Source organism: Chroicocephalus ridibundus, chromosome Z (assembly GCF_963924245.1).
Source record: "Chroicocephalus ridibundus chromosome Z, bChrRid1.1, whole genome shotgun sequence".
Classification (NCBI taxonomy): domain Eukaryota; kingdom Metazoa; phylum Chordata; class Aves; order Charadriiformes; family Laridae; genus Chroicocephalus; species Chroicocephalus ridibundus.
This window is the reverse complement of record NC_086316.1, coordinates 5313407-5524445: the sequence shown is the minus strand read 5'-3', so window position 1 is coordinate 5524445 and position 211039 is coordinate 5313407. Positions and strand designations below refer to the sequence as shown.

The 211039-nt window shown below is 41.1% G+C and overlaps 1 protein-coding gene and 1 long non-coding RNA gene across 6 annotated transcripts; both read left to right on the top strand.

Moving 5' to 3' along the window:
- Nucleotides 1-54208: 54208 nt before the first annotated feature.
- Nucleotides 54209-178107, top strand: LOC134508228 (uncharacterized). 4 transcript variants are annotated; one of them, XM_063319506.1, is made up of 9 exons: nt 54209-54332; nt 128989-129097; nt 129228-129272; nt 131091-131235; nt 149017-150611; nt 151555-151739; nt 153534-153596; nt 156485-156590; nt 178090-178107. In XM_063319506.1, the coding sequence occupies exons 5-9, from the start codon at nt 150326-150328 to the stop codon at nt 178098-178100; spliced, it is 651 nt and encodes a 216-aa protein (XP_063175576.1). In that variant the 5' UTR covers nt 54209-54332; nt 128989-129097; nt 129228-129272; nt 131091-131235; nt 149017-150325; the 3' UTR covers nt 178101-178107. The 4 variants fall into 4 exon arrangements, 3 of the variants coding, with proteins under 3 accessions (XP_063175576.1, XP_063175575.1, XP_063175577.1); XM_063319505.1 differs by lacking the exons at nt 129228-129272; nt 178090-178107 and adding an exon at nt 174100-176427; XR_010069010.1 differs by lacking the exons at nt 156485-156590; nt 178090-178107 and having other exon boundaries at nt 151555-153389; nt 153534-153821.
- Nucleotides 178108-188672: 10565 nt separating this feature from the next.
- On the top strand, nt 188673-199197 carry LOC134508229 (uncharacterized). Of its 2 annotated transcripts, XR_010069012.1 has the most exons (4): nt 188673-189871; nt 190407-190506; nt 191739-191855; nt 193671-199197. It is a non-coding gene; the product is annotated as an uncharacterized LOC134508229 (long non-coding RNA). The 2 variants fall into 2 exon arrangements; XR_010069011.1 differs by having other exon boundaries at nt 188673-190506.
- The last annotated feature ends 11842 nt before the right edge of the window (nt 199198-211039 follow it).

Sequence of the window (211039 nt, the reverse complement as noted above, 5' to 3'; positions counted from 1 at the left end):
ACATTAAGGTTTCCTACCTAAATTTTTATCCCACTTACTTTTCTTCCCAGGTGTTTCTTCGGGAGAGAAGATTTCTGTGTCTCTAAGGACACATAACTGTAACCTGTTGAGAGCACATGGAAGCCAAATGGGGTTTCATCACTGTCACACTCTGTCTTATGAAAATTAGTTTTCGTAAGGACTTAGAAGGGAATCAGTGCCTGTTGCTGTGCAGATACGTTTGCTGCTGCTGCACACAGATTGGTGAAGCCAAGGTTTAGTGTTGTGTTCTGGAGCTGTGACAGTGATTGAGTAGCCGAGGCTGTTTAATAGTTCCCATTATATCCCTGAGTTCACCTGCCCAGCTGGTTGGGCACAGGAGAGCGGGGAAGGGAAGATCCGAAAGTACTGGCAGGAAGGGAAACGATTTTCTAGCTGAAATTTACTGCTGATTACTTCAACATTTTTTCATTGTTTGCTGTGATTTTTGTCAATTGGATGCAAAAGCTGTGGTTGAGATACTACATTTCAGAGAAGATGGGAAGTAGGTGACGTATAATGGCAAAAATCTACAGGATACTATTCACAGAGAACTTCTCTTTCTTCAAAACAGGATCTTTAGAAAGAAATGGAAATCAGTAGGGGTTCTGTTGGGATCATACTTTCCTTTTAAGATGAGATTTTGAAAGAGGGAAAGATATTATCTTTTTACTATGGATTTTTTTTTATGTGGGTCTTCTGTATGGGGGGTGGTGGGCTTACTTTCCTTGCCTTTGCATGAGTATACTGATTCTGGCAAGAAGAATTCTTTTGATTTCATTTTCTTTCTCTATATTCAGCACCTATTTGACTTTCTCTTTTCCAAGCTCTTTCTTCATTTCACCTGTTTGCCCTGGGAACATGGATTTCCTCTTCAAGTACTTAGCATATGATAGCGTGTAGGACCACTTAGGAATATGATATTTCTTATCCATTTTTTTAAATACTTAAAAATTAATAAAATTGCTTTAGAAATATATTAATCTGTCAGATTTGCCTAGTTTTCTATTGTGTACTGCTATATATACTGTATTCTGCCTGATTTACACATTTAGTGAAAGCCCTGCAGAAATAATATATAGTCTGTAGAAAGAGTAGTCCTTAAAAAGACCACTAACTCACAACGTCTTGTCCACACTGTTGCCTGAAAGGATGACCTGAAGCTTTTGGGAAGCTTAGATTTAAACTAATATTTTATATCTTTCTCCAATCTAGGAGGAGATCCTCATGTCTCCCCTTCCTCTAGATTAATTCTGAATTTCTGGTTTCCATCAGGATTGCTTTATGACACTCTTATTATATGTGGTCTTAAAATGGGCATAACTCATTCTTTTGGTTTTGCATGAGCATTGATTTATAGTCTCAACGTGTGTCTTCACCAGAGAAACGAGAAAACTAGAAGTCCAGTTTTCTCGTAACGCAGGGTTTGCCGCTGCCACCGCACCAGCACTCACTCTGACACCATGGCAGCGTCATGCTTTGCTGTTGTAAGTCAAAATCAGATGCACTATTTTTGGGCAGCTGGAGGAACGAAAATTATTTGGCAGCTGTCTTAATTACAAACGCAGAAGGAAAACAGAAGAAAATGTAGAGAGCCAGGACTGAAGTCATATAACTGTGGGGTGGGGTTTTCTTCTGCTTTTAATCAAGTCATATCATCTTGCAAAACCTAGTGATTTGTTTCGTTTCAAATGGGAAGATACCTGTGATTTGATGTATGGGTTATCGGTGAATTGGCATATGAGTGAGTTTGTCCTTCCCTGGAATTTCATCAATTGTGCTCTCCTTTTACTGTCTTGGAAAAGCACTTTAGACTGATTGAATTATACTTGGTGGTGGACTTGGCAGCGTTAGGTTTACGATTGGACTTGATGATCTCAGAGGTCTTTTCCGACCTAAATGATTCTGTGATTCCATGGCCTTAGCAGTATTCTGTCCATCATCTGCCCTTGCTGCAAAGCTTTTAGTGCATCCACAGAACAGTGAGATGAGATTTTCTCGAAGAGGGAATTGGCTTTCCAAAATGGAAAACTTGCAGAAATCTGAGCTGTTAGAGACCTGAGGAGATTCCAGCCGCTGTGTGTTATTGAAAATCAGCAGAAACAGGTTAGGAGGCAGTTACATTACAAAGTATGATGGAGCAGATTCACAGATATTCAGAAAAATTCTCTTCACTTTTTCTCATTTGGTTAAAATTCTACTGTCTTCCACTTTTTTACGGTCTTTTCAAAAGAAAAACGTGAAAGAGCTAGTTTGTTTCCTACATATAGGTATCTGTCACACGAAGGATTTTGAAAAGCTGCGTTTTGCAATGGTTCTGTTATGGAATTTGTAGTTTACTGGTCCTGTGAGTAAAGCATAACTTAGTGGAAATTAAGTTCTGTGTAACAGAACTATTAAGCCTGATACAAATCTACTTCAAATCAAATAAAAGCTGTGATTTCTGCGGTCATACTATCATTCTGTATTTTTAAGTGATTGAGATAACTGCTGATATAAATGTTCTGGTAATTAATTATGCTACAAACGCCTTATTTTGATACAATGAATTCAGTTTAGCCATTCCTGACACCCTTTCAGGAGCATTTCTACGACACCACGTACTGCAGTAATTAATCTCAGACTCCCCAAACTATACGTATTTCCTGACAGATTTGCTGTACAGCACTGGATTTTATCCCTGCCCTCCCATGAAGAGGAGATCTCAGAAGAACCTCTGGCCCGTCCAGAGACAAGAAGGATGAAACAGCTGGGTTGGGTCCCTGGACCAGCTGCTGCATTGGTCTCCAGCCTCATTTGTGGTGGCATTGGGTGTCCAATGTGTCCACACAGGACTAGTAGATGGGACACAGCACCTATGGGAGAGTTTCAGTGTTCCGAAACAGCAAATGGAACACAGCCAGAATAAACTGCAGCATCTTAAATGGCACTGGACTCCAACATGCAGCAGATTTCAACCAAATCCCCTCTTTCTTGTCAATTTTTTTGCAGTTGCATAATTTGACATGCACTGGCTTCCTTTCACCCTCACCAGTCCGTGCTGGTGCCGTCATTTGGAGTGGTTGGAGTCTGGAGTATTGACATTGTTAATCAGTGTCACATCTTTATTAAGATGCTGTTTGAAAACAAACAAACAAAACACCCTCCAAAATCCTTAAAACAAGAAAAGGGAAGAGCTTATTTCCCTTTGGACAGAAGTGACATTTTCTGCTTATGGCATTAGAGGCTGCTTTTATTGTAGCTACTGTTCTTTATCCCCAAATTAAAACAGGCTTAGGTGAAGTGAAAGCACAGGGTTACTTTTTACATGTTGAAAGTCAGGACTGCAGTGTTATTGGTCATCCCTCCTCAATGTAGAGTTATGTGCATGTTAATCAATTAGTAATATTCAGGAGGTACCGTAAGGAATAATATTCTTTGATAGAGAGCTGTGATAGATGCTGCACATTTCTGTCTCTGTATTTGAAATTAATTGCTGAAACGTGGAAGACTCATTGCCAAAGCAGGTAGTACATGGGATAGTCCAGGAGGAATAAATTTTAGTCGTCACAATTGTCTTGAATTTATCCTGGAGGAAAAAGCACATGTCCCTGAAGTGCTGTTGGAATCCTTGGGCTGAAGTCTGTGTTCCCTAGTTTTTGCTGAGCTCCTGCCTTACGCTGTTGCCTAAATCCCACCTCATTCCGCAGCAGCAGCAGCAATGGCGGTGGCAGCCAGAAGGGCTTGGTCATCCTTGCCATGTTCGTCCTTCCTCCTCAAAGGACCACAAGTGCTCTTCTTACTCCGTCCTTACCGCTTTTGTGCCTGTTGATATGTGCCGTGAATATTTAGTAGCTGGGTGTACCTGGCTCATTTACTTGGGAAATTAGGAAGATTTGACACTGGCAAAATCTAGAAATAATTTTTTTCAATTTATTTTGTAGTCAAAGTTCTCCCATTCTTCTTGACTACCGCTACCACCAGAATTAGTGATCTCCATAGTCTCAGTTATATGTGCTAATACTAGTAAGAAATCATGATACCGCTTGTTTGCTATCAAATATAGAGCAACAAATATCATCTAGCATCCAACACCAAAATAACACATTGTATCTCAGATTTCTGTGCCCATGGCATCCAGGATCGTGCTCCCATTTCATCTGTTTAGTTTATCTCCCTGGAAATTACCTTAGAAATCATAGAGTAACTTCTGCATCTACCATGGATCTACTCTGGTATTTTAAGAGATAAAATTTATGTCTTTTTATTGTTGATACAGCATCGGCGTTACAGCATCCAAGGACACTTAACCACTTTCCTAAGACATGATTTGAAGTAGATGGTGTTTTGTATAAAAATATCAGCAGGTTTCAAACAGGACATTTCTGTACAAAGACATGGAAATAATTTCTTCACAATGTGTGAGTGCAGGCAGAAGCTGTTATTGTGTTAATTTTGTTTAAATAACAAAATAAGCTTCATGTATGTGTTGTTTGCTCAGACTATCAAGTCCCTGAGGACTTTTGTCCTTTCACTGCACATTTTCTCATTCCATAAAATCCTGGCAGTTTCATTGAAAATACAGATTTCTCCCTGTAATAAACTTAAAAGGGTGTTCCTTTAGTTTATTAAGGAAACTGTTGTCTTGTGATCTTTAACTTCCTAGTCCTAATCTCGTTAAAGAAAACCAAGTATTTTTAGAGTTTCACAGTGAACACTAACAGTTGCAATGCTGCCTTTGATCTATAAGTGGCAGTATGTGTTTGTTGGAGCTGGTAGGATTTGTAGCAGGAATGTCTGATGTTTGTGAAGTCCTGTGTGTCACGTTGCTTCATTTCCAACTCTGCTGTATGTAAATCAACTGCAGCTTCACGCCAGCGAGAAGCACAATTTACAGAATAATTGCTGGCGTTTTGCAATGATTTCCATTTTTGTGCTACAGCCCAGTTAATACACATTTGAGAGAGAGGTTTTCATAAACAAAAATCCCACAAATATTCTGTAACCACCCCAATTTTGATATATTTGTCTTTATCCATGTTTAGAAATACCTTTCCATCCATTTATTATTCATTCAGTCAATGACTGTGTAGCAAGTGGAATACATTGTTGTAATGCCATTGCATGTGTGGTTTGACCTACCTCCATCCTCCAGTTTTGGCTAAGCTACCGTATCTGGATCCGATCCTCACAAATCTTTTGGAAGGGCTTGGAATATGAGCCCCAATCCCTCCTTCATCTGCTGTCTCACCAAGTGTTTACTGCGCACAACTTGAGCTGAAGTTATAATGCAAAGGTTTCCGCTTAATTTGGGTTGTGCCTGTACACAGAAGATCTGAGGGATGGCTTGAACTGGCTGGGTCTTTGAGAGACTTAAGTGACGGCTGCCAAGTGCTCTCCCATTGTCTAGCACTTGCATTTTTTCAGCATGTTGCTTTGCCACCCTCACAAAGTCATTCTGCACCGAAGGCGTATCTTTGAGTGGTCCAAAAAAACTCATCAAAAAGCTTCTAAAAAGTTTTTAGAAGCAGGTGTGTGAAATCATGCACAGATACTTTTAGATTGCATCACTCCCTCGTGAGCACAGAGGTGACTGTACTGGAGAATCGTTGCGCTCCATACAGCCCCCCAGGGTCTGCCTTGTACTGATAACCGTCTTGTTGGGTGTCTGCCTCTGATGGGTATCCACTGTAACTGTGTTCACCATAAACTGAAAGAGAACCATTGCACAGTACGTGTTTAAGTATTTCTGTGCTAAATGTCATTAATTTAAATGCCTCTGCATTGTAGTCAACTATTGCCACCTTCCAGAGCTACATGCTGGATACCAATAGGACCTTTCTGAAAGAACGGAACTTCTCCTTCTAATTTGGCAGGCCGTGGTACTTTTCAGCTGTGACATTCAGAGCTAAGGAGGGTGTTAAGTTTGGAGATTGAGAGCTGCCCTTCCTGAACCATGATGAGTCTGCTAAATTTGCTGCTCGAGAGATTATTTTCAGAAACATACAAGAGACACAGCCATTAACTGTATCGCCTGAGTCAGAAAAAGAAGCATGCTGAAAGACTCTAGGATATCAGCCTGGATTTTAAGCCTCTTAAGGGTTACACTGATAATTTTTCTCAAAAAAATCCACGTGCATTCTAGTCAAAACAAAACCTTTACTGTATTCCTTTTCCTTAGTTCAGCCTCAGCAGGGGGTTAAATATCTATATTGCTTCCTAAAATTGCCTAATGCAGTTTGATCTCCTTACTTAATAGGATCTCACTTGGTCGTTTCAAAGTCACGATATTTTCAGAAAGGCATAAGTGTTAATCTTTCTGATAATGCATATTTATCTGATATGAATAGATTTGATGTGTGTGTGTATGCAGGAGATATCAGGTAAAGTCTGTGGCCTGGTATTCCAGGTGTGAGAGATGCTGAGTGCCATACCACTGAAACGTGGGAAGGTGCCTGTATCAAACAGGTGGTGTCTGGGATTACCAGACTTGTTTGGTACAACACGTTCCTCAAAGGCACAAAGTCTTTTCAGGGAGATCTGAATGCAGAAGGTTCTTCTCTGGACGAGTCTTTTCATTGGATGCTGCTTATCGTTGGGTTAACAGCATAAACTAATCACAGCGCGCTCTTCTCAGACTTCGTGGCGTTGAACATTTCTCACTACAGCCTTGAGAGATGAGGACTGACGTAGTAATACAGGTCCTCAGCTCCTTGCCCTGAGGGATTTTTGACATTCACAGCAACGTTGCTCAGATACAACAACCTTGCCCTCGCCTACATGTTTCATTATGGGCACTAAGATCTGTGTACTACACAGGTAGGAAGGAAGTGGTGGAGATCTGTATGTGTAGGGAAAATGAGGGACGGGCTGGTGTTCTGGAGGGAGGTGTTTGGTATGGGAAGTCAGTTATTCACTCAGTGTTGCTTGTCCATGTAGGATTATGGGTCCAACTGCCTCCCACAGTATTTTCTATACCCCAAAACCAGCTCAACAAGGGAGTTTCTCAGATATTTTCACTTTATGATTCTGGTGTTATTTGCTCGAAAATCAGCACTGTGGTAGAGTGGAAAAATATCTTTCAAAATCGTTCTTCCTTATCAGCCGCCTTGACGCTAAGTTTCCTCTGTTTCTGCCTCTGGTTTGTGTGGGGTACCTCAGGATTTACTCAAAATACCCATATTTTTTAGAGGAATATGGATTATTTGAGGTGCAAGTTGTAAGTCTGCAGTATTACAAGAGGTGTTCATTTTGTTATGATACATTACAAGAAAATTGCAATATAGAACAGGAAAACAATCTCCTGCTCACACTAAGTGTGCAACTATGCAGCTGTTGTCACTCAATAAATTACGCTCTGAGCTTAGGTCAAGCAGCAGTTTTATTTAAAAGATGAAAAGTAGAATGGTTTCACATAATGTAACATTCATGTAATGTATTATGTGTTATATTCATTAATATTGTATAACATGTATAATAGATAGCATATACGTATGATGTATATTTTCGAAGTGATATAACGCAAAATTTAAACACATTAGAACGAAGTCACTAAATTTTGTATGCAAATATATGAAGCAAGAACAATATATTTGTGCTATGTGTGCTACTCAACTGCAGAGGGCTGCAGAGTCGACCTGGAGGTAGAAAGCTCTTCTATGTAAATGCTCCTCCTCCTCTTGTCACTCATAATGCCTGAATGAAATTAGCATTTTCACCCTTGCCTGTGCCTTTGCAATGAATGTCGTCTTCTCTAAAACTCTTCCTTTCAGAAGGTGGTATATGTGCTGTGCCTTGATAACAGCTGATATAAATGGGTGGAAAGAGGGGCCTTGACCTAGAAATGTTCTAGGTTTGTTGGCAACATTAAGTTTAATCTTTTTTTTCTGTTTTAGCAAGTTTTCAGGTGACTGTTCCAGCAAAGATCTCTCCCGTAGTTTTAAGTGTGTAACCTCTGTAAAGGTGGCACTACCAAATCTCCCTTCTGAATGACCGAAAGGCTCACATACTTTGTTTTGTATTTATATACTTGGTCCAAAATAAGTGTTGAAAAATAAGTCTGTCCTAGAAGCCAGAAAGTATATTTGTTTTCCATACAGGATACAGCACATGACTGCACTCATTTTTAACGAGGAGGTGTAGAAGATGCATATCTATATCTATCATCTATCTATCTATCAATCTATGTATCCCCTGATAAGGTACAGTTTAAGCAGAGTATTTTTAGCATCACTGTTTTACCTCGTATTCTGCTTTAGTATACACTTCCGCCTTCGGTAATTTACATAAACATACATAGTCTATGAATAATGCATAAGACTCACTTTAAATGCAGGGCTTCCAGCTCCCACAGTGCAGCAGTGTATACAACAATTCGATTGGCTCTGCTCTGTTTTCATTACTGGCAATTTCTGGGAACACAAAAGAGGTTGAAAAGGCTGACAGGAATGGACAATATTTATTTTGTGAGACATATTTGTAGCCTTTTCAAGGCAATTGTATTGCAAAGTTTTGCCTGCCATTGTTGTTCCTTGAATTTTTTTTTTTCCCCGCCCCCCCCGGGAAGAATGCATTAAAAGGTTTGTGATTGCTCTTTTGTAGATTCAGTCAGATCTGTGATTTTTTTATTTTAAAGGATACTGCTGGATTTTTTCCCTATTTGCATAAATGTGAGCACAAGCTATAAATAAGTAAAGAACCATCAGATTTCTTAAGGTCTCTCAATTAAAGTAGCAAGGCAATGCTAAGAAACACCTGAAGAAGAACTTGAAATATCTTAAGATAGAGAAATTAAAATTTTTAATTTATAGTATTCTAGTTTTTAGTTTAGCCATTTTAGTTTAATATTATAGTTTTCAGTTTATATTATTCTAGGTTTTTTTCAGGACAATGAAATGGCTTCTAAAATGTACATTCATTTTTTTCATCTGAGTCAGCTGATGCTGTTACAATGTACAGGTTATCCTTACCTTAAATAGTCACATGTATTTTTAATAGAGGACAAAGACACAGTGTTAATTAACGAAGTTGCACAAAGGTTTTACTTTTAGCAATATCTTAGTCAAGTCATTATGTTTATGCAGCAAGAAAATTGATTCTTTCTCTTCCTCTCCCTCCAAAGAACCATCGTTCATTAATAAGGTTGGGGGTCCTTATGCTTCCAATGATTTGATTTGACCAGTAATTTTCCAAGCACTTCAAGCATGTTCAGGAAAGTAAATAGTATTTTTCCTGAAAGAAAATGAAGGTCAGTTTGCCAGCCTGACTGTGCACCTGTAAGGATCCTTTGGTTTCATCCAGATACACGAACCGGGTTGTTTTAAAAATTTTTCTATCTATAAATCACTTGAAAAAAAACTTTTCTGATTTCTTTCAATATTATGGGGAAGTATCGAAGGTTACGATAGCAAACAGTTTCACAAGGTGTTTAACTGGCACTGTAGATGGTCAGGCCATGTACAAGTTCTCACAGTTAGCTTTGATTAATATTTTTAATAGCTGAGGATACTGTCACTTCACCATCTGCTGCTGATATTAACTGTCCTGTAAATGAGTTGTTTTTAGCTGCCGATAACACATCACATCTGAACACACACACACAATGCTGAAATGTCTTTTTTTCTCCCTTTAACAACGACAGCTGAACTTTGTCAAGCAGTTAGTATTTCAAGTCCATGACTGCTTGTTTCTGATAGGTTACCTGAGCAAAACTTTACTTTTCTTACTCCTGACCTGACGAAGACAAATAAACGAACGAACGAGCAAAGGGACAACTTCTGAGGAGTAAATAACCTGTATAAAGGCAAGGCAAATTGCAGAGCCTGCTCTCCTACACTGCTAAAATGTAAAGCACCTTTTCGTGTTGCTGATCACCACAGAAGAGAAGCATTATTCCAGAGACGTGCAAACATCTGGACAGAAATCCCGAGCCAGTGAAGCTGCCAGATTGCATAGTTCTCTACAAACAAAAAATTCAGATAATTTTCTCTTACTTTCACAAACTGAGGCCCTCTTTTTAGTGAACTTTGCACTAAATTAGCTTTTGATGAGATTTTTTTTTTGTGATTGAACTTGGCGGAAAGGGAGAAAGTTAAGTTGCAGGATTTGGAAGGTTTTGGGTTTTCTTTTTTGTTTTGTTCTTGTAATTTTTTTTTTTCCTGGTTGAGAGGCAAAGGAAGGCAATTCCTGAGCATTGAATAATTCTAAACAAAAACGAGAAAGAAGAAAACTTTGGTTGGCTCTGATCTTCCCACAACTACTGTAAATTTAATACAGTGGAATCCTACTCAAGATGCCCTGGCAGATGGCCCTTTGTCTCCATTAAGAAGAATACTTGATTAACTGAAGACGTTGCTTGAATAATGATTTATTTGGGAAGATACAGTGCCCATCAAATGACTGAGAGGCTCTCAAGCCAGGTCCTCGGTGGGTGCAAGTCAGAAGGGCTCCACTGGAGCCAGCAGAAATGTCTGAGCCTGCAGCCAGGCTTCACAAAGTTAGAAACCAGCGTATCTGAGTACGAACGCAACTCCGGGCCTGAAAGGTATTTTGGCATATTGATTCTATGTACATGGTGAACTGCAAGTGGCCAGCCAAATCACTTTCCAAATCAAGTTTATCAAGGGATGTGGTCAACATCAGGGTGGCTGTGAGATACCTGCCGTGGTACCAGCGACGTGCAGCTGAGATGAAACAAATCACTGAGATGCAGGAAGGAATGTTGGAATTATCGTGCACCGAAGAAGACAAGGCAGTGGACAAAAATGCTCACCAAGAAATCAGAAAAAGGAATTGGTGAAGCATGGAAACACCAAAAAAATCGCGGATGCCACTGTGTCATTAGGTCATGCCCCTGATGTAGAGAGCAGTTGTCTTTATTTCACAGTGAACACTGAGAATAAGAATTTAATTTAAACTTATTCCTTTCTCATAAAAAATATGATACAATAGCAGTAAGCAATCTCAGCAAGACAGTTTTCCTTTAACAACACCTTTTCTTGGCTAGTATTCAGCAACTGTATCGTGCAAATCACTTTCTAGTCCTAATGACTTGAGAAGAGCTTAGCATCCTACAAGCGTTCACTCCCATCAGAAGTGGGTCATAAGGTCATCCTGATCACATCTGCCTTTTGTATACCTGATACTGATCTGTCGTGCCTCACCTCCATCCTGTCAAGACACAATCAATCATGAAACAAAAATGAAAACATCTCGTTTTGGTGTTGAGTACCTGAAATCGGTTTTCCTCTTTTTCTATAATCACCGGGATTCTGATTCTTGTGGTCCTTTCCTTTCTGAGAAGACTATTCAGTGTGTGTCGTTTCAGCAGGTGTGCAATTATTTCCATTGTTGGTGTATCGCGCTGGTGTCAAAGTGCTCTCACACCATTAACATCAGTGCCAGGGCTGGGGGCTGTTGGGTCTGGGGCAGACCCGAATGCTGAACAGCGCTGCGTTGCCTCGTGTCGGGGTGCAGGACAGTGGACCAGGGTGGAAGCAGTTTCCGTGCAGAAGAACAAGATGCATCCAAGCTTCCAGAGGCTGGGCAAACTCATGCTGTTTCAAAATCTCTTGCTCGGAAAGGTCTTTTCATGGGCACACCGGTCCCAATACCACTCAGTCAAACTGTTATCACTAACACAGAAGGAAGGCTAAATCACAAAAGCCAAGTGCTAATCCTGAATCTGGTTTTACCATGAGCGTACCAGAGATATGAGAAGTTTTGTGAAGTCCTCAGTAAATTTTGCCAATGGTTCAGTGCCGGTGTGCAGCCATTTCCATCATGATAATTGAATATGTGGGACAGGTGGTGTTCTTAATTTCTGAGTTTCTCTGCTGTTTTTCTTGTAGACAGTTTGACTTCCTATAGTTACCAAAATTTTGAGATCAGGAGAACTGATGGCATCTGTTTTATAGTGCCTTTCATGCACCTTAAATGCACCGCCTTCTGGATGCAGGGAAGGCTGTGGACGTTGTCTGTCTGGACTTTGGTAAGGCCTTTGACACCGTCCCCCACAGCATTCTCCTGGAGAAGCTGGCGAATCGTGGCATGGACAAGTGTACTCTTTGCTGGGTTAAAAACTGGCTGGATGGCCGTGCCCAGAGAGTTGTGATTAATGGGGTGAAATCCTCTTGGTGGCCGGTCACCAGTGGTGTCCCCCAGGGCTCAGTTTTGGGGCCAGTCTTGTTCAATATCTTTATCAGTGATCTGGATGAGGGGATTGAATGCACCCTCAGTAAGTTTGCAGATGACACCAAACTAGGTGGGAGTGTTGATCTGCTTGAGGGTAGGAAGGCTCTACAGAGGGACCTGGACAGGCTGGATCGATGGGCCAAGGCCAACTGTATGAGGTTTAATAAGGCCAAGTGCCGGGTCCTGCATTTCGGTCACAACAACCCCAAGCAATGCTACAGGCTTGGGGAAGAGTGGCTGGAAAGCTGCCCAGCAGAAAAGGACCTGGGGGTGCTGGTGGAGCCAGCTTAACATGAGCCAGCAGTGTGCCCAGGTGGCCAAGAAGGCCAGCAGCATTCTGGCTTGTATCAGGAATAGCGTGGCCAGTAGGAGCAGGGAAGTGATGGTGCCTCTGTACTGGGCACTGGTGAGGCCTCACCTCGAGTGCTGTGTTCAGTTCTGGGCCCCTCTGTACAGGAGGGACATTGAGGTGCTGGAGCGTGTCCAGAGGAGAGCGACCAGGCTGGTGAGGGGTCTGGAGACCAGGGCATATGAGGAGAGGCTGAGGGAGCTGGGCATGTTTAGCTTGGAGAAGAGGAGGCTGAGGGGAGACCTCATTGCCCTCTACAGCTCCCTGAAAGGAGGGTGGAGAGAGGTGGGTGTTGGCCTCTTCTCCGAGGTGAATAATGACAGGACCAGAGGAAACGGTCTGAAGCTGTGGCAGGGGAGGTTTAGATTAGATATTAGGAAGAATTACTTTACTGAAAGAGTGGTCAGGCACTGGAACAGCCTGCCCAGGGAGGGGGTTGAGTCACCATCCCTAGAGGGATTCAAGAAACGTCTAGATGTGGCACTTCAGGGCATGCTCTAGTGGCAGAGATTGTAGGTTGTTTGTTTGTGGTGAGTTTTTTTGTTTGTTTTTTTGTTTGGTTTTTTTTTGGGTTTTTTGTGTGTGTGTATGGTTGGACTCGATGATCTCAAAGGTCCTTTCCAACCATGAAGATTCTATGATTCTATGATTCTATAAATCAAGCCAAATGGTTACCTGGATGAAATTCAGTAAAGCCAATATCCCAGAAATCCTGATCTGATGTCATGCTTCAGGCACTGTTCAGCATTATCGTTTTTAATTGGGAGCTGAGCCGCGGAAGTGCTACGTTACAATTTTTGAGATGCCTTTTGAAGTTCAGTTTGAAAGTGTTAATGTCGGTATGAGCAGGGTTTTTAGACGCTGTTGTTGTTTTATGCCTTGCCTGTTTCATGAAGGAAAATGGATAAAATCAGGGTACCGCTTGTTCAACTATGAGCAGCGACACAGCGATCACATGAAAAACACTCCGCTTCAGAGCAATCGAAGAGAACACATCCGTTGGTCAGTCCGGTTCACACGAGGGGGACTCCATTAATTGCTGTGAGCACGAGAAGGGTTACCTGACCCCGCTGGAGAGAGCTGGCTTCTTTCTTCTGCTGTGAAGAAATTGCTTTGCCACTTAGGTCAGCATCAGGGTGTAAATCTTAATGAAAGATTCTGAGATGTCTGAGCAAATCAAGCCACTTGGCCACCCTGGTGCTCGTTAATCTATCTCCCTGCCTTTTTCTCCTTGCACTTTTTATTTTTGAGGTAAGTAGCAGGAGGAAAGCACAGTTTAGTCATAGAGCAGTAGCTACTACAATCACTTCAGTCTTTTCCTCTCTTGCAGCTTGGGCAGGACGGGCATCTTGATTATTATTGTCTTTATCAGACTCCCTTACTGTAAGTAAAGCAAAACTTTAATATTTTGAAAATTATCCCTATCAATTCAAATTTTAGTCTTCCAGGGCTGCGTCCTTAAGTCCTGACGCAATCCTTAGTCAAAACTCTCACTGCAGGTGTTTGCCTGATTAGGAGATTTTCCTGATCTGCAGGGACGGTATTGCAGCAACTGTCAGCATTGAGCCTGGCATCTGTTCTCTGTGCTGCAAGAAAAGATGCATTTCTTCCCTATTGGGGAAAAAAACCCACCCACCTTTATATATTTCAATATACTGTAATAGCCATCAAACTTTTGTAGCTGTTTTTCAAAATGCTGGGAGACAGATTTTTAGCTGATACGAATCTCCTTGGTGAAGCTAAATTTAATGGAACTATATGTTTTTTACCTTTGCTGGTTATATGCCCTTAGATCTATTGAAGAGCTACAAAACTTTTCTGCTGCTGGTTCACTGTTACACTCATCTGGAAAGATGTGACATCCTAGAACTTCCCTCCCTTTTGGGACCTCTTTGCTCTCCTTGTCTTGCTAACCAAAATGTAAATGGATGAGGCATTACATCTGCATCCAAGAAAGGCTATCCTTACAGGTTTATCCATTCAACATCCAATTAAAATTCCCAAATTAATTCTATTAACCACCAGTTGCCTGAACTTTCTGAGGTTCCAACTTTTTCTCTTCCTCTTCTTTCACAGATTTTAATTTTGTAACATCCTGGTTAGTTGTCAAGGAGACTGTAGTGGAAAAAGCCGACATTCCCGGGGATATTTCCTTGCATGTGTCTCTGTGAACAAACCATGCTTTGTAAATCCTTTCAGAACCCTAGTGTAAGACCCAGTATTTCTTGGCGGGTTGATCGTTTCCATGTGTATGCCTGGTGATGTAGGATGTATTTTCAATCAAATATCAATGATTTCCTGACATTTGCTACTGCTGCTTTAGAAAGAAGTTGTGGATGGATTCTCAAATCTCAAAAACCTTTTTTTTGGCAGACAGATGCGCATGTTATCTGGAAAAGCTTATCAGGAAAGTAGCTGAAAACCACTGTAATCCTAGGAGAAGATCAATTACCCTGAGAAAATGCTGACAAGGATGGAGGTGAAGGTATGAGAAAGATTCTGAACAGTATCAAACTTTACAGTGCAATCCCAGAGCCCATATGTGCGCAAAAATATAATTTAGATTTGCATTCTTTCTCTCCTTCAGCTCTTTTTTTTGGGTTAGCTTTTAGATCTGAAAAATAAATCCATTTGTGTCATTCAAGAAACAGAGATCCAACAGAAGTCCTGGCTCCCTTCCAGCATCCACAACATGCAAATGTAAGTTGGTTTATTTGGAGAACTATTTATTTCATTTAGGATGTCCAAATCTTGAATGACACCTGTTCATTAGATTACCATCTATCACCATAATAGCTGTATGGTCAAATAAATATAAGAGTTTCATTGTCCTTGTAGACACACCAGAGGGATGACTGTGCCTGAAGGCTGCCTGCACTCTGTTACTCTTTTCAAAGTGCTTCTTTAGGTCTGATTTTCATAGAATCACAGAATGGTTTGGGTTGGAAGGGGCCTTAAAACTCATCTTGTTCCACCCCCCTGCCGACACCTCCCACCAGACCAGGTTGCTCCAAGCCCCCTCCAGCCTGGGCTTGAGCACCTCCAGGGATGGGGCAGCCACAGCTTCTCTGGGCAACCTGGGCCAAGGGCTCACCACCCTCACAGCAAAGAATTTCTTCCTCATATCTCATCTAAATCTCCCCTCTTTCAGTTTAAAACCGTTACCCCTCATCCTATCATTACACTCCCCAATCAAGAGTCCCTCCCCAGCTTTCCTGGAGCCTCTTTAGGGACTACAAGGGGCTATAAGGTCTCCTCAGAGCCTTCTCTTCCCCAGGCTCCAGTGGGCTTGAGGCAGCCTTTGGGCTACATCACAAGAGAACGCTTGTATGTGTTTTACCTCTTGGTGTGGATGGGATGGGTTTGTCCCAGCCACCTCCATGGATTTCATCCGTCCTTGTGAAAATGCGAGGAGGTGACAAACACTTTCCTTGATGGAGCCTGAACTCGTTGGCATGAGTATGAAAATCATGCAGTCCAATGCAGCAAAACAAAGCTGAAAATGCAGCCAGTGCTAGTTCAGTTTTGCTAATTTAAGTTAAAAAATGGAGGCAAGCATGGTGACATAGGCACAACATAGTGATATCCAGGGGAATATTAATCCACAGTTCCCAAGGTGTCATCTTCCAGCTACGTTGGCTGAAGCCCACCTTAACCCATTTTTGTGTTTGCCACAATCTGAACCAGCCAGATGGTTAGATCTCTGTCTGCTGTCTGTGTTTTGCCGCATAAGCATGTTCTTGATCTGAATATGACTTCCCATAAAGAGATGATGATAAGGGAGTTCCGTTTGGTTTTAAAATCCATTCATCTACAGAAGACCATTTCCTTATAAGCATGCACATTTTCCCTACTTACCCGGGAGCTATGGCTGAGAAACTTTGAGTAATCCGCACCATTCCCATGCTTGCCGTTGTTTTGACACATCTGATGCAATTATTCACATTCTGTCTCTGCGTAGCTTGTAGCACGCTGACACAAAGCTGTATGTGAATGTATGTCCTTTATGTCCTCCTGTTAAGGCCGTGCCTACTGTGACCAGTGCTGCTTCTATTCATGTGATAAACAGAAAGCTGCAGCCACTTCACATTATTATGTAGCCTATTAGTTTTCAGGTGGTGCCCTTGTTGGCTACAACTGCTGTGGGGGAAAGGAGCCTCATTACACAAAACCAATCGCAGATTTTACTTTTAAAAAAAAAAAAAAAAAAGAAAAGACAAAAAGACAGCAGCTAATCTGCAGAAAAGATAAAGAGAGTTTGAAATGAAGTTTTACAGTTGCTCCGGGCCACTGGAAATCTCAGCAGATAAATCTGATAGTTCAAAGTCTCCAGCCAGGGATTAGCAAAGAGCGTGAAGTGGGATTAAGACGTGGGAGGTTTGTCACCTGCTGTGATCCTGCAGGTCGCGTCCAATGTAATACCAGAACTTTGGGTTATAAACAAACTATGTCTGATCCTGCTAAAAAATTCAAAGCGGAGGCTCTCATCATGAGCGCCACAGTGATCCTGCCTTCTCGGGCAGCACAACTTGGGAAGAACCTCTTTGAAATGTCACGATCGTCTGCTTAATGACTCACTAATTTTTTTGCTCTTTGCACATTCTTAAGAAAATGCTGATGTGTTCAGGCTCCCTCTTTTCCTTCAGCAGAAGTGAAATTCATTGATTACGAAAGGCCTTTAATAGCATCATCCAAGCAGAAAGCTGAGAGATTATGTGTTAAATCAAGTCTCTGTGTTGGCCTGTACTGTGCTTTGCAATATTTGTGTCCTATTTCTCCACTCTTTGTGCAAGAACGGGAAGAGGAATGTGTTTTCTTTACCTTTTATCTTTTTGTGGCAGATGTCCTAGGCATCCAAGTGCTCCGGGCGTTCCCGGCAAGACTGGAGCTGTGCCTGCTCTGAAACCTCTCCTTGTACAGCCAAATACTTTAAACTTTCTTTTATTCACAGCCATTACTTCCCCTTAAATCTCAACAGCCTCAAATTTAGCCACAGTTTTGAAGGTAAAGATGTTTCCCCACCTGCCCTTACTATTAATGCCTTTTTTAACTTGCCTTTCTCCAGTCCATTTCCATGTAAATGAAGTGGAAGAGGACTTGGGCTGACAAAGCACATGTTTCTCCTGACGCTCTATTTCTAGAGAGACTACCAGGACTCGGTGCTGGCAGCCCCTTGCCCTTTGCTTAAAAAATGAGTCTGCGAATGCAGCCGTGAAGAGTTTTTTCATGACGTGTAAAATGTTGTCAGGAAAGAACAGTACTTTCCAGGCACATTCCCAGGTGACGAGTTGATGTGTGCGTGTTGGGCCATTGTCTGGGCCATTGGCTCCATGGCTTCGCCAATACTTGACACCGTGTTGGCTACCAGCCCTCCCATTCTAAAAGACGTTTCTGTCTCGTTACTGACTCTTGTCTTTTACAAAAATGTAATTTCTTTCTTCAGTGGGTAAGATTTCAAGAACATCACCACTAAATTCCTCAGAAGCTAGAGTAAAATTGATTTACCTGAACTAGTCTTCACTCAGAAGCATTTTTCAGGCATAGTGGTGCAGGTAAAGCTACCCTAATAGCTTATTAGCTAAGCCAGCAAAAGCTTATTAGCTTATGTCTATGAAATAACTTATTTCCATTCTACACCAGTTTCCTGGTTAAAACATTAAAATCTGCCATTTCTGACCATTAAGATTTGTGCAATGGCAGGGGTTTTGCTGGCCACCTGGCAATCTGTAGAATCGCTGGCTTTTTTGGTGGAGCACCAAAATCGGGCTCACGTGGCAGAGGTTCAGACAAGCCAAGTGCGCAGCAGGCTTCTGCAGGGTGGTGAGAGGTCCTGGCTGCCACCAACTGAGGTCGGAAGAAGTGAGGTACTTCGTGGGCTTCACTCTTGTCTTACGGGGAATTTGACACTATCGATGTAATGATGGACATCAAGTCAGTGAGTGGGAACTAAGAAACAAGAAAGAAGAGATGTCTGAGAAACAGACAGCCCAGTACTTTTCTTCCGAGCACCTTGTGTAATCGCTACCAGCTGTGCAAAGTGTACGGTGGAGAAAAATCCCACCCATGTGCTCCATCATCATTTTGCACCACACTGGAAGTGATAAGGTAAGGTGTAAAGTCGTGGTAAATCAAGGATTGTTTAATTGCAACAAACAATATACCATCTCAAACTTTGCATAATGGGCATTAAAGGACTATTAGAGGTTTTCTAGGCTTCAGAGTTTCTGATTAACGTTATGGAAATAAAACTGCCAGCCCAGGAACTGGGCTACATTTCACTGTGCATATTAAAATCTTATTTCAGTCCTTGTTGTTGTACTTTTTCTAGCGTGCTGTATTTATCTGCTTCAGATCTTGTTGCTGTTATTCCATCATTGTGTGCAGTCCAGAGGAGTTAGTGTTGGCAAATGTTACAAAAGATGTAATGGTTTACTACTGGGTGCCTTGCAGTTAAATAAATTACCTGTTGGAAGGGAGAAAAGGATAAGCCTTTCAAAGCAATATTTTAAGAAAATTAACATATTTATTGTGTTTATTTTGTGCATCAAGGTCATCTTTGGAATTTTTTTTCTTTCCTTCCGCTAAGGCCATACGTTGCCTCTGGAAGTTGGGCTGGGGTCACTGTGCCACGTAGCAAACATCAATTCGGGAGTGTAAAAATATATGGCAGGTCTGCAAAAGCGTATTTTTTTCCTCCAAAAATTGCTTTGTGTTGAAAAAAATCCACTGGCAAAACGGAAGAAAATTGTAAGTGAACTGTAATGAAGTGGAGAACTCAGACACAAATCTGCAAAGGTGCAGGTTTGCAGAACCATGCTGAGGTTTTAGCAAATACGCTTTATTTTCACAGTTGGGACAGGGTAGCTGTGTGCACCCAGCTGGTTTCTGTGACTCATTTGACAGATGGTAATGTATGACATCACCAAAACTCATGTTTTATCCTATATTTTGAACATTGATTTTGCCCATAAGTGCAGTTATATACATTCTATCAGCCCGGCTTTTTGGGAAAATGATACATATTTGATCACACTACCTGTCTCTTAAGAGTTCAATGAATAATTTTTAGACTTTTTAGCCAGTTCTGACAGACAGCCGGAGGGCTCAAAGATATTCATTTCTTGTGAATGCTGTAAAGAGCTGGCAGCTAGTCACAGAAAGGGACCTGTATTGAGCCATGACACAAGTGGAGACGTGAAGAACTTGGCCATCCTCTCCTAGCTGGCAGCAGCCAGCAAACTGAGGGCTGGGTGGAAAATGCAAGCTCCAATTAGAGCTCCCCGGTGAGGCAAAGGCAGTTATAATTCAGATCCTTGTCCTTTCTAAGAGGCAACAGCCAGCTGGTCAATCAGCACGCTCGCAGTGGCTGATCCACCAGCACACACATAATATGGCACATGCTGCCAAGCATGGCAAACAGGGGATAGGAGAGGGATAAACAGCAGGAAAAAATTAGGGGGCACAGGGCACACGTCCTTAGGAAAACGGTCCTTCTTAGTTCATTTACTACGCAGTAAGCAACTTTTTTCCTCCACTGTCACCACGTGTCCAGGCTGGAGAGACTGGCCAGCAGCACGAGAAGGAATATTTGAAGGACGAGATGCTCTTCAATGTGCTTGTCACTGCGTCTCCTGTTGGCACCTGGTTGTCTATAGCATGATCAGCTGTATGTACAGGCAAAAATAATGCACACAAAGGGTGGCGTTTTTTTGGTGGGATTTAGGGTTGTCAGCCTGAAAGGAATGTAAAAAAAGCCAAAGATCACTCTGGAAGACCCCATGAGTTTGTTAGAATATGGCTAAACCTGCACTTTGAAATTCATTGTTGGCTTTAATCAGACTTATCCAGGCTTATAAGTCTGATGACTTTGGTGACCTTTAAAGAAAGATCAGACTTGCTTGCCAGGTAGATTTTCTGCATTGGAAACATGTGTAATTATCATAAAAATTATGAAGAGTGTAGACCTTCCGCAAACTCAGTGGAAGATTGTTCTTTTATTCTTTGTCTTCAGCAGTAACAGCTGAGGGCAGTAAATCCTGTGATTTTATTAATATGCTCTCTTTTGTTAGGCATATTTTGCAAAATATTCAGTAAAGTCATATTTTTAGAATTCTTCTTTTTGTGAGATGATTAGACAACATCTTTGGATACCTCCTTTTCCTTCCGTAAGAACAGAAAACCTGAGTCTAAACGTAGACCTCTGATCCATCTGCATTCAAATTTCAGCAAGGTACTTAAGACTGCTGCTTTATTTGTATTTCAGGAGTTGTTTTGGACAGAAACAACAAAAAAAGAGGATCTGATACCACTAGTATTTCCTTTAAAAAGAGAACAAGGAGAGTGCTCCACTGCCTATTTCTCTTGAATTATTCCCCGCTCCTCAGAGAAATGCAGTTAGATGGGGTCACATCTACTGACTCAGTACGAGGCAGATGTCTTAATGGTATGATGCTGAGCAAACATCCTTTCAAACATTTTTTATCAGAGTGGCTGGCTGCTGTCAGATTTCCTCACTGTGCCATGTAGCACGCGAAAGGCGGTGTGAAAGGAAGGGTCTTTCTTTGGATGTATAGGGAGGAATTAGAGTCTGGGTACAGGGGATGCCTTTTTTAAGACTTTGCAATTTGCCAGGATGGGAATCTGTAAGACACGGTATAGGAGATTGGATGGTGGAGAGGAGGCATCTGGAGACTCATGTGATCAAGGGAGGGAAAAATCGCATGGAGAGAAATTCCTGTCAATTGATCTCAGTTCATCTGCAAAACCAAGGGCTGAAAGGAACTGAAAAACGTCTACCCCTTCTCCAAGGGCAATCACCACGCGCTGATTGTGATACAAGCTCAGTTTAACTGTTCATAAAAGTCTCTGGAGATGGAGAGTCCATAACATCCCCAAGCAATTTGTTTCAGGGTTTCGACACCCTTGCTGTTTGAGAGTTTTTCTAATAGTGAATCATCCTTGTTCAGACATGGATGTAGAATTGTAGAATGGTTTGGTTTGGAAGGGAACCTAAAGATCATCTAGCTCCAACCGCCCTGCCATGGGCAGGGACATCTCCCACTAGACCAGGTCGCTCAATCGGTTTGGATCAAGCACTAGAGCCTTTTAGATTAGGTCAAGAATAACAATGTTAAAATTGCTGGAGAGAGATTGTTTTTGATATTGTGACAGCATTTTCTTAGAGAATATTTGGATCACATTCATTCACAGTGATGTTTTGTCTAGTAAAAGCAGGGAACTTACTATTTGAAGACACGATATCTAGATTAAAATATGAGCAAGCTGTAATTCAGAGGAAAATTTTCATTACTATTAAAATAATTCTAAAGGTAATAAAGAAAATAGCCCACTCTTCTAAATTTAGTCTGTGGACCATTCCCAAGCAGTCCAAATTGGGAAGCTTGCATCTAATTTTCATTGTGTTAGAGTGGAATCCTGCTTTAAAAACAAGGAGTTGGAAGAACAGTTGGAAAGAGATAAACCAGAGCAAGAATATTGCCAATTCATCCATTCTTGCTTTTGAAGTGGATAACATATTCCTTAAGTCAATAACACTATTGCTGTCGGGGAAAAAAAAAAAAAAAGAAGAAAAGTGATAGGGACTTTGTGTTGGAATTGATATAAGTGTTGTGTTTTGTTATGTCTTGGATGAGGATTTAGCTTTGAAAGCCGTCTCTCTTGGATAATTTATGTTGTTCTCCATCCAGAAGTGTTTGCATGTTCATGTTTACAGTGCCTTCATACTTGTGCTATGATAGATATATGTATATTCATACATAAATATGAACTATACTCCAACTTCTGGATTTAAAAGGGCACAGCTGGGAGCCCCTCCAGGGTCAGAGTCCCTGATGCTGGGATTCAGGAATGCTTCTGCCCAGGTTAGGCTTCTTTTTGCGCTGTAAACATCCCTATCATTTTGAATCATCTTTGAAAGGTCTTCGGAATGCTCTACAAGCTTTAGTTCTCACTGTTTCCACGACATTTTACAGGCTATAACTTTAACACAGAGGTGAGGCCTATGAAGAGCAGAACTACAAAACAAAAGCAAAAATGCACAACAATGGAAAGGCTACTAAGCCTATTTACCATCAAAAATATTCTTTGAAAAATTATTCATTGCTTTTTAAATTTCAAATTCAACCATGCACCTTAATAAGCCAGGGAAATCGCAGCTCAAGATGCTTCTTCTCTAATCAATACTTCAAATTAGTCCCTTTCAAGGTTTGTCTCTTCTAGAAAATTAGGTCAGGATAGAACATGTACTTGGGAAATGGTGTCAGTTAGCTGCAAATCTAACTTTGGTAAGGTTTTCCCTGTGGGAAATCTTTTCCCTGCCACAATATTAAGTGACAGCCTATGTCTATGTGAATGATAAAATTATTTTAGCATCCTCTTGGTAAATGAATGTCCTAGAGTTCATGTCCTAACTTGATCTAGTTTTCTAACAAAGGAGCGGACTTTGGCTTCAGATTGGTATGTGAAGTGACATGAAGGGTGCTGTCAGATTATTCTAATTTTCATTCTAGCAGAAAGTTTTAGTTTTTATTTCAGCAATATCAGACAGTATTCAAGAGGGACAGTGTCATGACGCTAATCTGTGGGGAAAAAAAGAAAAAAGATGACAACCAAGACATTGGTGGTGTAAAACTTGGAGGATCCTCAATTTGTCTACCACATTATTTGAAAAGTTGGAGAAGTCATTATTCAAAATCATTTGAGGGAAACAAAAGTATGCACTATAAACTGAACCTGGAAACAATGTTTTCATAAAGTGTTTAGATAATTTAGGTAATTCCAGGAGCTAACTGCTCCTGGAAGTAAGTACTCTTATTCACTGCACACAAATTAATTGCACTGTGATAGAAGGATTCAGTGGTCAGAAGGTGAAAGTAAAAAAAGTTCAATTAAAAGTAAGGCAAAGATATTCATCGCTGATTAATGAATGAAAAACCTTCCCGAGGGATGAGATGGGTTCCCCATCGTTGGAAATAATGAAAACATGACTGTTTATCTTTCTAAAATATCTGCTATTGTTCTACTATAAATTATGGGTCAATGTGTAAATAGTGGTCGAGTTTGTGTGCCCTGTGACGCAGAGGAGGTCAGATTTGGTGATCACAGCAGATCTGTCAAGGCTTAAAGCGCAATTAACATTGGTTTTTAGACAAAATATAAGATCAGGCTTCTTGGACATTGTTCTGTTTGAAATGATGGACTTTTAAAGCAAGTTGAGAGCACAAAATAGGTAACACTTTAGCAGCACCAGGTTGCATTTGGAAGCAATAACATTTTACTAGACTTTCTGTTGAATTAGTGATATAAGAAGTGGGTAAAAAAAGCGCCTTTCTCCTTGTTCTCTATCTAAAATAACCACACTCTAAGTATTTTTAACTCCTTGAGCTTAAAAAGAATAACTGAATAGAAAATTATTTCAGGTCCATTTTTTTTCCTTTTCTGATGCATTCATATTCAGGAGTATGTATGTGTGTATGCATTTTAGGTGAATTTGGTTTACTCCAAGTTATATTTGATTGCATAAATTAGCAAAACTTTATTACAAAGTCAAATCTTTTCCTGTTTCTAGGAATTGCAATGTTGTTGCTTTTGTAATTGGGCAGTAAGTTTCTTAGGGGACAGGTACAAAAAACATAAATCAACAGTCAGACTCTTTTTTTTATGGTCTTTTTGACTTCAGAGTTGTGATGCCTGATGAACACGACAGTAATAAATTTTGCAGTATAGGGGAGAACACTTGTAATGTATTAATTCATGGATGCCTGGCAAGGAATTGGGACACTCTGGCAGGGTAGAAGTGGTTGTGTGAGTTCTGCACGGTGCACTTTTGTGTTTTGGTTGTGTTTGTGTGCACGCCGATGTTTGAGCCTATGTGCATGCATGTTAGATTTAGAAATCTGTAAAATGCAGGTAAATAAGATAGCAATCTACACATGCAATTATCTCATGTAGACTTTATTTTTTTTCAACTTCGTAAAAACTTTTCTGTATTAAGTACAGGTCAGTCATGTAACTTCTACAGTTTGCTATTATAGTATTTCTTGAGCACAAATACTTTTTTTCTCCCTAGCACATGATAGTCAACGAATCCTGTTTTATTACGTAAAAAAAGAAAATTGCTTTTCAAGCAGGTACTGCTTGTCCACCTCCCTTCTCCCTGTCGTAACTGCTCCCCAAACATCCCTCCCTGCCACATCTAATTCCCGACTCAGCATGATGTGCTGCTGCCAAACCAGGTCTTACCTCCCCTAGTTGGTTTGGCCGAGTAAAGCATTTCCCGTGTCCACAGAAGTTAAGTCCGAAATGTGCCAGATTTGTGTTTTCAGTCTTTGAGCCAAACTGAAAACCAATACGAGCAGTGTACGCCCATAAAAGTCATTGTAAATTTTCTCTTAGATTTTAAATAAGGTTTCAAAATGTAATTAAGCTAAATCACCTGGTCAGCAGATGAAACCTTATCTATAAGCTATCTATGCAATATACTATATATTATATATCTATACAATATATTATATACTAACTACTTTTTTTGTGCGTGTGTGTGTAGAAAATGGAGTCATCAGATGTTATTTCTTCAAGATAATTTGAAAGGCCAACGACAGATGAGAATGCAAAGCAGGAAAAAGGCCCCCAGTTCAACACCCGCTAGGTAACTCAGCACTTTGGAAATTTTTAGGATTGCTTCAGCAGAAGGCTTTCAAAACCATTGTTGGCTTAAAATGGCTATTGCAACCCTCAGTTCCCTCTTGCCTTGCATGATGTTCTGTCTGGGATTGGGAAGGTGAAACCTATCAAATTAAATGGCAAATTTTCTCCTTAGCTGCTGCAGGAAGCCCATAAACAGAGCTAACCAGAAAGCAGGATACCATTTCAATCAGGGACCTGGCGTTCTCATAGCCCAAATAAATGTCCTGAGCAAAGTCTGTCTCTTCCTATTGCTGAGTTCAGGACATCATAGCACTTCTGAATGAAAATACTTCAAAACAGGAACATCACTGGAAGTTCATTTGTTTTTCTCTTTTCTTCAAGAAGAGTTTTAGTCTCTTTTTTTTTTTTTTTCTTTCCCTTAATTTCATTCAATGAATGTTGACTCAGCCACAAAAGGCCCTATTTTCAGAAAAAGCTTGGCACCAACAGGTGGGCACCAAACTGTCAAAAGAACTTGTCCCAGCGAGGGACCAAAATTAGTAACCACGTTTTCAAAAGAGATGAGCACATTTTAGTGTCTCTTCAAACCCTGGGCCGTGTGTGTGACAATGAGAGCCGGGCTGTTGGGTACTGAGCTCTTCTGAAAATCTGACACTCCTTTAGGAGACTAAATTGGAACTGAGTCTTTTTGTAAGTTTGGACTCAATTGTGCTGTGCAGAGCTCTTTTTAAAATAGAGATCTGTACGTGCATCTCTGAGAGGGATGCGTTACGAAGGCTGTCTGCGCTAGGCAGTGAATCACATGAAATTTTGTATGGAAGGCTTTCTTGTTAGGGAACACTATTAATAAAAACTGCACAGTAAGGTGTAGTGAGAGGAGGATGATTTAGGGTGGCAGAAATCCCCAACCTTCTTTTCCTTTCCTTTGAGAATCTACACTGACATGACATTTCTCTTTCCTTTATTAGTGGAAGATAGGTGAGTAGTATTCCCCCTGTTTCAGGCCAGTGATTGACACGATATCTGTGCATTGAAAAATACCTGCCGGCTGCAGATCGCTATTGCCAAACTGAGGAGAAGTTTTGAAGAATGAGAATTTTTTACTAACTTTGATCTAGCTGAATTGTTTTATAAATGCCGCTAAGGTTGCAAAAGAATAGTGCAAATTTTTCCATTGAAAAATTCCAGTTCCTAAGAAATCTGTGTCAGTATTGTGCTGCAAATGTGTTCCAACCTGGGCTGGTAAGTTGTAACCTGACAAGGCGATGTGAACCAGCTTCTTGGAGCCTAAAAATGTTATCTGTGCCAGAACGAATGCAGAGTTGCATTTCATGTGGTTTTATTTTTTCCTCATTACACATCTTTGTCATTACTGCTGCTGACTCCTGGATTGCACTGTAGAATTTCACAGTCTCGGTTTCAGGCACAGTTTGTTTTGTGCTGAACGGGGCTAAAACCATGCAACTGGTCGGGTGCAAAACAGTTTAGGGGGAAATTTCAACTATCATAGAATCATAGAATCATAGAATTAGGCTGGAAGGGACCTTTCAGGTCATCAAGTCCAACCACCAACCTAACTCTGACAAAAACCAACACTAAACCATGTCTCCAAGCACTTTGTCTACTGTCTTGTAAATACCTCCAGGGATGGTGCCTCAACAACTTCCCTGGGCAGCCTGGTCCTATGCTTAATAACGCTTTCAGTGTAAAAAATTTTCCAAATATCCAGTCTAAACCTCCCCTGGTGCAACTTGAGGCCATTTCCTCTTGTCCTATCACCTGTTACTTGGGAGAAGAGACTGACCCCCACCTCTCTACAACTATGGATATGTGCATGACAGACTGTCATTTATGGAGGGATTTGCATGGCCAGGTATTTCTATTTAATGTTTTTAAAGATTGCGATGCATAGAGTCATGAAATATGGCTAGAATAACTGATACTTTTCCCTCCCATCAACATGAATAGATCATAGAATCATAGAATCATAGAATCATAGGGTTGGAAGGGACCTCTGGAGATCATCTAGTCCAACCCCCTGACAGAGCAGGGTCACCTAGAGCAGGTTACACAGGAACACGTCCAGGTGGGTTTTGAATGTCTCCAGAGTTGGAGACTCCACCACCTTTCTGGGCAGCCTGTTCCAGTGCTCTACCACCCTCAGGGTAAAGAAGTTCCTCCTCATGTTTAGGTGGAACTTCCTATGTTCCAGTTTGTGCCCATTGCCTCTTGTCCTGTCCCCGGGCACCACTGAAAAGAGCCTCGCCCCATCGTCCTGACACCCACCCTTTAAGTATTTATAAGCGTTGATAAGGTCACCCCTCAGACGTCTTTTTTCCAGACTGAAGAGACTCAAATCCCTCAGCCTTTCCTCATAAGAGAGGTGTTCCAGTCCCCTAATCATCTTTGTAGCCCTCCGCTGCACCTTTTCCAGCAGTTCCCCGTCCCTCTTGAACCGGGGAGCCCAGAACTGGACACAGTACTCCAGGTGTGGCCTCACCAAGGCAGAGCAGAGGGGGAGGATGACCTCCCTCCACCTGCTGGCCACACTCTTCTTGATGCACCCCAGGATGCCATTGGCCTTCTTGGCCACAAGGGCACATTGCTGACTCATGGTCATCCTGTTGTCCCCCCGGACTCCCAGGTCTCTTTCCACAGAGCTGCTCTCCAGCAGGTCAGCCCCAGCCTGTCCTGGTGCATGGGGTTGTTCCTCCCCAGGTGCAGCACCCTACACTTGCCCTTGTTGAACTTCATAAGGTTTCTCTCTGCCCAGATCTCCAACCTGTCCAGGTCTCTCTGGATGGCGGCACAGCCTTCCGGTGTGTCAGCCACCCCACCCAGCTTGGTGTCATCAGCAAACTTGCTGAGGGTGCACTCTATCCCCTCATCCAGGTCATTGATGAATATGTTGAACAGGACTGGACCCAGTACTGACCCCTGGGGAACACCACTCGTCACTGGTCTCCAACTAGACTCTGTGCCCCTAATCACAATGCTCTGAGCTCTATCTTTCAACCAGTTTTCTATCCACCCCACTGTCCATTCATCTAACCCACACTTCCTAAGCTTCCCTATGAGGATGCTGTGGGAGACCGTGTCAAACGCCTTGCTTAAGTCAAGGTAGACCACATCTACCGCCCTCCCCTCATCTATCCATCTAGTCATGATGCTTGTTGGCCACCATAACAGGGATGAACGAATGGGTGTGAACTGTTTAATTACATCTGTGGCATTTATTTCCTTTAGCCACGTTTTGCTAACTTATTCAGATACTGCACAGCTGCATCTTGGAGTGAATTCATCATGATGTCATCAAACAGCTTTATTCTAATTATGCATAATCATATCTATTGAGCACGAGTGATTACAACAGTTTCTACAGAAAAGATATTCTTAGCTTCATTTAAAGGAAGGTGTACAAAGTTAAGAAATATCACAGAATCACAGAATGGAAGGGTTGGAAGGGAGCTCTGGGGACCATCCAGTCCAACCCTCTGCCAGAGCAGGTTGCACAGGACCATGTCCAGGCAGGTTTTGAATGTCTACAGAGTTGGAGACTCCACCACCTCTCTGGGCAGCCTGTGCCAGGGCTCTGCCACCCTCACAGGAAAGAAGTTCCTCCTCATGTTTAGGTGGAACTTCCGATGCTCAAGTTTGTGCCCATTACCTCTTGTCCTGTCCCCGGGCACCACTGAAAAGAGCCTGGCCCCATCCTCCTGACACCCACCCTTTCAGTATTTATAAGAGTTCATAAGGTCCCCCCTCAGCCATCTTTGTTCCAGAGTGAAGAGACCCAAATCCCTCAGCCTTTCTTCATACGAGAGGTGTTCCAGTCCCCTCACCATCTTGGCAGCCCTTTGCTGTCCCCTCTCCAGCAGTTCCCTGTCCTTCTTGAACCGGGGAGCCCAGAACTGGACCCAGCACTCCAGGTGTGGCCTCACCAAGGCAGAGCAGAGGGGGAGGATGACCTTCCTCCACCTGCTGGCCACACTCTTCTTGATGCAGCCCAGGATGCCATTGGCCTTTTTGTCCACGAGGGCACATTGCTGGCTCATGGTCATTCTGTTGTCCCCCCGGACTCCCAGGTCTCTTTCCACTGAGCTGCTCTCCAGCAGGTCAGCCCCAACCTGTCCTGCTGCAGGGGGTTATTCCTCCCCAGGTGCAGCACCCTGCACTTGCCCTGGTTGAATTTCATAAGGTTCCTCTTTGCCCAGATCTCCAACCTGTCCAGGTCTCTCTGGATGGCGGCACAGCCTTCTGCTGTGTCAGCCACCCCACCCAGCTTTGTGTCATCAGCAAACCTGCTGAGGGTGCACTCCATCCCTTCATCCAGGTCATTGATGAATATTTTGAAGAGGAGTGGACCCAGTACTGACCCCTGGGGAACACCACTCGTCACTGGCCTCCAGCTAGACTCTGTGCCCCTATCACTACCCTCTGAGCTCTGTCTTTCAGCCAGTTATCTATCCACCTTACTGTCCATTCATCTAGCCCACTCTTCCTCAGCTTCCCTATGAGGATGCTGTGGGAGACTGTGTTGAACACCTTGCTGAAGTCAAAGTAGACAACATCCACTGCCCTCCTCTCATCTATCCATTCCATCATGCCACCATAGAAGGCTTGTAGGCATGGAGGGTGTTTAACACATTCAAAGGTGTATGCTCCAGGCAACAAGGAACCCCATACTGGGGCACTGTGAAAAGCAGACTTTAAAGAACTGGGAGGTTTGCAACTGAAGAGCCCTGAGTGCCTAACCGTGTCTGAAGATTTGGGTGTCAGTCCGCCTGGAGAGTAGTTCTGCAGCTGGCGTTGCCCTACAGGGACCATCACGCTCTGGAGAGCGGTGAAGTTTCACATGAATCTGGGGAAACATCATCTGGTTTCACAGCAGATTCAGAGAGCGGCAGGTTTCATGAGGGAGGGGATGCAACAAGCCCTCCTTTAGCACCCTGCGTCAGCACCTGCTCTTCAGGCAAGAAATGCATATGCATTACCTCATTTTAACCGGGGAGTATTGCTGAAGTATAGGAGACCTTGGGAACTTGCTGCAGCCCCCTGCTCAGGTTTAATTCTTTGTAGAAAATATTGAGCAGAAGGCACTCTGAAAATCTGCACTGGATAAGTGCAGTTCTGTGTATCATTGCACCATCTTAAAACCGTGTGCTGAAAAACAGTGCTTTTTGTAATAATCCATGTGTTCAATAAGAATTTATTTTAAAATGTTCCTGTCTTTCCAGTGTAATAGGGTATTGAATATTGCAGCCCTAGTATAAACCATATACTCTTTCTAATAGGGAATAATTCTCTTCCATTCTTTGTAGTAGTCACTGCTGACCATTGATAAGTAAAAAAAAAAAAAAGTGTAATTGTCTTTTTCATTACTGATTTATACTAAAGTAGGGAAAACCATGCTGCAATCAAATTATCGAGAGTATCAGATCAGCTTCTGAGTTTCACACCAAGAATTCAGCTGGGTGAAAAAAAGGACATTAAATTTCCTGCAACACCGAAGCCATATAAAAGCAGGATGGAAGACTATTTGCAGTCCCTCAAACTGCGACCTCCTATTGCAAAGCACCTGGGGCTCTGTCCTTATTTGTCTTATGGTGATATAAATTTGAAGCAGCCTCACTGCATCCAGTGGCATCCCTCCAGAATTAGAGTGAGGAAGGGACAGAGAGCCTGCTCTCAATAATGCTTTTTTTTACCAGTATTTTGGAGTCTATATTCGTTACTTATTCTTTGTAAATTCTCCCAAGGCTAACCTAGCATATCTATGACACTTGTTTATGTTAAAGTCTTGGAGGTGGATTCAGAGCGGCCAGCAAAGTGATAGGAGATCAATGGTATGGATTAGGGGAAACATTACACTTACGAATTCAGTGGTGGACATTTGATGTCACAGATTACAAACTTTAGATGTCAAAGACTACAAACTAATCTTAAATGACTGCATTTGATCAATGCGCTGCCTTCTGCTGGGGGGCTTTCTGATTGCCAAAAATGATAGTTTTTGTAAGAAAACCTCCTTGTTCCGCTTGACAGGTGTCCTGTGAAATAGTATCTGCTGATTTAGTTTGATGTGCTCTGAACAGTTTTAGCATACGTTCCCAAAATATCCCCAGGAGGATGTTGCTGGACTATTGAAGTCTCCTTCAAGCAGCATTATAAAAATCTTAATAGTGTGGTATGTACAGTTAGGTTTAAATGTTGTTGCATGTTAAATCAGCTGATGCAGAAAAGGATGGTGATTTTACAGATATTTTTGTCTCAAAACTCATTGAAAGAAGCATGCTTAAGGATCGTTTTCTACCAGTGCTCTGTATATATGACAACCACCTGTATTCCAGCTGTTACTAAAGAATTGGAGTACATTTTGGACAAGGACAAATTTTCATTAAAAATGCAAAAAGAACAATGATCTGAAGTTTAAAAGTTGGAATCTTGCAGTAAGACTTCACTCACAAGAATTCAGTGTAAATGTTTGTGACTGCCCCAGGGAGAGCAAGAACAGCTCTAACAGCAAGAACAGCAGGTCCTCAAGCACTGAAGGTTACAAGTGAAAAAGGATAGAATATTAATAAAAATTTTAAAGAAATTCAGTCCTGTTTTGAAGACCTCTGCCACTACCCCTGCTCCTGCAAGCCGAGGTCTCATCCTTGCATCAGCTATGCGTTGGTCACCCTCAGTGGGAATACTGTCCTGGGCTTTGGACAGGTGGTACCTCAGGGAATGGTGGAATAATTTTCTGTTATTCCTTGATCACAAGACAAAATGAACAATTTACAGAACTTTGGAAGGACTCTGGGAAAGCAGAGTTGTCCCTCTGCATTCATTTTGTATTATGAAGCAGGACAGATGTAGCTCCATCCCATTGTAGCCCAGCTGGTCACATCAGACATGGAGTCCCTTTCCCTCAGGGGAAGGAGCCGAGGGAAGTTCTCAGTGTGGATGTCTCTCTTGGGTCAGGAGATCCTATACCTTGAAGCTTCTGGGTATCTGCCAGAGGTTCATTTATCACCGCATAATGTGCAGTAGCATAGTAGCAGAGAGGCATTCATGGTAAGTCCACCAGCAAAGAAAGAAGCATCTGCAAAAAAGCCCATTTCTGGTCCTGTCTCTGCTTTGCAGGATTCCAAAAGTATTAATTTTTGCAATGTCACATTATTTGAACATCTTCTTTCTTTCCTCCCTGCCTATTTTTTCCAAGGAACATGACAAAAATTGGTAAGTTCCAAGTATTTTGGGGATCCAGCTTTTTTATAGAGTTCCAGAACATCGTTAAGTCACCATCTCCTCCTTACCATGTGGTGCCAATTACACTTACAGTGGTGCTCAGCTTAATCCATGACCCAATTAGGCTTCATCCAGACCCCTGGGCTTCAGAGCTGGCCCCATCTCAATGCCCGTCAACCCGGGTCTGTGTTTTGCCGCCTGAAGGTATGTTGCAAAATATAATCGCTCGGGTGGCCATGTGTTTTGGAAAAGACTTGGGGTGAGCTTTTGGAAACCATGTGCTGTAGGACCATAAACACCAAGGATGGTCTTTTCTGTGTGGCTTATGTTGTTTCTGTACTTTTGCGGAACTTCACAGTTTTAAAAGCATGCTACATAGGCATCCTACTGACAGCTTACAAATCTCTGTGTGAAATTTTATCCCCTTCAAATGCACTTCAGAGTTTTTAGAGCAGAATCATCACCACCACGTCACCCTTTGCAGATGTGATGGGCTCTGTATACGCCCCGTCATTTTCTTATGGTTCTCATCCCACCCAAACCTGTTTTTTTCTTGTACCTATATTTCAGACCACTGTGACGTCAACATATTGGATGTGAAACTCAGTGAAACTTTTTAGACGTAAAGATGTGACTGTGCTGCACTTTTCAACCAGTGGGGGATTATAGATGTGCTGTTTCTTCCCTTGGAGCAACTAAAAGTCTACATTGCCCTTAGCACAGGATTGCCGTAAAAAAAGAGGCTTGCCTTAAAAAAAGTCTGCCTTCTGCCCTCTTGCCAGTCTGAGTTCACACACTTCTTTATCTGCCATGTAATATTTTCCGATTTATAAAACAACTTCCTCAGAAATTTTTTTAACTATTATTATTATTATTACTACTACTGCTGCTGCTACTACTACTACTACTACTATTATTATTATTATTATTATTATTATTATTATTATTTAGCTACCAATGCAGGAGATCTATCATATGTGGAAGCCTTGAATATAACAGATGACTTTTGGATCTAAAATGACCGCAGCTGGGGTTATGGCAAGAACTGCCTGAAACTCAGTTATGCCAAGTTACTCAGAATGTTAATTGAATTTTAATTTTTACCATTTCTATAATATACCGTAAAAGAAATGGACTGCACATAAATAAAATTTGTAAGAATAATATAAGCTCTGTGCTGGATTCTCTGGTATACATTTTTCTATATAGCATTATATTTTAAGAAATTGCTGCTTGGTTATATTATTCAATTCAGTGAATTCGGCATTCCTCAGCTACCCTGATAATAAAAATCTTTGTAAAGCAGATTTTAACTATTTTTTATTGTTAAGAAAGACTAATTAATGTAAATAAAACTCTTGATAATACCAGTTCTCTAAGAATAGCTATGTGATGTTAGTGCTGTAGTGACCACAGTGGAAAAAATGTCAAATATATATTTAAAAAAAGTACATAAAAGTATATACCTATACAAAATATTTATATATGAATATAATATTTTTATATATTAATATATACATATTTATATATGTCAAGTATATTAAAAGAAAAGGTGGAGCTCTTCTGCATTTGGCTTTGTCATCATTTCTGTACAGAAACAGTACTCCCCTTTCAGTGGCTCTGCTGGTGTGCAATAGTCCATCAGCCGAGTCATCAATGTTCTCATTAGAAACCTGATGACGGGACAAAGCTTACGCTTGTTGCATTTGCAGCTGGCTTTGTGCTGGGAGGCATTGCCTGTGTGCTGAAGGTTGTTCTTGCAATTCAAAGTGCTCCTGGGACGTTGCAGTGTGATCTTATACTCTTCACAGGCAGATGTACCAGGTACTGTATGTGAGCACAATTAATTAGCTACAAGAACATGTGATGGGGAATAACTGGAGAAAAGCTTTAGGAGCTGGCTGTGTTTCACGTGCTGAACATGTGCCGATAGTCGCATGCCGCGATGAAATTGGTGGTGGGAGGTATAAACAGAAATGCAACCTGGAAAGCCCTGAAGTTGTTTTGCAGCTCATCGCTAAGATCTCAACTGGAGTAGCGTACCTGGTCCTTGCCCCCGTACATTAAGAAAAATATGGACCAGTTGCAGAGACATTCAAGGAAAAAATGAAAATGAGCAGAAGTCTACAAAATCATGGCCCATGTGGAAAAGATTAAACAAAGTGGGGTTGTCTGCATAGGAAGGTTGAAGCAGGATGTAGAAGTTTTCAGGTTGGCTAGAGAGGCAGGGAACAACCTCTCCATGTCTATAGGGGGAAGAACAGGAAACAGTCATCTTAAATTGCAGCAGTGAGTAACTGAAGATTGGCATTAAGAAAAAATTTCTGTAAGTACTAAAGCACTGGGACAGCTTTCATGAGGAGTCTGTTAATTCAGCATCACTGGAGATACGAACAAATTGGGCAAGCGCCTTCCAGGAATGGCCTGCATGGTTATGATGCTGAGCAGAGGAATAGGTCGCTGACCTCTTTTGGTCATTACTGGTCTGTGCTTGAGCTGGTTGTGATTGCTCACTTGTGGTCTTGCTGGCCAGGAGTGGCTGAGGAAAGTCAGCCCTGACAGCATATTGGGATACCATGTTGGCAAGGGGTCCACTGGATGTGGCTTTGGTGGTACAAGTCTGAGTTGCGATCAGCCTTCTAGGCTGCCCAGAGAGGCTGTGGAGTCTCCTCTCTGGAGATACTCAAAACCTGCCTGGACATCATCCTGACCAACCTACTCTGGGTGACCCTGCTCTGGCAGGGCTAGATGATCTCCAGAGGTCCCTTCCAACCCCTGCCCGTCTGGGATTCTGGTACAAGAACTGAACTGGTGAGACACTGGCCCAGGTTGCCCAGAGAGGTGGGGGAGGCCCCATCCCTGGAGACATTCAAGGCCAGGCTGGATGGGGCTCTGAGCAACCTGATCTAGTTGAAGATGTCCCTGCTCACTGCAGGGGGGTTGGACTAGATGGACTTTAAAGGTCCCTTCCAACCCAGCACATTCTATGATTCCATGATTTTATGATTCTATGAACTACTCGATCAACTCATCCTCCTTGTCTACGATGCAGTCCAAGATGCAGTATCTGACTTTTAGAGTTGTATCTGTTTCTCATCTTGATAGAGAATCAATCCTAAGTTCCCAGCTCATCCATGCAGCAGTTCTAGCCATGGTACAATAACAGAAACAAACAAGGCTATCTAGGAAAGCTTTGCGGTCATCATATAACTCACATCCAACCTCAGACCTCTTTCACCACTCTATACCTTTAGCATGTGCAAACTTGCCTTCTGTTCCTTGTTTGAGGAAAAAAAATCAAGATATCCAATCTGTGCTACTTCCTGTTTATTTGTAATGAACAGATAAATAGACAAAAATAATAGAGAAACATTTAAAAAAAGATTTTCTGTGTCTCATTTCTGTTCTTTTATCAGTTTGAGTTAGCATAACTTTATTTATAGGAATACTCTTGATTTACATTTGTGTGTGTAAGAAATGAAAATCAAGCATTTGTACCACTAATTAGTCTACATTTGTGTAGTGGGAGAAAGACTACTTTCACCCACAGGATAAATTTAGACAGATATTAGATGAGTGTCTCTGTGCATCATTATTAACAGTATAATTGTAGCAATAATTTAATATGCATCTCATTTATTCTCACCCTGCTTTCTGTGCCACTTCATCCTCACGAACAGGCAACGCTTTGTGCTGCTACTTGCTATTGTTCATGCTGTTATGTTTGTCTTGAACTTGCTCGGTGACACTTTAATGTCACTCGTTTGTCCATTTCTCCTTGCTTTTCACTGAGAGGTGCCACATGTCACAACAGTAACTTGAATCTATCCACCCATGTTCTCTCATATCACTTCAATGCGTATTATCTGCTCCGTCAGGGGCATACCCTGAAACACAAACCCAAAAAACAGAGGCTGAGACCTTTCAAAGGATTCTTTTGGAGGAATCCAGTACATGATATTCTTCAGATTCCTTGGAAAAAACTTCGCCATTTGTTTTTAGCTCCTTTGGTGCTGCAGCAAGTGGCACGGAGAGCCTGGTCTGTGCTGTTCCATGGCAAAACGCACCCCTGTGGTCCCAACGGCACAATCAGTTTTGCAGGTAATGAGTGGGTTAAAATATTTGTGCAAATATTTTTTTACAGTACTTACTAGCAAAATGGTCCAAGTGATGCTGGCACATCTCTGAGATTAACGGTGTCATGCTTCAGTGCTGATGCATGATAAAATCCTGTCAGCTCAGTCACAGAGCAGGCGAACCAAAAATTAGGTGAACATAACTACAGGATCACTAAGCACAGGCAGCATTACTGTGCCCAGCGGTAACTAAAATCATGGCCCACAGGTAATTCGCACGGGGAGACACTTGAAATTGCACATTGGGACTACAATCCCTGCAACTATTTTAATTATCCCTGGGACGACTCTCGCCTAGCCCAGAATAAAATATTAGGGTTGACTCCAAAACGTGAATAGTGCTGATTTTTCTATGGCTGGGGCTCGAAGTAGGTCCGTGCTGTCGGCTGCGGTGCTGGTGTGGGTTGTCCCCTGGCTCTGCTGGCTCTGAGCCTCCGGAGCGCGGGGCGGCCGGCAGCCCCCATCTCCTCCCTGCCTGCCCCGGGGGCTGACTGGCGACCGGCAGGAGCAGAGCGGAGGCAGGCTTTCCCTTCCTCTCTTACGGTAGGGGATCCGGGTGCGAGACACATCTGGAGACAGCCAGGGCTCACTGTGTTGGCTCAGCATCAGCTCTGGCTCGGCAGGGTCAACACAGGCATGTTCGTGTGCATTCCTCCTTCATGATGAGTATATCGGAGCTTTAAAATAACGTGTCTTATCCATCACTTTGTGACATAGATGTACACTTATATAGTTTATTTATAGAAATGGTTAGTTGCACCTTAAACTAAAAAAAAATAAAAATATATATATATATTGAAAGAAAACACTGTGAAGGAACTTGATTACTGTAAATGTTTTATGCCACAAACAGTTAAGTGCAAGCAGCTGCGGAAGTACATAGGATTATCATAATAACATTAGCAGCACTGGTTTATATTCTACCTTTCATCATTATGGAAGAATACAGTCCTTGGGGGATAGATGTGAATAGCCCTATTTATTACCTTTTTAAATGGGTTAAAATAGTTCAGGGTAATTATTCTTGCAATTTTATTTGCCCTTCTTTTAATACTTCTACTTCAACACCACTTTTATTATTTTATTTTCCCCCAGCAAAGTCTGGCTGTTTACTGGACTTCTCAATTGTAGATAATAAAGTGCGTCAGAGGAAGAAGAGACAGAAGGATTAATACTGCCCTCTGACGCAAGAGCTCTCTTGTTAAAAAAAGAATAAATAACTGCTTGGCGGTAATTATTCAGCTCTTCAGTGTGTAAAAAGCGGTAAAATACAAGATGCAGGTGTCAAATGCTGCCACTGAGCTGGTTAAACTCGGAGCCAGGCTATCAAATGTGTTTAGGTGCCTACAGGATGCAGATGTGGGTGTGTGGGGGCTTTTCAGAAGCATTGTAACAAATTAACGGGTAAACTACCACTGAGGTCAATAGACGTCAAAGCTGTGTGGGTGAGTGTTAAGTGGCTGTAGTATCAGGTGTCTAATCTTAAAGAGCAGTAAAAAATACATGTGAGCCCATCGGTGCAAAGGGATTCTTTGGCTCTTACCGTTAACATCCCTGAACCAAACAGGTATAATATATGTAGCTATGGGAGTGTGTCTATCTCCCTTTTTCAGCCAAGGTTACTATCTGCAGTAGATGCATGGGAAGAGGACCCCAACCAACAAATACAACATGAACCTGCCCCGATCTGTTTTGGTAAGCCAGGAGGATCTCCTTGCAACCTTGGTCTCCTCCAGTATCTCCTGATCTGGAAATCCCAGATGCCTCCAAATGACTCTGTTGCACCTCTTTTCTTAAAGTTACAGAACCCATTGTTTTACTTTTCATAACCAAAATGAGAATGACTTACAGCCTGCGGATCCCCAGCTGTTTTAAATGGCACCGACACACAAGGGCTGCCCTTATAGAATCATGGAATGGTTTGGCATGGAAAGGAGCTTTGAAGGCCATCTGGTCCAACCCTTATGCAATAAGCACGGACATCTTCAACGGGATCAGGTTGTTCAAAGCCCCATCTAACCTGACCTGGAATGTTTCCAGGGAAGGGGCATCTACAGCTTCTCTGGGCAACCTGGGCCAGTGCCTCACCACCCTCACGGTAAAGAATTTCTTCCTAATACCTAATCTAAATCTCTCCTCTTTCAGTTTAAAACCGTTACCCCTCATCCTATGGCTCCCCTCCCTGACCCAGAGTCCCTCCCCAGCTTTCGTGGAGCCTCTTCAGGTACTGGAAGGGCCTCTAAGGTCTCCCCGGAGCCTTCTCTTCTCCAGGCTGAACACCCCCAGCTCCCTCAGCCTGTCCTCATAGGAGAGGTGCTCCATCCTTTCTGGTCCCCCACCTCATCGCTGAAACGGGGAACATAAATCCTGCTGTGAACTCCTTGCAAGTATGAGGACTGGTATGGGAGAAAATGAGAAAGAATTTGAGTGATACACAGGGAAGTGGCTTCGTGGACTGAGAGTGAGATCTAGCTTCCCAAGTCTGTACACAACTTTGAAAGTGGGAAACAAAACTAGTATTTGAAAAGGGGAGCTAAAGCAGGAGGCCATAGAAAAAAATGATGTGGTCAAAAGAGTAGAGCAGAAGATGAGGTTTGCAGCAACGTTTTACTGTCTCCATAAACCTGAGGATGCTGAGCAATGTGACCCATGTGAAATGAGAGCAGGAAGCTAGTTCTGCTGTGAAGGACTTGAAAGCCTTCCAAAAAGTCAAGGACTTTGAAAAAGGTTATTGAGTTTCTGTTCTCACCCTGGCCGCAACACAGAAGCAATATAAAAATGTAGCAATGGCTTGTTCTCTGGTCTGAATCAGAACCAAGGGATAAAAGAACATTTTCAGGATTTAAGTCCCTGATCACTGGCTGGCTAACAGAAATGAACAAATAGTAGAAAACTGTTTCACAAATATGTGCTTTACTTTGAAAAATAAACCTTGATTTAGTTCAGGTCTGTATTCTTTCATCTTCTCGTAACATTGAATTGAATAACATTGAACATTCTCATAAAATTGAACACTCAAGCTTCACTAGTGAGGATATGCAGAAAGAGCAGAGTTCGAGCTCAGATATTTAGTTGTCCAATTTAAATTTTGCTTTTGGCCATTGTAAATTCACAGCTTGATATAGCACATGAGCTACATTAAGTTGTTCAGTTTTTTGTTTGGTTCATGCAATAAGATTGATCAAATTGCCGAAGCTACAAGAAAGTAATGAGTGCTGGTGCTGTCTAGATTTACAGCACAACATCCTCCTTATGCTTCACGTCATACAAGAAGGTAAGAAAAGCTTGCAGACCAAAGAGTTGGACAACACAAATTATTTTGTAGGGATTCTAGATAACACAAATAATGTTAGGGATATGCAAATGCAGAGTGAGGACTTTGTGAAGGATGGCAAGTGAAGGTAACAGAGCAAAAGATCTTGTTCAAGTAAAAGTAAGGAGCTAGTGCGAGGTCAGAAATTGGTGGTGAAGTTATTAAAATATGTGGAAAAATAAAGGGTGAGGAGAGGCAGATTTCCCAGCTGACACCTTTCCCCATCAGGCTGAGAGGTGACATGAAAGGGACAACAAATCAGTGGGAAATCAGCAAAGAGAAAATAAAATCCAGACATTCATTTCCAGCACTGTCAATTCATCTCAGCAGCTTCTTTCCAGGTACAAGCCCTGTTTCCCTGTGAAAGAAGAAGGAGTTGATGGGTTCAATAACCAAGTTATAGCCTCCTGGGAAGACTACGGTGGTATCTACAGAAAACAAGACCATGTATAGATAACTGTTGTCTTTCAGGTGGTATCCCTGACTTGTACCGACTTATCGTACACTCTTCTGAGGCAGAGATTTTTTTTTTTTTTGGTTCTTCTTTGCTCAGCACAAAGCCTAGATCTGTCACTGTGACTATTGCTGCTACGATAGTGCAACTAATAACAACAGCAGTGAAAAACAAAGAGTCATTTGGGGCTTGATGATTGGACAGAAATGTTATCAGCTGGGTGCCCTCAGTTTTGCTGGGCTATCCACTACTGAACTTCGCCAAGAAGATTGCCCCAGACAACACCTGGCATTTCCTGGTCTCCATGAAGTCCTCTCTGCCATGGCTCCATTTCAGCAGCCCATGGTAATAAATTTATTCCCATTTTTTCCCATGCTGGTTGTGCTAGGAGGTCTCATGTGCCCATGCTTTCAGCCTCCACTCTCATCTTAGGGCTTGCTAGGACCATGGTGATCTGTGACCATATCACCTTAAGTGTGGAGTCAGCGTAAGCAGAGATAAGTGTGGTTTTTTGATGCTGGCAGTATATACTTATCAGAGAATGGTTTGGGTTGGGAGGGGTCTTAAAGATCACCTAGTTCCAACCCCCCTGCCCTGGGCAGGGACACCTCCCACCAGCCCAGGTTGCTCCAAGCCCCATCCAACCTGGCCTTGAACACCTCCAGGGATGGGGCAGCCACAGCTTCTCTGGGAAACCTGGGCCAGGGGCTCACTACCCTCAGAGTGAAAAATTTCTTTCTGATATCTAATCCAAATCTGCCCTCCTCCAGTTTTAAGCCATTATGCCTTTGTAAGAAGTCCCTATCGAGCTCTCTTGTAGGCCCTGTTCAGGTACTGGAAGGCCGCTATAAGGTCTCCAAGGAGCCTTCTCTTCTCCAGGCAGAACACTGCCAACTCTCTCAGCCTGTCCTCACAGCAGAGGGGCTCCAGCCCTCGCATCGTCTTTGTGGCCCTCCTCTGGACCTGCTCCAACAGGTCCATGTCCTTCTGATGTTGGGAGCCCAAGAGCTGGACGCAGTACTCCAAGTGGGGTCTCACGAGAGCAGAGTAGAGGGGGAGAATCACCTCCCTCAACCTGCTGGACATGCTTCCTTTGATGCAGCCCAGGATGCAGTTGGCTTTCTGGGCTGCCAGCGCACATTGTTGGCTCATGTTGAGCTTCTCATCCACCAACAGCCCCAATATACACATACAGCCAACATACTGTTTGCTCATAGGAACATCACGAATATTGTACCACTTTTTGAAATATTTTACTTTATATAAAAATGTTGGGATGAACAATAACAAAGATTCAGTGGTCTTAGGAGGGAAACCTGTCTTCATAAAGAACCAAAAAAACAAGTGCAAAAATCTCTTCATCTTTATCAGGTAACATCTTAGTGTTGGCTCCTGGGAGGATGTCTGCTCCCAGGAGAAGGGTCATTAGTTTTAACTGTGTGTTGTAGCTGTACAGAAATTATTCCTTACCTCCTTCAGATAGGCTGAATCATTGACCCAAATCCTACAAAATCAAAGGTAATCTGTTTTTTTATGTGCTTCTGCTGCTGTTGCTCCTCTTGAGGCACTCTGTCCCTCTGGATGGTCAGAAAAAGGAGAAAAATTGACTCCCGAAGCACTTTGTAGCTTCGGTAGAGTTAGCAGAAACTCCTGCCAGAGTTTTGGTGTCTCTTGCTGTTTGTGTTCCCCTTTGACCATGACACTTTTCCTTTCCACCTTTTGAGTTTCTCATAGTTTAACGCAGGGATGTAAAATAAGGCTCTCTATTTTTGCTCTTTTTCGAATTATTTTAATGAGGCAACTTATCTCACGAGCTCTGCAGCATCCACTCAAGCTACCCCTGAGGTGAGTTATTTTATTAATCACACGGGTAATATTATGGTGAAATTGTCACAGCGAGCATATTTCCACCTCTGAGTTTTGACCCTGCTGCAGAGCATCTTTAAACACTGGAAATCAGAGGGAAAACGCATAGCTCAGATCACAGAACAAATGGGATTAGTCATATGGGAGCAGGGCTGAAGTCTGGGCTTCAGACTTAGCCTGCAATAGCAATACTTCTGACCCAAGGCCATCCACCATCTGAGTCCCAAATTCACAGGAGCAGCTGGAAATATATATATAGTCATCTTGGGTTATTTTTATTTGCCTTCTGCTTTAGAAGTCTTTGTGCAGAGGCTCTGTGTTTGCACTCTCTTCATATCTGCAAGCTTCTCTCCAGAGTCAGGAGGGATGGAAACTTGGCTTTTCATTAGAAAAAAAAAAAGGATGTGGAAAGTTGCATGCAATCTCTTGATACCAGCCACCGGCTCTTCAATGAAATCTCCAAATAGCAGGAGACTTCTGATAAACTTGTAAGAGTTACAGCTGCCACTCCAAAAGCAGCAAGATTTGGCCAGAAGTAAGGACTTCAGTCTGTTTCCTCTCTCACCTTTACAGCTCATTTAATCTTATATCAGCTTCCAGAAACTCTGGTAATTAAAAAAATCTGCTCTCATCTTACCCTCTGTCCCTAGAAAAATGTATGAAAGACCCTCCGATGAGGACAGGAGAGAAATTCTTCCATCTTCCTCTTTATTGTGGTACCCTAGCACATCAGCGCTCTGCTATTTAGACTATTTTTTGAGACTTCCTTTTCCCTTGCAGAGATTTCTGACAATTTTTTCTCATCACTGATGCAAAAGAAAAGTTGGGCTGCCAACTTCCTGAAAATTGTTTTTATCACCACAAAAAAATATCAATAGCCTTTCTAAAACATAAAAATACAATATATGAAACTTCTACTTAATATAAAATTAACCTTTTATGGAATTATTTTCAGATGGTTATTACTACTTCAACTTTTATATGTATAAGTGCTATATTGTGATTTATACTATAACGTAAAAGTGAAAAACATAATGCATCATGGCCTTATAGGAGCAATGTGTTGCAGTAATCTTTTTTTTTATTATTTATTTTGACAAATGCAATATTTTTTGGAAAATATTTCTCACAAATTACCCCTAATTTTCAATCACCAGCAGTTTACTTAATTTCTTTTCTGTGAAAATGGATTTTTTCAGAGCACAATATAAGAAAACTAATAAAAATACGTCTTTCCCAATCACCACTGAAAAACTTAAAAGATTTTTTTGGCCAGATTTTTACAGCAGTGAAGTTTGATTATAAGGATCAGAAAGTCTTCATGCTTTGCCTGTGAAACTTTTTGTAATCGTTTAGGTGGGTATCTTGAATGTCAGGTTTTTGCAAAGTCTGGAGATGACGACCTGTCATGCTCTAGTGTTGCTGCATTAGTAGATCAGTTCTACAATTCACAGAATGTATTTTGACTTACGTTTGGGGCAATTTGAAAGTTGTTCGTACCTTTTCAGTTATAAAGTGAAGTAGGATGCTCTCTGATTTTCAATTTTGTTTGTAATTCATTTTGATATGAATATTTGAGTTATTCTGAAGGAATGGGTTCTGGGCCCCTACAGAGACTTTCTTGCTTTTGTTAAGAAAGATAGAATAGCTATCTCTCACTTGTATTAGCAATTTTATTTCTTAGTGAAACCTCAGAATTGCAAAAGTGGTTACGCAGATTTTTAGTGAAACCATGGAGTTTCAGGATTTTAAATATAAATGATCATTGAGGTACTTATATGTCTCTTTGGAGATGTGTTCATATGTGCATGTACACAGGGGTCCTGCACAGACACAGGGAATACAACCGCTTATACAAGGAAGACCAAATTTGAAAAAACATAGTCTTTCTTTTCTCTTCAAGGCTCTTCTGCATATTTTGTATTGTATCCTCCATCCTCTTTTCTTTCTTAATCTTTCCTCTAGAGGATAAGAACCCAATAATGTTCAAATGCACTTTGCAAACTCCCAGTGTTCAAACAGTTCCCAAATTAGATGTTATAATGAATTCACTCCTTCAACTAATAGCTGAAGAATATTTTTACTCATTGAACTCTGACACATGGTTATTATGTTTAGCTTCATTTTTGATGGCTGCAAAGCACCCAACACACCTACAGACAGCATTAAAATCTGTAGCGTTCACAGACTACAAAAATCTTGACAGGGCTCTGATCTCTTTGTTCATGTCTCAAATTTTTTTCCCCACTTTACGGTCATGAAAGTTGCACTTATCTGTTCTTTTCACTGAAGTGATGAAAGCAACGTATTTATCGAACTTGGTCTAAAATATTGATAGCTGTGATGACTGAGCACCAGAGTTTGAGACCTTCACAGGCATCCAATAGGTCTGTGGTTTCTATTAGCAATGACAGTTTCAAGCACTGGCCAAGGATAGCCTATTTGAACAACAAACAGCCCGACAGCTCTTATTGCACACCGCAGAGAGCAAAGAACACCTTTGCCTACAAATGCCACCTTAGGTCTCTCAAGATGTTACTTTTTCCTCAGCCTTTTGAGACACAAAAATGGCTTTTATGGTTTTCCTCCAGTGTACCATTATCAAAGGCACGTTAATTGGTAAGCATTGCATTCAATTTCTCTTTTGTAAGATTTTCTTGAAAGTATAATTACTAGACTTTGAGTATGTCCCATTATGACCCATATCTATAGAATTGTATTCATATTAAAACAGGGGTGTGTAATGCGTGAACTACACCGTTATCAAAGCAGCAGTTGGGTGTATTTTTTCTGGCCAACGTGCTGCCCTCCCCAAAGGTTTCCCTGAGGGACCAAAAGCTGTCTGCTTACATCAGCCAGGGCACCCTGGGAGCCCTTTGACACCAGCACCTTTTGTGGTTTCCCTTGTAACCTGTTCATAGTGTATGCTGTGTCTGGGACTTCTTGGCTGTGATGTTCATCTGCTGTCAAGTCACCAGTTATAAACCCTTTTCTTGTTGTCATCAATCTGACTGTCGAGAGAGAGAGCTACAACTGTTCTCAGGTCACTTCCTTTGGCAAAATGGGAAACGTAGCCTCATCGTAAGAATTGTCTTTAGGAACAATCTGATAAAGAACCAAAAAAAAGAAGAATATAGTAAGCGTGCTGGTTTCTGAAAGCTTTTCTGAACGACTCCATCCTTCAGGGAACATCCCTTTCTGAAAGACTATTCTGAACAGATATGTCAATTTGTTCTATTACATGATTTACATAAAATAAACTTTTTTTTTTTGTCACCTTGCTTCAGTCATGAAAACAATTTCTTTGAGGCATGAAGCAAGAGGAGTATCTGAAATGCTGAGAATGCTTCAGTATGGATTTTGATATCGAATGTGTTAGCTTTGTTGGCATATGCTGACTGTTCATCAAAGCACCAACCTTTCCATGCCATGTGTATGGTACATAGGAAAAGGACAGTATTTGATTGTATTTCCAAAGAAAATGGAGACCCAGCTTTCTCAGATGGGTTTTTCTCAGGTTACAAAAAAAAAGGGGTATTAACCGTGTTAGGAAACTGTGTTGTAGACCTTGTGTGGGAACTGTTGTCTCTTTTCAGGAAAAGAAAAGCAAATAAACCCACATGCTCTATAAACCCACTGTTGCTCTATTAGGAAGTACGTTGGGTTTTGTAGTGTGTACAGATGACAGCGCTCATATATCTGGAAAGTTCAAGCTTTCCAGTTGGAACTTGTCCATGTTGCATTCCCTGCCTTCCCTCAGCTAATTGGTTAAAAAAAAATACTTGGAAGACTGAAAGGCAGGAGGAAAAAAGACGCCTGAATCTTATGTCTCAGTGGCAGATAGCCCGTGCTCAGGTTTATTCTTTGTGCTTGATTTTGAGTCCCTAAGATGAAATTTTCAGAGACAGAGGACTGACAGACAGATTGCTTTTTGACCCCACAAGTTTTTAATTTCTGCTAAAAGCCACGTATGGGTTCAGGCTGAAAAAGGTTGAAGAATCTTTAGTCATTATTAATTCTATCATAAAGTAAAGTAGGGGAGAGAAATATTCTTTTGTGCTCCGAGGATGAGCATCCCAACAAGAGCCATCCTTTGTTCTGAATTTTCCCCTCTCTAAAGGGACAATACGAATCCTTGGAAACTCTTCACCACTTTCCCAGACCCTCTCTGACTAGGTCATTCATCCCTAGCAACCTGGAGATACAGAACACTTGCTATTCAAAGGAAAGAAAAAAAAAAAAAGGCAAACACTGAAATTCTTTAATTTCTTATTCCTGCTGCTGAATATCATATATATCACATTCACTAAAGAAGTGGTATAAAACATATATCAGATTATTAACACTCACTGCCAGCCTTGACACCTTTCACATACAGACTTGGGTAATTACTTTTATTTTTTCAGTTCCTATGCAAAATTATACCTTCCACAGGGGACCTCAGCTCCAACCCAGGGAGCCAGTTTCCAGACCTTGCAGGACTTTGTTCACAGCACATAATCTGTACCTTCATGTTACAGAACAATGTTTCAATACTAGAATCAGTTAATCTATTTTTTTCCCTCTTTTTTTTTTTTTCCTTCCCTGTGAACAGATTTACCAGTGGCACCTTGTCTTTTATGTTGCTTGAAAGTGAGATTTTTATACTCATATTACATTGTGTGTCCATTCAAAGGGCCACCTGCGGGTGTAGTGATCACAAAAAAAAATTCCTCTAGGAGCAGATACTTTTCAAAGCAGCTATTGGCAGACCTCCTGGAGCAGGAGGTATCAAGAAATTGGAATCCAGAGGTGATTTTTGAAAGTAGGGCCTTCACTCTTTTCTCTTTCTAGTCTGGATTGTGGCTCTAGTCCTGTCTCCAAATGCCCTTACTGTACCACTTGCCTGTGGAAAGAGACGTTGAGTCCATCGCTATCCCGCGCTTTGATTTCCCATACCCTAGGTGACAGCAGAGTGTTTTGAAAAGAGAGAAGGCTTTCATGTACGTTCACGCAATGTTTTTTTTTTTTTTTTTTTTTTTAAATAGTGCAGCATATTGCTACCTGCTGTGCTTAATTCTAAAATCCCATTAGGTTGTAAAAATAAATGTTTGCTCTTTCATTTCTCCTCCATCTTGCACTAGTTCTCATAAAAAAAAATGTTTGTCTGTAGCACAAATTTCCCCTTACCCTCATCGTAGCAGGTTTGCCCTGCAAATGTATTTTTGTCTCATCCAAGCTAATGGCACAAACACTGTAAAAGCGTTTCCACCCTCACACACACCCCCACAGCCCTCCACACTCTTTAATCTTTACTTCTGTTTGGAGGTAATGGTTTTCTTATCTCAGAAGTCAGTACTTCCACTAGCACAAAAAGTTCACTTCTTGGTTTTTTTTGGTATGGATGAATCTTCCAGGCATTTCTGTGATGGTTTATGGTATAATTGCTTTCTTTAAAATAGAGTTGGAATGTTTTTTGTGTAATTTTTGAGTGGCCACCTCTCAGTTTTCTCTATTGACTCTTCAATGGTATGTGACGCAACTTATGTTTCCTCTTTGTTCCCTTGTAATTTTCCCAGCTGGGTCTAATTTCCCATGATGCCTAACCTATCTTTATGTTACATGGGGTCAAACTTTCCTGACGCAATGTGTCTGGGCAGTTACGTTGGCATGGGTATAGAATCATAGAATCATAGAATCATAGAATTGTTGAGGTTGGAAGGGACCTTTAAGATCATCGAGTCCAACCTTTAGCCTACCCTGACAAGAGCCACTTCTAAACCATGTCCCTCAGTGCCCCATCTACCCTTTTTTTAAACACCTCCAGGGATGGTGAATCCACCACCTCCCTGGGCAGCCTATTCCAATGTTTAATAACCCTTTCAGTGAAAAAATGTCTCCTAATATCTAATCTAAACCTCCCCTGACGTAACTTGAACCCGTTTCCCCTTGTCCTATCACTTGTCACCAGGGAGAAGAGGTCAGCCCCCATCTCTCTACAACCTCCTTTCAGGTAGTTGTAGAGGGTGATAAGGTCTCCCCTCAGCCTCCTCTTCTCCAGGCTAAACAACCCCAGCTCCCTCAGTCGTTCTTCATAAGGTTTGTCCTCCAGACCCCTCACCAGCTTTGTAGCCCTTCTCTGGACACACTCCAACACCTCGATGTCCCTCTTGTAGCGAGGGGTCCAAAACTGAACGCAGTACTCGAGGTGGGGCCTCACCAGTGCCGAGTACAGGGGGATGATCACTTCCCTAGTCCGGCTCACCACACTATTCCTGATACAGGCTAGAATGGTGTCGGCCTTCTTGGCCACCTGGGCACACTGCTGGCTCATATTCAGCCGGCTGTCAACCAACACTCCCAAGTCCTTTTCTGTCGAGCTGCTTTCAAGCCACTCTGCCCCAATCCTGTAGCGCTGCATGGGGTTGTTGTGACCCAAGTGCAGGACCCGGCATTTGGCCTTGTTGAACCTCATACCATTGGTCTCAGCCCATCGGTCCAGCCTGTCCAGATCCCTCTGCAGAGCCAACCTACCCTCAAGCAGATCAACACGCCCGCCCAGTTTAGTGTCATCTGCGAACTTACTGAGGGTGCATTCGATCCCTTCATCCAGATCATTGATAAAGATATTAAAGAGAACCGGCCCCAGCACCGAGCCCTGGGGGACACCACTTGTGACTGGACACCAACTGGATTTAACTCCGTTTACCACCACTCTCTGGGCACGGCCATCCAGCCAGTTTTTTACCCAGCGAAGAGTACACCTGTCCAGGCCATGAGCAGCCAGTTTCTCCAGGAGAATATATACTGTATACAATATATACTGCCCTTGTCTCACAAATAGCTAGTGATGGAATGACGATGCCAGGAGAGGGAGGATTTGAAATGGGCTTTGGTGTGGGTGGGAAGAGCAGGAAAGTCACTAACTAGGAGTAAACATTTGGTTATTAGGACAGCAGCTGAGAGACAAGAGAAGGATAAAGGGAGAAGGAGACAGAAAAATATGAAAAGAGGAAATGTTGCTGAACGAAGGAAGGGAAAATGGTGAGAGATGAGCTGATGCAGGGAGCTGAATCCCGTGCAGACATGCTGCTTTGACAAGAAGCAACAAACCTGTTGTTATGGAGACGTCTTCAACACTGTCTTTTCCAAAATGTGAGGTGAAATCCTCGGGAGCGTGGTTTGAGTCACGCATCAGTAGGGTTTTGCGGTGTGAGTCGCTATTTTTATTGCCTTGGACATCCAGGAGATACGCACCATTTGGGTGAGCGTATGAAGTGTTTTCTTCTGCATGTCTTTCTGTCATTCAGCTTTGGAAACAGCGTGAACGCCTGAGGTTAAACAGATGCACGTGGTCTCTGCAGGAAAGGGCAAGCCAGCACAGCTCTCCCCTCTTTATCTAAATGATGGTGAAATAGTGGCGGGATAGTCATTTCCACATGTGGGCTTCTGGAAAGTAGCTAAATCTCCAGTATTGTCACTAATCCAGAGGTTAGAAAGTGAAGTTCCTTTTCTGCTCCACTTTACGGCATTTGCTGTAGAATAAATAAATAAATAAATGGGGGAGAGAAAAATGGAAAACTTTATTACCATGCGTTTTCCACTTTGCCATTCCATGCTTTACAATCGCCTAATTGTTCAGCTTCACAATAGAAATGCCTTTTATTTTTCTCCAGGCACTTAGAGATGACTTAAGTATCATTTAGTCAATCAGCAGAACAAAGAAGTCAATTTATAGATTGGATTGTCTCAGTTTCTTTATTCTTTAAAATAATTTACTTTATTGGTTTAGTGTTCCTGAAAGGTGAGGGATTGACAGGACTACAGTGCAGAAATATCACTTCACAGAATCAGGTCATATACGTGCATCTGTGCTAAAGCTGGAGTTGAAAAGGTAGGACTTTGTCAACTTCCAATTCCATTTAAATTTAAATTCCCTTTTTTTGAAAAAGAAAAAAAAAAAGGGAAAAAGAAGCAGCTAGCTCCATAGCACGTTCTGAATCACATTGTGCAAAGTGTTCGAAATAAATGCATGTAAGTACCTGAGAATAAGACTAAAGACTGCTGGAAAAGCCAACACCACCTCACCCACCCACAACTGATCCCGCCCCACTGAATCCATTGGGAAACTAGCTGCTGACAGCCAAACTGTGGTCCTTGCAAAGTGAAAAAGTTGATTAAGGCCCCTCACAATTTCTTCATATTCTGTTCTCATTTCTAGTTCCTACATATGCCTGCTTGTTTGCATACCCATTTATCTTATGAATGAGGTGCTGGTGCACCAAATCATTGCATCAATGCTCACATGTGCTTCCAGCTCGGTCCACGGATGAATATTTATGATGTTGCAGCTGGCGTTGTGTCCAACATGGGAAGACACTTCTTCTCTGAAAACAAGAGTTTTTTTAGACTTATTTCTCTTAAGGAGAAATGGAAAAACTTGGAAGCACTTGAGTCCTATTAGATCTTCATGAACTTTCCAAAAACTTCATCGAATAATTTGAAATTGCCCCATGCCTGCCTTGAAAATAGAAAAGTCCTTGTGTTCCTTTTTTTTTTTTTTTTTTGTGGGTGATGCGGAGGAAATCAGTGTGTGTTTGTTCTCCCTATTATTTTTTTTAAATGCATATAGTTATATTCACCAGTTGATTGATCTCCTACTGGATCTTTATTAAGCAACTGATCATGAGACCCCAGTTCCTGTTACAAGCCTCCTCTGTATAGGAGTGAATGCAGGACTGCCTCTTCTCTTGGCCTTCTGCCCTCCATCCTTGCCTCTGCAACCAACTGCCCTTGTCCCCAGATACCTTTCTTTTTCTTACGTTGAGGACCCAGCCTTTCATAAACATGTGAGCACTCTGCATTTTCCGTTTAACTACTTGGATATCTGCGGTGATGTTGATGCCATAAGATACATAGGCTTTCTAAGGATCTGTAAGCACAATTATCCTTCATGTAAGTCAAGACAAATGATTAGACGTAGATAAACGCATTTCTACTCCTACAGAATTTTTTGACCTTTTGGAAAGTTCATCTTTCAAGACACAGCTTTCTCTCAGGCTGTGTAGCATCTCACTTTTTTTTTTTTCCCTATCATGGTTAGCTTTCTTGCCCTTAGAGGTCCTCAGCCAGGCAGGAATTCATTGTCATCCAAGTAGGTGAGTCTGGTTCCTTTCTTTGCTCTGAGCAGCCTGTCTCTTACCTGTTAGGGCCCTCTGCTTCATGCCTTGTGCCACCCACAAGGAGCTTTGGCATCCCATGGCCAAAGAGTCTCTTTGCCCTTGTTCAGGTACCAACATGTCCACTGGCACCTTGCAGCCAGTAGCCTTGCTGCGTGGTCCTGAATCTCCCAATAAGCAACGGCATCAACTCAGAAGTCATAAGCTGGTACAGAAAATTCCACAGTCCTCTCTAGGACTAGTGGAAACATTGAGAATGGGATGGTCTTCACAAGCAAAACTGGCAGTGGAGTCTCCGTGGTGATGAAGCCAAGGGTATACCTCGATTTCTTGCAGCAGGACCATCACTCCACATTCTGAGAAGCTGCATTTGATCTCAACTCATCTTACCAGGAAGGAAAGCCCATCAGCTTCCTACAAGCTTCCTACTAATCTCATAGCCTTCTATGATAGCATGACTGGATGGGTAGATGGGGGGAGAGCGGTAGATGTGGTCTACCTTGACTTCAGCAAGGCGTTCGACATGGTTTCCCACAGCATCCTCATAGGGAAGCTGAGGAAGAGCGGGCTAGATGAATGGACAGTAAGGTTGAAAGGCTGTCCATTCAACCAGACAACTGGTTGAAAGACAGAGCTCAGAGGGTAGTGATAGGGGCACAGAGTCTAGCTGGAGGCCAGTGACGAGTGGTGTTCCCCAGGGGTCAGTACTGGGTCCACTCCTCTTCAATATATTCATCAATGACCTGGATGAGGGGATAGATAGAGTGCACCCTCAGCAGGTTTGCTGATGACACAAAGCTGGGGGGGGTGGCTGACACACCGGAAGGCTGTGCCGCCATCCAGAGAGACCTGGACAGGCTGGAGATCTGGGCAAAGAGGAACCTTATGAAATTCAACCAGGGCAAGTGCAGGGTGCTGCACCTGGGGAGGAGTAACCCCCTGCACCAGGACAGGTTGGGGCTGACCTGCTGGAGAGCAGCTCGGTGGAAAGAGACCTGGGAGTCCTGGGGGACCATGAGCCAGCAATGTGCCCTCGTGGCCAAGAAGGCCAATGGCATGCTGGGGTGCATCAAGAAGAGTGTGGCCAGCAGGTGGAGGGAGGTCATCCTCCCCCTCTGCTCTGCCTTGGTGAGGCCACACCTGGAGTGCTGTGTCCAGTTCTGGGCTCCCTGGTTCAAGAAGGACAGGGAACTGCTGGAGAGGGGACAGCAAAGGGCTACCAAGATGCTGAGGGGACTGGAACACCTCTCTTATGAAGAAAGGCTGAGGGAATTTGGTCTCTTCAGTCTGGAAAAAAGATGGCTGAGGGGGGATCTTATCAACACTTATAAATGCTGAAAGGGTGGGTGTCAGGAGGATGGGGCCAGGCTCTTTTCAGTAGTGCCCAGCGACAGGACAAGAGGTAACGGGCATAAACCTGAGCATAGGAAGTTCCACCTAAACCTGAGGAGGAACTTCTTTCCTGTGAGGGTGGCAGAGCCCTGGCACAGGCTGCCCAGAGAGGTGGTGGAGTCTCTGTCTCTGGAGACATTCCAAACCCGCCTGGAGGCGTTCCTGTGCCACCTACTCTGGGTGACCCTGCTCTGGCAGGGGGTTGGACTAGATGATCTCCAGAGGGCCCTTCCAACCCTACGGTTCTATGATTCTATAAGCCAGCAATCCCTGTTCTTGTGTGCCCATGGAGGAGCAGCTTCTGCTGGGCTCTGTTTTGGTGGTTGTTGGTTTTTTTCACCTGAAAAGTTATCTGCTAACAGCAGCCAATAGATATCAGTGGAAATCACAGAAAACTTAAAAGCCAGATGTACTTATTGATCCATAATTCAAATATCTTGTATGAGATGGTTTCATCTGATCCGTCTTAAAACTTGAATAACAATGGCACTATTTATGCACGTTTATCTACAAATGGGAAGCTCTCCTGAAAGTGTAATTTGTTGATAGAAATAAATGGAAAAGGTTACAATGTAATATACTACAGAAGAGTAGGATTTATATATATATATATATATATATATATATATTCTTGCTTACCAGGGAAATGGCAATGCTGATATACTGTATCTTTCAGATTTTAAAATATGTCATTGTAGAAAAGCATTATCAGTTTTACTGATTACCATATTAAGAACTTGAATCGGTATATTTGAACCTGATTTGAGAAGTAGCATTTTATGTAAATTTCACATGTATTTTAGTTTTTAGTTGTAAGAAAGCAAGGTCTTTTCAAAATTTCTTCAGACCGAGAAAAAGCCCAGTGCAAGAATAATATTAGCTATATCACATGCGAGCCTGCATCTGGAATGAAGCAGCTACACATCTAAATTAAGATAGCAAGGAGCTAAATTTCCTTTTTAGTGGGCTCCCACTGGCACACTCTACTTTTCTCTATCCTTTCACTTGAGAAGGCAGCCTCAAATTAAAGACTTAATAAAGTGTAACACAAGCCTGTGGGTTTTGTTCCTAATGTATTAAAATATAATTTCTTGTTGTAATTATTTTTTCACCTGCTTGATATGCTTAAGGACTCTGCTTACACAGTTACAGAATAAATAAAGCTGACAAACATTAGTGATACTCTCTTGTACGATGACGATAATTACAGAATCGCACATTGTAGAAAAATACCTGATAGACCTAAAAATGGTGTGATTAGATAAAGCTTTTAAAAACTGTTATTCATGTAAGTCTTTAAATATTTTACTATACTGCTTGCTCTCCTTCACAGATTTATTTGTTCCTATTCTCTATTTTTCTGCTGTTCACAGTGTTTGTAGGCTATGGCAACCAATCCCCTTGGGCTTTCTTTTGCTTTAATTTGCATAAACACAGGCACCATATGAATATTCAGTGAGTGGCTTTGCATTAAGTAAGTGCCCTTAATCAGCTTTTCAGTTCAGTTTTATTGGTTGCGTGCACAGTCAGTTATTTCATCCAGAAAACCTGAGGGTCCTACAGAGCTAACCAGGTAAGGATTGCAATTCTTGGATGCATTTAATGAAGGAGCGTTATCATTGATTGTATATAGATTCTGGGGATGGCTCAAAGATTGATAGTTTCTTGGGGAGAGGCTGCGCCTGTATTTTTTTTTGTATTATCATCATCGTTGTTGTTGTTGTTGTTGTTGTTGTTGTTATTAACCCATGATGGCCAGGTGGGCACATGCTTCTGTAATTTGCATAAACATCAACTCTTAATGAATAATGCATAAGGGTTATTTTAAACACCGGGCTCCGAGCGCGGCGGGCTGTGTAGCAGTGCAGTTTGATTGGCTCCGTGGCGTTTTCATCACCAGCAAATATTCCTATAACATGAAAGCCACCGAAGAAGCTGAAATGAACATACGGTATTTGTTTTTTGAAAATGTCGGCTATTTTTTCAAAGAAAATCACACAGATCTCCCATCACACCCTCCCCGGCTATTAACGCTTCTCGCTTTCCATGAAAATTTTGTTACGAGCTTGGTTGTGGCTGCTTTTTGTAGCTTGGCCGGTGCCTGGGGTTGCCGGGGAAGGCATCAGCAGCTGTATTTGTCTTTAACTTGCATAAACATGAGCAACATGTAAATAAGAAGCCACAGCGTTGGTGTGCAACGTGCACCCCCCCATTCGCACGCTGGAAACCTCTCCGCTCGCCTCCGTTTAAACAGGGATGCAATCCGGAAAAGGAATTAATTACACAGTAAATAAGTTATTTATAATGCTGGTTTGATTTTTCTGCTATGTAAGATGTCATTTGAAGAGGAGGATGGGAGGAAGGGATACCTTTTCCTAAACTAAGGGGAGGCGATTAGGAAAGTGTTAATTGAGGACTCAGCACTTGGGAAACAAGGTATAGAGAGTCAAAGCTAGTCTATGTATTTCAATTACTGCAGAAAATTAGCATCGTTCTTATTCTTAGCTTAGTACTCGGCTTTTGTTAGTGCCTTGAAGTAAGCCGTTAGGGGATAAATTAATCACATCTAAAACTTGCTTGCTCCAAAGGGTTCCGATCTAGAAGCTGGTAGGGATGCTGGCCCTTGGGGGAGTCAGTGTCCCAGGCAAAATATAGCATATGTGAGCACTAACGATGGCCAAACAGAAAAGGAAAATCAATAAGACAGAAGCATGATACACAATAAGAGTTTCGGCAAAAGTCGTGTTAAATACTATGCATAATCAGAGCATCTATGCGTTAAACTGAATCAAATATAATAATGTGTGTGTTTCATACACGATAACGAGGAGGTACTGATTTATCCATGGCTTCAGAATGTAGGTAGAACCTCTAAACCTGAAATAGGTGGATTTTAATGATGCCGCATTACTAAAATTACACATTACACTGACTCCGGGCAAGCTGGAGCAATGCGATACAGACGATGGAAGCTGATGTGTTTTCCACCACATAGTAATCTCTAATGAGAAGATACTGAATAAAGAATGTGTTTTCACTGCTAGTATCAACTATTCCTGTGAAGCTAGTGCAAGCCAAAACCTGGGGGAACAAACTAAAAAGCAAAAATGCCTTGTTTGGTTTAGTTGCTAGTTTTCTCGTTTGCGGTAATGTTATTTCTTCAAACAAATATTGCTGATATTTCTTAAGTGGCATTAAAGGAATATTTTTATGATTCCTATCACGGGTCCTGCCAGGAGCATGTATTATTATTTGGCCTATTTGTCAATTTTTGTTCTACTTTTTCCCCTTAAATAATTTCGAAGGGGAAACAGGAAAGTGGATTAAAACTTAAGATTTAAAAATAGGAGAAAAAACCCCAAACTCTCTCATGATTAGATGCACCTATTCAAGAGATGTTACATTTCATGCAGAATTATTAAAACTAATTTTAAATTTACATCTCCTGCCAAGTACATTTAATTAAATCTTTCAGGTTTTAATAAGTTCACTGTGCATTTAATCATCAGTCATTAAATGTTTACAGCTACAATAAACACCAGGCAATCTGTAACACACTATCGGGATTTTAGGGCTGGCAGTTTTAAAAGAACATCCTTGCCCTAGAAACAGAAGACGTATCAAAGAAATGGCATGAAGGATACCTGTATTAATAAACATATTATTACCGGATGGTTATAGGATGCAGGACCTTATTCTACGGTAAGCCCTTCCTCGGTGTCTGGCCTATTTCACAGTGAAAAGAAAATAGCTCGTTAATATCCTGATGACAGTTTTTCACCCGTGACTGTTGCCATTGCTGCTTAGGTGAAATTTCCAGAGGCAGTGTGGGGATTTTGCACGTAGGAAAGGCTTCAGGGCTTGGCCTTTGTCAGTCATTTCTGAACAGCAGAGGATGTCCTTGTTGGCTCAGCAGAGGGGAAGGGAGATGCTGCCTGAGGCATCTTCTGGAGGAAAAACAAAAGGGGGTGACGAGCACACCATAATTGTCCATAAGGAGGTATGTGGTGGGAAATGCTTTAGTGTCTTCTCCGAGAAAGGATGCTATGAAAGTCAGAAATCCAGCCCTCCATGCCGTGTGCTTGGAGACAACCATGACAAACCTGTCCCTCTTGTACGCACCCGGGCTCGGCCGAGCATCTCCGAAATACCCATTGCTGCTCTTCTTAAAAATACAGCAATTTTCTTTTCACCTATGACATGAAACCACCCTATCTGGTGAGAGTGGGATTCGTCTGTTTTGTGCAAGCGGAATCAGAAATGAAACAGTGCCTGGCTTCATAGATCTCGCTGGTATTCTTTTTTTCCCCTTTTCTTTAATTTTTTTCCCTTTTTTTTTCCGTAAGGGAAATAAATACTTATGGGAAGGATATCTTTAATAACTATGATAGGAGAGTGAACTTTGAACTTTATTCATCCTTAATTGCCCGGCAGGGTGGGTGAGCAATGTGTGTATTTTAATCCAGCTGTTTTGTAGGTTTTTAATTGAACGGGCATAAAAAGGAGAAGGGAATCTGAATATAAATGTTCCTGCTTCCACCTTCTTTGCTCCTGCCATCCTCCTGACGGTGTACTCCTGCTTCTCCAGGCTGACCGCAGCGTGCAACAAAGCCTGTATTTCTGGTACTGGAAAAAGTTGTGGGGACAAAAAGGGAGCAAAGAGGCTTGTGGGTTTTCTGTATACATTTTAAAAAAGACAAAGAAACAAACTCTTTTTAATTTTTTGTTGCGAGTAACCTTTAGCCAGGCACAGTACTACTGGTTGTGGTTGCCGTGCCGGGGAACCGTAGGACTGAGCCCTAAAAGGAAAATAATGTCTTGACATGAAGGAATAAATTAGGATGATGGTTGTCTCTCTCTCACCTCAATTTTACACTAGTATAACACCATTGGCATCAGTGGTGGTATTGCTGACGTACCTTGAGGAAAGAAAGAAGAAAATCAAGCTTTCACAGTTTTCCTAGTGATAAAAGAAAAATCTTATGGATAGTTACTCTGGATGTGTCACTATAGCCCCTGGTACAAAGCACAGACTTGCAATTTGTGCAGCTCGAATTTATTTCACCTTTATGCATTCCCAAAAAGCAAAACTGCGATTACACCCAGCAAAGAGGTTTTTTCCCAACCATTTACCCACACTAGACTGCCTGCCTTCATGTATTTATATCCATTTAGCCTTCCGCAAACTCTTCTCTCCGTCAACGTCAAAAATCTTGGTATTTTTGAAGATGTTTTGCTGCAAACCACTGGTACTCAGGATTTAGAATGAAGGTGCTGACAGATTATTAAAAATAGAAAAATAGCTATAATGAAAAGAAGCATTTTTACATAATGAATGAGTTGTTAGCATATCCAGAACTGCAATGTGGATCAGACCCGTAGAATTATTGTTTCTTTAAATATCAGATGCTTGGGTTATTATTGTTCTCAGGAGCAAAGCAGAGCATATTAGAAAAAAAAATATATTTCAAATACGTGTTGGCATGATGCTACAGGAATAAAAGGCTAATAGCCCTGGGTGCTGTACAATCAATTTTTACACATGTGGAACAAGCATGTTTTCTACAGTAGAAAAAGAGAGAACAGTTCAAACTTTAGAAAGCGTCTACAGATATTTTCAGGACACGTATTCTGTTTTAGTTTGGGATTTTATCTCATGGCTCTTGTTTTTTTTCTGGTTTGAGGGTTGAGGAGTGGGAAAAATACTGAAGGAGGTGTCTTTCAAGTGTAATTTTCAAAGAGCGTTTAAAAACACCATTAGACTCAGCCTTCTGTTTTACCAGGAAGTCAAACAGAGATGTGCTGGGGTGAGTCTGAGCCAATGCATCAGAAGAATTTCAGTTTAGCAAGTGCAGTTTTTCATTCTTGGCTTGGCTATGGTTTGCCTGAAAAGGCTGGAGAAGTCCTTTCAGTGCCTGTGCTCTCCTCCCCGTGATCGTGACGGGGAGAGCTGCTCATCATTTAGCTTTCATCACTAAACGCCTCTGGTGGGGCTTCATTGTACTCGTGGTTGTGTCTTTATGTCACAGAAGGGGGAACCAGTTGTTCTATTGATTTCATTTTCCTGGGAGGAGAAATGGAGGGATAGGTTCGTAGGAATTGTCACCATAGGCTGTCTGCTGCTCTCTGGCCCTTCAGGAATTATTAAGGAAAGATAATACGTCTTATAACTCAGTCCTATGTACCAGTGGGCACTGGTACAGACATGGGGCTGGAGGGAAAGAAGGTGTTCCCACACATCTTCAGGCACCATCCTTGCCCTTCTCCAGGGAGAAATATCATTCTTCCAGCTCAAGGTGTCCCCAAGGGAGGATTTCTGTAGAAGGATCTTCCAGTTTTCCTCCACCCTGATGACCCTTCAGTGGCTTTCTCACAGGATTCTCCTCCCAGGGTGTTGGAAGGAGCAATTAATTCATCTTCATTCATCACTTCAGGGATGTGTAGAGCTGCATCATGGCTAAGTGTTATAATCATTTTAGTTCAGGATCACATGAATCATTTTCCAGTTTTGCTAGGGTCCACAGTTTATTCATTGTAAGCTGGTAGTGTCTTCGGTAACGAGTGGTGACTTCTCAGTCATAAGTAATGACTTTATTGCTATATAGGGCCTGGTGCCCGGCCCAGGAGATCTCGCAGAGTTAATCTCGCTGGAAAGAGGATTGGGCCCCATTGTGATATGTGTGCACAAAGTCCAGATATTTCCATAGCGGACAGCTCACCAAATAAATTTTAATCATGGTCCTAGGCTGATGCATGAAAGAGAGTCAACAGCAGGTAGTGCACACTGTCCAAGGACTTAGGACTATCTTCTTCCTGAGCACTCGTCAATAGTAGAAATCTGCTCATACAGTAAAAACTGCAAGTGTGGCACATACAACATCGCATTTATTCACCTAAAGCACTCCAAAAAAATCCGATTCCTTATATGTTTATGGCGTCATTTGGTATGTTTTCCAAATGGTAACAGAGTTTTTCCCAAACGTTGTTATTTTTTGGATGTGTAGTATAATTGTACTGCATTACATTCAAAAATTATGTCTAAAATGCATCATTGGAGAGGTACAGAACATGATGTGCCAGGCACTAAATCAGTATGTAAGCCCTGACATCACATCATTAACAATTCTCCTTGCCACCATGATTTTGTTTATCTATTTATTTATATGGTTTCTTTTTTAACAAACTGAAATACGTCAATATTTCCTCTTTGCATAATGTTGTCGGAGTCCACATTTTATACAATAAAGGGAAGTACAATACAGTTTTACCAATCTCTTTATTCATGATACCATAAATGAAAAGAAAACAAACAAGAAACCCATAAAAAATATTTAGTAGAAATATTTTTGCTTTACCTTTATTGTAAGGTTTGGCTTTAGAATTCAGCGTGACCTGTGTACTTCAGAATATTAACTTTTTCACCCAATCTCCTCCTGATTTTTCAGCACAGGAAGTGACTTAAGTGCTCTTATCACAAGTTTATTGACAAGAAACAAACAAAAAAAGCCCCAACAATAACACTAAAATACAGTATTGCCTCCTCGCCATGGCAGTTCCCATTGCTCCCCTTGCAGCATGGAAGGCTGAAGAGTGAAGAATTTTAATGTCAATATTAATTATTTAATTATTGCTTGTGGTTTATTTGCTGTAGCTGAATTTAGGTAAAGATTCTGTGTACAAGGGACAAATACGCTAAGAAAAGCTAGAGTATTTCAATCTTCAGCATAGACGTCGGGAGAGAGAAGAAACCGAGGAATGTTTTCAGGAAAATTGAGGTTGTTAAGGCAGAGATCAACTTCCAGGTGCAAAATTCAAAATATTAGGGAGGAAAGGAAAAATCACCTTTGTGCACCTCTTCTGAAGGCAAGTTAACAAAAATATAATCCAATGTCAAGCTTTTAAACACATTTGTATTAAACAATTAAGATGTGCTGTCACGTGTGTGCCTTAGGACATTAGCTTCAAAATCATTTTGTAGCTTTTCTCACAGATTTTAAAAAAAGATTGCTGAATCTGAGGAGAAAATATATTCATTGATGTTTGACAGTAATCTGTGGAGTTTCTCCTACTTTAGAGAACAAAAACTGTCCTTCTATCGACACTGTTATTTAGCCTGCTGGATTCTGTAAAGGACAGATGATGCTTGGGAGATAGCTCTAAAAAATAACTCTGCCTATCTACCTATTTATTCTCTCTTTATGGACCGAATCCCAAACAGCATTAAATACTTGAAACCAATGCAAGCACCTTCAGAATCCAGACCTGTATTACTCAAGTGAATTGCTAGGGAAGACAATTTTTGATTCTCCAGCATTTCATCTATGCTCAGCCTATATTCTCCATGTGAAATTATGACCTATCTCCTGAAATATTACAGCTATTCCAACACCAGCCACATGTCCCGAGCAAACAGACCAATCCGAGAGGCAGGATAAGGTGTAAACTTTTAAAAATTAAGGTGATTTCCCCCGCACCTCATGGAGGTCTCCAGAGAGCAAAGAAGTAAATAGGGAAAACCACAGTGGCCTGAATTTTGGGGTGCTGAGATTGAAAAGAGGGGTGATCTCATATCATGTGGCCCACCCAAACTGATTTCCTGGGCAGTAAATGGTAAACGACAAATTTTCTTGCAGGTCGCAGAGGCCCAGCTCACAGCAGCATTGGTTCAATGGAGGGCTAGAAGCAGAGACCAGCAGGGACATTGGCAGGGACAGGGACCTGCACGTTTGGCTAATGCCCTCTGAAGGGGATGCCAACCAGCAGATTTCCCCTCTTGGATGAAAAGAAAGATAAAGAAAAGAAATAATTAAACAAAACAAAACAAAACAAAACAGAAGAGTCCCGCTGTGCCCAGACTCGTTGAGGAAAAAAGATTCGTTGAACCATATAGATTTTACCATATTGGTTGTCCTTCTGCCTTTTAGAGATATTTAGGTTTCCTGCAGGCTGGGGATAAACCTAAAATATCTTTTCAGCAAAGGCAAAGAAAAGGTGTCAATCTGCTAGGAATCACTTATTATTCATCTAATCTGCTATAATTCATCCATAAATCAGCTCCCTCTAAATATCATGGATGTACTTTTGGCAGCATGTAAAAGGCAAAGGTTGTGAGACTGGTAGTAGAAATGTTTAAAAAAAATCAGGGCAAATACAATGAGAAGAAAATAAATGTAATTTTACAAAGGAACAAAAAGTCCAGGACCCCAGCCTAAAATGAGGCATCAGCTGAGGTTGTGAGTGGCTCCTCAGAGGTACGTGTGGTGGGTTTTTTGCTGTCCATGAGACCTCATTACAGCACTGCACACAAATAGACCAAGTTTTTAAACAGCTTCAAATGTACCAAAACGGGCTGGCAATACTGAATATTCTCACTTGTAAAACAGGATGCTCAGCCTTTCGTTTGAGTTATCCACATATCATCAGAAATGTAGACGTGCATGGAGAAGGAGAGAGTGAGAGAAGCATTTCAGAAAATTGACAGCTTTGTGGATGAGTTGAAAGCAGAAGCAAGATATATTAAAAATACCAGAGAGAGAGATATGCATGGAAATACAGAGAACCTGGTGATTAAGGGTGTCGTTAATATGGTCTGACAGTAGGCATGCCCTGAGAGCGGAGGTATTTCAAATACAGACACTATAATGCTGGAAAGGTAAACACATATCTCTAGTGACTCCCTCATCAGGATTGACTAATTTTACCCCGATCATCCTGCAGTCAATGAAATGATCTGTTAAGCTGATTTCTGTGGTTATTCCACGGGCAGCACTGACCCTGAGATTTTGCTGGTCAAAGCTGCCTTAAGGAGCTGTGTTCCATCCTTTGTCTTTAAATATCGGACAGATAAGCTTGAGGCTGGGAACAGGGAATGTTGGATACCAGGACTGGAGGCGCTCGTGGTTCGTGTGGAGCCCCTTTGGAAGGAGCTCCTACCACGTAGCCACTTCTTGGATTAAGTAACAACAAAGAGGCAAAGCTCGTGGTTCCTTGGCCCATTAATCAGTTCACTAGGGTAGCTTGCTCTAGTGGTGGATGTTAACACCTGCGGTCTTAAAGAACTGATGTATCTTACCTACCACAACGCATCTACTCAGCTTAGCGAGGTTACGGGGGTAAAGCACATCAGTACGTGGCTGATGCCTGCAGGCAATCAGATTACTGCCCTGAGACACCGGCTCTGATTTTCCTCCTCGCGCTCACTTTGCCCGCATAACAGAAAATGTTAAAAGCCTACAAAAATTATTCAGTCCTTTGAAAAAATCCTGCTGAATTATTTTTTGTGCCAAGCTCTCACAGTCTGATGGTAAGACAGTGTGAACTTTGCCATTTCCGATGCACTGCATTAAAAAGATTTCCTTTCAATTTACTTTGTATTACTTTCTTTTTCATTGATCGTTTGTTGGGGGGGGAGGGGGCAAACAGGAATATCAGATTAATTTTCCACTCTGCCCTTCTGATTTCACTCAGTCTTGACCTTTTCCTTCTCCTCTCAGTGTTAAATAAGCCATCTCTGTGCTAAAAACCTCTGCCCCTCTAATTATTACTATTGCTCTTCTCTATGCAGTAACTGTTGGGCAGGATCAGACACACTGCTAGCCCAGCCATCACACAGCTGAGATAATTTTTCGGCATTTAACTTCTTCTCTTATTATTTGGTATCATTAATTCCACACTGGGGGGAGGGGTGTGTGTGGAAGGAGAGCGGGATAGATGCACTTCTGCTAAAACAGGTAACAGCTAATTTAGTTTCTGAGCTGACACAATATTCCATACAATAAGAAATAATTGTGTTTGCTGGGGAAAACAGTCCTAGCACCCAAGTGAGACACAAACAAAGTCTGTGCACTGCCGAGATCTTCTGAAATCCATCAGAAAGGTGACCTTCATCTTTGGATGCCAAAGGCGGAGACTAAGTGTTGTGGGGCAGGCTGGTAATAGCATCAGCAACTGAAATGTTCCATTTTTCCCTGATATGGGAGGGGATTAAGGGATTCCTTAACCCAAATGTAAAAAAGTGGACATTTTGGCTTCCTAAATCTTTTCCCACCTTTCCTCAGATAAGAGACAAACTGATGGCCATAGCCTCCAACGGTTGTTGTGGAGTTGTTACAATTGTCGTAGCCCATGGCAGGGGGGTTGGAATTAGATGATTTTTAAGGCCCCTTCCAACCTGAACCATTCTATGATTCTATATATAGAAATATGAGTTATGTACAGTAATAGCTATGCAGAAAAAAATACTGATTCAGTGCAATTACCTGTGGTTGCTTATCCTTTGGGTCCCCTTTAGAAGACGCATGTATCACCATTCACGAACTCAAAGATCTGGGTGAATTTTGGCTCGTGACACATTAAACTTGTATGATCACATCCAGATTAGTGAGTTCTGAATCCTTTCGCGTGCATACAGCTGTGCTTCGTATACACTACCCTGCTTCGTTCCCCTCGAGCAGAATTAACGAGACAGTGTTTTGAATCCAAGCAATTTAGATACCATTGCAGGAATACTTCCAGCTCCCCAGCCTAAGATAGGTTTGCCCTATAATTATACCTAAAAGTGCTTATTTTGCTCATCCTGTTTATGAAACTAATGACCAAGCTGAAAATGAGAGTTACAGGGAGGCTCTCTTTTCCTCTTCAAAGAGCAGGATGATGTGGCAGCTCAGAACTTTTTAAAATGCCGATATTGTTGTCACAAGCCCACTTATTACAGTGAATAGCTTTATAATATAATATTATTATTTTACAGTCAGTTAAGACATTTATTGAAATTAAACAAGCGTCCCCAAACAGCTGCACAATAGGCTCTTTAAAACCACTTAATGTTTAACTTCTGACAGGATGCTGTGTTCTTGCAATTTAAAAGTAGTTAACAGATCTTTTCCTTATTGTGTATTAAAAAGTTTACTCTTTAGCTGAGAATATTGTGATAACATTTTACAGAAAAGGCTCCAGCACCACGTTCAATGTTTCTCCAGAGCCGGCAATGTGTGCATCGGCACATTGCAAACATGTACAGCACAGTGATAAATACAATCCCAGCCCAAATCTCTATATGGAGATCTATTTCTTTGACTCCTGGAGCCTGTGGACAGTTTCGTTGACAACAGTGGTTTTATCGGATCAGAAGGTGAGAGTAATGGAAGTATTGGACGACTTTAAAAAATTGCACTGTGAAAAAGTGTCCGGTAAAACAATTTCTGGCATTTATTTTCTTTTTAATGTAGTTGTTGATATTGTTGATGGTACACTGACACTGATCTTTCGTGCCTGGGCTTTGGCCATTCTCCAACATAAGCAAGTATTTGTATCACACATTTTGAGCACAAGCACATAATCACGTTGAGTTTGACTTGTAAATGCATACAGGGAAATCCAGTGAAACCTGTTCATGGTGACCAGCTTCTAAACTCTCTTGTTGAGCTAGGAAAATACTGACCTTATCAGAACTCCTCATGTCACATAAGTGAAAGCAATTTCCTAAACAGGCCTACTGAGTAAAAACTTGGAAAAAAAACCCACATAGAACCAATTATAGATGCTAATATTTAGGTTTTGAGAGTTGTTAAGTTTCTCACTCTTTTCTGTGCCCAGGTGTGAAAACTGTAGGCGTAACGTTAGCCACATGGCTGGAAACTAGGCACTAGGATCCTTCTCTTCCAGTGTCATAAAATAACAATTTGCTTGTGGTATTTGTGGTGGGAAAGGGTGGAAGCCCTGCTTGGGTTGTGTTTGGCTTCGCTTTGGTGCCAGCTCTGCAGCTAAGTCAATACGGATTTTCATAACGGAGAGAAACCCTCTTGTAACGAACTCCGGCTCATGGCTGTGAAAAGCGTGCTCTGTTCACAATGAAACATTGCACAAGCCCCAACCATATAAACGACGATAATAGTCCCAGCAGCTACAGCTCATCTTTAGAAATAATAAAACTGAGCCACAGAAAATAACTTCAGTTAATGCTTCTCCGCTGTAGTGGGCTTAAATGTAAAGGTATTTTCCTTTATTTTAATCCTCAGTATTTTCCCTTCCTGCTCAGTATTCGCAGGACTATATTGTTTTCTTTAACATAAAAAAAACCCCCAACTTCTATTTAGCTTGCATTCTTAATGTACCATCACATACTGTTGTATCATATTATATAGACGTCACACTAGTTCGATACAGCAGTGTTAGGTATTACTACAATGTAATAGTCTGGTATTTTAACTGTGAGATCTCCATTGTATTGCATTAGTGCCCTTTGTCCTATTAATCTCATACTATTGGAGGGAAAATCAATAGGGAACTGTGAGTATGGTCTGCTAACACTTTCATATCCTATTGGTGCTGTTTTTAATTCATGATGTGCTATTTTGTGTATCTCGTGGAATTTGAAACACAGGAAGACAGAACAGGATGGAATAGCCATTTATATATAAATACTTTCTGATTAAAAAGAGAAAAAAACCAAACTGATAATGCAAAGCAACCTCAAAGTTACCTTAATTATCTCTGAATACTTAATAAATTGCTGGCTGACATTCTGGAAGTTACTTTTATATTATGAGGTGTTTGTCCTTGGGGTTTTGACGCTCGCATCTGTCAAATCTGGGCCATTTCAAGGGTGGACCACTGGATAATGTACTTCCTTCCACGCAGCTTTGCAGCAATAGCAGCCTTCAGAGGGGTTCCTCTGGGGTCCCTCAAAATCATTACCAGAGGTCAAACGAGTGTCGTGGAGACTACGGGTAGTGGCCTGAGATGGGTAAGAAGGATCTGAAAGGAGGGATCTCTCCTGTCCCAGCAGTGGGAGCCCAGTGGCACCCGATGCAGGTCCCCAGAGCAAGTTCAGTGCTCAAGTGCAAGGTGTCTCGTAAAAAGTCTGAAAGAATCATAGAATGTGTTGGGTTGGAAGGGACCTTTAAAGGCCATCCAGTCCAACCCCCCTGCAGTCAGCAGGGACATCTTCAACTAGATCAGGTTGCTCAGGGCCTCACCACGCCTGGCCTTGAATGTCTCCAGGGATGGGGCCTCCACCACCTCCCTGGGCAACCTGTCCCAGTGTCTCACCACCCTCAGTGTAAAGAACTTCTTCCTAATGTCTAATCTAAACCTGCCCTGCTCTAGTTTAAAACCATTGCCCCTCGTCCTATCGCTACATGCCCTTGCAAACAGCCCCTCCCCAGCTTTCCTGGAGCCCCTTTAGGGACTGGAAGGCTGCTATAAGGTCTCCCCGGAGCCTTCTCTTCTCCAGGCTGAACAACGCCAACTCTCTCAGCCTGTCCTCACAGCAGAGGTGCTCAAGCCCTCTCGTCATCAATCAGAATGAGAAGGGTAAGTGCAAAAAGCACTCAGTTTTGCTCATTAAGCACATTTCTATAAGTTTACGGCGCATGAGAAGTGTCAGACCTGTACAGCAGCTCCAGCAATCCTGTAGTGTTATACCGATGTTGCTGCTGTTGCTGATAACAGAATTTAGGCTTATTTCACCCATCATCTTCGCTGGCAGCAGGACCCTTTTTCAGTGAGAAGCTGCCACTTTGCATAAGCTGGGCATTGGCCCTTCTCCCTACGAGTTCATACTTACGTGCCCTGTTTGCTTGACTGATTACAACATCTTTTTTTTTGTAAAACCTACTGTGCATTGTATGGAAGTTTGCATTCAAGTTGGGGGCCTCTTTTTCAAAATATTTCCCTTCATGTTCATCTACATTTCAAAAGATTGGCAAATGCTGTTAGAAAATCCTGGAAATATAAAACATTTTGAGTATTTTTGTCATTTGGAAGTGTGATTTAGGCATTTCTCTTATTGGTTTGTGCCACTTATTTGAAAAAAAAATCTTAGAGTTCCTGTGGAGCCTTTTATTTGCTTTTTTTCAAATAAGCACAGGTTTTGTGCCAGGCGGCTTTGAAGAGAAAACTCGAAAGGCTCAGTCCTACCCTTTTCTATGCTTTGGGGATTAAATACCTTGAAAAACGTGATGATAAAGGGGAGCAGGGAGATGGGATAACCAAAAGAGAGGTGAGGGTGAGAGGTGATTTGATTTGGGAGAAGAGAAACTGTGTAGAGGCGGAGAAAACAAAAGGGGGAAAATGATTGATGAGAAGGTTAAGGAGAGGTTCTGTGCTGTGATCTATCTTGTGTTATACATAGGAATATGCCTTATCTTGAGAGCAATACATCCACAGAAGATGTTTGTATGTGAAGCAACTGTAGAGACAGTTTCTGATTATATAAAAAAGGAAATAATTACTACACGGCCATTGCCATTAATGCCTTGACAGGGCAATAGTGAAATCAGCAGTGAAATTTCATAGAATCATAGAATTTCTCCTAATCTGTAGCCCTCTGGTACATTTAACTTCTCTCACTTAAATATCTTCACTGTGTGTGGGGGGGGGTTGATAAAAATCTTTAAAATTGTCTGAAACCAGGCAGTGAATGCTTTTATTCAGGTACAAGGATGACTTACTCTACTGCAGATAAATGGAAGCGCCTCATCGTCCTTCAGGCAGATGTCGTCAAAGCAGAGCAACATCTGCTATGAAAGAACGCTTTTGGTGGAGGCATATCTTGCTGCTGAAGGGCTCTCCCTCTAGCAACCAGCATCAGCTGCGATGGTGTTACCCCAGGTGTCTGTGTCTCCCCCGCGTTCTTCATGGGATGCTGCTGAGAGGTGAAACCTTGCACCTCTGGAAGGGGATGGATTCACTTCGCACGTGCCATCGTTGTAGCTCTGCTTGGAACGAGGACCTTGAAATATGGTGGCTTTTCTTCTGTGACAAAGACAAAAGAGCTTTTCGTGCACTTTGGAGGATAATTAGCTTATGAAAAAGGAAGTCTGATGATGGGAGAGAGCCCCCGGAGCAAGCATTTATCTGTAACACACATGGTTTCACATCATGTTCGACCTAGTCAAGCTCAGGCTCGTACTGGGCAGAGGGGACAGCCGTTGCACTCTTGATCTTGGATATTTAGTGGCATCAATTTTAAAACAGAATTCCCCATTCCTTTAGGGGGGGCAAATATCTTTTAGCTGCACACAGCCTTTCCCCCAAACTGTATTTTCACCTGAAATCCCCATCTGATACACAAAACTGTGGCACAGCAGCGTTAGCTGTAAGCTTCGCTCGGAAATTAATGTCCTTCAATTCAAAAGGGTCTTTAAATATTATAAACCTATATTTAAATAATCCAAGTGCATGATTTAGACAGACCACTTCAAGCATCATCCCTCAGTTATTCCTGGTCTTTTTTTTTTTTTTTGCTCATAAATGATTATTCATTACTTCAGTGCATTATAATAACCCTTGGATAACTCAGGGCTCCGTTAATCTGGGCATTGTGCATGGAAAAAAGGAGGTGGAGAAAAGAAAAGAAGAGAAAAAAAAAATCCAGCCCACATTCCTGAGATCATACCACATAGATGTGAGGAATCTACATGAAATAAGCCTAAATAAAAGGTTTAAATGAATTGTTATTTATAATAGGTCGTATTTTTTATTCAGTTTCCATCTTCATCACAGCAAACTTCAATCGAAGTCAGTGAGAACCTGACCTGATAAAAAGAGTCTTTGTGTGTGGTTTATCACTGTGTTATCTGAACATGTCACAAACACTGAGGAATTGAACCTGATATTACTGGCATAAGGAAGGTATTACTTGTCCTGCCTTTGAGGGAAACTGGAAACACACTATTGAAATGCTCTCTCTACGAAAACGGAGTATTTTGTAGCAGACAGAGAAATACAATATTTGGCTTCCAGCCATTTGCATTAAAAATTCCAAGATTTTTCCTCCTTTATAAGCTTGGCTAATTTTAAGTTTTTATATTTATATAGACAGAAGAGATGGTAGTCTCAGCCACCAAAGCATTAAAGTGGCATCTCAGAGGGAAATACTTTACCGCTGTGTATTTTCCTTTACTAATTCCTCACTTATCACATTATGCCCCAAACTCATGATGCTGTTTTTATAAAATGGGTCCCTACTTTTTCATCTGAAAAACACACAGGAAGTAGGTGAGGAAATCAGTAAAGAGGTATAGCTATCCCTTTGACATTCCCTGGATATTTGCTGTGCTTAATTGTTGAAGAGACAACCCAAAAGTGGCCAACACCGAAAATCAGAATCATTGCCCTTGGATATTAATTGATTGCTTCCCATTCTGGGTTCATGGTGGGTTTTGCCAGTTTATAAGGAAAAGTGAATAATACCAAGGACTGGCATTAAGTCCAAAATGGAATAGTTTTTGTGCAGAATGCCAGCTCCAAACATACCTGTACCGTATGCACTGGACTGTGCTCACCCTGGGTTTGCACAGGTTTCGTTCCAGTAAATGGATGTCCTGAGATGACAGTACAGAGAAGAGAAGTTTGGAGAAGCTCAGAAAGACACAAGAGCCATCCTTAGCAGTTCTGCTCAGAGATAAGCGTGTGGATAAAAGAAGAGCAGCGTCTCTATGACACATTTCTGTTCACTTTTTGGCGATCTCATCATGGCCACGGTGTTTTATTGAACAAGTCCGGTGCTTTCTTTCTCACACTATGCAAAACCAGTTTCCAATACATTGTTTATTGTTCATCCCAATCCAAACACTGGCTAACAAAGAGCAGGGTAAATAATGAGAAATTCAGCATCACTTGTGTAAGGACACAAAAATATACGGAAGACCAGAGTGCTAGAAAAAAAATCCAAACAAACAAAGAACACTCTAATTTGCATAATGTAACATAAAAAAGGAAAGCAAGTATTGGAGGGGGGGGATGAGAAGAGGGGGATCAGAAGATGAGGTATGGTTCTGAATCTGCTGAGGCAGACTGGCCAAGGGAAAAGGACTCACCCTCCCTCTCTGGGGGGAACCTCTCGGTTGCAGGAGAGGGATCTTCCTGATGCAGTCCTCTGATAAATTTTCTGGAATAAGAAGATAATTTAGATCTCTCAGGCTTCTGAAATCGTTATAAAACTAAGACTTAAGATATATTTAAAAATGTAAATAAGGCATTTCATGGATTTCTCCGTGGTTGCAGAAATGAATTATTCAGTATCAATTATAAACCAAATATTAATGCTGAGTGAATAATTCACAATTAATATTTTATTCAGTGAAATTAACTCCTTTTGCTGCTTGTGGGATATCTTAATTTTATTTTTTTAATTTGATTTGGTATGACATCCTCACTGGTATTTTGGCAAAGTTTATTACCATCTCCCATTGAACTGCCCCAAACTGGATCTCTCTTTATACTCATGGTTTAATGTTTAGGTTCTTTGTGATTGGGCAGATTTGTCTCATGGCATTGTGTAAATTGACTGATTAGATTAGCGCATGGACTTCCCTTGCATGAATACACAGCTATGGATCTGCCATTCATTTTCTTCAAATATTTGTGCACACGGGTGTGAAATTCACTTTTTGCAGATACTCATGCAAGTAAAATGTGACTGAATGAGTGTTTCTGAAAAGCAAGCACACGCAGAAGTTCGTGTGCTTGCTGCGGCAAATTCTTCAAGCAATTTGCATGATTAATTTTAGGAACCTTCTTCGGGCTTTCTCAGGTTTTCACTTTTTAAATTTTCTCAGATCAAAACTCTTCTTGAATGTTTATCAGGAGTGCAATTATTGTTTTAGTGCGGCTGCTCTCCTGGAACACTTTGTTCATTTTTTTTTGCATCTGTACAAATTATCTGAACTCTGTTCTTTGCAACGTAACGGCTTTACTGCTGTTATCGTTACTAGCCTGTACATATGAGTCCCTCCTTTTCAGGGTCATTTTTGGAACGCAAACATTCACACCACTGTGTGAAAAAAGAGGGGGAAAAAATGTGTTAATTCATTTGTTATGGATAGTGAGTGTACACGTGAAGGATATTGTTCGCAAGAAAACAAAGGCGAAACACATCAGTCAATCACGACACTTGTCAAGTAAGTTTTACAACGATCATGGGAAGATTTTCCTTTTAAAAAAGTACCAGACTTCCCCCCCCACCCCACCCCCCCGCCCTCCATTTTCCTGGTTAAAACATTGGCAGAGTAGCGCTGTAAATTCCATGTGTTTTGTATGTAACCCTTCTGGATTATGGGTCCTTTTTTATCTCATGTGATGAGCCACAGAGGAAATCTCAGGAGACAATGCAGCTCTGATCACCTCTCACGAAAGTGATGCGGATTGTCTGCTCCCAGTCCTGAAAGCTAAAGACAGAGAGATGCACATTTTAATTTATATATTTAATTTTAATTCTTACCTTCCTTCTGTCAAAAATTCATTGACATTACTGGCACCCACAGTCAAATCCCACCCTGAAATGCACAAACTATCCAATACCAGCAGGATTGGAGCTTCCGTTCCCAGCCAAATAATCCCAGAATTCTGTTTCTGTGAGTGTGTAGAAAGGCAGACATACTTTGAAATGTTTATCCTGTTTAAAAATTAAACATCATGTAGTTACACTTTGTCCCTTCCCTCTCAGAAGTTCCTCTGTCAACTGGTGGTACCCCATGAAGGAAATATTTGTTGTGTGAAAAAGAAATTTATTTATTTTGAAGTTGCTTCCTCCTTTTTTTTGGTATTTTTTATTTCAATCCACATTGGAGCCAAATAAACATTTTTCAGTTTTTTCTAGTGTGTTGCTGTAGAGTTGCTTCTATATTTGAGCACTCTAAAATATTCTGCATCTGGGTTTTTTTCCTGAGAAATAAGAGTTTCCATTGAGTGTTCATCAAGACATTTCTGACAAAACTAGTTCCTGAATAGAAATTAATTGGATGTCAAAAATATGCAAAATTTCTGATGCAAAACCCGCCTTTTTTTCTGTCTTTTTTTTTTTTTTTAAGCAAATGCAAAGATGTGGTGACACAGCTGTATTGTGCAATCTTGTTTAAATTTCCTGATTTTCCAGCAAAATTCTGCAGAATGAAAAGGATGAGCCTGGCACAATTCCCCTGGCAGCGCAGCTGAATTCCCTCCTGTTGTACCAACTGAAGTAACCCTCAAACAGGAGTGAAGCAGTACTTGGAGTCACCAGCTTCTCTCTTCTTCTGAACCCCTAGGTCTCATCTTACTAAACCCTTCTACACTGTTAAAGTCTTAAATTATTTATCAAGATCATCTTCAAAACTGACTAGTTCTGTTGCATACTGAAGTGGGGAGCCGTTAAATCACTAGGAGAAAGTATATTTTCGCTGCCACTAATTAAGTGTACTATTTTTTCTGGTGTTTGAATTCTGATTTGTGGCATTTCATGAAACTCTTTGATAATCTGTGAGAGTTCACATTCAACTGGGTTTCAGTAACAGTCTAATAGACTTTTTTCAGAGCTTCTCATTCCTCCAGAATTTATACTCATTTTAAAAAATTACGGGGAAAAAAACCACCCTGAGAACTAGAACAACATGACTGCTCCAGAGATCCATTTTTGGTCTGCAAGGAAGGCTCGTTAATGAGATTTTTGATTGTCAAAGCTGTTGGCTTTGCAGCTCAGACTTTAAAACAAATTAAAACTTTATTTCTGACTGGTACTTAGTATCAGGTAGGATATTAGGATTTTAAGGTTTCAGTGCAAACATTAAGAAAATCTGCTACCATTATACATTTTTTAAGAGTGTATCTAGTTGTTCTTTATGATCTTAATGGAGTGTATAATACTTGGGTCCTAATTCTAGAGAACAGTATGATGTATGACCAAAAAATCTGTATTTCAGAAATTGTCTGTTCTGCTAAATTAGATTTTTAGAAGTTTAGGACAAGATTCACTGTGGTAAATTTAACATCATTAGAATTATAATGGTGTAAGGGAGATCAGAAATGGCTCCCCAAAGACCTCAGCTTGGTGCAAAATCTGGCTTCAATGTGTGTCTTTAGGTGACACCACAGCAGCCTTTGGAGCATGCGGGTGCACTGAATATATTTCTTTGAAAAAGCTGTCAGGTCAGTTAGGTTAAATGTGCTGAAACAAATTAACAAAATGGGAGGGAAACAGAGCCAATCTTAATAAAATGCAAAAAGTAAACATAAGGTCAACAAAAAGATAAACACAAGAACAAAAATTCATAGTATCCAGAAGGCAATTGTCTGCAAATGGTGTCGAAAAAGTGCTTTAAGAGGATATCTATCTATTGTGTTTCAATAACTCCTGGTTTACTTGTTTTTTATGTAAGTAAAACGATCATTTTCTAAACTTCAGAAATCAACATAGGATCCAAAAATCAAAATGGATTCTCCTCTCTTCCTGCACTGTCTCCCAAAATTAAGATGTTATCAACTAGATTTACACTTTCACATACATTAGCCAGTGGAATTTCCATCTCCAACTCAATATGAGGCAAATTTACGTTGATGATACACTGTGGGGATGTGGAAACCAGTGTGAGCTGAGCTTCGATGTTTCACTTACCTGGATGGCTAATAAAAATGTTGATTTTGTCCTAAAAACTCAGCAGCATGTGGCAGAGCAGTGGCAATTTTCATCTATAGGGCTGGCCAGATTTTGTGTTTAAGGTTTGATGTAGAATTAGTGAACGTGCATAGAGAGCCCATATTCCACTTATAAAGTCAGTTGTCAGAGTAACACAACACTCTGTGGGAATTACAAAGAGGCTTCAAATATGTCAGTACAAACACTAGATAAATAGATCTATTAACAAATGAGGTAGAATAGGGAAATCAGTAACGAATTGTAAAATGGCTGAGTAGCTGAACTGCATTTATAAGTATGTCCTGGTTTAGAAGGACAAGAAAAAGAGGTATAGCCAATCTGAAAGTCCTGAAGAGCTGGAATCCTTGCAGATTAAATTATTATTAAATATCAGGTGGAACAACACTTAGAAAAATACGCCGTTTTGAAGCAACAAATCATAAGATTTTGGGCTATCTACACGCTTAGAAGGAACACTGCAGGTGTAAGAAAAAAGAAGCAGTAAAATAGGCTTGATGAGAGTAAGGGTGAACTGAATTTACTGTTTACTAAACATGAGAAAGAAGAAAATAGAGGTTTGATTTGTGAACATGCTCAGGATTTCGTGCTAGTGTATAAAAAATTGAAAATATTTAGGAACAGGAACACAAAATGAAATAAGAATATCAGTGGTGCTTTAGATGGATGACTGTTACAGAGAAAAGAGCTAGCATCTCAGCAATCATGAGAGAGAAACTGCTGACATCGGTCATTAAGAACTACTCTCAACTGTTTGTTTGATTTTTTTGAATGAGAAATAGACTGCTGAAGAATCATTGTTGCCTGTGTTGCAATTCCATGGATATTGTACCTAGACAAGCACATCCTGGGATAAAAGTGTGTGGCTAATTAATGAATGTTCCTGCTGAATATGAGCTTAAACAACATTGTTGGCCAAGGTTTTGACAAAACTGAAGGGTGAGGTTGATGGAATAACGGTTATTCACCAATAATCAAGCCAAACTGGTACGAATTTACACCATCCTTCATTAAGGTACCAAAACCAGTAATAAGTGTAGCTGATTGGAAAACATAAACTCTTTTCTGTGATTTGTGGACTTTGCAGCCTGTCCATCCCCCAGTTTTATCTCATCGGATTCCCACAAGTACCATGTTTATCCACTGCACATACTAGGAACTTTATGAGTTGGTCTAGGAAAAGGCAGTTTCTTGGAAGTGGGAATAGTAAGAAAGTTGATAATGGGAAGGGGAGGACTGGTTCTTCAAAACATTATACTGTTTTAAAAGGTTCACTTGATTGCTATTCAATTTGCCTTGAAGAGCGGGAATATCATTATTCACACCGAAGACAAATTAATTTGAAAGTTCTGAATGACACAAGATGGAGCTGCTAATAACGGAGTCTAACTTCAATTAACCAAACAATAAAGGCATTAATAACAACTCTGTAGAAACTGACAAATACCACAGGTGATTGGAAGACATATGCCAAATTGACTGAACTAACAATATGCCATAAACTGATCCCATTTTGCGTTTGTTTACATATTGATCATGCTAGGGTTTTGCCTCTTGGTTTGGTTTCCCTAGTTCCTCAGTCTCAGGATGTCTGCTGCGATACAGACCACGTAACAGCCTAAAAGAAAAAAAAAGGTTTCCAGTCCAAAGTGACTATTTAGATCAAATCTGTACAGAAGTGGCTTGTGTGTTGATACATTTCCACTAACATGAAGAAAATGAGTGGTATCATCTAGAACTTATGACAATATAACAGCACTTTATGTAAAGGAGAATAATTTTATTGCAGTTGTAAGTGACCTTGCAATTCCAGATTTGGAACAGACAATGCAACGATGAGCAAGAAGTAATCAAGGAATTTGGCTGTTGGCATCCTCAGCGTACGACCTATTGTATTAGTGAGGAGTGTATGTTTGTGAGTTGGAAGACATGATCCCATTGATATTGACTCAGCCAGTGAAGGCACTCCATTCAAACTGCGAGAGAAAATGCGTTTGGCATCTTGCTCAAATATACTGGATGTACCACAGACAGTTCCCTGAGACCATAAAGACTTTAGGGCGTTACAGAAAATTGCTTTGGCTCTCCCTACAGCGTTCACACTTAAATGTGAACGTACTTTCAGTAAACAGACATAGTAAGAATTGTCTGAGATCCACAGTAGGAAAAAAAAATCAGTCAAAAGCTACGATGATGATGATGATGATGATGGTTATGGTGATGATGATGATGATAAGCGTGGCGTGGCTACAGGTGGGATATTAATGCATGTGTAAGTTCATTCAAAACAAGAAACTTGGCACTTACTCATATCTTGATTTATAACAGGTGTAGCTCTACACCATGGATTTAGACTTATTTAAACATCATTTTCATCTTCCTTTCCCTGGCTACAAATTATATATAGTCATTAAAGAGATATAGTTGCTCTTTTATTTCATTTGAAGGGAAATAGATTAGTGTGAACCTCTGCAGCCTGGTGACACTTTGCTTCTCTCCTTAAATCCAGGCTGATAGTATCTTTAGCTGTATGCCAGAACATCCTTTGATGCCAGAGAAACTATTGGAGAAGCGTCAGTGATGCGACGGCCTCTGAAAAGACAGTTCCATGAATGAGGACAGTGTTTGTTAGAGCTGTGACTGCATTTAGCACATTTCAGTATAGGCAGACTCCCAGAGCAGGCAGTATGCAAACTGTTTTCTCATGAACAAATAATAATTCGAATGGGTTTTTTTTGGATGGTTATAGTTGGAAAATGTCTTCCAGTTGCCTTCTGAGAACACTGGTGCTGAAGGTGGAAAAAATAGTCCTGAGCATTTTCTCATTAATGTATGTAATACACCTTGGTCTTATATTCAATGCTCATGTACAAAATTGCCTCCTGATTTTGCACTGTATGAATGATTACATTTGCCTTACTAAATATGTGAACACATTTGATCTCATAAATTTCACAGCAGTATGACATCATCAGTTTTTATAGGAACACTCCAGCTGGTGACAAAGGACTGAGACCAGGGATTCTATTATTAGCAGTTATCATCTCTTATTAATATACCCTCCTCACTCCTGACTGTCACAGCAATAAAAATATCATGCAGGTTCTTTTCCTTTTATCCTTAAAGATATTTTTAAAAATCCATTTCAGCAAAGAACGTTAGCCTGGTATCCTCTCCCAGGTTCCAGTGATTAAAGCTTGTGTCCACCCTTCTAGAGGATTGTAGGATCCTGTTAATTTGGACTGTGTTTTCTATGCAGATATGACATATTTATAAGCAAAAAGACTTCCTTTCCATTCACCCTATTGCAGGCTGTTTTTACTGAGCCACACACACCTTTCTTTTGAACACAAGTGGTAATCAAAGAGAGCTAAGTCATAAGGAACTGTGAGGTATGAAAGTGCGTCTTTGGTGATGAGAGTAATAGTGCGGGAAAGGTTGCGAGGATTGCCAGGTGGGTAACAGCAAAGGCAGATGCAGTTTTATTCTTATGAAATCCTTTTGATTTGCACTTTGAATCCGTACTGCTCACTGCCTTGCATGTCAGAATGAATAACTCTGTAAAAAAGACGCTGTAGCACCATTAACGACAAGAAAGACAAAAACGCTTGTTAATGCTGGTAACCTCAGGTGAAATATATCTGTTTTCTTCATACACCTGGAAAAATTGGCAGACTGATACCCTTCCCCCTAACTCTCTATAAAGACCCTGAAAAGCCTATCTGCTTTGCAAAGCATTCCACTTCAATAGCTGAAGCCCACTTCCTGAATTTTTATGCAGGGTATTTATACTTTAGACTCTAGTCTTTATTCTTCTTGGGACAAGGATCCTGCTCTACACGGCTTACTTTAAAATCCATTTGAAAGTGTCAGACTACAATAAAGTGTTTGCGTAACAAATTGTTGATAAATCCTCTTCCACCCAAAAACAAAGTTATAGAAACTTTGGGTTGCAAAGTTTGCAAAATTGGGTTGCAAAACTTACCCTTCTAAAAGTGCACAATATTGGTTGAGCCCCTTGTTTGTGTTTAATCCATTTAAATGGTATTGCAATGCATCCACACATCAGGGCAATCCCATGCACAAATATAGGCTGGGTGGAGAATATGAGCAGCCCTGAGGACTTGTGGGTGTTGGTGGATGAGAAGCTCAACATGAGCCAACAATGTGCCCTGGCAGCCCAGAAAGCAAACTGCAGCCTGGGCTGCATCAATGGAAGTGTGGCCAGCAGGGCGAGGGGGGAGATTCTGCCTCTCTGCTCCGCTCTGGGGATACCCCACCTGGAGCACTGTGTCCAGTTCTGGGGGCTCCAACATCAGAAGGACATGGACCACGAAGATGGTCCGAGGGCTGGAGCCCCTCTGCTGTGAGGACAGGCTGAGAGAGTTGGGGTGTTCAGCCTGGAGAAGAGAAGGCTCCAGGGAGACCTTAGAGCCCCTTCCAGTCCCTAAAGGGGCTCCAGGAAAGCTGGGGAGGGACTCTGGATCAGGGAGGGGAACCATGGGACGAGGGGGAATGGCTTAAAACTGAAAGAGGGGGGATTTAGGTGAGATATGAGGAAGAAATTCTTGGCTGTGAGGGTGCTGAGCCCCTGGCCCAGGTTGCCCAGAGAAGCTGTGGCTGCCCCGTCGCTGAAGGGGTTCAAGGCCGGGTTGGACGGGGCTTGGAGCAACCTGGGCTGGTGGGAGATGTCCCTGCCCAGGGCAGGGGGTTGGAACTAGGTGATTTTTAAAGTCCCTTCCAACTCTAACCATTCTATGACTCTATGATTAAAGACGATCCTAGTCTGGAATATCTGCCATAGAGCGTCTGAATTTTCTTTCAAAACTTTGGTTTGGACATGGTTGTCTAAAATCTTAAAAATTCAGCAACTGAGGGAAGAAACAAACGCAGATATGAAAGTTTGCTATCTGTGTAGGCAGTGTGCTTGATCTAACAGGTGGCCTTAGGACTACATGCCTTCAAAATGCTAAATGGTCATACTAAGTCTGACTTTCTGCTCTCTGTGTGAAACTCTGGGTAAGTGTAGTAGGAAATGATGCTTAAAGTATTGGTGTGGAGAGGGAAGGTCTTTTGTCATTCAAATGTTGTTTCTGTCTCCATCAAGTTCCTGTCTTTCTCTGCATCTGCCTTAGGAGCATTCCCAGAGCAGCCACAAGCAGAGCATGGGTTCCCATCACCTCTCCATTCAATAGCAGGTGGGCTGAAAATTTTAGAAAGAAGCTGACAGCTCTGGTGGGGCCACCTCATATCTGACATCTCAGGGTTCCCCTGGGCCAGGGGGAAATCACGATTTTTAATGTCTGCAGTGACCTTTCACAGATTCCACAAGCTCCCTTCACGAGAGACAAGCGGGTGTTTTGGAAATCAGTGCTACAATTGTCCTCCTGGCAAATGCCTTTGGAGGATCCCAGACACAATGCTGTCTGTGGAATGGTATTTTCATGAGCTTTTTAATTCCACAGAGGAGAATACAGCACCAGTGCTCAGTCTCACCAGTACAATTTATACTGAATTTAGAGGGGTAATATGCTGTCTGTACAGCCCTGTGTGCATTACATTTTACTAGTTAAGGTGTGATAAAGTGATATCAGTTGACAGAGCATTGGAATTCACAGAAAGATACGCAATTTGCTTTGTGAGCACACTTTGTTTTCGAATAAATTTTTCGTCTTTGATTAGCTGAAACTTTGTGAAAGGTAAGCACACTTATGCACTAATGTTCAAATGAGAGCATTTGTGTCAAATGGAATCCTCTTTCTTTAGTTACATTTTGGGGTTGTTTTTCTCAACAAGAACAATTTTGCTTTTGATGATTGCACTGCTGAGTTACAGACTTATGCAACCAGTTCACACTTCCCACAGTCCTTGGCATACAAGAAAGTCTTTGGCACCGAATTATTCTTGCACATCAAAGAAAAATGCCACCAAAAGGCCTTAGCTTCAAAAGAACAACCTTTTTTAATGCTGTGTCTTTTGTACAGCACTTTTTATTTACCAGGTAATGATGTCAAGGTCTTGACATCCAGAACTTTTTTTTTGGATGAAAAGTAAAAGCCAAAGCCTTGCACCTGTCTGGAGGCTGCTGTGGGTTCTGGTGGCTGAGACTGGAAGTATCTTCTGCTCTTAACTTGGCAGCACGGGTGGGGACATGATGGAGGGGCTCAGCACTGCCGTGTGCATGTTCTGTGTTAGGCACCTTGGCACCTCTGGTTAGTGTTGCTGCGGAATTTAGAATCATAGAACGGTTAGAGTTGGAAGACACCTTAAAGATCATGTCATTCCAACCCCCTGCCCTGGGCAGGGACACCTCCCACCAGACCAGGTTGCTCCAAGCCCCGTCCAACCTGGCCTTGAACCCCTCCAGGGATGGGGCAGCCACAGCTTCTCTGGGCAACCTGGGCCAGGGGCTCACCACCCTTACACCACCGAATTTCTTCTTGATATCTCCTGGCCTCCTCTGGACCCATACCAACAGGTCCTTCTTATGATGGTGGCACCAGAGCTGGACACAGCACTGTGAGTGGTGTGTCACCAGAGCAGGGTGGAGGGGCAGAATGCCCTCCCTCAATCTGCTCACCACGCTGCATTTGTAGGGTTATTGTAGGTTATTTGTAGGTTATTGTAGGAATCACCTTTCAAAGGAGACCAAGGAAAGGAGATTTCACTGTATGTCCGTTAAAATGTGAAGCAGAAGCGTACAGCATTTGATGGGCTTTCTTTTTTTTTCCTGCCAAGTAGGAAAAGGGTAATCATTGGAATCTGAGGTCTTCCAACAAAAAATGGTGACAAATTTTTCATTCAGGATTTATGAAGGACGTTTTCTCCTTTTCACTAACTGTAAAGAACAAATGAAATACTAGCTTTCAGACCTGAAAATTAGTACACCCTAGAGAGCCAATTAAACATTATTCGCGTATCTCAGCCCCATATTAATGTTCTTCTTTCAAAGCACACTCCAAGTCTTCCTCACAAGAGAGGTAGTTGGTATTATCAGACCAATTTAAGGAGAGTTATCATTATAATATAGCTTTTGCAATTACGTGGTATACCAGGTGGCAAGACAGCATGGCTTTGCATTGCCAAGGTGCAAAACAAATTCAGTGTTCAATCAACCCGAGAGAAAAAGGACAATTCTCATTTGCATAAACATGTAGCCACGGAAACTAGATGCACGGAGGTATAAGGAAAAGAGACCTATTTTACATGATGTGCATAGAATATTTGACAGTTTAGATTGGAGGCGTCATTGATGTGGGTAGGAATGGTGCAGTTGGTTGCCATGGATATGATTTTCCCTACTGGCAGTGCAAAGATTGGCAGGGATGGATGCTAAAAAAATAAATAAATAAAAGACACACACACACACACACACACACACAAAGACTCATACACGCACACACATGCATGCACACGAAAAAGCCCAAACCACTGCAACGCCCTGGCAGCCTCATTCTCTTCTGTTGTTGAAAAGCTGTGTATCCTTTTTTTTTTGCTAATGACAGCTCATCTACTATGCAGTGTAATCTAGAAACATTGATATTTCTATAATAAATCATTTACGTACAATAGGTATTTATACCCTGCACACAAAACTACAGACATATAAAGTATACTTTATATGCATATATTCTATGAAATAGACAGAAAGATATAGATATCTAATATTTAGGGGAAAATGTATATGTGTCTGTATGTGTTTATAATAAGATTCTATTTTCCTGCTTTAATTTATAATCTGAGACACCTGTCAGCATTTATAGACACACTCAAACTTGAACTGCAAAATACGCATGCCACAGATATAAATGTGAGTTTGTGCAAAAAGGAAGAAGATTGCTTTTTCACTGGTGGTCTGCAGTAGCTTTTTGATCAGCTGGTCACTAGTTCATGTATGAACTACTCAAAATTTCACTTGCTAATTAAAAACCACCAAACAATCCCAAGCAAAACACAAGTTCTGCTGTCATTTTACAGGTTCTGCCAAGTGGTCATTCAAGGTGCTTTGATCTTAATGCAGCAACATTGAAATATATACTTCACTCAGCCCTGTCAGAAGCCCTACTGATGTCAGCAGGACAATGTGGAGTCTCAAGTGTTAATGCTTCGCTGATTTGCCACTCGAGTGCTGAGCATCTCAGGTGCTGTAGCAAGAACCAAGCCCATGCTTTCCTACATTCTAGCTCAGAAATAAAAATGCTTATTTTAGCTTTCCTCCAAAGTGCTCTAATGAATGAGGCCAGGTTCCACTCTCAAATAAAGCAGAGCAAACTGCAGCCAGATATATGTTAAATGAATTCTCATCCATTCATGATCTTCTAGGTATCCATATAATACCAGCATAGTCCTTCTTTTGAAGCAATGACATTTAGAATTGACATGTGACTTTTTCATCCTTGATGTTGCGTGTTTTTTTAATAAAATCATATTAAAAAATAGAGGGTCTGCTTATCAAAAAAAAAAAAAAAAAGCACAAGGCGAAATAAAAGTCTACATTTCTGATGATCCTTTTCTGTACAAAAGCGATATTCAGGCTTGAGTCACTGCCCCCATACAATGCAATAACCTTACAGCAAAGGAACAAAAATTGACAGTGTCAGTTCTTTATTGTAATCTAGGAGACAGATTTATGGGCAAAGAACTGGGTGCTAAGGTCTCTGTCTAGTCCTATTTCTTTATGGGTAGATTGTGTTTAAGAATTAATTTGACTTTCTCTTTCTGTAGCCTCACTAAAAATAGGAATAATTACGAAGTGCAAAGTGTCTTGGGATTTGTGGATGAAAAATAAACATCTAAAAGTCGTCATGTATTAGTATTACCTTTCCCCTAGTTTGCACAGTTGAAACAAGTAGTTCGTCTCAGTGGTGAACCTGTATGTGAATCAGCTTCTTCACCTTCTGCTCTGAAATCTGAGATGCTTGGCTTCCCCATGGCTGTTACCCAGGCATGCTGCATTAGAGCTACAGGGACAGCAAGTTTTGCGTTGTAGCAAATCCAGCACATAAATGAGACAGGGAGACTGGGAGGAGGGGGAAAAAAAAAACAACAGGGAGAAGGAGAAAACCAAGACTGAACTCCCAATCAGCAGAGATGAAGTCCTCCGCTTTCAGTCTGAATGAGGAGATGGTGACCAGCACGGCACTGATGCGCCAGAACCGATCTGAAGGAGCTATGTCCAAGAATTTCATCCCTTCTTCAGCTTCCTATGGAGAACATGATCCAAGCACCAGCGGTGATGGAACAGTAGTTGATGCCTTTCAAACCTTAATGATTTTAATCTGTTTGCCTCAAGAACACAGGTTTATTTAATTCTCATCAAAGAGGACAGGACAAGAGGCAATGGGCACAAACTGGAACATAGGAAGTTCCACCTAAACATGAGGAGGAACTTCTTTACCCTGAGGGTGGCAGAGCACTGGAACAGGCTGCCCAGAGAGGTGGTGGAGTCTCCATCTCTGGAGACATTCAAAACCCACCTGGACGTGTTCCTGTGTAACCTGCTCTAGGTGACCCTGCTCTGGCAGGGGGGTTGGACTAGATGATCTCCAGAGGTCCCTTCCAACCCTATGATTCTATGATTCTATGATTCTATGATTTCTCTTTAGTCATCTCCTGTTCATTTCTCCATTTTATTCTGCTCCAAATAACTTTTGAACTTCTTGGTTAATTTCAGCCAAGCTTGCTAGCTAGGCTGATGCATCAAAGACATTAAGTTCCCATAAGGTTTCTAACTGTTAGATAAAGGTGAGGGATCCTATTAATGTCCCAACAGACTATATGGGAAAGATCCTTTGGAAATTATACTTCATTACTTTCCCTGCTCATGAAACCATGTGCTTTGATATCTAATTATAAAGATGAGGGTATGAATCGTAAATATTCTGCTGAATGGATCTCCTTTCATGTGCCTGGCGGTTCAGGTGGGAAGAGATCACAGCAGCCGTGACAGGCACTGTAGTCCACGGCAGCACCTGAAAAGCAGTATTTCTCCATTTTCCCTTTCCCTGCTGCCCTTCCGTCAGCTCATGGAGTGGGAGATACCCTGAGCTTTTACTGGAGCACAGATGATGATTATCTTTCTGAATAAAAATCCCTTTGGTCTTCAAACCATTTTTCCTAGGAGCACCGGAGATGAATTTTATTGCAACATTGCACAAACCTTTTCTGTATTTTGAGCTGTGTGTATAACTCTCAGTGGTCGGTGGTGGGATTTTGCAAAAATCTGGTCTTCTTGGGTGAGCAACCACCTGCCTGAACTGCTCTCTGTGTCTATGGTCTTGAATGCTCCTTCTCAGTCCAGATAACCAGTAGGAACCCTACTGAAACCTTCCCAAGATGTTAATTTAATGCTGGGGTCACCTTCTCATTCCAGCTGTGTTGGTGATTTATTCAGATACAGGTTAGATGGCAATGCATGCAAGAAATCTTCCCTGTTTTCAGCATGCTTATTTCACTATCTGGATGTGTTTTCAAGATGCTGTTTTCTGGTTGATTTAAATGTTCTGATTTCCTTCGTGATCTCGCCCTCTCTCTTTTTTTTCTTTTCTCTTCTGGGTGAAAGTTGTGCCCAGCTTTGTAAATAAAACTTCAGGAAAAAGATATTTTGGGTTTTGCTTTCTGACTAGCATTGCAGTACTAGATCAAAAACAGCCTCATGATATCTCTCTCTTTTGTGTAGAAAACAGCTCTGCTCCTTGTTTCCTGAGCCACTCAAATTAAAGCTTGAAATGAAGGGAAAACAATGAACAAGATAGATGTAGCCTGACATTTAATTATATATTAATAATCGCTCACAACGACATTTCTTTTCATATAGGAGTTTCAGGGCCCTGTGAAGCAAATCTAGGCTCACCTCCATGGAGAATACTGCATGTCTCTCATCTGAAAAAATGTCAACAGAAGTTCTCACTCCTATGAAGCTGGTCTAACTGATCTTATACTGCAGTTTCCTCACACCTAAATTAAAAATATAAATGCATCCATTTTCCTGCTTCAGTGGTGAAAACGGATGTATATAGGATTTTTAATGGCCCGTCTGATATCTCTTTTGTAAAGAGAGATAAAGGAGTCATCATAACGATCAGCCATTTGAACGATGCAGTCAGACGAAGCTTCTTCGATGCCTTCTTTGGGTAGCCTTTGAACCACATTGCCACGGTTACCAGTAACAGTAAAATGAACGTGGGTCACCAAAATGATGAAAACCAGCATATCAAGGAATGCAATGCTGGAAGTCCCACCTTTCCAATGCGTCTCAGCTTTGCTAAGGAAAATATTATGTATAATACCCCTTGCATTGCCACTTCTCACTGCCAAGTTCATGCTTCTTTCTTTCAGACCACTGGAAAAATCAGTGTATACAGCCATACAAATGTTTGTTTGGATCCAGCAGTGTACATTCCATCCCAGGTTTACCTGCAATTTTATATTTTGGGACCATTCAAAACGTCACAGATATCAACATACTCCTGTTTCTGCACTGTCAGCCATGATGAGTCAAACCATGCAAACATGGACATAGTATAATCGACGGCTCAACACAGTGGTGCTCATCGCCATTCAAACTAAATTTGAGCTGTATGTCACGGCTCCTAACCCCTACTCATAATTTTTTTAAAATATGGTCACATAACTGCATTATGGCTTCTTCTAATGTGCCTATCTCTACCATTAATTTTTCCTAAAGATAAAGAAAGTACCGAATGCTATGATTTACAGCTTAATAGGTTGACTTTTAAAACCATTATGTAAACTAGCAAATAAGGCTCTGCAAGAAGCTGGACCTTAGTTTCTTCAAGTCAATTTTTTTCTCCCCCTTTCTTTGATATGCTCTTTCTCTGAGCATATTGCCTCTGAACTTCATGTGGTACAATATGGTAGAGAAACTACAGCATAATAAATAAATAAAAATATCAAACATGACTTACTTCTTTTGAAGTATTCCTTTAATAATCCAGTATGAAATCTTGATGATAATATCACTGAAAACAAAAACAAGGCTTTTTTGCACATGTTGGTGATAGAGTTTGTCTTTCTTTTAACAGTGAACCTGATTTTCCACGCCAACCAGAAGCAATATTGAACTATGGAGTTAGGCATACACCATACATTATCTATGCATAATCTATGCACTGTCTCATTTTCCAAGTATATATATGTATATAAGAACCAGAGAAGAAGAAGAACTGAACTCTTCCTTTTGCCTCTGAAACACCCAAAGGATGCTCCCTCACACTCCTCAAAACCTGCTCCTTTCATCTTTGTACCACTAAACTCCATTCTGGTGGTAGCTACTTGCTGCACGCTCTTTCTCATGTAATATTTTAAGAAAGTCTATCAACAGTTATTAAATGTCTGTTCAAAATAATTTTTGTGCTAACTCTTGTGCATTTTCTGTGAGGCAGAACAAGGATTAGGACTCTGATTGTGTCTTGAAAGAAATCAGATTACTTGATAGATGAAGTTCATGGGGAATCACAATGTCTTCTCCAAAGTCCTGCCACGGAGGAAATTAAACAATTCAGGTAGACATCCATCCAATTGAACCTTCTACTCTGCAGGCTCAGCTGGTATCAACAAATCAAAATGGAAATTTTGCTTTGCATGCACTCAGTCAGTTTGTCTTCCAGTGCCCGTTTTTTAAGAATGGTGTTTCGTGCTGTGATGTTTCGGTCCTAAAAGCCCAAGGTTCCTTGAAACTCATTTCTGCCCATCTAATTATTTTCTCATTTCATCTCTAGGAAAATTAAAACTTCCATTCTACTTGAGGCTTTCCTTCTAACAATATAGGTTCATGTGACTGAATTACAGAAAACATCCACCCAATAACGTACAAGACCAATTGCAGTTTATTAACCAAAAATCTATTTTGCATATTGATTGCTTAGGGCAAGATATTAGGCTTATGTCCTTGGGATGTGATAGTAGGTGGAACATTGACAAGGGTAAAGGGCAGAGAAAATGACAGAGCAAAAACAAGAAAATACTTTCAGATCAGTAAATTCAAGACACAGTTAATTTCTTTGGGAATATCCTATGTACCCTAGATACCATACTATTTTTCATTTGTATTTAAAAATATGAAATCATAACTGAAACTCACGTTGAGATAAAACAAATCAAGCAGCCCCTGCTGCAGGTAATGCTTATTCTTCCTTCAGTTTGAAGAACTGGTTGGATCTTATCTCCCTGATATATCTGTAAGTGTGTATTTCAGGAGACTAGAGGTGAGGTGACTATGAAGCAGGTTTATTTCTTGTCCAGAAGAAAAAAAAAGACTAAAGAGATCCATGGCAATTAGCTGGCAGAAGACTATCAGTGGAACATGTCAACTAAATTGTGAGCCAGCTTTGACATCTGACCTATGAACGTTTTGGTTTTATTTGAAAGAACTGGAAATAGGCAAAAAACTCCAATCCTTCTGCCAGAGCTTAACCAGGACTCATGAAAACAGAAATATTTTTGCCTTCTAACTATGTGCAGTGGGAGACACCATGAAGTTTTGTATCGTTTGCATTTTCTTAACATTGTGGTCTTTCCTGGTCATGATCACCTTCAGCAATCCCACGTTTTATATGCCCTGGATGTGAGTGCAAGTGCAGGCTGTGAATACCCTGTGATTAGAAATAACAAGACAGCTCCTCTGATGCTCTAAAATAAAAGGTAGGGCAGATTTAACCTGAATGTTACCGATAGAGATTAGAACAAAGGAATTCCTTCCAAAGTGTCTGATTCCAATACCTTTAGAATAGTCTAATTTTTCACCTTTTCTTTCCAGAAAAGACTGTCACGGAGTCAGAAAATTTAAAAAAAAAAGGTCCCTTGAGCCATGTAGTCCTCCTCCCATCACCCAGGGACAATTGCCTTGTCTCGTTGTATGATTTTCTAATGCTTAGTCCAGATAATCAAATACCATGAAGGACACCGGGGTGGACAACAGGGTCTGAATAGGCAAAAGTATCAGTGGTGCTCTCTTAAACGTACCCACAGTACTGCGTTAAGCAAACTGTGTTCCTGTGCAAGAGACTGTCTTGCTTAGGATCATAACAACAGGCACGAGCAAAATGCCCCTGTGGCTGGCCATAATGTGGCACAACAGCTGTTCTTCGGGGAACGACCGTTTACAGCTTTTTTTTCTTAATGAGCCAGTGCTGACAGACTGTTGCACATCTTATGGAAGATGTCATGCAGACAATTTTTTAATGAAGTCTTAGACGTATTTTGCATACTTTTACCCAGCAGCCTGGCCACACTTCAAAGTTCCAATGTTTTGATTGATCTCGTTGATCCTGTTTGGAAGATCTTCAGTAGCTGGTTGGGGGTAGATCCCACAAAAAGTCAGTAAACTTCTGGATGAAATAAGCCTCTAATGTAAGTGGACAAATTCTTTGGTTTTGGTGTTAATTCTGTTTCCATTCTATTAGTACACTTTCATGACCATGGTTTTCTCCTTAAACCACTCATTAACTATAGCCCACAGTAGTTCATTTCTCCAACTCTCTCTCCTAGGGTTTCACTTTATCTGTTTAGCTGACAGGACTTTATGCAAGCAGGGCTGTGTCCTGGACATTATAAGTGCTCTTACTGCATTAGAGAGACTGACATGTTGCTAGCATTTATATTCTGTCTGCAAACCTCACCAAAGTTTCTGTCTTTTGGGAAGCGATCAATTTGCCTTGGGATGATTAAGCGCGTTTATTTGCATTACAATAGAGGGTGATGAAAGGTGCCAAACCAAAGCTGAAAAAACTCTAAGGTGACACAAGAAATGTCTCTCAAGAATATACACACATTGAGCTACTGATGAGCGTGGGTGCCTTGAGGACACCAAGAAAGGACAATCTGATTACAGTTTTAAGTTGACTATTGATCCAACCCTTTCTGTTGCTCTTCAGGCATCTTTGACATCTTCTCCAGCTCTGGTGCATGAATTTTGTATGAAACCTACCACTGACCAGAACCAGAAGTTATCACAGAAAACAGGTCTTAATCCACTTAGTTTCTCCTGCACTATCTCCTGCTAAAGCTATGTGAAGCCTTGTAGCTCCTGCCCTCACAGCATTCTGCAGACTTTCGTCTGGTTCACGTCATGCACAAATTGCAAGCCGTACATTCATGAATAGTCCATGTCTGCATGAACGCAAAGTCCCCCTTTTTACCAAAGGTGATCTCTGCGGTTCCCTGCAAACACCAAGCCTTTGCTGGTGAGTTCGTCCAAGTGCACTGGAATTCATGGAAAGTCACTGATTCTGGATAGGGAGGGAAAGTAATTTTTTATGACTTTTTTTGTGTGTTTCTATCAGAAGATAACATGGAACAGAAAAGGAATCATTGACATACCAGTGCAGAGTAAGAAAGACAAAAGTATGCCCATTTAACACCCCTACTCATAGGGACAGGACTTGTCCAGCAAAGTACTAGCACGCAGAGGGCTTAATAAATAAATAATTTCCAAACCATCTTCCATTTATGAGAAAAGGCTCTCACCATAATAACAAAATACATGGTGATTGGGGCCATCAGACCCTGCCTGTGTGATGCCATGTGTTTGACTCAAACTCCTCATGGGAACCAACGACCAGCTTAATAGCAGAGATGGAAAGAAAACAGAGATTTGGTGAGAGTCTCAGGTTTACTTGGGACTTGGAAAACCTGCCAGTCTTTTTTTATTAAACCAATACATGCCCCAAAATATCCCAGGTCTGAGAAAATCACACGGTACTTTAGCAGCAAGAAAAGCGGTCAAAACGTAAGCACCAGCTAGAGTAGGTGTTTATGCAAGTATGGTATTGTAGATACTGAACGAGAAAGAGCACTAACAGAATTTTAATCCAGATTTTAAAGAATACAGACCTTCCTCTATCCAACACTGTAATGCACGTTTGATTTCAGAGCCTATGCTTCACTGAGAGTCCTCCATGATGAGAAAGTACTGGCAAATTATGGGGATGTAAATATTAAGTGTGTCAGGAGGAGCTAGAGGAGGCACTGGCAGTAGTGTTCCCAGCACTAATGCCCCTACCAACATACATTTTGAATGGTGAGTTTATTCAAAGGATAAATCTGTGCATCAACTTAGACTCAGGCAAGCTTCTGTATTAAGTTCTCATAGACTTACTTCCAGAAGCATCGGAAGTTTAATAAATGACAAAGGCATTCATAAGCTGAGGTTCCCTGGGTGCTACCAGGGAAAACAGAAATTGTCGTAGTGACCTATAAATAAACTATAATCCCACCTGAAGGTGTGCAAAGACTTACTTGGAACTGTGTTTAAAAGGGCATCAAAGAGGCTCAGTTCTTAGATGTGGAACAGCTGGGATAACATTTTTGGAAGTTTTGCCTCAGTGAAATTTGTGACCTTCTTCAGGAAAGATAATGAAGGATTCAGCTGCAGGACTTGTGTTTGCAGTAGGGAATATGCCCTCAGAGCCTCATGCTTTATGCAAACCTGGCAAGCCTGACACAGGGTCTGGTGGAAATCCAAGCCCTTCTGAAATGCTGGGCAGGCAGTATACCTTAGGCCTTCTCAAATGGCTTTAGAAACCTACGTCTTGGTGACCAAATCAAGCCCTAAGCGTAGCACTGCCACAGGATGAAGAGAGCGTTGTAAATCTGAAGCTTTCTCTTCATCATTCTGCTGAACTATCATGGTGACATTTTTCCCTAGATAAACTAAGGTCAGGTTGCAAATTAAATGTAGGACCTTCAGAAAAAGGGGTGGAAATTTTTCATGAAAAAAACCCAAGGTGTTCTAAGGCAGTATCTGTTGGAGCATGTGGAATTTTTTTTATTTTTTTTTTAACTTGGAAGTCTTAACTTGACCTTACATAACCTCATTTATCTTTTCTTACCCTTCCTTGAATTTTACCCACAAAACCTTCATGCCAGGTGTTGATGGCAGTGATGGGGCTGTGCTCAGATATCAAGGAGCATATTTTCACTGCGGTGCTCTTGCTAAACAGCACTTCTCTGTTTGAAACAAAGAAAATTTTATTTAGGGAAAGGATTGCATCATCAGTCTGGGGAGAGCACAACAATCCGTCAGTCATGGGGGTGCTTCCCCACAGCCAGGCACTCAGCGTTCACATCACCTTCTCCATCCATTGGTGTCAGTACCTGTCACACACATGTCCCTTGGATGACACACTTGTCTGCACGTTGTCTCCCCCTGGTCATGGTTTGTCATCTCTGACCACTGATGTCCCCAACACCAGGGAACATCTCAGGCAAGTCCAGCACCAAGCCCACAGAGACCCCATTTCCATCAGATCCGCTACCCCCAGTGCATCCAGACCTGCTGTACCACCAACTGAGATACCACGCTGCACTTTGATCCCACCTCTCGCTCTCCTTTGTCACCATGCCAGGGCTCAGTCTTTCAGCTCCTGAGCAGTTGCAGCTCTGCGGGTATCAGACAGTCTTGTTTCCATGTCCCGCATCTGGGTCTGGAAACTCTGTTTTTAAGGAGGTAATTAGAATGCTGTGGTGGTGGCTAGAGACAGCTAGCTACTCATTCTCTGCCTTCCCATGTTGTCCAGCCTGGAGCTTGAGACTCTTGCCTTCAAGCTGGACGTAGAGGTGTTAATTCTGTAGTTAAACTCTGCAGCAGGTTCAGTGCAGTGTAGCACCCCCATAGCACCTATACTCTGGGGATTTTATTCCTCATGAAATAAGAGGAAATTCTCCTCACTGAGCTTACTCTCGACGTAAGTCTTGACCAAAATTGACTGAGAGCCATGTCTCAAGAACCCTTCTCTGCTCCAGCAGACTATTGCCTAAGATGTACATTTTCCCATTTTCTTTATTTCTTCCATTCATCTATGATTTTAAGTTGAATTTCTTTTCTTTGCCTAACTTCTCATCACCGTTTATCTTAACGTCTTTCAAAAATTTATGTTACAGTTGTTTTTTACTGCTGTTAGCAGTTGCAGTAGCAGCACTCTCACCGTACTAAAAATGATGCAAACACTTGAGGCTGCATTTATTCCTGTAAAACTCTCTGCCTGTCACCATGGCTATTTCAGCTCCTTTCCCGGCACGGATGGGAGGGCTGCTAGTAAAATCATCCGCCAATGATTTAAACACCACAGCATTGATACCCATTCAGAATAAGTTCAAATGCCAGCAATTTGGGGCAACTGATTCCTTTCTTCTGCCATATCAGAGTCTGTTCCTACTTAGCAAGAGTGACAGAATCTATCCTAAAGGATTGAGAAAGAAGTTGGTTAAAAGGTGTCTTACAAAGATCCGTTTCCCTGGTGAATTAGTACCCTTTCATTCACGGAATAATTAGAAAGAAAAGTATCCAGCAGAAAAGACTTTAAAAACCTGAATAAGTTTCTTCCCTTTTCGCCCATTCATTTTAAGATTTGTCCTTTTATAAATATATACCACTATTAATAGCGTGTCCTAACCAGAGCTCGAGCATAATCCCATCTACAAAAAAAGCAACCCAATTTTCTTGATGTCATAATAGCAAATAAAAATTACATTTTTCTTGTCATACAGGGCCTGATTTTCACTTTTATATATAATACTTATCAGAAGGTGATATTATGTCATCCTAATACAGCCCCAGGAACCGTGGTGACATAATCTTTAAGACAAAAAAAATTTCCTACTTCTCCCTAGTTTTATGGAGAAAGTTATTTCTGGTTAGTTTATTTTTGGTTAGCCTACTACAGCATTTAGCTGCAACACCTCCTTGGTAATTAAATCAGCCTGGACAGAAAGGTGGAATTAGGTCCTGAGTCTCTTCCCTTTGTCCTGTGTTACAGGAAAGGTGTCATCCCTGGAATGATTGTCTCCTCGCACCACTGCTCCTGATCATGGTGTCTGAAAGCCCACTCAATGTCTCTTGAAGAATTTTCCATGGATTCCTGTCTATGTCCCTGAACTCCTCATGGCATTTCAATTCTGTAGGAATTACAGGATTTTGCATATTTCCTCAGTGCTTCCAGACAACCAAGAGCTCAGCTGAGACATACTGCATACCAGAAAATCTAGATACGTGCACTTCACATAGGTAGATAGGGTCTGTGGTGCATGTGCAGAGTCCAGCCCTTCTATGGATGTCAAATCTATAACGGACTTGCAAAAAATCTGTCCCAGACTTATTGGAAGCACTGCAAATATGCATCCCAGCTCTGTAGAGCATTTGGTGTAAGTCTGGAGCTTCTGAGAAGCATTAGCCTCATGATGTACGCTTTAAACAGTGTGCACGTACCTTTTTTTTGCCTGGATCCTACCTTTACACCAAAGAAATAACTTCTCCTCAGGGTTATTCATATCCTAGAACTTTGATTCAAGACACCTGATAACATTTCCTAGTGCCAGTTGTACCACAGTGTTGTTAGTTCTTATACAGCAGTAGCAATACCATGCAGTAGCAGAAATAATTCATTATTCCAGCACCCATGCCTTCTAACATGTGGGAGAAGACATATACAAAGCAAAACCTCAATTTCTGTGCTCAATGAAGTAGTCTGCCAACAGTTACGGTGTGCTTCCTCCATGCCTTGACACCCAGAGCTCTCACGTTGATCCTGGGTGCAGAGTTAGACTGTTCCTGGACAATGAAAGCCTCCCTCAATAACTAATTTTCTAGGCATTAGTCTACAGTAGAAATGCAGGGTCTGTCTAACCTTTGGTAAAGTGACTGCCAGTGTCAGACTGGAAAGTAGTTTAAGGAAAATGGTATAAAATTTCTCAAAGGAAGTGCGAAAACAGACATTTTAGGAGTACCAGTCTGGGGTAAAGTTTGCTAGCCTTTGCTTGGAGCTGGACTTGTTGAATATTTCCATGAAGGGTCTTGGCAGAAGAAATCTGACAGTGCTGATGGCATGCATTGGCAGCACAGAGGCGGGAGGCATTGTCATTACAAAGGTGGATCAGAATACCACATAGGGAGAGCTACTGAGCATTGAGATAAAATGGGAGGAATTTTTTAAAGAATAGATAAAAGGTGTCTTGATTAGGGAGTAATCAAACGGATTTCTACTATAGGGTGGGGCTAATCAGCCGGAAACAGCAGATGAAGACCTGTCTGTCCCTGCTGGCAAGGGGATGGCTGTGGTCTGCCAGTCTGATGCAAGGAATGAAGGTGGCAGATGTGACCCTTAGCTCCATGAAGAAAGACAGTGCCAGAGGGGAGTGCAAATAAAGCAATGAAAGGCAATACTAAGACCTTATCTAGAGTCACCACAGTCATCCAAATCCATTAAATATATATTGAAATTAGGCAAGTGTGGAGAAGTGCTACTAGAGTATGACAGGCCTTGGAATTCAAGCATATTGCCTTGGACATCACTCATGACCAGGAGGCTGGCTTGCCACAAGGCAGCTTGGGTGTGGGTGGAGGAGCCCAAGCTCCTTGAGACCATCTGTACCCATCTATTAGATATTTTCTAAAAAAAAAAATGTTTGGTTTTAGAAGAAGGTTGCACATTAATTAGTTTTTATTTTATGAATATGCAAATGCTATTTAATATTGATCAAATAAGAGGTACTGAGGCTAAAGTGAAAAACAAGAAGAAATAGGTATAAACAGGAAGTATCAGAGCTAAGGCTGTCTAATGGCCTTCTCATATGTGGGCAAAACAAGTTAATACAGACTCATCTGCTCTCAAAAAGAATCTGGGTTTCCTTTTGCAGTTGGAGACTTTTAGATCTATATTCCTCAGTCAGATGCAAAAAATAATACAAATACGTCCACACTGAAGGCTATCTGTCTTGTCTGAGATTTGGAAGGGGTGGTACAGGTTGCAAGAGAAATATATCGACATGAAGAGACCATGGAAAGGCATCTGCCATTGTTTCTATTTCTGGCTGAAAATTTTTCTTTTTGGTTTTTTTTTTTTTTTTTTTTTTTTTTCCCCTGGAAAAAGTCATCCAGACTATCAGAAAACTCAGGGGAAGAGGAGATAATTGACATAATTGTTATTGAGAAGCTGTGGGAGGATGGTGGAGAATGAGGTCGGTCGGTCGGGAAAGGACAGTTAAAAATACCTGTCTGGAGCCTGGGAGGGGACTGGTGGCTTGTAGCCTGCCCAGCACTGAGTACTGGGGAGAACCTCCTCCCAGAGCTGTAGGCAAAGCTGGTGGATGAGGAACCTGTTTGTCTTTGCATTTATTTAATTTTTTGCTTTGTCTGGATGTGTAAGGAACACTTATGGTCCTAGGCTTCTCTTTAGAAAGCAGGAACAAAAGCCTTTATCACACCTCTCAAAGAGAAGCGGAGTGTCCAGGTGAACCTGATCCACCGCATAACGCCATCTCATGGTGGCTCTATGCTTTGATTTATGGGCAAGAACGTATAATGTCAAGAACTAGGAGTTCTCAGTATCTAAGTCACTGAAAGCTGAAGGCATCACCTCCATTTCCATGCTGTTTAAATTTTTGCTTATCACACCAACAGGAGGGCAGCTGTGTGGCCAGGCTCTGTTGTCAGGCGGGATTAATCATGTCTTGCCTGTGCCTGCCTCCTCCTCGACCTCCTGCCTTTTGTCCACCTCCATACCCACCTCCACGGTGTCTCATGTTTTACTTGCATCTGTGCTTCCAGGTGGATTTTTTTGTGGTTGAAGTCAAGGTAAATCCGGCTCATGGGGCAAAGCCTGTGCCTGAAGTGTTGAAAATGGTTTCTTCCAGTAGAGGAATAGGGAGAAGATCTAGTCATTCTCACCTTGATTTCCTTTTAATCTTGCAATGTATTTTGTTCTTTTTTGACTCTTGCACTGCCAAAAAAACATTGCCTGTGTGGACAAGATAACGTTGGTTACCTTTGAGAAATTTTGCCTTTTCAACCATAGAAAGAATAACTTCCATTACAGAAAAACACTGAACTTAGTTTTATTTTGAGAGCAGTAGAAAACTACTTGCAGTAGCGCAATTTTAATAAAAATACATATGTCAACATTCAGATCATTAGTATAAAAAATGAGAAAGGTTGTCAACAATTAGGTCAAGTCAACTTAAAAGAAAAAAAACTATTTGGGACCAATAGCACATAAAAGTGTAGATAGCCTTTTTACAAAGAAGTTTGCAAAATAAATGACACAGATTATGTTTAGGTCATGTGGCAAATAAACTGAGAGATTTTGAAATTTACATATTTTTATGTAACAATATTTTTAAAGAAAACAATGATCAAATGTAGCATGAGTAACAAAAAATAATGTCTGGTCAACAGACAAATTGTTAACAGTATTGGAGACAACCTAATTAGGAAACTTTCAGTGCATCACCAGTAGTTTGTAGGGATAAAAATCCATGATCTGGAAGAAGCGTGTCATCTGTTTGATGGCAGATGGTCTGGATTTTGAAGTGCAGCTGACATCTTAAGTATCTGGAAAACCATTCATGAACGCCCTCCATCTCGTAATTGGCTGTAAACAAGTGGCCTGTTACACCTTCCTGCCACTCAGGACTCCCCTTTCATTCCTGTGTTCGGGGATGTACAGGGTGGGTACATGGAGGAACTGTCTTCTCCAAATAAAGTAAAAAAAAAAAAATTTAAAAAAAATTATTATTTGCCTAGTCCTTAGAGTTAGGCAAGTAATGCTGTTCCCATTTCACAGATGGAAAAGGAGGCATAAATATGCTAAATAAATAACTCAAGGTTAAATAGGTCAACAAGAATTGTGTTATGTGAACAACCACTAAGTTACTGGTAGTCAGAGGGAGAGGAAAGGTGTATTCTGTTAATAGAGAGACATCAGGAGCACATACAGAAAAAGAGCTAGCAAGGAAAAGAAGAAATTGCATAAGAAGGAACTCAGTGTCTCCCATTAGTAATCAACATTGCAAAACTACCTTTGGAATGTCATATGTAGTCAAATGTTGGTTGTAAAAATTAACTTTTCTTAAATTCTGAGAAGGAAGTAAGTGGAAACCATTTTGAAGTGAGATGTTTAGTGTTGTTTTAGACGTCTCTGTTCTCTGAATTTGAGTTCATAAAAGTGTAAACCAACGATAAGACTATGTGGAGATGGAGCTTTTTCTCTCATCTGTTATAGAGGGGGTTCCTTGCCTGAAATTTAGGACTTGCACTTCTTCTGTTGAGGTAAATGATGACAGGGTATGATTCAGCCCTTCTCACTAGTGACTAATACTATCTGCTAAGTTTGATTTCAGAAAGATTTTGTGGTTTATCTTTCTGGAAGTCTCATTACGCCTGAAAACATGGCTTTTATTTTCATAGAAGATACAATAAAATGTCAGTTTTTCTCTCTTCTCTAAAAAAATTACCATTTCCATAAAATCTACGAAGTTAGTGTTGAAATAAAGCATTACTAGGCTCTGTAAATTAATATTAAGATACATTTAATTAACTTGTGAGTTCTAACCTACATAAGAAAGGTTTCTCAAAGACTGGCAGACAGAAGAGCGAAAGGTCTTCGCTAAGAGAGCCCAAGTTATTGTTATAGTCTTGGACCACCACAGCTGTTCTCTGCCTGCCTAAGCATCTCCTGATGTACTTGCGATTGACTTTCTCCAGATGATGGGGGATGCAGACTGGTCTCATGCACAGGGCCGGAGATGGAGTCTAGGGGGAGCCCTGGCTCCATCCTTGGTGACTACATGTGCAGAGATTATAAGCTACTCTAGCAAAAAAGGAGGTCTAATAATTCACGGTTTTCCTGCTAGAAAAGGAAAACGAAGAAGAAATTCTGGCACCTGGACAGTGCCAAACACCTGAGCACTTCATGGTCTGCTCAGTTTCTGGGTATCGTGGCCACACAACACGTCTTAGAGCAAAATGCAAAATTATAATTATTGCATGATTGTTGTGATGATCACATGTTTCTTATTCGGTACAGAATTGTTTGTACGACCTACGCAGTGCACAGTACTGTGATCTTTGAAGTGTATAACTGTTATTATATATATCACATTAGCAGAGTGGATGAATAGTTTGTAATAGGTATGTTTTTCATGGATTTTTTTTATTTTCTTCAGTTTTTTTCCTTCCTTTCAGGATGCCAAAAAATGGATCATAATTTTCACAGATGTATTTTTTGCTGGAAATTATTCAACCCATAATTTCTGTGAATTATCTTTAGCTCGCAGCTCATTTGCTGGCTGTTGGCTTTGTAATTCTGATAGTGAGAAGTTGTGCTATTTTGCCTGAACTGGGGGGTCACACCAGCAGCTTCTGTTATAGACTGAATGAACATCTCACTTTGAATTGGTTTTCTGTTGTAGATTTAATTCTAATTGATTATCTGAAAAGAGTGGTGTTTTTTTCTCTGTATTCTTGCCCCAAAAAAAACCCCTTACTTCCTGGATATTTCTGAGAACAGCTACAAATTTGTTCATGGGAAACTCAAAAAAAAAATAAAAATACAAACAAATGCATTTATTTGTAAATGTGTACAGATACTCACTGAATATTTTAAATAATTCCCTTTACTCTGATGATCATTATCATTCCCCCTCCCCTACTCTGGAATCTGAGAAGGATTACTGGATTTTTTCAAATATTCTTTTTGACCAACTGGCACATTAATACTAGAAATGTTTTATACTCACTCTATAGGGTATAAGATTTTATTGTACTAATGATAAAATATTGTGATAGATGGCAGTTCATGTCAGTTAATTGCACTAACAGCAAAAAGGCTTCTTCCTAATGAATATTCACAGCTTGTATAAATACAAATCTTTTCCTTTTCAATATATGTTGTAAGCCCCTTTTAGTCTAAAGGATCCCTCTGTCTTCAGTCCCAGTCCTTGGTAAGCTGCCAAACACAATGGGGCATTAATTAACATGTGCCAGGGATTCATCAACATGCACGGTGGTAGAGAGCAATTGCGGGCTTTTTTTTTTTTGTCCCCATTTTTTTTCCCCTTTTTTTTTTTTCCTCCTTTCTCTTTTGCATTTCTGTGTAATTCATGAAAGATCTACTCCAGTATGTAAATCAGCTCTTGCTAAACGCCTGGTAATACAGTTCCCTTTATTTTCCAGGGCTGTTGCCGAATTTTTCACACATCCAGGAAAGACATTTACTCTGTCTCTTTTTCATGTTCAGAATCCATTTGCAGGGTGCAGACAGTAAAAATAACATATTTGTTTACTTGCCATACAGACTGCTCTGTAAATAAATCATCTGATAAACTACAAAAAAGGGAAGAGAATGAGATTCATTCCCCTTAATGTTGTACCTGTGGGAATGGTGGAATTACTCTGCCTTTTAGCCCGGGGTGACAATAAGCTGGTCTGTTAACTTACGTGAGTGTAGTGAAAAATGCTGTAAGTCATTTGGTATCTAGCTTTTACCACCCAGCAGTGAGCAGTCAAATAAGTCAGAGATGTAAATTAAATTTCAATTAGTCTTCAGGAACACCTTATTCCCTTTATCTCCAAGGGAACCAAACTCTCTTCCCATTTCTTTGTTTGTTGTTGCTATTATCATTATTATTATTACTACTAATATTACTACTAATAATAGTAATAATTTTTTTTTAAAAAAACTTTTATACAAATCCTAATCATTCTCTTTTTGTTATTCACTTCTGACCCCAACACCAAGGGAGTGTAATTTATAGCACAGAAATATGGAAGCAGATAACAGAGGGGAGTTTTGTTATCTATTTATATCATAAATATCTGATAAACAAGACAGTGTACAGGCCAGCCTGAATGGTTTGAGAACTTCCCTTTTTCTTTCTTTTCTTCTCAATCACTTCATCTCTTTTACTTACACCCTTTTCAACTCATTTCAAACAAACATTTCTCTCTCTGACTGTACCAAGACCACTGTTTTTTTGAAAATATCCCAGGGGAATTGCAGGTTTTACTTTTCTTGTGTGCTTCTGTCTATGGATAACTTCTAGTTATGTTATTTCTTGGGATTCCCATTAAAACATGTTTCAGAAATGACCCCATTTTACCTTAGAATAAGAAAGGCTCAAAACCTGGGCGTCCCACTCGTCTCCACAGTCAGAGGTGAATTTGGCTCACAGGCAAAAGAGATGTTTTTTAGCAGGGCCGAACTCACAACAGCATGAGAAAAGAAAAGTAAAGGGCCCACTGGAACTTTTAAAAAGAAACGCTCTCCCACCTTTTTTATATTTAATAGCTGTTACAGAAAACTAAATATTACGTCAATTTGCACACCTTAGCCTCACCCTCATACGAGACGTGGATGCCAACAAAAGTTTGAAAACTATTGAGGCAAGGTAGTAACATTCAAATCAAGACTTTTTTTTCACATGATATCATGTAATCCAGAGATGTGAACGCAGTATTGTCTCACTGAAAGTTACGTTTCCTCTGCAGACATTGGGACAGTCAACAATCTAATTCGCTGAAGCACTTCTACAAGGAACAGGAAAAAAACATGTGTAGCACTCTAAGAAAGCTAAAGGGATTTGTGCATTTAGTCTTGCACCTAGATCAACAATTTTCCAGGTGTATCATTATCCAGACCTTGAGTTACTAAGTGCAAATGTCAAAAAATGTTACAGAAATTGTGCTGCACGGTGATGTGCATAACTGTAACACAGCAAACACTTCATGGAAGGACCGCTTTCTGAAAGTCCACACGTGGCATCACTTGCTAAAGTCAGGGAATACCCATTTTCCTCCGGTCTTCATACAGACATCAATGTTTGAGGTAAATGGCTGTTATGGATGATTGCTGTATTGCTTAGGCTAAAAATAATTTCTGCGGCACAGGGAAGACTTTGGACAGAGGGTGGCTCCTGCTCGGAAGAGAACAAATTGCTGTGCTCTTTAAGGACAACTGAAGTCTGAGTTCCTAAACGTTTTGCAGTTTTATGCACGTACAGTGTAGCTGGCTTTAAAAAGGTTATTCTTGATAAGTAATGCAAACAAAATCACATTAAACACCTTCAGAATGTCTCCATGTAACTGTAAAGTACCGAGAGGAAATTTAGCATCTCTATATTATGTCCATGAGATATCTTCAAATAAGTTGTGTGACTGCAAAATTAGCGTATTTTTCCTCTTGGTTGTATTGTACAGAATTTGGTGCTGGTCATAAATCCATATGGGTCTGTCTGCCAGGCGCAAAAATGAGTTGTAAATACTGAGCTAGATAAAAATGCTATAAAGTCTAGCAAAGATAGGAATAAAACTCAACCACAAGCAAGGGTTTTAGAGCTTTGATGTCTGTGTTCTTCAGCTTCTCTCCACGTCATGGGCGAATAAGGGCTTCATGTAGGCATATGACCTGAATAAAAATAATGGGCAGTATTTTCCCAGGGAAGCCTGGGGGGGTTGGAGGGATGTTGTACCAGGAAAGAGGCACATTTAAGTCCTCTTGCATATCACTGGCATACCACTATCCTTTCATACTGCATGTTTAATCATCAGGTGACAATAACGCCTTCATTTCACGTAGTGAAATGCTACAGTGTGGTATTCTAAAAGACTGACTTATGTCACTTAAAAAATAAAGCATGACAATGACACAGCCCTTTGTCGATGTGTAGGGCAAATAAAACCAACATAGAAATCCAGTGCAGAAATCCACAGCATCGAGACACACACGGGCACCGAGTCAGACCCCATTTAAAACAGCAAATCAGCCGGGCCAACGCCTGGCGCTCAACAACTGAATTTGCAGTAGCTCTGAAATAGAACCATCCCATCACGTCACCACTGCTTGAAAGAAGCCAGGAAGACTTAACTTCTGCTAAACAGCAACTCAAGAACACTGCAAGGAATCTTTTCAGCTATGTGGTGGCATATTTATCATGTGCATAGATACAGTAGTGTACATGTGCTCTTATTTATGAGACCTAAAACAGACTTATCCCCAAAGTGAAGTGCCTTTGCCATGAAATAAAATACAGAATCAAAGTAGAGCATAAAAATTATGGGGATCTATATAGCTATCTGTAAAACAATTAGGAACCTATTGACGCTAAGAGATGAACTATTGAGCAGCATACTTAGGCATACACTTCATTTGGGTATGGAGATGATAAAAAAAAAAAAAAGTTGCAAGAATATATTCAGGGTGTCAGCATAATTTTTCCTCCCATTCAAAATTTTCTAAGAATTATTTTTCTGAAGTTTTTAATTTTGTCACAAGAATTAGTGTTGCTAAAAGCCACGAAATATGAAATCTCAGCCAGCTGCAGATGATCCCATCTTTGTGGCAATATGTAGTTTAAATCAGATATATGATTCTTCATTTTGCAAATAGTAAAATTTTGATTATCATTCATCTGGCAAAACTTGTCTTCCTAAAGGATGGAAAGGTCTCTTTTGTGTCAATAGGCTTCAAAATTGTTTATTTTTCTGTCTGGGTAGGCATTTCTTGGATAATCATTGTGGTCTTAACTTCTTAGATATGTGGGAAGACCTTAAATTCTTGCTGCTTATAGAGCAAAACACCCTTCAGTGGTCAGTTTGACTTTTGTGGTCAATTTGATTTTCTATTCACCTATCTTCTGAGATTCATAGTAATAAGTGCATAGCCCTTTCTTTTTGTGAACATTTTTAATACAATTATGTTAGGACAATAAACGTAAACCTGTTGTGAAAACAAGGCATGCATATCTTTTCAGCAGCATCCTTTGAAACACTGAATTTTGGTACAGTAATTGCTATCATCTAGGGAGCCCTGCTGTCCTTCACATGGGATATCTCTGGTTCCTTTTTGTCACCATCTCCTTTTCCAGATTGTTGTGGGTATTGATTTGTCACCATCTCCTTTTCCAGATTGTTGTGGGTATTTTTTAGGAAACACATGAACAACAGGAATTACTAAGCCAGCCATCCCTAGATAACTAATTTGGTTACTTATGCTATTCAGTCTTGAAACTAATCATTCCTGGAGTGAGTGGTAGCTCTGTTCAAAACCTGCTTCACTGGCAGCAGAGCATCAGCACAGTTTTACCGAAGTTGCCTTACTAAATCAGTCCAGCGGCAAAAAGTCACGATAACAACAGAAAAGGCAGGCAAGCCCCACTTTCAAAGTAGCTCTTCCAGTCTGAAATGCATACGCTGAGAGAGTTCCCCGAAATCAAACAGAATTCATAAACTGTAGAGAGACAGACTTTTCTGTGACTGATTCTTCACCCCCCAAAAATTACCTTAAAGGCAAGACACAGCTCAGAGCTCAAGCTAGTAAACACGTTGGGCTAATTAACTTGTCTCTGCATCAGCCTGGCACTGCCGCGAGGAAGCAGAGGTGGAGCATGTACAAAGAGCAAGGAAAGAGGAGAATGGCAGTAGCAGCGGCTTCTCACCTAAAAAAAAAACCTCAACCCATAAACATACAGAATACCAGGCAGAATCACAACACAGAGAATTCTGCATATTTGCATTGTAGTTGCATGTAGAAAGTACTAGCTGGAGCGTATCAAACTCACTGTAAAGATTATTCAGCACAGATGATGGCACATGCTACCAGCAACTATTAAAAGTTACTATTAAAAGCAGAAGACATAAGGTCACATATGGGCGCATGAACTTCTCCCTGTTATATCATCTCTACAAACAGTAATTCGGGAATATTTTGATCTACAGTTTACATCTGGACTGCTACATTTCATAGGCATCAGTGAATTTGCCCCCCATGAATTTGTTCAATCCTTTTTTAACAAATTAGTGCCCAGAACATGGGCTTCATTTTGCCCCCATAGAAGTGAATCTCACAGTTAAGTTATCTTCATCTATTTTTCATGTTGCAAGTAATCACAGTTTGCAGCCCCATGTTCATTTTCTCTGTACTCTTTCCCAAGCCAAGAAGCCTAGTCTATTTAACCTCTTTTCATATAGATTCTGTTTCATATCTGATCATACTTTCTGCCCCTTCTCGATATCATTGCAAGCTCTAATACATCTTTTTTGAGATGGAAGAATCAGAACTTCACAGAATATTCAAGACATAGGAGCAGCAGAAATTTAAGCCATGGCATGATGGTATTTTCTGGTTTCTTAAGTTATTGTTTTCCTAGCACCTCAGTATATATTTTTTTTGGTTTTGGCTCTGCATTTCCTGTGTCTAAATGTTTAAAGTGACAGTCATCACTGTACACGTGCAGTTGCAATTCTTTTTTACCCGATTTGCATTACTTTGCAATGATTTGCCTCCACCTTTCTGCGAGAAGTTTTTGCAAGCAGCATTAGATCTGAATATCCTGAAAACGTTCTCAGCACTGAAAAACTTTGTCATGTCACCATTCGCCCATCATTTATTAAGATGCTAAAAAGCATAAAATTCATCGCTTTTCGTGGAAGCCACCCAGCAGACGGGTAACCGCACAGCTAAGAAAATGACAAAATCATTAAAACAAAGGGCTGGCCACTTTAACGGCAAGAATGTGTTGGGGAAGTACAGCATATAGAAGCAAGAACTGAAATGAGCCAGTTCAAAAGCAGCAGAAGTCAAGCGCAGACCTGGCTCAAAAACGAGGACACAAGGAGCAAAGGATAAACAAGGGAGATGGGGGATAAACAGGCAGTTCACTTGAGTTTATAAAGAAATTCTTTAAAGTACTAGTTCTTTTGAAGGAAAAGGAAGTAAAATAGTCACAGAATTATAAAGGAACAGTAATTAATACAAGGAGAATTCACAAATAAGTAAAATATAACATCATGTTAAAAGAAAATTGAAACTGTAGGAAACCAGCCAAAGTAAATACAGTAACAGAATAATTTAATCTCAGAAGTTGATTACGTGAAATGTGTAGGAAAATCAGTGTTCACCATAGCGTAACTTCCCCTTTCTACGGCTTCAGCCACTTGTGCTATCTTACACATACGTGAGCAGAGCAGGTCATTTAAAGGGAAGGAAGGAAGTCTCTGCGTGTGAATGACTGTTAGTTACATCCCGGGTCGAGTGCTCGTTTTGATTTACATCATCACTGACACTAGCGTTCAGTGCCAGGATGCTAGTAATTATTAGGACATGAGTGAAAAACACAAAAGAGCTTTTTAATGTCACTGTGTAAATTCACAGGTACTCCCCAATCCCGAGCATCTAATGCGATTCTGAGCATTCTGCTATAGAAAGGATATGAAAACAAGAAAAGAATCCTTGGAAAAGAGAATAGGAAAGACACAACTGATAGAGAGAATCACAGAGATCAACAAAATTGTGAGTGCTTTATGGAAGGTGAATAGGGACCTAACATTCGGTTTCCTCATGATACCTTTGGGATACTGGGTGAAATTACTTGCTAGTGGGTTTCTAATGAAGAAGAGAAAGGGGCTTTCTCCCCCCTGCCCGCAGCATTTAATAGATTCTCAGGAGTCTGTGACACTCGTAGATCTAATTTGTCAAAAGTATCTGGATAAATTTACAACAGATTGATCCAACAAAGCCCCAAATGAAGCGTTGAGTCTGGAAGTCCTCAGGCCCGTGGCTGCCAGATGCCAGGAGGTGAGGAGGGACCGCTCGGCTGTGCTGAGGAAAGGGTCACGCTACTGCTGGTCTCGTCCCCCCCAGAGCCCGCTGCCAGCCGTGCTCTGTGGTTTACGTGAACTTCAGTCTGACCCAACGCGCTCGTTCTTGTGCTCTTCATCCCATTTGGACCCATTCAGACCCTACCTCCCAGCCGTCCTGGAACAACCTGTGATTGCTCAAAATCATTGTACTGCAAAAAACGTGCTACAATGAATATGAAGAAGTGTAATCCACTAGAAAACGTAGTGCCCAGGAATACTGCTGAAGTTCGTCAAGCATCAGAGAATCAGAACTTGAGATTAAAAGCATCCAGGAAAGCCTCTTTTTTAACTTGTGATGAATCAACGCCGTGTATTTACGCTCACAACATCGGATATTTTGCTGCTTACCTCTACTGCCTCCTCTGTATGAGGCATTTGTAAGGGATTACATTTACGTAATTTTATTTAAAGGCGACTTCTTCCTTGGAGGGAGGAGAGGCATATATTAGAGCAGGAGATAGTTTCCAGTTATTTTCCATTTATGACGTTCTTTTGCAATTATTCTAAACCTTACCATATAGCAAACAGAAGCACCTTAGAAAGAATTTAATGAAGACAAAGGTTGTTAGAAGAAAAAAGTGTAAAAATGCCTGAACAAATAGAAGAAAAAGTAATAACTCGTCTATCTATTCACATTTTAGAAAAGCAGTAGTATATTAATTTCCTCTTTTTCCAGAATTGAAGTGCTTGGATTTTGTGTTCTGTTAAGGTCTGCTTCTCTTCTTGACCCCGTTTGTCACCTTCTTTTTACTTACATGTTTTTAAATAGGGTATGAGAAAAAATAGGGCTAAGAGATTAGTGGAAGAAATTTCTTTTGCTCGGAACCAAGCAGGCATGTGTCTGAAATGAGCTTTACACACAAAATGAACCCTAATGCAATCTGGGCTTTCACTATCACAATAGTTTTGGGGTTTTTTTTTTGCAGAATTTCCCAGTGTAAGTATCTAGAATACCTTGACAAAAGTAAGTATTGTGGCGCACCATTAGTTCGCGGTGATGCTTGAACATCATTCAACAGCTACTGCGGAATCAGTAGAAAAAGGTTCATTCCTTCCAAAGGTCCTTTCCATCAGGTTGTGGAGGTTCATAGCGATGAAGTGCTTTTCAACTGGCATGCAAGTTTTCTGCAGATGATATGCCAAGGTTTTCCTTTCCTATGCACACCCACAGTGCTCAGCACAGGGGTCTCTGCAAGGCAGAAGAGCGTGAAGCCACCATCACTGCTAACGTGGGGGCGAGAGGTCTTGGGGGGTTGTCCCCCGGGCTGTTGCAGGGAACTGGGTAAATCTTTCGTCAGATTTGCTGCGCACAAACTGACTTCAGGGTTTCAGCAGGAAACTAGCAAACATTGTACCACTTGCTGTAAAAACACAACCGTTTTCATCAGATATGCTGACTAACGCCCATATCAAACCAGAAATGTCCCTCCCCTTTAGGTGAAACTGAACCCACCTTTGTAAAAGTCACGGAAACCTACCATCTTTCGGAGGAGTTACAATACCTGGGAAAAAAAACCCAAGTTTTCCTAAATTTATGCATACACTCTTTTTTTTAGATGTTTTTTGTGTCTGTGAAGCATCCTGTACTTTCAGATATCAAGTAGATATTCCAAAAGGACCAAGGAGCTACTTCACCTTACCACATTGCAAAGCATGCGCAAACACAAGCCCACAATTATTCCTCGCGAATATCTTTTAAATGTTGCCCTTTAACACTTAAATTTGCTGAGAAGAAGGGAAAAAACAGATCAGAGTCAGCATTCTGCCAGCATGTGGAAAGTGCAATGATTAAGGGAGTTGGTCCTGCGAATGTGTTTGGGAGCTAATGATTTCAGAAATTGTCTTAATTTGGCCGTTCTGCGGCAGCACCATCTGAGCAGAGCTGGAGGAGGCTGCTGGCCAGGGCTGGATGTATAACCTCCATCACCACAATGATGCGCCTCTGAGTTAGCTGTGGTCCTCTCCTGGGACAAATGCCCTCCCATATTTTATATATTCCTGGTCAGCGACATATGAAAACATCCAATTGCAGCCTGCCATTCAAAAAGAATATTTCTGTAAAGAAAAAGATGTGAAAATGTAGGCATTCGAGTGAAAATTCAATCCTTCACAGTACAGAGCCTCTGAGAAGTCTTTTAAATGACCCTTTTTATCATGATGCCATGTCTGTACCTTTCTGAATAGTGAGACCTGGTAAGAAAAATAGATGTATGTATACAAGTGGTTGAGTAATGTATTACTCATGTGCACTTTGTTCTTTTTGGCAAACTGACCTTATCAAAGGGGAGAAAGCGACACGCTGTGACAAGCTGAGCCCTACTGAAAAGTCTGAATTAGCAGAGAGTGAGGTTTCTCTCTCATCTCATTCTAAACGGTGATCAGTGAGAATCATCTTTTTCTCTTTTCTGGGGTGATGGTGCTAAGGCAATGTCAGCTGCTTGCTTTTTCTGTTATTCTTATCATTTTCTAATCAGACACTCCGTGTTGCGTCCTTTAAGGAGCACGCCCAGCTTACAGTAATGATAGTAATTGTCGCGGTAGCAATATAATAACGTGCTGACCCTCCAATTACTTTTCTGCCAATACAGAAGTAAGTATTGCTCAGATTCTAGATCGGCACCAGGTTTTTAAAGGTAGCTTTGCTCACGGTGTAAGTCAAGAAATGCCAAAGGCAGTTTTATCATTGCACTGAAGTGGAAGTCCGTAATGGCCATCAGTGGAAGGGCGACAGGACTGGGGTGACTGACACAGGGAGAAGACGTGGTCTTGTTTTGATCAGACAAGTGGAAGACGGTTGTCAGACCACCTCGCAGCGGTACCTGCACAGCTGTAAGGTTGGATCCTATTATTTGGCAGATGCCGCTCTGCCATTTGCTTCAGGAGGGTTGCTGCAGGTATATGGGACCTGTGAAGAATCAAGGACAGGCAGACATCGGAGATCATATGTGTGACTTACCTTTAGACCCTGTGGGTGAACTCCCTTCTTCCCCTCAAACTGGAAAAGGAGTGCGCTGGGGAAGGCTACAGGAGGACGTGATCGTAGGTTGCTGCTTTACAGACATGTTTCTGGAGGTTGGATAAAGATTTTAAATTTACCTTAAGTATACAGACTTATCAAAAAGCATTGTGTACACCAGGCCTTTCCCAACAGAAATGTTAGGAGAAGCTAAAATTACTTCACTTTTGTTAAAACTTGCAGCAGCGACACTGACTTGCTGCAGGGAGTTTGATGTACGCAAGATAAAAAAGCTTTCTCTGTTCCTTTTTTTTGCAGTACCCAATACAGTAACCTCTCTTTCCTATTTTTTTTTTTCTTTAAATTGTAGACCAATGGAAAATAATTTCTGGTCAATATTTATTGTATTCTCCATGTCAACATACTCTTCCTTTTAACTGCCTCTGATTCTTCCCTTTCTAGACTTGTTCAACATTTTGCTTCTCACTAGGGAGTTTACTGGTACCATAAATGGAGACGTTCTGCCAATTGCTTAATTATTTTTGTTTTACTTTCCTAAAACCTTGGACTTTGGGCATTTTTTTTAGGGATGTCTTTGAATACTAACAAGTTTCCCCAGTCAGCAGGAATCTGGGCTGAACTGCCAGAAAACGATGTGCCCCACAGGTGTCTTCTTCTGGGAAAGGCCTTCTGTTGAAGATGAGGGCTGAAGAAGGCGGCTGAGGGGAGACCTCATTGCCCCCTACAACTACCTGAAAGGAGGGTGGAGAGAGGTGGGTGTTGGCCTCTTCTCCCGGGTGAATAATGACAGGACCAGAGGAAATGGTCTGAAGCTGTGACAGGGGAGGTCTAGATTAGATGTTAGGAAGAATTACTTTACTGAAAGAGTGGTCAGGCACTGGAACAGCCTGCCCAGAGAGGGGGTTGAGTCGCCATCCCTAGAGGGATTCAAGAAACGTCTAGATGTGGCACTTCAGGGCATGCTCTAGTGGCAGAGATTGTAGGGGGTTTTGTGTGTGTGTGTGTGTGTATGGTTGGACTTGATGATCTCAAAGGTCCTTTCCAACCATGAAGATTCTATGATTCTATAAGATGCTGCCACCACTGGGTTCAGTGACCTGATAGAGCAACAGACCATGATCTGGCGTCCTGAGCTCCTGCCAATCCTATGACAAGGGAACTAACATTTTTTGAATCTCTGTCCTCATGTGTCTCCTCAGCTGCTTAGTCTCTCTCTCTGCTCTCAGTAGTGGTGAAGCAAATTAACCAATATACTTTCAGAAATAAGACTATCAATTGTGAAGAAGCACTAGGGCCTGTAACGTATTCAAGGACACAGCTTTGTTCACCCTATCTGAATTTCTGCTGGCATTTTGAAATAGAGCAGCACGGAGAATAAATCTTTTGGAATATCCATAAGGAGTTCACCTATGATTAATATAACCGGTGAGTGGGTGGTGTAATTAATCACTACACAACACTATGGCTGAAGCAGTGTTTCTTCGGGAAAAAAAAAAAAAGGGAAAACCTCAAGCTAAAATAACTCGTCCGGATTTCTCTTTTAGGGCTCATTTCCCCAGGTCTCCTGGAATAATTCCATGAATATAGCAATCATCATGTCTGCCGGTCTCTGACTTTTACAAAGCATCCCTCCACACAGTGAAGTAAGAATCATTAAAAAGTCATCATTTATGAACATTCAGTATGCTGTGATATCAGAGAGGTTGTTTTCTGGTGAAGTGCCCCAGCGCCCAAAGGGTTGAAAAATAGCGATAATGGCTGTTGATTACTGCACCTAGGAGATAATTACAAAGGTATGAAAGGGCAATTATATAAAAAGGTGATTATTATTTAATGGGATGGGTACTGTTTTGCTCACTTGCTTTTTTTGTCTTGCTAATGAACGGGAGGTTTTCCGTCACTTTTGGAAGGTTTTGGATAAATTTTGCTGAGCGGTGTAGCTAGTGCAGTGGAGGGGCATCTGCACAGCGGCTGAGAAGGCAGAGCAAAGGGAGAAATGACTGTGGACACCCCGTTTTGCCTGCATCTGGGTAGCCAGTCTCGCTGCTGCTAACGAGAGCAAGGTAGGCATCAGTGCTGGTGGGCTGAATGCTTTGGAGACAGCAGTGGACACTGGCGACAACAGTAACAGGGCTCTGAAACTCTCCATCTCCTTCTTCTCCAACTATCCTATCTCCGATCCTTGTTTCCCGGCTTGACCCACGGTCAGGACAATCCTCCACTGCCGGGGTGCAATGCCTCGTGCACCGTTTCCCTGGCGCACAGCCTTTGGTCGGAAGGAAGCACAGGGGGGAGTTAGGGACACAGGGACTTGTCCCCTTACTAAGCTACTCGGAAAAAATGCTACGGTCGGAAAAGAGATGAAAAAAAAATTAAATTAAAAATTAATAATTATCAAGCTGACTTGACCAATGCCACCATGAGCTCTTCATGCTGCACATTGTCCTGGTGAGCTGGAAGGCAACTCACCTTGCAACAGGTGTGGACTCATCTGTGCAAGCAGCGTGCCAATTTGAAATATATAATCCGAAAATAATACATGATCTGAGTAACTTTAGACAGATATCCCCCAATTTTTCTGATTTTCATCCTCTTTATACACTTTCAAAGCTTGTTTTGGTGTTAGTTCCCTTTCTCTGAGCTCATTTTAAGTTAGGTAAACAATTAATTTGTAAAATTGCATTTTCTCTCTTTTTTTCTCATTGCGCCTTTTTCATCCTAGAGTATCAGCGTGGATGTAAAAGAAAGATTTTTGGAGTAATAGGTTGCAATACTCATAATGTAGCATTATCTGCTCCCATTGAAGTCAATGGCAAAATTCCTACTAGTATTAATGAACAAAAAACTGGGGTTTTAACATAACACTGTGTGACTGGAATGAAGCAAATTATGCTGGTTCCCACGAGAAATCAGGTATGATCAGCATATTCATACAGAAGTGTTCGCACAGAACACCACTCATATAAAGTTCCTACCAAAACTCTGTCTCTGTTGCTTAGCACTGGGGACAGCCCAGGGCCAGCACTCAGTTTCAACTGGGGGAAAAAAAAAAACAACCCAAAAGCCATATTTTAAAAGGCAGTGTTCCCTGTGTCACGTAGGGCCCCAGTTTCATAGAATCATAGAATCATAGGGTTGGAAGGGACCTCTGGAGATCATCTAGTCCAACCCCCTGCCAGAGCAGGGTCACCCAGAGCAGGTGGCACAGAAACGCCTCCAGGCGGGTTTGGAATGTCTCCAGAGACGGAGACTCCACCACCTCTCTGGGCAGCCTGTGCCAGGGCTCTGCCACCCTCACAGGAAAGAAGTTCCTCCTCAGGTTTAGGTGGAACTTCCTATGCTCAAGTTTGTGCCCATTACCTCTTGTCCTGTCGCCGGGCACCACTGAAAAGAGCCTGGCCCCATCCTCCTGACACCCACCCTTTCAGTATTTATAAGTGTTGATAAGATCCCCCCTCAGCCATCTTTTTTCCAGACTGAAGAGACCCAAATCCTTCAGCCTTTCTTCATACGAGAGGTGTTCCAGTCCCCTCACCATCTTGGTAGCCTTTGCTGTCCCCTCTCCAGGAGTTCCCTGTCCTTCTTGAACCGGGGAGCCCAGAACTGGACACAGCACTCCAGGTGTGGCCTCACCAAGGCAGAGCAGAGGGGGAGGATGACCTCCCTCGACCTGTTGGCCACACTCTTCTTGATGCACCCCAGCATGCCATTGGCCTTTTTGGCCACGAGGGCACATTGCTGACTCATGGTCATCCTGTTGTCCACCAGGACTCCCAGGTCTCTTTCCACCGAGCTGCTCTCCAGCAGGTCACCCCCAACCTGTACTGGTGCAGGGGGTTATTCCTCCCCAGGTGCAGCACCCTGCACTTGCCCTGGTTGAATTTCATAAGGTTCCTCTTTGCCCAGATCTCCAGCCTGTCCAGGTCTCTCTGGATGGCGGCACAGCCTTCCGGTGTGTCAGCCACCCCACCCAGCTTTGTGTCATCAGCAAACCTGCTGAGGGTGCACTCCATCCCCTCATCCAGGTCATTGATGAATATATTGAAGAGGAGTGGACCCAGTACTGACCCCTGGGGAACACCACTCGTCACTGGCCTCCAGCTAGACTCTGTGCCCCTAAACACGACCCTCTGAGCTCTGTCTTTGAACCTGTTTTCTATCCACCTTACTGTCCATTCATCAAACCCACTCTTCCTCAGCTTCCCTATGAGGGTGCTGTGTGAGACCATGTCGAATCATAGAATGGTTTGGGTTGGAAGAGACCTTAAAGATCATCCAGTCCCACCCCTGTCATGGGCAGGGACACCTCCCGCTAGACCAGGTTGCTCAAAGCCCCATCCAACCTGGACTTGAACACCTCCAGGGCAGCCACAAGAAGATGCACAAACTTACAGAGCATAATATGCTTCAGAAAGCATTATGCTCCAGAAAGCACCGGACTGTATTTCTGAGCTCCTCTGTGAATGTTTCAGGAACTTTCCCCTGTCGAAGTCACTGGGGTCACTTCTATCCTCGGTAGCGGGAGTTTGATTGATGGCTGTTAATTGCTGATCGCCATGGTATCTGAGGATTGACTCACGGTCCTATACACTTAGTAAACTTGCATCCAGGTCCGTAACAAGTACAGAAAATACGGAGATGTGTGCAGACACTGTACGCAGCACAGATGTAAATGAGCCATTGAACCTCACTAGAACTTTTTTGCCTTGCAGAATCTTACCTGGAAATGAGAATACCACCCGCATTTTACTATGGTAACAGCGATGACACCCCTTTCTACGGTTCTTGAGTAGCACGTGTACTGCTCAGGTCTCTTGGCAGCGTTCATTTTCACTCTGTGGGGAGGTATAACATGAACCAATAAAAAAGTAAAATAAAATTAAATAAAAACAGGTTTAAATAAAAATACTTAAATATTTTTAAATATTATCTGTTTAAATAAAAATAAAATTAGATAAAAATCAATTTATAGCGACGACAATGGTGGAAAACAGCAACGGCTGTGAGCGGCTGGATTGTGCGGGGCCGAACAGGTGCTGGCTCAGGGGCTGGAGACCATGGTGCGGGAGGTGAAGGAGACACCTTCGATGTCTACCCTTGCTCTCCTCGGTGCAGAGCTCGCGAAGCGCAGGTTCGGTGGCTCTGCCCGCGCCCGCTTCATTACTGTAGCCCGTACAATAGCCAGTTCATTACTGTAGTTTACAAGAGTGAGGCTGCTCGGTGACTAGACGTTTCATTAAATTGCCACAAGCCATCTGTCATTTAACTTGTTTTGATTTGCACAATGCCACGCCGAACCACCGAGTGAATGGAGGGCTCATCGGGCATTGTGAGCTGCGAGGTGGAAGGCAGCCCAGAGGCAAAGTGAGGGACCCGCCATGGGAAAGCAGTTGCTCAAATGGGGATGAAAAGGGTTTTCTGTTTCCTTTAACAAGAAGCCGAGAAGGGAGAAGCATGGAGTGAAACAAAAGGTGCTCCGGAGCACCAGGAGATGCAGAGAGTGTGTGTGAAAATCAGAGGAGGTGTTAGGAACAGCAGAAGACACTAAGCTGCACAATGGGGACATTATGTATAAGCCTAAGATGGCAATGTTCACCCTTTAGGATTTAGTCTTAAAAAAAAGAAATCTTGGAGTAGCTACAGTCTTAAGAAAAATATTGAAGGCCCAGGACCTAAAATGTAGAAAACCAAGCTTCGGAATAGCTTTTTTTATGTAAGGACAGCAGCACAGACCATTCAGAAATCATTTTTTCCATTTCAGTGTGAAGTCTACTCAAATCAATAGCAGAATCAGAGCACAATTATATCAGACAAGATTTCCTACTTTTAGATAAGGAATTACATGGGTAGCTGGATTATACGGAGCAATTATGAATTCTTCTCTGTTTTATGTGAGGAAATGTGCAGCACAATGGTAGAATTCTGTTCTACCTGGAATGATATTCAAAACACAGCACATAATTTTGATATAAAAGTACCACTGTTTGCGTCCTTTCTGACTTAATGCAAAAAAATCTTATTCAACATGTCTAGGTTTTAAGTTTGTGCTCCAGACTGAACATCCAGATTGTTCTGTGACTCTGTAGAAATCCAAAAGGGAGCAAAAGAAAGTGTCACATGAAGCAAATTTGCAATAAAAAAAAGGACATTACATTGCTTTATGAAGGAAAGCAGGAAAACAGAGGTTTCAAGGCTAAAGAACAGATCTGGGGATATTTTAATCAGTTATTTGTTGAGAAATTATTCCAATGCAGATGGTACAATAAAACACTTCCTTCTGTTCTTTGGTGTGGTCCTGCAATGTTCTGCCATCTCCTTGTTGTTGTTTTGAATATGCCTGGTAGAAAAAAAAACTGTATTTTTTGCCTCACTTAGTATTCAGACTCAGATACTACTTGAGAGTCTTGAAGATGAAGGTTTGGGCTGATTTTGATGTTTTACAGCAGGACTCGGATACAACTTTTATTATGTTACTTACTTAACAGATAATTAGTACTACCTGGATTTCCTTGTTACGGTGTTTGAGGAATGTGAATGTTGAGCCATACGTTTGCTCAATAATAATAATAATAATAATAATAATGATTTGTGCTTGTGAAGTCCTCATCACCATCTGCAACAGCCTTTTGTAATGGTGTGAGACAGAAAAGTTTGGAAATATTAGACAATAAAGGCTATATAAGAAGATCTGGAAATGGTGCTGATACATGCCAAAGGGAAGGGAAAAGTCTTTAACCAGCTCAGAGGTCTACGGCAAAATATACGGGTCCCAGGTTGGGTCAGAGTGGGAGCCCGCAGCAGGTCGGGGCTAAAGGGGAAAGTGGTGAGGCTATCAGAAGGGAAAAAATAAATACCTCTGGGCATCCAGAAGCAACACCTTAGATTCACAAATGGGCTGTAAAGTTAATTATTCCACGTTATTCTGCGAAACCAACCAATTCCTCTCCATTATGTACCGAGAGAAGGTGTTCCTTTGTTACTGATTAAAGGCTGAAACACACAGCTGACATGGAGATTTGTGGTTTGGTCCATACATTCCTTCTGCCAACACAGGGAGAGGATAAAAAAATAAAAACAAAACAAACGAAAACACGTTACAAAAGCGTTGCTGCCAGCTGGCTCGGAACCTTCTGATTTCAGGAGGAGCAGGTATTTGGCTCGTAATTGCTCTGGTGAGCCGTCAAATACTTGGGATGCGGATTTAGGTACAGGGTATGTTATCCCGAAGGGATGCCTGGCGGGAGTCGCTAGATGGCAGGAGAGCACCGCGCAGCCCCGCGCAGCCCCGCGCAGCCCCGCGCAGCCCCGCGGGGGCCGGACCAGCCCGACGCGCCCGGCAAATAAACGCGGCTGGGGTTTGTTTTCTCCCTGGGGAAAAAAAAAAAAAAAAAAAAAAAAGAAAAAGAAGAAGTCACGGGTTTGGTTTGGTTTTATTTTGTTTTGTTTTATTTTGTTTTGTTTCTTTTTTTTTTTTCTTTTCCGTGAGAATTTACAACCGTCCCATTTGTTTTTTTCCTGGTGCAGATTTGCTGATTTCAGTGTGGTTGCATTAGGGATACTTTTGGCCCGCTGTCTATACTTTTGCAACACACCCACCAAGCTTTTCGCCACCACCTGCACCTTTATGGTGTGAAAAATCGCTATATTCCGGCATGCACCACCCTTTCCTCCATCACAAAATACCTGTTTATAAGTTCTTTTGATCCTTTGGATAACTGGCTTGATTTAAAGCAACGGCAAAAAAAGGTAAAATTAAGCCTCCCTGCTCAGCAATGCATGACTGCCAAATCTGTTGTAGTTTGGAGTACACTTTAAGAAACTCTTTTAATCCTGTTGTAGAAAAATTACATATTCTCAGAAAAGTTATTACACACTGGGAAACTGAACAGCATGATTCATTTTATATGCTATTGATATAGTTAAGTTTATACAGATATAATAGATTTTCTAGCTTCTGATTTGCTATTATACAAGTGCATATCACCCACAAAGGTTTTAAACTTCATTGTATTTCCTAAAGTGATGAGAAACACAGAAATTTTTTGCGTTGGGCTCAAACTAAGATTTTATTTTCTTTCTCTTTCCAAGTTGAAATGTTTAAAGTTGCTAAATCATTAATTTCACATGGTTCCAACAAAAAGAAGAATTCAAAACCCAGACACCTCTAACCTGGCTAAAAACAAAGCTGAGATTTTTGTGGCCTATTTAAAACTTCTGTTGTGCCTAGCACAGCAAATTCTGAAACTGGACAATTTTTTGCATGATTTGGATTATGATATGGATGCCAGATATACCTCTCGGAGTTTTGGGGAGGATCTTTCCTTTTAAAGGTGTTTTAAATAAAATTGCCACGTCTTGTAACAGAGACAGAATTAGGAGTTTATGTCTAAGTCATAGGCAAAACAGCACAGCCCTGAAAACCTTGAGGTGAGTCTTGCTACTCTGCAACCCAGACCTTTCTGGTGTCTTCTAAATATGTATGTATGTTTTTCCGTGTAAGTCAGTCTGTGTTTACACTTTTTGTTGAACTAACAGTCTTCCTTTTATCATCTTTTTTGTTTGTTTGTTTGTTTGTTTGTTTGTTTTTGCAGTATCTTACAATTTAAAATTCCTTATTATTACAAGTAATGGGATGAATCTTACAAAAAGCCTTGCAGATCTGAGTCACGTTCAGCCCAGTTGGGTTCATTGAAGGGCCAGAAGGTCTATACTTCTATCACAAGCGTGTGAACTATGTATGGTGGAAAGCTGTAGGGCAGAGTAAGTGCGAGCGAGTGCGGTTCCTTTGAACTATATTAGGAATCTGGCCCTGCTGTAGCAAATCTTATTGCGCATATGAATCCTTGCATAAAATTTTGTGCGGAAAATAATTTCTGGTTAAACTTTGTCAGATGAAGCATCTCCTCCCAAAACGGACTAAACCAAAATAGGTCTTAAAAAAAAAAAAAAAAGTGATGACAACTCATCGGGTACTCTTGAAATATCTAAGGCTTTTCCACGGGTATAAATAACACCTATAGCTTTACAGCCCCACCAGTGGATAGCATTCCTAAGCAGCAGTTTGGTGAGGTTTAACCACGTGTCTCTGGGAGGCAGGTAATGTTAGTCTGCCGTGGAAAAAATCTGCAATAACTCAGCTATGAAGATGCAGGTGGCAAGATTTTCATTTTCGGCTCAAAAAGGCAGGTACTAATTCCCACGGAGGCACCCAGGGAGCAGCCTGTGGGGCAGGCACGGTACTGAAGGATGCGGGCAGTGCAGGTTCTTCATCCCAGACACCTTCGAGAGAGTTTGCCTCAGTCCCCTTTGGTGTCTGCATACACTCGAGCGGCAAAACTCACAGCAGAGCCTGATGCAAAACCATCAGCTCTTTCATCCATTTCTCTTTCATTTTTGCGCGCACAAAACCGAGACAAGAAACGCAATTTAAAAGCGGCAGACTTTAACTTGTCTTGAACTGAAATGGTTTGGAAACCATCTTAAAAGCCGCAGTTGGCGTGACTACTGATAGCTCTGACGTTATGATTTTGACAGACGTTAGTGCTCCCCAGCAGGACGGTAGAGCAATCGTATTTGTCCCTCTTGTTTAACCCGCCGCTGTGGGAATAGCCAGGGAAAGTACAAAGAGCAGAGGCTCTAGTTAAGCTGAAGACTAAAGGTAGGGCTGTGAAAAGGAAATAAAGGAATCCTTCTGTTACACCTGTGCACAAATAACACAAGTTCCGTAAGGGCTTTTGACTGCGTTACCCACTGTTTTGATTTGCATTACGCTTTTTTGCAAAGATAGACTTGTTTATTTGAAATATCTCTCTTCTGGCTGTGAACTTTCCCTCCTGCGTTTGCACAGCAGACACACTGACATAAATAAGAACTGGTGTTTTACTTTTCCTTTGGGATTTTTATGTGGCCTTGTGATATGGTCTTGGTTGTCTTATCATGCTGAATTACTGCTGAAAATTAACTCTGTCACTACCAGCTGCATATATCGAATGCTACTGCACTGTGTGTTAGAGCTTACACCTGTATTAATCCCTGAAGTTCTGTTCTTGGTGATGCAGCTCCACAGGAAAATCAGTACCTCCCTCCGCCCCTCCCCAAGAAAAAAAATGAAACAAATCCGGAACAAAATGCTGCTTTTTCATTAGGAAAGAAAAAACTCCTACATTTTTTAGGATTTTTAAATATAGGAACAGTGTTATAAACTCTGTTTCAATTTCTTTATAACATCTCAAAATCCATTAAAAGCAAAATAACATAAAAGTCCAGTAAAGAAAGGGCATTCAGCCAGATACCAGCCAGCCACCATGGGTCAAACAGAACGGAAGGCAGGTATTAACAGAGATTAATATGTCCTGCTAAAGAAAAAACTAATTTTGCAGTAGCTTAATAGATGTTTCCCATATCCTTAACACAGAAAATAAAGAAGAAAAGAAAATTAAGGGATGCTTTTTAACTTTTATTTTGTGCAGAGGGTCGCTTGAGCTTCCTTCATCTCACGCAATTGCCATCTCACCAACCAAAGTCAACAGGCACGCCAATGCCACCCTCAAAAACAACACACAGTTACCTGAGGAGTCTTCTCCTAGCAGCTTCCCACGTGGTTTTTTTGAAGTCCCATCCACCTTGCAAGCTGCCCCCAGCAAAGCTCAACCTGGCCATCAGGAATAAAAATAATACACCTGGCTGCCACAAAGTGATTTTCCCAAGCTTTTGTTTTTGGAAGAAACAAGAGCAGGACAACTCTCTCTTCTTCTCCTTGGTGGATTTCTTGTGCCAGGCAACCAGGGTAAAGGAAAAGCCTTTGCCAACACTGTCACTGCTGGTTAGCCAGCTGAGTTCCACAACACCGTACGGCTACAAACATCCCATCTGTGATGACGCAGCCTTTATTTACCAAGTGGGTCAGAGCGGAGCTGCAGGGCTAGACTCCTTCCTCCACCGCATCACTTAAGCCAGGGCTGAGGAACTTGAGAAAGAAAGTGTCTCCTCTTCACAAGGCAAAGCAAACACCCAGCAAACACAAAAACGGGGCAGAAGGGAATAGACCAGAGGAATTGTTTCTCCTGTTGCTGCTTGGGAAAGCCATGGAGAGCACGGCTGGCTGCTCTCCCCATCCAGCGTACTCCTGCACACCAGTGGTCACCATGGCCAGAGAGGAGGGGGAGCCCTTTGTGAGTCTGGCTCGGCACTGCCCACATAGGGCCAGTTATTCTTGGATTTGTCATCAGAGAGTCTTCTTCATAGAGAGGAGACTTAAAGATTGGAGTCCTTTGCTTTGACATCAGTTATAATCCAAGCAATGACATTTGACTTCTGCAAGGTGTCTCATACTCCTTGTTTTAGAGTGGGAAACACACAAGTACAGTAATAAATGTAGCTTCCATGGGCATAAATGTTAACAATATAGATATCTTTATTGTATAAAAAACTAGAGGAGCTTCTATACAGAAAACCGTGACTGACACTGTTTTTGAGTTAAACCTCAGTTACTGGTGCTGTTGCCGTGGGTTGTCTACTGGCATGTTGAGCCAGGGAGGGCCTGTTTGATTCAGGAGACCAAATCATGCTTCTGCTAGCACCAACGGCAAATTGGACTTTCATCACAAAGGGACAGGATTCCACTCAGGAGACTTAAGAAAGGGAGAGCAAGAAGATAACAAGAAGTCCATCAGGCCACCATGTAGGTGCCAAATTAATGTGCAGTGAGGGAATACAGCTGGGCTTGAACACAGGCTTGCATTTCAGCTGGTTCATAATACCCGAAACCATAGTTTCTTTCGTAGTAAGAAGAAGAAACGGTAGTAGGCAGCAGTGTTGTGTGCATATGGGCAAGGGTTTTTCTCACTGGGAACCCCCGTCATGGTTTCCCGCTGCCTTCTCCTCCGAACCATTACTAAACAGCATCCCTCTTCTTTTTTATGCCCTTTTCCACCATATCCCACACGCAACACTTTTTCCTACTCAACGCTGAATAATCCTAGCACAATATCTAGTCCGAACAAATCATAACACTTGATGTTCTTTGCCCAAAATCAGAGTCGCTCCTTTCAGTTGAAGCACAGATGAATACATTTTTGGTCTCTCACGTCCCAGCTCTGCTTTGCAGGGTAGTATTTATAAAGAACAGCTACTCCGTGTGACATTTTTAAAATGCATTATGCGGCCTTTCACTGACAACAGAACTTTAATTTTAAGACAAGATTGGAAGTATTTATGATTCAAAGTACAAAACAACATTCATGGGATTTATCACGAAATGGTCATGTGGAACCTGGAAAGCTGGCACGGATTAGAGTCTTTCCACTGGCATTCATGGACAGAGGTTTGACAGTCTTGCTGTATTTCTGTGACTCCATTCAGATAGCACCACCTAAAAAAAAAAAAGGTTGTATAGAAGAAGTTAGTAGAAAAGTTAGTATTTTTTAAATTGTAAATCTTATCATCTCCATAAGGTGGATTGCCTTCTGAAAGAGGACTGTCCCTTATCCGATGCAAAGCATCATCTCAGGTGTCTGCCATAGACCTTTTGACAAAGAGACACTCCTACACTGAAAAAATGGAGCTATTTTCCAACAGGAGAGAGTAAAACTATGTCAGGACTTGATTTTGCCTTTTTCTCTTCTTTAAAATCTGGAGTGAAGAAGTGAAAACTGGCAATCCAATCTCTACTATTGGCACAATTGCTATTTAAAACAATAAAAGTACACATGTTTACCTTAGAAATATTTCATAATACAAACGGCAAATAACATTTATTTCCCTTCATTTATTATATAAAAGTAGGGGCTCAAATAACATCTGCTGACTCTGGTATGTTCTGTCTCTGCTGTCTGAGGCAAAACAATTCTTATTTGACCATTTCTGTTTTGTGGAGTACTCTAATTATAGCACCAAATGTTTACAAATATGCTGAAATACATGAAAGATGCAAGAGTGAGTCTAATAGCAAAAACGCAATTTTTAGGAGTACATAAACGGATATGATGCAGGAGACAAGTGCTTTTCAGAAAACCAGTCGTTGTGGTAGAAGGTGGACAAATAATGCAGAGTCCAGAATGAATGCATGCCTCCTCAAAACAGCACAAGCTCCCTTTTGACATGCAAGGAATTCAATAAGGAAGAAAAAGGCTAGAATTGAATTTAGCTGATGCGAATGAAATTAAAGCTAAATTGGTTGTCACATCATGATGATGTTAACTATGTAAATGTTTGCTATTCATTAAGCCCCCCCGTTTAGAATTTAGACTGTCATAAAAGTATAAGACTCTCTTGTTGTACATTTAAGATACAAACTGCATTGAAAAGAGCATATATACGGATTATTCACCCCTTTCGCACCTTTGAGAAATAAATTTAAAATATGCTCTTTTTTTTCCCCAGTATTTTTCTGTAATTATAGCTCACATGTACTGTCGTTCCAGGCTAGCAAAAAAACCAAAACAAAACCAAAAAAAACCCAAACCACCAGGCTTTTCTAGCTAAGCAGTATCCCATTACATCATTGCTTCAGATGCATTCACTGTCTACAATATTGTTGGCTGTTTCAGGTTAACTACCAAAATCATTTGCCTGAGAAGCAAGATTTAATTGTCTTACAACTACCTCTGTGAAGTACAATAGGGATTACAAGTACTCATTGATTATACTATCGGGTAGAATAAGGGACTCTTATTCTAGCATTTCTCATTCATTTTGTCATTGCATTCTCTTTGAAAGAGACCAAATGGGTCCCAGCAGGTGAAAGCAAAGAAACCTGAAAGGCCCCCTTTGATGAATGACAATACCACCACTGCCCTCCCCCCATTTTTTGGAGATTATAAAACCTTATTAAATCATGCCCTGTTAGGTATTGATTGAGAGGGAGCTAAACTAAAACCAACAATGGCAGCATGGCTCAGAGAACAGTGCTTTCATCAATGGACACTGAACACAGCTAAGCTTTCCCGTCCTTTTGCTGTGTCGGTTTGGGGATTATTTTTTTTTTATAAAGAAAGAAACGAAACTATTTACTTTTGTTTAAACCTTTACAGAAGAAAGTCATACAATTATACCAGCTTTATCAGCCACAGATAGACAGTAGCTGTCCCTGTAGTACTAATGATTCACCTTTCAGACTGTCACAAGAAATTCCACAAACAACTTTAAAGTTAGAACTCTGGGGCTTTTTTTCATTTTGATTTTTTTTTTACTGTTCTGAGCAATTATCACAACTGCCACTGACTTCAGGTTGCCCTTAATTATTACAAGGCTGGTTTTGAACGAACTGTGTGAATGAAACAAATTAAAACATTTGTAAAGACTGCTTCTGGAAAGCAACCAAAAAACCCCACTGTTTTTCAAAATCATATTATATTTTAGGCTACTTTTATTACTCCCTGTCTTATCACCCATTTGTGAAACCCACTACAAAAATTCCCTTCATGGCAGTCATCTCTGTATAGCTTGAATCTGCCTGCTTTTGAGGAGAGCTCTTTAGTAGGACTGTGTGTTAATTAACTGTCAGTGATTTATTTATATTTAAAGGATAGCGCATTTTAGACCATGGTAGGACATGATGAAACATGAATAAGCACACATTTAATCCTACAAGTATCTTTCTTCTGATAACAGAGAGTCTCGGGCCAGCCTCTGAAGAATTTATTTGCTTTAAACATTTTGCTCGGGATTTAATTTCCTTTTTTCCTGCCAGGGGTCTACAGGTGTTCCTTGTCATAGGCAGAAGATCCCTGAATCACGGACATTGCTTAAAGGAGTAAAAATAGAATAATGATGAAAACAATCTGGTTTTAAACAGCATCACTGTTCTATGTAAAAGTGATACATAAATTCAATAAACTGTGCAAAAATTTGGCTTTTGAATTAATTTTGGCCGAAGAATCAAATCATCATCAAGATCGTAACGATCTAAACACTAATGTTATTATTCATCACTATCAAAGAAATGCAGTATTTCTATATATTATTAATAGTCTTATTTGAGGTATTTGCACTATTCTGTATGAAAAGCCTCTTTTGGTAACCAAACGTATTTCTGGGAGAGCTGAAATTGTTACAGAATTTCTGAATCCACATGTCGGAGGTGAAAATTGTTTTGATAGTTGTAAAATAAAATTAGAAGATTAAAAATAATGCGTTCATACTATGAATATGGGAAATAAAATAGCTTTTACTGCTGAACATTTGCTATATTTCACTAGTGCTGTGAAAGCATTTGAAGAAAATCCTGGAAAAAAAGATAAAAAGGCACAGAATAATGGAAGAATTATGCTTTTGAAAAGGATATAAAGAAATGAATTAATTATATTATAATCATATGTTTATGTCCATATTCTTTTTGATTGATTTACACTATCCTTATCCTAATAGCTGCCTTGCTGATATTTAATATTTTCCATTTGTTTGCCTTCTCCATGTCAAGTCCATCAGGATTATCCTGTGATTTCATACTGTAACTTGCATTAATCTAAAACATTAATAAATACTTATTACAATCCTCCCCTATTAAGCTAACTGCACATTCCTGTGTCTAAAAATTACAAAGGTTAATTGCTATTTAAATTGACACCAAAGTACCAAGTTTTGCAGCTATCTGTTTGGCTGTTTGTTGGGTTGGGTTTTTTTTTACACAATTTGTTAATGGCAAATTTGATAATGGTAAAATCCATATGCAATATAGAGATGAGACTTAAACCATTCATATTGTGAAAATTACAGCTAAGCTTCAGAGTACAATGTCTTGAACAGGTTTTATAAATACAGCTTGCCAGTTACAGAGCTTTACATTTTTATATGGTGCTGAGGATGAATAATTAACTGGCTGAAATCTATGGCTAATTGTATTTTCATTTTGATTTGACTTTTCAAGCGCAAATGTTACATGCTAGTTTTATACTAATGATTACCCATTTCTAGGCAGATCTGTGCTGCCAGAAAGAACGTCTAACATCACTCTTTTGGTTGTGAGGGAATCCGGTGATTCAACCATCAGAAACTGTTTTGCAAAGTCTGTCTTCCTTAAAGAGCTCCATGAAAACATTACCTGAAGGCTCACAATATTACAAGATTTTTCCTGGTTTATATTCTCTGCTTGCTAGGTATAGAGCTGCAGTAATTCTTCAAACTCTGTTTCAGAAAACAGTATATAGGCACTGTAATTTACTCAAATGACTGCAAATTACTCGATGGTAAACTACATCAAACTATTGTATTTCCATCTGTTTTCTACCAGTTGCTGGCAATGATTGTAATTTTTAGCATAGGAGGTACTTTTAGTTATCTGTTAATGTTTCCTCCTGTGTTGCATTTTAACAGTGTCTTCCAAAACCAATAAATTTAATGTAGTCTAAGGAAGAGGCTGCACTTGAGAGTTTCCAAGATGAATGATTTGTTGGGGTTTTTAATCTTACATTTTAAATAATTTGCTGTCCCTTTAAGGCAGCAGTAATATAATGGAAGCCTTATTTTGATGTCAAACATTCACTTTAACATTTCAATGGTGTTTAAGTTCTAGTGCTCTCAGGTAACCTGGACTAGAGTGGGCTGGCGTTTGTTGTCTAATTACACAGACCCATGAACTGTCATGCCCTATTAATTTTCTATAATATCCATTTTATTTAGTAGCAGAATTTATCAATGAGGTCATGATGCTGCGTCAGCCAACATGAGATGAGAGAAAACGCGCATGAGTTTGAGTATTTATATTTTTAAATAAGTATTTGAAGTTGATGTAAAATGAAGGTTACCAAAATAGGAAGTATGTTTATAGATCTTAAATATATTCACTAAATTATTTTAATGGCGTTCACAGAATTCATGTAAATTTTTAAAGCCGGCTGCAATTACTTTACTGCACATTTTCTAGCTTTACATGATCATTCCCATTTTTAGGTATATCTACTGAAGGACATACATGCAGACCTACATATGTACACAAATACATGTGCATTGCTTACTGATCAAAGTTTAATCAAACAGCTTTCATCAGAGGTGAACTTTTAGGGGACTTCTCACCAGGCACTTTTATGGTTTGAGGTGCTTTTTAGGCTCTCTGTAGGCTCCACAGAGGAAAACAGGTTTCTCCAGAGAGCCGTTCAGACCAAGGACCTCATGATGTGCCCTCAGAGATGACTAAACGTCTCACGGCATTGGTAACCAAACGCTGGTGGGTGAGCTCCTCTCCTTCCCTTCCCCTTTCCACTTTCAGGATGAAGGATGCTCATCTCACCTTCCTAAAGCGCACCTCCAGCACTCTGCCAGCCCCCCATCAGTGTTTTGGACACCAGCCCCTCCACAGGGGAGAAACCCACCCAGCACATGCCAGCAGTTGTTGCCTCAGCATGACAGAAGGCATTTTTCTTTGAAATCAGCTTAGGTGTTCAATCTAACATACCTTATGGATTCATACCTTACCCTTTATAACCTTGGGTTGATTACTAGGTTCATCAGACTTTTTTCCAGACACCAGTTCACCAGTCCTCTCAGGACACGGTGTTGCCAATGCCTGCGGTGCCTAGTGCCTACACAGCACACTGCAACTTGATTTGTATAATCAAAAGTGAAAAAAATTAAATTCAGCTTATCTCATACGGACTCAGAAGGCAGGCTTCTTTAATGTTTTCTAGATAACCGAATGCTAAACTTATGCTAAATTAAAAGATATGGAATGCTAAGTTACCAACATCAGTTTTAACTTGGACACTCTAAAAGGACAGAGCCTATATAATGAGTATACGCTTTTTCGGGTATAAGCACTCTTTTGCTTAGACTTTCAGTCAGTGGAGACAGAAGAGCCCGTATTCAGTTGCAGTGGGAAGTGTAACTTCAATTTCCGACTCCTGTGTTTAAATTCTGAACTATAGCCTCTTATTAGCATAATTTCTGTATTTAATTTTCTCTATTAAAGAAATTATATGGAGTTGATTACACTTCTATAAACACACATTCAAAAGTTCCTGTTCAATTTTCATCTCTAGCATCGCATTAATGTTTTTTCATATTTCTTATTTTTTATTCCCCCTCTAAATTTCTTCAAGTCCCCTTTCCATGAATATTGGTGACAATGAAGCATTTTATCAGCTGCTCTTGTTTGCTGAATAGATGGTTGTTTCCGTCAAGGAACTCAATTTTCACACATTCCAATTACTTAGGATTGTTACCAATGTATGGTAATGTAAGGAAAGTGGAGATTTGTTCAATATCTTTGGAGGAGTCATTTAATATCATTAAGTTACAGTATGTTCACTTTGTACAAATTCCATAAAACTATTGCTGGCTGAGTATTTGAATGCAAGAGAATTAAAAAAAAATTTCGAAACCTGTTCTATATTGTTTCTAGGTACCATACATACATGTGTTTATCATGTTTGTATGTGTGGGGTTTTCTACATCTCTGTTTCTGCACTTGTACCATCACCACTGTACCTAGAAGCTACAGTGAAATCTTCAATGTCTCCAATGTCAAGATAGTAACGCATGCAAAATTATTCAAGGATAGTTTTTAAATGAAGTCTAACCCCTTACTGAATGCCCGTAAAAGTACAGGTGTGATACTCTGTCAGGCAGAGGTAATATATTAAATACACACAACAACTCAGAGGCACAAGAGGAGTTTTAACACATGAGTTTACAGAGGTAGTAGTTGGAGGGTGGGATGTGTTTTGGTTTGAAATTGCACTAAACTGATGAAGAACTAGATTGGCAGTGTATGGTTTTCCCAGGTGGTGGCATCTTTTATTCCTGTTGAAATCCATAGCACTTTGGGATTTCAACCCTCTTGCAGACCTTTAGTGTCACCTCAACTCTGTGAAGCCAAAGTTGATGTCTTACAACAGAAACAGCAATAGTTAAGAACTATCTCTTGGCTAGGCTAATTAAAGCGGGTTGAGACTGGACAGAACATCGGAAATAGCCCAATACCTCCGGGAAGCTGAATTAAGTTGTCTGGTAATGACATGTGCTGTTAGAGTCAACTGTAAAACCTGAGAATGCTCTGCTTGGTGGGATGAGTGGCTCACATGATCACCAATTTTGATGTAATTTTTTTTTTAATAAGTAAAACACATTAAAGAAAGGCCTCCTCAAAGTTTCAGGTATCTGTATATGTATTTAAAATACCAGCTCACTGACATATAGAAAAAACACAACTTCCTTCCATCAAGAGAAAAACCAAAAATATTCCCACAGCTAGTCTCAGCCCTTGCTGCACAAAACCAGGAAACTCAATCCTGACCACCTGGAAGTAAAAATTTGCTTTTTTAGTAGGAGACACCAGCCTTTTTTATGGCACACAGCAGTGGAAGGAGGGCTAGTACATTGTTATTACTCACTATTTCCAGGCACTGACTGATGGTGACACCAGGAACAAGTCGTCCTTCTTGAAGCAAACATTACTGAGGTCTGATCCGGTAAATTGGAGAGGCAAGCATGCTAAAATGACTGTTTTGAAAGGAGTCCCACTGCTGATGTGGTCCCTGGGAACTTGCTGCACCTTCCTAGTTCTCCATAAGTCCCATGCACACTCAGTTGCTAGATTGCTGCATCTTTTGATTATACTTCTCTCTATAGCATGTTTAAGTGGCAGAAGAAAAAAATCTTTTAATCTGTTTTCGTCCTTTCCTTACCTTGTCTGTCTCTCAGTACGTCTACAGAATATGCTTCACCGCGTAGTGCTTATGTTTTGAGGACTATTCCCATGCACTTCCTCATAAAAAAAAGGGCCTGGTGTCTATTACTAAAATATCACTTGGAAATCTAAACTATCATAATGCCTTGGTATTTTAAAATTATTCAGCTTAAAATCATAGGTGCATGCCGGGAAGAAAAGCATGTCATTTAACCATATGAGCGAAAAGGGAACAATAGGATGTGTATGCGACTACAAAACTGTTCTTACCCTGTTGTGATAAAAGAGTTTGCTGGGTGTTACATAGTGAAGGGCATCCAGGAGACAAAAGCTTACCAGAGTTAGCTTTGTTCGTCCCTGGGTTAATTGATAGATGGTTAATTTCTGGGATAACAGGGAAGATCACTTCCAAGAAGCCCGTTTTTTGACAGAAAGCAAACCGCCTAACCACCAGTTTCGCATCCCGTTCAGCTTGTAGGCAGCCAGCTTGTAATGGCTAACAACAAAAATGATGGACGTTATCATTTCGGTTTGGAGGAAGAAAAAAAGCGCAGCTCTTGCTGTGCTGGTTTTTTTTTCCCCGCATCTTGCTATGTGATAAACGTTCATAAAAGTGGTATGTAAAGACTACTCCTTATCCCAAGTCTTTGAATTGAAGTTTGCACGAGACTTTGTGTTTGATTCTCAGCGAAAGGGCGGAGATGTCAGGTATATAGCATTTCAAGGCAGTATTACAGCGTGGCTGCTGTTCAAAGGGGTTGCTCTATCTGTTATGATTTTCTATTTACAGTGGCCGCTAACAGACGCTGCTTAAATGAGAGCTGCGAATGACCAAGCGCTGCATTCCCTGCAACCCTGAAGGAAGCCTTCTCCGCCACTGCTTTATGGGCAAAGATGGGGTATGTCATCCAAGTCTGTATTAACTTAATTCAGCTATTTCAAAATACACTAGAACCTTGATGACATTTACTTAGTAATCAGCTGATCTGATTTTTATTTTTTTTTTTGCGTGTATTTGTTCTTTGCTAGATTCAAGCCGTTATTTCTCTGAGGCTGTGAAAAGTGGTTGTAAAGGTACTTCATTTTGTCGCTAATTAGTGTGGTCTTTTTCCCCTCTGTCCCTTTATTTTCTTCCACACCTATCCATTTCTATTGCTCCTGCCAATCTTGCTTTTATAATTTTCTTAGCACCCGTGTTAAGAGTGGCTCCAGCTGGTGGCAGCTTCACCACAGCAATGCATTACCATCACAAACAATTGTCTCCGTGTGCTAATTCATCAGCGTAATTTCATAGTAGAGCTTTTCTGACTTCTTACAGAAAATCTCCCTTCCCGGCCAGGCCAATATTAAGAAATCCTTCATGAGACAGTTCATATTGTCTGAGGTTACACGTCAGAATAAGAAAGAAAAGAGGGGGGGGGGGGAAATAATGAAAACCGTGTAATGTACAGTTTATCTGTCTTGCCTGTGCAATACATGATGCAAAGAAAGGAGAGAACTCAAATCTAAAACACAGCAATTTCAAGTAGTTCTCAATTTTAAAAAGATTAATTTAATTTTATTTTTCCTGTTCTTATCTTTTTTTAGTGAAGTTCTTTCTGTTTTGTTTTTTTTCATTTTCTCCATTTGCAGGAAACCTTCCAACAGTGTGTAAAGTTACGTGGCTAGTATCAGTCATCTATGGCTTGTTTTCTTCTTCTTCATTTTGTCCCTTGTTAACGAAATGGGAGGAAAGGATCAGGAATAATCACAAAGAAAAACTATTCCTGCAATATATCCAACATAGTCAGAATCTAAAAATTACACAGTAGGTTGTTACAAAATATACTACAGCCTCATAGTTCCAAAATAATTTCTGGACAAAGAAAATAACATTGCAGAATAGAGGACTTTTTTTTTTTTTTCCTTAAAAATACTTTTTCTTTTCAAAGCCTTTAAACTACTTTTTTTTTTTTTTAAATTTGAAATTTCTTGTGTTTGATCATTCAGTACTGAGGACATTCAGATTTTTGCATGAATATATCATAATTCACCAGAGAAATGATGATACACAGAAAAGATGCGGAGCAGATTAAAACAATTTATTTACATAAGTGATGAGTAGGCAGGTCAATTAAGGAAGGAAAGCAACTGAAGCACATACACAGTCTGATCCAAAAAGACCAAAATCTCATAGCTTCTGCTCGATACAGCAGGCACGTCTTCCACAGTAGACAGCTGTGGAGGTGGAAACATTTCGTGGTATAGCTGCCAAAATCTTGCTGTTAGTGATCTGCACCAGGGACTGCACCCTCACACCCAGGCACAAAGGAGGGCAACCGTTTTGGCTTGTGGTAATTCCTGGATAAAACGGAACCGTTCAACCGATGGCTGACAAAAATTAATGTATGGGATGTGCAGAGGTTGGAGCTGGACATGCACCAGCTCCTGGGGTGCTCGGGGAGCAAGAAGGCTAGGTGAGGAAAAATACAACAAAAATTATGCCCGGCTTGGTTTTGTATTGGCGTATGTTGGGATATGGTTTTTACTGCAGCATGGACAGCGGGTAAGCTCCCAGCAATATTTCTTATTTCTACTACAGCACTGGTGCTCACTGAAATCAATACTTCTGACTAAAGAGAAATAAAACATAAACGCTTATGAAGCCCGAGTTTACCAAAATCAAATTCTATGTGCCTGCCGTGAAATGGTATCAATAGCACACATCCAAGATTGATGTGGCGAGTTTTGGGTAAAGAACATATCTACTGTAAAGAAAACGGAAAAATCGATGGAGGATTATTAATCAGTCTGCATCAGGGCACAGAATCAGTTGTCTATCTAAAAATCAATAAACCCTTTGGCATATCTCCTGTCACAAGCTCTCTTATCCCAAACTGTTTTACTGTGCAGGAGAGGAGCTGGCCCCATGCCTTCCCGACGAAGCCTTGCCCCCCAGAACACTTCAGCAGAAATTTCTATGCTGAGGGCGCTGCCCTTCTAAAATTGAAGATAACCTTCATGGAAGAGTATTACATGTTGATTTTTTTGAGGACAGGTAAGCTGTTGTGAAAAAAAAATATGGATTTGGAAGCACGGAGATGATTGTAGAATCACCAAATCACAGAATGGTTGAGGTTGGAAGGGAAAAAATGTCAACATTTGTTTTCATTGATTTCCCCCTTAACCAAACCCTTCTGACTATTTTAATCCCACCATGGTAAAGTATTCTTTGTGAAAAATGACAAAAATATTTTAAAAGTTTGAAGGAGAGATCTTAGACACCATGATGCCACTATGTCCCTTATCATAGTTTAGAAAATTCTGGAATGTCACTTTGGGTAAACCAAACCCAGGATCTAAAGCTGGTTAAAGAAAAGGTGTTGCTTTGGATTGGGAAATAATTATTTCACAGCTCTACTTCAAAGATAAATGAGAATTAAGTCAATTCCTCTACTATGTTTGCCTGACTGTAAGGGTTGTTACTTCCTGCTGTTGTTGGAGTTTTATTACAACTGGGCAAAGAGAAATAGGGCCAGCAAGGAGTAATATAGCACTCTAGTATGGCTATTCCTCGTATGAAAATGAGGGCAAATGGCTTCTATCAGTGCTCTCTACCCTCAGGAAAATCAAAATTACTGCTGCGCAAATTATAACTAATGCACTTCAAAATAAAAACGAGAAGCAATAAAAAAAAAATCACTTAATTTTCCATTTTTGCACAATCCTATATTTCCATGTGTGTATAAAATGATGACTAATTCATCATTTGGCACAATTGTTTCAATTGTGTGAACGTGTTTTGGCCAGAGGTAGACACATTGTGCTGTGAATATTTCACCCGGCTTCAGTGCTGTTAATATCCAGCCTGACCCACAACATTTGAACCCGTAACCAGTGAGCTGCAGGGGGAGGAACAGCTGGCATCTTAAAACATGTGGTTTCTGTTCCTCATGAATCTACAGCTGTAGCTCAGATACAGACACCCCCTTGAAGCTGAGCACACTCAAGTAAATTGTCTGCTGGGTATTTCGTTATGTGCTAATTTCTCAAATTATTTGTGCTGCATAAAAAGTCAGGTGAAAAGGCAACTAGGTCTCTCTCGTGCAGGGAAAAGTTAGTTATTTTTGTTGTTCATTCTTTTTTTTTTTTATTTTTTATTTTTTTATTACATAGTGTTTGACACCTTCAGAGTTGCATCATGCTTCCACACGATTTTCTTTTGCAAGCCCTCCTCCACATTCAGCTCCCACTCCTTCCTCCATTCTGCCAGCTAATTAAACACATCAACCTGTGAGAAAGCCACAGCTAAACCCACCCTGCTAACAAAGACGGTTTCTCAATAGGCCTAATGTCGAATGTGTTTCAGATGCCTGATGAAACCTCTCCATGAAGCAATACATTTAGCCACACGGCTGCCACTTGAGGACGGTGATTACCCAAAACTATAAGGCAGGGACTGAGCACTGCGCCTGCATGCAGAAAAGTTTTAATGAATGCCCCAGCTACGGGTCTAAAAATGTGACGCTTGTGTGTGCAGGCATTGGTATGACCAAGAACTTCATGGAGTAGGCACTTACAACATTACGCTTATTGTTGCTAAATAAACTTATTCGTGCCATCCGCAGCAAGCTGCAATGGAAACGGGAGCTCATTTTGTAGCTCTTGTCACTAATTGGGATGTAGATGCCAAAATAATAATGCCTTAAAATACCTTGGATAGATGGATAGAGGGAGAGATAGGCTTTCTTTGCAGTCAAAACCACTCCTGCACTTTGTCCACTTCAAATAGCAAGTTTGTAAGCCCTGTGTGCCTGATTTATTAAATACACCCTTTGTATATTGGCTTTTTTAACTCATCTATTTTTACAGTTATAACATAATAATTATATGCAAGAATATTTACTGTCTGCAATAAATATAATTAATTAGTCCTGGTACACATAATTTTAATTTTATTTGGTGACTATAATGCATTTCTGATTCAGTAAATGGCACTGCCGAAAGCCTGGTAAACTAAATGCTGTTTCACTTAACCGTGCTAAATAATTGAATAAAAAGAAGTGCTGGGTAAATGGCGTGGAGTAATATCTAGCATCACTCTTATCAACATAAAAGTTCTTTAAAGCCAAACCCCAGCAAATGAAAAGCCTGAGCAAAAACTCCATTTGCTTACCTCTTTTAAAAGAAAAGACATATTTTAACCAAATATGAGATACACATGATTTCAATTTTACCAGAAATTGCATTTTATGTCAGTTATGCCATTAGCTTCCTGCAGAACTATTGGTAGCACACACTGGAGCTTCATTTTTGGACTCACCAAACATTTGCCTAATTTTCTTGACTTATACTACAGTCACAGATAGTTTGAGGGAGGGGGGGGGCGTTCTTGGAAATCACTCTCTTAAACTTCCAATGCCTTCACCGTTATGATATTTACCCAAGAAAGCAACAGACAGGCACACACACACACGTCTATAGAGGATATATAATATGTATATTTATTTAGTAATAAATTAGTGGGTAACATAAAACTATGTCATAGTTCTTACCAGAATCATGTCTAAAACATGTATTTAAAAATTTATTGAGTAAACTGGCCAACAATATCAGTTGATGAGGTTTATTAACAAAATACTCTGTGGTTGTAAGGTAAATTGAAGGAAATGAAATAATGGCAAGGCGTCTTACGTATACTTCAGAAGAACAGGTTCACAAAACCTCAAGAGAGGACCTGGGTAATGCTATAGGAGTACCAAATTACTTACCTGTAATGAAGATAAAGCAAAAACCAGAACTACTTATCTATAATGAAGATTAAAAAGAATACAAAAACATCCTAAAATGTCTTGATTGATCTGTGGCATTTGAAACAGTCTCCTTAGGTGGTCAACTTAACCACTTCTTCACGCAGGAAGTGAGGCATATTGGCTGTGCATATTTTTGCAGTAGGTAATGAAGACGAAACTGAAACAGCTGACCAATTTCTGTTCGTTGCGTGCTTCGCTTGTGCCAGAGGAGAAGATCCTAGGTTTTGTGAGTGAGAGAGAGTAAGAAGATGTTCAAGAGAAGAGAGGACCTGCTGGTCACTAACATGTGTATCATAAAGATATCAGGTTATCTGATATCAGGTTATCTGATACGTGGTGGTGAGTGATCTCTTTAAAAGAAATATATACCCTGATAATTTTAAAATGTTGCAAACTTGGTTCTGTTTGGAAGAGGCGTTTGAGCCGGTCTTGGCAGAACAAATGTAGGTGGAACCAGGCAAAACAGCCATGAGGTCATGTTGGAACCAACGCTGGTGCGTGCTGCGTGTGGTTTCTGGGTGCTACTGGGGGAGAGCGGTCACTCCCGGCATTGCAACGTCATCGCCATGCTGAGCATTGGAGGGAGACAAAGGCCCTTAAACTTGTTCTGCTCTAACGTCCAGCGTCACACCCTCAGAAAGGAGGTCGCATCACTACAGGTCTCCAACTCGTGTGTAATCTACCCCTAGAGCTCTTGAGGCAGCATCACGTGCAACACCATCAGGGCGTTGAGGAGGCTTCTTGGCACGTACTTCTGAATCATCTTTCTACTTGCAAGACTTCCATCTCAGAATGTTTTCTGGGTGATTTTTTTAGACATAATTAAAAAATCCTAAGCGCATTTATAACCGGTGGCTGTAGCTAAGCTCTCTGCCAGGAAGGAGGAATTCAGACAGGTTGTTTATTGCAGAGTAGAATCACTTGATGTACACGGGTTTATTACTTATATACCATTATTTATAAACTACTTATTTATTTATAAGTTACCTCATTCATTACCATGCAGGTATAGGGTTTCGAAGCTATTTTTTCTGGGTTCCCTATTTTTTATGCTTTTCAAGGCAGTGAAACTTCTCTGCCTGTACAGCTTTCTATTGGAAACACGGCAGCCTAGCTGCACACCACCAAATGCAATATCAAGGGCACATGGATCAAGAAAGTAATATATAGGTTCTATGAGAAGAAAAAAAAAATCACAATTCTACAACCTACCACACATATGCTAAAGTTTTATCAATAGGATGGATGAACCATAAATATGGCAACATAACATAATCTTTTGAGAAAATCCATCACTATTGGCTGTTAAGGAAAAAAAAGGTATTTTGACGTAAAAAAACAAAGTCCTGAAATAAACGAGATAGATTATCTATAAACACACAATGGATTGAAAAACAGAAAAGAGAACTAGAAATACACAGGTTTTTTTATTTTAGCAAAGTATAATAATTAAATGTTTTAAAACCTGAACAATAATTGATGTGCTCTATTTCCTAATGATCAAGCAAAGCCTAACAAAATCTTCAAGTAACAAAAAAGAATTCAGGTTAGTGAAGACAAAAAAGATTGCAAGAATGTGCAGAAGCAGCTAAGAAAGTTTGTGCCTGCAGATGTCAAAGCCAGGTGGAATTCAGTATCAGGATGTGTAAATGAAGATGCTCAAGGGTGGCTCAAAGTCCTTCTAACATGCCTGGGTTCTGACTGAAATGCAGGCTTTCACATCGGAAAAAAACCCAAGGAAATATTACAAGTAGGACAGGAAAAGATTCTCTGTACTGAGAATACCATGCCAACTGTTTAAAACATATCATTCCCTCACTTAAAATAGTCTGTTCAGATATATCGTCACCATATCATGAAAGAAAAGTAAAAAGAAGTGAAGGTAATGGAAATAATTCCATATGTAAAATATGTCCCGTCTGAAGAGCTACAGAAAAGGCAAGAATCCTCTTTTTAAAAGGGAATCCAATAAGAAATTGCATGCTAGATGCACATAAAACAAGCTGCATGCAGAAGGTGAATCATACCCACAACACGTGACACGGATGTTAGCCGAAAATATTATGATAACGAGGAAAGTCTTGTTTTGCAATATGTGTAATCTACCTGCAGAAATCACTGCCACCAGATACCACACAGGCTTACAGGTTAATGCAAGTAAACCAGATTTGGGTGCTGGCATAAATACTGAGGTTAACTGTAGTTGTATTAGATAGGGTCTCTATTAATTAATGGATAAATACCCAGCTGCTTCTGCTGTATGAGACAGTTTTGGACTCAGAGCAACAGAGATAAAAGCCCAAAGGGGGATATCCTGCATGGCCATAGGGTCTGCAGTTCCCCGTGAGGAATGTTGCCTGGAGCAGCATCGCTTAGGATGCCGACAGGGAAACATCTGGGGTGATCCACCAAGGCACTGTAGAATTCCCTGTTTTCATATTCAGAATTGGGTTAACGGTAAGAAAGTTGTTACTGCCAATTAAACTCGCTCCTGGGTTTATAATGCAGCAGCTAATTCCGTTTGGCTTACTTTTTCAAATCTGTTACGGGGGCTTTGAACAATGATACTGAAAAACATTTCAAGTACATCACTGTGCCTACTGAATTACAGAGCTCTTGATTAATGGCACTTGTTCAACATCACACTGACAGTAGTATGAAGTGTAAAAAAAACACTGTTTCTGCCTGGTGTGTTTTCTCCTATGAGACAGACCAGACAGCGTCGGCACAGATTTTATTTTTTTATATATTTTTTAATTGCCTCTTTTTTCTTTTTGTCTCTCGTTGTATTTTTCATTTTGCAAGTGTGGACTTTTGTCCCGCGCTGGAGCTTGGGTGAGGTGAGTTATCATCCAGGAGGTCTGCAGCAGGTTTTGCTGAAGTGTCGCTACTTAGCATTGACTCTGCAGCCAGAAAACTTCATCCCTGTATCCTAATGGGCAGCACAGCGGTGGGGAGGAGGGAGAGGAAAGGAGCTGAAGGCATGCACTGGTCAGATCCATCAGCAAACAAACCAAGCTGCTGGAGCATCCATCATGATGCCACCGGTGAATTGCAGTTGACTGGAGGCACACTTCACTGCCCAGTATCAGAGTTTATGTATTTTACTCACCTTATTTCACTGGATTGAGCCTGTACAGCTTTATGGGGCCTCCAGTCTCCACCAGTTTGAAATAAATCCCTGGTGAGCTGTATATCACAGCCTGATAAGGGTTGTGGGGCCATCCTTGTACATATAGGTGTTGCCTTGTATATACAGGTGTTGCTGCTTCTGGACCAGAAGGTCACTCTCCTCCTCTGGGATGAGCAGGAAGGCACGCCGTAGGACTAGGAGACAACAGCAATTTTCAACCTTTTGTTAGATTATTGCAAGCAGCTCACGGCACCGGTGGCGGGGAGTCCTTGTGTTACTGCATCTATGTCCCCTCTCCAGCATCCCCCTCTCCTCCCAGCAGCATCCGTGACACAGATTTCACAGCAGCCGTAAACCTAGTTTCGCCGTCGGAATTTCTTTCCCATTCATTATTTTGTTGTCTTAGCTAATGAACACAACTGATCTCTGCGCGAAAATGCTCCCAACGCACCCTGGTCCTGCCTCGTCATCCTTAGGTGTGCCCTGTTCTTGAAAAAAACCCAACCAAACCTGCCTCTGGGCCTGAGTAAGAAGTGCTACAGAGGACCAGAGGTGAATTAAAATAGCTCCTGGAAATATAGCAGTTAATGGAATCATATGAGCAATCTATTTTTATGGTTTTTGGGGAATGAGCTCCACTGAGTATCAGGAAAGGATCCTTCACCCTTAATATACAGTACTGTAAGAGGAGTGTACTACTGGAGAAAGTAGGAACAGGATGAAGGCCACTGAAAAAAATAATTCTTTTTTTTCTCTGGCAGTGCCTCTGGGCTTTAAAGTAGTTTTCCGTAGTCTAAAGACATTTTCACTGCTGAAGCAACACTACTTCATCTGTAATGTCAGACAAAGTAATGTCCTTACCTGATCTTTCTCCAGTGGAAACACACAGAGCCTGATTTCCAGCAATGACATCTCTTTGGTGGACACAATTTCACACCGGCCCTGTGTACCAGCTCTTCACTGCAGCTAATAGATAGCTGCCAAAATGGTGACATTGCTTCCATCGTGAATTTGAACCTGTGACTTTTTGCTGCCCCGCAAAGTGGATAGAACTGGTAAAAAAAAAAAAAAAAAAAAGAGTTATAAAGCTGAAGGACAAGCTCCTGCCTTGTCTTCATTTGAAGGCAGATGTCACCCACATGTAGTCCAAGAGCCCTGAGTCTCTGCCATCATGGTATGTGGCTCTTAGAAATGTCCGCCTCAGCTTTGACACTCAAAATGGAGCAATATCATCAAACCCCTGCAGAGAGAGGCGGCGAGGGCTCACAGTCCGCAAAAAGGTCTGTGAGAACTTGGGGCTTTGCAGTCCATAAAAAGTCAAGCTACTGCAAGAAATACAACATCACTAATACATGGGCAAAACACCAATAAGTTTTGTATCCAAAGGAGAAAGGAGAGAGATGCTCTCCTTTTCTTTGCCACAAAGGACACATTCCGTTTTAACATGTACAACACCGAGAAAGGCTGAGATCATGGCTTAATTCTTTCAAGAAATGCTTTTTTTCTGGTGATTATCAACTGCATCGTCCTGACTGACCATCATATTTTGGAGGCGATGCAGAGAGGGATGGAGAATCATAGCCAAGCTATGAAGAGGAGTAGCGGGGCTTATGAAGGAAATTAAAATGGTATTGCATGAGGAAACAGAATAGTGCACAAAGCCCCAGTGAGATATATTTTTGGTTTCGGTTTTGTTTTTTTTAATAAAGGTGACAGCTTATCCATATGTCAGACAAGCGTTAGTTTCTGGGGAGCTTCCACGGTCATCCATAAGCAGAGATAACGGCGGCAGTTTTACCTAGAAGTAATGAAACATAACTCAGTGGTTGAGAATTGCGATCCAGCTATTCATTTATAGGGATGAACATGAATAATGAATTTACAAAGTCTCGCAGCCGTCAAAAAGTGTCCCTCTATTTTTCTGTAAAACCAGTGTCGGGGTAAGATTCATCTCTGAAGTGCTTTTCTTTTGCTGAGAGACCAGAGTGCTTCCTGGACACTCTGTTGCCAAATGTAGGTATTATTAGAATTATTTTTTTTTATTCCTTCCCAGAAAAAAAAAAAAAGTATTAATATTGTTTATTGTTGCATTTGTGTATTTTAAGCTATTTCATGGGTGTAATGTGTGTAGACTTCCCAGTTGTAGCCCATGTTGTGGCATTAATCTAATTTCAATAACTGTGCATAAGAAGCATTTTTCAGCATTTGTAACTGCCTCTGTTGGAATTGCTGGAGGATGAATTTTGTCTTTCGGAGCCCCTTCCATGCAGTGCCTTTGGTGAAATTGCAGGCTGTCGGGACTACAAGGCTTTTACCAATAAGCCTTCAGGAGCACCCTCGTTGTAGGACATGCCCTAGACCAACAAAGGAGTTTTTGGTCGATGGATGCAAAAGATCAGGGAAGCAAAAGATCAGAACAGGGAAAATTTTAACATCACCCATAGATGGTGATTTAGGGCATGTCGAGTATGTTTGGGCTTCCCAGTGTTCATGTTCAGACACTTAGAGCCATGCTTTTCCTTTCGTTGTATTGGATTTTCTCCGTGAATACTCCTTGGATGTTGCCGAGATAAAAGACATGTCATGTGCTGTTGACTGATATGTAAGTATGGGCAAGAGCTGAGTGAAAACAGACACAAGAGCTGCTTCTTGGAGACATAAGGCAGATTGGAGACCAGAGACCCATTTCAGCAGCCCCTGCTTGCAGGAGCAGCTTGCCAAAACCTGGCTTTTAGGAGAAGCTCAGGGGGTTGAGCACTTTAATAAGTGACATTACCAAACCCTGAGGCTCCTGATTCAACCAGGGCCCCCGTTAGAGCGGGACTGAGAGAACATGCACAAACAGAGACATATTCTTGACCTTCAGAGGGAGAGGCAGGTGGTGCCCCTTGTGCCCTTGGGCTGTCCCTCTGCCTCCTCTCTTCTCCCCCGTGCTCACTAGGGGCACCTTTAGGAGGCGGCGGTTCTTTTCTGTGCTCTCCATACTCAATTACCTGCTTCAGCGTCTGTAGGTTTTCAGTAGCCAACAGATTCAAAGCATAAGGAAGCTCTGGTATTGGGACAGAAGGAGGATCTTAAGCATCAGCCTTATGTTAGGAATAACTACCCAGGGGGGAGGAAAAACAATCCCCAAAACCAGAAAAGAACCCAAACAAACAACAACAACAACAAAAAAAAACAACAGGAAAAAAAAAAGGCAAAAAACCCACACCAAAACTCCAAAACAAACAACAACTGCCCAGTGCACTTTCTGCCTAGAAAAAAACTCGAGGTTTGGTTGCTTTCTTTCAAAATCAGTGCTGTTCAAGACACATAGTGGAAACCTGTAGCTCCTGTACAGGCAAATTCAATGCCCTTCCATGGAGGGCAATGGCTATCTCCAGCAGGTATTAATTACAGTTGCTTGACAACACTTATTGCAGAATGGAAAATCTAATTTTTTTTGGTGCTGGGCGAACAGAAAAAAAGCAAAATGAAATGTATGTGAGTGTCTGCTTTTTTTTTTTGACTGTGAGTGGAGACAATTTTTCACCAGTGGAGCTGCTATGTACTCAGTAAAAACAAAATTTACACATTATGCTGGCTAAAGACAGCTGAAGTTCAGGGACCCAGTTCCTGTTCCCCTGAGGCTTCTTCGCAGGTTGCTCTGTAGCAGTGCTTGAGAAGAGAAAACTTTTGTCAGGAGAGAGCCTGTAGAAAAAAAAAATACATACAAACTACGTATTGCTTTTTTGAAGTAAAATAGCAGAACAGAAATTACAGCTAATAAGCCACACTGGCTACATGTTGAATATTTTAAAACTACTCACTCTACTTTCTGCCTTTGTCAAAAGATAAATTTATTTTCCTGAACAAAAGAAATTAATAAATTATACCAGGACAGACTTTTTTTTTTTCCCCCCAAGGGGAAGTTCTAACATTGGAGATGCAATGTCACTATTATGCGGGGAGAGCTTTTAAACTTTAGTGAGAAGGTGTAAAAGGTGTAGAAAGGAGAAGGGGAAACAATCTTTACAAGTAAGAACTGGGGTGAGTTAGCAGATGCAACGAGCCCTTGCCTCCCCGCCTGGCTCTCAAGCAGGAGGAGCTGCGAGGAGGAGCGTGCACGGGGTCTGGCAGCAGTAATTCCCTGAGAAGTGGGTGGCTGTAGCTACAGGCAGAGCTGTGCACCCCCTCAGGCTCCACCATCGCCGTCGCCGCGACTGGCTTTGCTAGGAAAATGCTGCTGCAAAAGCAGCAACCCAGACTTTGTGTACAGATTTGGAGGAGGGGGGAAATGGCAGGACGGGGCTCCAGCGCTCGTCTCCGTATCACCATCCCGCAGATGAAAGCAGGGAAGGCAGCTACAGGCAGCGACTCCAAAACCAGAGCGGCCTTCGCCCTTGGGAAGGCAGAGCAATAAGCAGGTGGTTGTGTTTCCACCTGAATGTGGGCCTGGCGCTGTGCAATGCCTCCCCTGCCATCCTGCTCCCCACACACCTCCTCTTCCCCGACGGTCAGGCAAACGCCGTGTGCTTTGGTGCGCGCTCCAAAGTGCTCTTCGGTAGAAAGAAAAGGTCGAGGAGGTATCAAGCACTGCAAGTTGTTTTTCAGCCTTGGAGAGGCACGGAGATACTGTGGTGGAAGTGGACATAGGGAAAATGCAAACTATGAAACTATTGCAGTAACAAAGTTTACTGTGGTATTCGATCTGTCTTCCCTCTCTCTATTCCCAATGTCTGTTCTCTGGCCACGAGGTGCCTCTGGGCAAGCTGTGTCGGAGCCCAGTCGAGGGGGGCTGCTTTCACATTTGAGGCGCCCACATCCCTCTCTGTGCTTACCTCGCCAGCCCACCCCTGTGCTTGGGCACCATCCACGCAATTTTGGAGGCTTCACAGCTGCCCTCATCAGGGCAGCTTCATTTCTCTGGCCTTCTCTGGGAGAGCAGGTCCCGCCACTCTGATGATCCCTCCATCAAGGAAAGGGCTCTTCCAGAAAGCTGCGCCTGTGCTCCAAGGAGATGTGTCCTCCTCTCACTTTTCCCCTGCAAAGATTTCAATGCAAATGTGCTTCAGCTAGCCTGGGCTGCTTTGCCCTGAGCATAGCCAAGGCATTCCTCCTTGGCGTATTCGGGTATGGGCCACAAGGGAACGGGGTAGCTAACACCTTGCCCTTTGAGAAGATACTTCAATGGGGACATTATCAATAGGGAAATTATCACATGCACCTGAAGATTTGGTAGGGTCTCGAAGGAGCTGCTGCACAGCAGAGCTGTAAGCCATCCTCTGAGCACCCTGTAGGCTGTAGGGTAGGTGGTGTGTGGTAGCTGGAGGTACAAGGGACCTGCTGAAACCGTGACCTTGCAGTGTGTTGCTCTAGTGATCCCCCCTGCTTCTCTCAGGCTGCCTCATCACTTGGAGAGTATCCAGTGGAGCTAGGGTGGCTTAGCCCCTCAGAGGAGCCCTGCACTGTATCAGTAGAGCAGCAGACGTGGGAAGCATTACCCAACCATGGAGGGTTCTCGTGCTAAGGCACACCATGCTCTCTGTTGCCTTCACTGACCCTTCTGATGTAGGACGGCAGTGGAAATGGGGACCCACTGCAGCTCTTTGGGCATTTTCCCATGTCCCTCCCAAGCTTTGGAAATGAAGGTGGGAGTTTAGATGAGTTCACCACCTGCTCCCCTCCAAAATGCAAACACACAACTTCTTGCCACCCGCCTGCCCCAAATATCAGACTAAGATTTTACAAGTGACATGAAAGGACTTCATGTCTCTTGCTGTGTTTATCAACTAACGCTGGCAATGATGTTAAGGTAGCAATCTGGATGGCACGCACCATCACATGCCACTATCAAGTTTACGTCAGTAGCAAAAGCTGAAAGGAGGCTTTTTAACAGCCTTGACTTTTACTGGCACCAGAAAAACTCAGCATTACGGTTTCTGAGAGTAACCACTCTCCTTTCCAGATTTGGTCTTTACCTTCCTGTACAAAGTTAGAAATTCGCTATGCAAAAACTTGCCATTTACTATATCCAGTAAAATGACAGTAATAGTCTGTGTTGGGGTTTCCCAGAATTACTACTATTGCTGCTAAAGGGGCTGCCTTACAAAAGAAAGAGACACGGCAGGTGGTTCCCCTACAACAGCAGTAGCAGCAGCAATTATTAGTAGTGAATAACACATATAATACAATACCGGGCTTTAGAAGGCCTTGTCTGTGGTAAAACCACAGCCGTGACAAGGGACGAAGTTACAACACAGTTATCCCCTGACCCAAATACAATATGGTCCTATTTTGTGGTGTTGATGGGTCCATAACTATGTTCCACAGCAAGGCTTAAAGGTTAAGGTTACCAGCTGCACTCCACAATGAAACTGTGTTGTAAGTGGGTCCCATGACACAATTGTATTTCTAGTACAGAAAAACCCTAAATAGGCTAGATGCTATAGATCTCTCCCTTTTTCTCCATCTTCCTTGTGTATGCATACACACTTTGCCCTAAGGATATCTCTCGAGAGCCGTGCTTCTCCACTTACTGTAATAGGAAGTGCTTTGATATGATGACAGGGTCATTGTCTATCAAAATCAGGAGATCAAAAGATTCACAGCTAACTAGTAACAAGCCATCGCAACATTTTATGACAAAATTTGAAAGAGCCAGGCCCTTCTTCTCATTAAGCAGTGAGAAAGCAAACATTTTTTCATTGTCTCTTCCAGGAATTTAATTGCTAATTTGCAGTTTATTCAGACTCCTTCATCAAATATACCTGATACGTCAACTCTGTGCAAACAGAGAAAACGTCGCCAGTTTTATCAAGGAACAGCTGAAAATCAGGAAAAAAGAGGCAGTCTGACCTTTATAATGGTTGTAATACTTTAATAGATAACTTTCATCTCTTCGACACTTACATGCCAAGTACTGGCTGTAAGACAAGAGGCAGGGAAAGAGGGATGGGAGCTACCCTGGCAGCAGCAAATTTGTAGGGATCTGGACACAGTTGGTGTGATCAGGTGATGGAGATGCACGCCAGCCACAACTGCACTCTTTTGCATCAGTGGAGTTCTTCCACTTCATGATGTTATGTGCCTTATAAATGGTGGGTTTAAGAAACACAAATACAATAGGAAGCAAATACTAGAAGTCAGAAGGCTAAGGAAATGAATTAAAAAGACTCTGGTTCGGCGTCTGTGCGCTTCAGTATCTTCCAGATTTCTTTGACTTCTATTTTTGGGCATACAGTGCCAGTATTCATTGTTATGCCAGTGACTCCTCATCAAGGTCTACCTTCTCTATCAGCTGGTCCTGACAGGAGGTCTCAGCTCTGCCGTCGTGTCAGCTGAAGTGCAAATCTGGATGTTACTGGATTTCTCAGAAAGCTTAGCTGAAACATTGAAAACTGGGTCCCTCCTAATTTATTAAAGTCTGCTTTGGGTTTTGAAGAGGGCTTTTTTCCCCCCCCTTCCTAGGCATTAATCTGGTCATCCCTTCCAAATTTAATTTCTTTAATACTAAATGATGTCACAGGCTTGGGGGGAAAATAGCTTGTCACCTTAGGCACCTGGTGTTTCATAATGTGGTGCTGAAGAATGTGCACAACCCAACAGCAGTGAAGGATCTTAACACAAAGTTTGCCCCTGCCCTCTTTACATTACCACCTAAAAATAATGGTGGTCTAGGACACTGCTTAATCCAGCCAGATAAAAAAGTGGTGCTCCATATTTTCCTGGCTTTGAGAAACAACTAAATCCGCCTGTTTATTTCCACAAAAGTAGCTGAAGGGCTTTTGTGACTGCTTTAGATTTCTCATTGATTGCATCTTCACAGGTCGAACATGAGATGATCTTCAACATTTCTTGAGGCACAAAGAGCAAAGCAGGGCAATTTCTACAGTTCTGCAACAGCAGGCAATCTGAACATGAAACCAGGAGAAGATGGAGAGAAAGGAGGGGAGGCACTCAGGCAAGCAAGCCTTAAGAAAAAGAGTTGCTTATTATTGTCATATGGCAATGATAGAGAACACCAAAGTGGGTGAGACATAATCATAGATTCGCAGAATGGTTTGGGTTGGAAGGGACCTTAAAGACCATCCAGTCCACCACCCTGCCCTGGGCAGGGACACCTCCCACCAGCCCAGGTTGCTCCAAGCCCCGTCCAACCTGGCCTTGAACCCCTCCAGGGATGGGGCAGCCACAGCTTCTCTGGGCAACCTGGGCCAGGGGCTCACCACCCTCACACCACAGAATTTCTTCCCAATATCTCATCTAAATCTCCCATCTTTCGGTTTAAAACCATTACACCTTGTCCTATATGTCCCACTGTTTCTTTTTATGCTGCTGGCAGCTATGCATGGGGTGGGATGAAGAGGAACCAAAGGCATCCCTGCAAATGAGGCTCAATTCTCTATTATTTTGTTGGTTTTCAATGCCAAAGTGTGTTTTAAAGTACAGCACAGCAAAAGCTACTTAAAAATCCTTTTGGGTTCTGCATCAGCTAGAGGTCTGTCTTTACATCTGGTAAAGCTGTAAAGTGTTGTGGTGTTAAATGAATTAGACAATGCTTGGATAAACAGGTGTGAATGTGGCAAATTATTAAAACCCATGTTAGAGGCCATTAACTTTAAGCGTGCTTCAAAGTGCTTCGCTGAATGGCACCTTGCAGATATCGGTTGCAGGGCAATACTGTAGAAACAATGATATAAAAGGCATAATAAAATCCAGTCTGAGATTCATAGGCAGACAGACTGCTTACAAAAGTGGGTGTAGGAGTCGATGGAACCAATGAAAATTGGGCGGTGGATTAGTTACATCCCTCAGGTATTTGCCCTCTCTCTCCCACGGTGTTTTTAACCCTGAGGCAAAACCATTCACTCCATTCATGAATCATCTGCTCAGCCGACGCTGGTTTCAGCATGGTTTATTAAGAAAAAACAAAAATCTGAATTAGTTCCCATCAGTGTGTAAGGCTGAGAACCAGCAAGTCAGGAACTGGTTTGTGAGCAGATCAGTTTATTCTGAGTTGGCCATCCCTCTGTTGGAAAGATGGGTCAAACAGCTGAAGGCAGTAACAGCTGTAGCATCCTGACTTTAATTCACTGCCACAAGTCTATCAGCCCTCCCAGACACACCACAGGGTCCCTCTTCCCCTTCAGCAGGCCCAGCTCTGCCGTTCCAGCACTACTTATATTTTTGAAGGAAATTTACAGGAACTGTCCTAATCCAATTAAAAAAAAAAAAAAAAGGAAGGAAGAAAACCAGAAAAGAACAAAATTCCCAGGGAACTACCCAGGGAAGTCATTAATTTTAAACGATGTATAAAGTGTGAGAATATTTCTGTGAGCTCTTTCCAATCATATACTCTTTTTTGGTATTTTTCTTAAAGTTGGGCATAGAATATATATATTACACATAGTTTACAGAGAAAGTTTTAACATTAGCATTGTACCATAAACACCTGTATATCAATTAAATGGCTTATTACTTACATGCTTTATGTCTTACTAGTGGAGTCACTGCCTATGCTACTATACTTTCATTACAACTAATTTGAATACTTGAGGCACATCTCAAAAAAAGTTGATATATACCTGAATTTAAGCATATGAACTGCCTAAAAGGAAGAATAGCAGACAGCTCACAAGACCGCACGTGTTGTTAATCCCGTCACCGGCTTGCAAACTACGCAAATTCAGAAAAAACAGCCTCCCACCATATTGATTTATGTTTTGCAATGGCCTACTGGAGTTTCTTCAGAAGAAATAGGAAGAAGCAGCAACAGAGAAGGCTCAAGTGTGTGGGTTCCTTATCTCACTAAATTTAGACAGAATTTCTTACATTAATTTGAGGGAGGTTTGGAGGTCACCTCATGTGTTCAAACTAGAAGCAATGTCAAATGCAATCAGCTCCCACATTCTGAAAGTGAACTTTTTCAGAGTAGTCACAATCTGTCAGTGAGTGGGCCAGAACTGGGGTGGGCTCATTTGAGGTTTCCACTTTTGGAATGACTCTGCCGGCAATTAGTAAATCGCTAAGCATAGCCCTCCCTAGCCATTTAAGTAATTTAATATTATTAAATGTTTCTAAAATAAGAAGTGGGTTATAAAGTGTATCACTTAACTTAAGAGTAATTTGTTCCATTATTTAAATTTCCCCAAAGGATTTTATCATGGTACAGTCTTACAGCCTATATACAATGCTACTGTGCTCCTAACACTTGGGTCTCTCATTCCAGAAGATGCCATCATAATAACTTTAGCTTAGTTTAGATAATTCCTAGCTCACACATTTCTTTCCCCTTTATAATCATAGTCAGCTATGATCCAGGTCAGCATTTTTTTCATACCTACAAAAAGCTCAGTTCTGTGTGGAGCGGTCCAGATCGCATAGAAGAACACACTTGAGATGAGTCTGTGTGAGCACAGGGGTGTACAAAAAGAGATGGCTCCTTTTAAGCACCTCCTTCAATATGAAAAACAATCCAATGTTATTTGAAGATGTATTGCCAGAGCAATATGTACTGCCATAAACAAGAATATCTTGCTCTGAAGACCATAACTAACCTCTTATCTTAGTTGTCTTTCACTTTATCATGTCAAAGTCTTCATTCCACTTTAACCCTGCTAGGCCAAATCCTTTCTTCACTGCTTTATAATTCCTTATGTTCCTTCTGCTTTCATGCCCTATATCAATGGGATAAACTCCTTACTAAAACTACCATTCCATTCTGCTTTTTGGTGTTGGCCTCCTGAGATACACGGTGGAAAAACATAACCTCTGGCAGATTAATTAATAATTATGCATTAATAATTTGCTTCCTGGTTTGAATCGTACTCCTGAATTGTAATAAAAAATATGTTTTTAAGAATATGATTCTTCATCCAGATGTAACACTGCCAACTGTGGTCCTGTCAGATGCCATGAACTTGGTTGCATCAGGCAGAGCAGTGCCTTAGGGAGCCTCTTAGCACCGAAAAGTGTGATGTGCCACGAGTAAGCACAAACTCCAGCTGAGTCAGTTGTGAATAGGTGGTAGAGGCTACCACAAGGCTGAAAGTGCATTAATTTGAAAAGTAAAATTAAGATCCTCCACCCTCACAGACATTTAAAGTATCCTGTGGTATTTTGCATAGGCGTATGTTACTCCACACGAGCTGGCAAAATTCCCCAGGTAATCTCTCTGACCAATACCTTTTCTTTGGCTTTTCCTTTGGAAACGTTTCCTACAGGGCTGGTTCATGTCTAGGGGGACATAGAGAGTGGGGCCCTGGCCTACTTATTTTGGTGGGACCAAAATTTTAACTATTTGATTGAGTGCTAATTCTCCCTTTGAACTAGAAGCCCATTTGCTCCCCATCCTCCTTGGAGGTGTGTTGCCTGACATGAAAAACTGCAGAACAGACACTTTTAAAATAGAAAACGCTGCCTGCAATATTTTTGTTTCCTCTGAGAGACACCTATAAGAGCAAACTCGCGCTGTTTTGTGGCCTCCCCTGCTATCTAGAAGGATGGCCTTCCCCAGGGACACATTCACTCCTAGTATTTCTTTCCCTAGTGCATACGCTCACAACTGCAGCGTTGCACGTTTTAGAGCTGCCGACAATACCTCAAACCCTGGGCTGTGCCTGAGGAATTAGGTGGAGCTGCTAGAGCTTTAACAAATGCCAGCAGGTAATTAAAATGTTCTATTCCCAGCAAGAAGTGAATACCTTCCATCATGTTTATCTTTCTGAAAATTGGTCCTTGTTCCATCGAGTTTAACCCAGCAGTGGGCAGAGTCATCACAATGAAATTTTGGTTCCCAGAAATGTTTTCTCATCCAAAGCAGCAACTACTTCTACCTTCCCTTTCTGCCTGGAGTCCCTCCTCCTCTTCCTGCTTTATTTCTGCCCCTTGGTCTTTCTCTAACTCCCTGCAGGGTGGTGTAGCAAGGTCAGTAATATCCACCTGCGGCGGGTGGAGGGGACCAGGAGCAGGGTCTGGCCCTGAGCATCCCAACGGTGGAGAATGGCCATGCTGTGGGGAAGCTGTGCTGGCAGTGGGATTTAACGGGTAATGGATATGTGTGTTTAAAGCATGTCTTCAGTTCAGTTTTATGACAAGATATCTGAACGAACACAAATCTCAAGGCTATGAGCAGTGCCATTGATTTGGATTTTGACGATTAAAGTTAAGTGGGTTCTTAAGAAATCTGTCTGACATAAGCACAGCATGTGTGTGTTTGTGCCTTGGAAATGTTTTGTTGAGTCAAAATAAATGTTACATCTACGAAGTGAAATTTCAGAGCTGTGTCCCCTCTTCTTTAGTTCATACCATAAACATTTCAAAAGACCAAGACTAATGACTTCTTCGTCCATTAAAAACCCACATTTGAACTTCCATACCACTAACTCTGCCAGAAATTCATGTACTACCTATATCGACATTTTGGCTTAACATGCAGATGCTTTGTTTTTAGAAACTATTATTTCCATTTTCGAATGTGCCTTCTTGCTCTTTTCTGCAGTCTGGAAGCTTAGGAGTGGATTTATGAACAAAGGACTATCACAAGTTCACAAGGCACCAGGTTGCTCCAGATTTGATAAAATCGTGGTAATTGAGGCCTCCGAATAAGACTGCAGTCCTTTGCTATTCTTAGGGGTTTTCCTCATTATAGAGATGATTTTGAAACATTTTGCTCTTACTTTCAAATGTGATGATCAAGTTAAATTTGTAATTTGCTATTTTTGGTTTTGTAACTTATTGCATGTTTTTTCTTGAAAGTGTATTTATTTCACTTTTTTTTTTTTTAAACAAGAAGTGTGCTTTTACCCAGGCAATATGTTTTTAAATGTGGTGTGGGTCCTTAATTTTACTTATGCTGTACCTTTAGATTTTATGTATTTCTGTGACCAGCTACTTTTCCAACCAATTAGTTATGACATAATTCCTTTCATTTTTTTACACAGCAGATACCATCCTGTGATATCTTGTAGTTTCATATTCTTGCTAACACAATTACAGGGACTGTGAACACAGTGGTAAAATCTCTGTATACCCAAAATAATTTCTAAATGGTTTTAGTATTATGGAGCTTTTTATTGAGGGCAACAACATAGAGTTGCCTTTATGTTATTGATTTTAATTTCGGTGCACGCAGCTATTTTCTCTCAGCACTGAGAGGCAGAGCGGGTACTCATACTGTGTGCAGGCTGAGCTTCAGCAGAGACGCTGGTAGGACCTTCTTCATGTGCCTGGCTGTTTATCATGAAGATAAACACAGCCATGCACGGTTAGACAGCATGGCTGGTGGGATTCAGCAGGGGCCACCGAGGAGCAAAGTCACAGCAAGACAAGCAGATGTCAATACCTTGTTTTCTCATAAAACTGCTAGGAACATCATGGCTTCAGACCATGCACTCTTGGCAATTTCATTGAAATTGGCCTCGAGGATGCTGAGAAGACACACACACACAGATACGAGTGCATGCTCACACCCTGTGGAATGTGAGCTCTGCCTCTTTAGAGAACCAGGTAAGAAAGAAATGTGAAGTGAATTTCATGTCCTTGCGTCACTCTCTTGCCTACTGTCTACATCATCTGCATGGTCAAATTGCATCTTTTGTTGCTTTGCCCACTTGAGATGCATTAATTCAACAGCTGATGAAGAGGAGCAGCAGTAAAAATCATAATTCTAAAAGATCAGAGAATCATAGAATGTGTTGGGTTGGAAGGGACCTCTAAAGGCCATCCAGTCCAACCCCCCTGCAGTCAGCAGGGACATCTTCAACTAGATCAGGTTGCTCAGAGCCTCATCCAGCCTGGCCTTGAATGTCTGCAGGGATGGGGCCTCCACCACCTCTCTGGGCAACCTGTTCCAGTGTCTCACCACCCTCATTGTAAAGAACTTCTTCCTATTGCCTAATCTAAACCTGCCCAGCTCTAGTTTAAAACCATTGCCCCTTGTCCCATCGCTACATGCCCTTGCAAACGGCCCCTCACAATGAGGGAGACACCCCCCTGCTTTTCTTGGGGGTCTAAATAGGTAGTAGAGAGCATTTTGTGCCTCCAAAAAAGCATGCTGGGACAGGAAGAGAAAGATGTGCAAGAACATCAAAGGCAAAATGTGAATGAGAAGGGCTGGGAGGACTTAAGAGGACAAGAGGGAAGAGTGGGTTGGGGTTTGGAAGATACAAAAGGTCCCTTGAAGACCTTTGTCTGGGTGGGAAGAATGTGGGAAGAATCCTAAAGGATCCAACACCTCCACTGCAGACCTGACATCAATTTTAATTTCTTTAGCTGACTTCCACTTTGCTAGAATTAACTTCTTTCCAATTAGACTTGCCCTTAAAATAAAATGTCCTTTATCTTTGCTAATATTTGTAACGGAATCAAAATCCCCAAGGATAAAGATATTAGGATTCAGAGGCAAGTCTATACTCACTTTTGTATTTACTTTTCTATTACTTTTCTTTAGAATTAATACTCTCCTCAGCCTGGATTCACCCTTGGAAGTCCACAAGGACCAGCTACAAAGCAGTCCTCCCTCCCTCCCTCCTGCTCTCCCCACACATCCCTGTGCTGGGGGACAGCAATCTCCTCCTCATCACAGAGACACGTTCTGGATGCAGATTCAGAGCAAGCCTGTTCCTGAAGTTTCAGGTAGAAATTAAAGTAGTAGCTTCTTCTTACAAACTTAGAGGTTAGAGAGAAAAGGAAACCTTGCCCACATTTCCACTGTGACTTCTGAAAACTGTCTTTGTCCTGTCTTCAAGCCTGAAGAGCTGGTCAGACATTCGGACACAATGGCAGTGAAGACCACATTGCCCTGGTACTTCAGGCAGGACTGCTAAGACTTGACTATCAAAATAATTATACTTTCCTCCATCAAAGCACTTTTTCCATCAAAGGCATCTCCATTTCAGGAGTCCTTTTAAAGTGTTTTCCAGCTCCTATATGTAAAATGCAATTTATGTTCAAAATACTGTTGATGTATTTCATGAAGATTTGCTTCCACGAATCTCTTACCTCAAAGTCCCCAGTTATTACCAATATCACTGCTTCAGGTGGTATGCGCTGGGAGTGAAGTACCTAATCAGAGGATGGGCATTTATCAGTACAGCGAGGAGAGAAGGGATGGGTCTCAGGAGGCTGGGAATGTCCAGATATTCTGCAAAGTGAAATTGTCCATAATGTGTTTTAGGCTGTGGTCAAAGTGCAAGAAAGCACAAAACCAGGTGAAATTGCCAGTCTCTTTCCATGCCAAACTTATCTAGCAGTTGCATGACAGACCATCCTGGATGCTCTTCCAATCTAAAGTGTTTGTACATCAGTCCTGAAATCTGATGATGGGAACTCAAAGTTTGCACACACTTAAGTTGGGTCGTGTTTCTGTGTTTTGCCGTCTCGGAGGATGGGTAATATGGCAACACCCTTTCATTTCCCACGTGCAGGCAACGGCACTCTGCTGCTTGGCTGTCAAAGTGGGAGTAGCAGGAGACAGGAGTTTGCATGTTCAGGTCACTGTTGTGCTTGCTGCCGCCCAGGAAGACGAGCTGAAAAACCATGGCACTGTACTATACCTTGGTGGTGGCAGCAGCCGGATCAAGCTCAACGGAAAAAAGGAAAAAGTACAATGAAGGAACTGGCATGAAAACAGCGTTCTCCCGTTTCTTGGACATCAACCCCCAGTATATTATGGCGATTTTGCAAACAACTGCACACCCTCAGACAGAAAGGCCACGTGCCCTTTGTTTGAGGTGCTTTTCCATTCCTGTTTGTCTGAGCCCATGACAGACCTGGCAATGCCTCATTACACATCTGCCTGTTGAAGTAGTTAATGAGCAGGCATGTGGAAAAAAACACCACCAAAATGTCCAGGGGTTGTTAATCTCCAAGAGTAACATTGTCCATTTGAACAGTGGTGGCAAGAAAGACCTGCAGCCTGCTCCTGCAGCCTGGTCGTGTGAAATAGTCTGGGCTGTGCGTACCGCCCCATCATTTAACTGATGTTCAGCTGGAAGACGTGCAAGTTCCTCCATCCCCTGGTGGGACCCGAGGCACCGTTTCCAGAGCCCAGCCTCCTTTCCCACCCCATCCGGTCCCTCTCCTCTTGAGAGTAAGGAAACAGATACAGGGACTGGACTCCTACCACCATGCCCTGTGGATAATGATGCCCAGCGTTTAACCTGATTGCAGCCACACGCAGCAGGGGCTGGGGCGATGCTGCTTCGTGCGTGGCACCATGTGTGATGCTGGCAAGATCCAGGCCAGTGCGGGAAGGTGACTTGTTGCTTCTCTGTCATTGCCGAGGTGATTGTCATTAATTCTCTGCCCTTTGCCCCCTCTGTAGTGGCCATATTCACCAGGGACCCCCTTTAATGAGTAGCGCTTAATATGTGCACAGGCTGCTGTCATTCCCTCCTGCCTACCTGCTTTTTTTCTCCAATTTTTCAGCCAGCAGATCCTGGTGTGTCAAAGGAGTTTTCACGGGGAGCTGCACACCCCGGGGAAGGAAAGGTGATGTGCCATTTGTCTGAGGCAGCTTTTCCATGCCCAGGGCATTCCCGAACACGAATGGAGTTTTGGGACTTTAACAAAAGTCAGATAAAGGGGAAAGACGAAGGTGTGTAATGAATGAAACTATCGTCAAGCGTAACGCAAGCAGTTTCTTCATGTTGTCTGAGGTGATCCAGACTGACAAGTAAGCAATGCTCTCGTCAAGCACTTCAACAAAAAGGGATGCCGTCTGTGTGCAATGCACTGGAGCCACAGATGTTTAAATAAACTAAGGCATAATAGAAAGCTCTTGGCCAGCCCAGTGTATAAAATCAGTGAGTTTGCTTTTTCAATTAGCGTGATGAGAAGCGCTCCCTTCTCCCTTCTGCTACCCCAATTAAAAACTCTTTATATCTTTGGACCGTTGCCCTCGAAATGCTCTTGCACTAACTCAAGTGAAAAGTTTCACATTCCATTGATCGGGAATTTTAAAATAGGAAATACGGACAGTTCCTGTGCCACAATTAAGTTTTCCTCTGCTTGGTGATTTAAAATAGCTCTCACTGCCAATGGCCGCTCAAGGATTGTCCCCTGTACTCATAAAACACTCATTACGAAGGTTCCTGTGATTCTTTTGCCACTTCTGGTGGTTGCTGTATTGGAAAGAGACGAGAAATTAATTGTTAAGACAAAGGATCCAACTTTACATTTGTTTACAGCCCTTCTGGGAGGCGGCGATTCAGCCGTCACAGCTCCTGCACCGACAGTATTCAATCGGGAGCAGAAGCTCCTCTCACAGTGGCCACCAGGGCATCCCATGTCCTCCCGGGACAGACCCACACGGCATTTGGGAACACTCTGGGAGCCTTCCCATGCATAGGAGTAGCTTCTCGGGTTCTGGGATTTTTGCATTCCAATAGGAAAAAAAACCTGCATTTATAGAGAGGGGGAGAGTAGAAGGGAAGGGGAAAATCACTCAGTGACTGCTAGCAACCTGAGGTTAAAGCCCCTCCTGGACACATGCAGGACATTTAAAATTTAGGGAGGTGTAAGAAAGCAAATATTAATTCCTCCCTGTAAATTTTCAAAGCAGGGCTTAAGAGGGCTGGGTTTAAAATTCTTCTGATGTCTCTGCAGATCTGAGCCTCGGCTCCATGCTCCTTTTCTGTATTAAAATGAATGGCAGTGCATGAGGGGGAAAGATCCACACACCTTAACACAGCACACAATATACATGAACTCAGGGCAGTAGTTAAGTACTGCCATGTAGCTGAACACTTCTTTTAAAAGCAGCTTTTATGCTATAAAATCAGCAACAAAACATCTCTGGGTTCAATTGACCTCCACGCTTGAGTCTGAATATCCAAGACGTATGTCACCTCTTCTGCAGCTTTGATCTCATGTTAGAAAGAAAAATATAATAATTATCATGTTGTTCAACTCAGCTGACAGAGGATCTGATATTTTAGGAATGCTTTTGAGACGCCTAAGCTGAGAACAGAAGGATGCTGCATTCCTAATTAAGGTGCAGTTTGATCAGCGTGATGCTCCAGCTGAAAATAAAGCACCTAAAGATGATGAAGCTAATACCTCATGAAAGAACTGCTTGCACATAAGGTGAACGCTGAGTGACTGGCCAAATGCCTCCCTGACAGAGACAATATAATTACATTTCTTCACGATAACATCACCACTTGCAGGACTGTAGGGGTCTGTCAGTTCCCAATTTAAATCATGATTTTTGAGGTTGAAAATGTTGGTCCATCCCCAAACACAACAGGCACAGACATGACACAGCGTATGAAGTGCCAGCCAAGAGATACTTGCATTTTTTTTTTGACAAGTGAAAAATACTTTAATCCTTTGAAACATGATTGAACTTCAAACAAGATGCAGCATTGTCAGCCTTCAGTGCCCAAAAAAATGCTGCAGTATACTCTTCCCTCCCAAATTCAAGGCGTTAGGTCGTAACATTATCTATATATATACACATAGATATATACACAGACTTATAAACACATACACTTATACATATATATACACATATATATGTAAATGTGTGTGCATATATAAATACACGCACATAAAAGGAGCTCCTCATTTCTCCTCTTCATTTGTAAGCGATTATTAGGTACCTGCTTCTCAAGTGAAGGACCTTTTTTGTTCAGTTGTTCAGTCACTAGTCCAGGTAAATTTCTTTTTTTTCTTTATTTTTCAGTCTTCCTTTTTTTCAGTTTGGATTTGTTTGGGGTTGTTTGTTCTTTTCCCTGTTTGTTCGCTGTAGGGTTGGGGTTTTTTAACACAGTCTGAAATTTTTTAACTTTGAAAGATTGTTCCAGGCATCACATCACATTTGTAAAGACCTGAATGCTGAAAACAGAAGTTCAATGCAATGTAAACTCAGCAGATTATCATGTTTGGTTAAAAAAGAAATAAGCACTTCATTTCAGAGGAATGGGAAATAATTTCATTACCTTTCACAATTATTTTCAAGACTGCGTTAAAGCACAATTAAAAGAAACTGGCTGAAATCAAACCACTTTATTCTGAAAATGCTAGTAAGGGATATTTCAGCAAGATAAAAAAAAATCATTTTCCAGCTTCTTCCTAAAGTAGGCGTCCGGTGAGAACCTCCATTGCCTAGAGAAGTCTGTGTGACCAGGTGCATCGTGTGTAGCTGGTACAGGGCTGTTACAGCTGTTGCTTCTGGCACAGACCAACGGCTAGATGGAGACTGTCATTGGGATGGAGGAGCTCTATGTCTGGCCATGGTCTCACCTTGTCCACAAGTCACACACATTGGGTACAAATATTGCGTCTTACCCATAGATACATAGATAAATCTTGTTAATGTGAAATTTTTTTTTAAGGACCGTGTAAATTAAAGACGTGTTGATTTTTTCGTGTAGGGGACAGATGCCCAGGTTAGAATAAATTGTCTGCCAGCAACAGTCTCTCTGCGGCCCTGGAGTCCAGTGCCAGCCTCCCCTGATGGTGCTGCTGCTGCACCTCAAGGTAAAGGCTACCCCCAGTTAAAAGTCATCCCCTGGATCTCCCGCACTGCTCCTTGGTCTTACACGGTACATTTTCTAAAGTACAAATGATTTAAGGCTCTTGGAGCCACCACAAATTCGGCTAGCATATCTGTTCAGCGGATTTCTGTTGGTAGCAAACCCAAACGTGGAACTCGCTAGCAGCCAGCACTCGTAAGTGCTAACGTATGTTTTAACCTCAGCTTTAATGTTTGATGTAATTATTTAAAATGCTGCAATGTGAAATGAAATGAGATAGTGCTCCCTTTAATGTTCCTTTTAAAAGATAAGGGTGTTTCTTTTTTTCACTTAGAACTGGTGGGAAAATCTTGATTGAAAGGAAGTTCCAACAAAACCAAGGAAAAATATTAAAGCTTTGAGTGAATATTTTTGCCTGGCTTCAGACAAGCTCTGCTTTCATCACACAGGAGTGACTAAGAGAACCTGAGGTTTTTTTCCCTCAAACAAATTATCATCCTTACATATGCTCTGAAATGATCATCTTCTTTTAATTCAACACAAAAAAGGCATATTCATCTTTTAAGCAACGACGGGGACACCATTAAAACATAAATTTCAGCATGCACCTGGAGCTTTTATTTGTTCTAATCTGTATGACGTAGTTTCCCTCATTTCATAACAAAGTATTCACTTTGAATGGGGCTTTAGATGCTGTGTGTGTTGCTAAAGATAATGAACTAAACAAACCAACACGAAGTTGCCTACAAGGATCATGTGAAAATAAATACCATAGCAGTGAAACCTGCTTTGGAACTTGGCCGTTTATTTATCCACCTCCGGTTACCTTTATGCCATGATAGGCAGAAAGACAAATTACTTATCGAGGTTACAGTTGCAGTTGCCTGGCATAGGGAAAGCAAAACGAGGAGCACATTTTAATGTTTTCAACAAGAAAAAGACGCAAATTTTTTGTATGCCTCTGAAATAGTTTGGGCTTTTCTTCTGCCCGGTTTCTTTTACGTCTTCATGCTGCAATTCTGGTGCGAGTGATGGCAGCCACAAGTAACATAATCCTGGGCTTTTAAGAACCGAAGACCCATTATACAGTCAGTAAAGAGTCATACCGGTAATATTGGTCTGAGTCAACACAAACTGAATTGGACAGTCCAAATCCTCTGATCTGCTGCAGATCACCCGTTTTAAGATTCACGGACATCTTCCCACTAGAAGGTACCAAGAAATAAATTTCTGGTAGTGAAACTGTGCTCAGCAGCAGTGAGAAAACCTCGGCCTTGTTACCGGTGCTGGTACAATGCTGTGGGTAGATGGGCTTTGACATTTCTAAAGAAATGCCCTTTTCATGGGGCGCTCCTTCAAGAAGCATTGCCAGTGGGAATAAGAATGAATATACCTAAAATGAGGACCGTGCCCCCAAGACGTTATGCCTATCTGCCTGCTTTCTATCTATCTGACCCAAAATTAGGCCTCAAAAGGTATAGTATTTAATACAGATACCGGGTACAATGTACCTTCTCACAATTAGCAGAAAGTGCTGTTTTGTAATTAAAGGGTGAAGTGGGGCATGATGAGCATATGGAAAAGGAGACCCTTAATAAGTGATGGAGCCTTCAAAAGAAATTGCTAATTAGTATGCATTTGATGTGTACTATACCAATTTTAAGACTTTGCCTGGAATAAATTGCTGTGTTGGGTGTTTGGAGGAGTGGTGAGATTAGCATTTACAAAGGGGGCAATTTTCTGTCTTCTTGACTCTGTTAAATGGAAGAAATAACTTCCAAGACTGAGGCAGTGGTTAGCCCATCAATCACCCTCACAGCTGGAAACGGGGGATCCCAAATGCTGAGATGAGTTAATCTGTCAGTTAATAAGTTCTTAGTGGCACCATATGGCGCCAGGCCACTCCACACTGGGGCAAGGACAGCACTGTTTACACAGGCATGCTACTTTCTCAGGTACCTCCCCGCTGGCAGATCCCTTTGTTCTGGAGGATCAATTTACTTTGCACAGTAAATTGGCTGAATTGATCAGTTCAGAGCAAGTAATTGTTGACTAATCCCGGGGAATCATGCCCTGCCCATATGGGAGAGACAAAGGGTGCTGGCAGCGGGTGAGTTTCTTGCTCCGTCCTGGGGGCTGTTTTCTCCAGACATGATGGACGTTGATTAAAGCTGCCCGTAGGAGGATAAGCAGCCTGTATCGACTTTAAGTGACGGAGGTAATGGGAGGGCCGGCTTCCTTCAGTGAGGCTGCTTTAGGTGTCTCAGCCCGGCTGCTGTCGCTAATTGTCCTGGGGGAGGACAGCACGTGGCATTCGGTACCACCGGTTCGCATGCCGACCGGCCCTTCTTTAAAACCCGAACACCGAATCATAGGTGAGCAAACAAAAACAAAAAATAGAATCAGCTTGTTTAAAGACACACAAGCGGGGCAATTTACTGCAAGGCACAAACAGGCCATGCCTCTCAAACAGATAAGGGCTCACCCAGATGTGTCTCGGTGCCACAGAATACATAACTTCCTTGAAATTCCTCAATTTTGCAAGCATGTTTGAGGACATCGTTTCAAAACACAGTGATTATTTTTTAACTTACGTAATAAAACTCCAATCAGTCTGCCAATGTACAAAGTATCCCATTTAATCTTTTCTTTTTAATCCTGCTTCTTTTCTATAACCCATGCCTTTCTGATTAGTTTCCAACAGAAGCTGTAGATTCTTCTTTCGCTTCAAAAAAAAAAAGGAAAAATCTTTTCCTTAGCAAGTATAATAAATAGGATATCTCAAAATATCAGAATTATACACATTTAGAAACCGTGATGCAGCATTAAGAGCAGTTTCCCAAAGGTGGGATTGTAGCACTCATCAAATACAAACCCACATTTGCTAGAGGTTTTCCCTGTCTTGTCTCCATAGCAACTTTCTCATGTAGGTTGTGGGGACTTAACTTGTAAGTTGCTGTTTATTTCTGTCCCTTTGAAATCTGTGGACTGAACTTGATGGATAAGTATGACCTAGCATATATATGAAAAACGACTCTCTGAGATCTACTTCAAATCTGAACTGAAAGAGCTAGCTCATGGACAGTTGGCTTGTGAATTTAATTGGTTTGGAACTATAATGTACATTTATGGTATGTTGCCTTTGGATATTCGTCTCAGCATGCAGACGCAGTCATCGTTCTGATAGCCAAAGAACTGTAAAAGGTAAACATCCCTTCCCTCCCCCTTCCCTTTCCCCCTGCTCTCCCTTTCCCCTTCCCAAAAACCTGTCCATTCATTTTAACAAAGAAGTACTGGAAGGAGACTAGAGCTCTCAGGAGAGAGCTGAGAACTCTCCCAAACTTCAAACAAAGTTTGTCTTGTCTCTTTTCAGCGGTAGGTGAGAAGCAGAGTTTAGAAAACTGCTGTTCAGGAACCTTCTCAGATTAACTAGAAAGCATCAGGGACATACACCGTCAAAACCAATGGAGGAAGCAGTAAATCAGGGTACACAACTTCCATGTATAACTTCCATGTATAACTTCTTTGTATAACTTCCATTATACAAAAATAAGATGTGATTTTTTCAAGATGTAGAACAGATGAAGGCACAGTGGGTGAGCTCAGTTCATCCAGCAAAAGGGCACTTCTTCACCTGCATTTTACTTTCTCAGAAAGTAGAGTTTTGTGTGAAAAATACATGTGAAAAAGTGTAAATAACTGAATATGTCTCTTTCCTGCCTCTGCTGCCTTTAAAGAAAAGAACCTCAAAAGAACATTTTTAATTTTATGCATAAAAGGAGTAGAAAAGATTTCCTGTATATTAGCGATTGTGCTTTTAAATCCCGTAGTAGATTAGGTCATACATAGTGTAACTTAACTACAATAGAAAGTTTTGATTGCAGGGTCTGACTTTATGTTTAGATGTACGACAGAACTTCTGGGGGGAAAGACAAAAGGACTTTGTTGATATTAGTATTCGGAGCGGGTCTATTTTCAAAATGACAGGCAAAAATATATATTAACCAAGTTTTTTCTTTTTGATGGTTTCATATTTAAGAAAAATGACGTTGAAATACAAACCAGTCAAAATCCCTAAAGTAGGAACCACTAGCCTTTTTGTCAACAAAATCAAAATTCTGTTTCCCAAAAATAAAACATTCCAGCAGCATGTTCATAATGTGTAGGGTAATCTACACATGAAGTACATAATACATAAAGAGACAGGAGGGTTTAAACCAAGTTTCATTTCAAAGCAAGTATTTTTTGTAGCTCAGCTCTGCAAACCTCCAAAAGCCGGCTAATGGAACCACATTACATGTGTTTAATGCAGCTCTCTGCACCCAGCCTGCTTGCTGAGCTGCGTAGCACATACAATATATAACAGGGCAAGGCATTTCTAAACTCCAGGAGTTTACTGAATGCACTCCAAAAAGCCGCATTATTGTATCAGGGTAGAAGTGGTTGTTGATGCCTTCAGTTCAAATATAAAGATGGTGCAAATTCTAAATGCTGAAATCCAAGAGATTCCATGTTCTGGGCTGTGAGTGTTGATTTATTTTTTTTCTTTTCCTTTTTTTACTGACTTCAAATATTCCCGAGCATGGCAAAATGGCAGGATATTTGGAGACAACCTCATCACTGTTTGTTTGCGAGTTACCACTACAATTGTTCTCTCCCTGGATGACCCACAGAGAAGATGCCTGAAGTCACAAGTGCCACCTGACACTGAGGGCACAGACGGCTTCTTTTAGGGATCCTTGTCAGAATGATGGCAGCAGTAAATCGTAGTTACAATTAAAGCTTTATTTTTCTTAGCAGAATGATTAGTATAGCACAGAATTTATGATTAGAATGGCTCAGGATTTCTACAAGCAGAAGCAATGTAGTACAATTTATAAGCAGCATCGCACAGAGTTTATAATGAACATGATTTCATGGACGATGCTCCATGCCGTGACGCTCCCCTCCCCTGCGCCGGGCTGGCGGGTGCCGGGGACCGTCAAGGCCGGTGAGGAGGGCAGTAACGGGCCTGGCACCAGGAGCCTTGAGGGAGGGCAGGAAGAAGCTGTTTGGTTTGTCTGCTTGGTGCACGGGACCTTCAGGGCCTGATAAGGAGGGGAAGGGAACGAACGCGTGACCCACGCGGTCACAGAGGATGGCTGCTTCCCTCGTAGAACGGCGTGAGTCATGCTCACCACACCACCGGTGTCAGGAGCAGGGGGTGCCAGTCACAAGTAGCTGCCAGAATTTGCCCTTCCACTCATGCTTTGAGTGGAAGGTCTAGGATCTTCGAGATCCCAGAGACACCCAACACATCCTGGCTTGTGATCCAATCTTCCCCAGGAGCCCCTGTCAGAGCCAGGCTGTGCAGACATGAGGTACCGTGGACATCCTCTCCCAAGGAGTATAAAGGATTTATCCATGCTGTTCATCCTCAAAACCAAGCAGACACATCAGGTGCATGCTGTTCTGGGATCCAGTGCCTGAACATCACCCAGCTGGTCTAGTTTTAACCCCATTAGCTCTTCCCTCTCTTCCTGAGGAGCAGGAGACCACAGCAACTCCTCACCAAGCAGCATCTCCTCCACATCCCTGCAGCTGCTGGCACACGGGGCAGGACCTTGTGAAGGAGCTCCAGACGCAAGCTCAGAATTGCCCACCTGAATTTTGGCAGACAGCTTACCCAAATCATAAAGACTAAGTGACCCAATACTGAGAGATTTCAGCTTGAAAAAAGCAATTACATTATTGTCTCGAGGAAGAGTGAATCCTTGAATTGCCCTTCCTGAAAGTTTCAATAATTTCTTGCTTTATTAAAGTCCCCACATGAAAATGAGCTTGCAGAAAGTGCCTGACCTTACCCTTCGCCATCTTGCAAAGTCCACGATATCGACACTATGAAGGAACAAAGGGAACAGCAAACTTGGGTTGATTTGCTGTCTGTCTTTAGAAGGTATCTCAATGCCGGTTTCCTGTTCTGCCTGAATATGTTCTTTGGACATATTATAAAGGCAAAAGGTGAACTGCTTTTGGCATGTACACATAAAGAATCACAATTACTAGGACTAGGGGCGATCTCAAATAGCTCTTCTGAGATCTAAAAGATATGACTTGTACAAAGAACCAAAAAATATGAACATTTCTGCTTCTTCATTTGCTGAATATAATTCTACTCAAAGAAAAGAGTTTCTTTGAGTAAAATTCAGCTTTGAGAAATTCAGCTTCACAACTAAAGACACTGATGGAGCTTCAAATTCTTGGCTGCTATGGTAGGAAATGTTTTTCCATTTTTCCTCTGGGGGTAAGTCATCCAATTCCCGTATTTTTGAAGTCAGCTGGGTTTTCTCAGACCCTTTATAAATCAATCCTCCCATGTTCACATGCTCCTTACAGACAGTGTCTCACTGGCTGCTTATTGCAGACAATTAAACCAAACTTCTTTTATACTCATAGAAAGAGACCATAATCTAATAACTCCCCGTGTAACGAGGAGCAGCAGCAAAGGACAGAAATTGTGCAGGAATTAGAACGATTCTGCTCTTACAGTTACACTCGTGTAGCTGAGAGTGGAATTTGAGGTGCAGCAATGACTAAGAGCAACTAGAGAACTGCCCTACCCGCTTATGTCATGTCCCTTTTGGGGGTTTATGTCTGAATATTGAGTGCAGGTCTGGACAACCATAATTATGGTGCTATTCGAGGATATTTTACTGCTGTGTGTGATTGTGCATGCCTTCCTCTCATGAGCCCCCAGGCACGAACTGATGATCCCAGGTAAGAAAGTTGCTTCTCCAGTGGGGTTAGACCCAGTTTCCCTTGTGGAGATGAGAAAAATAAAAGATATCTTACCGTCTGCTGGGCTGCGAGGCACTGTCCAGTTTGCATAGTACATAGCAACAAGTGACCTGTTAAATGATGACAAATCCTTCAGCTCCTGGCTTTAGACCTCTGACCTCTTGACTCCCTGCCTGTATCCAGGGAGCAGTCTGCGGAGAAGAATGCAATAAACGGCTTGTAATCTAGTGGTCTCAAAAGAAATTACATCAAAACCAGCTGTTACACCACTAGTCGTTAAAGACTGACAACATGTTAACCGAAATAGGGCCTTTATATTGTGTGGGCTTTTGCAATCGCTGAAGGTCCGGGGCTGCTCCCCCCTCCCCCTCTTTAGGGAAACAGCAGTAAATGTCATCCCAAGTAAATATGTCCTATCATCCTTTAAATTATGAGTAAGATGTGTTTGATTGCAGTCTCTTCTCTCTCGTTTTAATTAACTGTGTCGGGCTGTGTTTCTCAGCTCTGAACTTTACAATGTGTTCCCAACATGTCGAGCACAGGGGTGACTCAGCACATAATTTCTGCATTTCCACTTGCCTCTGACTCATATTTATACTTTGTTTTGATTATAATTTAGAATTTCTCTCTCTGTGTCTTTCCTTTGGAAACGTTGCTTGCAGGTACACAGGATTTATGATGAAATAAAGTCTACATTTGCCTCACCGGTTTCAGTGCTGGCACCTGAAATGATTTGAGACACAAGTTAAAACAGACGGTGCCTGACAGTGGATGTCAAAATTTTACCATGGGATGCTTGAAATACAGACTACGTCTTTCTGTTCATCCATGCGGGCATCTAAAATACAGCAAACCAGCAAGCATCACTGGGGAGAAAAGCAAAAAATGGAGGAGCACTGTGGTGTTGGAGGATCTCACAGAAGCATGCATGCTGCTAAGCACCTCTTAGAGTCCTTCAAACCCAAAGCAGTTGTCTACCACATATTTGAACAATAGATGATAAGGATGAATAGATGAACATAGATGAAAAGGAGAATGCCTGAGAAGGAGGGTCATACCTTTCATGCCACCTGACCCTTCCTCATTTCAATGTTTTTCTTCAAATCTCCACTTGTGGCAATTCCCTCTATACAAACTCTACTCTGTAACCTAAAGGAAAAAAATTGATACTGGAAGTTCAGACAGTAACTTCAGTAAAGCCATAAATTTACCTCTGCTCTCTGTAAGAGGCAGTAATAACAATAAAAAAAAAAAAAAAGAAAAGAAAAAGAAAGTAGTATTTTAAATCACAGAGAATAATTATTTCCAAAAAGAGATTGTCTAAAAGTGTCAGTTAAGTCTCCTGCTGATGCTTGTGAAAAGTGGTAATAAGCTGAGGAAAGCTGGCAAAATGAGGCAGCTACAGCGAGTTAATGTGAAGCCAAATGATATTCCCAAAGCTCAGAAGGTACTGTAACTTTTCTATTGGTAGAGAAGAGGTGGAGAACAACATCTAAACTGGAGAAAATATATCTGTTAGTAGACATAGAGTCCTCCTTACTTAAGCCTACACTGTAGCTGTAGGTGCCTAGGACCTGGCTCTTTCCCTGTTGGCCTGACCACTTTTCCAAGACTTCTCAAGCTTAGCATACAGCAACATGCTCAGAAGAGCTTGTTCTGGAAGAACAGGACATACCTCTTGATATTAGTTATAATACAGGATTAAACGGATAACTGTTTAATCTAACTAGTTAGTACTCCAATAGAGTAGATGCTGGACCCTTCACCCAGAGAGTGCAGGTCTGGTTTTGGGACGATCTCAGCCCACACCCAAAGGGAGATTCTGGATCACCAGGTATGCTGGGTGAAACACCTTTTCCCTCAAACCAGGCCATTAAATTTCTGTAATTGAACAAGTGAGCAAAGAAGAGACAACTTGATGGCTTTATGGACGTGTTCTGGGGGTCGCTTCTTCGCAAGAAGAATGCCCTGGGACTCTGCTTCTTGTTTTCCTGACCTACGTCCTCTGCAGCCCAGCTCAGGGGCCTGGGGCCAGAGCCCTGCTACATCTCACCTGATAGTCACCTGTCCTTTTGTCCCCTTTCTTATCAGACCCAGGGTCTTGCTTTTCCAGGCCTTTGCTAGGGGCCTCCCTTAGGACAAGGAGATGGTGTGGAAGCTACCAATTTCTGTTATTGTTTCTACTGTTTCCCATCCTTAAAAATGTGGGAGACCTGATCCCAGGTCATTGGCGTTTCCTCATGTTTCTCCCAGTAGTCTAAATAGAGGCTGACGGCCAATTGAAGTCAACCCTGTTCCACACAATGTCTCGGTGTTTGGTTTGGAGCAATGGATCACCTCTGAGCCCACGCACTAAAATTTAGGCAAAGCAATGTGCCTGGTGCACAATGGAGAAACAGAAAAAAGCTGGACAAGAGAATAGAATTACATTTTAGGGTTTCAAAAGTGCACATTCTTTAGAGTAGTTTTACAGATCTGATTAGAAACAAAATGGTTTACGTACCCAAAATACATTTCTTTACACTTTCAACTCCATCAGACGTAGGACCTAACCGAGCTGTCTTCAAGAAGTACTGTTATTTTTGTACTACATTATATTTAAGATGATAGCTCACTCGGTATGTGCATATATAGACTAAAATTCTCTGCTTTTGACTGTTTCCTTTAATGATCCTGCAAGAAGAAAATGAAAGCTCATTCTTACCATGATGAGGCAGAATGCCTACCGAAAACTCACCTGGGAAAATAGTCTAAGGGTTCTTTGATTTTGAAACGATTTTCTGTTTGCATTGATCTTGGCCTTAAGTAAATTTACTTTGTAAGAAAATGGAAGAGAATATTTTTAGCTTCTTTAAGTATAAAGGAAAGAGATTTATCTGTACCAGCTAGAAGGAACATGTGGTTGCTGCTGGTTTGGAAAGTGACACCTTATGCAGTGGAGCAGTAGGAAGGCAAATTGACATAACGTACGTGGGTTATAAGTAGAAGAAGAGAAGGCAAGAAATGACAGCTCCTGTTCATTTCAGAGAAACACTAAGAGCAAAATGATGATTGTCCTGAGGCTTCCCTTTCTCTAGCTTTACATTTGCCTGCTTCTCCCATCCTTTCTTTTCTTCTCATATAGAAAAAGAGACTAAGAATTATGCTTGAAGGACTGTATGCATATATTTGACAGCAGATGAAGTAGTAGTGCCATTTTGCTTGTTTATTTGTTTTCAATGATAATAAAATTGTGCTCGTTCCTGCAATGTGATGGATTGCAAAGTTAATTCTGCGATATTGCCCGGGAAGACCAAGCACATCTCTTTTGTTCCAAACTGTTTGTTTCAGGCCGGTTGTTATTTACAGGGAGATTTGGGAGTCATCTCCACTTGTGGGGACTTCCCACAGAGTGGAAAAAAATCCCTTTTCTTCTGGAAGCTGGTGTAGATTTCAGCGCAGAGGTGTGAAGCACCGTCTCTGGGAAATGGTGCGTACCAGTGGGAGTGCATCCCCTCCTATCTCAAATTGTACCAGCTGCCTTTCCCTGGGTGACACAGCTGCGGGAACCTGAAGAGAAGCGGTGTTACGGCCAAGGACTATTGTCCTTCAGCAGCAGCTGAAGAGGCCCATTAATACTATACTGCACCTGAATTAGTGATTTCTTCAGCCTTTTGGGGCCACAAACCTGTTCACTTTCAGAATATGCTGGGAACTATGAAAGCAAGAATTTTCCTGGTAGATAAATAGTAATCCAAAAATTCTTAATGGGTCAGATGCCCTCCTTTCTGCAATTCTTTTTTTCTTTTCTTTGCTGAATCACCTCTGTGATTTCCCCAAGCAGTTCCTGATGCTCTAAACAAACTACTCTCCTCCTGGTTAATTTAGCTTTCAGAAGGGGATTAACAAGTCACCAGTCCATGGATGTCTGGTATGTTCAGCTAAAAATTAGCATATACAATTGCTGAGAAAATACTGAAATAATCTGTAGCAGAAAATACTCCCTCACATATTTTGTGCAAGTTTTCTGTACTCTGAACTGGATCAATATTTGTATAACCAGAAAATGCACTTTGTGGAAGGAAAAACATTATTTTATAAATGCAGGAGAGGAGGAATCAAAGTTTATGCTCTTGTCTGTTGCTACCTTTGTATATTTAATACAACGCACTTGCAAACTGATTTTCTATTTATAAATCAGTACAGCTATGAGCCAGTCACGCTCTTCTGGAAACGTACTGAAACAACTGCTTATTTATCTTAAGGCTTCCTTAAGCCACTCGTCACACCTGTAAGGCCTGTAAAGGACCTTAAAATATGTGGAAATGTCATTTAGTCCCAGATTAAGGAGCTCTGCCCTCTAGAAAGTGCAAAGCAGCATTAGCAAAAATGCATGTTAAGTTCACTCTCTTTAACAGCAAGCGTCAGAATGAGACTGCAAAATTATATCCTTTGTAGTTCGGCAGTGAGCTGAATTTTCATTTTAGGTTACTATCTTAGCAATAGGAGCAGTCTTTGCATTTTTGTCAGTATCTCAGCTGTATAGCAATGCGTCCTGGGCAGGTTTTTCTACCATTGCTTGTGAAAGCCAAGCTTGACCCTCTGTTGCTCTCTAAAGAATCATTTTATAGACTGAACTGTATGTTTTAGAGACCACTGATGTAGAAACTGACAGCCTGCAGGCTGTTAAGTATCTTTGGCTGAGTCACTTGTAAACTACTGCAACTAAATGACAGTTTACCAGCATGCAAAGCCATTAGAAATGCACAGCCGAGTGACTGTGAGTGCATCGGAATGACATATTTGATCTCATTTGCTGTTTATTTTATATGCTTAAGTTTATCAATCAAAGCCTACAAGCTGAGGACAAAACATAGAGATAGCTGTTTGAAATCCGACAGCAGATCTCCGTTCAATGCAGCATTTAATAAGGCATAGATAATGTTTAAAATAATATAGATTATGAAGCCTGTACCCCGGCTATTAAGAGCTGTGTGGCTCTCCCCAGCAGTTAGCCTCAGAAAGCAAGGGCAGACAGCTATACTGTCATGTACGTATGCACACAAATGTCTGTATGTAATTTCTGTGTATCTGCCATGAGCACAGATGTCTGTCATTTAAATACTGCTTATCAACTGTATGTAACAGATGTGTCACAAGCAAAAAAGGAAGTGCATACAGCTATACATTTAAATATCACCTATACGTGAATTCTTACACACATACATCTATAACTCTACAGAGATTTTACAAGTATTTATATTTTACAGATCAATCATATGTATTTATAATGCTGTATTTGTGTGCTTTGCACAGAGAAAACAACACAAACGTATGCAAATGCGTGCCTGATATCCACAACTGAAGTTTTTACACATATATTTGCAAAAATGTGGTCTGTCATTTTCAAACAGCGGATCTAATTCTTTCCTCCCACATGTTGGCCTTGAACTGCTGTAATTTTGTTGAAGAGAAATATATCACTACAGATTTACTCCAGCACAGAAAGCTTCAGACTCGAGGTCTGCAAATTTAGTACCTAATAGGCTTCATTCTTGAGATAACGGGTTTGGAAAAAACAAGTCATGTCTGCTGTCTTTCTTCCTTTATTTGATATTTGATATTGCCTCACGATGCCCTGTGGAACATACTCACAAAATAATCTCTGCAACTTGGTAGCTAAGTGATGGGATGCCTGTGATCTTGTTACAAGTCACAGCTGGACTAAAATTTCTTCCCTTTTTTTTTGGCTTAAGCTAAAATCTCACTAAAGGGCTCTCGTAGAATTATAACAGGAGACGGACTAGGTCTGAAAAGCAATTTCTATGTAATTTTAAAAGAAAATAGGAAAATCTGATAGTCTAATAAAAACTGGTTTGTTTATATTCTGTGTGACTTCGGTCCACATTTTTCATAAATCTTCCCAGTTCTCACACAGTCCCTTTTCAAGTGTCTTCTAGAGCCTGCAGTTAATAAACTACCCAGTAAGGAAACTACTTTTTTCTTGCTGCATTTAATCTAATCTTCATATGAATTTTCCAAAGAAAATTTAAATTTTAGAATCTTGTTTCATGTAACCTTCATTTTATTCAGCATGAAAATAATTTTCATTTACTTATCATTGACAGTTATTTTCAACTGTGGAAGGATTAGAAGTCACAAGAAAATCTGTTGTTTAGTTTTATTGATGCAAAAATAAAGAAGAATTTTTTACAAATGTTTATGTCAGAAACGTGAGTACCCTTCTCTAGCATTTCCCTTCTGTTTTGACAGCTCATTGAAAACTCTCGCAACTTTTTATGTATGGTAATACTGCCCATTAATGGATGGCTTTTCTCTGCTCACAGTTCTGATGATTTTGCAAGAGCTGTTAACACAACAGTTATAACCACAATTGTTCATGTTTTGTCTGCATGTGCACTGGCCCTGGTTATTAATTGTTGTCTAAAGCAGAAACGAAAGCAGAATCCTGAGAAGAAAATTAATATATTTTGAATTTTGCCTCCAAAACAAACACTTCAGGTTTACATTTCATTATTTCATCAGTTTGTTGGCAAACCATGATGAAATATTGTTTTGTGTGAGTCAGTGGAGAACTTGGCTGGTTTCACTTTTTTTAAGTTTCAAGAAAGCTGTATAGTTAGGAAGACTGGATAGTTCTAGGTCGTAGTGGTGATAGCATCAATATTATCTCATTAATTTCCCCTCCACGTCAGGATCTAACTCATGACTTATGTTTTATACTTAAAAAATTACTACTCTAGGATAGGGATGGCATTTTTTTTTACTTGAAGGAGTAAAATATTTCCTTAGTTTGTCAGCCACACTAATGCAAATACTGTTAAAATTTTATTTTTAGCATGTTTCTGCTGAGTTATTTGTAGAAAAGATGCTTCCCTTTTATTTCTTAACAGCTTTTCTTCAGGAGCTGGAAACAAAGTGTGGACTAATTGGAGATAAAAAATGGAAGTGAAATTTTAACAACAGTAAATTCAGTAGACAGGTATTGATTTTAATGAACTCAGTGTAAAATAAGCAATTACCACATGACCTTCATAAATAATGAGTCAAAACTGTCATCAGATGAGGTCAATAGAGAAACTCAATAATTTCAGTGTCCTGAGGCAGAGCTGTGTGTATTTTTGCTTCTTGACTATAGGATACTCTTTGAATTTTTCACCTGCAAGTCAGCAAATAACATAAATTGTGGAAATGGTACAGCAACAATCCACAAATCCAGGACATGGGCAAAGCTGGGAAAGGTCATGTCTTAACTTTATCATTCCTTCCCCAAACAAGGTGTATGCTGGGGGGAGCTATCCAATGAAATTGACAAAATGCTTAGCAGAGTAAGAAACTTTGTAATATGTTAATGTAAACAGCATCGGTATCTGAAAACTGCATGCACAGATCAGCTCATTGCAGACCCAGAAATGTTCTCCTGAACGTACTTGCTGACCAGCAGAGATGCACCTCCTTTTCTGGGGGGAGAAAGTGTGTGTAGAACAAAATGAAACACATACTTGAAAACGTCATCATAAAATATGACTAGCCTCTTGACTCTTTGTAAAATAATCATAGTCATTCTCTTTGGCTAAGTCAAAGGGAAATACTTGAAATAAAGATACAGTCTTTTTCAAAATTAATCTATTCCTTGCCGAGTGTTTAAGGAGAAGCATTCATTGTGTCGCACACACACGCACACATATACTTACTCCCTGGTGCGTTTTCTCCGTCTTCAGGCTCGACCTTAGGTTTCCCTCAGGTGTCGGATTTTATAAAATAATTAATTTAATTGGAAGGTACACCAGTAAGAACAGCCTGGGCTGGGTATCTCCAAAGAGAGGGACCCCGAGCAAAGAAACCCGCAGGCAATAATACCCTTGTGATCTCTACACCTGCCCGTCATGCGCCCTCCACGCGCTCTCCACACCTCTTTTAGTCCAATGGAGATTTTTGGTCTGGGGTCATCTAATTGGATTCTTATTCTGTGTCCAGGCAGGCAGGCAGGCTCTTACCTTGTCCATTTGCAGTTTACACCAAGGGTTGGAGTCTCTGTATCTTCTGTGTCTTGTGCACCTGGCCTTATTGGACTCAAAAAGTCCTGGACTTGAGAGAAACACTACTGATATCCAATAGTTTCTCATGCTACAAGATTAAAAAACATTGTACTGTCTGCTAGGAAGAATGCTGAGAAGAACAGATTTCTCAAGGTTTTAGCAAATCTAGATACTCATGCTAAGTAGACCTAAGCAAGCAGCACAAATCACACCAAATTATAATCCTAAATAATTTATTCTACTTAAAACTCACTTATTTATGCTGAACAATTAATATCTCTCAGCGCTGAGGAGATATTTCATGTGACTATGAGCAAGTCCCTGCGTTTTGCCTATATAGTGGAACCTGTGGGGTATCTCGAGTGCAGTATATATCAATTGCTTGGGAATAAGCATAATGGATAATATTTTTGAATAAAATTATCATACTCTGTTTTTTGGATGAAACAATTAGCCCAAAGCAAAATGTAATCCCAACTAGATAGTTCCGCTGTAATGACTATTAAGTTGTTCTATAAAAGAGATGCTGCGCATTTTTTTCGTGTAGACAGCACCTGAAAATGCAATGTTTCCTTTGTTAGGCTGTGCAAGAGGGACAACAGCCCTTGCCTACATCGTGACAGTATTCTAAGCATAAGCACACTTGCAGACTTGGAGGTTTTGAAGTGATGGACACACCAGTATCTAAAATTAGGAGAGATAAGCAGATGAATAGAATATTAACTTCTGTTTCTTCATCGAGACTAACATTGCCACCATGTTCTGCTGCATAACATTATTTCAGTTAGGAATTCGGACCCTCACCCAGTGACTGGAAGAAAGGCCGAGTTCTATGACTTTGTGCCAGCTGTGAAACAGCAAAAACGTCAAAGGCAAAAGTTCCTATGGACTTCACTGGGGTTTTGGATTGATGCTGTCGTAGCATATCTTCAGGTACAGAGTGCGAATTTCTAATATACAGGAGACAAAACCTGTAAAAATGTGGAAGACAAAATGCTGCAGTTATTTCAAGGAAGTGTTTTAACAAAATGCCCATGGCTTCTTTTGCCGTAACTCAGAAAACAAAGTAACCAATTACACATACTGTGGGAATTAAAAAAAATAAAATAAAGTCACAAAGACAAGCACAGGAATATCACGTCAGAGACACTACTGCCAAAACAGGGTTTTCTTCTGATAGCTAATGATTCTGTGCCAGTCCACTACTTCCACATAAGGTAATATATGAATTATCATAGAAGTTAAGCTGATTTTTAACCTAATATAGAGGATCCGGATCGTTTTTACCCTCACTGGGTGTTCTAACTTTTTGGCAAAAATTAAACCACCCCTGGATTTGCAATCACGTTTGCAATCAAAGATCTGATACTTGCCATTCCCTTTGGGAAACTGTAGGTGTTGCTGGAGCTGCATAGTTGCATAAGCGAAGCAGGTGACCTAATACACCCCTAGAAGTATTGGTTAATACTTTTAACACCTTCTCAAGCAATCTGTTTTCCCGCTTCTGTGTGATACTTGAAAAGGCATTTGCATTTGATGCATTCCTCATCACTTGGGGCTTTTGTTTTGGGTGTGGGGTGTTTTTTGGCGCTCTCAAAGCAATTTTCCACCAGCCCGTATGGATTTTAGCTTGTAAGAGAATCATGCCCTACAAGAAGCTCTGCAATGTGGGGAGCAGACTGCAGGAGTTATGAATGTCATTTTAATTTAAAGGAAAAAAATAAATAATCAAGGTCTGTTAAAAGCGGATTGTATTCTGGGAACTTTAGAGTGCATGGGAGTGAGTGTTTTCATCATGCTTTAAAAGAAAGTTGTTTAACAATACACTCCAGACAATACTGGGAGTTTAGTCTTCCAGTTTATTGCACTTGTTATCCCAGGGAGCAATTCTCCAAGCACAATCTGTTTCCAGTCTTTTTGTCATCAGAGTGGAAAGATCAGTGGCCTTTGACATGGCATGAGTTGCTGAGTGCATCAAGGGAGTCTGCGCCACCGGGACCAAGGACAAATATCGGAGCTGGGCTGAAAGCAGTTTCGGAGCCTGCCGAGCACCAGGAGTTGGCCAGAGATCCCGGGGAGCCCATTTTTTTCCTTGGCACTTGGTTTTCCTGGGTGCAGACACCTTTCAGCACGTCGTACTGAAACATTGACACTGGAGGCACTCCTCGTTGCGATATCACTGTGTCACTCACTCTAAGCATCTTCTGAACGGCGTAAAAATAAGCCTGTCAGTCACAACAGTAAGAAAATAGAAAAATTCCAACAGTCTGACATAGTTGAATAGAAAGATTTACATTTCATACCATGGGTGAAAACACAGAATGAAGTCTGATAAAAATGTGGTGTTTTCGAGACAGATCAAATGAAAGAATGACTATAATTATCTCTGTACTGATGTTGCTTGTCTCACCAAAACAGCCTCAAACCACTCCTCTCCAAAGCATAATTTTCTATGGTATAACTTATTTGTAACTTAGACAAGAATTATGTTGCAATATAAAGCAAAAGAATGGATGTGTTTTTACTTGCCTTTCTACTTTTTGCATGCAAAGTCAAATAAAAAAAAATTCCAAAGTTCATTCTAGCAGTAAAAAGGGAAAATTAAAAAAAAAGACAATTTAATGTGGAGTATATACGTGTCACTTTTTGAAGTGTGTCTGCCTTAGAAAAGCTTGTTAACAGTGGTCCCCTTTTCAGTATTTAGGTTCTCCAGGCAAAGTTTAAGGATTTCAAGTGAAGCCATTGGGTGGCTGAGTTACCGTACAGCCTTCTCCTCTCTGCGCAGCGTTAGCCAAACCAACTTGCGTGACTCCAAATGGTGAAGCCTGGGGGGTTTCCCATTACTCTGGAAGGTCCCTCTGCCGCTGTGGTACCAAAGCAACTGGTACATGACTGCTGCTCCTGGTTCATGCTTATCGTCTTTGAGGGAGCTTCCACCCATGGTACCCTCCAAAATCACCACTGCTTTGCAACACACGGAGGAGGAAATAAAGTCAGCCTTGTCCGAAGGGACCTAAACTTCTCTGTAACTCATCAGAGATGAGTACTGATGCTTGAGGGGTGATCCCAAAACCTTCCAACTGCACTTTTGGGCGGTCTTGGCTGCCCTGATAGATAAGTATTTCTTTTCCTTCACCAGACTACCTTTGTCTATCAAAATACAGCAGACTTGTTTAAGATCTCTCTAATGACGTAGACTGGTTACTGTTTTGAACCTGAATGATTTCTGACTGCCAGGAGTTTTCAGTGTGATGGAAGAAGTAAAGCAGCAGAAAAAAGAAAATGTGCCTTATTTTCTTTTTCTTACCTCTTCTTCTCCCACCCTCCCCGAACGAGCTGTGTTTATTTACATAAGTTTGTGGGAAACAGCTCCCCGGCTGCTTGCGGGAGAGATCATTGCTCTGGTCTTCCGGGGTTCTTGGGGGCCAGAAAATTCCACGTTGGGGAGACGACGCTGCTCACAGCGCTTGCATGTGCCTTTGCTCACCCTTTCGTTAAAAGAAGAGAAATCATTTAACAGTAGTACTAGTAGTAGCTACCTCATTTTCCATATGGGTCATTGCACTGTGGCACGTACAACAGAATAACATATAAAATCTTACTTCTTCAGTACGCTACCCTGTTTTAAAATTACGCGTGTTTAAACATGTGCTCCTGTATGAGAAAATTTGGCCAAACACAGCTCACTAGCTCTTTTCTGAATATATTAATTGGTTCAAAACACGACACAGGGACTTTATTTGCTCTGCAGCTGGTCCAGCTCCAATTCAAAACGTGTTTGATTTCATTGGGGGTGAGAGCAGGTTGTCTTTTTGGTTGGAGTTTTTATATTTATGCCACTATCCTTTTTTTTCCCCCCAATATTAATGAAGCTGTTATCATGAGGTAGATGTCTTTTGACACTATGAAACTTAAAGGAGAAAAACTAATTGAGGACAGATGACTTATGTTCATCAAATGAGCTTCCAGCCGGCTGTGTAACACTGTCAGAAAGCAGGGCAGGGGGAACCCAGTTAAATACCCTACAGGGCCTGCCAAAATGTTTTTTCTTTGGAAACTGGATTAAGAAATACTTGATTGCACTACTCTTTTCTTCTTTTAAACATCTTAGTTTTAAGATATGTAAATACCTGTCTTTGTAGAATACCTGGGAAGTACATCACTGACAATGTGCTCTGAAAGAAGGGATTTGGTTAAAAGATGTCCGTAAGAACAAGAAAACAATTTTATTATCAAAGAGTGGTAACAGAAATGGACAAAGTTATACGTTTGATGCAATACAAAGTTCAAAGGATGGCCTAATTATTTTTTGACATTTTTATGTCTTTTTTAGCATTTTTGACCTATTCAAGGCAAGAAGGTGGTTTCAGAAAATGACAAGCAAATGGTAATTTGAAGGACTTTTAATGTTTTAGTGATCCCAACAAACACTTTCATAAAGTATTTTTGTCAGGCTTTGTGAGGCTGGTGTTTTGGTACATTGAATCAATGTACCAAAGAAACGTTTCGGTACACTGGTTTTCTGATGGCACTTCTTTGGGGAAATGATAACAAGCAGTGCAGGATTTGGGGGTTTTGCCTTCAGTGGTCTAAAATATCTCAAACACTGAAGGAAAAAAAATCCCTAAAAATCAAACAGGTGTCCCTGTGATTCCTGAAGAAAGGGCTGGCACGTACGCTGTTTGTGAGCTTCCTCGTGCCAGGATGAGGGTGCTGCAGATAGAACAAGGCTGCACTGGCTTATTTTCCAGCACTGATTTCTCTCTCAATGCAAAACCGTGTTATAAGGCTCTCGCACTTGCCACATCACAGCAGAGCTGACACTCCCTCCTGAAATACTTGTTGTTAATAACCCGTGATCACTTCTTCATTTCTAGCAGGCCTTTTTTAGGTAAAACTTGTTTTTTATTGGATTAATGTGAGCTATGCATGTAGACTGGTGCTATGCAGTTCGGACAACTCCTCCTCAACGTTCCTTAAAGTTTTTCCAGACCAGGGTCAGGCTGATCCTTCCTGCTCTCTACACTTACCTACTATGTACTACCATATCTGTTATATACTTACATACAATCTGTGCACAATTTACAAAGAGATAATGACCTGTACAAACTATACGTTACTACCCAAACAAGTCAATAACGGTAGTTAAAAGGATAATTAAGCAACTACGTGTTGTTTAAAAGCATAAGTGAAATTATGAGCATGCGTCTGATTTACATGTCATCTAAACAAACAACAAAGATTTGGAAATGCCTCATGGAGAATCAGCGAATATGCAGAGCAGCATAATGACTTCCTAGCAATTGTGGCATCAAAGATACTCTTTGCAGTTTTCACAGAATGTATTTACATGATTATTATGACAAAATTATCTCCTTTAATAAGTACATTTAAGCTTAAAAAAATATTGTAAAAATACTACCATTCTACTCAGGACTCTCCCACTTATCTGCTGGTCTTAATGACTAACACATTTTGATTTAATCATTTTGGTTAACCAACATTTTGGTTTATTTAATCTTACTAAACCTGTATGACCACTACAGCTAATAAGGGGTGAATTAGTTTTTTTCCTTAGCTCCGTCTCAATTTTTGCATTTCTATCCATTCTTATGCTGGGGTATGTATCCCCTGTGATCAGAGCCCGAGCCCGTGCTTATGTTTTACTTTTTCAAAAGGCTACCAGTTGCAAAACTAATTTCTATGACATGGACATACTCCTCCTTCCCCAGTGTAACTTGTTCTGATGATTTCAGAACAAGAGTTCAGGATTTCCAAACTGGATGCCTATTTCATGCTGTAATACATCTCAATGATTAACAAGTGAGGTTAAAAAAAAAATCAAGGTATTTAAATTATATCCTTCTAAATTTTTCTAAAATCTCATACTACTTGAAAGTTCCAAAGCCAGAGGATGAAGAGACAGGAAAAAACAATGTCTGGTAGCTCTAGCAGTCTTTACTTTTAAAAACATATGTCTGCCTAGTGATGCTGTGTGCAGTGCTTTGCTCTGTATTCGCCAAAAGTTGAATTCCACTCTTATTATAGAGTATTAGAGATGGTATAATTGTGAATGAAAGAGTCAAAAAGGGAGAAACGTGCCAGTGGAAATTTCTTTCTATACATAGGACAGAGCCAAGAACAAGTGACAGTAACAGAAAGTCTGGAATTTGTTTATAAAAAAAAAAAAAAAAAAAAAAGACACTTGGAATGCAACAGTGGCTACAGCTAGGTATTTGCAAGAAACAGGCCTGGATAACTAAAATCCTAGAATCCTAGCTGAACTATGCAAGGATGTCTCTGAATCATAAATCACTGTTTTATAATGAATGCTAATGAACTGGCAGTGGATTTCCAAAGGAGGTTTACAACACTGGGTACAAAACTTGACTTGGGTTGAACTAGAAAGTTACAGATCAGTTAGAGTAACTTTAAGTAAATTTACACAAATCTTGCATTGAAGAAAACAATTAGTCTGGGAAGCAACTAGAGAAGTCTAGAATTAGAGAAAATCAATACAATCATAAGAATGCTTTCATGAAAGGTGGAAGTTATATAATTCTTGATTTATTTTTGCATGATCATATATCTGGTCAATAAAGTAGTTTTCATATAGTATATGTTATAATATGGATGAATTTATCCAATAATTTGTGTTGCATGATGTTTTGTTTTTTTTTTAAACAGACAGTAACTGAAACCGAGGGAGTTGACCCTGTTTAGACTAAAAACTGACTCATCTTCTGTATTTTGAGATCAATCAGTAAGGAGACTTTGAAGATGGACCTTCCTAATGAGATCCCCCATGGACTAGTTCTTATTCCAAAACTATTCAGTATTTTTATTAACACCAGACTCTGTAGATTGCTGGTGCTACACAGACTCATGGAGCAGTACGCAGCTATGGCGATGAATTATAGAGTAGCTGTGGCTTGAATAATAATGTTACAAGGTCACAATTAAGAGAATGTGTTCCAGTAAAATGAAATGCAACCAAGAAAAATTCCTACAAAAGCCCTCTGAGGACAGGGGGACAAACTTTAAGGTTTTCAAAGGTAGGACACTCTATGTGAATTTGGGGGTAAATACAGCGGCAGAGGAGCTAACACAATGCTTGACATACAATAAAAGTTAAATGCCAGACTGGTGTTGGTGGGCCTGGCATTGCAATACCCTCTCATGATCAGAGGGAGGAGAAAACCTGAAAAGAGCTCAGCAGAGAGTCACAAACAATGACCAAGGAGGAGGTGGCTGGGGACAGGACACACAGAAAGTGCCCGAGATGCCTTTTTGCAGGCAGATGGGAGCTCGCCGTGCTTAAACCTCGAGCAGATCAACCCAGCCAGCCCAGACCCAGGAAGGCATCTCACAACAGGTTCTGATGCAGATTTTGGCAGGCAAAAAGGCACCCAGGGTCCTGTGAGTGAGCTCTTTGGCAGCACTACCTCCCGTCCCATGCCGTTCCCACACTGCGAGCTGCGCAGACGCTCCAGCTCCCTGCTGCGTTCCAACAGACAAGCTCAGGTCAGGGCTGGCGTGCTTTGCCCATGGGCTCAGGGTTATGCCAGGACAAGAAGGAGCCATGTTCCAGCTCAGACTCGCAGAACCCACCAAGACACTTCACCTTCTGCAGAGTCAAGTGATGGCTGCTGCACTGGAGCAACCACGGATCACCTGGGGAAGTCACTCAGTGTCGGATCTTGCTATCTTATCACAAGGTTTACCCAGTTTGATATTAGAGTGTTGCATTTAAGGAATCTTACCTGCTAACTGAAAATAAATAATTCAATGTTTAGCTGTTAGAGGTGGGGAGGAAAGTCAGCATCTGTGATGTCTCTCCTCAAACAGGCTGAGGCAATACTCAATACAACAGGAGACAATACTCAAGATGCAGAGACATTTCAAAAACCAACTCAGGGCAGACCTAAGCTGGCCCAGCCTTGCGTGGGAGTAGGAGCAGGTAACATCCAGAGGTCCTCTCCAGCCTTCGTGGCTGTGTGACTCTAGACTCTAGGAGAGCCACGAAGATGGTGAGAGGGCTTGAGCACCTCTCCTATGAAGACAGGCTGAGAGAGCTGGGGTTGTTCAGCCTGGAGAAGATAAGGCTCCAAGGAGACATTATAGCAGCCTTCCAGTACCTGAAAGGGGCCTACAGGAAAGCTGGGGAGAGGCTGTTGGCAAGGGCATGTAGCAACAGGATGAGGAGCAATGGTTTTAAACTAGAGCTGGGCAGGTTTAGATTAGACATTAGGAAGAAGTTGTTTACACTGAGGCTGGTGAGACACAGGGACAGGTTGCCCAGAGAGGTGATGGAGGCCCCATCCCTGGAGACATTCAAGACCAGGCTTGGCGAGGCTCTGAGCAACCTGATCTAGTTGAAGATGTCCCTGCTGACTGCAGGGGGGTTGGACTAGATGGCCTTTAGAGTTCCCTTCCAACCCAACACATTCTGTGATTCTGTGAACCAGTCCTAGCCACTCCCCAGCCTCTATCGTCTTAAAATCAGATATTCAGTTTGTGCTGGTCATTCAAGGTCACCCTTACAACAAGGGAGAACAACAATTTCTAAGTGCTGTTTGGACGCCTAACTGGAGATGAGATGGACCACAGTCTGCAGATGTCTCCCCCACCCCCGTGAGGACGCTTCATTTGCATGACATGTTTAATTTACACAAGGTGAGATGTAGGGATTTGAGTCCTGGTCAAAGCCTAAATAGCATGCATTTAATTGCAAGACTTTCAAAGCCCAACTATCTGATTAGCAACTGTGACGTGGAGCTGACCATGCCATCATGTATTATTTGGGCTTGCTTTATTTGTGTAACTATTTTGATATGATCAGTCTCATGATTATGAAAATAAACTACATTTGCAGCATTTGTGGATTATTTGTTCCCACAAAACAGTATTCTTGCTCTTCTGTTTCTAAAGATCCCTGAGTGATTGCAAATTAGGGAAGAACACCTGTAAATGTAGGTTAAGTTCCTTAAACCTGGGGGTGGATGTGACATTAGCTGGCGGCTCAGTACAATTATTGTATTTATTTTAAAGGAAGCCTCTAGACAGCACTGACTGAGTACTGCTAATGATGTCTGGCAGAAAGGTTACATACTAATATGGAAAATGACAGCGTGGAATACATTTTATCTCCACAGTTCATTCATGATGCTTCAGGGCACCGTAACTTCTTCAGGCTTTATCGCCTGTGAGTCAGGGACCCTGCATCCTCCAGGAGGCAGTTAGGGAATGCTGGATCACAGCGCCCTCCCTCCTCTGCATTGCACACAGAGCCTGAACGTTGAGTTAACCCTAAAACACTCAGAAACGGATCGAGCGTACTTAAATATGTGAGACACAAAGCTGAATGTGCATAGGTGCAGCCCTGCATGTAGATACCTATAGACAAGGCAAAAACACAGAATCACAGAATGGTTCAGGTTGGAAGGGACCTTAAAGATCACCCAGTTCCAACACACGAAGATGCTTATGGTTCTTCACTAGCTTCAGGTCTCCATATTATAGAAATGTAGAATCATAGACTGGTTTGACTTGGAAGGGACCTCAAAGATGATCTAGTTCCAACCCCCCTGCCCTGGGCAGGGACATCTCCCACCAGACCAGGTTGCTCCAAGCCCCGTCCAACCTGGTCTTGAACCCCTCCAGGAATGGGGCAGCCACAGCTTCTCTGGGCAACCTGGGCCAGGGGCTCACCACCCTCACAGCAAAGAATTTCTTCCTCATATCTCATCTAAATCCCCCCTCTTTCAGTTTTAAGCCATTCCCCCTAATCCTATGGCTCCCCTCCCTGACCCAGAGTCCCTCCCCAGCTTTCCTGGAGCCCCTTTAGGGACTGGAAGGGGCTCTAACGTCTCGCCGGAGCCTTCTCTTCTCCAGGCTGAACCCCCCCAGCTCTCTCAGCCTGTCCCCACAGCAGAGGGGCTCCAGCCCTTCCAGCATCTCCGTGGCCTCCTCTGTCCCCACTCCAGCAGCTCCGTGTCCTCCTGCTGTTGGTGCCCCAGAGCTGGAGGTAGCACTGCGGGGGGCTCTCTCCAGAGCGGAGCAGAGGGGCAGAATCCCCCCCTCTTGCCTTGCTGGTCACGCTGCTGGGGATGCAGCCCAGGCGGGGGGTTTCTGGGCTGCCAGCGCACGTTTTCAGGTCGTGTTGAGCTTCTCATCCAACAACACCCCCAAGTCCTTCTCCTCAGGGCTGTTCTCCATCCAGTAGATCCATGAATAAAACGCAAACACTCAGCAGCCTCCACCTTCACCCACACCTGCCCATTCCCCAGCCTTCCCTCAGACGCAGCCAGCGCCAGAGGCTCGGAGCTGCCTGACTGCACACGAGGAACTCACCCCTTGTCGCTTCCTCATGACCGGAGCCCAGGGGCACCCAGGCTGGCCGGGCTCGGCCAGAGCTCCCTGCCAGGCTTGCCCCATGGGAGGGCAGAGCTAATGGGGCCAGAAGCCAGAAGCCTCCCCAATTCACATGGAAAACATCCCGGGAAACAGCTGTTTTGTACTTACAAAGCGGTATTGCAGAGGGAAGTAGTGATGGGAGCCACACCGGGAGCAGGCACACAATATCCTGCCCGGGTCTCAAAAGAGCCCCATGCTCCCCGGCATCAAAAAGCTGCAACAAGAATCACAGAATCACAGAATCACAGAATCATAGAATCATAGAATCACAGAATCAAAGAATCATAGAATCACAGAATATGTTGTGTTGGAAGGGACCTTTAAAGATCATCTTGTCCAGCCCCCCTGCAGTACGCAGGGACATCTTCAACTAGATCAGTTTGATCAAGAAGAATTAAAACAGATGATGTGGCAGAGTTAATCCACCTTGCAGCACAAGGTCGCTTACACCCACCTTCTCTATTGAAGTCATCTCAGCTCCGAGGCCTGAGCTAAAGCTCCCTGGCCTGAAAAGGCTTCTAATTAGTGTATTAGCATGAAGATGAATCAGACCTGCATTTCGTCCCGCACAACCATTTCCAGGGCGTTTGCAGACAGGCTGTAGGTTCAGAAGTTCCTTGTCACAAGTGCTCTGTCTGACAGGCTTAAATGAATTCTCGCTCAAAAACTTGCTTAGCAAAGACAGGAAGAGTCTGATCCTGGCCTCAGACCAGCTTAACGAAATTACGTTTGCGTAAAATCAATGGGAGGCTAGAATTAGATATAACCACTGATAAACAATATGTAGTACGCACAAGAACATAGACTGCTGAATTACATTAGTTTAAGCAAAACCAACCTAATATTAAAGGACTGAAAACAGCCTATGAAGTTAAGTATTCTAAATTATATGTAAATGTACTACTGCTGTTAGAATTCACAACAGTCAGTTAAAAATTACAAAGCCGGCCTATAAAAATTCACTTCACAGAGCCTCATGATAAGAAACACTTGCGGCTACTGTCAATTTACGCATGCCTAACGTGTAGACGTACGTCCTGATATGTCTATTAGGCTGGTGCAGCCAACAGCATGAAGCCAGTGTGCCATTCGTGAGGCAGCCGCTAGAAGTCTGAGCTTATGCACAAATACTGCAGAGGAAATCTTCCGCACTCCCAGTCTTCCACAGCCTGAGCCTTAATAAACTACAAAGGAAATTAGTTTCTTCGCCGCACATCTGTGAACTGATGGAAAACCCCTGCTTATTGCACTGCCACAGGCTCCCTCAGTCCCACGAGAAAGAAACATCCACGCACGCTCTCTGCTTTGCTCTGTTCTTAATGCAGCGTCCTCATTAACTTTCTTTCTTCCTCTCACCTGATTTTGCTGAATGGGATCTGATGCTAAAATACTGCACGTCGCTATGTTTTTTGCCATGACAAATTAAAAGGTGCTGCGATTTGAGACTGTCAATTTTGTGCGCCATGGTAACGTGCAGAGAAAGCTAGCAAATCAGCAAGTGAGTTTGTACCAGGTTGCTGTGGTTGGGGAGCCTCTGCTATCAAGCTGGATAAGACCTTGATAACTTGAGGGAGCTGATTTTACAGAGATTGTGTCACCCAAAAAAAAATTTTAAAAAAATCAACATTTTTAAAAGGTCTGCCTTGACAGAAAAAAGAAATTCCAAAGTTTCTTTTCATAAATTACAGTGGGCAATGTTTCTAAGCCAGTATTTTCCCTGATTTTGGAGACTCTTGTCTCTCCAGCAGATAGCTGCAAGGTTTTATTGGACCCACAGCTCTAGGGCAGCGCTGCCTGCAGACTGACCTGATGTCTGAGGACCAACGCACTGCCTGACTCTAGCTGGTCCCCAAAAATGCCTTACGAGAGTTTTCCCGTGTCACTTTCACGAACTACAGACAAGTGGTCCAGGACTCCTGGACTATAAGGCAGAACTTTAAGGTCCTTCGTAAAGAAGTCATGTACCTCATAAAACCTCTGCCTTAGTAAGACTCAAGGATCCAAAATGATAATATAGCAAAGAGCTGTGAACACTAATAAAGTCTGGCATTCCTTAACTATGCACCGGGGTTGCACCAGACTAAATCCAGGCTGTTTTCTGTGGGAACAGTGGCATGAAGATCAAAAATTTCATCAGAACAGGTGCATTTGCAGACCTTCATCTCTGAAAATCAGCATTTTCCAATAGAAATTTTTTGTGTAAATAGTCCAAGTAGGCTTTACTGATGAGTAAAATACCTCAGATGATCTTTCTGATCGGTACAGGAATATTCAAAACCAAGAAATCAAAACACAGCTGGTCACGATGAAAAACAGTAATGGAAATGTTCAAGTTTTTACTTTCTTGCAAACCTAAACCAATTTTTAAAAAAAAATTTCATGCCTATTTCTTCTATGGAACTGTTTATTTTTTAAAAGTTTTGTTTGTTTGTTTGTTTTTTAATTTTGTGTTTCGTGAGAAAACAATGGAAATGAAAGAATTGTCAATTCATCTCACCCAGACAGGACGCCCTGTGGACATCGAGGTACTTTGTCCCATTTGTACAGCATCACTCTTCCCTGTTTATTTCTTAAAGTGGCTTATTTACATGATCTCTGAATTTACCTGAGCCCTTGTATCAGCCCTTAAAGAAATATCCATCAGGGATTAAAATGCCATGACATACTTCCCAGTCCCTTCCCCCAGCACAGCTAAGCTGGCATCTCTGCCTTTGTACCGCTGAAAAATGAAACAAGACAGCACAGAACCAGACCCAAGAAAAGCAATAACATTCCCAGCAAAAAGCAAATCAACTATCCTGGAGATGCAGAAAGGGAAGGACAATCTGAAGAATATGCTCGAGAACCAAGAGGCGCTGAGACTGGGAGAGAGCTGTATCAGCATCGGCCAGCTGAGCTCCAGATCACAGCGAGAATATCAGCAACACACTAATATTCTTTTATGGGGAAACACAATCAGTTTTTGAGTGAGAGGGGCTGAGGTACAAAATTACAATGGTGATTTAAAATCATCCCTGATTTTTTCTGTCTGCTGCAGAGTAGGAGTTGACACTACTTCCCAGAGCATTTTGTACCTGAATGGAGAAGATTTCTTCTGGATGGTGTGGTTATAAGTGCAGTAGACTGTTTCAAAGGTAAAAAAAATAATATAACCCAATATTTGTCCATTTAGACTATCCACCTCTAAGCGGAGCTGTAAAAAAAAAATTTTGAGTCCAATAAATGCCCATAATGGACAAATAATTAATGAAATTGTATCATTTATTAATACTGCTCAACACAGACTCAGCAACCTCCTGATTTCTTTCTTCATTGTCATAACTGTTTTTGAAGATGAGTTTTCTGAAAGGAAAATCAGAGGTAACAGCTCAGGTTATGCTGGTGTTTCCTAGGGTAATTCAGTCTGCATGAAGGCTGTATTCTCTTTCTGGGCCATGGGAAGCTGCAAGTCACCAAATCACAAAAGCGGTAGAAGTTGAGGGAAGGGAAGACAAGGACATAAGTAGGGGAAAATGGCTGTAGACTGGACAACTGACAGAGACGTCCTGTCAGTTAGTAAGTAAGTCTGTTTCCCTGCAAGTCCCCTTCTCTGCCATCAGATGCTATTGTGTGATTATTTTAATTATTGCCTCTTTCCTGATAACTCTTACAGTTCTCAAAGTTCATTCCCCAGATGCTTCACAATCTTCAGCTGATTTTCAGTTTATGCATAGGAATTTTTAACTATCTATTTCTGCGACAGTCCCATCTTTTTCCTTAAACAGCTTTTTTCCTTCCCTGGTGTTTGCCTGTGTCATGTAATCAGAGGCAATAATATGCCTTTTTGGCTATTGCTTTGCTGGGTTAAATAAACCAAGCTGCTTTTTCCCCTTCTTTAAGAACAGCTTATTTGCTCCCTTATCTTCCTTATCAGCCTCTGGGCTCTCATCTGCTTTGATTTTATCTTTCCCATGTAGGAGCAACCGGAGCCTTACAAAGTGTTGCAGGTGGGCTGTCCCTGGTGGAAATACCTCACTTGTGCTTTTCCAATGGCTATATCAACACTGACAGCTTCAAGTCATCCAACAACCAACACCTTCAGATTTTTTAGGGAAAAAAAAAGATAATAAAAAATATTATTATGTCATTAGTCCCTAAATTAAAGGCTCTGCACCCTCTACCTTAAGTTGTACCTAGTTTGTTTTATTCCAATTATCAAGATTCACGACTCCTTTTGTTGTACTCCGAGCTTCCAGTGTTGCTCCTAATTTTGACCGTTCACTAATTTCCATTAGTACAGTGCCACTTTTTCTGCCAAGTTGCCAAGGTAACTTGTGATTAAGTCATTATTGATGAAGTCTGGACTGAGTACTAGTGCCATAAGGAAGTCAATTGTCATTGACCCCTGTTCTGACACTTCTTTCAGCACAAACATTGTCCACCTTTTCTTTCAGCTCTATGTTCATATCGCACTTTTTTAACTAATGCCCATTTTGCCAGTTAAAGTGAGAATTTCTGTTATAGCAGCATATCAGAAGTTTTACTGAAGTCAGACAGGTTTTATCTATATATCTATAGCTATATCATCTATATCTATATCATCTATATCTATCTATGGATTACTTTTCTCCTAAGTAGAAGTTTAACTAGAACTTCTAAAGATATCCAGTTAGTTTGCCAAAAGACTACTTTTCGGGAAACCATGTTGCCATTTCAGTTCACCTTCTATTTACTAATACCTCCTAATACCTCATTTATTCTTTCTTTCAAAATCTCTTCTGGCCCTCTAGTGCCTGCTGTCTAGTTTATTTTGGAGCTCAGATCCTGGCTCTCTAATTTTCCTCTTTCCACGACAGAAAAGTTTTATACGTGAAAAAAATGTGCCATGGGAGTTTCAGCATATGGGGGGGTGGGGAGGGGGGGGACACAAAACCAACAAAAATAAATGAAAAAGATTCTCGAGATAAATACGAAAAACACAAGAAGAGATTATGCTTAAGAATGTTAGTTGCAGTACTAAAATTAGAGGGCCCACCTAGCTGAGAACAGCAAGTGGGTAAAAAGTTGACTTACTGATAATTTCCCACAGAATTTTGAAGGAATTACAGAAGAATAACAACAGTAGTAAGAGCTGTAGTTAATCTGTTGAGTTTATTCAATAGCTACTCCATGTAGACAGGATTTAGTAGTCAATACGTGATCACCCCAGTAAAGTAGAGACATGAAGAACTCATGAATTCTCAAACTTCACTGATAAGGGGAGTGAGCACATCTCAGTTTCAGACTAGAGTAGACACAAAAAAAGAAAGATACGTATACGTCTTTGAGATCTCTACGTATTTACTAGGATAAAAAAAAAGCTCCATAAGATACATTCTTCAAACAGCACAAGGAAGTTGCCCCATCCACAGCTCTGAAACCTAGATAATAATTAAATTTTTATCTGAGACATAATGCTGGAGGAACCATGGTGTCACGGAGTAGCAGCCTAGAAATTCAAAACATCCATTTAACTTTGTGTAATCCTTTTCAATAAACAAGATGTACTCATTATTCTCACGCTTTCCTTGGGTGAGATGCTGGCAAATATTCAGTGATAGTTATGTGACAACTTGAGCCAGAAGGTACACTTGAAATCACAACACTTTCTATGCTGCTGAGGCATAGGATGCAGTTCCAAGCATCATCTCTAAGAGCTTGACAGGAAGAAAGCTAAGCCACCCATTTACATCAAAACATAGGAAGTACTGATTTCTCTTAGTTAAAATAAATCCAGCTTACAATTAATCACACTCATGGAATAGCAGAGATATAACATAACATCATAACGTAACGTAACATAACATAACATAACATAACGTAACGTAACATAACATAAAACATACACAGTAAGGTAAGGCAAAGTAAAGGAAAGTAAAGCAAAACAAAGCAAAGCAAAGCAAAGTAAAGTAAAATAAAGTACAGTAATATAATATACACAAAATAAAAGCACTGGAAAATAAAATTTCACTCTAAAAAACAGTTTAAGAAGCAGAGGTCTAAATCTCTTGATGCTGGGGAAATTACAGCTGGTATGAAGAGACATCTTTTTGTCCCTTTTTTTCCTCTCAAAATTGTGCTTTGAACAGTTGACATTTCTCCTCAAAAGTATTAACCACATCCAGACAGATGGTGTGATTCCAACTGCTACTAATACTATTAATGAAGACTGTTGGCTCCTTTCCCTAAGGAATTCTAATTGGTAAAAAAATATTAGTCCTATCATGTAATGAAGGCTTCTTCCTTTGAAATGTGCCTGCTCCTTTGACATGTGTCTGCTCCTTAGGAATATTTCCAAGCACAGTAGTAACAAAATGCATTTCTTACTTTCCAAATAAAATATTAGCCCAATAGCCAATATCTAAAAGGTGCTGTTTCAGTGTTTTGTGCAATTGTACTTTATCCATGAACTAGGATAGCAGTTTTAAAAGCAGAACTCAAAAGGTGACACTAGCAATAAGTAAATATACAGAAAAATTCTATGAAGTGGTGATTCCCTCCTGTTTACTTTTTTTCAGTTTACCAGTTCTTGAAATTTTATCATACTTTTCACAGTTTTGCTTAAAAAAACAACTACCTGTGTCAGGAAATTGCATGAGAATCTCAGTTTTCATTAAAAAGTAGGCTTTGGGGCCTCATGGCTGCAAAGAAATACTGAGTAACAACCTGTGTGCCAGAAAGACTCAGAAATCAGGGGGCAGAGAAATAGAACACAGCAAATATTATTCTATAAATCCCTTTGTTTTACTCAGTTGTGTGATTCTGTGCACTTGAGTAATGATATTTGACTGTGCCAGTCTGGATAAAAAAACATTAAAAAATACATGTTCGGGGATTTTTTTTTTAATTTATGGTAGACTTACAACTGAAAATAAGTACGTTTCCAAACGTATTTAGTAGTTCATCTGGAAAAGATTATTTAGATGACTACAATGTAAAAAACGCTTTTCAACTGATAGGAAAAACTGCATGGAAGAGATGCAAGCTTGATGGGAATCTGGACACGTTTGTACAGTAGGTACAAGGAAAGGAAACAGCGGGTTTGGGACCAAGAAAAAGAGGCAAAACACCACATGACGTCGTACCACTTTTTGCCCATGAAGAAAGGCTGTCTCAGAGATCCGTTGAGCCAACATGACTCATATCCATCTCCGCTGGGCTGACGATGCCCCAGGAGGACACCCACAACACTGTTGGCAATTGCCCGCCAGAAGAGGAGGTTGTGACTTGAGTCTATAGGAATAAGAAGAGACAAGACCCAAAAGGGTGTCCGGAGGACACCTGCAGCACCAGGGGAGAAGGAGAAGTCCAGCAGTCTCAGAGCTGGCCCTAAAGGCAAGCAGCAAGTAGAAAATAAAGTCTTTATGTGTAAAATTACCAAGCAAATTCAACTAGTAGTGGCAATTTGAACGTGACTGCAATTAGTAATAGGATAATCATAGAATTGTCTAGGGTCCAGATCCTGCCCAAAAACTCCATATACCTTTCTTTTACACCTTCATTTCACAGCCACTTTATACCAACTGACATTTTGGTTTGGAAGCTCCATTAAAATTCATTTTTATTTATTCCTCTGTAATACACAACCAGGATTTTAAAGAAGTATAAAAGAAACTGTATCTTCTGTGACCACTGCAGTGTTCTCAGGGTTCACATGGCAAGAAGCATTTGTCATTGTGGAAAAGCTGTGAATTGTAGTTGAAAGTACATTTTTAATTTAAAAATGGCACTTCTGAGCCTTTTGTGTTATCAGCTACCATCTTGCTGATAATTTGTATAATCTGTCACTGTAGCAGTACAAGAGGCCCATATCAGAAATTAGAAATCCGCTTTCGTTCTGTTTAACCTCTTCATTGCTCCTTCTCTTTATAGGTCCACAGACACAGCAGCCTGTATCGCTGGCACTGCCATCAAGCAAGGGGATGCCATGTGCAAACCCAACACTATGATTATTGCAGAAGTGGGGAATTCCCTCTCCTGCCTGTTTACTTCATGGCCGCCGGGAAATACAGGGAGGGTTCTGCCAAGATTCCTGGTAAAATCTCTTTTTTGCTAATTTTTTGAGCACCAAAACCCAAAGTGACTGAAGAACATCTATCCCACCAGGGCAAGCCCACATCAAAATACCTATAGAATGCTGACACGTGGGCCAGCACTGCAAATCATTTATAGTATGATGCATGGTCAGAAATAGGAGTACACTGGATTCAACAGGTCCGCGGGGAAACAAGCAGTATTCCACACCAGGTGGCCACAAACAATGCAGTGCCACCATAAGGGGCTGATGCTGTTTCCAGAACATCTAAGGATGATTTTGTTTGGTAGAAGGGGATTTGCTGCTCCTCTGGAGAGGGACAGAGGTGAAAAATTGAGAACTGGATTCTCCCAAGTTACCACCCAGGTTTCCAGCGTTCTAGGAAAAGTGAATTTCCTCAGCTGCACAGCTCCAGATCTACATTAGTGCATGCCTAGAATTCACTTAGGGTATCAGTGGAGTTGAGAGTATGAGTTTTAAAGACCTTTGGTTTAATATTTAAATAAATGATTAAACATTCATGTCCTTCCTTCAGCCGACAGACCCGTCTTGGATTGCACTGGTAACAGATTTAAAGCCTCTCTGAGACTGTGCTCTGTGACTGCTGGATGAAGATAATACTCTGCACTTTGATGGTACGTTTCATTTTGAGATCTCAAAGCACTTTACACACACACAATAACTGAGCTTCGCAGCACAGTTCTATAGTGTGGTACTATGCTATTATGTCCATTTAAGGGGTGTTAAAAATGAAATATGGTGATGTTAAGTCCTAACGTCAAACAGAACAGGCAGGGTTGCAGCATGCTGTAGACAGAGCCACACCAACAGGGACAAGTGTTCCAAGCATTATCATCTCCAACGTTTTCTAATCTCCAACATGACATGACACCAGAGTAATTGCTAGAATTTCAGGCTCTGCCTGCTGTCCTGCTGGTGTGGATAGAAAGCTTTTGGGCAGCTAAACCGGCCGTGTAATGTTCGGCTCCTGCAGCGGGATGGTAAAGGCTCTATTTTGTGTTCTTCATGGCACAGGGAGCCCAGCTTGCTGAAGGCCACTTACCTTCCTCAACAGCATGGCATGCCGCAGGAATGGCTATTTTTCCAGCAGCATTTTTCTTCTCAGCTAATCTACTTTACCCCATTTCTAACTTGTTTTAGAAGTTTCTTGTAAACCCTCTGGCCTGAGGAAAGTATCTAGATCCATTGATGGTATCCAGCAAGGAGGAAGCCTTGCGGCTTCTGCAGCTCATGGCTTGGACATGCTGTGTGTGGGCAAGCACCTTGTGAAGCCCAGTGATGTTCAGCTGAACAGGCATAGCCGTGAACATCAAGGATTTCCCATGGAAAAGGGCCAGAAGCAATGACAGTAAATTTATGGCTTGTACGGAAAAAACACAGAAGACACTTAGTAGTCTGGGACGCTATAAAACTAACTGAATTGTCCATTTCCCTGAATAAGTTCAAGGAAGAAAACATAGCTAGACTGGACACAGAGACGAGGAGACAGACCTGAAGATGTTGCTGAGATCTCAATGGCATCTGCTAGGAATGCAAGGAAGGAAGTCTGAGGATGAACAGATGGTAGAGGAGAAATGATTGACTTTGTTCATTAAAAAACCCAAAGAATGATGGGTTTCATGGCTTGCTGCAATTAGTACCCTTTCAGTCTAAATGAACTGCTGATTGCAGTAATAAATTCAGGAACCACTGCTTTCAGTCTGCCCTTTTCACAGGCAAGAGACACAAAGATGGCACAAGCCCAAGGCAAAACCTGAAATATGACCTTTTACATATTAGTGTGTATCATAGTCTAACAAGCCTGGATTTCTCTAATCATTCCCTCCTTTCCTTCTCCCTATTCTAGATATTGACAGAATACACTCCCTGATATGTCAGATCCTTCGTTAGCTCCAGAAAACATGCCTTCTCAGTGAGAAAGGGTCCTGAGAGGGTTATGAAATGGGACTATGGAGTTTCCCAGGTAACTGAGCACGTATGATCTCTTTTCCCACCAATACACCCTAGACTTTCCTGACACCCTGAATTATTCTTGAAAACTTCTTAAAAGGTATTATGAAGCTTATTAAAAACACAAGGGAGGATGAACTGCAACAGCATATTCAGGGAAAAAAAAAGTTAAGGTATACTAAATCTTCACCTGTACTGCTTTCCCCAGTGTAGATATGCTGCATCGTTGCCTTTCGATCACTTGCATTATCCGTGATTCTTTTCTGTGGTGTGCTCTGAAAGAGCTTTGTTTGACTCTTTTTATATTAATATGACTAGAGGAAAAAAAAAAAAAGAAATCCAGAAGCTATAGAACAGTCTTTTTCTTCTCTTCTTCAATTATTTAATTTCTGAAAGCAAAAAACCCCATGTAGCAATCCAACAAGAGCTCAGCAATCCATTAAATACCATTAGTCTTTCATCTTCCAAGCCAGTCTTGAATCATAGCATCTGAGAGAGTGAAGATAGAAACAACTAGGTCCTCTCACTACCTCGCACAGAGTTATTCCCTAGACAGCACCTTGTCGTACTTTTTTTCAGCCTAACGTTGATTGTATAACGTAAAGGGGCTTTTTCACCACTTCTTTGAGACAATTACTGTATCATTAGAAAAACGTCTCCTCTAGGAATTTTTCTTGATCTACATCCTAAATAAGGTTCAGTAGTTCTATTACATCATTTCTGATTTTGTTTTCTCATACAATCCTCCCCAATGGCCATCCTTGTTTCTCATCACAGCTGTTTATTTGATAAAAGGTTGATTAAAAAATTGACTGCTACCATGATTCTTCCTCATTTACTTACTTTGTTTAAAAAGTGAGTAGCAAAGCGTTAATTCACCAAGTCCAGTAATGAAAAATTGGAGGAAAATGTTGAAATGGAAAAGGCAAACATTAACATACAAGCAAAATATGAAAATTTTTGTCATGTTCTATTAGTAGTTTACATGCTGTCATCTGAGTGTGTTAGCCTTTGTTTTCACTAATCTGATATGAAAATTGCTTGAAATGATTGCAAGGTCATATCTTATTAGGGCAATCAAATGTTAAAATTCTATGATATTAATGTAATGTGATAGAAAATGGCTAATACCATAGACAGTTGCCTAATACGTTACGATGGGTCATGTAGATAAAGTCTATATTGTTTTCACATACTTTGCTGAACTATTTTTACTCCTTTTTTACAAAGGGAATGGAAGGTGACAAAGGGACAAGAATGCAGAGGTTGCTGAATGCCTTGTATGCCCCTGAATGCCCTTTCTTGTAAATTTTATGAATGCCAACAGTATTCTTTGGTCAAAACCCCACAGAATTCAGTGGGAGCTCTTTTGCAGTTGTTTTCTTTTCTTCAATTCGGGACACTGAATCAGTCCCTTAATTATCTGCATTTTTTTTAGGAAAGATGGCTGTCAAAAATAAAGGTATAACTTACTGCTTTTTTTTAGCATTTTGAACAATGATCCACCTAATTTCTGCCAGAGAATATGGGCAAGAGTTGCCCAAAATTTCAAACAAATAAATAGTATCTGCCCGTGCTTAAGGCAAATAATTAAAGTTGCTTGTCTACGCTTATGCTTCACGGTCAGAAGTTTCTTGGCAGCCTGCAATTAAGTTCTTTCTTACAAGCTTTGAGGTGATCATCTGGGCCACTGATCAGAAGGTTTAAACTCTTTCCTTTTCTTCTCCTTTAAAACAATATCCCAAATATTTCAGATAATGTTAAGTTTTGTAATTTGGAAAAGATTTTACTTGGTCTACATCTCTGAAATGTCTCTACCTGTCCACAGCTCGCAGGGATATCTTCAGCTCCTTCCTGAAGGAAAATTCTCCTGATCCAGCTGATGAAAATAACCTCTCCAAAGGCAAATGAAACCTAAGAGAAGGGGATTTTGATCCTCAGCACAGGTTGAATCCTTGCAGTGTTCCCAGGCTTTAATCTTCATCCTGGAATGGGAAGCTCTATTGAAGAAGAAAAAGCTTTATGTGAAAACTTCCAGTAATGTTTTCCATCACATTCGGGCTGCTGGAGACAAGAGGATGGGATCTGAATCCTTACAAACCAAGTGACAGTTTGATGGTGTAGGATGGGGCTACACCTTCCCTCGTCACCTGAGCTTCTGATGGCTCTGGAGTCAGCACAAGACTATGTCTTGGGCGTGAGCAGATTTACTCTGGTTCCTTGAAATTGGAAGATCATCCATCATGGGAAGGAGGAACGCCCGAAAGGACCGACAGTAATATTGAATTAGGTGGCCAAAAAATATCCTTTACTGCTGGGAGATGTTATTTTTAATAATTTTTAAGGGCTGGACATAAGGTTACTCAGGGTAAAACACTGCACAAAAAAGTTCATTAAGTGCCCTAAATGTCTCTAAAGGTTAATGTAACTTAGGCATTTGTCTGCCATTGTACTTTAAAATTTCTTTCTTTTTGCACTGTTTGCACTTTTACCATGCAATGCTAGGTAAGGAACTGCTACATTGAATAACGAAATTTGTGTATTTTGTAATGCAGTTTTAAAAGACAATTAAAGTAGGGACCATTCTTATTGATTCACTCCTATTTCATTTCTTCCAGACTCCGACTCCCCTAAGAACACTGGCAAAGCTTGCATGCACACAAATCTTGAAATATTAAGGACAAAACATCACATTTCAGAATGCTTGAAATAATTGATTTTTTTAAGTGTTACTTATTTCTTGTATTCTCTCACTCTTTGAGTCTCTCTCCTTCTCTCTCTCTTTTTTATGCTTATTTTAAAACCCCAGAAGATTTTTTGAAAAGATTATATTCAAACTGGCAACACTAAGTTCTAATGTTTATCTTAATATAAAATTTCATACCCTGAAAAAATATTTTTATTCCAAGATGACATTATCTACGGTTTACCAAATGATTGTGATGATTGCTTGGAGGGCTTGGCTTAGGAAATCTAGCCTTGACACACATTACTTTTATGGAAAAATAAATGTATGTCAATTGGCTCTTAATGTCATCTGAAGGAGGGAACTATGTAAAATTAGCTGCCAGACACAGAAATAATCTTACTTGAAATACAGTGTACTTCATAAAGACATGAACTGGCTAACCTGGCTTTTGGATAGTGCAAGTATTTTAACACATCTTATTACTACCCGAAACATACTTCAGGCGGGCTTTGGAGAGAGACTATGAATTCTTCTCATGCATTCAGTACTATGACCTAATATTCTCAAAATGTTTGTAGAAAACAAGTTATATTGTGACGCTGACTTTAGTGGAGTTCTTTGGAGAGCGTTACAGTATCAATATAACGAATTAACCAAAATAACAGCTGTGCTAATTACAGGCAAGTTTAAAAACACCGGGGCTTGTGTGTTTAGGTTTTCAAAATGCCAGTGGACTCAGCTAATTACCACACGCTGTCACGGTGAGAGCAGCCAGGTCATGTTATCAGGACCTTTGCTGTCCAACAGCAAAGAAAATAATGGAAGGAAAACACTGGGTACCTGAAATAAAGGCCGTGGGCAGCAGATACCAAATCCTCCTGAGTGCCAGCCTGGTGCCAGAAGCAGCAGACTGTATCCAGAAAATTAAGCCCTAGGCATTTGGAGATGGTCTCTCCCTTTGGATTAATTTTTAAGCAGTTTTCAAAGTGGCTGCCTCTTGGAATGAAGGATTTTGCAAATTGTTTGTGGGGTATCTTTTCAATCTTACTCCGTTCACTCCGTTCAAATTAAGGAATGCGAAAATCTCTCGCTAATGAGAGTGGAGCCCCTGAAACGTCACTGTCAGCAATGGCAGGGACACCTCCTGTTTGGAGGCACTCTGCCGGTTTCCATTCCTGCTCCTCCTCTCACACGTGGTGGGGCAAAGCCAGGTGAATGAAGTGAAGCCAGTGGAGCCATCCCAAGGTAAGAGCTCCTTTGGATCAGAACCAAGTTTCAGTGATCTCACCAAAATCAATGATGTATGTGGGAAACATAGCATTTGTCTTGGTGAAAAACAAACAAACAAACAAAACAAAAAACCAAAAACAACAAACAAACAAACAAACAAACAAACAACAAAACAAACAAAAGCCACCATCAACATCAGGGGGCAACAACAGAACTTGAACGCATCTTTCTTTTCCTGATTTTTTTTTTTCCTGAATGAGCAAAATTTACTATGAATTGCTTGGCTTTTCAGTTTCCTGAGAGGGAAATAAAATTTGTCACCAGTGCAATCCATTTACTTGAAATTCCACACCCAGGAAAGACAGACAGGCATGCTCCGCCTTCGTTTTGACATATCAGCTATGGCATACACAAATCACGAGCTTTAAATTTCCACAATCACATGCTCCATTATCAGCCCCACAGATAGCAGAGCAAGCGCGAAATAAAACTGCTTTGTTCCGCCCGGGAGCTCAATAATATCCCCTATAAATCAGGATCGGTTGTATGGTTTCTTGCACATATCCCACAGATTTGCTCTGCAAAAGCCATTGCCCATCCATACCACTTTCTTGCCTCTTTGTATCTGAAGAGTTATGCTGCTCCGGGGGGGCGGGGAGAGGGGGGGAAGAGAAGGAAAAAATTTATGGGTTATGAATATTGACAGAGCAGATATTCTTTGTTTATTGAAGTCTTGTTTACACAAAAGCTCTTCACAGGCTACCCCCTAAGTCTAGAGGTCCTCAACCAGTGTCAGCGAGCTGTCTGGGTATTTTTTCCCACGTATTGCGCTGCTATTCGGCCGACAATAGAGACCCATTAACGTTTGGCCCTTCAAGTTAGCGCAGCCCAAGCCTCGGTGGCAGGACGTCTGCCCAGTATGTAAAATAATGGAATGAATGGATTCCTTGGAAACAATGATAACAAGACCTGGCTGAGCTAACTGTGACAGCATGTGGTAATTTTCCAGCCCGCTGACCCTGTAAAGGGAGCTGGAGCACAAAGCTGAGGCTGTGGGGCAGGTTGGTCTGAATGGCTGCAAACAAGTGCAGAATATCTGATGATGTCATACACACAACTTGACAGATGGGGCAGGATTTCTGTTTGTTTTGCTTTGTTTTAAACTTGAACTTAACTGTTTATTTTTCCGACATATTCACGCGTTACGGGTGTAATGCGGAAAGCCACAGCTGCTTTAAAAGCACATCTTGGAAGCATTGCCGCGCGTTAGGTTTAAGAAACAACCGTGTTTCCTGGTGAAAAATGGTATTGCTTGTGCAGTGAATGGTCTGGGAATGGCAGGAGAAAGTTGCTATAGAATGATGCATTATCTCTGTATTCAGCCCTGGGATCGTGTTTTGAACCCAGCTCCCCCCTGAATCCTAATACACACTTTGAATGGCATAAAGAAGCATTGTTATTGCCTCAGTCTAGTCATTACATCAGAGAAACAGACAACCAGAGACATCTAAACGGGTTACTAATTCAGGTTTTGTGTCTGGGAATAAAACGGGTTAAAACAAGTTCGTTTGGGTATTACAGAAGCGGTGTGTGTTTGCAGGACTGTTCCACTCTAAATATGCTTTAGACACTGTAAATGCACTTAAGCACAAACATATGCTAACGCAGTCACATACCTCAAGGAGCACGTCTGAACGTTTACACAAGTGTGGGCTGGGAAGAGATGATACAGCATAATTAGTTGTGAACCACCACCAGTACACCTCCTCAAAACTTTATAGCTAAATAAATACTAAAAGACAATTCCAATTCTGTGTTTGCAGTTGAAATGACAATACAGGTATAGAACACACTTCTGAAATTTTTACCGCCTCTGAAAGTGGATTAGGCTTTTTATACGCCCCAGGGGAAAAATGCTACACAGAGATTTCGAACATATTCCAATTGCATCTTTCTCTCTCCCTTCCAGTGTTATTTATCTTATTGGCTGTGAGCTCTTTGAGGCAGTGCCCGAAGCGCTGTGAAATAAGGACAAGAGGAATAAAGTAGAGACACACAAGTAAAAAAGAAACACACATTAATTATGGTGGAATTTTCTCCAAGCCTGACACAGTTAGCCAAAGTTACGATAAACATAGACAATATTTTTAGATGACTAAGCACAGCCTGAGTAAACAAACCAGAAGGCCAAGTTTTGGAGGGCTGCATTTTCCTACTTGCTTTCAGTATCATTTTTCAAGCACAGAAACTGTTGGGAGGGATAATTTTTATCACAGCTTGAAATTATCTTTGTCAATGATGTGTATTATGTTGCTGCCTTTTCAGCAGCTGAGGATTCGGTCTCTATTATATTAAACACTCTACAAACTGTGGAGTGCCTGTGTAGCAGGCACTCTCTCACCCAACGAGTTTTCAGTGTAATAGGCAAATTCAATGCAGAGACAGGCAAAAAGTCTGTCTATACATGCATTAAGTCCCTCAAATCCACCGTATAGTAAGAAGTGCCCTGATTTTTCAGAATGAGGAAAAGGAGTTTGTCCATCTCCTACAAAACTTGAATTGCGGATTGATGTAATTGCTAAGAAATTACTTTCTGACTCCGTTTTATTGCATTCTATTAGAAATGTAAGGAGCGTGTTTATGATGTTGAAACTTCAGAGACCAGAGTTAAGTACCTGGGTTGTCTCTAACACCTGCTCTTGATCTGTAAAAAAATATTTCCAAATCTCTGCAAACTTTGCCTTCTTATTACTCCTTGCTTACAGGAGGAAAGTTTCCAAGTTATGGGCGGTTTACCGCCTTTTGTTTATTACCTAAAATCAAGACTTTTCCACACAGGAGGGATCTCTGCTGACCAGAGGACTAGGAAAATTCTCATCTAGAGAATTTTCTAGTCAGATTTTTTAAATTTCATTTTTGTGACTTGTGAGTACCTTGGAGGAGAGCAGCCTGCGTCAAAGGCTCAGCATCCTCACCCATTTTGATGCAGGCGTCAGAATCCATGAATCCATGCATCCCGGAGACTCCCAGCAAGCCCTGAAACAGAATAAGAGAGCATGATTCATTGACAGGAATTCATCTTTTTCAAGTGAAGAGCTCCTGCAGCTATTTGCAATGAAAAAGAGGCAACAAGACGGAACTATGGGGGCTGATAACTGAGATTTACAAGCTGGGTTACCACTCTGGGAGTACGACAGTGACTTCAGGCTGCACCACCATTCTAATAAGGACAAAACAGCGCATCTTGGCTTACCGGACGTTGAAATATTTCATCACAAAAACATTTGCAGTGGGGCAGAAAACAACTCATCAAATCACAGTTGATAATTTTTTAATTAAAAAACCCACTATTTTTAATGTCTACATTTTTGAGCAAGTAAATGTATCAAGTGCTTAATTTTTAATTGGATTAATGAATTGTCTGCATCATTATTATGAATTGTGCCATACCAAGTCATTTTTTATGTTTTAATTTAGTAAAATATAACATACGGTATAATTAAATACTGCAAATTATATCTATTTTATTACGACAAACAAATAAAGAGTTATTGGTTTTAAACAAACTATGAAGAATAAAGATAAATTTCAATGGTTTTAGCGCGTTATAGATGCATCTTTGTTTTAAAGGAGACACACTGAACCTCCCTTACATATAGGAAATCTTGGTCCCGGCTTGTCTAAACTGATTTAATATAAAGAGTCAATCGTTTTTTCTCCAGAAGGCAAGTATTGATTCCTGCAGACTCTCTATTTCTCCTACATGTATATGTGTACGGTAGTATAGAGTCAAACTGTAGCATTGTTCCATTTTTTTATACACACCTACATTCCTTATATTTCACATATTCATTCGCAAGCGTTTCCCTGTGTGTGTGTATCGGTACTCTGTTTACAACTTGAAAATAGCCCTTCCTTAATTTCTGTGCTATGCGACAGTGGTGGGGTCCTCGCGTGTCCATCACTTTGCGGCAGAGAAGGCAAATTTTAGGACATTATTTTAGGAGTTCAATGGATTCCCCCTCTCCACCCGCAACTTCTCCAAACCTCTGATTTTAAGGACCACAAGTACAAACCATAGACCATGGCCCTTGCCAAAACTCCCACGGGCAGAAAGTCGGCGAGGGGTGAAATGCAGAAATGGAGACAGTGAGAGAGTTTAAGATGTACACAGCCTCTTTCCTTCAGAAATGCCTGAAGACTTTTTGACATTTTGAGATCACATGAATATTGGTGGAAAACAGAGAAAAATACCCATGTAGCCAGCAATGCCATCAGCAAAAGTATGGTCTCCCAACGCCACTCGTACCCACAGATGCCAAATCTGACGCAGTACAAAGTGTAGGAGATACCTGTCCAGCTCACACCCCTGGCAGTTCAGAAACTTGAAGAAATGTGTTTGAGTATTAAAATAGAGCATTAAAATATGTGGACAATAAAGGACCTGGAGGGACAGTATAGTAGTACCTACCCAGGCAAAGATCTGATATTAAACACACATTTTAGGCTGATGCCATCGTAGAATTTTAATCACAAAGAAATATACCATTGTTTTACACTTGTGCCACTATATTAAAATGAAATTTAAAATAACATTCTTCATTTCTGTGTAGTCTAAGAATCTTAAGCTTTTTTTCTCCTCTTTTTTTCCTGATAAGCAGCAAGGAACAATCATGGCAGTAAATTACCGCTATGCCTGTTTGACAGAAGGAGCTTTTGAGGCAGGAACATGAAGTGAGATGGAAGAAGGACAGGAGAAGAGGCAAAGCGGGATGCCGTCTTCTTCCTCTGCTGAAGTAACCCATTCCATCCGCTGCACTAACATTTGCTGAGCATCATTCTGGAGCTTGCACGGTATTACCTACTTACACTGCAACATACAAGTGTGGACTCAGGAAACAATTTTGTCTTCCAACATTCATAATGTCATGATTCTGACCCTGCCAGGAAAGGTGGCTTAGACCCAGGTTTGAATCCAACTCACTGAACATTATTACAAAGAAAAATTTGAATTTGAGATGCCTTTCTGGAAGGATATACAATGTATTAATTATCAGGAGACTTGCATTTACATAGCACAGCTATGGTTCTAATCACAGAGTTATCAAAATCCAAGTTGAAATGATTACCTAATTCTCAGCCTGTAAAGGAGAAGAGAAAGGATATATGGCCTTGTTTATGCACAAAATTGGTTTTAAATCAATTAAACTGGTGAAAACCCCTATGTGAACACATTTAAATTGGTTTACATCTGGCTTATATTAATTTAACTTCATTCAGTTTTCACCAAATCAATGCAAATGTGTAATTAGCTTAATGGCTCTTGCTCTTCCAGAACAATACTCTTTCATTCTTAACAACGGGGAGCTGTTTTCATTTCCTACAGATTCCAAAGGAGGCATCGAGCTGCTTTTGTACAATCACTTTTACTATTTCGCTATTCTTGCTTTTGATTATGTAAGGACTAATTTTGTGCGTTAAGTAGCCGAAAGTGACAGGCCATGAGCGTAGGTGCAAGGTAACCCAGAGAAAGCAGCTTTTCTGCGTTTTTATGGGCTTGTATAAAAGAATGCTCAGACACAAATACAGACCAGCTCACTCGCACTAGCTTCTAGGTATTTTTCGTGTGTTAATTTCTCCATCTAATCTCCAATATTTGTCACTTGGCAAACAATCCCATGTTGCCCTTTCCCAGGCATTCATTCCCTTCATTAATTGAAGTTGGACTTAGCTATTATTTTTTTTCTGCTAATTAAAGTAAGCGTTCCTTGCTTCAGAATACAGTCATGACTCATGGTTTTGTCTGGGCTGATAACAACCACTTCTCCTTCGAGATCCTTCCAGCAGAGCTGTGCGATGGTCGCTTTATGGTCTTGTATTCGTTGCCCTAAACCGTTGGCGTTTAGGGATGTGTTTATGTGGGTACAAATCCTGAAAAGCACTGTAGGCTTGATAGAAATTTCCAAGTGCCATCAGTGTCCGCTGAAGAGCATAGTCAGCAGCAGCACCAGGTGCCCTGCGCTTCACAGGGTCCAGCCTTGGACTTTACCAGAGGTTGCTAAAAAGAAAATGCATCTTTCACATAAAAGTAACAGATTACACGTGAGAACTCTCTGCTCTGAACTTCCCCACATGTTTGTTCTCTTCAACACGCTGTTCCTTAGAGAAAGACAGGAAAGACATAGGAAATATGTTTTTAGGACTTTTTTTATGTAATGGATTGGATGTCACGGAAAGAGCGGCTGAAGCCAGAGAGTTCATCCCCAGGCCTTGGGAACATCACAAAATTAGGAAACTAACAAAGCAGTTTTCGGCTTTACCAAATGCAGTCATTATGTGAAATCCTTTTCCATAAATCATCTTAAAGTTATTTTCAGTGGCGATTAAATATAAACCTACTTTTCCAACCAGGCATATCTGTGGTATGAAACACTAACGAAAACCATGAAAGCTGCTTTTGTTAATTCACTCTGGAAATATAAATAACTGGGCTAGTAGTCAGTTGCCTTTGACATGGGAGAACTACTGGAGAAATTAAGATGCCAGAGGATAATCTGAAATATTCAGTAAATTACATAGTGCAAGCACTGATGGAAACCACTCATCCATTGTTTGAAATGATTGGTAAACGAGTTAGCATTTTGTGGCCAATATCGGCTTTACCCATCTTGGCTATATGTTTCTGCAAATTGATGCATTTTTCTGAAGTACCTATTTTGTTGTAACCAGGAAAGTTCAAAAACAAAATCCTATTTCTGGTGTGGAAAATACAATTAAGTTTCAATTGGAAGCAGATACTGCATCAGGAAAACATTGAGAAGCGTGTGATAGCACTTTTCTTAAGCGATTTGATTATCTAAACTTTTTTTAAAATGTTTTTCGCTTATATAGTTCCCCTTTTTAATGTCTCTGCCTTGGAGATCTATTAGGTAACAAGCCATAGCATACCTAAAAAACAGGAGAGGAATAAACAAAGAGAACTTTCGGCAACTGATGATGAGTAAGGTTAATTCATAATTCCTCTAAATTCAAAGACTTGCATATACGAGTATACGTATATATCTAATGTAAAACAAGCATGTTTAATTACATTTAAAAAAAAATGTTTGTATATTTATACAAAAACAAGTAATTGCAGATATGAGTGTATTCCACTCTCAATCAAAACGGAAAATTACAAGTTCTGTTACGAATTGGTGACTTAAGACCTTGTCTGGTTATTGTTAATTCTCCTTTTCCGAAGCAGAACGTGCTGTGTGGCATAGGTGTTGGATACCACTATATCATGCTGCTGCAAGCCAGGCAATTTCTAACTCTTATTTCTTGCCCCGGAGGTGCACAGGCATTGTCAGTCCCACAAAGGTAAAACATAGAATATACAGCAAATAACCTATTAATTTACATATAAAATCTGTATGTAAAGCACAGCGCATGCCAATGTGCTATCTGATAGGTCTCTCAAGACTTTTTTTGCGCATCTTTTAAGTAACAGAAATGAAACATGTTCATTTGCTAGTCCTATTTCTGTTTAACTTGCTGTTACAAAGCCTAAATGCAGATATATAAAAGAATTTATCCTGTTACCAAGGAAAGGAAGAACAAAGGTATTGAACGCATTCTCTAAAACTACCTTTCTTTTTGCATTTTATTTCTCGTATTATTCATTAAAGATGTCAGTCTTCAGGATGACCTATGCAAATCAACACAGATCTGTTAAAATTAACAAAAAAGAGAGCTTTGATGCAGGCAGGAGGCTGCTCTTGTTCTCATAAGCTTTTGCTAGTCTGGTTTTTTTGTCAACTGCAAGATTTACAGTAGCCCACATTTGCCATTCTAAGTTGAGATCCAAAAGATAAATATGATATGAACAGTGAGTGAGTGTTTGATGACCTTTCTGTATGTTCAGTGTGAGCTCAACGCTGGTTTATCTTTGTCAGCATTGCATGATTATTTTCTGATATGTCTTACAACACTGATGCCAGCAGAGGATAATGTGACTGGAGTGACAGCACTTTGAAATTTTATCCAAGCCAGATTAAAAGCTACAGTAATTCAAACTTTCTTTCTCCTCTTTTGTGATCAAATTTAAACTGGGTAACACTTATGCCTTCTTGTTGGTTGAGTAAAAAGTGACATCTTCCCTTTCAAAGAGAAAATGGCAAAAATAGATGGGAAAAACCACTCATTTTGTAGGTATAAAAATCATTTTACAGGAGGAGGTATAATCGTCACGGATGGCCCACTTAAGGCTGTTAATGTATAAAGTCTTGCCTGCTGTGCATTGCAAGGTTATAATTTTCATCTTGGGATTCCTATGACTCAACAGCTCAACTCAGCTCTTTCAGTTTATGACATCAGAGAAATCCTCAGTGAAATTATAGCCTTGGGAATACCCTGCAGATGCTCTTATATCTACTTACAGACTCAAACTGCTTGTATATCACTGCAGAGCAAGTTAACAGTGAGCAGTAAAACACTGTAATATTTACTTAATACATGAGAACCATTTCTTTGGGTTACATAGTTCACGTTAATATCAATAGTTTAAAAGAACATGGTGTTACCTTTTGCGTGTGGTTTTTCCAACCAGCTGAGCTCTTTCAATAGAATGAAATTCATGGCCCCAGCGACTGAGCACACTGGTTTGGGCTAACTTTGAACCCAGCCAATCCCTCAGTAATTTTCTCTTGTGCCATGGCTACTACAAGGTAAGCGTGCCATGCTTGGGCAGGTCTTCCCCAACAATATTCATGCTTCTTGCCTGGCAGGTGCAAGCTTTATCTCCAGTGTAAGACTTTCAGTAGACCCTTTGAGAATGCACGCCTGCTCCATCACCCCAATGCTCTCACTGTGCTCAGAGCTGTGAGATGCCGAAGTGCTTTTCAGCCAGGATGCTAACATCGACTGAAGGCCCTCTTGGCTGGCCAGCTGTGGTCAGCTTCTGTGCCCGTTTAATTTCTGGCCCTGTCTTGATCATAGAATCATTTAGGTTGGAAAAGACCCTTAAAATCCTCAAGTCCAACCGTAATCATCCTCTTGTTTCCCAACTGTGCCTGCCCAATGTGTGACACAGGCTTTGCCTCTTCTGCACTGATTCACTGCTTGAAAGGTCCAAGTGGAGGTGCTATTCATTACCCATCCTGGTCCTGTCTCCTTCCTCTCCGCTACAAAACCCTGACCCCAGCTCAGACAGGCTCTGAGGAGGAATTGTAGAACCACAGAATCATTTAGGTTGGAAAGGACCTTTACGATGGCTGAGTCCAAAAACGAGGCAAATTGCAATTTGTGCCTAAAGAAATTGCAATTCTGTCTTTTGTGGTTTTGAATCACTTGGGAACCAACCTAGACTTCCATAAACGTAAGAATTATCCAGATTCATATACCTGAGAATTTTTCATATGTACTCATTAAGTAGTTTTGAAGAAGGATTTTTCAGTACGTACATGGATGATCTGCAACTTGTTTTTTCTGACTGCTTGACTTTTATTCGTCCGATTATATGACCGGTCGCTTTGGTCATATGAGGAAGCTAGCACTCCTCAGTTGGATGATGAGGGTCTTTAAAGCAGAAAAATTGTTATCATAGGTGACCACCTCTCAGCACACACATTCTCTGCAAGGCACCTTCTGCTTAAAGTAAGCATTTCTTGCTTCAGAATGAAGTCATGAATCATGGATTTTTCAAAATTCCCACTAACTCCTGCATGTGTGATGTTGTGTGCTGGAGTGCATGGGTATAAAGAACAGCATGAGACCTACAAACCGTCATGCACAGTTGTCAGCATTTTTATTTTTGAAAATAATCATACTTGCTTTATGATTTGAGATTTCCTTAAAATGTTTAAAATTACCCATGTTTAACACCCATTAAGGAATAAAAGAGAAAAAAAGAGTATGTGGCCATTACAGCCTAGAATTGTAAAAGATTGCAACAGTGATTAATCAGCTGATTATGAACTTTCCTCCTGTCCCATCACTAACAGGCACATTGTAAATCATAGGGCAGTGGGATGAATAGGAGGAGGCCACATGGGATCCCTTCCAGCACGGTAGTCTGGGCTCCTGCACATTGGCTACTTAACATGCAGCCTTCTGCGGAAATTTTCTTTAATTACACTGCCATTGAAGTCACATCAAAAGTCACATCCGTGTCTTATGCAGTGTCATGTTTACAGTAACCTGCTAGAAATTTCTTTCCAGACTGAGCATACCTGACACTTATTGTCATAACAATGTCCTCTTCAGGTCACACTATGTTGTTCCTCCCTGGAAACATTTGGTGTAATGTTACTAGTAGCCTTCCAAAAATTGGTGTTTTACCCAAAAAATGTTTGAACTGACTGTATGAATAATATCAAAACACTATATGGATGAGTAGTAAAAACATTCTCCTTACTTTCTTAGTGTCACAAAGCTGATTTGAATACAGTAAAAAAATGCTAATTGCTCTGCATAAAAAGCCAAACTATGTTGTGGGTTTTTTTAAATCACATAAATGGTTTTGTTTCTACTTTTGCTGCTCAGTTTCATGTTTTCATCATCTACGTAAAGCAGAATACTGAAAGCAGAAAAACTTAATTTCACAGAAATCCAACTGCAGTGAAATCTCCCAAGAAAACCCAACATCTAGGTAAGAGAGACTGAAAGAATAAACTTGCAAACTTTTGGATGCTTCCCTGAAGCACATCACCACATCTTCAGAGGCTTGCTTATCACCCGTTATCAGCACTTGACTTCTTTTTGCTTTATCTTACGACTGCTTCTATTCCACCACCCTTTTTCAAGGTATGGGAATCAGGCTTTTGGTGTTATTTGATATTAAAACAGATTAAAATTGGTTTCCTTCTGCAATAGTGCTTTATTTTTCCTTTACTAGTTTTCTTTTATCTCATCAGGTTTGCATATATCAGGGTTTTGTAAGACTAGTGAGTACACCAAAGGGTCTTGTCAGTGTTTCCATTATCATTCATAAATCATTATTTTCAAGGTTAATATTTCAACAGTTGTAAATCTCATCTTGCTGAAATGAAGCAGCCTGGATTTGAATCTATTCTTTTCCTTCTAAAATTGGAATTAACCCATTAAGTCTTTTTTCTTGTTTGTTTTTTGAATAATTAAAGATGTATCAGCAGTCCACCTCCTCACGAAGCTCTTGTCTGAAACACCTCAATAACTTCACCGAACAAGAAAGGAAAGAGCTAGAAAATTATTATTATTAGAACATTATTAGTCTTGGTGGTGACAGCTGAAACTGGGCTCGTGAACAGAAGCAGAAAAGTGTTGACACTACTCATGAGAGGCCATCCGCTTCAGTAATACTTGTCTTTATTTTAGAATCCATGATGAAGGTCCTCTCCTCTGCCACCCCTGCATTCAAGTCTCAAGTCACTCATGCTATCAGGCTGCCCTCCTTCTCCACTGGCCTCCTGCCTCTCCCGTCCTTCTCATCCTCCCCACTCAGTCAACTGTTCTCCAAAGTCTGAACACCAATGCTTCTGGAACCTGTAGCTTAAAAAAAGTCACAGAAACCCCAAGCCGTGTCACTTTATCTCCAAGGCTATATCACCTCGTTTCCAATGTTAGTGTGGAGGAGACATTCAGCTGTTTTTTTACAACCTTTCTTTCTTTCTTTTTCTTTTTTTAGCTATTTTCTGGCACTCATCCTCACCTCATCCTGTGGTGCTCCTGCCAGCCTCCAGCAGGCAGCATGCTTTCTGCATTGCAAGAAGCACACAAGTTCTATGTGATCTCCTGACAGTGGGACAGAGAGACAGTGTCTCTAAAAATTAAACCATTTAAGGATCTGCCATTTTAGCACCCAGTCAAGACTTTTTCTTTCATGATTTTTCATCACAGAGTTTGCAATTACTTTCTCCAATCGTTCTGCTCTTCTTTCTCTTTGCTGTAGCAAAATGTGGAGTAGGAATCCCAAACAGCCCTCATCAATGCACCTCAAGAACCATTTTATGACCCTCATATAACACTTTACATGACTGTTTAATTTCCTATTTAAAACAAATTAACTGTTGCATGCTCTAATCAGGACACAAAGGATCCCAGATCTTGTCTGGAAGTATGTGGAGGTTACAGAGAGGTTGTCCAGATTGATGGTTGTGCCGAGTGTATGACCTTAGAATGAACTTTGACTAAACTTCGCTCTTTGTGCACTTGGCAGTCTGTATTTGGAAAGCATCAATTGTCTACATTCAATATGTTAAATGTAAGGCATATGCTTTCCACAGACTTGGACCTTCTTTGTTTTTACAGAATCCAAAAGCTTCATCAACCTTATTTATATCAGTTATATCAATTACTCCATAACTATTTCAATCTGCTTTAGAATGCATTTATTTCACTAAAAGAACATGTCAATTGACTCACGCTTTCTCACCATTTCCTCTTCTACCTTGTGTATCCTCGTCATCATCACTGTGGCAAGGGCGATGAGCAATAATTGTGCCTTGGATGGTAAATTTCCATGACATTTTTGCAAGAGTGCTTTATACTTAAGCTCCATTTAAGTCCCGGCTGTCTCAGGAGCCAAGAATTTCATTAGTGTATTTCTATTTGGAGTTTGCATATGTATTGTAGACGTATATAAGTGTGTGTACATACATCAGAGAGAGATGGCAGGAGAGAGAAGAGAAGGAAAGATTTTCAGATCATGGGGGACATGCTTTCACAAAAAGAACTTGGGCACACATGGATGATACCACAAGACAGCAGAGAATTACTGCCATGAAGAGGCAATAGACAGATCAGAGTGAACAGTTGCTATCGTCATGACAATTGCTCCTACTAAAAAGCACCTTAAAAAAAACCCACATTATTATTTATTAAAGATTATGATAACACAATGGCTAATTCATGTTAACTTGTCCAAAAAAACCTCATCACCAATTTTCCATGTGAATATGGTTTCAAAAAGGACAGCCTCAGAATGAAAACAGAATCTTCTCTTCGTTGACAATATGCCGATTTTCCACCAAAGCAGCTTTTACTGAAAATGAAACTGGGCTACCAAATCTTGTTCTTGGAAACAATAAGACTTGTCTGTGGTGGTTTAGCTTCTGCTGCAAATTTTTTAGCAACACATAATTTTTTTTACATTATTTATTGAATACATTGCTATGAAAATAATTAATTAATTTTCCCCATCCTACTCCTAATCAAGTACACAGTTCCCTCTTTGCCTGTTTGTGTAGGGCTATTAATATTAGCCTACTTAAGAACCTAATGTGAAAAATTCTAATCCTCAGGACTAACCATTATCATTTCTGTACCTTGCATAGATATAGGTTTACAGCACAAATACGTGTAGTTGTACGTACACAAAGGCATTAAAACTAAGCTTTCGTTCTGTTTCCAAAACTAGAAAGTTCTGCAGCTGCCACCAAGTTTTAGATAAGGATTAAGCAGCTGGATTAGATCTCTTAAGAAGCATTTTTTTGATCAATGTTCAGAATAACAAAGCAGAGAAATAAATATCTGAACACGTATAAGCTATAAATAACATTGCCTGTAAACCAAATATCAAACACAGTTTCCAAGGCACCGGCTTTTTTAAGGATCTTGTCAAATCCCATCTAAAGACCATAGTCCAGCAATGCCTTCAGGATATGAGGCTGGACGATGACCAGCAGCGAAGGCAGTATGAGTGGTAAGAGGGGCCAGAGCCCACTTGAGCAACCCCAAAATTCAGGACCATCAGGAACCGCTGCGGTCCAAAGCTGAGGAGAATGAAGATCAGGTTTATGTCCTGGACACTGCGAGGATCCAATGGTGGGGACTGATAGCTGTGCTGAGTGAACCATAACTAGACTTTTTCTCCCTTGACTGGGACCACAAGATGTAGCCAGCACGTGAATGTATGACTCCACAAAGTCACAAATGGAAAGAGTTTTTAGAAAAACTGGTTCCAAGCCTATTCATTATATGTATGGCACAGTAGAAAATTTTCTGGGTTAAATCAATCATCAATAAATAAGTGCAAGAAATAAAAGTGAAAAAAAAGACCACAATAATGCTTGTATTTTAGCTTGCAGATTTTTTTTCCTCAGCTTACTAGACTTACTCTTTATCACAGTGTCTGAATGCATCAGCAAAACGTGCTTTGCTTTGAGGAACAAGACTAATTAAAACTAGTTGGAAAAATGAGCCAAATTAGAAGCGAGGAAATATTTAAAACATCTCTGCAGCCACAATAATACTTTGATGGGCTTAAGGCGAATCTTTACAAAATGCATTCCAGTCAAAAAAAATGGTTCAGCAATTATTCAGCAGCGTTGTGGGTATAGCGATACTAATAGAGCTACAAATATTTGTAGAGAAAAGTGCTGTACGAGCCCTTTCACACACAAGCTTACCTACAATCTGGGTTACCAGGGTTAAGCTCCAGATCTCTGGGGATATTAGACCAGGACCCAAGACCAGGTTTCTGAACACTTCCATTTGCTAAGTGGACGAAAAAGTAACAAAAGCTCAGCTGCCAAATGGAGGATCTTTCCATCAGAATGTCTTCTCGGTCAAAGAGGCCATATTTGCCCTGTCAGACTCTTCCAAAAACGCACTTATTTTATCCATCCAGTCTTAGGCATGACCCAAATGCCCAGCTTGATTTCCTGGTGTTCTGAAAGCTCGATTAATCTCTTTTTCTGTCTCGTCTGACTATTTTTATTTTTACATCTCTAATGAGCTATTTTCTGATCATCTCCCTATACCAAGCAAAATCTAAATTTTATCTGCTTCTAAAACTGTCTCTGCACAAGTGGCTCCATGACCAAGTTGTCATTCCTTCTCATTATGCTCACATGTAAACCTGCTGGAGGTGACCAGAAAATTGGAGGTGGTTGCCCTCATTAACTTCCCAGAGAGCTTTCTGGAAGTACAACATGCTCTCTTGTACCCACAGATTGCCACTGATCTCTACAAATAGAAGAAAAAAAACCCATCTAAATCATGTAAGGAGGAAACATATGGAAAAATGCAGTTAAAACTCCCTCTGTACTAATTGTTCAAGAAACCATGAAGTGCGCAAGAGAGGTGATAAAATATTACTTCAATGGAGCAATTTTTTTCCCTACTTTTAGTGAAGATAATATTTGGGATTAGCGTAGCCTAGCACCTGTCAGCTAGGTAACAAAAAGCATTTGCAATGTGTGCTTGCAACTGGAAGGTGCACAGTGATGAAACACATTGAGCTTGCTTGAAAGAAAGAGAGCAAAGATTAAGAGCTGAGTGGCCCAACATGGGGTGATTAGCCAAAGGCTGAGCTCTGC

What these genes read in the sequence shown, in the direction of transcription:
- LOC134508228 (XM_063319505.1), top strand. Translation starts at nt 150,326, where the DNA reads ATGTGCCTGGCTGTTTATCATGAAGATAAACACAGCCATGCACGGTTA. An exon ending in CTGCCTCTTTAGAGAACCAG is followed by an intron (nt 150,612 to 151,554) that starts GTAAGAAAGAAA and finishes ACTTTTCTTTAG; the next exon opens with AATTAATACTCTCCTCAGCC. An exon ending in TGCTGCTGCTGCACCTCAAG is followed by an intron (nt 156,591 to 174,099) that starts GTAAAGGCTACC and finishes TCCCCTTTTCAG; the next exon opens with TATTTAGGTTCTCCAGGCAA.